The 252,543-nt window shown below is 49.9% G+C and overlaps 3 protein-coding genes and 2 long non-coding RNA genes across 11 annotated transcripts; 4 read left to right on the forward strand and 1 right to left on the reverse strand.

Annotated features, from left to right (window-relative positions):
• Positions 1-594: 594 nt before the first annotated feature.
• On the forward strand, positions 595-39,691 carry STPG4 (sperm-tail PG-rich repeat containing 4). 2 transcript variants are annotated; one of them, XM_032351842.1, is made up of 7 exons: positions 595-753; positions 2,696-2,755; positions 4,068-4,325; positions 13,968-14,032; positions 14,243-14,297; positions 36,391-36,495; positions 39,129-39,691. In XM_032351842.1, the coding sequence occupies exons 1-7, from the start codon at positions 688-690 to the stop codon at positions 39,243-39,245; spliced, it is 726 nt and encodes a 241-aa protein (XP_032207733.1). In that variant the 5' UTR covers positions 595-687; the 3' UTR covers positions 39,246-39,691. The 2 variants fall into 2 exon arrangements, with proteins under 2 accessions (XP_032207733.1, XP_032207734.1); XM_032351843.1 differs by lacking the exon at positions 39,129-39,691 and adding an exon at positions 15,550-15,634 and having other exon boundaries at positions 36,391-36,475.
• A 10,873-nt stretch (positions 39,692-50,564) lies between these two features.
• Positions 50,565-166,439, reverse strand: TTC7A (tetratricopeptide repeat domain 7A). The gene is made up of 20 exons (XM_032351844.1): positions 165,928-166,439; positions 157,328-157,491; positions 151,648-151,816; positions 135,848-135,978; positions 133,035-133,150; positions 121,527-121,605; positions 120,369-120,526; positions 119,742-119,805; positions 109,913-110,050; positions 108,245-108,328; positions 103,744-103,848; positions 95,572-95,689; positions 94,497-94,554; positions 93,459-93,531; positions 92,156-92,316; positions 76,988-77,104; positions 73,469-73,566; positions 71,803-71,937; positions 64,017-64,219; positions 50,565-52,384 (listed from the first exon to the last, which is right to left on the reverse strand). The coding sequence occupies exons 1-20, from the start codon at positions 166,109-166,111 to the stop codon at positions 52,163-52,165; spliced, it is 2,577 nt and encodes an 858-aa protein (XP_032207735.1). The 5' UTR covers positions 166,112-166,439; the 3' UTR covers positions 50,565-52,162.
• Positions 134,555-151,487, forward strand: LOC116595464. Its single transcript, XR_004287692.1, has 3 exons — positions 134,555-134,705; positions 143,603-143,610; positions 151,477-151,487. It is a non-coding gene; the product is annotated as an uncharacterized LOC116595464 (long non-coding RNA).
• LOC116595463 lies at positions 165,336-177,433 on the forward strand. Of its 5 annotated transcripts, XR_004287689.1 has the most exons (7): positions 165,336-165,531; positions 166,985-167,510; positions 168,109-168,177; positions 170,475-170,548; positions 170,877-170,981; positions 174,054-174,150; positions 177,271-177,433. It is a non-coding gene; the product is annotated as an uncharacterized LOC116595463 (long non-coding RNA). The 5 variants fall into 5 exon arrangements; XR_004287687.1 differs by lacking the exon at positions 165,336-165,531 and having other exon boundaries at positions 166,549-167,510; XR_004287691.1 differs by lacking the exon at positions 165,336-165,531 and having other exon boundaries at positions 166,549-167,510; positions 177,283-177,433.
• Positions 177,434-192,455: 15,022 nt separating this feature from the next.
• Positions 192,456-202,600, forward strand: MCFD2 (multiple coagulation factor deficiency 2, ER cargo receptor complex subunit). Of its 2 annotated transcripts, none has more exons than XM_032351845.1 (4): positions 192,456-192,614; positions 198,312-198,472; positions 199,275-199,434; positions 201,092-202,600. In XM_032351845.1, exons 1-4 carry the CDS (start codon positions 192,471-192,473, stop codon positions 201,221-201,223), a joined length of 597 nt encoding a protein of 198 aa, XP_032207736.1. In that variant the 5' UTR covers positions 192,456-192,470; the 3' UTR covers positions 201,224-202,600. The 2 variants fall into 2 exon arrangements, with proteins under 2 accessions (XP_032207736.1, XP_032207738.1); XM_032351847.1 differs by having other exon boundaries at positions 192,589-192,679.
• Positions 202,601-252,543: the final 49,943 nt, after the last annotated feature.

A 252,543-nucleotide genomic window follows, 5' to 3' on the forward strand; every position in this document is an offset into this window, starting at 1 on the left:
TCACAGCTACGGAAGCCCGCTGTGTCTAGTGCTCCTAACGCCAGAGGCAGGAAAAGAGACACCCCCAAAATTTCCATCCGGAGGAGCTTAGAAACAGCCTTAGAAAGTGGGTGCTAGGGGTGCCTGGGTGGCTCAGTGAGTTAAAACCTCTGCCTTCGGCTCGGGTCGTGATCCCGGGGTCCTGGGATTGAGCCCCGTGTCGGGCTCTCTGCTCAGCTGGGAGCCTGCTTCCTCCTCTTTCTCTCTGCCTGCCTCTCTGCCTACTTGTGATCACTTGTCAAATAAATAAATAATATCTTTAAAAAAAAAAAAAGTGGGTGCTAGGGCTGATTTTTGGCGCTAAAGCGAAGTACGCCTACAAAACACTGTCTCCCAGCTTGGGGGCTGTGGGTAATTTGGAAAAGGCCCGTGGGGATTGTGGTACGCTCAGGCTCCCACAAACCCGTCTTTTATAAGCCTCCCTTGTGGCAGCGACCCACCCAGGGCTCCGCTGCGCCTCCCCCACCGCACGTGTGCGTGACCGGGGGAGCGATTTCCTGTGCACGCGGCAGGGCACGGGGCCTCGGTTCGCCCGCCTCCCCTCCCCACCACCGGACACAAAGCTGGCGGGTCCCCTGCGCACGCTCGGGAGCCCAGGGCCCCAGGCGCCTCCTGGCAACCAGACGCTGACGGAGCGAGGAGGCCTCAATGGATCAGCCAATCATCGCCATCACGTCCAATTCTCTAAGGGAAGACATGGCACCTGGCAGTTTGGTAGTCACCTCCACGGTACAGACGGACTTCCCGCGGCCCCGACTACCGACTGCCATGCCCGCCCCCCCCCGCCCCGCCCTCGGCTCCGGTGGCCGAACTCTCTCGTCTCCCTAACGCTGGGCCTTTGCGCCCCTTGGTTTGCTTCGCACCTCTCCCTGCCTTCCTCTACCTACCCAGCAGTCCAGTGGTCCTGATCTTTATCTGAGTGTATTTGGTTTTATTTCCTCTCCCCTTGCTCTCCTCCTCCTTCCATTCACCCTTTATTTTCTGTATTTCCTTTACTTCTTCCATACTACCAACTGCGCTGGACAACTGCTTTCATTTCCCCCTCTGCCCAGAGGATGGGTTTTAACGTAGCCGAACGCACACATTTGTGCCCTGTCTGGTATTTTAGTATTTATAAAATATCTTAAACTACCTTCGTTTAGTTTTTAAATATGTTTGGGCAAGAGATGTTTAGCCTATCTTTTGTAAAGTGCTTCAGCCCTAAAATGAATTTGCGGTGATGAGTGGGTGGAGTTTAGCTGGCTTGCCTTGGGCAAAACAAAACAGCAGCTGCCAATGACCTTCCTTTAGAAGTACTGTTTACTTCTCCCTTCTTCCCACTTCATTTTCCTGGTCCCCGGTAGAGGTGGGAGACTTGTCTTGACCTGCCTGAGAAAGTTTGATTTCTGTGACTGTAAATGTGCGACAGAGAAGATTCAACATAAATCTAATGAAGGGAACATATAGGGAAAAATTCAGACTTAGCACTGTGTAAGAAACAGTGGGTTTTGTTTTGTTTTATTTTTTAGAGAAATCCACATTTCATAGTAAAACTAAAGCCCAGAGATACTCATAAGTAGAGTGGGTATAAGTTGCTAAAAAGGAAGAATGAATTATATCAGTTTTACTGATTATTATTTCTAATGCATTGTTGCTCAAAATAACATTTTATAGTAATAACAAAAGCATTATAAATGGAAGTACAATTTATTGTTTTAATGACTTTACCCTAGTGAAAGTAGTACAAAAGGAAAAAACTATACGACTGTGTTCTGTTGGTGGTGAAGCTGAAACAAATGTGGAATAATAATAAATAGGTATAAGGTACCTAAGGTGGAAACCAAGAGCGTCCTTGGAAACTGAGCAATACCAAAATCATCTGCTTTTTAACTGGGCAGGTGAGGTGCTAAAAATAAAGGGAACCATTTATTGAGCACCGGGTTTGGATCCAAGTCTTTAAATGTATAATGACTTATTCTCGTGCCAACCTTCTTATGCCTTATTTTTATACTTCTAAGAGGGAATTGAGGCTCGCAAGGGTTAAGTAACTTACCTAGTGCTCCTAGTTAGTAAGTGACAGAGCTCAAGTTCAAGCCCAAGGTGATCTGGCTTCTCTGTCATTCTGCCTCTTTAGTGTCACATCTGGCTAGACAAGCTGAGAGAACTAGCTGTATCATATTTGTATTACACATGTTTGATAGTGTGTATAAAAACAGGAAAGGGCAGTTTTCAACATTTGCCATATCACTAGGAATTTGTATCCCAATATCACGTTAATTTGATGACTATGCACTTTCACCTTGAACTTCTAGCCCAATAACCTTAACCGTATATCTATTATGATACAATTTTGGTCAATTACATGACTCCTTCCTTCGTAAGAACACCAATTTTTTTTGTCACATCTAATTTTCCTTATGACATGTCTTTTGAGATGAGGCTGTTTAATTCCAAAGGGAATTTAGATGGGAACTCAGAAGCACTTTAAGTCATAAAATAGCAATTTAAGGAAATATGACAGGCAAAATTTATCATTATGTAGTTTTATTTTAATTCAGGCTGACCAATTAGACACAGGTATTGATTTCTTCAAGCAAATGTTTTATAAAATATATTTATAATTAACTTCCATGGATCACCTCTCAAATGAGTAAGCACATTTTATGTTTGTTAATAGAAACCAGTGCGAAAGACATCATCTGTTGAAAGAGAAGGATGGTGGAGAATAGCATTAACAGTATGTGTGTTTTGATTCTTTCTACTCATATTTCCATTGATAGTTTAATCAGCCTTAAATTTTAAGTCACTAAGAATTGTAAGAAAACAGTGGACCTTATTTTCTATTTACAATTTTATTTATTTTTTTTTTTTTAAAGATTTTATTTATTTGTTTGACAGGGAGAGAGACAGTGAGAGAGGGAACACAAGCTGGGGGAGAGGGAAAGGGAGAAGCAGTCTTCCCACTGAGCAGGGAACTCCATGCGGGGCTCGATCCCAGGACCTCACGACCTGAACCCAAGGCAGTTGCTTAATGACTGACCCACCCAGGCCACCTCCCTATTTATAATTTTTAGTACCAGCATCTGACTGAGAAACTAACTTTAAAATTTGGATGCAGGACAAAATAAAACAACTCCAGGAATCTAGGTATTTTACAGGATATCTAGATAAGATCAATCTAGTTTATGATCTTTGTGAGCTTACACAAGAAAATGCCTCCATTCTATAAAAGGGGTTTGAGTTTCAGTTTTTATCTTAGATGGTATCGAGTTTGTGAGAAGTTCTGTTAAGATGGTCAACTTAGGAAAGCAAGGTGGTAATAGATGAAAAAAAAGACCAGAGGATCCCCTATGCAAGAGATAGCATTTCCATATTGTAGAAGTATTTCCTGTCCAGACCCTTCATAAGAGAGGGGCCCATGGGCCAAAACTTTTTTGAAATGGAACTTATTTTAATGGTAGAACCAAGCCATGTGCTAAGTGGAAATTCGGCCACAAAAGCAGCAGGGACTAAACTTGTAGGTCTGGCCATGCAGCCACTCTGTGGCTGTGCTGTGAAAGTACCAAACCTCCTATTGGACTGATGAAACCACGTGTTCTGCCAGCTCCTCCTCAGTCTCATGTTCTTATTTTTCAGCTTTTCATTTGAGGGCTAGAGAGAAACATGTAGTACCCACCCAGCAGAAGTAGGCTAACTTTTTTTTTTTTTAGTCAAGAAACTATCCTGAGTGGTCTCAAGAGAGACCTGACATTTATAGCCCAATTGCATATCAAGGTTTTGTATCTCTGAAGTTACTTTTTAAAAAGTTAATAACTTCCAACTATGGCCGCAACCCATTTGCTGTCATCCAGCAACTGTCTCAGAAAGGAAAGGATCATGATTCTCTTGAAATAGGGTTCTGTCAGGAGTGTTTACTATATTTGATAAAATTTTATTAAACCTTAAAACAGCAAGTAATGCTTCTTAAGAGTGACCCTTCGAAGAATGGTGTTTTAGGAGCTGTTACCAGTTTGCACACTGATCTGAAAAATGATGTCAATTTTCCACAGAATACTCCTATCCCTGGCACTTACCACTTGAAAACTTTCATTGAAGAATCCCTATTAAATCCAGTGATAGCAACCTACAATTTTAAAAACGAAGGAAGGAAAAGACCACCTCTTGTGCAAAGAAACAATCTGGTACTAAATGACCTTCCCCTGTATGCACCTCCTGACTTCTTGGACTTGTTAAAGAAGCAGCTGGCCTCATACTCATTTAAAGACAAACCGAGGTCAAGTGCCAGCACGCCGGTTTACAAAGATCAGGTAAGGTGTTCCTAGCAGCTGGGTTTTTGTGGAAAAGCTACCAGTAGCCCCTGAGGAGAATATCCTATGAACTTTGAGTTCTTCCCCAGGGGAAATTGAAAACCTATAGGATGCCTTATTGCCTACAGAAATCAAACAAGGGCTTCCTGATTTGCAAGTACGTCACGTCCAGCAGGATTTTCCCCTGTGAGGCCTCCTTAACCTGAGAATACATGGGAAAAACTGTTCCCTCTCCAGGCACTCTTGGAGGGATTCCCCTGACTTGGGGGAGCTTCTGGAAATTTATCTGTGCTTGGGCCATACTTCTATTTCCTCAGGCAGTTCATACAGTGTACCCTCTTCTTCCAAAGAGAAAATTTTTCCAGTAAGTAGTACCCTTTAATTAGAGTGTGAATATAACCAGATACCATAGGGAAAGCTTTTTAAAAATGTCTTGTAGAAGTGAGCCCTGCGGTACCAGGAAGGTCACATTCTACGCTCTGCTCTGCCAGTTCATTCATAACACTGGAAATAAGAGCACCGCTGTGCTTCCAGTCCTGGGCTAGGTTCTGTGCAGAGAAGATGTTCCCGACTGGGGAGTATTTGAGTAAGAATACAAGAACAAATATATCAAGTGCTAAGATAAATAGCATGGCAGGAAATGCCAGGGGTATTCAGTGTAGGCTGAGTTTAAAAGCTGGAAGGCTCCCGAGATTAAGTAGGACCCAAGCCGGACCTTGAATAATACATGACATTTATGTGGCTCTTAATAGCTTACTGTGAGTTTCCCCACGTATTCTCATAGTTGTTCTTCCCCAGCATTCTGAAATAGGCAGAACAGATGTTACCCCTATTTTTTATGTGAAAACCATGGTGAGTAGATACTAAGTCACTTGTTCAGAGGCACGTAGATAGGGTAGGTAAGGCAGTACCTACTGAGTTTCTGAGCCCAATTTGGTGCCTTGTCCAGAGCGCCTCCAGCTGTGAACGAGCGGCAGAGTTCGGGGGTGTATAAAGGGAGGTGTTCAAGGGAGGGGCGTAACACTGTGGAAGGCTGGCAGAGAGAGACTTGTGACTTGGCCTTTGGGACTGGGGACTTGAGGCCTCCCATTTAGTAAAGATTTCATTTATTTATTTGAGAGAGAGAGGGAGAGAGTAAGAAAACGTGAGTAGGGGAGGCTCAGAGGGAGAAGCAGAATGCCCACTGAGCGGGGATCCCCATGCGGGGCTCAAACCCCAGGACTCTGGGATCATGACCTGAGCCATAAAGCAGATGCTTAACTGACCGAGCCACCCATGAGGCCCAGGCCTCCCATTTATAAAGAAGCTAGTATTAGTATCAACCCCTACAACTTTATCAGAATATTGTGATAACATGAGAAGAAATGTATTGCCACTGGAGGTTGAATTATATGCAAGGGCTGTGGTTGTGGAGATGGACAAGACATTTTCAGCAGGATGAACCTGTCGTAGCTAACAGGGAAACCCTTCTACTGTTTTGCAAATTATGGCTTTGAAACAGGGCAGAGTGATAAATGCTCATTGGGTAAATCTTATCCTGTTTGCTTCAGTGGATGAATACAAACACTAAATTATGCTGACTTTTATGGCTCAGTATCGGGTAACCATGCTACATGTGAAATCATTCTGGCCACCCCCAGGGCAGAAGCCTCCTTCCTCCTTCTGCACCACTGTTTGCTGCCCTTCTGTTTCCTCTCTTCTTGCTTTTAGGGGTTATTGAGGGTAGGTCAAGGCCCACTGATGAAAGGAGAAAACATAGAAGGTTGGTATTAGGCAAAATCTAAAGCTTTAAAAGACCATAAGAATTTGGCTTAACCAGAGGGGTAGATAAAACCTGAAAACAAACTCTTTCTGTTTCTTTCTCCTCTCTCTCCCGACCTCCCGCAAAGGATTGTGCTGTAGAAAATGGAAGAATTAGATGTTTTCCTAATTTGCTGTTTTCAAAGGCTCTACGACAATGTTCTCAGGAGGAGAGACATTCAGATGTGGCATTGTTTACTCACCAATAAAATTCACAATTCTGTTTTTTTTTTTTAAACGCAAAGCTCAGTGAAATAATAATTTGAATCTGAAGTAGATAGAGTAGACATTGTTATTTATTAATATGGAACTATATTCTCCAGTTTCACAATTTTTAATAGAAAATTCACTTTATACCCGCATTAGTGCTGCTTTTTTATTTGTAAGAAATTTTTTGCTATTTTCAACACCTTTATTCTGATGCATGTAACTCACTGGAGCATCTGTATCAAAGACTCAGATCAGATGTGGATGTGTGTGTGTGTGTGTGTGTGCGCGCGCGCGCACGCATGCGTGTATACTCATCTATGTCTGGCTCTTTCCAAAGAATGTTTGAGATGGCCCTATGATTTTTACAATAATTCTTTCTGTATTTATGTTGGAGGAGTAATAGGTTTTTGTTGTAGGACATATGTGCAGATGTGGGGCTGTGTCTCTCCCTGTCTACAGTGTTATGAGCATCTCTTGGCCTTGTTGCCATCCTCCAGTGGCCCCTGGGTTTCTCCCAATCGTTTCTGGATGATTTCAGCTCCTTCGTGCCCCCACTCTCTTCAAAGCGCCTGTCATGATTTTAATACACCCATGTGTGATCTTCCAACAACCTGGCTTTTCAGTTTCTTGAATTCTCCTCTGCCTCAGCCACTCGCTCTTTAGAGTTGTTTTGTTTGTTCGGTTGGGGTTCTTGGCTTTGTTGTTTTTTTGTTTTTTACACTCCTTAGAGTTTTTCAAGACCAATCATTTTAACCCTCCACAGTCTCAACTGCAGGCAACCCATTCTTCTCACCCTCTCCTAATCTTCTGGTTCGCTCACCCTAGCACCCTAACCCCTCCCCAGATTTTTCTGTCCTCCCCATCCCTAATCCATGGATCTGACCTCCTTTTTCAGTGCCTCTGACTTTCTGATGTTTTCCTTCCTTGCGGAGCTTCAGGTCCTTGTCACTTTAGAGTCCCCCTGCACACACCCGCAGTCCCTGCCCAGGGGGCTTATCTTACCTGTCTAGCAAGGCTGTCACACTGGTTAAGTCCAAGTCTCTAGGAACTTAGTCCCTGCATCCATGTTGCTGAATGACTAGCCTCATTTTAAATTCTTCACCTTTCCTGCCACTGAACAGACTTCCCTGGTGTTTTCTCAGCCACTCTTGCAAGTGGCTTTATCTCACATCTCCCCTCTTTCCAAAACCCCAAGTCCTCATCCTCAGCCCTCCCTCTTCTCTCTTCTCACCTCCTTCAGCGACTTCTCCCTGACTTCTTCATGTAGGAGCACCCGTGACCCTCTTCCCCATCTACACTCACTTCCTTGGTGATTTCATTCAGCCCCAAGGCTTTGGACACCATCTAATTTTTGGAGATTTCCAAATTTATATCTCCTTCCCAGACTTCTCTCTTGAGCTCCGAACTTGTGTATCCAACTGCTTTCTTGACCTCTGCACTTGTATGTCTAAGTCAGGGTTTCTCAACTTTGGCACTATTGACATTTTTGGATGGTACAGTCCTTTGTCGTGGGGGCTGTTCTGAACTTTGTAGGATGTTCAGCAGCATTCCTGGATAATTAGATGCCATAAACGAAGTAGATGCCATTAGTAATCCCCCTCCCAGTTGTAACAACCCAAACTGTCTCCAGACATTGCCAAATGTTCCCTGGGAGTGAGAAGGGGGTAATAAAGCCAGCCAGCCAACCAACTAACCAACAAACCCATCTCCTTCCTGATTGAGAACCTTTGTGACAGTGGGTGTGACCTCTGAGTGGCTGTTCTCAGGGTCAGCAGGTTTATTGGGACTTGGTTTCATCTCCCTCTCTTCCTGCCCCTGGTCTCCTGGCTGCTGCTTGAGCTGGCCACTTGCACCAGTCCTTGCATTGGATCTTCCTTCTTCTGGAATGCTCTTATTCCATCTATCTGCATAGCTCACTCCATCTCCTTCTTCAGGTCTTTCTTCAAGTGTTACCTTCTCAATAAGTCCCATTTAAATTTACCACCTGACACTCCTGACCTTAGGAGGGAATCCTGCCCTTCTTATTTTTTCTTTAGCATCTGTAGCCATCAATACACTTTATAATTTACTTGTACTTTGCATTTATTATTTGTTGTCTGTTTTCCCCCATTGAGCTTCATAAGGACATGAGTATTTATCTTTTTTACTCACTGTTACATCTTTGCCTTTAGAGCAGTGTCTGATGATTAATATGCATTGAATGTGGAATGAATGAACGATTATCCAGCTCTTTGATATCTGTCTGGGTCTTACTCTATTTGTTTCTTTGGATGTGTGATTTTCTTTGACCCTGTGTACATTGTTCACTGTTCCTCAAAACTGATTTTCATGAACCCTAAGACCTAAATGAAAGTGTTTTCCATCAGGGAAGGCTTGCTTTTGGTTCTGCTTTAGGGGTAGCTACCAATCTGAGGCCACTTGAAATACACTGCTCATGTATTCTTGGGGCACTCCAGTGATGGCACTTTGTGAAAGGGACCAGTCCATAGTTACAGTCTCTCAGTAGTAGATTTTTTCCCCCTTTTTCAATTCTGCTTAGCACCAAGGCAACTCTGTGTACAGACTCTTAGCATTGGGTGATATGGGAGGGCTTACTTTCAGAAAGTGCTCTTCTAAGGTCTCTAATTCCTGTGGGTAGGACCCCCATTAGATCACCATCACTGATGGGCCTAAGGTTTGGCCTCTGGATCCTCATAAGAAAATGCAGCTCTGCTCTTCTGCTGAGTTTAGTCTGAACCAGCAAACATCCTCTGGGCAAAACTTGGCCACTTAACCTCTCTGGCTTCTTGCTATGTCTTGCTTTGGGGTTCTTAAATTTCCTTATTCTCTGCTTAGCAATTTCTTGTCATTTTAAAAACTCTTGCTTATTTGCTTTTAATATTTTATTCCTCTTTCTAGTAGTTGTCTGCAGTGAGAAAGCTCATCATCCAAATAACCTAGCTCACCACTAATAGAAACCAGACCTTTTTTCCCCTTAGAAATATACTGTGAATCTTTTCCGCACCCTTATGTGTTCTCTACATCATCTCAAATAGCTGCATAGTATTCTACTAGAAGGACATATCCTGATGTATTCAGCATTTTCTGCTGTTAGTCACAGAGTGGAGTAGCTGGGGAAGGGACTGCAGCTAAGTCTTTAGAGATGCATTGCCAAATGCTTTTACAGAAAAATTGTGCCATCCTGCATCTCTCTCTTGCAGAATATAATAAATCTGGTACCATTTTACATCCATTGTTTATGTTTTCAACTAAAAACATGGATCAAATGACTGAGATGGGAAATGTTAAAGTATAAACTTGAAATCAGCGTGCTGGGGAGCTCCTGAACAACCCGAAGCCCGCTATGTCTGTGCCAGTCTCCTGACCATGCACAGGAAAGGAATAAGATAGTGACTCCGCCCCTGTCTATAGCCAGTGAGTCAGTGACCATGCGGCTTCCACACTTTTGCACTGAAGGGTAAAAATGAGTCATGTTCTTTTTTTTTTTTTTAATTTTTATTTCAGATAGTTAACGTACAGTGCAATATTGTTTCCTGGAATAGAGTCACATTATCTTATAATCCAATTGAAATAGATAGTCTCGTTTAAAAATGAAGAAAGGATATGAACTGGCAATTCACAAAGAGACATACCAGTTCCTTAAAAAAAAAAAAAAAAGGCACAAAGTGATGCTTGGCTTCAGCTAATAATTAAATAATTACAAAGGAACAAAAGCAGCTAGACACTTTTTTTTTTTTTTTTTTTGCCTGTCAGATGATCAACAGTTTAAGTTTGATGATACCCGTTATTGGCAAAGTGGGTATGGAAACATATTCTCACACACTGTTTGTATAATACAAATTGTTGCAAGTATTTTGGAAGGTAATTTGGTAATTCCTAGCAGCTTTAAAGGCATATAGTAAGGGATTCCTGGGTGGTTCCATTGGTAAAGTGTCTGCCTTCAGCTTGGGTCATGATCCCAGGGTCCTGGAATCAAGTCCTGCATCAAGCTGCTTTCTCAGTGGGGGAGCCTGCTTCTCCCTCTGCCTGCTGCTCTCACTGCTTGTGTTGTGTCTCCATCCCTCTCTGACAAATAAATAAATAAAATCTCTTTAAAAATGCATATAAATCGGTGCCTGGGTGGCTCAGTGGGTTAAGTCTCTGCCTTCGGCTCAGGTCATGATCTCAGGGTCCTGGGGTCGAGCCCCGAATTGGGCTCTCTGCTTGGTGGGGAACCTGCTTCCCCTCTCTCTCCCTGCCTCTCTGCCTACCTGTGATCTCTCTCTCTGTGTCAAATAAATAAAATCTTAAGAAAAAATTTAAAAAAATAAAAATAGTGAGGTGAATCTATGTGTTGATATGGAAACATCTCCAAGATACATATTAATAAAATACTCAAGCAACCAATATTTATAGTGTAATTCCATTTGTATGAATGAAAACAGATATACCTATATATGATATTAAATGCTTCCTTTCTTGAGAGTTATTTAAGCAATCATTAACAGTGATTTCCATTTGAGAAGTAAGGGTTACATAGGGCACAAGGAGACTTACCATTATTTTGTTCTTTCTGTAGACTTTGAATGCAAGCAAGTAATATTCTTTCCAATCATGCTCATTTGTAAAGAAATCAAAATTTTCTCCAACATTTTTTCTATTTTATCTCATTACATTTTCCATTTTAAAACTTTTCTTATTTACTTCATAGGTTGGGAACATTTCCATGAAAATCAGAAACAAAATTTTTAAATTGCTTCAAACTTCTGTCCAGGCTTTTGCCTTGGAAGATGAAGCTCACATAAAAGGAAACAAAATTTGGCGATCCCGCCTCTCCCAACTCTCAGGTCAAAGGGGGATTGTCAGGCTGGAAAGGCACCCCTTTTAACTTAGAAAATGAGCCAAGGGAAGAAATGAGCCAAAGTATCCATTTTATTTTTGAATTTTTTATTATTTAAAAATTTTTTTTAAATTTATTCATTTGAGAGAGACGTAGAGAGTGAGCAAGGGCACAGCAGGGGAGAGGGTCAGAGGGTGAAAGAGAGGGAGAAACAGATTCCCACTGAGCAGGATGCCCAACACAGGGCTTAATCCCAGGACTCTGGGATCATAATCGGAGCAGACCCTTAACCGACCAAGCCACCTAGGTGCCCCTATTTTATTTTAATTTTTAAAAAGATTTATTTATTTTTATTTTAGAGAGAGAGAGAATGGGGGTGGGGAGGTAGAGAGAGAATCCCAAGCAGACTCTCTGCTAAGCAGAGAGCTCAGTGTAGGGCTTGATCTTGCAGCCCTAGGATCATGACTTGAGCCGACTAATGTTGAGAAAATCTGGTGATTCATTGATCGTTGTTAGCTGTGTTTATAGCTGTGAAGACGATGTCTTTGAAGACACGTTAATTTGAAAAGCATTGCATGGTAAAAATAATGGCTGGTGGAATTTTCAACAGAATGGTTTTGCATTGACAAAATACCCAAGGAGAGAAAACTTGTGCCCAAAGAGGGGCTGACAAATAATATTATAGGGAACTAGAGACTTAAATGTTAGGATAATGAAATGCAAAATGTAGATGGAAGAACTCATTGTGTATTTTTAAAAAGATTTATTTATCTGTTTTAGAGGAAAAGCGTTGAGTGTGCCAGCAGGGGGAGGGGCAGAGGGAGAAAGAATCTCAAGCTGATTCCTCACTGAGCGTGGAGCCTGTGGTCGGACTCCTTCTTAGGACTCTGAGATGGTGACTTGAACTGAAATGCTATGACCCCAAAGAAAGCGCTGGCTTAAAATACATTCCTGTGCTCCCATGGTATGATTAAACAAACAAACAAACTCATGTTTCCTTGGTGTTTATTATGTCCAGGGAACAATTAACAAGGCACAGGTGCATCAGGACAACGTATGTATTTCATCATAAAATCTGTATTTACTGATATTATCACTGTAGCCACAAAAAGCTGCCCCTGCAGTCAAAACGGTATTAATATGTGAAAGACAGCTGTGGGGCAAAATAGAACAGCTGAACTTCCTTGTAGCAGATTATGCCAGGGTTTGGATGCCTCATTTTCAGCAGAGGCAGCCTTGTATTTCTAAACCTGGTTTTAAAATAATAGGGGTGGGGGAGATTGTTCACTTCCAGGGAGGCTTCTTTCCAGGATTTTGTAACACAAGTCCTTCTTGCCAGCTCCTTCAACCTAGGTATTTCTGGAGATTGGGTCAGTCTTCTTTCCCCTGGCTCCTAGTTCTCCTTCCCTCTCTTTCTCCTCTCTGTCACACACCCCAGTCTCTGTGCATACCACTTCCTGACACTCCCTTCAGTCACATACTCCTGGGTTAATACCTGTAGATCCAGAGATGATGGAGCTTCCCAGGTACTTTGCAACAAGCTTGGCAATGGACACACAGTCTCTTGCAACATTCCTCCTTAAAGTGTCCTCCATGACCGCTTTGAGGAAGTTCTGCCTTCCCTGAAACCTCAATCAAATTTCAGTCTTTGCCATCTTTAAACCACTAGGGTGGATTTATTTATTTAATTATCCCGCCCCAACCCCTGGCTTTATGGAGGTACGATCGTTAGAGCCCACATATGAGTGATACAAAACAGTATCTGTCTTTCTCTGCCTTATTGCACTTGGCAAAATGTGCTCCAGTTTCAACCCTGTTGTTGCAAATGGCAGGACTTCTTTTATCACAGTTGAATAATATTCCTTTGATACACACACACACACACGTATGATCATACATACGATCACACACATATATAGCATTTTTATCAGATGTATATATTCATTACCCACTCCTCCATCAGTGGACACTTAGGTTGTTATTTCTTTTTCTTGCCTAATTATTCTGGTTAGGGCTTCCAATACTAAGTTGAATAGGAATGGAAAGAGTGAACACCCTTGTCCTGCTCCTGACTTTAGAGGAAAATCTTTTAGTTTTTCACCGCTGAGTATGTGAGATTAGGTGTGGGTCATTAGTTGGTTTTAATCTCTCTCAACTCCCAAGTCTCCAATTTGTCTTTTATCATTTTATTTATAGTATTTTATATTAGAATTGTTTACATAGGGGCACCTGGGTGGTTCAGTCAGTTAATCAATCCCCAGGGCCCAGGGATCAAGTCCCACGTTGGGCTCCCTGCTCAGTGGAGAGCCTGCTTCTCCCTCTCCTCTGTCTGCCATTCTGCCTACTTGTGCTCTCTCTTCATTGCTCTATCAAATAAATAAATAAAATCTTAAAAAAAAAAAAGAATTGTTATGTATGTGCTTTCACACTCCTACTGGCCAGGAGCCATATCTCCCTTACCCTTATATTCCCCACCACACCTAGCAGTGCTCTACCCACATAGCAGGCTCACCAAATGGTAGTTGAATGGATTTGTTAGGTCTAGTACATTTAAAATATGATCAATTTTACAGAATTCTTCTATGCACCCTCTCAGGCACACTATCATAAAGTTTACCATGAAGAAGGACTATTTGTTGAATGTTTTCAGGTTTCATCTTTGAAAATGAACTTTTCCCACTATTAAGACTGAGAATAAATGACATAACACTGTATGGTCATAAAATAAAGGATTACAAATGAAAGGTAATAAGATAAAGTGAGCTTAAGACCTGTATTAATCTATTTTTGGTGTCCTCGTCCATTCTCTGCAGTCAGTTAAGCTCTCACCAGGGCAGTATGATCTACTTCCTGCACCGGTTCCCAAGCACGCTTCCAGGTAACTATACACCTATTAAGTTGCTTTTAATAATTTCACTATTGCCTTTTAATTTATATATTTAACCAATACTAATGGCTTTTAAACCTTATTTATGCCCATCATCTCTAGACTAGCATTTTCAAATATTTAGTGAGAGATAGGAAATAAATTAACAATGTTCCCATATTAAAAAATAGATTTAGAACATCTTTTTTTTTTTCCACATAGGAGCTTCGTATTTCGTTCTACAGTTCAAAGATTTCCAACAGGCTGCTTCACTCCTGTAAGTATATTGCAGACAATTAAAACATGATGAATTTGATGTTTAAAATATGCAGTGGTTCATTTTGACATATCAAGATTAACGTTTTGATCATTTTAGTAGATAAGCAATGAATGATTAATATAATTGATTTAAGATATACTTAAAGTATATCTGAAGATATACCAGGACTTCAAAGTAAATAACCCATTTGTGTCAAGGTATAGAAGAAAAGTAAAAGCTCTTTCCCTTTCTGTAGGTCTTGACTCATATCCCCTTCTCAGTGAAGTCACCAACAGTCATCTGTTCAGAATTTCCTGTTCCCCCTTCCTTGGTTTATTTTTCTCCATCTTGTTCATCACTATATGATACACTACTCTCAGACATTAATCTATCCTGTTTTATCTGTCTCCTCCCACAATGTAAGCTTCAGGTAGGAGGAGACTTTTGTCTGTTTTTGTCCTGTATACATAACACCTAGAAAAATGGCTGGCACATGGTAGTTATTCATTTAATTAATTAGTAAAATCATCAGAGATGTTCAATAGATCATTGTATTTACAACAAAAAGGAAAAGTATCTCTGGTTTCTTTCAAAAATGTGAAAATGCCTTCCTGTTTCTATGGATTTCCAAATATATGGCCATGTGTTTTGGTAAATATGTACTTCCTTAGATAATTAACTAGTAGAATGCCAAAAAAATAAATAATTATATACATATTTTGAAGGACTAAAGCAATATGAAATCACTTTGGGGTGGTTTGATGGCTTGAGTTACCTATTTGTAGCTAAAATCCCAGGGAGAGAAAGATATACGGTGAACATCTGAAAGAGGAATTTAGATAACAGAATTCAGAAACAGACCCTAGACTATATAGGATTTTTGTATTTGATAAAGATGGTATGACAAATCAGTAAGGAAAGGAAGAGAATATTTTTTGCTGAGCAATTGGTTAAATAACTTAGAAATTAAGTTCGATTCTTCCTACCACATAATGAAGTAAATTTCATATTGATAAAAGAATTAAATGAAGCATAAAACCAGAAGAAAATATATTAGTCTATGTCTAATTTTAGGGTAAGGCAGATTTTCTGAGATCAGGACAGTGGGTGAACTGCAAAGAAGAAGTATTTGATTTAACCACACAACATTTAACATTTCCTGTATATCAGAAGACAAACTGTAAACAAGGCTAATTCGGAACATTTATTTTCAACATATCCAGCAGATAAAGGGCTAATGGCCTTATTTAAACTTCTCTTAACAATCTAGAGGAAAAACTTCAAAAGAAAAGTAAAACAGATGAAGGCCAGAAGTGGACCATTCATGTAACAAGAAGTTCAGATAGCCAACAAAGGTGAAAAAATTTTGATCCCACAATCAAATGTGAGAAACTGAAAGGCTGACTGAAAACTTTTTGTATGTGGGTGGTGTGCTGGGTTGAATAATGGCCCCAAAAATGTGGCCATGTCCTAATTTTTAGAACCTGTGAATGTTACTTTATGTGGCAGAGACCGCCCTGCTGACATGAAGGATCCTGAGATGGGGAGATGGTTCTGGATTCTCCGGTGGGTCCTAGATGCACTCACAACTGTCCTTATAAAAGGGAGGCAGGGTGAGGTTTGAGAAGGGGGAGAAGGCAGTGTGGTCACAGAGGCAGGTGTTGGGAGTGATGCGACCACAAGCCTAGGAAGGTGGCCCTCCTTAGAAGCTGGGGGCACAGGACGCTGATGCAGATGGGGATTATGTCCAGTGTATTTCACAGTGGATTGATGGGAGGAGGACATGGTTTTTCCTTTGGGTATCCCCTGGGCCTTTTCTTTTGCACATGTCAGTAGCTTCAAAATGACTCTTCGGCCTCTGGCTTAGGGTATAGGCCAGGGCTTGGCGTATAGGCCAGATGCCGGTGTTCTGGAAGCTGAGTCAGGGAAAAGGCTGGAGGTCTCACCGTTTGGTGTGTGGAGAAGTTAACTTAATTCCTGTTTTTGGTAAAGGCTCCTACCCTCAGCGTACCTGGGACTCCTGCATCCAGTTGTCTGGTGCAGTTGCCCCAGAAATGCACCCCCTGCCCTGCTTAGGATGCAGGAAGCGGGGAAGGTGGAGGGACCTGGAGAGAGGAGGTCTACCAGTTCTCCACCCTCCATTCCCACCTCGCAGGGGCCTCATGCCTAAAATTCCTGACCTTCTCTTGGGTTCTGTGGAGCATATCAGCCTGCTCCCTTGGCAGTTCAGCTGTCTCCACTGAGCCACATCAGGTCCCATTTCTCCAGGGTGCTTCACGTCTTCGCCCAGTGTGTTCTCTCCGTTGGCCATTGTCTCTTCTCTTGGCTCTGTGTGTGTACAGAATGGGAGGTGGCTAGTTCTACTTTTCTTATTTGATGGGAGGAATGGAAATAGTTGACTTTGGCAGCAAGCAGTCAAGACACCTGGATTTTTTGTCACTGGGTAATAACTCTGTCTCCCTTGAAATATAGGTTTTAAATGAATGCTGTGAGTTAATAATGATTTGTTTACTATGAGTAAGGATGGACTCAGTCAAAAATAATTTGATTTTAGTTCAGGTTAGGCATCCAGGACAAGCCGCCTGGAATGTGAAATAGCACAAGCCAGTTGATTCTGACAGTTTTTGCCTTTGTTCTCATTGCTTTTGTGGAGAGCAGATTTTTCAAGATCCTTATTCTGCCATTTTCATTGATGTCACCTCATCCATTCTATTTTATAAATAAAAGTGATTCACTGATTTAGAACATCCTGTCCTTCAACAAAGTGAAAAGAATACTTTCATGGAAACTATTCTAAGACAAAGAGAGAGCCCAGGGCTGTGATTCATGTCTGTCCTAAACATGCATTCCCAGAGCAGAATGTGGGTTTGGTTTAGATCCACAAACTTATAAACTGTAGAAAGCAAACTCCTTTGATCCCAACAGTGGGAGATGGTGGTGAGCTGTGTGGGTATGGTCCTGAAATACTTCTTACCATTCTCAAACCTTTTTGAGATAAATGTAGTAATCTTTAGTCCATTATAATATGCCACCGAATTTTTTTAAATTTTCTTTTTTTTATTAACATAGAATATATTATTTGCCTGAGATAAAATGCCCCTTAACTTTTACCCAGGTAATCTAATTGGATTGATTTTATCATTCAGTTTTGTTGTTCTAGAAATCAACATTATAATCCCAAAACTGTTAAGGACTCTTAGAATTGGAAGAAACTTTATCAATGAGCTATTGTTGACCGTTGAACAACACGGATTTGAACTGTGTGGACCGCATATATGTGGGTTTTCTTAAGTAAATACAGTAGAGTACTGAAAATGTATTTATTTTTTCTTTCTTGTGATCTTCTTAATATTTTTCCTATAGCTTACTTTATTGTAAGAATATAGTATACAATCCATACAATGTATAAAATACATGCTAATCCACTATATGTGTTATGGGTAAGGCTTTCAGTCAACAGGTGGCTATTAGTAGTTAAGTTTGGGGGGAGTAAGAAGTTATACATGGATTTTCCACTCCTCAGGAGTTGGCGCCCCAACACCCACTCTGTGTAACAGGGTCAACTGTATTCTATTAGTGTTGGCTTTGATGATGAAGGCCATCATCCTTCATTGAGTGGTTTCTGGTGCAGGTGCATTTAATCTTCACAGCAACTTGGCAGGTTAATATTCCATCTCTCCTTCACAGGTCAGGAAATGGAAGTTAGTTTACAGACGTCATGGTTATCTAGGAAGTGGAGCTGTGACTTAGACCCCATCTCTGGTGACCTCAAAACCTGGGCTCTAAGCTGTGCTGCCTAGTGTGTGAGCATGATCAAGTGACTTGCTTAGTGCCTTTGCACATTTAGAGCTGGTCTGGGGTCAAATCCAAGTGGCAGACATTGTGTTGTCTCTGGCGTCACCATTTCTCACTGATGACTAAGGCTTGTTCATGGGCCCAGGTTGGCCTGCTTGACCCTTTTTGCAGTAGGATGAGCTCATAGGTTTCTCCGTCCTGGGAGGGCCAGCTATCAGCCTGCCTGTTACGCTCTGATCATCTAAGATCCCTACAATGGATGGAGGCAGCTTAGGCTCCGGCTGGGAGCTTTGCTACACTGGCTTTTTTTTTAACTGGCCATATTTTTTCCCTGGAACACTTTTAGGATGTTAGAACTTCCAGTCCTTTCTCAGCAAAGTCTCTTTGTAAAAAGCTGGACTCAACTGAGTCTAGCTGACTTCATTAGAAGTCCTTTCATGTGCTCTAGACATCTCTTTTGGGTGGCTATGTGTATGGCCCAGTGCCAGGTAGCGAATTATTGAGTATTCCGTGACAAATGAGACATTTTACCAGTGCTCTCCCTTCCCTCTCGAAGGGCAAGGACGCACTAAGGTCAATAACCCAAGCAAGGTGTCCCTACACAAGCACACAGAAACTTACCCAGATGAAATGAGAGTCCGGGATTCACAATGCATGTGTCTGACTAGTGTGAGACCAAATGGCTTGGCACGTACAACTTGAAACGTGGAACCCAAAATTAGACGGCGATGACTCAAGTTTAATATTATCTGTTGATAGAAGCACATGTACCTTCTTCCTTCGGAGAGCCATCTCCAGAACTTTCTGATACATTTACTGGTAAGCTTCTTCGCAAGGGCTGACTGAGGAAGGAGGTAAGGGCAGGGCTGAAAAAAGGGCTTCAGTGAGGAAAGAGACACCAATCCTTGTCCCTTCAGAGCCTGTATCCAAAGCCAAACTCAAAGAAACCAAAGGGTAAGTTGCCCTTTCAGGATTTGGATCCAAAGGCTTTTCCACAGTCATTTATTAGTTGATGGGGTAAGAAGGTAAATTTGTTTTTATACCTTCCCACCCACGGCAGCGATGCCTGAAACTCCTTGGTAGGGATTTGTTTTTAAGATTTTATTTTCAAAGAATCTCTAGACCCAATGTGGGCCTTGAACTCAAAACACCGGAGTCAAGAGCCACATGTTCTATCAACTGAGCCAGCCAGGCACTCCCATAGTAAGGATTTTGATATGGGAGCCTAAGATCTAAGACATGAGACATGTGCCACTCTTGATTTAACTGTAGGAAAATCTTGGAGAGATTTCTCCTTTTCACAAGTCCTCTTTTAAAGCCAAAAGCTCTGAGAAGGAGAAATATATTGTTCCAATTCATACTAAGGAAACAGTGACTTATTAAATTCTCCCTCTGCCACCCCCCCATCCTCAGGAATATAGATGAGATGACAAGAATTAGGGTACCTGGGATAAAGGAAAGGAACTGAAAAGAGGCAGAATTATAAGAAGGGGTTCCATTTTTTAGATATTTATATCATTAACTGTTCTGTGCACAAAACATGTGTTACACTTTTTGACATTAACCTCAAGATAATTCCATAAAAGAATCTACAAAATAAGGAAAAATAAAATTCACAAAGAGTTGTTAAGTTGGGAATTTTTATAGACATTTTCCATATAATATTTGTAAGTCTGTTGATTCTTAAAAGAGGATCCAACTTTGACACAACGGAAGTAGCCCAGTCTCAGAACAAGTCTGCAAGAATGAGTATTAAATAGGCTCAATGGTTAAGCATCTGCCTCTGGCTCAGGTCATGATCCAGGGTCCTGGGATCAAGACCCGCATTGGCCTCTCTGCTCAGCAGGGAGCCTGCTTCCCTCTCTCTCTCTCCGCCCTTTTCTCTGCCTACTTGTGATATCTGTCTATCAGATAAATTAAAAAAAAAAAAGAATATCCTTGCTTTGTGTAATTATGGTCATAATAGCTATTTGAATTTAAAGTTTATGTTCTCTATTCTCAAAGTAATACATGGTTTGCTGCTCAGTATGGCAAATTGGCCATACATCAATCTTTTCTCACTTTCAAATCTCAATAAAATTGGTAATAAAAGAATAAATACATCTACAAGGATAAAGGGAGAAAAGGAAACATTGGCAGACAGAAGATTTCAACAATTTCTGGACAAAGTAGAGGAAGCCACGGGCTAAAAAGCACCCAGGGGGTGCTGCAGAAGAGATGGGAGCCTATTTGTTCCTTAGAACTGCAGGGAGTCTCAGGACTTGAGTGGGAGGAGGTAAGGTGAGGCAGAGGGAATTAGTTGAACACCAGGGAATTCATTGAAATTGTACATACAGAGTAATTTAATTTGGGGCTCCCTCCCTTCTCCTAATGTAAAATGCTGGCCTTTGGATATTTGCTCCTCAAGCAAAAAAATTGTAGAATTTATCCTCTAAAAAAACTAAATGAGCTTAGAGGAAAGAGAACCACATCCTGATATTCAGGGGACCCCAGGAAAAAGAGTGGCTCACATTCCAGTTGTCTAATTTCCACATATCCCAGCCACATACCCAAGCTTCTACCAGGCAAGTATGAAAAGCCTGTAACATGAATGAGAGATGGAAGTAAGCAGACAGAAGGATGGAAACCTGGTTGAAAAACAGAATGCAGGGCATAGAGGGAAGATTTTTTTAAAAATCCAGTTAGCGGGGCACCTGGTTGGCTCAGTCAGTTACAGCCTCTGCCTTCGGCTCAGGTCGTGATCCCGGGGTCCTGGGATCGAGCCCTATGTCTGGCTCTCTGCTCAGCGGGGAGCCTGCTTACCCCTCTCTGCCTACTTGTGATCTCTGTCTGTCAAATAAATAAACAAAATCTTAAAAAAAAAAAATCCAGTTAGCATGCACAGAGAGAGGAAAACGGCCAAGTTATTTTCAACGTAGAAGTCCGTGTTCAGCTAATCAATTGTAAAGACGAAATAAAGGCATTTTTCCAACATGCAAGAACTCCTAAAAATTGCCTTCCGAACACCCTTTTTAAAGATGCCACTGGTGATGAAAAACAAAAACAAACAGAAAACCCCAGCTAAACAAAGGAGTAAATCCAGAAGGAGGGAGGCATGGGATCTAGGACAAAGTGGGTCCAGACTGGGAGAGCAGTTAAAAGATGTTCTAGGCGAATCACTGTGCAGCTGAGAAGCCAATCCATATTGAGAAAGAAACTAGCAAACTCCAGAAGAAATGTTTCTAAGGGAAAAGGATTTAAGAACAACTGATATCATGGAGAGAAAAAAAATATGTATATATATATATATATATATATATATATATATATATATATGTATAGCAAAATGTGCAAGTGAAAAAGACAAGGCACTTAATTAACCACAGATAAAACAAAAGACTGTCTAAGAAAAGGAATTCTATTATGTAACTTGGATCTGCAAGGAATAATATTTTTTTAGTAAACATAGCTTAGGGATTTAAAATGCTACTTTGGGGACACCTGGGTAGTTCAGTTGGTTATGCATCCAGCTCTTGATTTCAGCTCAGGTCATGATCTCAGGGTCCTGGGATCAAGCCCTGAGTCAGGCTCTGCCCTCAGTGGGGAGTCTTGAGGATACTCTCCCTCCCTCCGCCTCTGTCTCTCCTCCTGCTTGAGCTCTCTCTTTCCATCTCTCTAAAATAAATAAATAATCTTTAAAAACAATTGGAATGCTAATTTGAAAAAAAAAGAAAATGAAAGACTACCGTGAGTGGATAAGGAGAGAGGAATAATGGACAGGGCAAATGCCATATCTTCATTCATTCCAGGAGGCCATCAATAGATAATTTCTAAAATATAAATTAAGAAATAACAATATGAACATACTATTTATTGATAAGGTAAGTTCTTTTTTTTTTTTTTTTTTTTTTTGGAAGATTTTTTATTTACTTGACAGAGAGAGAGACAGCCAGAAAGGGAACACAAGCAGGGGGAATGGATGGGGGAGAAGCAGGCCTCCCGCTGAGCAGATAGCTGGATGTGGGGCTCTATCCCAGGACCCCAGGACCAGGACCCGAGCTGAAGGCAGACGCCCAGTGACTGAGCCACCCAGGTGCCCCTGTTTTTTGTTTTGTTTTGTTTTTAAAGATTTTATTTATTTGTTTGACAGACAAAGATCACTAGTAGGTAGAGAGGCAGGCAGAGAGAGAGATGTGGAGGCAGGCTCCCTGCCAAGCAGGGAACCCAATGCGGGGCTTCATCCCAGTAACCTGAGATCATGACCTGAGCTGAAGGCAGAGGCTTTAACCCACTGAGCCACCCAGGTACCCCCTTTATCTAAGATTTTATTTATTTGAGAGAGAGAGAGTACACACACAGTAGTGGGGATGCAGAGGCAAATGGAGAAGCAGAACCTGCTGAGCAGGGAGCCCAATGCAGGGCTCTATCCCAGGACCCTGGGATCATGACCTGAGCTGAACGCAGATGCTTAACCAACTGAGTCACCCAGGCACCTCAAGATAACATCTGTAAGAGCAGTTAAGAGTTAAAAATAGTTGTCTTTGGCTCTTTTTTTTTTCTTTATAGAGGGGGTTCAGCAGAAGGAAGGGGAAGAGAGAATCTTAAGCGGGGTCCACGCCCAGCGTGTGGAACACTACATGGGACTCGATCTCATACACCTGAGATCATGACCTGAATTGAAATCAGGAGTTGGGAGCTTAACCAACCAAGCTACCCAGGCACCCTGTCCTAGGTTCTTTAGAATGTGCTCAGAGACATGTATGCCTAAGACATATGTGTAAAGGTGTATCTAAGAGTGCCAGTTGCCTGAATGAATCAGTATAGTGTTATTTCAGTGAAATGCTATATTCACGTTCACCGTCCTATGCTCTTACACACTCTTGAAAACGAAACACAGATAACAGTTGTCCTAGGGAATGAAATTGGAGAGACATGAGACCAGACTTCTTTTTCATTATGTCTTTTTGTTCTGATTGATTTTTTAAGAAGATTTTATTTATTGATTGATTTGACAGAAAGAGAGAGAGAGAGAGAGAGAACACAAGCAGGGGGAGAGGGAGAGTGGCAAGCAGAGGGAGAAACAGGCTCTCTGTTGAGCAGGGAGTCTGTCTCAGGGCTCGATCCCAGGACCCTGGGATCATGACCTGTATCAGAGGCAGGCACTTAACCGACTGAGCCACCCAGGTACCCTAGTTCTGATTGATTCTTAAAACTGTATTTCTAATATGATCTCCCTGATATGAGGAAGTGGTGATGCAACATGGGGGCTTAAGTGGGTAAGAGAAGAATCAATGAAACAAGATGGGATTGGGAGGGAGACAAACCATAAGTGACTCTTAATCTCACAAAACAAACTGAGGGTTGCTGGGGGGGAGGGGGTTTGGGAGAAGGGGGTGGGATTATGGACATTGGGGAGGGTATGTGCTTTGGTGAGTGCTGTGAAGTGTGTAAACCTGGTGATTCACAGACCTGTACCCCTGGGGATAAAAATATATGTTTATAAAAAATAAAAAATTATTTAAAAAAAACAAAAAAACCAAAAAAACTGTATTTCTATATAAATTTAATAAAATGTCATGAAATTTAAGTAAAAATATATAAAAATTTAGAGTAAAAATAAATGAATAAATTATAGGTAATTTGGAAAATATAGAAAATTATGTTTAAAAATTTTGTCCTTGTTTATATGCAGTCATTAATGTTAATTTTCTCCTTTTTTCTCTGCAATTTTAAAAATACTGATCATGGTGCACAACAATTTCATATCTTTTTGTTTACTTAATACATGTTTCACTTTCATATTATTACAAATTCCTTTAAACTTTATTTTCACTAGGTAAATAATCTGGTTATCAGATCATAATTTATTCAACCATCCCCCTCTTTTTTTTATTTTTCTCAATAGGCTCCACACCCATCATGGAGCCCAGCTTGGGGTTTAAACTCACAACCCTGAGATCAAGAGTCAGATGTTTAGCCGACTGAGCTACCCACATGCCCCTCAACCACTCCCCTCTTGAGGGCTAATCTTGTTTTCCATTATTCCATACATAGGGGTCTTTTTTTTTTTTAAGATTTTATTTATTTATCTGACAGACAGAGATCACAAGTAGGCAGAGAGACAGGCAGGGGGCGGGGGGGAAGCAGGCTCCAGATAGCCTGATGCAAGACTTGATCCCAGGACCCTGGAATCATGATCTGAGCCGAAGGCAGAGGCTTTAACCCACTGAGCCATCCATATGCAGGGGTCTTTAGTATCCAAGTATAACCTGACCCAAAAAAAGGCCTATTAAAGTGAACCCACTTTAAGTAGAATCAAAATCTCAAAGTAGTCAATAAAGTTTGATTTGGTCTTTCCTTAAAAAAAAAAAAAAAGAAATTGAGCTAAAAACTAGGAAAATATCCTATAATTACAACTATGTATTAATTCCTAAATTAAAAAGGAGGTTGTGTTTAGTTTTTCTGACAATATCTTGTGATAGTATAGTGACATCCTTCACATCATGTTTGACATTCCAATGAAATTACAGACAACACAATTTAGAAAAAAATATTATTTGAAGCATCATTAGTTTTCCCAAGGGCAGCTCCTCTAACATTTGAAATAATTTTTTCTGAAATGCTGATACTGTCACAATCTTTGTCATCGTCTGGTTTTTTTTTTTTTTTTTTTTTTTTTTTGGTAGCTACTTTAACTTTGCTGGATCCTCATTGGGCAATGAAAGCCTTTTCCTGTTGATTTGGGCACTTCTCCATCATTTTCATCAAGTTCATGAAATCTTACATTTTTAGTAAAATTTACATTATCATTTTGAATTTGGATTTGCATTTTATTTGCAGTGTATTATTAAATATCATTTAACGCTGACAGAGAAAAACTGACTTACAAAGACACTGATCTGTCTGCAGTGGTAGATTCCAGTATTAAGCAGGGAGAGATGTTTGAATAGGATATAATTTTATAAGAGATCAGTTATTGGAGAACTCTTTTGTATTATAACAATTTTGTTTATATTCACCACTTCGCTATGCAAGGGCAATACTGAATACTCAGAAAATTATTTTGCTGAAAAAAAAGAGACTAATGCTAACATAAAAATTAATAAAATCTTTTCTAAGTTTTGACATCATTTTTTATGGATTATCACAGATGGTATTTACTAAAGATGATATATGACTTCTTCATCTATCTATATTACCAAACTTTTTAAAAAAAGTATTAACATCCATTAACATCTTCATCAGCAGTCAAGGGAGTGACCATTATATAAAATTTGTATAAATTTTGTTTATCTTTAATTTTAAAAATATTTGTTAACTTGATAGTAAAAGAATGGTGTATCTCATTATTTTAATTTACTCTGTAGGATCTGAGACTATACATTCTAATTATTTGTTAATTAATTATTTGTGGTCCTTCCTGCATACTTTCTGGTCGAAGTCTTTACCCAGTTATCTACTGGGTGGAGTTTTAACATTCTTTTCACTATAGAGTTTGTATAAATCAACAAAAAAGATATTAGCACTTGTATTTGGTGAAGCTTTCCAGGGATTTTGCCTTTTAGTTTTGTGTTTTTATATGGAGAGAAATTTAAAGTGTAAAATGTTATGTCATCAAATTAGAGAGGTTGTCATCACCTTCTGGGATGTAAGTTCCATGAACGGGGTGGGAGGGCTCTCTTATTCATCAATGCCCAGACCCTAGTATAGTATAGTGCTCAGAAAATGTGTTGAAGGAATGAATGAAATCTGTCTTTTCCACCACTTAAAAAATTCCTCCCAGATACATGTTCACTTTAATTTTCTTTCATGTATTAGGCATTTTGATTCTTTAAAAAATTTATAGTTCTTTGGTTCCTCTGAAATGTGTTTTGTGTACAGTTGCATGGTAAGGCTGTGGTGTCATTTGAGTCTTACTGACTTAGGACAGTTTGCCTCATTGTTGTTATACCTGATACTTACAGTCACCAGAAATATGACCTGTAGATCTGGTGCAATATAGTATGGCCTATAGACACCCATTGAGTCACTCTAAACCTTTTGATAATGAGGCAAGTTATAAAAGATGGATACATATAGGTATGCCCTATATGAAAAGTAACCCATTGTGGGCACCTGGTTGGCTCAGTTAGTTAAGTGTCAGCCTTTGGCTCAGGTCATGATCCCAGGGTCCTGGGATTGAGCCCTGCATTGGGCTTCCTGCTCAGCAGGGAGCCTGCTTCTCCCTCTCCCACTCTTCCTGCTTGTGTTCCCTCTCTCCCTGTCTCTTTCTCTCTGTCAAATAAATAAAATCTTTAAAAAAGAAAAGTAGTCCATTCAAATTTCTTAATCATTCATGCATAAAATCTCCAGGAGCAACCCATTAAAAGACCATGAAAAAGTAAATGACCATGTGAATGCATATCAGATCACTACATGTTTTTTAGTTGTAAAAAATACATTAACTTTGGATTTGAAGATCCTCTAGGATCATAAGTGCCTGAAGGCCTCTCAGCTATTCTCCCTTGTTAAAAAACACAGCAGCTTGGATGCTCAGTGTGTGGCTCAGTGTGTTAAGCATCTGGCTCTTGACTTCAGCTCAGATCACGATCTCCTGGTCATGATTTCCAGGTTGTGAGATCAAGCCCTGTGTCAGGCTCCACACTCAGTGGGGAGTCTGCTTGGGATTCTCTCTCTCTCTCCCTCTGCCCCTCCCCCTACCATGTGTACACACTCCCTCTCTCAAATAAGTAAGTCAATCTTAAAAAAATAAACAAAAAACCAAACCAAACCAAACCAACAACAACGATAAAAACCCGCAGTCTTCTTGTTTGTGTTACGGATTCAATTGGTGAATTATGTTTTGTCCCCAAAGTGTAGGTAGCTCTCAAGAGAAGCTGTTGGTAAGGGATCTGTTGGGTTGGAAAATATTTTTTCATCTTCAAATTATCAATGTAAGGTTGTATAGTCTTTGGCTATTTCAGTTATTGTTGAAGTAATAATAATTGGTTATGGATCGGCACAACTGTTTTGTTCACAAGACTGTGAGGAAGATACTTACGTGAGTATTTTGGGATAGACGCCAGAAGTCATGGCCCATCATAAATAAAAAGGGCCTTTTTGCACCCATGAAAAGAATTGTATTGGCAACTTCTGCCACCTTTCAGCACCTTGATTATAATGACCAAGCTCCACAAATCCCAAGACCTAAAGGTACAGTTGCTTCATAGTGGGATTGTTTTAAAGAGGAGAAAACTGCAACAAATCCCGATCATTCTCAACCAAGGGAATTGGACAAAGTAACACTTGTCATTTATGGTTTCTCCTCCCTTTACCCTTCCCTTTATTTAATTGATTTAATTGCTCTCATAAATGAACCAAATAAATCTCTAGATCCACCAAAAGATTGCATAGATTTTGTTCCTTCTTGAATGTGTTTCCAAGTGTGGGCGTTAAGGACATCAGAGATTCTGCACAACTTCTTTGAATATACTGAGGACAATGATGACTTTACTTAATATTCCCATTAGTGTACGGGGACTAAGGAAGATTCTGTTTTTTCCCAGCCTTTTCCCCCCAGTATCTACTAGGCATGTGGTCTGTACGGGACCAGTGCTTCTCTCGTCTATTGTTGGTGGCAGCATAGACAATACAACCCCTTGAAAGGTAATTGGGCAATATGTTATCTTGTGGCCTGCTGCTTATATTTTGAGAAAACCCTTCTAAAGTAATAATCTTGTGCATAAATAATTCATCTATACAAAGATATCATGAAGGGATTACTCTTAAAAACTAGATGACAATAGCAGCAATGTAGGAAGAATTATGAGTGCAAAAAGCAGGAAAGGCACCAAAATCCACTTAGTAGCTGTGCTGAGGTGTTGTGATTACGGGCGGTTGTTTACTTCCTTTCTTTTCCATTGCTTTTATAGTTTTTGAAAGTACAAGTTTTAGAGGTCAGAGAAGAGGCAGGATACTTGGGTGGCTCAGTTGGCTGAGCGACGGATTCTTGATTTTGGCCCAGGTCACAATCGCAGGGTGGAGAGATCGAGCCTGGCATAGGCTGGCACCCAGCATGGAGCCTCCTTAGGATTCCCCTTCTCCCTCTCCCTCTGCCCTTTCCCCCCACTCATGAGCACACCCTCTCTCCCTCCTAAAAAAGAAAAAGAAGAAGAAGTCAGAAAAGAGGTAGCATTAAAAAAAAAAAAAAAAGAACAGAGGTAGTAGTGTCTGAGAATAAGTGCCATCAAAATAGTCAACATAAAAATATTTTGTTACTTAAATAAAAACAGCGCCACTTACTACTACTACTTAATTAGGACTCAGTCATTCACATGATTTGGGACTTCCAGTGATTTGCTGAGCAGATTCTTTTTTTTTTTTTTAATATTTTATTTGTTTATTTGACAGCTAGAGAGAGAGCACAAGTAAGCAGAGTGGCAGGGAGATGGGGAGAGAGAGAAGCAGGCTCTCTGCTGAGAGCCTGATGCGGGGCTCGATCCCAGGACCCTGGAATCATGACCCGAGCCGAAGGCAGCCGCCCAACCAACTGAGCCACCCGGGCGCCCTGCTGAGCAGATTCTTTACAGTTATTAATTCTTACAGTTGTATATAAAGTGAAAAACAAGACATGCACACCGTTCCTGACAGTAGAAATAAAATCTTAAGAATATCAAGTGAAAATGAGTTTCTTTTATTTGATGTCAGAAATATTTCAACATGTTTCTGTATTTCTTAAAACCTGACAAGCCTATAAAGAACAAGGAAAGGATTAGATAAACAGGAAAGAGCCTGTAGAGATAGGAATGAGCGTTATATGATTTGTCTGTTTTAGTCACATTTAATAGCATTTTGAAAAGGGGATAGCAGATCTGTGCCATACTCTCTGCATTAAGACTAGCACCCTGAAAGACTGCTGAATCATTCCAGCTGCTTTTGCATTTACCAAATTAGTTCAATTAAAAACCTAAGCTGATAGTTTGAAATTCCACAAGGAATAGAAAAATAATTAGTAAACATGGTCAGATTGAATCAAGCCAAACATAAACTGATTTCTGCTTGAATGGAATCTGAAAGATGATTAAAGCAGGTCCCAGTCTCAATCTCCTCAAAGATGAGTTCACTGGTAGGTAACATTTTTGAAAAATATAATCTTTAAAATATAGCTACAGATGTACTAGGATTTTTTTTTTTTTAATGAAAACATATCCTGGCAGTTTTTCTTTCTAAAAAATTTGTGCAACTTTTTTAGTGGTATTAACACCAGGAGAGTCATATACCCCTGTTCGGCTGCAAGTGTAAAGAATTTCCTGCTCTCCTTTCTTATAACAGTATCTTGACTGGGTAGAAGAAAAAGAATGTAATTGGTAGGATTTTTTTTCAGTTGCAAGTGACAGAAGCCCATCCTGGCCTGGCTAAGCAAACAATTAAAACATAAAAGTGGGGTAGACTTTATTGGTGCACACAGACTCTAGGACTTTTGCCACTGATTTACTTTCCTCTGGATGTTGGGCACACTCTGTTTATGAGCTGGGCAAGAAGACCCATGAGCAGTCCCAGGTGCGCACCTGCCTGCCTAGCCACCTGCGTGTGAAAATACAGGCTCTTTGGATTGGCCAGGCGACAGTCACGTGTCTGCGCTGGGCCAATTCCCGCAACCAGGAGTGGCCGGCTTTGCTGAAGTTCCTGTGGGCAAGTACCGCCTTAGATTTCTAAGGCCGGTGGGGCCGTGGGATCAGGTAGGAAAGGAAGGATGGGTCCGGTGAACACCTACAGCCATGCTGCATTGCCCCGGGGTCCCCAGTAGGTGCATTCCTGTAAAAGTTGCGTGTTTATGGTGGGCAGGTTGGTGATCACTGAGTGTTGCCTGCCCACCGGCCCACGCCGGGAACCCCGGACTGCTGTGGTTTCTCACTCGGCTGGAGTAAACAGTACCGAGTTCACTCGGCAGGAGTAAACAGTACCGAGCTACACTTAAGAGGTATGGTCAATTCCTAATTTCGCAAATGTGAATAACTTTTGGCCTGAAAGTTTTGCGTCTACCCTACTCAACAGCACACATGTCTCCTTTCTCTCTCCTGTGAACCTGTAGACCAGCGGTTACAGAATTCTAGAATTTCTTGAGTTGCAGACGCTCTGCCACAGGCCTCCTCCTGAATTCCCAGACAGGCAGCTCTGGCTTGTCTCTGTGCCCACCTCCACACACAGGAGTCTGCTGTCCCTGCTGGGGCACCTATTTTCTTTTGGGGGGAACGTGTTCCAGCTATTACATGCATGTCGCCAAATTTAGGGGAGATCCTTTTACCACCCCATCTAATAATTTCAATTTATGCTGCTTATTACTTGTGTGTTACAGGTGTATAGGTAGACATTTGGGGCCATACATTTTATTTCTGACCTTTTCTCTCTTCAAGGGAAAGAGAAGTTGTACCTTGGATCAATGGGGACAGACTTTGTGCTTTTCCTAGGTTCCCTTTAACTTTGTGATTTTTAAAGAAAAATAGTTTTGAACTGAGTGGTGATACCTCCCAGCCGTGAGAAGCAAGGTCAGTAACTGGCTCTCGATTCCACAACCCAGGTGCTCAAGTGTGTTGTAGCCCTCATCCAGCCTCAAGTTCTCGACTGTTACATGAGCACTGGTGACCAGAGTGGGTACTGAGCTAGAGACAGGGCAGGGATGGGCAGCTGCCCTGGCAGTGGCGAGGGAGCCAAGGGAGCCAGCAGTGGGCAGCCATGGAGCCAGCTGGAGACGTGCCCCCAATCCCGCAAACCCAGTTTGCAGAGGCGGATGGTTTGCAGAGATTGGAAATACAAGGGTGACATTGAACATTTTACACATTGAACATTTTATGCAGTTAAACCATAAATGGTTCTTAGTGTTAATACACGTGTAAAAACCAGTGAAGTGGTAACTGTCTGGAGAAAATTGAATTTCAGTTCCCTAACTTTTTTTTTTTTTTTTTTTTTTTTTTTGACAGGAGCCTATGCACTTTTTATTTTATTTCTGCAATGTGGTGAATTTGACTGAATGGTTAAAATGAATGGCATCTTCCTCCCTGGGTAGTTTTCCCTAACCTTTCCTATTACATCTTCTGTACAGACCCTTCCTCCAGCCCTTTGTCCTGGAAACTCCACCCCCTCCTTACTCATTTGGTCTTAGCTCATTTGTACTTCCTTAAGGGATTCTCGGGCCCGTGAGTGTACCCTCTTACATGCTCTCCCACAGCATCCTGTATGCTCCTTTGTGTCATATGCCACATATTTGTCATGTTTTTGGCATGGCATATATATATATATATTCCCTGCTAGAATGTAAGCCCCACGGGAGTAGGGAACATGTCTATCATGTCAATTAAGATTGAGTTCTGCTGCTAGAAACAGAGACCCAAATAACATTATAAACGGGAGAAGAACGGATTTCTGCCTTGTATAAATTTCCTGCAGTAGGCAGTTCCGGGCTGGTGGGGCAGTCCAGCAGCATCGCATTTGTGCGTGCTGCTCTGCTAAGTGTGGCTTCCGTTCCCGAGGTCCCAGAGAGCAGAGAACATGGGACCAACCAACCAGGGGGCAAAAGGGTGAGGCAGATGGATAAGCTGCCCTCTCCATAGGGATGCTCTGAATTCATACACACCTCTTCACCTCTGTCCTATAGCCAAGAAATTAGTCATCCAGTTACACCCAGCTTCAGGGGAAGCTGGGAAATGTAACCTTTGTGCTCAGTAGACATGCGCCCCTTAAAAATTATTCTAATACTTAAGGATAGAATGGATATTGGGAGACTTACAGTGGATAATGGACTTACAATGGACAATGGATATTGGGAGTCGGGAATTATTCCCGACTCCCAGCACACCGTGGGGTGTACTATATAATGACCGAATGAAGAAATGAGCTGAGCACTTATGCATTCATTTACTAGGGCTACCATTACAAACTGAGGGGCTTAGACAACAGAAATTTATTGTCTCCCATTTCTAGAGGAAGTGCAAGATGGACATGCTGGCAGTGTTGATTCCTTCTGAGTGCTGGGAGGGAAAGTATCTTCCATTCCTCTCTCCTAGCTTCTGGTGGTATGCTGGCAATCTTTGGCCTCCCTTGTTTTGTAGCCCTCCACCTTCGTCTTTGCATGGTGTTTTCCCTGTGTGCATGTCTCTGTGTCCTAAATTCCCCTCTTGATGAAGGATAGCATTTTATCGGATTAAGGCCCATCCTAATGGTCTCATCCTAAATAATTACATCTGTAAGGACCCTATATCCATAGAGGGTCACATTCTGAGGTACTCGTAATTCAAAATTGACAGGAGCTGTGAGTTTTGGGGGGACACCATTCAACACAATAAAAATGTGTAGGGTTTGTGGATTTTGAGGGAATCACAATTCAACACATAATAACTTGGGATAATTGCACCTACCCTTGCACAGTCTTTCAGAGGTACCTGGAATTTTGCTGCTCTGGGATGCCCCAGAGTGATACACCTCTTAGTTCCAGAGCAGTGTGACGTAGGTGAGCCAGTCCCACTCCCCCAGCCCTGGAGGAGACGTGGGCTCGATGTAGGCATGGCAGGGCTTACCAAAGGCCTACAGTGGTACTGAGAGTTAATGTCCATTGGGAAGCTCCTTCATGGTATGACAGCGTCCTAGGAGCACTCCAGAAAAGTCAGTAGGGCCCATGCATTCTGAGCCCTTTGTAGTAAGTAGAAAGTGGCTGCCCTTGGCACCATCCCATGGCCCAGAGATCACACTTAGCCCTTGGCACAGACCGGAAACAGTGGGACCTGGTGTAGAGTCTTGAAGCCAGGCAGTTAGCTCAGCCCTCCCTCAGGTCTGTCCTCGCTCCTTGCACCTTTTGGGATAAAAAGAATCCCTCCCTGGACTATAAGCTCCTCTGAGGTTGAAGGTAGTATTCTATTTATTTGTGCCATTCCTGTAGCCCCCGTTGCTTAAAGTGGCTCTTGAGTAGAAACTCAATGACTTTTTCAAACGGAAGAGAAAGATAATTATCATCTTGTCAGGAGGGTTGAGATGTAATCACACCCCAAAGCAGAAGAGTGGGTAACTATGAAAGGTTTCCTGTAGTTTATTTTGGAAGAAGGTCCTGGGACTCTAGGAAGGTGACAATTCTGTTCGCTCTTGGCTCCGAATGTCAGTGGTCTTTGAAAGGTGTAGCTTCGGGAAACCCAGAGTTGCCAAATCATGACCCTGACCAAAACAAGGGTTAAGAAATGGCTCATCTGATTGGTGTGAGAGGTGCTTAGTACTGCCTGATGGACCTGGGAGCCGCCCTTCACCCATGCATCCCACATAATGTGAACCAAAGCTCCAGGTCATGCTCATTGATCCCCAGTAACTGAGGGAGTAACCCTCCTAACCAGTCAAATATTCTTGTTTTAAACACCCTCCCATCGATCTGGATCCATTTTCTCAACCCACATTCTGAGCCATGCTGGGTGTTCCCCTTCCCCCCATTCCTGCACTGCCCACTCACGTTTACCTCCAAAGTAGGGAGTCTGCCGAGCTGCCGCCCGCCCACTGCAGGATGTTGGCCCAATCGTTAACGTTTCACTTAGAACATTCCTGTGGCTTCTGGAATATGAATTTGGGCCTCGATCCACTTCCCTAATGTTGCCTCTTTGAAAGATTGCATCAGACACATGCGGGGCAAATAGCATGCAGTCATTTCTTTCTGCCCCAAGTCTTAAGCCCTTGGATTTAGATAACCCAGCCCCCAAGCCTGTATAGGGAGGCTGCTGGGTGGCACAGGCCTACATCAGTGCTTCACCAAACCTGGCACCTGGACTCCGAAGGAGCTCATGATTTGGAAACTCAGAAAGGGAAGCCACATCAGGCTTGGGGGAACGGGGCCATGCAGTGGCATTTCTTAGCCATCCTTTAAGGGGTTGCTGTAGGCATAGAGTCAACGGTAGCACACCTAGCAGCATCTTTTGCTGCAGCGACCATTCTGATGTGAAAGTACTGCGGTTATTATGGCCAAACCGAGGGTGGAGGATGTCGCAGCGACTGTTCCTATCGGGTTCCCCTGGATTTCTATGCTTTGGCTTTTATGGCAGCTCAGATTTCTCCTGCAGGAGTGTACAGGTCAGTCCACACAGAAAGCCTCACCCCCGTAGTGATCTCTGTCCCACGTAGGCATCAGTTTCAAAGTATTACTGTTTTCATCTCTGCCATGAGCTGTAGAATTATGAGGCGTATCCATCCCTTGATTTTTCCGACTTGCACTTGACTGTTAATAACAGACTCCATCCACGGAGGAGTAATTGAGAATGGCAGCCCCAATGACACGGCTTTGCCACCCACGGGAGGGAACAAGGGAAAGCCTGGTTCTGAACTCACTCGGTGGGTCTGCAGCTGGGCACCTGTTCGCTGTATCTGATGGGCTCATTTGCAGCCCAGCCTTACCTACGAGAAAGGTCTCACAGGACACGGTTCTCTGTTCTAGCCTTATTGTATATTTTATCTTTCTTTCCTTTGCTCATTTTTCACATTCGTTTATCTATACGATAGGTGTAATTTTTTTTTTCATATCTCAAGAGCGCTCAAGTCCATTGTAGAAAACTTAGAAAATGCAGGTAAGAGGAATAGTTCTTACTATTCTTATGATAAAAGAAGTTCTTTTTAAACAACATCTTGCCACCTGGGGAAAACAGCAAACATTCCATTCCCCATGTTTTTGGGCACATTTTTTTTTAAGTTTGCATTTGCACTTAACAGTATTTGGGAGTAGCTTTATGTCTGTAACAATTCATCACTAGACAGCTGGATGGAATAATCACGATGTATTTACCCAGACACACATTATTGGTGATTTAGTTGATTTCCAAATACTTGCATCCATTCTCAATTGTTTTCTTAAGACGAACTCCTAAATGTGGGACTTGCTGGGTCAGAATAATAAACATACATCCTCTCTTTGTACTGTAGAAACTTTAGACGTATAACCACACAAACACAATCCTCCAGCGAGCCCCCGCGTACCCATCTAACAATTGTGGCTCCTGGTCAGTGTGTTCTCCCACCCACTTCCCCTAGTCCCTGCATTATTTGAGAACAGGTCCCAGACATCATGCAGAATGACTCATTTCTATCAAATAGTATAGGTATTTTAAAATGGGAGAGAAAGGGGCGCCTGGGTGGCTCAGTGGGTTAAGCCACTGCCTTCGGCTTGGGTCATGATCCCAGGGTCCTGGGATCGAGCCCCACATCGGGCTCTCTGCTCAGCAGGGAGCCTGCTTCCTTCTCTCTCTCTCTGCCTGCCTCTCTGCCTGCTTGTGATCTCTCTCTGTCAAATAAATAAATAAAATCTTTAAAAAATAAAATAAAATAAAATAAAATGGGAGAGAAAGAGTAAACTGCCAAAAAAAATAAAAATAAATAAATAAGAGGTTAATGTCTTGTGCACATGATCCACTGTGATGTTTGGGCCCTTTCCATTTTCCCTGCTGTATGTGGGCTCAGGACTCTTCATTTGTCTCTTGATTCCTAAAGCAGTCTGGTAACCAGCCTCCTTTCTCTCCCTCTGGATAGGTCTAGACATTTACAAGCCATTTCATATCTTACCAAATTGCCCTCCACAAAAGCTAAGCAAATTTGTGCTTGCACCAGAATCATAGAGGAGTGTCCATGCTGGTGGTTAAGATTTGGGGGTTCTCTTCTTTCTTTACTTTTCCCTCTTTTTCCTTCCCCTTTCTTCCTTTTTCTTTCTTTGTGAATTTTTTAGACCCAGAAACAAGAATCATATCCTTATTATAATGAAAATTTATTTGGTTATTAATGAGGTTAAAGCCCCCCCATTTCCTAAATGAATAATTATATTTCCTCTTTGTGAATTGCCTTTTACTAATTTTTCTATTAGAATGATTGTCTTTTAAAAATTGTGTTCATTTTATGTGAATATCATAGCGTTGTGCTTTTGTCAGCAAATCGCTATAAAGACTTGTTTGGACTAAGATAACACATACTATACTCCTACGAAAGAACACGTGAGTTCTAAGAAGCTAACAACTCAAAGCAGCAGTCGTTATTAATATTCTGAAGGACAGGGATGGAGTGGGGTGTGCCAGTGTGGGATGGCGGGTCCAGGAAGGACCAAGGGGGGCTTTTACAGGTCACTTAAGCCTCAGTCCCAGACACTCACAAGGCAGGTAAAGCAGGTAAAGCAAGTATTATTCCCACTTGACAATGGCTTGTGCTAGGGCACACCTTCGAAACTTCCAAGCCCCAGTCTAGGGACTTTTCTACCCTATCACAAGTGATCCATATGTTTATTTGTGGAAGGTCAATAAAGCATTAAAATATAACAAATATTAGTAATCATAAAAAACTCTTTTTCTCCCCCCTATAGCGTGAAGGCCCAGGACCGGGTCATTATGACTTGAAAATACCTCCAGTAAATTCTGTTACTTCCTGTTTTCAATCCAAAGTACCTCGATTCCTGCCCGCTTGTTCTGTAAGTACTCTAAAAGATGATGTTTGTAGGTTTTGTGATTGGGGTTGGGGAGGGCAGTGGGCTTTGGGTTAAAGTTCTAGACAATTCTAATATGTATGTATATGTGTGTGTATACACACACACACACACACACACACACACACACACATATATATACACAAATAATTGCTGGTCGAGGTGGGAAAGAACGTGGAGCTCAAAACTCTGGCAAGCCCCCTGGGCTGTTTCAGGCTCAGAGGGACTCCAGACACAAAGATGGGGGCCGAATTTGGGGTCCAGTTGACAACATCCAGTATAGTAATTAGCTATCAGTGTTGTGACCTGGCTGCTCTGTGGGAACCTGTATCTAACGAACTGAGGCAAACAGTGGGCGGTGGCTGACCCCATCCGCGTACAGTTCTTTGTGTATATGGTTTTGGGAGAGGCGTGTGTGTGGCTTCAGAGCAGAAACATTATTATTGAACCAAAGGAGACCAATATGGCCTGAATGGTCATCCTGCCCCTAAGAATTCAGGAAAGACAGCAAAGGGGGTCAAGTCCCCAGTGTGGCACGGGTACATGGCGGCAGCGTTTGAGCCTCAGAGACCTAGAGAAGACCCAAGAAAAATTGCAAAAGCACTACATGAAGCTTATGAATGGTGGCTAGTTTTCTTAAAAAATTCCTGACAGTTTTAATTCCCATGGCCTTGTTGTTCCCCATCTGCACCCCAACTGGAAAGTCCCCAGAACTCACTGGTATGTAACCTTACTGAAGGTGCTTGGGGAGACAGAAATACAAGTTCTGCCTATAAGAAAATGGGCCCATCCCCATGGTTCAAGGAAGGGTGGGTGTCCCAGGCCTGTGTCATGAAGATCTCTCTCCAGAGCTACCAGCTCTGGTGTGGGGTTAGTGTGGTCTTTATCTGGAGGACTACTGGGGAGTCCCTGTTGGTAAAATTAAAAACAGACCCGACAGCAGGAGGTGGTGGGTCCCTTCTGTAGATCTTAGGACACTAGTGGCATTAGCATGATCCAGACACAGACTTCTGTCCAAGCTCCCAAGGCTGAGCATCTTCAGGAAGCTGGAGTTATGCTAACCAAACTCCCAGGAAGCTGATAGAAAGGCCAGAAGGTGCGCTTTACGAGTAATTTACAAGTGTCCAGTCAGGCAGGCTTGCTCGGAGCCACTTGCTCTATAGGGTGTCTCCCCTTATAGGAAACTCTTCACTGAAGCCAAGGACAATCCAAAGTTTGCTCAGTGACAGTGAAATCAGGGCTGGGGGATAGAGCCGGGTGTTCTCAAGGTCTGAGAGCCAGCACGGGTAGCCTCCTGGGGGGTAGCCTTGTGAGACGGAGGCCCACAGACCTGCTGTTCTGTGGTCTGGTTTTCCAGGACTCCACCCGCATGTTGCTTCCTCATTAATAGCACTAATAAAGGCTTCAGCTTCCTTTGACATCTGGCCAGGACTTGATTAGATTTCCAGGCTGCTCCTCCGCTTTCGGCAGAGGAGACATCCTGTCACTGACCGCAGCTTCTGCGGGCAACTGACCGCAGCTTCTGCGGGCAACTGACTTCATCCACTCAAGCCTGACCACCCTGTCCCACTTCCAGGGTAATCCTATTTCCACCCTCTCTCTCTCCTGGAGAGATAACACACTGCAAAGAAGGATGGAAATGACAAGCCCATGATAATAGGGAATAATAGTAGTGCTGGTAGCTAATGTGCCGAGAGCTGTTGCTGCCAAACTGGGGCTCTCCGCCCTGGAGGGCCTCCAGCAAGCCTCGTTACCTCCTGTCTTGGGTGAGGCTGAGGAAGCACAGGGCCCAGGGTCACACAGAGCCATTGGTGGTGAGACTGGGACTCGAACTCAAGCCTGTCTGACGTCAAAACCCTTCCCTGGGCCCCCCACACACAGACACTGATGCTTCACCAATAGACCCGAGATAAAATCCCTTCAGGCGTCCAGAATCTGTACATGTCCCCTGGCATGGGAAATGCTGAACCAAGAAATCAAAGTCTTCGCCTGAGTCTATGGAAATGACATTGGTTGCATTCGATCACTGTAGAAGAGAATCTTCATTGACATCATTGGCAAAATGACTTTTTCAAGAATTTCATCCAAAGGAAAACATGGCTTTTAGAAATGAGAACTTGTAGATCCCTTGAGACTACTTTGGACCCTGGGGTCTGCAGACTTTGAGGTACAGAAACCCGAGTCTGGACTTTTTGAGGTCAACCACCTGGGTTCAGAGTCCATTTTCTCCAGTACCTTATCATGAGACTAGGTGCTTGGCTGGGGGATGACAATGGTGTTCCCAGGGACAGGAGCTGTCTGGGCAGAGTGCCCACTGAGAAAGTGTGCCTTGAGGGGCAGGTGGGATGTGAGCCCGCTGCCTAGCAAGCTCAGGCCAGTGTTTGCTTGTCTGCCCTTCTCTTGACACTTCTGGAGAACTGGAGAAAGCCATGGATGGGAGAAGGCCTCTGCTCCAAGGACTGGCTCCAAGTCAAGGGTGCCCCATTGTAGTTGGGCATGACCCTCATCTTCCCTAGTAGGGATTTGCTAGTGAGGGCTGAGCCCACAGCGGGACTCAGGGGGCCCCTGAGTGTTGGAGACATGGTCTCATCAGTCCCTGTTTTCTGTTTTGTTTTCAGAAAACCCCCGGCCCAGGAGCATACACATCTTCAGTGCAATTCCCCAAGCAGCCCCCCACCATAGCCAAAATGGGCCGAGAGAATAGCCTTTTCTTCAACAACACAATTGGCTTTTAAAATAAAACCATCTTGGCCCTCAGCTATTTTGAGTTTAGCAAGTGCTTCTGTTTAGAACACTCTGTTTTATGTTCTTTAGAAGGGTTTGACACAGAACATCATGGATTGCCCAGGCGACCCTCCTGCCCGCTTCTGTGGAATAGTCCCAGCATAATTTCCAGTTCACTCTTGAAAGTGTCTTGGCTTGAATAATAAAGTGTGTTCACTCTGTTTGTTGTCCAAGGATACATTCCAAGACAGTGCTCCTGGGCTCCTCCTGTGGCAGCTTGGAGAGACTCTGATGTGTCCGGGCTGTGCTCTGCATGGCCATGGGCATTAGGGCTATAGGACCTCACAGCCTCACGGATGTGTCCTTGGGGGTCAGCATTCAACCAAAGCTATGCTGGGTGTGCCAAGATCCCAGCAGGTGGTTCTTTCTCTCTCTCAAGTCCCTGAAAAGAATAATATTGATTCAACCCAATGGGTGTTTGTGGTTTTAAGTCAACAAAAATATTTGAGTATCTGCTCTGCGCCAGGTGTGCTGGGGTTGGGGTGCTGGGGGTGGGTTGCTTCACAGAAAGATGAATAAGGCATGTGACTGAGTTTGGGGAGGGCTATAGGGGAGACGAGGCCAGAGAGGGAATTTGGGGTAGTGCCTGCCTCCAGGAAGGCTTTGAAAGCTGTGCCATGTGGCTCTTCCAGTCCCCTTGTGTCTAAGCTCAGGGACTGCCCTCACGTGATGGTAGTTCTACTGGGAAGACAGTCACTCATCTCAGAAAGCCGTGAAGTCACTGGTTCTGGTGCACAGAGGAGGCCACAGGCAGGCAGAGCAGGGATGAGGCCCCGCAGCCATGAGCGGTGAAGGATGGCTGCGTGCAAGGGACCTGAGGGCTGAGAAGGGCAGAAAGGAGGGGCAAGAAGGTTGGGGGCAAAGACCCCTTGAGGGTGAAAGGCAGGGATAAACATTTGCTGGAGGGGGACTGAGGGAGCCTGGCCCAACGAAAGTGGGAGGTGCCATGAGGGTGGAACGGAGTTGGGCCGGGCTTGGTCTGAAGCCAGGGCCCCACACAGGCCTGTGTGCTGGGAAGACCTGCTCAGGCAGCCTCTGCCAGACACACCCCCTCGCATGACAGAGAGTATCTGGTTAGAGAGATTCCAGAATCATTAATAAATGGAGGGCATCGTTTGTTTTTTTTTTTTAATTAAAAAAACTAACTTTTAAAACAAAACTAAAATAAATGCTTATATTTTGTGTGGGTTTTTTTTTTTAAGATTTTATTTATACATTTATTTGAGAGAAAGAGAGGGCGAGAGGGCAAGAGAGCACAAGCAGGGGGAGCGGAGCGGCAGAGGGAAAGGGAGAAGCAGACTCCCCGCCAAGCAGAGAGCCCCACATGGGGCCTGATCCCAGAACCCTGGGATCATGACCCAAGCTGAAGGCAGATGCCAAACAGACTGAGCCACCCAGGCACCCCTATTTTGTTATATTTTAAAAGGAGAACCACCCCCATCTCTCTTCCCTACCTTATAAGCCTTACAAAAAGGGGTGTTGGAGGCAAAAAAGAGAAGGTTGTCATCTCACTGAATTTATTCAAATTTCTCATTTGTTGAAGAAACTCCCTGTGTTGCATTCTTTTAGAATAGAAAACAGGTACTTGTTAAGATCAGACGTGTCTCAGGGGTGGTGGCTGATCTGTTCCACTTTGATCAGAAGATGACTGCAGGGCAGAGAGTTCCAAATTTTATTCTCCAAGTGGGTCAGAGTCCCCTGCAGGGTCAGAAAGTAACAGCGGGCATTTCTGACAGAGGGGGTTTTCTCTAGGAAACAGTGGCTCAGGTTGCCCCAGTGCTCAGGGAAGCAGTTGGTTCTAGAAAGCGAGAGAGGTAAGAGGTGGTCTATGTCTGTGTGAGGGCTTGTGGATGAAAAATGAGAGGAACCTCTTTTATCCCAGCAAGAGGTGTAAGCACAGGGGTACCTCCCTGACAAGAGTGGGAGCCAGGGGCTGGCAGGAACTACCTCTCTGCCTCTGTCTCCCCACTGCTTCTCTCTCAGGCCTGCTTCTCCCTCAGAAGGCCGACCTTCACTGCCTCTTCACATGTATAGGTTGTAATGTGGCTGCCTCAGCCTCTCCTCACGTCATTTCCCAAGCCAACAACCTGAAAGAATGTCAGCAGCTCCTCTTGGTTCTAGGTTCCTGGGGGGAGATTTCAGTTGGCCAGCTTGGAACAGGGGTTGGCCCCCAGGCCCTTCAGCTGTGGCCAAGAGGGCCGGGACCCTTGTTGTGGACACAGCTCAGGGCCCCAGATGTGTGGCATGTGTGTAATTGGGGTCGAGGGCAGTTTCTTGGATTCTAGAAGGGAATGAAGACTCCTTGAGAATAAGGAGGGAAGGAAGGAGGTCTTCACCCACCTATAGGAACGGGTTGGAGAGGTTTACAGGGGCTTGGAGGTAAATCCACTGGGGAACAGTCTGCAGGGCCATCTGGATCCCCCTTGCATTTGGTTGTCATTCACCAAGCTTTGCTTTTGGCTCCCGTGACTCTGTCCATCTTTCTGGAGCTGGGACTACCTCAGCCTGGCCTGCCTTACCAGTCTTGCCATCGGCCTGTAAAACAACCCTCACCCTCCTCTGTGATTCTAGCTGGTGAGACTGTGACTCTACCCTGGGATATTGGCAGAGGGGCTGGTAGGAACGCAGTGGTGGGAAGAGCAATGTTTTACTTCTTTGGCATATTTCGGTATTTTTTATAGTAATTCCTACAAGGAGGCAGAGGCTTTCCCTAAGAGATCAGAGGAATTCCGGATGGCTTCTTCCTGCCACAGCCCCAAACTGAGATGGTATGTGAAGAGCAGGGCCTCCTTCTATTCTTTCAGGATGGAGAGACTGGACAGACCTGGGTTGACTTTGAGCTTGAGCTCTGAGATTGGGCTGTTCACATCGAGCAACAAGGGCTGTCGTGTGCATCAAATGACATGTCCAGAAGGGTTTAGAAAAGCCCTAGAGCACTGCAGATGAAAAGGACCACGGGGTAAATCCTAAGCCCCTCGTCCCTCCCCTATCGACTGCTGTGACCCAGCTTCTCGAGGCCCGTCATGGCTTGCCCGACTATCCTCTGTTCCTCTCCCCTCCCACCCACCCAGCCACATGCAGTTGTACTCTGAATTTGGCTTCAGCCAGGGGCCGTGGCTCTTTGTGGCTACAAATATCTTCTGCTGTTTCCATGTGAAATTCTCTCTCCATTAAGTCAAAGCATGTCAGAAGCCACAGCGCTGTGGGGGACAGCTCTTCCTCCTCCCTCTGTGCTCTTTCCTTTCTTCCTCACTCCCACTCCACCCCACCCCCATTGCTCTCTGGACCTACAGGGGACCCGTTACACACCTGGAGGCCAAGGGCCACAGGTTGCTTGGGAGCCAGGCCCTGCTTCTGGCACCATCTGTCACCTGCTTCATGCCCCTGACCTCAGTGCAGCACAGAGCTGCCTGGACTCGGGTCCCCAGGCCTGGGATTATTTTGAAAGCCCTGTTCTCTTGAAAACATAGTTCAAAATCTGTAAGGTCAGAATCAGTGGTTCTAAGCTACATTTTAGAATCCCCTGGGGAAACTTTAAAAAAATCTCGGTGCCGGCCCGTTCTCAGACAGATCACATGAAACTCTCGGAGGACTGGATTCAGGCCCAGTACTTTTTTTGTTAATACCTTCCCCCCAGCCCCAGGTGTCTCTGATGAGCAGCCAAGATTGAGGGCTGCCTCAAAGAAAGTATGAAGGCACCATCACCGGTGATCCTGTGCGAGGTCCCGGCTGTCTTCCCAACCCTAGAGGTTTAGGAGGAAGACAGGCCCAGCTCTGAAGAAGAGTACCATATTAGCTTCTGGCCGAGGCCTGAGGGGAGAGGATGGCACAGGCCCTGGTCAGTCTGGGTAAAGCTAGTATCAGAGTGTCATTGGGTAGAGCTTGTTCTGGGTAGAAAGGACCACAGGAGCCTTGAACCCTGGCACCTCTTACCAGCCTGACTCTGGGCAGGTCTCCTCACAGACCTTTGTTTTTGGCCAAGGGCAGGGTTGCAGGCATACAGAGCCTGTGGGTTGCCCAAAGGGTGGGTTTGGGCTTCTAGATTCAGGATCACAAGGGCTGGGTGGGCTTGTGGGGACCAGTGCCAGAAACACAAAGCCTGGTCTGGCTTCTCTGCAGCCTCCCCAGAGAAGAGACGATCCTGGATGGCAGGAGGAGCCAAGTCTATAACCGTGGAAGCTGGGAAGTTAGGGATGATGAATTAGCAAGGGAGGGGTGAGAGATGGGACCCGGAAGTTGGGAAAGAAGTATAGCCAGAGGTAGGGGAAGCCCAGGGGAGAACTTGTTAACCACACCCTTGGCCAAATCAGTGCTCAGGAAAACGTGTTACCCTCCTGGAGAGTGGTGGGGGTTCAGAGAGGCCCAGCCAGCAGCTGAGGAGGTAGCAGTGTGGCTGCTCTTTGTGGGAATGTGGCTTACTGCCTGAGAACTGTAGACCGGATGGTGGGCCCAGGCCCATCGACGCTGCATCTCTGGTCACAGGAGTGGGCTAGGCAGGGACAGGAGGCGGGGATTGACAAGGCATTCCATTCACCCAGGTGGAACTGAGAGGCCTAGAAGCAGGGCAGGGTGGGACAGCAAGGCGGTGTGCTGAGAGATGTTTGGGTTACAGTTGGAGCTCAGGGCTTGATGAGGGCTGGCTATTGCTCCCTCATCCTTTTTCAGAAGTCCCAGAGCTCAGAGGTCCTGCCTGGCAACGGACCTCTTAAGGTACGTTCTTCTTAAAGAGAAAGGAAGTTGCTGGGGAATCCCATGTTCAACAGGGCCAGAGAGGACACTTGGAAGCATGCCAGGCAGCGTCATGCCTGCTGAGGTTTCAAATCCCCACCCCGTCCCGGGCTGGGCATGGGCTCTGGGTTGCAGAGTACCCCTGAGCCCACATGCCCAACCCTGTGCCTCAGGGAGCTTTCACCAAACTGTCTGCCTTAGTTTCCTGTGCCTTTTCCCATAGACTTTGTTGCCTCAAACAACACAGACTTACTGTCTTATGGTTCTAGAGGTGAGAAGTCTCCAATCGGTCTCATTGGGCTCAAGTCAGGATGTTGGCAGGGTTCGTTCCAGAAGGAGCCTCCTCTGAGAGGCTCTGGGGGAAAAATGGTCTCCTTGTCTTTTTCAGTTTCTAGAGACCATCCACCTTCCTTTGCTCATGGCTTCTTCCTCAAATCACTCTACACTCCTGTTCCCAGCACAACCACTCCTGGCTCCAACCGTCCTGCTTTCCTTTCGTGAGGATCCCTGTGATTGTATTGGGTTCACCTAGATGATCCAGAAAATCTCCCTTTCTCAGGACCCTTAATCATGTTTGCAGAGCCCCTTTACCGCGTGGGAGAAGAGGGTGCCTGGCTGGCTCAGTCTGTAGGGCATGGGGCTCTTGATCTTGGGGTTGTGAATTCAAGCCCCACGTTGGGTGTAGGGATTGCTTAAAGAAATAAACATTAAAAATCTTTAAAAAAGAAAAAAAAAAAACATGTAGGAGAACATATTCCCAGGTTCTGGGGATTAGGACAGAGACAACTTTGTGGGGGACATTATTCATACCTTCACAGCATCTATCTAACCTTTAGCTGGGATAAGGGAGTGAGGCATTCTTCTGCCAGAAATACTCCCCGCAACCGCCCTTGGTGTGCTAATTCCAAGCACCCTTCCCCATCTTCCTAACTGGGGTGGGTGCCTCTTATTAATGCCCCAGCAGTCCTTCAAATACTTGCCTGAGGCCAGCATTGGACTGTGGGCTCCGGGATCATAGAGTCGGGACCTACTGGGGCATCAGGGAATTTCCCGGTGCCTGGCACAGCATTAGCAGTTAGTAGGTGCTCATTGAATATGCCATGTGCTTCAAGACACATAATTATCCTCTAGGAGATGGACAGGCTTGTATAAAATATGTTATGGAAGTTCCTTTGATTATTTTGGACCACAAAGAATTATTCAGCGAATGGCCATTAGCCTGAATAACCTTAGTTGTTGCTGGTGTTGGGTACTGACAGAAGTCATCTGATGAAATAAGTTTTTAAAAAAGAGGAGGTAAAGAAATTGAGTACCGATTTAGAAGTTCTTCCTGGAGGTTTGATAATAAGTTTTCAGGTGTTAGACGTTATAAACAAGCTCTCTCTAGATCACTTAAGAGGTACTTGTGTTAAAAGTTGCATTATGGGAAGTGGGATTTGGTGGGGCGGGGGGGTCTCTCCTAGTGTTTTACAAGTGGTACTTCTAACTCCAGATAGAATTTCCAGTTAGAATTTCCAGGGGCCACATTATTCCAGGATTTTAAAAGCGCCCTATATTTTATTTGTTTTAATTCTAGCATAGTTAACATAGTGTTTTTGTTTTTTAGAGAAAGAGAGAGAGAATGAACAAGTGGGGAGGAGGGTGAGAGAGAGAGAGGGAGAAGCAGACTCTCTGCTGAGCAGGGAGCTTGATGTGGGACTCGACCCCAAGACCCCGAGATCATGACCTGAGCCGAAGGCAGACACTTCACCAACTGAGCCCTCCGGGCGCCCCAACATATAATATAACCCCAACGTTGTTATATTAGTTTCAGGTATAGTCAAAGTGCCCAGGCTTAAATAACTTATACGGACATGAAAACGAAGTTTCTGGAAAATTGTGTCCAATGATCCACGTATCTACAATGCAGGTGAAGATCCTAATGGCGAAGATGCTTATTTTTACACTAATTTGTAGAGTAGGATTAAATACACATGTAAATTTATGAAGAAGATAAAATGGTTTGGGACCAACTGCAGGCCCTTGAGCAGCCACAGGAGACTCGGGAGGGCTGCGGCCCTCTGCCAAGCCCCTGCCTTAGCCACCCTCAGGGTAAAGCGCTGGGATGGCATGTAGGTTAGGTGAGAGGGAAAGCTAAGGTCAGCCTGTGGGAGGAGACAAGCTGGCCTTGCTCCGAATTTCTACCCCAAGTCTTCCAGGAGCAGGAGAGCCTCCCTAGAGTCCAGCCGGTCCCACTCGTGAGGGCACATGTAGGCACAGCTGAGGCCAAGTGTGTGGGGATGGGGGGCTGCCCTCAGGAAGAATAATCCCCTGGGCCTGTGCCTGCCTGATTGTTCTGCCAAGCGATAGTGTCCCCTACCGGGATGGTGAAAGGTGGGCAGTGGGGAAGAGATGCTTCGGGAAGGTATGGGAATTGGGTCCTGAAGAAGGAGGGGTACAGAGTGAGCCCCCGCAGGTATTCTGGGAAGAGGACTTGCAGGGGTGGAGCAGCTGTGGGGGTGGGGCACAAGTCTTTGAGGCCACAGGAGACTTTACAGAGGCACAGAAGGAAGAAGGAAGGAGGAGAAAGAGAGCAAAGCCGAGGGAAAGTGCTGCTCCAAGCTAAGAGAAGCTGTCTGGATGCAGGACAGTGCCCTGGCCCCAGCTCCCCTCTGTGACACACCCCCAGCTTGCATGGGGCCAGGCCCCCGAAGCCCCTGCACTCTTGGCAGGGTGCTTCTCAAGGCAGCCCCTGGGGAGTGGGAGCAGTGTGGGAGGAAACCACCCACAGCCACTGAGCCCTGGCCCTTGGTGGGGGGCGGGTAGTGAGCCTTGGGCCCCTGGGCACAAGACCAGCGTGCAAGGGAACCTCTAACGGCCTCTTTCTTTCTCTGCCCTCCCCATCAGCCGAAGTGATTAAGATCACAGTTACAGATGGGGAGTCTTGACATCAGAGTCGGGCTGTTGGAGCTGGAAAGGTTGCTCGGGATGGAACGAAGCGCTAGTGCATCCACCATCTTTTGGCCCTTCAGAGGAGGGAGGAAAGTGGGCTTCCCTCTTTCTTTCAGAGAGCTCTGTCTTCAGGAAGATTCCCCTGCTCTTCATTCTTGCTCCCCACTCCCTGCCCCTCCCCACCAGCTGCCTTCCCTACTCCCCCTCACCCAGGGCTTCTCCTCCCCCACCCACTGCTCCCCCCTTCCACCATCCCACACTCCTATTACAGAGGCCAGACACCCTACAGCCTTTAGCAATGCCAGTGTCCCGAAAGGCAAAGAGAGGCAAAAGGAAACAAAAGAGACAGAACAACCAAGGGGAGTACCTGGACTGGGGCTGGAGGAAAACAATGCTCCGAAGAACACGATCAACCAATGGGCATATGGATGAGACAGAGGATAAAAGAGCAGGTCAGTGTCAAATCTGGGATCAAGTCCTGCGTCAGGCTCCTTGCTCAGCCGGGAGTCTGCTTCTCCCTCTCCCACTACCTGCTGCTCTCCCTGCTTGTGCGAGCGTTCTCTCTCTTTGACAAATAAATAAAAGCTTTAAAACAAAGTCCACAATGACAGTTAAGGGAGAAAGAGAATCAGAGAGTGAGTGAGAACAGGAGAACAGTGACAGCACCAGTCTGGGGACCACCCTCTCCCCCGCCATGTCACATGGTCCCGGCAGGCAGGGCAGTGGCATCACATGGCCCGCACACAGCTCCTGTGGCGAGTCCGTCATGTTTCCGGGCTGCCTGGCATCTTTTGAACCTTGCTATTTGGGGACCTTCCAGCCTTTTGAGGGACCTCCACTTAAGAAGTGTCCTCTCTGGCCACAGAAGGGCGACAGCAGCAGGATGCACTGAGCATCACTCCTTCCTCCTCACCAAAGCCAGGGCCCAAGCCTTCAGCCAGTGGGGTGAGGCTGTGGCACCCCAGACCTACATCGCCCCCTTTAATGCTGCAGTAGAGGCCCCCCCGTGATGCACATTTCCATGGACCCCAGAGGGACCAGCATGCTGCTTCGGGGACAGGCACTTCCTGTGGCTCTCCCTCAAGGGTCCATGAGTTGGTGCTGTGCCGGGTCCTCAGAAGGGGGCCGGTGGCCAGAGCACTGGCTCTGTAGGCCAGGACCTAGGTTCTCAGGCACCGTGACCTCTCTTCCTTTCATGGGGACCAAACCCACCTCCCAGGGTGGTTGACTACCAAAGGAGCAACATGACAAGTGTGTACATTGTTGAGTGCAAGGAGAGCATTACTAAAGGCTGCCACTTTCTTGCTAAGAGATGAGCCAGTTCAGAGCAGAGTTATGCCTTTGAGCCCAGCCTGGTTTCTGATGCCATCAGAGAAGCCAGATTGTGGCTGCTTTGGCCCCAGGTCCATGCCCCACAGTTACTGTTCTCGGGCTCCTGGAAGCACCCCTTGTCTCTCTCTGGGAGCGACCTCCAGGGGTCTCTGTCCTTTGCAACTGGAACAGTCTGATAAAAATTCCAAGGAATTTCTGGCAGGGGACAGACGGGATACTCTCTCCATCACCACCTTCCTAGCCTCCACAGTCCTTCAGGTTGGCACCGTGGGGGTTGGTCCCACAGGTCGCTCATGTGTGAGGCTCCCTGATTATGGGCTGCCATCGGGAGCTGGCAGCATGGGCTGGGGGAGGTTTGTTTAGTTGGAAGCTTCCCAAGGCTGAGAAATATTTGCATGGTGATGACATCCGAGAGCCCGGTGGGGGAGCGAATGCAACAATGAGCTCTTTGGTATCAGAAAGGAGTCTGGGTGTTGGTGGCTGAAATTCCATTCATATTTATGCCTGTAGATAAACACTATTAATACTGAAGGGCTGTGTCCCAGAGCCTGCCAGGGGTGCTGGAGGTCCATGGGGGCGACTATGCAATCCTGAGTCTTGTCCCCAGACCGCAGCCCTTGTTCTGGCACCATGGATGGGAGTGTGTGTGTGTGTGTGTGTGTGTGTGTGTGTGTGTGTGTACAAGGGGAGGTCTGCAGATGGGTTCTGGCACCATGGATGGGACACAGTGTGTGTGTGTGTGTGTGTGTGTGTGTACAAGGGGAGGTCTGCAGATGGGAACTGGGGGTCAGGAAATGCTCGAGTCTCCACTTACTGCCTGACTCTCTAACATCTGACCAACCTCGGTCAGCTTGTGTCCGGAGTAGGAAGGCCTCCCCTCCCTTTCTCCACTCTCTTCTTTGTAGGGTGAGCTTTCTAGACCTTTCTCCAGGACTGGCGCACGAGGTGATGCCTTGTGTGCCACGTGTGGCCTCAGGCAGTCTTGGTCACTGCAAGGGTCCTCAAGCTGGTGGTGAGGGTGTGAAAGTAGTAACATGATACCAATTGTTTAATCACTGCAGACTGAATGTGTTTTCCTAAAGCATCACAGTGAAAGGGAAGCTGGGCTCCCACCAGCTCCGAAAAAGGCCCTTCCTCCCTGGAACAGCAAGGCTGTCCCCACAAGAATAGGGCTGAGGGTGAGGGCAGAGGAGGCAGGACCTCCATGAGGCCATGGGAGTGGGAAGTTCTCGCCTGTGCCAGGAGAGAATGTTACCCACTCTCTTCCAAGTGAGTGGCTGCAGCTCTGGGGGTGCACCTGATGATCCCATGGGGCACACAAAGAAAACAGAGCTTCTCTGCAAACCCCAGTCATCCTTCCAGATTGTGATGCACGTTTCTTCGATACAGGGTATACTGGCATGGGTGTGACGTGTTTTAGGAGCGCACTGGCATGGACTTCACGGCGAGGTGGCTGGTCAGGCCGCATGCAGCGGGCACCCTCGGCACGCAGCTCTCTCTGGGTACTTCTCCTCCAGGTACCCAAGATGTGCCACCCGCAGTGCCCACAGGCAGCGGGAGGCTCAGGCCCACGGGAGGTTCAGTGGCAGGCGGAGGGGAAGCTTACTCCGGCGGCCCCACCCAGACCCCCCCACTGTCTCCTTCCAGTCCCCTCCAGGCTTCAGCACCTGCCTAACACCCCCCCCCCCATCTCCCCCTGCTCCCACCAGTCTCTTCCCGGGCCCCTCCCCGCTTCCTCCTCCCACCCCTCCCCACTCATGGCTTCTCAGGCCTCTCTTCCTGCAACACTCCCTCCTCACTAAGCACTCAAAGCCTGTTCTGGGGTACCTATTGGAGGAAACGAACACGCTGCATTCCTTCCAAGGATCTCTTTATTCCAGACCTTTATTTCAAATTGCCCACAACTTGGCCCAACCCTCAGAGGATTCCTCCAGAGTAATGCTGCCAGCAGAAATGCATTTGGTGCCTGTCCTGTGACCAATAGCCAACTACCAATCTTTGGGCATCCCGAGACAAATCATTTGCATCTCTCGTTAGGTTTTTTTCTAACAGAATTTCAGAATAAAAATAGATCTCTATCATATATATATCTATATATCTATATTTATACACACACAGAGAGACAGAGATCCTTCAACCAAGCAGTGAAGGCTCTGGTGTCCTCTGCTGTGTCCCTTGTGGTGCGGGGAACCAGGAGGGGGCAGGCCCTCTCTGGGAGGCACCCGGGGGTGCACAGTGCTGAGCCAGTGTGGTGAGGAGGGTGGGTATCCGACAGCCCCTTCTCCCTGAGGAGCAGACTGGGCAATGACGAGCAGGATAGCCCTCATCCCGTCTTTCCACACACCTTAAGATGAGAGAGACGTACCAGATGGAGCTTTAAAAGTAAAACCCAAAGTGCAGATAAAAAAGGAATTCCCTGATAAGGCCACCCCACCCCATGCCACCCCAGGGGGCGGAGTAACTTCTTGGGGAGAATTCCAAGACCATAATGCAGCAGGGCTGGGGGAACCAGGGCAGATACCCACCCACCAGCTCCAGGTCCCCGGCTGACAGAGATCTGCTCTGTCCCCTGCACTGGTCTCTGACTACAGTCCTCACTGGGCCTCAGGCACCGGGGGACCAAATGGCCTGTAGTGGAAATGGATTGTGGATGAGAGGTACTGGGGTCAGTCCCAGAGACTGCCCACCTGCATATTATTATCTCAGAGGGTTCTGCATTGTACCCATTGCCAAGAAACCCAAGGCCTGAAGGAGTATGTTGATGCAAAGTGTGAGGAAGAACTGGGTCCAGCTGCCATGTTTATATCCTAGGGTCTACAGCCTAGGGCTTAAGGAGGCCGCTTGGGCTGGGGCATGGTTCCAGAAAGATATGCATGGCAGAAATGGGAGGGGAGTTAGGGCCGGTGCTCAGTGCCCCTGGCCAGAAACCAGAGGCCCAAAAGGCACTTGACAGCAGAGAGGAAGAGCAGTGGGGCCCAACCGGCCTCATGGGGTAAAGAGGAGCATCCTGTAATAGCTCAAACCTGGGAGAGGAACCCAGAGATCCCATCCTCTTCCCACTTGCCAGCAGAATCTTCAAGCCCTGAGTGCCTGAGGCAAGACCTGAGTTACCCAAAACCCAGTCCTGAGACTGGGGCTGAGATCAGGGCCCTAGGGCTTCCCAGGCACAGAGGCACAGGTAGAGGTGAAGTTCAGCTGTGAGGCTCCCCAACCTGCGCTCTCAGGGAGCAAGTCTGGTCACCAAGACTCTAAGTCACTTAGGGTTCAAGCAGACATCTCCCAAGGCACTGAGCTAGGAACTGGGGAAAACCCTCTTGACCTAGTCAGAGAGCAGTTTGTGGGGTTCATCTTTGGTGCTGAAGATCAGGGAGCTGAAGTTCGAGGCCAACACCTCTGCACAGTCACTGGGCAACCCAGGATTGGGGATGTGGAGGGTGGCAGGTGTACTATGGGAGCTTCTAGACAGTGAGGGGAAGTGCTTAGGAGACCCAGACCCTTATTGCACATTGAGATGATGCATAGACACTCTGGGGCAGATGCTCCCTTGCTGATGTGACTTCCCAGCTACTTCCTTCCTCATAAATGCCACGAAGGTGGTCTGAATCCCAAGGAGCAAGGGATTTGCTTTCGATGCAAATCTGGTCTACTGGGCTCCAGATGAGCAGCTCCCAGACCCAGCTGGCCCTGGACGGAAAGCAGGACTGGAGTGGGGGAGGCGAGGAGAACTAGGGCTGCAGCCTGCAGACGTGTTCCCTAGAGATGTATTTCCCTGAGGCCCCACGCCTCCCCTGTCCTGTGCTCCCTGCTGCCTGCCTGTGTCCGCCTGCCTCCCGCCCCCTAGGGCAGCTCCCTCCCACCCTGCCGCTGCAGTGCCAGGTCACAGCTCTCTGGGGATGATGGAGAAGGGCAGCACCGGGCTGCTGGCCTCCAGCTCAAGGGCAGTGAGGAAGCAGTCGACAGCAGCCTCGCTCTGGCCCTGGGCCTGCAGCACCTCGCCCAGGCCCTGCCAGGCCTCGTGGCAGGTGCTCTGCCTCTCCACAGCGTCCCGCAGCACCTTCTGGGCCAGACTCTTGTGGCCCAGCCGACTCAGCATCAGACCCTGGGGGGGCAAGCACAGGGCAAGGTTAGTGAGGGCGCCCTGTGGCAGGAGCATCCTGGCCATCAGGGCAAGGGGGCAGCTCAGCCACCAGCGAGAGGGCTCAGTGTCTCAGCCTTGGGAACCATCAAGTGACCGTTGTCGTTAACCCATGCAAATTGTACCTGTCCCCGCCCTGGCCCCCCCGGATCACCCACCATGGGAGCTCCGTCCCTCCCAGCCTTGAGGATGAGCTTTCAAGTCAGCTGACCCAACTGTGTGCCTGCCCATTATAACTGGGGATGCTGGCAAGTTCCCTCTCTCTGGTCTTCCGTTTCCTCAGCTCTAAGTGGGAAAGACCGCAGTGCCCACCCTAGGGTTGTCAAGTTCGCACGAGTCAGTGTATGGAAAGCACTCGAAGAACACTGTCTGGCATGTGTGAGCTCTCAGTCAGTGGGTCTCTCACCCCGAGGCCTTGCTGCTACCCTGTGGAGCCACCCTTCCCCCCAGGGGTGTGGAGGAATGTGTGCGGCAGGCTTCAGACTCTACAACCTGAAGGCAGAACCTTAAGCTTATGGGTGTGTGTTGAGGGGAGGGGGGCACAGCTCTTTGGCCTGCATCAGCAGTGGTCTTGGTGGGACATCTGGGTCCTGGGACCTACGGCCCATCCCAGCCCGGCCTGGCAGGTGAGGGTCACAGGAGGGCGTTTGCTGGGTAAGACAGGCTCTGGTAGACGAATCAGGGGTGGCTAGGAAGCTTGGTGCTGCTGTTTGTCTTTAACAACCCTGCTGGCAGAGAGAGGAAGTGACAGGAATTGTCACAGAAGTTTGGGAAGTGAAACTGGGATGGTGTCCCTTCTGCGTCCTCTTTCACTCATACTGGGGAAGGGTGCAGGGAGGTGGGAGGACAGGGTAGTGAGTAAGGGGTGGGGGACCAGGACCCCCCTTTGGCCTCCAGTCCCAGAAGGGCTGCTTTGCTCCATCCCACTGATCTGTGTCCTAGCCCTTAAATGCAGCATGGGATGGCAGCACGGGGGTGTTGGAGGGAGGCTCCACTCATTCAAAGACGTGAGGTAAAGCCTAACACTGACTTCCTGGACAGGCGGGGGCTGGGCTGGGGGAGAGGAGCTGCCTTCTATGTTCCTGGAGCCCCCCCTCAGGCGCCCGCCCACTGATGGCCATGTACATTTTTAGCTGGAACATTTTCCTCCTCACCACGCTCCTCAGAGTTAGGCCCTCTGTTGCTATGGAGACCCACCGGGAAAGATGCACATGCCCAATTTCCTAAAGTCCTCTGAGGCTTGGAACACAACCAGCGAGGCAAGAGTAAAAGACCGCACTCAGGCAGCCCTAGGCAAAGCCTCTCCCTCTCCCAAGGTGCTGGCCGTGGTCCTGGGGGGTGGGGACAGAGAAGGAAGGGGGAGTGATCTTCATCTCCCCTCTTCAGGACAGGACAAAGCTGTCCCCAGGGAGCCCCATGGATGGGGTGGAGGGCAAGCGAGCTAAGGCAGGGCGGGGCCGGCCAGGAGCCGTGCTGACTCAGGGCTGCCCGGGAGTGGAGGGCAGCGCCCAGTCTGGCCAGCAGGGCCCTGGGCCAAGCTGTGCTGCCGGCATGGCCTGGGAGCTGGACCCTGAGCAGCAACCGATGGAACAGGGCCCACAGGGAGGAGGGAAGGCGGGCGAGACGACGGGCCGCCAGACACCAAAATTAAGCACCAAAAATGGAAGGTTTGCGCCCTGGGAGTCCTGCCCATGAAGGAGCAAGAGAGGACAGATGCGAAGGCTAGCGGGGCCTCATGGTGTGGGGGCGGGGCCGCTGTGGGGTTTACATACTCAGTTTTCTAGATCAAGCTTCCACGGGAGATTCTGTTTGAAAAGAGGGCTCTACCGCTAAAAAGGAGTTCGAAAAACCCTGATCTCCAGCGGTGTGTGGGTGTTTGGTAAGGGGCCAGATGTGGCCGCAGGCTAAACAGGGGTGTGTGTGTATGTGTGTGTGTGTGTGTGTGTGTCTTGCTCTGCTGGTTTTACTCAAGGTCTGCAGCAGGCTTCTCTGCATGTTTCTTGTAGAGAAAAGAGCCAGGGCTCCACAGCCAGAAGACCTAGCTAGGCTGGGCTGGAATCCCAGCTCTGCCACTGACAAGTGCAGTGACCATGGGCCACTGGGCTGTTTTCTCTGAGCTGTGGTTTCCTCATCTGTGAACCAGAGGACAGAATGGTACTTCCTGGTAGGGAATTGTTAAGAGTCTGCGAGGATGAATCTGCAATCATGTAGGCAGGGCCCACAGTGTGCTGACAGCAACGGGAAGCGTCCCCAGGATGAGCAGAGGGTCCTGTCAGAGTGAGGAGTAGAAGATGATTTCTCTAGAGGGCAAGGCTCCCTGTAGACAAAGACTCGGCCTGGGGTGGGGTTGGATCACATCCCCCATACCCTGGGGTGCTGACCTCAGAGCCTGAAAGGAGACACCGGGCTGGGGTCAGGCTGGGGCCCCGAAGCCCAGGGCCTGTAACAGGATCTGCTGCCACCTGCCTGAGACACCCGTCTGTTCCTGTTCGTGTTTGGTAGCAACTTGGAGCTGTTTGCTGCCTGACAACTGGGCAGGGCCAGCCTCAGGACGACGTGAGGTCTCACCTGCTCTGCCCCCAGCCTGGCGCTGTGCCAAGGGCCTGCCATCACCACCCCCTGCTCTGCACCCCCACCCTAGCCACCCAGAGAACAGGTCTCCAGGGAGATGGTGGGAACACCGTTCCACCCAAACGTCCCTGATGACTCTTCCCCACTCTGGCCAGGGGGCACCCTGAGCCAAGAGAAACCAGACCTGCCAGTAGGTGACTCAGCCTCTGACCCTCACCTGGGAGACGCCACAGCCAGACGGCCGCAGCAGTCGGAAAGCAACGTGCGAGTTGCTCATGGCTGTTGAGCAACACACCTTTGAGAGGGGGCCAAGGTTACGGACATTCAGGGAGGGCAGGGCTATGGGGAAAGGCCCCAGAAATTCCCAACTTTATTCATTCCTCCTACCCTCCCTTCCTGGAGCTCAGGGAGGAGGGAACATCTGGCCTCATCTCAACTACCCAGGACCCTCCTCCTCCAGCAAGCCTCCCAGGATAGCACCTCCTGGCCACGCCATCGCCTTGAGGTTATGATTCATTACTGGTGGGCTCTCTTGTGCAAGCCATCTTAGGCTGAGAGGGGCAGGGTCCGTGGCTCCTGCCTGCTTGGCTATTCCCCACAAGTCGGCAGCTCAATAGAGTGCAGGTGGGAGGGTCCTGGGTTCTGAGCCAGAGGCACTTAGGTGTGCGTGTTTGCTGACCTGCTTAGGGCCACAGGGACAGGCAGCCCGAGGGGCCCTCCCTGTTGGAAGATAAGGTTCTCTGAGGGGGGTGGGTACAAAGACTGCAGCCTGGGATGGGGATGAAAGAGAAGACAGGTCCCTCCTTCCTTTCTCAGTATTGCTACTACACACCATCTCACCTCATTAATTCAGTGCCTGACATTGTTGGCCAAGAGGGGAGGGGTAGCAGGAAGGTCTCGGCTGTATGTGTCTTTTTATTCTTCTGGGTTGGGGATGGGGGGGCCATACCCTGGGAAGCAGCCCCCAGCACTAGACCAGCTGCAGGCCAGGCTGAGAGCTCCCTCCCAGTCCCTTCCCTCAAGTATTTATAGAAGTTATTTTGGGAATTTTCTTTCTGAGCTCAAGGCACATTCCTGGGATTCTGTAACAGCCTTTCCAGCTGGGAAGCAGGGAATCATTGCTGGAGCCTCCTGGTCCCAGGAGCCCTCCGCTTGGGGACCCTGGGCTGCAGGGAGGAGCCTGGGGTGGGGCCACCTCTGAGGTTGCTCCCCTCACCCATCCTGAGGCTGACACACCCTGCGGAGGAGGCCCACATTCCAGCCGGAGCTGAGGCGCTCAGGCCCTCTCCGGATGCCAGGTTCTCCCAGGTGTCAGCCTCAACCCGTCCAACCAGACTGGGAATGAGGTGTCTCTCCGGGCTGAGAACAGAGCCCACAGAGCACCACATCCCTCCTGGAGCTGGGGCAGCTCCAAGGCCCCAGGCTAGTCCCACCTCCCTTTTGGGAAAAGGGGCACAAATTCTTCTAGACCCCACCCAACATCTGGTTGACAAGCTCCCCTAGGCTTTCATCCAAAGAGGCCAACAGACTCACTTAGAGCCCAACTAGGTGGGGGTAGCAGAGGCAGCCGTGATCGTGTGGCAGAACCCATTCCTCCCTTCAGGCTCCTGCCTACCTCCACACTCCCAGGTGAGATGTTGAACACCAGTGGGCCTCTTGGTGGTGGTGGTGGGGTTGTCTGTCTTCAGAGAGCCATGGACAGACTCAAAGGTGAACACTAGCTTGAGGAGAAAGCACATCACCTCCTAGGGGGCTCTGCCTTTTCCCCTCCCACATTTTGGACTGGTTTCAGGCTCTGGGCCTCTGGAGGCTCTGACCACTCTAGGGCATAGGTGGGCCCTCAGGCCTCGGTCAGGAGCCCAGACTGTGGATGCTCCAACTGAACACCCTGTGAGGAGGAGTGAGGGGGGCACCATCGCAGAAGCTCCCTTCTCTGGATGGGAGGCGAAGCTAAGGGGAGGGGGCTCCTAACCCACTGGACAAGGGGAAGGCTGGAGCCTGCTGTACCCTCCCATCACAGGGAGTCTTTCAGACCATTGATTTTGTAGCTAAAGTAAGCCAAAAGTGATGTGGGAAACAAAGGCAGAAGAAAAATTATTAAATTTCCTTACCACCTACAGCCCATTGACAAGTCCTTGAAACAGAGTGAACTTCCTCTAGGGACTCAGCTGCCTCGATGTTGACACTTTGCTAAGGGCAAAAGGCAATCCCCTCCAGACTCCTCCCCTCCAGGATACTGTAAGCCTACTTTAACATATAAAAATTCCTCTGGAAACTTCCTTTATCTCTAAACCTAAGATATGTGTTGGCAAACATCCCCCAAGCATAAGGCCCACTGATATCCATCATTAGATGGTAAAAAATGACCTTTCCCCAACAATAGCTCAAGGTCCTAGAAACCTTGCTTCCAAAATTCCTTAGAGACTTACACTATCCCTAACCTCCTTTCAACTTGTAAGTATATAATGGGCCACTCCTCATGACCCCAGTGCAGCTCTTTCTGCCCACGGGTCCTGTCCCCGTGCTTTCATAAAATCACCTTTTTGCACCAAAGGGATGCTGAGGACTTCAGGAGCCCACACTTAAGCCCAAGGCTTTCGCAAAGTCTTGAGCCAGAGCCAAGGGAGCCTGCCTTCACCTTCTTGAAGGTCTCTGAGCCTGGGCTGGGGGCTGCACCAGCCCAAGAATGAGGTGGGTAGGCAGGGGCCTGAACCCTGGTGAGGCCACCGCTGGGGGACATGCCCCACACAGCGAGCCTCCAGAGAAATCCCTTCTCCCTCCCGCTCCACTCCACTCTACTTTCCCACCAGGGAATGCAGTCCTCAGGCAAGACTTGGGAGGGATGAGAGAGAGAACTCAGAATAAAACAACAGCACTAGGAGGCCAGATGGCCAACAAGACGTTCCTACAGAGCTTTCCTGCCAAATAGAGCAATGTTCCCTGTCTATCAGAGCTGGTGGGGCAGACGCAGATTCTATGGAGAGGAGCTGTGAGCATGCGTGCACACGTGTGTGTGTGTGTGTGTGTGTGTGTGTGTGTGTGTGAAGGACTCAGGGTTCCTGCACAGACAGCACAACACAGCACAAGACTTCTGGGCCTTCCCGTTCCTCCCAGCTGCCTGCGCCCTCCTAGCTACTTGCCACAGTTCAGGAAGCCAAAAAGGATGGAGAAGCCTAGAGCAGGTGGGGTGTCCAAGACCCCAAGGCATCAGGCCCCAGGAACCAGAAACCCTGCCGTTCTGTGTGCTTACTGGCCTCAGCTGGCACCAGGGAACCTTCAGAGGGCCAGGTACTGGGTTTTACTCTGCAGCTGCTCAGGACACCTTTCCTCCTTCCAGTCAGGAAATAGGCTGAAGCAGCCTGGCCTGACAGAGATCAAAGCAAAAGGCCAAGCAGGGCCTCCTCAGAACCTGGCCTTTCCTGCTCCTCCTCCCCAGCGGTCTCAGGTCCCCAGCAGGCCTTGTCTGCTGAAGAGACCAGCCTGGAAATGGTTCTCGCCCTCACCTCAGTCTCCGGCCTACTGAGCCCTGCTCTCAGCTAAGGTCAGCCTGGCCTTGCACTGTGGATACTCCTGTACCAGGCACAGGGCATTTGGGTCTGGGGTCCTGCACACCTCTGCCTTGGCCAGAAGCATCTGATGGGCTCAGTGAGGACCAAGAGGCTCTGCTACAGTGAATCTCTGGGGCTCGGCTCTGGGCCTCTACTTCCCTCTACAAACCACAAGTGTCTGTTCCCAGCCTGGGAGCCATGTTTCAGCATGCAAAAGGTAAAAGTCACCCCAACTACTGGACCATTAACTTACAGAATTAGTTAACTGAATAGAAACAGAGGACCTAGGTGTTTGGCATTGTGATGACCATTTTCCAGATGAGAACACTACGGTGCCAAGAGGTTGAGGTACTTGGTCATGGTGGAGCAGTAATATAGGCAAAGGGGGGCTTGGTCCAGGTCCATGAGACTCAGAGCCCAGCTCCCACCCCCAGACACAAGCTGGCTCTCTGATTCTAGGGCTTAAATACCACCCCAGCCAACCAGCCCCAAACACAACCTACAGGTAGCTCTGAGGCCCTGGTCCCTGCCCAGCTCCCCCTCCTCCCTTCTCAGCACCCAGCTGGCAGCCCACGGAAATCTGGACATCCAGATGTTCCAAAGTGGGACATCCTTTGACTGACATCCTCAATCAAAGGCTGAGCTCAGGCTTCGGCCCTCTGCCACCAAGTCTTTTACACAAATGGTGACAAAAATGCATGTTGATTTATCTTTTCACAGCACTTAGGTCATCTGAATGCTAAAAGCTTCTTTGGAAGTCACAAGGGCCTAAATTATTACCCCATTAGACAGAAGGCAAAACAGAGCCAGTGTTCCAAGAGCCCTGGAACACGAAGGCTGTTAGGGCCGGCTCTTTGTGTCACGTGGGTCATCTCTCCTGTCCAGTCCTGCCCTCTAGGTGCTCTGTGCCACCAGAGCTCACCCGTCTGGCCTTAGAGAGCAGAGCCTGCTGTGGGATTCCTGGAGCACCTACATGGGGCCCAACCCAGAGCCACAGGCCTGGGTGGGGCAGGGTGGGCCAGAGCCCAGGTTCTGGCTGATTCAGGCCCCACCTCAGGGAGAGGCCAGGATGGTGGTGGGCAGCTTCTGGGACGTGGGCGATGCTATGGCAAGCCCCAGCCTGGGGAAAGAGGGACCAGAGGTTCCGGGGCCAAATGGGGCCGGTCACATGCTATGGCCATGCCCCTGAACCCCAAATGCACCGGAGAAATGAGCCGGCAAGCTCCACAGTGGGAGCAAGAGGGACCGAGTGCAGGGAACTAATTCACTGCCACATGCTCATCAGGGCAACAGATGACAGAAATGCTGTCTTCCTGTCTTTCCAGGGGCATCTGGAGGAAGAATAGGCTGGGTCATGAGGCCAGGACTGCTTCAGAAATTATATCCCCAGGAATTACATCACAGGAGCCAAAGTTCATTCAGGGCAGTTTCCCTCTGGGGCTGGGGGGCCTGCAGAGGAAAGGGTTCTGGGGAGACAGGGCAACCAAAGTCTGGAACTCTGTCCCAAGAAGGAAGCATGACCACGGGCAGGGCCAACCAGGAGCAGGGAGTTCTGGCCAGAGAGGTGCCAGGAAACCCCAGAGCCTGTGGCTGGGAAAGCAGGGTGGGGTGCCGCCCACAAACACGGGGGGTGGCGAGGCGGCATGCCTATCTACTTGCAGCTGAGGGTCTCAAGGGTTTTCCGCAGTGAGACAGCCTGCATCGAAGCATCCATGCATGTGGCTCCGCCAAGGGGCGGGGAGAACGGTCAGTCTGTGGCCAGGGCTAGTGACCCTCCAGGACTGAAGTCTTCCTTGGAGGCTCTCCTTGGCTTGACCATTCTATCAGTCCCTCTGGCTTGCTTGCCTTCCCTGGGCGTCTCTGTTCCCTCAGATATGCAGAGAGCCTTCTGGGAGGCGGTGGGGCAGAGACAGGCTCAGAGAGAGAGGGCTGCTGCCGTGGATTCCTCACCACCACGCCCCCCCGTGGAGTTCAAAGAACAGTGTCACTTGGGGGCCAACACCTCTGCTGATCTTGGGAAGGGCCATGCCTCCTTTCTCCTGTTTCTTCAGGGCAGGCAAGAAGAGTTCAGGTTTTCCCTTCTTAACAGGATACTTTTGCCCATAAATTCAGGGCTGAACACTCAGGTCGAGTGAGCAGGCTTTCTGGCTACCGGAAAGGGAGGTCAAGACGGAGCTGGCAAAGATGGTCAGGACCTGCTCCTGAGGTTTCGATGGGAATTTCCATCTGTAGGGAGCACGGCTTTTTCTTTCTGCATCTGGCAGTCTCCAGAAGTGAGCTGGCCATCCATGAGCCCCGTGGAGGAGGCAGCCCACAGGGCCAGGGCCCGATGGCACAGACTCCTCATGGGCACTGGAGAGGTATAGCTAAGCTGGTGTGTCCATCCCGTCTGCTGGGTGGGAAAGCCTGAGCTGAGCCCAGCATGGAGCCTGAACCATGGAAAGGCCTCCCATCCCTGCCAGGGCAGGGGGACGGGGGTGGTGGGCAGTAGGCCTGGGAAAGTAGAGAACCTGCTTCTGGGCCAAAGTTCATGTTCTTCAAATGTCTGCCTCCTAAGAGCAGTAGCCCAACACTCCCAAGGCTTCCTCTGGCCTGTCCCCACATTTCCTGTCCCATGCATAGAGCCACAGGGAGAGGCCGTGAGGCGGGGCTCCTAGTATTCTATGATCTTGCTCTCCAGACTATAAAGCGGAGCCCGGCACCCACACAGCTCATCAAGGGATCCAGAGCTCTCCCAGCCCAGGCCATGGGTGGCTATGCTCTCAGAGGAGGGGCGCCTCTCCTCTCCTTGCTCCCATCAGAGGCTGATGTCCTCATAGAAACACAGTGGTGTGGCAAGGCCAGGACATCCTCCTTGGGAATCTGCTTTGGCAATGACTGCATGGGGAGGGGATGGATACCAGTTTCCTTCCATGTTCCTTTCTCCAGATAATTCTCCAAGGATGCACCAACCTCCAGAATTCACAAAGGTTGAGACAACTGATGGGTCTCTCTCATTCTCTACTATTTTTACAGTGAATCCCTTACACAAAGGCCAAGTTGACTTAGACCGCCAGGGAGTGGCTTCCCTCATGTTGTACCATGGTGAAAAAGATCCCAAGGTCACACCAGTTGCCAGTGAGAAAAAGTGCTGTGATTGATTAGCAATGTCTGGACTGGGTGAGGAACTGGAAAGCAGGGGCCTGTATGCTGTTTGCCTTCTCTGATGCTGCACTGTAGACCTTTAGAAATGTCACATCCTGTGATTAGCACTGGTCTAGGAACGACAAAGATTATTATTCATCTGCCAAAGGAGACATCAGGAATGTAGAAGTTATGCGTGTCTTTTCCTTAATTACCCAAGTGAATTAGAGCCAGAGCCAGGATGAGATCCCAGAGGTTCTGAGCCTGCAGCCAGCCTGGGAAAGACACTTACATCAGAGAACCCAGGAGATCAACATACAAAGGTGTTCCTGTGTCTTTGGGCAAAGAGGGCTTTATAAATCTTCTCCAGGCTTGAAATTTGCTATTCTCCAGGCATATGTGTGGGCTGCCAGCAGGAGCAGAACGTGTGGAAAGCCAATGGGTTGCCCACGCCAGAGCTGACTGCCCCTCTGCTTGTCTGTGACTTTAACAGTGGGCACGCCCGGCTCTGACTCGCTCTCATTTCATCCCCTCAGCCAGGCACCCCGGGGAAGAGAACAGGGGCCATTTCAGAAACATCTGTAGGGAGCCACTCTGGGCTGCTATTCTGTTACCATGGAAACCCGCCTCTGGAACTGGCCTCAATTTCAGGAAAACAGCTACAAACAATAATGAGCATAAATGAAGAATGGGCCACTGTTATTTCAAAATCGTACCTGTTACTGGACTTCATTGGGTTTTAGGGTCCGAGACGCAGGCTCTGCTCTGCAAGCGCAGGAGAAGACCGATGTCTCTCTGCCTGGCTGCAGGCCTAAGGACACAGCCCACATCCTCCCTAATCAAGTTTCTGGATGGGACCCCCAGGAGGCATCTATCACAGGAGCTAATGTCTGAACTGTGGGAGGAAGGAGGATGTGCCTTGCAAAAAACAAACATTTGCTGAGCAGACTGCAAGGCAACACGCGGCCATGTGGAGGGGAACGCAGGCCAGGGTGTGACGTCACCGCGTGGGCGGTCTTCAGCTGACGCGGAACATTCACACAGGCCCAGGGCAGACATCCTTTAAGAAATCAAGCAGCAGGAATAACAGCTGAGCTGGGAGGCTCTAATCTGTTTTCAGGGGCTACTGGGGTTGGGAAGGACCCTATAAAGACCACCTGGCCCGGCTCCTCCCCCAAGTAGGATTTCTGTTCTCTTGGCAATGACCTCAACAGATACCTCCTGAGCTTGTACTTCTCCTATTCTTGAGAGCTATACTGTCGTTCCTGACACAGAGCGGAAATCGAACTCCCCGTGGCTGCTCCTCAGGAAGGAATCAGAACCCTTTTGGCAATGATAAGCCTGCAGCCATCTGGGGTCATTCTGACCTCTCTATGTTCTGCATGTGGCTGATGTTGGGGATGCCCTCCCCTCAGAGGATGCTCATTTGGGGCATCTGAGGTGGGACCTGCACCCTGATAGGGGAACACTGTGTTGCTAATGGGATGTTCCTAAATTATACTTCAAAAATCACTGTGTTGACACATGCCTATACACTCTCAGAGCATTACATTTATCCTGATAACCTGCTCTCTGAAAGCAGCTAAGGAAAAAAATAAATAAATAAAAGTAACTAAGGAAAGGAAGGAAAACCAGTTATCTCGCCGGTCTACTATACCAGCTGTCAGAGCAGATATTCAATAAATGTTTCCTGCACCAGAGAATCCCCATTGCATAGATAAGTCAACCCGAGGCTCAGAGATGGGGGCCAACTTGCTCACGATCTCCTGGAAAGAGAATGGCAAGGCCAAGCCAAGAACACCAGCATCCTACTCCCAGCCTTCCAGACCTTCCCACAGAAAGTCACCGAACCATGGGCACCCAAGTCCTGAGTGTCACGTCCCAGGACTGGGGCCTGCTGGGCCCTCTAACCCACCCCCCAAGGGCCATTTTCCATGTGTGCTCAAGCAAGGCCTGCCGTGACAGCTCACCCATGACATCCCCTGAATGCCAGCAAAGAGACACGGAGCTCCTTTAAAGTGGGAGCGGTAGCCCAGTGAGCATCGAGGGCCCGAGGACTCCCAGAAAGCCGGGCATTTTGCCTGGAGTGTCCAGGACAAGGAGCTGAGGAGGAATCCCTTTGGGGTTGCACTGCTTTACAGAAGCTTAGAGCAAAAAGGAAGTCATAAATATCAACCCATCCTAGATTTTTCATCAACTCAGAATGGCCTGCCTCCACAAACCGGTTTGCTCTCTCCCAGCAGAGCAGGTAGGGGGCCACCTCCCTGCAGACAACAGGGCCCACGCAGACGGTAGAGGGGGTGAGAGGGGAGGAGGGTCCCCGAGGCCCCTCTTGGGGCTGGGGACTGACTCACCAGGCTGTGCATGATCCGCACACCGTCAGGGTTCACTGTGAGTGCCTCCTTGTACAGCTGCTCAGCCTCCTCCAGGTTGCCCTTCATCTCAGCAAGCCGGCCCCGCATGTAGAGTACCGAGTGCGAGGTGGGAAAGAGGCCCGCCGCCTCTTGGATGCAGAAACCTGCCTCCTTGAGATGTCGCTGCTCCATGAACAGCTCAGCTGCGAAACCAGAAGGACAGTGGGAGGTGACCATGGGAGGAAAAGTCAGAGGCAGAGGCCCCCTCCCCACATCTGACCATAAGCCCCCAGAGTTCGAGGGTCTCAGGTGATGGGAACCTCCCCTGGAATCACGGCAGCATGGGCCCCAGCTGGTTCCAGGCTGTGGGGGCAACAGCAGGGGACGGTTTCTGAGGGCTCGCTTGGTATCAGGCACAGACTGTCTCCACCGACACGACAGCCTGCACACCAAGCACTTCTATTAACCTGCCTCAGGGAGGGGTTCACTGGGCACAGAGAGGGTAGGGAAGCTGCCTAAGGCCACAGGGAGAGTCTGTTGTGCACCTGGGGTTGGCATCAGGCTGACTTCCAAGCTTGGCAGTGGGGGCACAAGTGGTATGCGTAAATGTCAGTGGCTTTCTGCAGTGTCCCTCTGCCCGATGACCACGAGGCTGGATGTAGGGATGGAGGCTGGTCAGGATGAGGCAGGTGCATTCTCCCTAAGGCCCACACTCCTGGAGACGGATAGCGGGCCAAAGCCTGCTCCCAAGTGTCTTCTCTCACTTACTCCTCCCAAACGGCGCTCTCATGGGCCCTGGGCCCTGTGCTAACAAACTAGGCTGGGGGGGGAGGGTGCACCTCACTCTAGTCCCTCCATAGAAAGGGGCAAGACAACACTGGGCTTCCAGCAGCTCCAGCCTCCCTCCAAAGCTCAGGGCTTTCTGCCACAGCAAGAGAACAGGGGATGCTCATGCCTTTCACCAACAAGCTCGGAAGAGCTGTCCTATAACCAGTTGGCCTTCCTCCCCTAGATCACTGGAAAATGGGGCCATCTCTGATCCCAGGCCAACTCACATAAAGACATACTTCAGATCCACACCCAGAGCATGCACTTTTTAGAAACAGACTGGCTAGGCGGGCAGCTCGGTCGTGGCCCGCTCAGCCTTCCTCTCCTGGCAGCCCCGGGCTCAGCTGCCCCTCCCAGGGCTGGTGCCCGAGCGCAGATGGGAGCACAGAAGGGCACGCAGAGCCTGGCTGGTGACTGTGCCAGGAGCTGTTCCTAGCACTGGCCAAGGGCTGAGGTTACACTAATTCAGGTTAGGTCTAGGGTGGGGTGGGTAACAGACATCCCCAAAGAAACTCCCAGAAAGAGGTGGAAAAGCCGGACCCAGGCATTACGTCTTCCTGTTCCAACAAGCTGCAGGAAGGAAGCCTAAGGCCTTGACTGCAGCACACGGCACTTGGGGTAATCAGCATGAGTGTTGCCTAAGGTTCATTGTGTAATCAAGAAGCTTGCCACATCCTATAAGACGACAGAGGCCTTTTTCAGCAAGGGGACTCTTTTCCTCTGGTGGAGATGAGAATTTGGAAGAATTAAGTAAACACAGAGGAGCCAGGCCCCCATTATCAGGCCAGAGAGAAACTCAGGCTCTTGTCCCCATAGACAGCCTGAGAGGCACAGTCCCAAGGTAGAAAGCACGGGAAGGTGAGGCCAGGAAGGGCAGGCTTTGAGCCAGGGCCTTGCTGGGAGGGCTGGCCGGAGCTCAGGGTCTTGTCTAGCCCGACCTAGGCTCTCCTCCCCTCTCTTCTGCTGTTGTGTTCCCTTCCGGAGCTGCTGCTTGGGGCTCTGAGCAGGCTGGCTTTGTAAGTGAGGGTCCAGTGTGCAACTATTACGTACTGACCATGTGCCTGGCCCTTCCAGGAGAAGGAGAAAGAGTGGAGGTGGAGGGAGGTGGGACAGCTGAGCAACCAAACCGCTGGAGTGAGCCAAGGCAATGTAATGACAGGTGCCAATTCTGAAAGCTCTGGGCACTCAGGAGGAGTCAGGTCAGCTGTGCTGGTGTGGTCAGGGAAGTCTTCCTGGGGGAGGCAATATTTGAGCTGGGGCCTGAAGGCACAGGGGCAGTTGGACTGACACAGAGAAGGGAAGCTGTGCCAGCCCAGATGCCCCTTTCTATGGAGTTCCATAACCGAACTCCCCAGGGTTACTGGGGGCAAGGAGAGAAGCAGAAGGAAGCGTGAGGTGTGAGTGTTGGGGGCAGGGAGGCTGCTTCCTCTACCACCAGGAGCTCAGAAGCTCAGCTCAGAGGCTAGGCCCTCCACTCCCCTCACCCATGCCCAGCAGGCCCGGCACACCTGCCGGCCTCATCCTGCCCCTGCTCATTAAACTGTTTACAACTCTCTGGCCTGCCTTCTGAGTCCTTGTCTCTGGAGGCTGTTTCTCGTCTCTCCCTTGGGGGCTCCTCCTAGTGCCTTCATATCAACAGATTTCAATTACAGGGATCCCCACCTCCCTCTTTCCTCGGATCCCTGGGCCTTGTTGGGCTGGCCACACACCAAAGAACATGCCCGGAAAAATAGGTAGGGCTGCTTTGGTCCGATGGACTTCATTACCAGTTAGGCAGGAAACCAGATGACACAGAACAGAGCCAGCGAAGTGAGGTCTCCTGAGGGCTCCTGGCCGCCTTGCACACAGTCCCTGGCACACTCCGCCTCCAGGGCGGGGCCTCTGCCCTGCAGCCAGACCCACAGATCTGGGGGCTGCAGGGCACCCCTTCTTCCCAGCCTCAGCGTCCCCGGGCAACTGTTTTACCAAACATGGTGCTCCCCAGCCAGCCAGCATCAGCTCCAGCAGGAGCCGCACGTGGCACCGTGCCCGTCCACTGCCCTGATTTCTCGACCTCCCGGCCTTAACTGCTGGGGCCCCAAGGTACCCACCCATCCCGGCCTCTTCCCAGCCAGGGCTGGAGCAGTGCTCCCGGTTACCGGACTTGGCTTCTCACAGTCCGGGCCACCACCCTGGCAAACAACCCTTGCTGTCCCCAGCACGGAGGGGCCTCTCCCTTCCCCTCAGCGCCTTCTCTCCCCCTCCATCGCGATTTCCCCACTTCTCTCATCTTCCTGTCTGCCTACCCTTGACCTCCCCTCCTGCCTCTGTGTCCCAGCTTTCCTCCCTCTTCCACCCGCCCCCCTCTGTGCTGCTCGCGGCAGGCTCCAAATGGAAAACATCTGTTCCCTGGAGCTTTGCAACAGTCCCTTTTATTATTTTTTTCTCTGAGGCATCCTGATCTAACCCTGCACCCAGAGCTGGTTCCAGTCTTTCCGTCAGAGCCAAGCCCCATCCCACCCCCAGGATGGGGGATGAACCCACTCTCGATGGGCTGTTTGCACACACTCTTGGCAGGGAGGGCCTTGCCCCGGGGTCTCCTCCTGAGCAGAGGGGCAGGGTGAGGGAGGGCTCAGGGTCAGGTCTGCGGCCTTTCAGGGGCCTCCCCGCGTGAGAGGTGCTTCCTGAAGACCCTCCGTAAGACCTCAGAAAGGAGGGGCACCCAGGCTAAAGGCAGAGGCCCCTCAGTGGGAAGCTCAGGAAGTTAAGGTTAGGCCCTTAGCTAGCCTTGAACTCCAGAGAGGATCACCAGAACTGCCCCCTAAAGGACACAAGCGTCCTCCCCACAGAGCAGACCTTCAGGACATATGGACACCCAGAATAAAGGAGAAGGAAGAGAGGCAGACAAGGAAGGAGAGAGGCAGCTAGGGAACCAAGAGAATAAGAGAGAATCCAAAGGTCTAAGGGCATTCTGCAGGTGGTCTGAGACCCTCCACCTCAGGGACCCAGAGAGGGGCCCGATCTTCCTCCAGCCACAAGGGAGTCAAAGCTGCAGGGCCTGGGCTCGCAACTTCCTATCCCCGAGTGGCAGCTGGGAGGTGGGGGTGCCGCTGAGAAGAGAAGAAGAAAAAGCCCAAGCAAGGGAAGAGGGGACGTGGGAAGAAGGCACAGAAGGCAGGAGGAAGAAGGGCGGGGAGCTGGGATGGAGGGGAGGAGGGGAGTGTGAGGGAAGATGAAGAAAGGCACGAGAGGTGAGGGAACAAAAGCACAGGAGGAGCATGTGGGACCAAGAGTAAGGCAGAGCTGCTCCCTTGGCTGTAGTTCTTTTTTTGGAGAGGGGAGGGGGAGAGAGAGAGAGAGTAAGGGTGGGGGAGGGACAGAGGGAGAGGGAGAATCTTCTCCCTTTTTTTTTGAGAGGGAGAATCTTAAGCTGCACTGACACGGGGCTCGGGGCTCGATCTCACAACCCTGGGTTCACGACCTGAGCTGAAACTGAGTCGGACATGTGAATGTCTTCCTGAGCACCCAGGCGCCCCTCCCTTGACTATAATTTTATGATGAAGATGATCTTTTGGCTCAGCTCCGGCCACCCCACCCCAGTTCCCCAGTCTGCCCAGCTCACATCCAGGGTAGCTTTTACCTACCCGTGCCCAGGACCTCCTGAGGACTGTCTCCATAGGTGGTCCCCACTCTGAGCGGCCTTGGGCACAGGTGCTCTGCCCATCCTACAGGCTCTCTGGGCATAGATCCAGCCTGGACGGGGGGCTGTACTGGCTCTTGCTTGACGCATCTGTTTAGCAGCTGCGGCTCTGTGCCCAGTGCCCAGACACTGTGAATCTGGCATTTGGGAGCCGAGACTCAGGTCAGCTTCCCCGGACCGAGTGAAAGCCCATGGCTGCCTAGGAATGCCCTGGACCTCCAGGGCACGGGAACCCTTCCTTACATCTCTCTCCCTCCCTCCAGCACACTATTAGCTCCCAGAGACACGAGCTGCAGTGACAGAGGGGGTGAGCCATCTTGCTCTTCCAAAAGGCACCTCTTGACATGTGGACATGGGGGCATCTGTGAGGCCTTGTGCCATGATCACACGGACCCGCTGCCAAAGAGGCAACATTCCTGGGACTCATCTCTCAAGGGGAAGCCCCCTGTGATGTTTGTCACATCTGACTGGAATAGGACAGAGGCCTGGTGAGGGCAGGCAGAAGCACAAGAGCTAGGAGAGGAAGGGTACCATCTCCCAACCTAAGTGGGGGGACTGATGGGGCTGCAGTAGTCCAGGGTGTGATTCATCCTGAATGAAAGCTGGGGGACGAGCACCTGCGGAAATGAAAAAGGAGGACATTCTTCCCTTCCTGCGCATTTGCTGTAGGGGCTGGAATCATTAGTTGGGGTGGGTGGGGGTAGGGATGCTGGTGAGGACACTCTCAGCCTAGGTCAGGTAGGACGAGGTTAGGGAGTTTTTGCCTCAGGGATGTGGTCGCAGCAGCCCTTCATTCCCTAAGTGCTCGGCACATGCTTGCTGCTGATGGCTTCTGGAGTGCAGACGCTCCGGAATCCTCCGACGCTCAGAAGGGAAATCCTGGGACACTTTCTTACTTCCCTTTCTGGATGTGGCAGGCGTCCCTCAGTCTCTTCTCCCTTTCTCCGATAATGACAGAGCCCCTTTTTCATAGGGCATACAGACAGCCAGAAGAATGATATTTCCCAGAGTTCTTTGCAGCTAGGTGTGGTCATGTGACGAAGTTCTGGCCAATGGATCATGATGGAGACTGATGTATGCAAATTTCACACTAAATCCTTACAGGGAGGGACTGTCCCCTTCTCCTACTCTTACTAGTTATGCCTTGGAAGGTGAATGTGCTGAAGGTGAATGGGCCACAGGGGTGAGAGTGACACCCCATAGAGAACAGAGCCCACACAATGGAAGGAACCTGGGTCCCTGGACCAGGAGAACAGAGCTGTCATCCCAGTCAAGGGCACCATCTCTGAATTGTTATGAAAGGACAACAAAGTGTCTACCTTGCAGAAGTCCCTGCGATTCTGGATCGGTCACACACACCCAAACCTGTCTCTCTCTCTCTCTCTCTTTTTTTTTTTTAAAGATTTTATTTATTTGTTAGAGAGAGAGGGAGAGAGAGTGAGCACAGGCAGACAGAATGGCAGGCAGAGGCAGAGGGAGAAGCAGGCTCCCTGCCGAGCAAGGAGCCCGATATGGGACTCGATCCCAGGATGCTGGGATCATGACCTGAGCCGAAGGCAGCTGCTTAACCAACTGAGCCACCCAGGCGTCCCCCAAACCTGTCTCTTGATACCACACTGCCCAACCCTTACCCGGCGCCACATTCAAAGCATTCAGATTTTGTTCTCAAGAGTTTTCCTGGGGCTGAATATCTTAGGATAACGTCCAGAGAAGAAAGGCTAATGTGCAAATTACTGAAGGACATGTATTTATACTGATAATTCCCACACCTGATTACAAGCTTCAGGAAGTTAACCTTCCTGGAGTTACGAGACTATACTAGCACCCCGAGCATAAAGCCACATACTTGAACCATGGAAAGCAGGCTTGTGGAATGCAAATACATGTTCATTTGCTGCTGGTAGGAGACAACGCACAGCAATAAAATAAAGACCTTGGGAGTTCCAGAGTAGACAACGCACAACTCTGGGATCTGATCACCACCTCACTGATCCACATGGTGAAGGCCCCGTGTGGGCGCAGCCTTCTACCCCAGGCACAAGGACGGGCTGGGGTTCCAGTGTGCCTCTTGGGAGCCGGGCTGGCTCCATGTCTTAGAAGAAGACAGGGGGCTGCTTGCCTAAGGGGAGGGCTTGCTTCATATCCCTCTGGAGTTTCAACCTTCCTCTTGCCACTTAGGACACAACAAGCTGGCTGGGGAGCATGACCTTCACATATTCCTAGCCTCCTAAGGGACCCTGATACGCTAACTGGGGCCATGTTTGCATTATTAAAATGCTTCCCTGTTTAGCCTGTGCAACCTGGTCCGATTTCTTTCCCCAGATTCAGAACCTCGGGTGGGAGAGTAGGCGGAGGACTGCATGGTAATGGGGCCATATGTGAAATCCAGGGAGTGGAAAGCCTTAGATTCCCAGTGAACCACTTTCTGCCTCTAACTTACAATGTCTGCTCGGCTCAGGAACTTTCTACCTGCAGCCTCCTCTGCGTCTCCCATGGTGGTGGGGGGTGTAGGTGCCAGCCCCTGGGGAGAGATGGGCTCCCATCAGGGTAACCAGAAAATCGGGGAGGAACTTCCCTGAGCACCTACTATGTGCCCCACATGGTACCAACTGCTTTAATCATGAGCTCATTTTAGATCAGGACGGGCCCTAGGGAGCTGGCATTAGAACCCAGCCGTGGGTGATCCCAAGGTTGTCTGTGTCCCCAATAGTAACTGACCCTCACATTCCATGCCAGCAGTGATGCCCTTACCTATCAAGAGGGACTGTCACCTGAATGGCCACCTCAGGGTTACCAGCCTTCTACCATCGTGAACTATACCCCCAGACCTCATCTCTTCTCCAGCAATTCCATGAGCTTTCTGGGGTCTGAGCTAGTTTTACTCAGGGGAGGGTGGGCAAGAAGGATGGACGGGGCCTGTATTTGAGACTAAGAAAGCCTTCTTAGTCATCTGCACTGTCTTTCTTCAAATCTTCTTACATTTGTATTTGCTGCTGGAGAGCCTCCCCCCAGGCAGGGCCTGTCCCCATGTGGTGGAGAAAGAAACCCACAGCCAGACAAATGTAGTGACTCTTCTTGGACCAAGCAAAGAAGAGCGAGCTGAAACCAGAGCTCCAGGTTCCGGATCCTTAAACCTTTCTGTGAGCACTGCGGTCTACATAGGCCTTGTCAGGGGTCTACACAGCCCCAGGAACCAGCCCCACCAACTCCAGAGCAGGACACGGCTCTGAGAGGCTTGCGGGCAGGTGGTAGGTGTCACTGGGGCAGGGGGACACTCACCAGCCTGGAGCCAGATCTGCTCCAATGTGGTCCACAGCTGCATGGGGCCCTGCTTCAGGACGGAGCTGGGCACCGTCAGCTCCGACATGGCCTCCTCCAGCCGGGAGGCTGCGATGGAGGATGCGTGCCGTGAGCCTGCCGAACGAGAGGAGAGGCGGCTGAGTAGTCATGAACAAGCTCACGGATGCACAGGGAAGGGCCCTCCTTGGCCCCTCAGCCATGACTGGGATGAGGAGCTCAGAAGGGGCAGCTGGGCAGCATGCCCACTCCGAGGAGTCGATCACTAAAGAAGACAGGCCTGGATGCTGGCCAAAGTGCCTGTAACACTGAGAACAGAAATGACCCGGATGTCCAACAACAGGGGGTGATTCAAAATCCATGCAGGGCTCATCGTCTGAGACCCCGCGGCCATCGCACGAATGGCACAGAGGCACGGAGCTGGAAGGAGAAGGGTGCTCACGGCACACAGTTAGGGGGGAAAAAGCCATAAAAGGGTACAACCAAGGGTTGTACAAACAAGGGTACAAAGAAATGGCCTGGAAGAAAGACCTTAGAGGCCATTCCTATGGTCTGGGGGGTGAAACTGAAGGATTTTTCTCTTCTCCCTTCTCTCTTCGCTTTCTCTTTTCCCAGGTGCACATTACTACTTCTTCTACAGAAAGGTCCCATTCAAGGCTGTGCTGGGCCAAATCCTTGAGTAGCAGCAGCTCCGCGGGCCCCTGTGGTTCTGAAGAACCCCGCCCCCCACCCTGCCCCGGCAGCTCTGAGTGACTTGGGTCCCTGCTCAGGATATATGGCTGTTGACATTTTTACACTTCACATGCAGATGAAACACGAGCCCTTTCTTCTCCCCCTAGCTGGGGCAATAAAGGCTCCAATAAACTCAGGAGACCTCGGGACACTCCCAGATGGTCTCAGTTTCCAAGATGAGCGCCCATGGAGCCTAATCATTTGCTCATGGTTCATCCCCTCTTCTCCGCAAGGGTGCCGGGCCCCCCTTCACCATCCCTGCTTTGGAGTCAGCAGCTCTGCAGTCAGCCCAGTGCCCTTCGGATGTGCCCCCGAGTCAGGTATGGGGCTCGGCCCAGGGCAGTCCAGCTCCGTCAGGGACAACAAAGGCGCACTCAGCTCACGTCCGCAAGTGGACAGAAGGAGCAATGCCACAAACACAACTCCTTCGTGCTCTGTTCTGTGACCTGTTCTTCTTCTTGTGCCTTGGCTATTCTGCTTTCATTGTATCCTCATTGAAACAGTCCCCTTTGAGCTTAGAGTTGTAAGTCAAAGCTCAGCTCATTCCTTCCTACTTGACTCCATCTACTAAGGTCACTTTAGTAGTAGACCCTGGCCTCAAGCTTAGCCTCCAGGGAGATGGTTTCTGGGCTCCACAGATGTCTCTCTGCTCGGGCTCTCCTCCCTGCACCCCCACCCAGGAGGCAGGGTCCCTCCTTTGCCTGTTCTAGCTGCTCACTTCCCACCCCAGAGTCAGCCAGAAAGGGGCCCGATGGCGGCTCCTTAGCTCCTCAGAACCAGGCTCTGGGGCTGCAGCTGACTGGGAGCAGGGTGGGTTTGGCCAGGCTGGGCGATGCCACTCTCCCCACTTGTGCTCGGGCCGAGAGTGAGCCATGAACCCACATAGACAGCCGCCCGCCCACAGGCACGTTCTTACCGGAGTCTGCATCATGGGCGTCAGGCAGAGTCAGGTGCATGCCACTCTGCTTCTTCAGGGTGATGCCCTCGCCGAGGCTCCCATCCTTTTCCAGGCCTCTGAAAGGCAAGGGAAGGCCAGGCCCTGGTGAGGTGGAGGGCTGGCAGGGAGAATAAGGGAGCCTTGTGCCAGGCCAACTCTGAGGCTGAGAGTTCAGGGCAGGGAACTGAGTCAAAGCGGGACCATTAGAAAGGATGGAGACCACCAGAGTGGTAGAACAGATCAGAGCTCAGGTGTGGGGTTCTAGAATATGGGTCACTCTAGTAGCTACACTGACATGCTGTGAATCCTCAGCACATCCACACACACACACACACACACGCTGCCAACATGTGCCTCTGGGGTCATCAGTCTCCCCGCTGTTCCTCAATGCTACCACATTTCATCCCCACGGCTAACATTTGCTCAAGCTGCTGCCACCAAGAATGTTCTCGCTGTTCTTCTGGTCCACCGAAAACCCTCCATAATTTACAACTCAGCCCAGTGCCCTCCATCCATCCAGAAAGCCCTCTGTGGCTCCCGTGCCCTTCCTCCCTTGCCCTCCATCAGCATGCTGCCAGCAGCACGTTCGAAATTCTCCCTCCTCTGAAGTGTGTGATGCTAGAAGTGCCCCAGGCCAGCAGGAGGTCTCTGCTACCTCCTGCTGCTTTCACAGTGTCTAGCAGAATGCCAGGCACAGAGCAGGCACCAAGGCCTGTCTCCCAAGGAAAGCCTGGTCTTCATGGGCTACCAGAAATGCCCCCAGCCCACATCCCAGGGAAGGAAGGTGTTCCTCACCCCATGCCCGGAAGAGCCAGGTACACAAGCATGGTCATCTCCCCTGCCCCCAATTCCCCAGGTCCTCGAAGCTCCCACACCATAGAGAGGCTCCTCTTTTCTCAGAGTGGGAGGTCGGGGAGCTGCCAGCTCAGAAAGGTAGCACAGCCTGTTGTGCCCATTGCCCCCAGGCGCTCTGCCCAGTTCTGGGGTCGCCCTTGAACCTGCTGCCTGGGAAAAGCTTGGAGAAAGGCTAAGGTGAAAATGGCAGGAGAGAAGGCAAAACAAGTCCTGGGGCCAGAGGCTTCTTCCCTCCACTGGGGCGCCCAGACGTTGGTCCCAGCAAGAATGCCAGGGCCCCATGCCTGCCATTTAAACTCAGGCTCATGCTGGCCTGAACTTGGGTCTGCTGGTGCACAGCCATTGTGTGGACATTAGAGGAGACCACCCACAAAACACAGTGGGTCCCAGTTGGGGCCTTTCCTCCCCATCCTCTTCCACTCCCGGAGGCACTTGAGTGTGGTGCCGAGGAGCCAGAAACACAGGCCACCCCTCCTCAGCTGTGGGACCCTCAGCAAAGCTACTTAGCCCTTCTGAGTCTTAGTTTTCTCATTTTGCTTAGTGTGTGCAGTAATCAGCGGGGGAGGTCGGTCTCACAAGGTTTCCGTGAGGAGTGTGGGAGGCGACAGAGGCAGGTGCCAGGCACCCACAGCCTCTTGTCCCACCTGCTCTCCCAGCCCCTGACGGGGACACTCCAAGGGCTCAAGAAACAGCCCATCTCAGGGACCTTTTGCCACCTGGGTCTAGGCCAAGATACAGCATCGCTCCTGCTCTAAAGAACCTGGCGGCCAGGCAGGAGGGAGCGTCCACGATTAACACTTAGAAAGACCTAGTTCAAGAGCATTGAGATAAAAGGGTCAGAGGCTGGGTGACTGCAGGCTCCGAGAAAGAAGGCATTTGAACGGGGCCTGAGGGGTGTGAGCTGGCCAGGGTGGAGCAGAGAAGGAGGGCACCTGGGTGGGACAGGTAGGCCAGACCTTCAGGCTGTGGATTCTGGCCTCTGTCCTCAGCTGCCCCAAACCAGATTTCACAAGTTCTAGTTTCTGCTCTGTGGCTCCAGGTTCAGAAAGCATGCTCCCTATTCTGGGGAAAGCCAGGAAGGGTACAGGATCCTGCCCTCTGGTCCTAGCAATGTGACTCCAGATAGCTGGCCTGCCTGAGCCCTACCCGACCTGAGTGGGGAACTGCAGGAGGTTCCCCGAAAGAGGTGCCTGGGGAACCTAGGAGGAGCTCCACTGGGCCCTCATATCAGAGATGAGTGTGTGGGTGGTGATATAAAGCGACCCCAGTGTGATCCTACAGCCCCAGCCCCTGTGAGAACATGGGGCAGCCCCACAGATCTGCTGCCTGGAGGGGGCCCCCGCGCGTGGAGGCAGAACACAGCTCGGGGGGACCCCGCCAAGGCCTCCTGGATGGGCAGGCAACCAGCCACCCAGCCGATGGGGAGTCCCTGCCACCTTCAAGGACAGCTCCTCTCTGTAAGGGGAGCCGGACTGCTGACCTGCCAACGTAGCTGCAGCCAGTGAGCAGCTGTGCAAGGGGCCTCTCAGGGCAGGTCTCCTCACACCAGAGTCTGGGCCTCACCCCCACATCACCCAGCTGCCAGAAAGCTCCCCATTCCCTTTCTGGAAAGTCCTTCATCCCAGAGCCTCCTTCTGGCAGCTTCTACTCACTGGGTCCTGCTCTGCCCTGGAATCTCCCAGGCCTTTCAAAGGCCTTCAAAGAGAGGCAGACCCTACTTTGCCCAGGGATTGCTCTAACCCCCCTGGATTAGCCTGGGGCCCCCTCTGTAAATTTCACCATTAGAGACACATGCCTCTGGGGACTGCGAAAGCCTTCTGGTCCCTGTGAAAATGCAAACACATCTGTCAGAGGGGGTCTTCCGGGAGAGGACACAGCTAGCAATTTCAGGGAAGGGGAGGGAGGCAGCACCAGAGAACAGGAGGACTATGTGCATGGGCCTGGCACAAAGCCCTTTTTTTGCTTTGGGCTGCACAGTGTCTGAGGGGATTGGAGCAAAGACTTTCAGCAGCTTCAACATGGACTAGAGTGCCTACTCTGACCCAGGAAAAACCTAGAGCCCAGGCTGGGCGCTATGGTAGGAGACAGGATGTGTGGAGCTGGTGTGTGAGTTGGGGAGGGTGGGTGGAGCAGGCCCTTCAGGAACTCAGCTTCCCCCTCCTCTTCTAGCTTCCAAATGGAGCCAGGAAGAAGCGCTGGGCTCAGGATGGCTGGGACTCAGAGTACCCAGGTTCAAGCCCCAGCACTACCATGAAGCAGGTGAGTGACTCTGGAAAATTCTAGAAGGGTCTTGGACTCTCAGTTTCCCTCCTGGGCTGAGGCTAAGATCTGACAGTGTTTAAGATAGGAGCAACCAGCCCAGAGCCCGGCCCAGACGCTCAGTAATGACTTCTTCTTACTCCTCTGAACTTCCGCTTCCTGAGATGGTTCTTTCTGTCCTTGCAGAGGACTGTCAAAAAGGTTAAAATTAGCCTTTGGATGTGAAAGGCCCCAGGAGCAGTAAGGAGCAGACTCTGATTCAAATACTGTCACCACCCCAGGCATCACAGCCACTCGGCTGTGGGCTGTTGCCTTGGCAACCACCGCCCGCCAATGTGGCCATCCACACCATGGGCAACCCCGGGGACGATGCCGGCCACTCACCCCATCTGGGAGAAGTTGTACAGGGTCTGCCACAGCCGCAGCATCTGTCTGCAGGTCACGAGGGCTTCCTCCGGGCCTTTCAGCACCTGCTCCAGCTTCACCTTGGTGAACATCAGGCTGCAGGGAGGGACGGCAGCAGTTAGCACGCAGCTGCAAGGGCTCCCTTGCCCCTGACTTTTCTCCAGGCTAGGACCCCAAGGCATTCTGCCCCATCACTCTGCCGGTCCCCCACATCCACTTGGCCCCCCATCCCAGACCCTCCTGACCAGCCTCTGAAGCACTGTCAAGTGTGGCTACGAGTCTCATTTGTTCCTCCTACCCACACCCACAGCATGCACTGTCCTCAATGACTGTGTGGCCATCCTTGTATTTACACGCTCCCCAGTGGCCCCCATATACAAGAGACAGTCCCAGAAGGCAACTCTTAATCAAGAAATGAAGCTAAGCAAGGAACTGGCAAAGAAAGGGCCCCTAAAAGGCAGAATTCTGCTTTAGACCTTGCCAGCACACAGTAAGTGCTCAGTTAACATCTCACTTGAAGTGCAGACTGTTTGCTGACCCTGGATACATGAGGACAGTCATTAGTCATGTGCTACTTTATCAAAGAATCCTTCACTGGATTTCCTAAAATAGCCAGCTCCCCTTATATGTGCAATAGGCTTAAAGTGCCACCAGATCCTATCTGGTCGTCGTTTAGAACACAGCCACTCTGCAAAGCAAGAGAACCACTTCAGAACCTCTTTCAACTTGAAAACTGGAGTCTTCTGAGGTCAGGATGGTGTGTGATGTGGGGATGTGGCCCTGATGGGGGCTGGGAGGAGAGGGAAGGGGCTGGCCCCACCAGAAGGCAGACCACAGGAGGGAGGCCAACTGCTTCCTCCCTCTGCCCTGGACACAGCAGAGACCATCAGAACACTGCTCCTCAGAACCAGGGCAGAGGGTCTGGGCAACCTGCATGCCAGGTGTTGACCCTTCAGTTGTCAGGGAGTCCTAGAGTCCCAGGGGAGGGTGGGTCAAGGCAGCTGGGGTTAGGAAATTCAAGGCCGTGGCCATTTACTAACGGCAGTGGAAGTCCTGGATTCTTTATACCGTGCGTCGTGCCAGCCACCCTGATGCACACCAGCTGCCTGGGCAGCATGTGAACTTGGCTGAGCCACTGAGACCCAAACAAGGCTGTGACTCTGGTTCTCAACGGATGGGGAGCAGTGAGGCCCTTTTCATCCTGGCATCGCTGTTGGACAAACGCACATGACTGTCAGGCCCTGTACTTGATCACTGCCCGCTGCTTCTGCCGGCCCATCTGAGGCTGGCATGCAGGCCCTTGCAGAGGCTGAGTGTGCTTCCTGTGATCTGAGGCTGCAGGCACCGGATGGGGAGGCCAGCCTCCGCCTGGGAGCTTTCCACTCTGATCTTCTCCCTCACTCCGAGCATCCCCATCCTCCCACTGCTTTCCAGTCTCACCTCTCCATGTTCGTCCCTTCTCAAGTCTGACCTTAAATTCTACCTTCCCAGACGCTCAGGATGCCTTGTGCCCTTCTTAGAAAATCTGCTAACTGGCTGGCTTACAAGGCCCCGAGGGCAGAAAGCGTGGTCCCCACCGCATGGACTGCACAGGCCTGGGCAGGAATGTGGTCTCTGCATCCTAGTGCAATGAGAACCAGCCCTGCCATCCCTACCCTCCCTTCCCGGATTCTGCAAGGGTCCAACACTCTGCAAGTATTAGGTGCCTCCGCTTTAGGAATCTGGAGTAGAAGACACAGTTCCGCCTTCAAGGTAATATATTGGTGCTAAAGATGACACGGTACCCAGATAATCAGGTAGTTCATACTCAGTGCAGAGAAGGTAGAGATCAGAGATCCTGCTGGGGCTGGCCTGTGATGAATAGGAGGGTGGGGTAGGGTGGGGTGGGGTGGGTTGGGAAGGGGCAGGAACCAGAGGCTGGAGCAGCTGTCCATGAGGAGTGAAAACCCCTTCCTGCAGACTCAGGACACATCCACGCTCAAGAAAAGAACATCCAGGCAGGGCCACTCAGGGCTGGGCTAGGCTGGCTCCCAGGACAGTTCCCTGGGCACACCAGCCCGGAAGCCTTCCCCTGCGATGGCTCCTCCTCAGCTCCTCTCTGCTAGGCCACTTCCCCCTCCTGTGTCCCCGAGGGCCAGTGTGAGTGGCAGACCGGACCACACCATGTGCCTAGAACATAAGTGACTGCAAGCTGAGCTGGCAGACGGAGACTTCTACCAACACAGGCTGTTATCCTCGTGGCTGCTGACATTCCTTTAGCGTGAGTGACCTAGTGCGGAATTTCTCAACCAAACCACATCCTTTCTGGGCTGGGGCAAGCGCTCCAACAGTCAGTCACCCTCTGGTCGGATCCTTCCCTCCCGGATCCTGGATCCTGGAGGCTCCAGGTTAGCTCCTGAGATTTCCTTAGTCTCACAGCTAGGCACTGCCAAGAGGGATCTTCCTCAACAAAGAACCCTACCCAGACTGTCCGAGACATCAATTCAAGTGCCTTTGCGCTGCGACCTTCCATTCCTGCCGCTCCTCCTGGGGTGCCCGTGTGCTGCTCCTACAGGTATTAGCAACAACCTGAATTGGGGGACAGGCTCCTGGACTCATCCGTGCCCTTCTGCACATCATCGCCATTGTTGGGACTCACCCCTTCCCTCCAACTGCCGGCCAGCTCCTAAGCAGAGGTCACCCTCGGACTTCCTGTGTGTCCCCATGGCGGCCGTACACATGCCCCTTCAGGATACTCTTCACTGTGTTGTACTTCGTCATCTGCACACCTGGCGGCATGCCTCTAATTCATCGTTGGGCTCCCTCCACTCCTCTGTCGCGGTACAGGACACCCTCCCTATCCAGTATGCCAGGATGCATGGGGGGGCCTGGTTCTTCCCACGACAGTCGGAGAAGCCTGTGAGCGCTGGTGTGTTACTGTGGCTGGTGGGCAACACTTTCCAGCACACATCGGGGGTTCATGGAAAACGGTGCTTCCAGGCAGGGCTTCAGGGAAACTGCTGGCGATGGGGGCCAGGGGATATGAAGGGCAAGCCTGGGCTCCCCACTCCTTCAGCCAGTCCAGCCTCTGGCAGGCCTGTTTCATATACCAAATGGATCCAAAACATCACTGGAAGAAAGGATTCTGAGACTCTGCAAAAGCCCACTATTTTAATTCCGTGGTTCTAGCCCTCCTCAGAGAAGCTGCAGCATGACCACCCCTGCCCTTCTCTGAATATTCAGGAGTCTTTCCTTAGCACTTAATTACACAATCCATACCTCTAGATATTATCTATTTATACACATTATCTATTTATATATGCTTATCTTTTTTTGCCACATAGGCTTCTGAGTTCAATCACAAAGACACATTCCTATCGAGCATTTTTAAATTCAGATAATCTAGAAATGGTCTATAGCCAGTCATGCCTACAGATGGTAAAACCATTGTCTATCCTGTCCTGTGTCCTGCCACACATCCCCCCCAGAGGGGCAAGGACTCATCGTCCAGGGCCCTGCTTCCCGCCGCAGCAGGGTCCTCCCTGCCTCTCCAGTGCCTGACACAGAGCTGAGCAGTGTCTACTTAGTTGTGGGGGGAGTTGGGTCGTTACAACCAGCACATGCAGGGTCTCGTGATCTGTGTTAAATCAGAGCTGATTTCTGGCACCACCATGTCCCATGGCTGGGTCCTGCTTAGGAAGGAGGGGAGGACTCTGTTTGCTCAATGCCTCATCGCTGCAGAGCAGGCTACGGGGCCTCACAGCAAGCAACATGCGGCTGAGTCTGTTCTCAGCTGTCTAGAAGCTGGGTTTTATGGGGCCTGGATGGGACATGAAGCCATCTGGCTTCTTAGAGGACTCAGGGTCTTCCTCCTGGAGGACAGTCACCCAGGCAGAGCCGGAAGTCCCACCAAGCAGTGGCCCTGACACAGGAAGACCTAGAACATGGGCATCTGTGGGCCCCCTGACCCCCCCTGACGGGAGCCACCCTGGGAGAGGAGCGGCCATACTGCTGACCCCACATGGCAATGTCGTTCAGAGCAGACACACACTGGACCGGGGGTGAGAAACCCAAACGGAAGTCCCAGCTCCACTGTCACCCAGCAGGACACGTCACGGGTTCCAGTGACATAGGAGTGACATCTCCCACCAGAGGAACTGCAGTAACCTCTATGCGGCCACTGAGAAACACACAGCTGCACCCAGTCCTCAAGCACAGGCCAGCCCTGCGGCTGGGGGCAGGGACCCCCGCCCCCAAGCCACGGGCCTCACAGACCCAGAGGGGTGGGTTCCAGGCCTCGTGCCCTGGAAGGCTCTCAGAAAGCCTCCGTGGCCTGTTTGGCAAGGCAGGCGGTCCTCTGTGTGGATCCTGGGACTTCAGAAGTGTGTCAGAAAGGAAAGGGATAGGAAGGTATGGACGGAGGCCCAGCCCAGCGGGTCCAGGTGAAGCAGCTGCGGCTGAAACCCCTCTTGCAAGCACTTTCCTGTTTGTTAAGCAGTATAGGCCCAAGCGGAATAAACCCGAGGTCTTACAGGACTGAAGGCCCTTCCCACACCTTGCATCGGAAGGCAGATGTGAAAGTGAGTGTGCTCTCTGGGGAAGGGGAAGGAGCAAGAGTCCATGTAAACACACCATGGGTTCTGTCCCACCCCAGGGGGGAGGGCTATGGGAAGGATTCCTGGGTCCTGGATCCACAGCCCAATCCAAGCATCATGTGTGCCCTGGTCCTTGTAGGGAGGCCCAGGGAGGCCACAAGGCCACTCTCCAGGAGCTCACACCTTCCCTAAGAATGCCACCAGAGCTTGGAGGTCCACACTGGCCACCTCATGTGGCCAGGCTTGGGGATCCCTTAGGCAGTGTCTAAGGGTGTCCCCACCACACACACCTCTACCGTCGTGCTCTGCTCAAGGCGGGGACCGGCCACCTCCCGTGTCACCTGCACTGTCCTGCAGCTGGGGGTACAGACAGGCACTCGACCAGCATGGATAGGACCAGCCCCTGCTGGACCATGAGGCATCTCAGCCTTGCCAGCGTCTGTCTGCCTCTGGGCCAGCCCTTTTCCTTAAGGGGAAGATGCAGACCAGGGAGGCCGGTGTCTCTGGGTGTTCCCAGAGGACATCTTTGCCCACCTGCCCAGCCGCTCAGGCCAGGGGCTGCTGGAGGAAGTTTTGGGGGGAGGCACGGTTAGCCTGGCATCTGCCGCCTACTCCCTCACTTCCTGGGCCCTGCCTGGCCCCTGTTCCTGGGGTAGGATCAGCCTGCTAATTATTTGTTAAAAGGATTAAGATTTGGAGCCATTCCCATCTGAGGCACAGACAAATCATTTTTTCCTACTGCCATAGAGATATCTTAGGGTGAGCCTCCTCAAAAGTGGGTGAACATGAGCCCTTCCAAAGAAAATATTTTTTAAAAGAATTATTTTGTAAACAGGATATTTTTGTGAGGACGGCTTGAGCTAAGCAAGCCCTGTCCTGGGGTCAGAGGTCATCTTGTCCATTCTCCTTTTCCAGGAGTCTTGGATCAGTCTCTCCTTTGTGTCCCCCACCGGCTACTCCCCCCAGCACCCTGCTCCCAGTGGTAGGGGAGTACATGCAGAGCAGAGGCAGCTGCAGGAAGGACCTGGGCTGTAAGCACCATCAGTCCATATTTTCCCTTTCCAGTTCCTTTAAACAGCTCCCTATAAAATCACTCAGCACGTACAATAAGCGCCTGAGCACGGCCACAGCTGTCTAGCTGAAGGGCCTACCTCTTGCCCGTGGCTCACTCCCCAGCACACAAGAGCACATCATACTGAAACAGCCGTGGGCACCAGACAAAGCAGGTGCCTTCACCTCTCCGGGACAGTAACGGCACCACCCAGGAAGGCTTGCTGGGACGACCAAGGACAACAGAGCCCTATAAAGGCAGCCCTGAGGTACCTGGGTGGGTCAGTTGGTTAAGCAGCTGCCTTCGGCTCAGGTCATGATTCCCTGGTCCTGGGATCAAGGCCCGCATTGGGCTCCCTGCTCAGTAGAGCGCCTGATTCTCTCTCTCCCTCTGCCTGCTGCTCTGCTTATTTGTGCTTTCTATCTCTCTGTCAAATAAATAAAATCTTTAAAAAAAAAAAAAAAGAAAAAGAAAAAGGCAGCCCTGGCACATAGCCACCCCACAAGATAGGTCTCCTCAGCTCATGCCATCACTGCCAGTCTTCCCTAGCAGACTCTGTGCCTGGCAGGGACCACGTCTTTCTTATCTTCATATCCCCAATGACGGACCTGATGTCACTCAACAAATCTTTGTTGAATAACAGAAGGAGTTCAAGCCACAAGGGCTCAAAGAGGCCTGGGGAGCTGTGGGCGTTCCTGGGATCAGAGAAGTCCAAGAGAGGCTGCAGTGTCCCATAGCACTGTCCATTCTTCCTGGTCCCATCAACCCCATGCCACTGGCTCATGCCACTGGTCATAGAGGGAGCCCTCTCCACAGTGGGGGAGGGGATGGCAGCAGGTGTGGCAAATGCACAGAAGGGGGAATTATCTCTTTAAAGGACAGTAATTAGTAATTCCGGCTGATGGCTGTGCCGTGCTGTTTTAATGAAGAGTTCTATTTTTACAGAAAACACATAATTGAGTGAAAAAGAAGGCTATTCTTTGAGTCAGGCGGCCACGCCTCTGGAAAGTCTAAGTCCCCGGCCGGGGAGGCCAGAGTCTGCACACCGCATGGGGAAACACAGGAAGTGGGCCCCATCCTCCGTGGCTGAAAAGCAGGCTCCACGTGGGGTGACCCAAGTTCAAACCCTGGTTTCCCCTCTAGCCACCGGGTTTCTAAAGCAAGTCCTTTTACCTTCTCAGAACTTTAGTTTTGTATCCGTAAAATGGGAAGGATAGTGTCTGTGCACCCAGGGGTGGGGGTGGGGCTGTTCTGTGGAAAAACTGCAGAAAGGCCCAGTAGGGGGCTTGTGCTTCGAGAAGTGCTCCATCCAGGTTTGCCCCACCTGCTGTGGCTTACCCAGCCCGGATCCCACACAGCTGCATACTTATGCCCTCAAAGTGGGAATAATGGGGGTTGTTCATCCTCCCAGGGTCCCTGAGGAGATCAGGACTTAACACATGTGGAGCAGTTCAGAGCCTCCCACAGAGCACGAAGCGGATGCCCCACTCTCCTATTATTATTCTCCAAGCTTGTGGGGTTCAAGCATCTTGGGGCTGTCCAGCCCGCCACCTGGCTTGGGTTCTGGCCTCTGCTCTCTGCCCTGTACCAGCTGTCTGACCTTGAGATACCATCTAGCTCTCCCAGTCGTTTTTTCAAGTAGGAGGGCTGTAAAGAGCAGAAAATAAACACCCCCGAACAAGAAAACAGGGTAAGCGGAGCGAAGACTGGAAGATGTCAACAGCTGTGTGGGGGTCCCTCCTTCCCTCCAGAGCATCGAACTAAACCACTCCCATGGTCTACCCATTTGAGGGTCTACTGGGGATGCTGGGTGTCCAGCAGAGGGGCCCCCACAGGAGGAGGCGGGGGCAGAGCGCAGGCCACAGTGTCTGCTCCGGGGAGTGCTTCCACCCACAAGGGGAAGTTCAAACAGAATATCTAAGGCAATCAGGAAACAAACCCAGAAGAGAATCCAGTACTCAATTGAGTAGTTCAGTTTTCCATTTTGACCAACAGGGGTGAGGGGTGGGGGGGCTTCTAGGCAAAATGGAACTAGCGGGCTGGCCTAGCAGGGGTGAAGACTTGGAGGTGGGGCAGGAGGCCCAGCTGAGTGCGCTCAGAGGCCCCACCGGGAGGACAGGATGGGGACAGGCTGTCTGGTGGGAGTCACACCCGCCACCCCCATTCAGGCTGCAGTCACCTGGCTCCAACACCTGGCTCTACCCAGTGGCCCAGGAAGCCAGGTGGGTGCAGGGCAACATAGGTTGCACACACTCCTCCAAATTCCACGCCTCTGGGAGACTCCACCAGGGAAAATAACTGGTTGAAGTCACACACATGCTCTTTGAGGGTATTATTTTAAAGTAACTCCAATAGGAGTGACCTCCCTGAAAGGCAGAGGGCCAGCAGGAAGCCCAGCCTTCTCACCTTCCTAGAGACTAACCCCCAATACGGAAGGGACCCTGACAACAGCTCTTAGCCCTAACAACCAATGATTTCCTCTTGGGTCTGGGGCAGTAACTGACCTACGGACCCTCATCTTTTGAAGCTCATACTGTTAATTCCTCTTAATTCATTCAAAATGAACTACTTTTGAAGTATTAAACATCAACAGCCAGCAAACTTAGTGCTTCCCGAAATGAGCCCCTCCTTGCTTCAACAGCCCTGGTCCCGCAGGGAGAACAGCCTCAGGGCATTTCTGAGAGCAAGCCTGCACCTAAGCAGGCTTGGGGCTGGCTGGCCCACTAGGCCTTCTTATCTGTACTGACCCAAGGTTGACCTAGCAGGCCTCCAGGCCCTGCTTCTCTCAGCTGCCGCCTAGCTCCAGTTATCTCCAGATGACTCTCCAAACACAAATGCCTGATCTTGAACAGATAAGAACCCAAACCCTGCAGAGCCTTGCCCTGACCATTCAGGAGTGGAAGAACTTCCAGAAAGAAGGCCCCTAGATAGAAGAAAGGTAGGATCCCAGTCCGGTATAAATCACCAAGAAGCAAACACACCTCAGGCTAGGTCTGTATCCTCTGCCCAGTGAGCAGACCCTGGGGACCCAAAGACCACCCACTGCAGAAGGGAGGCCAACCCTGCCTCAGGGGCAAGAATACCCTCTCCGCCTGGGGCAGAAAGGCTTTGTCCTGGGGCTAGGCCACAGTGCCTGCCTCCAGCAAATGTTGTAGGCTGGGAGATCAGGGAGTGAGCATCAGGAAACGAGGAGCTAAAATCACTTCAAAACAAATTAAGAATTCTTTTTGGGGGGGAAAACAAACAAACAAACCACCTGCAAATAATACTTTCCTTTCCTTCTCTTCCCCAAACCAAACAACCTGGGTCATGGACCCTCCTGTGTGAGCATAAGCAGACTGGCGGCGGGAGACCGAGGCCCCTGACTGCAGTGTCCCACAGAGCAAGATCACAGGAGGCTGCACAGAATTACGGGCAAAGGGAAATGCTGAATGTCAAAGCAGCTTAGCTGATGAGGAACTGACCTTTGGGGAAGAAAGTGCTGGTGCCAGTGATTATGCCTGGCTTAACACTTCCCTCAGCCACAGGGCCTGCAAGTTTAACCCCTGGCTCTTGTCCTCATGGGCGGGGAGAGGGGGGTGCCCACTGCTAGCCAGAAAAGTTTAATGAATCCAGCAAAGCGATAAACTCTGTTCATGTTAATACCTTTGATTCCAGCCCCTTCACTAGAGTGTTGGTATTTTAAGTGTCTTTTTGATCTATTACAAGTCCTTCATAAGAGCCATCCAATAAACACAGCGGGTTTAAGTCAGAAATGTTAACACAGGCCCGGGACTCTGAGCCTTCTGCCTAGTGGATTGCACCAATCGAAATAACCTGAGAAGAAGGTGAGGCAGCCCAGGTAGATCAGACAGGTGCCCTTGAGGCCATAGTTAGCCTCAACCAGAACCAGCCAAGGTCTGGCCCCAGCTAGCCTAGTTATCAGCTCAAACATTTTCCAAAACAGCCTAGGTTTCCTGGGGGAGATGGCTGTGCCCATAGTTTGTTTACACAGGGCGAGCTCCAGCTTGTGGAGAGGTCCGTATTATTCCTGCGCTGAGAGAAGGGGGGTATCCCCCCCAGGTTCTGACACACCTTCCCCTAGGATCTTCTAATTCCCCCGGGAACCTGGGCTGGCCTAGGCAGAAACTCCCAAAAGGGCCTAACGGGACCCCCCAAGGGTGGGGCGGGAGGAGGTGGTCTTGCCCGGTGCCTCCTCTGCCACCCCTGGTCTGGGTTTTTCAAACCCAGTCTGGCAGGCTGCCAGGTCTGGGTGGGGGCAGTGACTGACAGGCTGGTTATTGGAAAGCTCCCATCATGAAGCTGAGGAATTTTGTTTGGTTACCATGGTGACCTTCACTACAAGCGCACTGACTAAAGCACAAGGAATCTGTTACCTAAAACCAGTGCCCCTGGAGCCCCAGCTTCAGGAGCCATGCTTATCAGTGGCCTGTTCCCCTTGACCCCATATTCCTGCCCCTCCCCAGCGGAGCCTCCCAGCTGCCTCCGGCTGCCGTGCTGGGACTGGTGCAGGCGGCTCCCAGAGCTTGCACACGACCAGACCACGCACGTTCCGCTGTGGGGCCTGGCTTGGAAACCAGCTCTAAATAGGGAGTCTGCTGCCCCCCTGAGGCCCCCTGCAGGCCAGCCAGCACACGTGTCCAGGGCTTAGTGGGAAGCCCGCAGGATTTCAGGAAGCTGTGCAGGGTGTCTGGTTGCCCGGTGCCAGGTTCACACTGTCCCCACGGGGACATCAGTCTCTGCCTCATCACGTTTCTGCCTTTTAAACTTCTGCCTTTTAAACCCAAGCTCCGTTCACTCAAGTTCATCCTGCAGCATGGAAATCAAGGTATTCTGTGCTGTGCTTTCTAATCCCTGAATTTCAAGGGATTTTCTGAAGTTCGGCTCCACGAGGGCTGGGTTTCTCTCCAGGAGTCATCTGCCTGCCTGGAGGAATGGTGGCCTCCCTTGGGCACAGCTAAGGAGCTCCCACACCTCTCACGGGGCTTCCTGCCTAGGCTTGTGCCTCCTGGGCCTGCACGAATGGCGCCCTCCTCCAGCTCAGTGCCTTCCATGCACCCTGCCCACAGGGGTCCCACGCTATGGTCCCACACTGCGAGTGTGCTGCCTTCCAGACACCCCGCTGCCCTTGAACATGCTTCTAAACCGACTGCGAGACTTCTTTTTGACTGAGTCTCACCACGGACTCGGAGGCAGGACAGATGTCCGTGTCTGGTATTTGAGAAAGCTCCTGGAAGTGGCACAGGAGACAGACAGCATGACCCGGCGAGGGCAGGGGCCCCACTGTGACCCTCACGTGGGGATAAGCTCGCATGGAAAGGGCTCCATTCCACCCACTGGCCTGCCCCCTGCACTCCCATGCCCCGTGCCTGGCTCCCTCCACCCTCAACACTAGCCTGCCAGCCTCTTCCCTCACTAAGACAGCCTCTGGGAGCCAATGCACGCACAGGTTCTGCAGAAGAGAAGAGCCCCTGAAAAGCCTCAACCCGTTAGAGCAGCCTTGGGGGGCTCCCGGTGGCATACGGAGCTCAGGCTCTCACATGGAGACCTCCATGGGGGTGAAGGGGGTTTGATTTTTTTTTGTTGTTGTTTTGCTGCCATGGTATTGACGGGACCAGCAGGTGAATTATCTGCCGTGACAACAGCTGGGGCCACACGCAGCTTGTTCCCGGCACAGGGAGCAGCTGGAAGAACAGAGCTCAGGCTCCAGGGAAGGGCAATGACATTTTTCAGTGATCCCTGGCCGGTAATGGGCTCAATGACATTTCCTGCTAATCCACGGGTTTCTGTACTCTGCCATCCCATCTGTGGGGACTGGTACTGCCTTATTCACAAAGAGCTGTGGTCAGGCTCTATGGTCACTCCAACAGAGCTCTGTGGCCTGTGGTTTTTCCACACCCACTCTCAACCTCCTAGATATAGGTATTTTTTTAAGGGTTGTTTTTTTTTAAGGTAACAGAAATGTATTATCTCACAATATAGGAGGACAGACAAGATATATATATATATATATATATATATATATATATATATATATTTTTTTTTTTTTTTTTTTTTTTTTTTTTTTTTAGTTAGTTTTGCAGTCTTTTAGGGCTGGCTCCAATCAAGACAGAGGTCCTCATGACCTTCCAAGGGAGGGACTCATGGTGGCTTTGAGATAAAGAGTCTGCCCCTGTTTCTCTATCCCTACTGTCCCCACATGGGCAGGCTTTGCAGAGCAAGGCACCACAGAGAATGGGATGCTCGGGTCCCCAGGCCTTTCTGCAGTGACAAAAACCAGAAGAACCCTAGGGATGGTACTCAAACACTTTCCCTTCTTGGGTTCAAACCTCAGAGAGGTCTCCCTACTGCCAGCCCCATGGCCCGAGCTCCTGTTGCCCTGGCAGTGACCTTGTGGTGTCTGGATGGAGCCATTCTGTTCTCATGCAGAACCCACCCCTTTAGAAGGCTTCTGCCAGCAGAAGTAGGGACACAGCTGACACAGAGTGGCATGGATATCCTACAGATCAACCAAGCACACAGTCTGAGCCAGGGAGGGGCCTATCACCTGTTTTGGGTTTAGGGTCCCATAGATGATCTGGTGAAAGCCATCTCCCTGGACACAGTAGCATAGGCACAACTGTTACGGTTCAGGTCTAGGCATTCTTGGTGGCCTAGAAGCACACCCATGGGCCTCATGACCGGGAGTCCCCAACCTCCGCAAGGACCACGTCTCCCCACCCTCCGCGAGGACACTTTCAGTGAGTGAAGCCTCTGGTGAGGGAGTTGGCCCCTGAGTGAGGTGAGGGCGGGAAAGGGGGAAGCACCCGTGAAAGGCAGGGCATACATACTACTCATGAGGGGGTGAAAGACTGGGGAGAAGGGGGGCTGCTTCACCTAGCCCCAGAGCCCAGGGGGCAGGAGGCGCCTCCCCTGAGGTGGGCTGGGGGTTGAGAGAGAGCCAGAACGCTGCCCTCCAAACCCAGCATCCCCACCCTACACACTGTGGGCTCCAAGCAGATTTTCAAAAAGTGCCATTAGCCTCCCCACCTCAGGCCAGGGGACATGATTCTGTCAGCAGAAAGCTTCAACCCAAAAGCTGGGAAGAAACACTGCATCGAGATGCCAAATGCTGGAACAGGAGGGCCCTTAGGGGACTGGGGGCCCGAGGAAGGGCCAGGTGGGCAGTAAGAGAATTCCCTGTGCCATTTCCTTCAAGACAGCTCTGTCCCCCTCTGCTCCCAGCCTCCACTGGCAGGTAACACTGCACTTGGGAAAAGGACTTGCTCATTAAACAACGTCAGATGCCAGGCCCAGACTCTTTCTTATGACACACACTCTGACCTGGGGCAGGGCCAGGACCCCTTCCCACTCTAGGAGTCTAAGATTCTCCTCCGCAGGGGCACCTGGGTGGCTCAGTGGGTTACGCCTCTGCCTTTGGCTCGGGTCATGATCTCAGGGTCCTGGGATCGAGCCCCACATCGGGCTCTCCGCTCAGCGGGGAGGCTGCTCCACACACCCCCCCAACTCTCTGCCTGCCTCTCTGCCTACTTGTGATCTCTCTGTCAAATAAATAAAATCTTTAAAAAAGAAAAAATTCTCCTCTGCACAGTTTTTGTCTCCATCAAGCCTAACTGACAATGGAGTAAACACACACACACACATGCACACACCTGTGTGCACACACATACACGCACACAAGCACATGCATGGCTGGCAGCAGATAGTGGGTCAGACTCTGCCTGACGCTCGTGAGAATGGAGCTTGGAAAAAAGTGATGTCAGTGGTACTGGAAGAGGAGGGCCTTTGTCCTTTGTGTATTTTCACGGAAGGTAAAAAAATAAACTTCTACACAGTAGGTAATGCTGTACTGTGCTTGGGATTAATGAGACAAGGGAACTCATCTCTTGGCCACATACACTATTTTATCTGTGTTTTAGTATTCCCTAAGCTATCTGCCTTTTGAAGTGAACTGATTTCACTTTCAATTTCAGTAATCTCCCAAATGCAGGGCTGAGGCTGAGGGTCAGGTCCAGCTCCTCAACACAAAGGACGGGCTCTGTAGAGTTGGCCACGCAGCAGCTCTTCTTACTCCTGGCCCATGGGCAGCTGAGCCTCACTGGAGACAGGATGGCAGGAGGACAGGAAGGGTTAGGAGTCAGAGTGGGCACAGGGTCAGTGTGGACTAGGAGCAGTGGGGCTGACCTGCAGGGGGAACGCCCGCCCTTGGCTTTATGCACTGGGGCTGCTCTTCAATGGGGCACGCTGGGAGCTTACCGTAAGGGCTCCCTGCTGCTCCCAAAACACACTTCTTGAGCCTTGGTGAGGCCAAAGTCAGCCTGCAAGGTTTGCAGGCAAGCTACCCATAGCATCCTCTGAAGGAGGCCAAAGGCCCAGGAAAGCCAGCTCTGCCCCCAGTGAGTTGGGGATGGACAGAGGAGATGCCCAGGCCCCCCACATGAAGGGAACCTCCTTTGGCTGGGTCAGCTGCGGCTTCCCTTTATCAGCTAACATGGCTGCAGCACCCACCAGTTTCCCCTGATTCTTTGTGAACCTGTCTTCATTGCCAGTGTGAGTCTCCCCTCCAGGGAGTTGGCACTGCGCTTCTTTCTGCTCTCCAAAGCAAGACAGCCTTGGCTGTGCTAAATAGACCCGAAGGGGGAACATGGTGGGAATAGGGGTGCTCCAGCGCCCATCATCCTGGCCTCCCAGGATCAAGGGAACAAGATCTATTGTCCCCAGTATCACATGCCTTAGGGAAGAGAACAGAAAACAAAAGATGACCGACTTCCTTACTTCCTCCTGCAGAGCCACACACCTTCCTGCCACAGCTGGCCCAGCATGTCTTCTGTTCCCCAGTGTCCTGACTGGGTGGCAGTGGGTCCTTTGTGTCTAGGTGGGGGCAGGAAAGTCTCACCCTGCCACACCCACCATGGCCTGGGCCAAATGATCGTGAACCCTGCTCCAAAGAGAGGGGCCCTTGGGCAGAGTGGCCTGGTTGAGGGGGGCAGATATGGAGCGCCAAGGATGGAGGGAGAGGCCAGGACTGCTCAGGAAGGAGGGAACCCCTTTCTCCCAATGCCTGTGACCTGCCTAGGGGCAGGGAGGTGGTTCACTGGGCCTCTGCCAGCCCAGCCAGAGTGAGCAACTCACCCTGAACTGGCTGGGCCAGGGTTATGATTAGGTTACACAAGCAGTGTCCCTGTGTGGCTCAAACACAGAGCCCAAGGCGAGGTGGAAGCAGCTCCAGCACGTGCATGTGAACACAGTCTCCCCTGGGGTCCCTGTTCCCCCTAGAGGCTGCGGCTGTAGCATGGAGCTCACCACTCACGCCACCCTCCCCCCCATGCCTCCAGGCACAGAATGACAGAGCCTTCTCTGACCCCATGGGGCCTGCCCCCCCTCCATCCTCCAGCCAAGGGCTGTGCATGCAGTTGGCACTTAATCAGTGTGCACCGGCTGGCTACGTGGCAGGGTGGGGGCGCGCACGGGCACCAGTGTCTGCGGCAGGCCGGCCCTTAGCCGTGTCCACAGGGAACTCACTTGAAGTTCTCGGGGTACTCTGTGATGGCCATGTTGATGACATCCAGGGCGTGCTGGTAGTACTTCTGGGCAGAGAAAAGGAGGGCCAGCAGGTGGAGGGCATTGGCATCATCCCCGCACACTTTCAGGGCCTCCTGCAGCTGCTCCATGGCGCTGGAGATCTGCCCGAGAAGACAGCGGGCTTAGCAACCTTCTCCACCCAACCTCCCCCCAGGATTCCAGGGCTATTGCCGGCCAATGAGGGCAGAGCAGACTCAAGTGAGACCCTGGGCCTCGGGTGCAGTGCTGACAAGAACACATGGCCCAAAGTACTGTGGCGAGAGGGTGCTATCATCCCAGGTCAGGCTTGGGAATAAAGAGGCAGGTTCATGGTGCAGCACAGAGGACCTGGGTGGGTGTGGGGGCTCCAAGGAGGCCAGCCCAGTCCCTTTGTGCAGAGCCAGAGGGGGCCTCTCCGCACCTGTCCGTGCAGGGATGGAGGTCAGCACTCAAACGCCCCTTCCTGCTCAGAGGCCCACCTTGGCAAGAGCTGCAGCTCTGGGGTCGGCAGGGAGGGGTGGGGAAATAGAAGCTGGCCCTGCCACTTCTTCGCTAGAGTCATTGGTTGACCTCTCTGAGCTGCCGTTCTTAGCTACAAAGTGAGGAGGGCAGTCCTGCCTGTGCCAGGAGCTGAGAGGGTAGGATGACATGAGAGAACATTCTGCCCAGTTCTGCACATGTGTGAGATGTGCCTATCCCTCCTCAAGTCCCCAGAGCCCAGGCAGCCTCAGAGCAGTAAGACACAGCCTTCTTATCCAGAGGCTTATCATGAACTTGACTGGCAAGAGAAGCACCGGCACTTTTATGGAGGGTGAAAACTACAGAGCTCTCAGGTATGTGCACCCGTGTTCTTCGGAGCACCAGAGCAGAGTGCTGCTCCTTGAGGACAGTGGCAGAGAGGTACCAAGAGCCTCACCCCGGACCTGGAAGTCGAGCCTCGTGGGGAAAGGTTGGTGGAAGGTGAGGACCTAATGCTTCCTGCAGTCACTCAGCAATGTCTCAGGAGACCGAACCCTTCAAGGGGTCGCGAGGGCCGAGAATAATCCCTTCCTGGGTGCCCCCCATGGGCTTTACCACATTTTCTGACTTAATCCTCACTGGGTCCCTCAGAGATGCAGGGCGAAGGGACTCGTAACAGATGAGAAAACAGGGATTCAGAGAGGTCAAGTCCTTGCAAAGGGTCACGTGGCTGGGCAAAGCAGTGGTAGCAGGAGCAACTCCACAGCCCTCAGGGACCTGGGAGTTAGGAAATGCGACAACCCACCTGGCGGACAAGGGCCAGCTGCAGCGAGACATAGAGGATGACTTGGGGGTCACCGGGCGCCAGCTGCTGGGCTCTGTATGGGGAGAAGGAGTGACAGGTCAGCGAGCAAGGACTGGGCACCCTGTGTGTGCCATGGGCCTCCAGCATGCAAGCCCTGGGCTGTGTTCTGCAGGGAGAAATGTCAGGGGTTCTCCGAGGTTGCCCAGTGGGGGAGGATGGTGGTGGCAGCCTGTGGGCAGCAGGCTCCCAGTGAGCTAGCCAAGGCCCTGTGATGGCCTTAGACAGAGCCTGGAGCCTGACCTCTCCTCCGCAGGACAGAAGGGAACAGCCCTGCGGTTGGAGAGCTGTGAAGGGCCTCTCTGGGACAGAAGCCTGGGGAATGAAGAGCTGGCCCTGGTAGCTCCGCAGGCATTGGCTCAGATGGGACTCTGTCACCTCCCTGGGTTCAGGAACAACGCGGCAGGGCCGGAGGGGGGCTGGATGTGCTAATATGTTCCCATTAAGGTGGCACGAGACGTCTAGCACCGCCTACAGGCTAGCAGCTTTCACAGCAGTACTGGGGAAGGGTTTCTCTGGCATCCCCCTCCCTTCCTCCCTCCGGCACCCTGGATGCCAGGAAATGTCTGTGAGGACAGCATGGGGGCTCCTTACAGCCCTCAAGTCAGTGAAGGGCTGGCAGGAGGCAAACACCAATTTTGAGTCCTTGTTACACTTAAGGTGCATTCGCGAGGTGCTTCTCTAGCTCTATCTCACAGAATTCTCACAACAGTCATGGGCTCTGATTCCCGGGTTAGAGCCCTGAGCTGCAGCGGGGAGGAGTCTGGCGGCAGTCTGCCATCACTGGAGGGCTCAGCCCACCCACCCCACCTCACTCCAGAGGCCTGTCCCCACTTCCCACATGAGCTCTCAGAGCCTTGGCTTCCTGGTCAATAAAATGGGGCCTGAAACCTTCAGTCTGCCTCCAGCAAGGGGTCCAGGGAGATAAAGCGTGTGAGTGTGCCACCTGGTGCCTCTGCTGGGCCGGGGGGCCCCCCTCACCTGTCCAGGGTCTGTAATGCTTTCCGGTGCAACTCGTCTTGCTTGGATTTCAGAGTCGCTGCAGAAGAGAAGACAAAGATTGAGTTGTGAGGGGTTGCCAGACCAGCTCTGCCCCATCCCGGGCACGTGAGCCCTGGCCAGCAAATGCTTGCATTCAAGCAGTCTCTGTGGGATGGTGTGGGGCGTCCGCTTGGCCCCAGCTTCCCAGTGTGTGCCTTAGCATACCAGCTCCTTTCACCTCTTTGTCTTCTCTGCTACCTAACCCTTGAGAGACAGCCTCCAGGGGCTGATGCCTGCCTCCGGGGGCTTCCTTACTCACAGGACTCTGCTTTTGTAACCATTTTAACAATATTTCAGAGTTAAAATTTAAGGGCAGGCGTTTGAAGCCTTAGGTGCACACTGAACCACCTGGTAAGCTTTAAAATGACTGTCAACCAGGCCCCAGCCCAGCCCTGGTCAGATTACTCTTCCACGTTTAGTCTGAACGGGACACCATCTCTCCCCTTCCTGCAAGCATAGAGAAGTCGGTGACTGCCTCACTGATGAGGGCACAGGTGGCTGAGCGGGCAGGGTTCGGGAAAGAATGCCAGGCTTAGGGCAGCAAGAGTCGAATCCGTCCTCCAAACACAAGTATTTATTAAGCCCTGACTGTGTACCCAGCGCTGCTCCACGTGTCGAGGGAGGTTTAAAAGATCCCAGAGGGACACAGCAGTGCTGAGGTAAGAGCAAAGCAGAATTCAGACACCCCGTGGGGTCCAGGCGGGCAGCGTATTACAGACTGCGAGCACCGAGAGTTCCAGAGGCGGGCAGCAGCTCTGCCAAGGGGCTGGGGCCACGCCTGGAAGGAAGCACCCATGAAAAACGCATGTGTGAGAGTGATGAAGTCTGGTAAAAGAGTAGAAATGGGACTGAGGGGTGTGTGAGTGTGTGTGTGTGTGTGTGTGTGTGTGTGTGTGTGTGTGTACTCGAGGGAGATGTGCTGGGTGGTGGGGTGGGCACTGGTGGGAAGAGATGCCCGAGGGGCCCCTGGGAGGCCTGACCCCCCAAGCAGAGGCTCTGAGGCCCCAGCACTCACCATCAGTGGCCTGCAGGCTGTAAGTGAGGCCCAGTGCCAGGTAGCCCTTGGCAAGGAATTCCCCGGCTTCCTCCCCGAGGTTGATCACCATCATGGCAAAGCGCTCTGCGTCCTCCAGCTGCAAAGAGGAGAGGCACAGGTCACTGGGAGGGCCTTCCTGGCCCCGGCATGCCAGAGGTGCAGTCACCAGCCTGGGACACGCAGAGCCACAATTCCTCACGTGTGAGCAGCACGATCATAGGCCAGGTGCCTTGTCTGAGACCACACCACCACTAGGTGGAAGAAATAAGGCTATTTCCTATAGCAGCAACTCCCTAGACCTCTCCCCTGCAATCCAAGGGGCTGTGCTCCACATCACAGGGTGGTAGCTCTCACAGGAAACAGCTTCCCTCGCCCTAAACAGCCTAGCTCCCTAGAGCTTACTCTGCCAAGAGTAGGGACCCAGGACCGGCCCAGTCTGTGACAGCTCCTTGCACCATCTGGTCTCTGTCTGTGCCTGCCCTGTGCAGCAAAGAGAGGGAAGCCGGGGCCGGGGGGGCAGGCAAGGCCCTGGGACTGGGTCTTGGGGACACCGCCAACCCTGCAGAACAGGCAGGCTGCCTCTGGCTCTGTCTGCGAGCTCGCTCCAGGACACAGGGAGCTCAAACTTTTCAGGGGAAAAAGGCCTGAGGTTGTTTTTGTCCTGGGAGCAGGAAGAACTGTTCCAATTGGAAAGGGGCCAGTGGGCGCAGATCACGTGTGCACACACCATCACACACGTCATGTGACACGAAGAAGGACACACACAAGTCAGCCCTCTCAAGCCGTCTGGGGCACCTGCAGCAGTCAGGCCAGTCAGGGAGGCGGGAGACAGCTGAGGGTCTCTGCCATGCCCACTCATAGCCCACAGACCTCTAAGATGCCCTCCTCCTCCTCCCCAGCCCAGGAATGTCACCTGTCCATTAGTCTGGCACAGCAGTGTATTGGTGTTAGCGTCACCGAGAACAAGGACTGGCATACCCCAAAGGCCCACTGAAACCCAGATGTCACGGCCCACTGTGGGGGACATCTTGCCTCCGGCAGAGGCCCATCAGGGAGTTACCTTCAACGGAGGAGTTAAATTCAAACCCAAGTTGGCTCCTGGCCTTCACGCCAGTGTTGTTCCTGGCTACCCCACCCTGGAGGGAGAGGGTCAGCTCTGCACATCTTGTGGCCTGACCACTGGCCACAGCCGGGATGCCGGTAGCCCTTCCAGCCCTGGGATGTGGAGCTGAGACCCCAAGACAGAGGCCATCGGCAAAGGGGATTGGGGTATGCCTGCCTGCCCTCTGCACACACCCATGGGAAGCCCTGTGCAGGAAAAGGGATGAAGGAGCAGAGAGCCCACCGTGCGGGGAGGGAAACAACAGAACCAAAACACGAGGAAGCAGAGCATATGACTTGACAGCCCAGACAGCGATGGGGCAGTGGGGGGCAGGGCAGGGGGTGCTGAATCCCTCTGAGGCCTGTCTGCTGGCCTGACGCGTGCCGACGAGGGCAGCATTCCAGCCCCCTCATGCTGCTGCTCTGCTTGCTGGCCTGGGCAGCGGGCCACCTCCAGTCTGGGGAAGCTGGTCACTGAGAGGAACAGGGAGTCTAAGGACCTAAGCTCTGATACCACCATGCCCCAGATCTCAAGGTCTTGGGGAGGCCGTAGCTTAGGAAACCCTTCCACTGCCTGCTGCCCAGCCTCCGCCAGCCAGGCAGGCTAAAAGCTGGAGCGGCTAAGATCAGTGTCTGGTGGCACCTGGCCCAGCGGGACCTGGAGCAGTGGGGGCGGGGGGTGTGTGAGCCTGAAAGACAAGCTGTGGACACTGGCTGTGGTCCTTGCCCAGCACCTGACAGCTGAGGAGTCAGGAGCAGATCACTTAGTTTCTGTGCCCCAAAGGTTCTCTTCTGCAAAATGAAGACTCAGACCCCCCACCCCCACCTGCTCCTCCGCACAGACCTCTGCTAAGGCTTCTGCAGCAGCAGGCTCTGTGATGGGCCCAGCTGGGGAGCCCCAACGACAAGGGAGAGGGAGGCCTGTATGAGCTCGCACACAATCCCCACAAGACAGGGTAGCCCCTAAGTAAGGCCCCACCGTGTGATGCGGGGCTCCAAGGGAAGGACAATCATGTGGCTACAGTTGTCCAAGGAAGACTCATGGCCGAGGGGGGACAGGATTAAAGGGTTAAGTGAACAAACTGCCCCCCACCCCATATCCCATGACTGATGAAGCTCATCTCATACGCTGTCTTTAGGCATCATTATGCCCCATTCAAACAGGAGCAAGCTGTTTTATAAACCACCAAGTACAAGTTACAGATTCTAGAAACCCATCGCATCCATGTATAGACACTCTTCCCAAGACCATGTCCTTCTCAGCAAACTCCAGCTTTGATCTCTGGTAACTCATGTAGGGAAGGTGCCGGGAACGAAGCTCAACGGTTACTGGCAAACAGGGAAAAGTCACTCTCCGGTTCACACACATCACATTCTGGGCCAGGAGAGCTCACCATACTTTAGCTTTAAAAAAAAAAAAGTGCAGGGGCGCCTGGGTGGCTCAGTGGGTTAAGCTGCTGCCTTCGACTCAGGTCATGATCTCAGAGTCCTGGGATAGAGCCCCGCATCAGGCTCTCTGCTCAGCAGGGAGCCTGCTTCCTCTTCTCTCTCTGCCTGCCTCTCTGCCTGCTTGTGATCTCTGTCAAATAAATAAATAAAATCTTTAAAAAAAAAAAAAAGTGCAAAAGGGGTGCCCGGGTGGCTCAGTTAATTGAGCGTCGGACTCAGGTCATAATCTTGGGGTCACAGGATCAAGCCCTGTTCCATGCTAGGTGTGGGGCCTGCTTGGGATTCACTCTCTCCCTCTCTGTCTGCCCCTATGCACCCCCTCCCTCTTTAAAAAGTGAAAGCAGGGGCGCCCTGGGTGGCTCAGTTGGTTAAGCATCTGACTCTTTATTTTGGCTCAGGTCATGATCTCAGGGTCAGGAGATTGAGCCCTATGACAGGCTCTGGGCTCAGGGAGGAGTCTGCTTGAGATCCTCTTTCTCCCTCTGTCCCTCCCCCTCTAAATAAATATATAAAAATAAAATCTTTAAAGACAAAAAAGGAGTTCTAAGTCAAAACCCACGAACGGGTCTCAACTTCCAACGTGAAAGCCACAGCTCTAATCCAGAGGCTGACCGAGCTGCCCAGCGCCGGTCTCCAGCCGCCCCCATCATCCTGCCGCCCGGGACTACTTCACTTAGCCATTCGAGTCTCCAGTCACTTCCTCTGGTGGCCTCGAAAGTCAACAGCTGGTGGAGCTAAGGTTGGGGCTTCTGCTCAGGTTACAGTGCTGGGCCCTCCTTGCACATCAAAACACCTCCAAAGGGATGGGTTTTTAAAGTTCTTTTCCACCATTCTCCTTCCAGTGATATACTGCTTTTTAATATCTCTTTTACCTACAGCAGCCCTGTCACTTCGCCACAAAGTCCAGGTAGAGACCCTCCATGCCCCCATGCCCCTCCTCTAAACTAGAGCAGTTTAGAGCCTGATGGCACAGGTGTCACACAGCTGAAGGTTCTGGGGCACAAGGAGCTTAGAGGATTTGTCCGAAACCACCTGGCAAGGGAGTGACAGGCCTGAGTGTCCAACCCAGGTCTCCTTAGCCTGCGTCTGGATCCTTCTGAGCTGCCCAAGTCACGGCTGCCCTTGGCAGTTTCCGCCTTTCTTCCTCTCTGACCGTTTGGGAGAAGGATGCAGGAAGACTCTAACGTTTGGACCCTTTACTTTGGTTTTCCAGAAGGGCCATGTTCCCGTGACTTCACAGGTCCCGACAACTCTCCAGGCTGTTCAGTTTGGTGCCCACACAGACAGGCCTCTGGCTCGGTGGCCTCATCCATCTTGCACTGGGCCAAAGAGGTTGTTCCCGTGGCATTTCAGCCTCTTCCTCCCTTCCTGGGAATTGGAGAAAGTTCCCTTCTGAGCCTGCTAAGCTTGTTGAAACAGCACCTCTGGTTCTCCTCAGGCCATTCCAGGGCCCCGGGGCCTATTGCTAACTGCTCCACTGAAAACGCACTTCTCCCTTCCTGAGAGGAACAGGGCGAGGTTTCCTCATTTCCACATCCAGTGGCAGGGTGGCTGGCATTCTTTCTTCTCTGCCTCATAGACCCTCAACTCGTCTTCCTGGCTCTGGCCACCCCTGGATCTGAACAAGGAAGGTAGAAACACAAAAGCACCTCCCTTCTGAGAACCTGGTGTTTTGAAGGGACTGTTGCTCAGCAGGTACCTGCCGTGTTTGAGGCAGCGACGCTCCTTGGCTCTGGTGTCAGAGCCACCTGTACGGGGTGTTTGTGACTGCCTCTGAGGTACAGAGGAGACCCAGAAAGGGTGAATTATTCCCTGAAGTCACACAGCTGCTAACTGGGTAGGCAGGGATTTGAACTCTATGCTCTCTGCCTCCAAAGCCTGTGCCGTTTCCACACTTCTTCCCCTCAGGAAAGAGGCTGAAAGACACCACAGACCTTTCCCAGAGGAGCCTGGCCTGTTTTCCTGCTTCCTAACTCCCCTCTCGTGTGTGACATGCAGCACACATGCACACCCCCATCTCCTATCCTCCTAGGGAAGCCTCAACTTTTTAAATTATATACATTTTAAATAATTGTGTTTGGAGAAATACTAAAAAGAAATATTTACAATTCTTTTCTTCCTGCCCCAAATGACCAGCTGGGGACCTTGGCAAGACATCAGCCACATCAAGGCAGGAGGCTGCCACGCACTGCTATCCCTGGGTCAGAGCCTCAGATGCCCCCTCCCTACCTAGAGGAGCCTCAGGCTAAGCCTCGGGGCCAGTGCTCTCCCACCTGCCCCCACGCCTGCCCTGGGGGGCAATCACCTTGCAGCAAACCCCATGTCAGCCAGCCTGTAACTGCCTGGGTCCCTCTGCCTGGTGCACCATGACCTGAGGGCCATCTTTCTCTCAGACCCAGGCTCCGCCTCGGGCGTCCCACACTGGCTCTGGGCACGCAGACAGGACGTGGGGACAGCAGGTGCTCCACCTCTGGGCACATGGCCACCCCGGCTGGTTTCACCCAGCGCAGCTCGTTTTTCAGATGTCCCAGTTTCAGCCTCCCTTCCTGCAACCTTGGCCAAGCTGTCCACCCCCAGATTTCTGTCCTCTGCTCATGGAGCTTGGCTGGGCAATGGCTGGGCCTGCTGGGGCTGCTAGGAACCAGAAGAACTGTGATGGCAAAAGGCAGAGGTGGCCTCAGATGCCTTTCAGGAACTGTGCTCCATCCCAAACACCAGCACCCTTCAACCCGTCGAGGTCAGATCCATTCTTCCTGCTCGTGGCCCTGGAATAGAGAGTACTGGGCTGCCCCTCTTCTGGCCTCCTTGGCAAAAAGGCTGCCTTTAGCTACCCACGGTCTGCTCTCTGCCCAGTGCCAATTTGGGAATGGGAGACCCACTGAACCAGAGGCAGACTTCCCACACCATCCCTCCCAGCCAGCTGGGGTGGGAGTCATTCTAGAAGATATGAGTAGACATCTACCCACATGCAGGGTTCTTTGCTGGGAAGAAGGGCTCAGGGTGCAGATGTGGTAAGTAAAGAAGCTCCCCGACTAGTTGGGAAGAGAAGTACCATAGAAGGCAGAATTGGCTGCTGAGCGGCTATGCTCATCCGCCAGCAGGATCTATCCAATAAGCACCGATGTGGACTCTGGGCTGGGGTTTCAACAAGGAAGAGAGACAGTATCTGCCCTTAAGAGACACAGGGGATTACCAGGTAAAGTGTTAGGTGTCCAAGGCAGGTATAAAAAGGGGCTTCAGGGAGGTCTGGGAGTTCCAGGTTAGGGATGGCTGCCAGGAGTCACCCTCCCCCCTCCCTCCAGCAGGACCTGGCTTGAGCCTGGACCCAGTTTCAATCCTGGCTCAAACCAGCCTCCAAAGCCATGCAGGCTTCTCAGCTGAAGTTAAAGAGCTCACCGTCCTCCCCAGTTCTGATGACAAGTCTGTATGTTTAAGTTTCCTTTTGGGCTTTTCTATTTATGTTGTCATTGATGACTTTGCTCCTAACTCATCTGATTTCAATTTGGACTGATTGGATCCTAATTTTATTACCATGTAATCTGAATGCATGTAATGACTGTAATTACGTCGCTGAGGGAAACAGCTCCTCCACGGCGAGAAGGCCTAAATTTAGGCTTCCTGGCAAGGGCGCTTGCCGGCTGGGTGGACACCCATAGCCACCTCAGAGCTAGAGGCCTCGGGGAGGACAGGGGTCCATCCCAGCCCCAGCTTGGTGAGGCGATGGGCGTGAAGCCCCTCTGAGGAGCCCCAAGAACACTCAGGAGCATGAGCGAGGGGTCAGCGAGCCCACCGTCTCTGTGACCCCTAGCTCCCGCCACGGCCCTCTGTTGCAGAGCCTTGGTCTGGGTGTCTCTGCTGACACCCGCATATCACCCACATCCCCACAGCTCCCCACCTGTAAGATACAGGGTGCCAACAGGTCCCCTGGAGAGACGTGGGGGGTAAGGGGTTTCCCCACTAATCCCAGGGTGGGGGAAGCAAGCAGTGATGAAAGAACCTACCACAGGCCTGAGCCCTCCACAGTCCAAGGCCTCCTCCTCTGTGCATCTCCTGACCCGTCCAGCCTTCTACATACTTTATGTCATTTATGCCACATCTGAGGAACAGACTGTTATCATCTCCATTTTAAGAATGAGGAAACCAAGGCACAGCAAGGTTGTATACCAAGACCACCTGGAGGTAGGCAGGGAAACTCTAACCCAACTCACACCGCAGCCACTTCCTTATGCCTGGAGCCTGTAGAGGTGGTTCTGCCAGATTTCCCCTCACTGAAGCCACACTCTTTGAGCCTGGGGCCAGACACCATGCTTCCCCCTCCTCCGCCATTCACAGTGAGGGGGGCCACAGCGGCCATGCAGGCCTCAGCTACAGAAATCTGAGAACCAGGAGACAGACGGGAAGGTACTCTTCCCCCCTTGCTCCTCACGCTAGGGAGGCAGTCCTCTTTGTAGTGAAGAGAGGACAAGGCCCACGGGGCAGCGAGGTGGGGACCCAGAGAGGGTGGGGGCCAGTTTCTGGTCCCTGGGAGACTTGGCAGGAAGGCTTCAAACATGGAGTCTCCCTTCCCAGGGCTGGATGCCTGAGGAGGGGGCAGTGGCAGTGGGAGGCGGACAGGCCGCTGTAGGCCCCTGGGGCCTGGAACAAGCTGGGCACCCAACCACAGAGAGGGTGGGCTTGGGGAGCTGGGAGAACAGGCAGGGGAGGCCTCTGTGTGGGAGTGGCTCCCCACGGGGAGACATGGGCCTGAAGGGCTGATGAAGGAATGGGAGCTATTTCGTCTGAAGAAAAGAGAGGTGGTAGGGCAGACAGCGAACAGGCAGGAGAGGATACATTTGTTCTAGGATGGCCCCTGACCTCAGGAGGCTGGTGTGGGCACAAGGAAGCGGGGACCCTTGGGAAGAAGGCTCCCAGTAGGAGGAGACACCTTTGCAGAGGCTCCGCCCCAAGACCCCGCAGGCTCAGAGCAGCCCCTCGGGGAAGCCTAAGGAGGAGAGGGCCCCAGGCCCAGTGCCTTTCATGACTCCGTGCTGCTGGCTTGTGGGAGGGCCTCAGAGCCAAGCTGCCGAATACCTCGCCTATGGGGAGAGGGTACACCTGCCCAGTCAGCCATTTTGGCAGAGCCCTTGGCAGGCAGCTGAGCACAGGGCAGGGGCCCGCAGGCTGAGGCCACAAGGAATGAGGGGCCCAAGAAAAGAGGCCACCTCTAGTCCTGCCCACACAGCACTGCCCCCCATAGTAATGTGAACATCTGTCCAAATGACGGCCAGCCCAAATGTTCTGAGTCCTGCCCACTACCGCACCACTGGGCAGGCAGGGGCCCCTGCTACTTTTGACTTTACATTTGGTTCCCTGGAGACCACATCTCAAGACTGAACCATAAACCTGATACCAGCCTGAGTCAGGGAACCTACTGCTACAGACGGAGGCTGGTTTTCTCAGACGATTCCTCCTTCCAGGCCTGACTGCCTCACAGCTCCCCACACAACCCCCACCCCACCCCTTATACATACAGCAAGGTGTGCATGCCCTGATCTCATGCCCACCTGCCGCCCTTCTGCAGGAGCCGCTGGGCCTAGGTCCCTGCCCCCACAGCTCACTCACCCAGTGCAGGGACCCAATGCAGACTTTGGCGGCCATCAGGGGCACGGTGGGGTCCGAGGGTCGAAGCTTCATGCACTCCCGCAGCAGTGACACGGCGTAGGCTGACTGCAGAAGAAAGGGCAGGTGACACCATCACTGGCAGCCCTGGGTCTCAACAGACTGGGGGTCTCATGCCTACAGCAGGGGGCCTTTCCCAAATAACCAGTCCTTGCTCTGCACCCCTTTTCCCCTAGGAGGCAGGAAGAGGGCCCAGCGGGAGGAGCCCTGGCCATGCTGGCAGACAAATCCCTCCCTGGCCCCAGATTCCGCATCTGGAGAATAGAGGCTGTGAGCCTTGCCCAGGTAACAAAAGCTCAGGTAACAACAGGTAGAATTGCTTCTAAAAGAATTCAGATGTGAACTACAGAAATTTCAGGGGCAAAAAAGGGCTCTTTCAAACTTCTGAGTTCAACAGCCTTGGTTTACAGGTGACAAGATGAGGCCGAAGCTCCAGAGAACTGGGAGGCAGGGCCGTGGTCAGGAGATGAGGGGGGCATAATGGCTGGCAGAGGAGAAGGAGAGAAGCTGAGCTGGCAGAGGCAGAGAGACCCTCCAGACAGGAGTCTGGGGCCCCTCAAGGCTGCAGGGCCTAAGTCACAGAGACAGAGCCAGAATGGACCTACTGAGGATGGCCACATGTGGATGGAGGCCAGGACGGAAAACCATCCACAGGCAGGCAGTAATGCTACCAGTCACAGTAAGGAGAAAAAGAACACCAGCTAACACTTATTCAGATGTTACTATGCACCACACAGTTATAAATCAGAGCTCAGCAAAACACAGCCCACAGGCCAAATGTGGCCCTCTGCCTTTTCTGTGAATAAAGTTTTATTGGAACCCAGCCACGCCCATTCATGTATGTATTGCCTACGGCTATTTTTATGACACAGCGGAGTTCCACAGAGACTGTTTGGCCTGCATAATCAAAAACGTCTACTATCTGACCCTGTGCGGAAAGTCTGCTTTCCCCTGCTCTAGGTGCTTTATAAATTAAAATTTCACAACTTTCCTATGAGGTAGGTGAGCATGTCCCTATTTACAGATGAGGAAACTGAAAGGCAGAAAAGTTATGTAGCTTATTCTAAGGCACAGTACCCATCCATGGCTCTAGGCTCGTAACTGCCCTTTCCTGCCTCTGCAGTGACTCCTAGGGCAGGAGAAGCAGCCTGGGTGGCCCCGCTAGACAGACAGACAGACACACACACACACACACACACACACACACATGCACACAAGACACATACCACTCAGGGCTTCTGACTGCGTTCAACATTTTTCCAAGAAACTCAACAGGAACACCCCTCCCCCCAAGTGTGCACACGCCATACTTGTGTGACACCCCAGGCAGGCAGGGGCATGTGTGTGAGCACAGTTCCCCTGTACTAAGCCCTACTGTGAGCCAGGCTTCCTTACCATTACTTAGCTTTCACCCTCCCCAGCAACTCCAGGGGGACCACTGAGGCAATGGGGTCTCTGGAAGGCTTATCAGTTCAAACTCAGTGTGAAAGACTGGAAGAGAGAGAGATGGATGCCCAGTCTTTCTCTAACTACCCCTCCCTTCCCCACCAGCTAAGGAAAAGCTCTTCTCAGCCCAGACATCACAGACTGAGGCTCTGGGCTCAGGCATATCAGGCCTGTTCGAGATGTCTCAGCCAAGGGCTGGCTCTGTGCCCGGTGCTGGGCTGGGGTTGTGGGGTCACTGCAGGAAGAGGGAAGAAGAGGGAAGAGGCCATGGCTCTTGCCTATCAGGTGCCTGCAGAAAGGCCAGGGGGAAAAGACCAAAGCTACCATCCCCCGATGCTCTCTCAGAAAGCGAGGGTGTGAGACCCAGCACAAGTGGGCGTCCACAGATGTCCTATTCCAGGCCTGAGCTGTGGGGAAGGGGCCCACGTGAGGGGCCTGAAGGAGTCACCAGGCGATCCACTTCTGTGAATGCCACTCCCAACCCCCTGGCCACGGAACCCCAGCCACACACTACAGCAAGCTTCGGGCTCCCCTAGGCCTCCTTCCCTGGGTGCTACCCTCTGCAGAGTGGAAGTTTCTCTGTCCTTCAGATGGAGGTTCTACAACCCTGACCATCCATGTTCATGTCACACAGACACAAAGCATTGCTCTTTCTTTCTTTCTTTCTTTCTTTTTTTTTTTTTTTAAAGATTTTGTTTATTTGACGGAGATCACAAGAAGTAGACAGAGAGGCAGGCAGAGAGAGGAAGGGAAGCAGGCTCCCTGCTGAGCAGAATGCCCGATGCAGGGCTCCATCCCAGGACCCTGGGATCATGATCTGAGCCAAAGGCAGAGGCTTTAACCCACTAAGCCACCCAGGCGCCCCAGCATTGCTCTTTTAGGAGCCATCAGAGGACTCCAGTAAGGGCAGGCAGCTTGGGTTTTTGTGTCTTTTTTTTTTTTTTTTTTTTTTTTGTCATGGTGGTTACCTAGCAACACAGACAATGTGACTGCTGAGGAGACCAAGAGAAGGAGCGACCTAAATCATGTCATGGACCTTGTCTTTTCTTCCAGCAGGCTGAGGTGTCCAACATATATACGTCCACCAGCCACACCTTTGGCACGAGTGCAGGTACAAAACCTTGATTCCTACCTTGGGCTTTGGCAAAAGCCCAGCTCTGGCCACTCTGCTGGAGGGCTGCCTGGGCCAACTAGGCAGACTGAGCTGGTGTGCAGGGTTCCTGAGGGGGCAGGGAGTGTGCTTCCAGAACAATCTCCTGCTGCAGCAAAGGCAGGCATGGGTATAATTCCATGTCTCCAGCCTGTGAGCCTCACGTGTGAGGAACTCACTAATCACCCCAACGCCCTGCCTGTAAGCCCATTCTTGTGCCCACCTTGCTGGTCTGTGAAGGAGTCGGGCTGAGATACCAGCTCCCTGGAGCCTGGGATGTGCTGGACTGTGTGTGGACTCTGTGAGCCCGGCTCCTCTCAGGAGGGACATCGAAGATCCCATCCCTCCCAGGAGAACACCTTCTCCCTTGACTGGGGAATTTCCCGGCACAGGGTCAGAGATTAAAGCTACCTTCTGAGAGATTAAAGCTAGCCTTCTTCAGAGGAGGGCTCCCCAGCTTTCCTTTGCATCTCAAAGGGTCACACAACCCAAGAAGGGTAAGGACCACGGCCCTGGCCCTGGGCCTCTCCTCCTGGCCCACACTCTCGCTATTGTAAGATCAGAGGTTCTTTGTTTCCCCAAGGCAGGAAGACACTGTCACATGCAGCTGTGAGCTGTCTGCCCAGGCTCCGAGCCCCACCTCCTCCCCTCCCTCAGGCCTTGCTCTAGCTGCAGCCTGAGCTCTCCCTGAGCCTTGGCAAGACCCTGCTGAGCACAGAGCCAGGATAGACCATGTCTGTGCCTTTAAGATGTTTTGGGGGGTGATCAACATGGTGGTGCTGGGGAAGAGGTTTGGGAAGACAGAGGCCCACTGGGGGTTGGGGGGGAGGAGGCCCCCCCACTTGATTCTCACTCTACTTCCCTGGCTCCTTCCCACCTATTCCGCGGCAGCACTGCTCTTCTTCCTGTTTCCTGCCTAACCTTTGTGGAGGAGGTGCCGGCAAGCCAAGGAGGGCCCTCCTCTGAGCCGAGCTGCTGGGCTAGAAATGGCAGGTGGCACAGATGGGCGGGGGAGGGGGCAGGAATTCCCTCAGCCCAACAAAAGGGCTCTGGGTGTTTACAGCTCTTGGAACGATTTGCAAGTTCCTGCCACCTTCTTTCCTGCCTTCGTAGCATCCTCGGCTCTAACACCCTCAGCACCCAGCTCTGGAAAGGTTTTCCTTTCATGTTACTGCTGAAAATAGAGGCTTATGTAAGTGTAATTCTCATCAGAGCAGAAACCAGGGGGTGCTGGAACAGGGCTTGGTGGGTAGAGAGCAAAGGCGGCCCTGGTGACTGGGGATAAAGTCAGACCCCTTGTGCGGGGCAGAGAGAGCTCCCCTTGCCTCTGTCCCAGCCACATCCACTGGCGCAGTTCTCCCCCCAGACTCCCTGTGGGCACTGCCCCACTGCTCCACCTTTCAACCCTTTCGTCCTCGGCAGGTCCTTCCACGGGAAGGTCCTTTCCTGATGCCACACCTGACGGGCAGGAAGAGAGCTACGGCCCAAATGAATGCATCCCTCACTCAAAACCTATGCCCCACGCCTGTTGCCTGCAGTGGTACTCAACAAGTCACACATGGAAGTGTGCTGTTGCCCCAGGTGTGCACATGGGCTAGGAGAAAAGCATCCACAGACTCATAGCTGCGCACCTGTAACTCCCAGGTGGACACCAGACTCACACGGGGATCTGAGTGTGTGATCCTCTGCTGCCCCTCACTCTCCCAGAGGTGAAAATCCGATGCTGGAGAACATTTCTGACTCACCGAGGTGCCCTCTGCCCAGCCCTGGAGGGGACTGGAGGAGAGCAGAGGCCCCGAAGGCAGGTGTGCCACCTCCCTCCCCCGCAACACGATCCCTGGGTCTTACCTTCCCACAAGCCACCATGGAGAGGGCCACTTGGTACCAAAGGTGAAATTCTTCAAACGCAAACTTCATGGCTCGCTCTAGGCACTGAGGAGAGAGAGCCAGTCAGCAAGTAGCCCCCCAGAGGTCCTCCCACCCCCCGGCGATCCAATATCCCCCAGGACAATCACTGCTCAGATCACTTCCCATATGAGGCTGCAGGAGGCCCATACTTGGTTTTGTAAGAAAACTTCAGGCATAACACCGGTCCCTGCCACTGGACAGATTATTTTGTGTGACATTCCACAAGTCTCCTACCCTCTCTGGCCCTTGGTTCCTACCTCCCTCATATGTGACTGCCTCACAGGGTGCTGGCGAAAAGGGAATGAAATTGGGTCTGGGTTTTTAACATGTCAGCATCCAGTGAAAATAATTACTAGTATTTATTATTGTTGTGCATGGTACCACTCTGTTTTTTTTACACGTGTTAATAACTTACACATGGTTCCCAGCCACCCTGGGAGGTGGGTTCTCCCATTAGTCCCATTTCATAGATGAGAACGGTGAGGTTTGAATGACTTGCTAGAGTCACAGGGCGAGTAAGTGGCAGAGCGGGCTGGCCCGCAAAGCCGCCCAAATGGAAAGGCTTTTCTGCATTCTGCTGTTCTCTATGACCACTGAGAAAACAGACTGCCTCACCAGCCTGTCTGATCCTGGACAACCCCAAATCAGGGACAGCCTGGTGAAATCTAGCAGATACTACAAGCACTTCCACACGATGGAGGCAGAAGCCAGGCTGTGAGGCCAGGATTCACCACGTGGCCACGGACAGGCGGGGTAGGGGACAGAGGTGAGTTTCCGGGACCAGACAGCACGGATGTTAAGAGCTCAATGCCCTGGGTTCACGAGCTGGCTCAGATGTACCCCTTCCACCATCGAGGGCAGGAAACCACCTCTCCAGGCCTTGCCTTCCTCACTGGTAAACTCAAGAGAACACCACTTCAAGAAGGTAGCACCTAAAAGCACCTTGCATGGTGCTGGGCACAGGCTGGGGCTCAAATGTCACCAGTTCCCTCAGGGGCCCTCCTAACTTCGTGGAAAGAGAAGCTACTACAGGAATGGGCCTCTTGTGCAAGGAGACAGGGGCCCCAGAGCCACTCTTGATTCCAGCCCATATTTGAAAGTTCTAAAATGCGTGCACGCCATTAGCCTTGTGAGGAACAGAGAGAGGGGCAGCTTGGTGCCTGCCCTCACTCCAGAGAGGGACCACCCTGGGAGCGCTGCCCCAGCAGGTTTTGCTCAATAGAATGGGGTTGCTCTGTCCAACTCAGGTGGGATGGGGTCCGGGGTCCTGACACACACCCAGCTCAGAGCTCCGCCAGCAGAGGCAGTCACAAAACACCAGCGTCATCCATGCGGGAAGCTGGGGATGGATAATTTCCCCCCATGCTTCTTTATACAATGCCACGTGTTCTTTCGAAAGAAAAACACATTAAAAAGCTAGTAAAACCACCCAAACCCAAACCACTCATCCTGCCAGGGAAGCGCAGCTCTCCCAGCCCTAGCAATGGAATGGTTCCCAGCCCTATCTCCCAAGGAGACGGTACCCCCCTGGTGGAACGGGGAAGGGACTATGGGGAAGGTCCAGTGGTGGCCCCACCTGGCTTCTGGGGAGGGCGTGGGTCACCTTACCTCGGAGAGCATGACGTACTGGCCCCTCCTGCCCAGTGTGATACTCAGGAGGTCATAGATGGCTGCCGCGTTCCGCAGGCTTGCCGCCCGGTCCTCCTCCTGCTCTGGCGCCCGGCTCAGCACCACGTCCCGAGTAGCCTGTGGGGGGACATGGTTGGGGAAAGAGTAAGCACAGAAAATAAGCAACGGTCTGCCCCCGAGTCCCAGGGACTGTCGCCCTTACGCTGCTAACCCAGGCCATGCTCCCGAAATCAGCCAGGGCCCTGCCCCCACCCCCATGAAGGCCCCCATGAAAGAGAGAAAACCTCCACCCACAGCTGAGGATGGGGTGAGGAAGCCGTTCTGAGGGCCCCTGCTCTTCGGTGTGTTAGTCTGCAAAGTCTCAAACCTACAGAAAAGATGCAAGGGTGACGGTGTTGACCACTCCTGCTTTGCCGCTCTCTGGTATAGGATAATAAGGATAGAGTCAGGAAGGTAAGATGACCCTTGACCCCTAAGTACAACCACCAGAGGAATGCCTGTATTTCAGGAAATGTAAAACTGATCTGTCTAACTACCAGCTCACAGTCAGATCTATGGTCTGAGGCTTCTCATCCCAGAACCCCATCCAGGTCCACACCAACATTCTGGGGCCATGTCACTTCTGTCTCCTCTCATCCAGAAGGGCCCCACAACCCTCGTCTTTCAGACCCTAGCATTTTTGAGGATAGAGGGGAGCAGTTTTGTGAAACAGTTCCTTGAAAGCTTGTAACTATCCATGCACAGAAAGAGCTTCAGGTAACATCTGGAAGTGTCTAGATCAGGTGGGGGGCTGTGCTGCTTGACTCGTGGGCTGTAGCCCCTTGGTGCCATCAGCACCTCTGATAAGGACTTCCCAGCCCCATACCTCCTTCCCATCACCACTGTGTTCAACCCAGACCCAATGCTCAATTTCTTCAGACAACAGACCTCTCCTCTCAGAGCTCCCTAAGAAATCTCCAACACTAGGTGCTTGGTGCCTAGCAGTCAGGAGTTCAGCAGCTCAAAGCTGCCAGGTAGCTGCTGGGCCCCGGGACTGGGGGTGCTGGGAAAATATGCTTAAGGAGTAGGAGACTGTACACTCTGAAGTGGGGAGCTCTGTATCACCAAGTTTGAAATCTCCCCACTGGGGATTCGGGACTCTCTTGCTCTGGGGCCCATGGTCCCACTCCCTCTTATAAACCCATACTCTGGAGACACTCCGGCCTGGGAGTAACCAGCATGAATCATGGGGTCTCTGAGTTGAGCAGCACCAGGGCAGAGGCCAGGCTAGGAATGCTCTGTGACCACACACACACACACCCTGAGAGGGCTGTATCTGCTGGAGCAAGGCTTGGTTCCAGCCAGATGCTCCTGTTGGCTATGCTCCTGCTGGCTACTCCCAGTATCCTTCGCCCTCTGTAGTAGGGGCTGAACCCCCTTTTGTGTGTTGGAACTCATCGTTTTCTACTTGCCCACATAGGACCCCAGACCTGAGGATGCTGGGACAGAAGGGATGCTGGCCCTTAAAACCAATTTCTCACTGTCAGATCCACATTACTCTTCCCGTCGAGAGATGGTCTTCAAAACCTCCCTCTGGGCAGGAGTATGAAGCCCTTCCCCAGGTCAGGAGCTGAGGCCCCCATGGGTGAGGAGCCATAGAGGCAGAAGAAACCCAGTCAGTGGCCTTCAGAGTGCAGGCTCTGAATGCATCCTGTTGTGCAGGCCTGAAGTACGTGCCCAGACCTCTAAGACCCAAGAAGTGACTCATCCATGGGGGCACTTCAGCAAGGCAGGCCAGTGGCCAGAGGCCGTGATGGGTGCCCCTCCAGCCATAGCAGGTGGAGGCTGCTGCCACCCCCATGTACACGGAGCAGCCCACGGAGAAGGTGCAGGGTGCCAGGAGATCCCCAGAAAGGATGAGGGCTGGTACCAGCCTGACAAATAAGAGCCGGTGAGGAAGCCCAAAGAGTTAAGGGGAGAAGAGCAGAGAGGGAAAGCTCCAGAGAAACCCACCCACACAGGCACCATCAGGAAGAGAAGAAATTCTGAGAGGCTTGGCAGGAGCTATTTGACTAAGCGAAGTAGGAACACAAAACTGGCTTCGTACCTCCCCACTCCTCCCCTTCCAACCCTCCCCTCCAGAACTCCCCAGCTCAGCCCCTGAGGGTGGGGCCCTGAGAGGCAGCCTCACCAGGCAGCCAAGACTAGGGTGGAGGCAATGAGAGGATGGGGCCATGGGGCCCAGAAGCAGCAGCGGGAGTAAGGAGTACTTGTGCTCAGTGCACTCTGACCTAGAAATCTGCTGGGAGAGAGGGATCCTGATGGAAAGGGAGCAGCGCAGGCAGCCTGCAGTGGGGTGATGGGGGGCTCTTCTGTGGGGTATGGAGGGAAGCCTGGCTTGGCACATGCAGGACCTGGAAGCTATCCATGCAGACTGGTCTTGTTTTGGGGATGGTGGGCAGCGAGCTATGCCCGCAGGTTGGCCTGTCCTTGAAGAGTAACCCCTGTGGACCCCAGCTCCCAACCTCCTCCAAACTGCCCAGGCACAAGGTCGAACCTCTTGTGGCTGCCATGAGGCCTGGTCCACCCGGCCAGGTTCTCTCCCAACCAGCTCCCAGTCCTCCCTCTGCCCCACAGAACTCCCCGCAGCACCCTCTCAGCACCACGGACTGTCTGTACCCTCTGTCACCCTGCGTGCCTCTGAGCTCCTCACAACTCAACTCAGATACTTGTCAACCTGACTGATCCCACCAGGCAAGGCTGCCCCCATTTTGTCCTTTCCCACCATGGGGCACACACCCCAGCCCCTGTATGCCCAAGGGTTCCCTTGTTGTGGGACAGGGACATGTCTCACTGTCTCCAGCACCTTCCTTGGTCCATGTTTGTAGAATGGGTAATGTTGAGCAAGAGTTCTGGGCTTGGTGTGGAACCGGTCTCCTCTTGCCCTCAAACTTGACCTTTAGGACAACAGTGTCTCTGTGTGGGGGGTATGGGAGGGGTGCGGCGCAGAAGGAGTGGATTTCCAGCACTGGGTTAGGATGAAGTCAGAAAACCAGGAACAAAACTGAACATGTCCTCAGCCTGGGGACTGGGCCTCTCCTGTAGGCCGACAGCAGAAAAAGGGTCTCCTGGGGGGCGGTCCTCAGAAACTGGCGCCTGTGTCAAAAGGGAAGCAAGGTTCTACAAAGGAAAACCGAAAGCAGAAGTCTGTCCTGGTTGCTATGGCTCCAGGGCGGGGGGTGGGGCTCGCTGGGTGGGGGAAGCGGGGCAGAAGAAAGAAAGCTGTGGGGGCCAGGGAAGGGGCAGGAATTCGTGCGCCCCCCCAAGGGCGGGGCCTCAGACACTCTGCTGGGGGCTTCCAGTTACCGCCTGCCCTGGGTAACTTGTTCCCTCCTTCCCTGGGCTTACCACCCTCAGGCCAAGGACTCTCCCAAATTCCCTGAATGCTCAGCCTGCCCTGGTCTAGTCCCAGCCACTCTTTGCCTTCACCATTCAAACGGCCTCCCTAGGAAAAACTTCAGATCAAATGCAGACAGAGACAAGAATGTGCCTATGACCTATACAGCGAGATATAGACACTGACTATTCTTTTCTTTTCTTTTTTTTTTTTTTTAAGATTTTATTTATTTATTTGACAGACAGATCACAAGTAGGGAGAGAGGCAGGCAGAGAGAGAGAGAGGAGGAAGCAGGCTCCCTGCTGAGCAGAAAGCCCGATGCGGGGCTCGATCCCAGGACCCTGAGACCATGACCTGAGCCAAAAGCAGAGGCTTTAACCCACTGAGCCACCCAGGCGCCCCTGACTATTCTTTTCACCAGCACCAACCTCACTCCTCTGGGAATCACCAAGAATATTCTCCTCCTGTTCCCCCCTGCATAATCTCTGCCGCCACCTCTATGGATGCCTCACCTTTGTATGCACCACACATTTTGTCCCAGGCAGGGTCCTGAGCTGTACCTGCTCCTAACCCAGGCCCCCTGGCTGCCCCCACCCAGGGAAGCCTCCTCCAAACTGAGAACATTCACCCCAGGCCCTCTACAAGCCAAAAGGGGAAAAGCCCCCCCACACACACCAAAAGCATGCACCTCTGACCCCCCTCCTCCAACAGCTCATCATTGCCAGCTTGACCCGTATCTGGTCTTGGGAGAAGGATCCAGAAAGCAAACTTAGGGCCTTATGGGAGGACTGGCAGCGGAACTGCCATGTCCCCAGGCTGGCCAGCCCGTCTGAAAGCCAAGGCAGGCAACACTTCCAACAGTCCTCCTTCCACTGCCACACATTAGCTTTTCAGGGTCACACCCCTCACATCTCATCCGGACTCACAGTAACCCCAGGGAGGTGCAGGAGCAAACCACTAGGCCCCCTTTGCCGATGGGAAACTGAGGCTCAGAATGTGAGCTAATTATGCAAGTTCCCCAGGAGGTAAGGCTGCACCTCCAAGGGCCAGTCCGGGACGGCTTCTGTTGCCTCATGGGCACCCCCTGCCAGCCCTGGTCCCGACTCTCTGCTGAGTGCAGGGCCTCAGACAGCACTGACCTTTGTCTCCAGCCAGCCCTGCTTCTCCTTTCTGATCCCCGACAAGAACAGGGTGAGAGAGTACTTTGCGAGTGGCATCTCATGATGACCTCATGTACCATTGTCCTATTTCACAGATGAGAAGACTGAGGCCCAGGGACTTTCCCCAGGGCACACAGATAGATGGGACCCAGATTAGAATCTAGACATTCTGACTTCAACCCCCAGAGGCCTCTGAAGAAGTGTGCAATAGCCTCGTCCATACCATCAGAGGCCCTGGGATGGCTCTGCATATGGGGAAACCAAAGCAAAACACCAAACCAGACCTTCCCAATCAGGGAAAAAGCCCCTTGGGCAACGTTTCCAGGGCCTTGCTCCACCCTGTTCTCAGCCACAGCTGCTCCACCTTGGCCAAGGACTCAGTCTCAGGGCCTGCAGCTGGCACCCCACAAAAACACCCCGAAAGGAGTCCTCTGGCAGCGTCTGTGCCTGGCACCTGCCCCTCCCTGGAGGGCACCGTCATGTTCCGCTCCTGCTGTCGTCCCCCACCAGCAGACATAATTACCACGGCTCTCAAGCTGCCAGTCCATGGAGCCAAGAAGTAACATACTCTGTGATGGGCCCATCCACCCAGAGCCCTGGCCAGGCCCACGCCGGCCCCCACTCTCCTGCCGCGTCAGGCTTCTGCAGCAGAAATCACAGCTCTTCCTGCCAGCGAGGGCGAGAGGCTCTCCCACCTCTACCGAGACACCCGTTTGGAGCTGGCAGCATGCCCAAGCAGATCCCCTATCGTGGCTGCCTGCGGCAGAGCAAACCAAGGGCCAGACGCTGGAAGGATCTGTGCTCCTCTGCGACTCCCAGATGGAATCAAGCCCAAGAAGCACTTTCCTTCTTTTTTTTTTTTAAACAGAATGGTATCCTCAAACCAATTTTTCTCCCAACCGAATCTGAGCCTTACTGTTCTCTAAAATGACCGAATCAGAAGCCAGCATTTATCAGGACAAAACAAACCTGTCTTGAACATCTATAACATACCAGGCACCTGTGTGTTCATTTTCTGGCTTTGTCTGTTTAGCCTCATTTTACAGATGAGAAAACTAAGGAGCAGGGAGGGAAGAACCTTGTGGAGGCCACACAGATTATGAATGGCAAATTCAAGGCTCAGACTATTGGGTCTGACCCTGGATTTGACACAGTTCACCTGTAGGCTCCAGTCCCCAAAAGCTACCCATCCTCCCCACTCAGCACTAGGCCTTGGGAACCTTTTGGTTCCCAAGCACATGACACCAGCAGCAACTTCTCCACCAGCTGAATGAAACAGACCCACAGGTTCAGTCTGTCTCCACATATATTTTTATGCCTAGATGAGTATTTTTGAAAGGATCGAGACTTCTGTACTTCCTGGTTCTCCAACTGTTTGAGAAAATCAGACTAGTTTGATCCAGGGTTCTCTTAAAAACGAGAATATACACTTGGGCTTCAGCAGACTTGGGTGATTCATTCTGATACAAGGACCAGGATTTCCTCCTGGTCCCTGGATCCATCTCCAGGAGGTGGGAGTCCATCTGGGATGGGGGGCAGGGATTGAACTCATCATTGTATTTCCGGGGTCAAATACGGCCTGGCACACTACAGCTGCTCAAATGAGATGGGACGGATGGACAGACGGAGAAGCAAATGCGTGGATGGATGGATCGATTTTAACATGTCCCCAAACTAGGTCTAAAACACAAATCTTCAACCAGTTATCACTTGCATACCTTGCATTTCTGTGACAGCATTTGTAAGGATTCTATTTACCTCTTGAAAGATGGGGGGGGGCATTCCCTATTCATTCTAATCGTGCCCAGTTAGCCTATAACAAAAACCACATCCAAGGTAACAGCCCCACACTCAGGACTGCCTGAGTTCCAGACCACAAAATAGGGGCTGACATGCTCAGGAAACCCTCACACTCCCTTTCTCAGAGCAGCTGCTCTGGTGATCCTGGTGGTGGACAGCGTTGATGATTACGTCTCCTGGGCTGACTGTGCTGGGCCAGCTTTTACTGCAGCATAATGAATCCTGCAGGTATTAGGCAAAGCTAAGTAGTAGCCAAGGTAGCCAGCTGCTGTTCTAGAGGCTTCTCCCTATCAACTGTCGCCAAACCCAGGCAGTACCAAAGGGAGATGAGGAAAACCCTGCAGGTACCTGGAGGCCAGGCTGAGCCTCAGGGTCCGGCCAAGGGATCAGGTCAGGGATCTGACCGAAAATGGGACCCGCAGGGAAGGAGGGCATGAAATAGGAGCTAGAGAGAAGGCAGAGGCTGTCTGGTCACTCTGAGAAACACTCGGAGCCACCGAGGCCAGATCCAGATCTGGTCACTCTGAGAAACAGCTCGGAGCCACCGAGGCCAGATCCAGATCATAGGAGGAAAGCTCTGTAGAAGAGAAGCCAAAGCTCTCCCCTCAAGTCCTGAAGTTTCTAAAAGTGTGACAGGCTGGGTATGAGCAAGAGGAAACAAACCAGCAGGCCTTGGACGAGTGCCTCCTCCCAGCCCAGTGCACGATTTCCTCTGCTTAACAGGCTACAGGGAATTCCCAGGACACCGCCTGGCAAGCAGGCCCACACCCCAAGCTTTTGGGGCAAGCCACCAAGTCACACGGCCTCCGGGAAAAGGGTAGGAGCTGCTAGGAGGGAAACTGCATATTGAGGAAGACTCATCTTGGCTCCAAATGTGGGCCACCTTTTAGTAAAAGGCGATTCTCTACTCTGAGATAGGAAGAGGGCAGCTTAAAAGTTTGGGGTAGGGGCAGGGGAGATAATTTAAAGGAAAGGCATCTGAACTCTGCTCCTGGGCACCCAGATCAGGCAGAGGACACAAAAAATGGCTGGGGGAGGCAGAATCCAGCCTCAGCCCCCCTGCTGTCTCACGCCCATAGGCATGTCTCTGTTGGCAAAGCCCTCCCTGAGCCTCGTTTCATTTGATCCTCAAAATTACCCCCTTGGTCCTTCTACAGATGAGCAAACTGAGAACCAGAATAGCTCAGAAGCGGCAGAATCAGCCTGTGGTCCAGGGCTCGGGCTCCATGGCCCCAGCTTTTGGAAGCTATCTAGGGAGGCAGACGGGATTGGAACCACCGCTGTGAGGATTATTAATATGTGACCTTGACCAAGACAGATACCTGTCCTGAACCTTACTCTTCTCATCTCTAAGATGGGGAACATATTAGTTCAAGACTGAAACATATGAAATTGTTATTTTTCATATGGTTCAACATAAAATGACTCCCTCTATGAGATCATTGGCTTGGAATCTGGCAGAGAAAGGACAGAAGGAATGTTTCTGTTTTCACCTTTTTATCTCCCACCTGTCCTCAGCACGGGGTGTGTGTGTGGGGTTCCTGAGACAGGAGACTTCAGTGCCTTGTCATCTGAGGGTGTGGATGGGGAGATGGCTCAGGTGTGGGGGTCCGGGGGAGGAGGAGGTCTATGTCTGAGATTACATCATTAGAAACCAGGGCTCAGGGGCACCTAGTGGTTCAGTTGGTTAAGCCACTGCCTTCAGCTCAGGTCATGATCCTGGATTGTGTCCCACATCGGGCTCCCAGCTCTGCGGGGAGTCTCCTTCTCCCTCTGATCTCCCCTCTCATGCTCTCTCTCACTCTCTCTAATAAATAAATAAATAAAATCTTTAAAAAAAACCAGGGCTCCATCTATGATCAGAGCGAGGGCCCATTTTCTGCGAGAAGTGCACTGTTCTCCCATGAAGATCGAATCTGGTGCTCGGCGTTTCTATCTGCACCTTAGGCGAACCAGTTAGATGCCTCTCCTTGGAGTGACCACTTAGCCCCTCACCTGCATGACCCCACAAACCTTTCAGTACCCCAGCCGAGCTGAGGAAGGCTATGAGCTCTCCCCACCCCAGTCCGGTGTCCTAGCTCCTCCTGCCTACCTGCTGATGGACCCGTGGAGATAGAGGAAACCCACTGACCAAAACACTCATAGTCCAGGTACTCAAGGGAACATTCAGTTCCATCTCTTCAGGAACCTGGCTCGTGGGTGCTTGTTTCTTAAACTCCCACTTCCACACACTGCTCTCAGGATGTGCCAATTTAACAAAGTTAGTTCTCAACCTAGGGGGGTCTCCAGCTCCCAAGCTCCGAGGGGCCCCTCAGTCAGAGGGCTGAGACCCAGCCCTGGACTCCTCCCCAGCACGCCGCCACCCCTGGCTTCTGCAGCTCCTGCACAGCCCTAACCCCCTCCCCCAGACCAGTCCAGGCCATCCTTCTCACCACTCCCTGGACCACCCCTCTCTCCTTCACTGAGGCTCCACGGCCCATGCAAGCGTGCGTGTGTGTCTGTTTGCACACGGGTGCATGCTTGGCTCATCTTCCCGCCTGCCGTGGGGGAAACAGGTGAAAACAGCCAAAGAGCACTTCATGCAGGCTTCATCTGGCACGCGTTACCTCTCCTCTGCTTTCTTTTTCTTTCTTTTTTTTTTTTTTAAGATTTTATTTATTTATTTGACAGAGATCAAAAGTAGGCAGAGAGGCAGGCAGAGAGAGAGGAGGAAGCAGGCTCCCTGCTGAGCAGAGAGCCCGATGTGGGGCTCGATCTCAGGACACGGGGATCATGACCTGAGCCAAAGGCAGAGGCTTTAACCCACTGAGCCACCCAGGTGCCCCTGCTTTATTTTTCCATAGCACTTGATACTTGCACCTGGATATTGTAGTTCCTCATTAATTTCCTGTCCACCTCCCTCACTTGGATGTAAGCGCCACAAGGGCAGAGACTTTTTCTCTATTTGCTGCTGTGCTGCTGGCTTCTAGAACAGGGCCTGGCACAAAGATGATGATAATAAACAACTGCATGAACGAGTGAATTCCTTGAACAGGCAAACTTATCTCTGTGCACCATCTTGCAGGGGAAGACACTTACAGGGGAGTTTTAACTCGGAGGTGTTAGAATTGCCCATGGCCCTCAGCTAACCGTGGCAGAGCTGGAAGCACCTGCTCCTTCCAATCCCTCCCATCAGTCCCAGAACCAGCACAGGGCTGTGCTCAGCAGCCCTGAGCTGGTAATTGTCTTTGTAATCCCAGAAGAGGTGTTGGGGACTCCTAACTCGGGCCCCCAAATACAGCCTTGTGCACCAGACCCAAACCTAGGAAGTGAGACTCACCCTCACGCGGGGGCACAGATACAAGGACCTTGCTTCAGGGACGTCCGTGGTAGGCCAAGCTGGGCCAGGAGCTGGGCCAGGACCTGGCAGCCTGTGCCCAAGCCCCTGCAGCCCTACCCCACCAAGGCAGAAAAGGAAGGGCTTGGAGCTTACCATGGACTCACTGATGAGGAGCAGCAGGAGGGCTTCCTCTATATTATCCTTCGGGCAGTAGAGGCTGAAAAACACAAATGGCAGCCCCGGCTGCAGCACAAGGCACTCCAAGCAGCACGGCCAGCCCGCCACGCGGCCCTTCTGCCCTGGAGTCAGAAGCAGCCCTGGTAAGGTGACCCCCTCCTGCATAATTCACAGACACCAAACACCACCTGCAGCTCCTCCTCCAGCCCCAGAGTGGCCGGCAGGGTCAGAAATACTGCAGGTGCTCTGGGGGAATACATGCCCCTTCCAGCACCCAGGGCTGCATGACACAGCCAGGGCAAGGATCAAGGGAGAGCTGTTCAGATCCCTTCGTCAATTATTAAACAAATAAGAGAGAAGGTATATGCAGACGAGTAGGAAGGCAGGCAACCTCCAAATAATTTGACCTTTGGATGCCTTCTAGGATGTTCCTCTCAACCCCCATCCTGGAGACTGTCTTCCCTGGTCTATTTGGCTCCTGTGGCTACTGAAGAGCCTGCCTGAGAGTGAGCTGGGAGGCAGCTGGAGGTAAGCACAGGGCAGAGAGAGGGGACATCAGAGCCCCAAGTGTGGCATGAGACGAGCACGGTCCAGCGAGCTTACTTGTCTCCTTCATAGAGGTGAGGTTTCCGCAGGGCCTGTGTGATGAAGGAGTTCTCCTCCTTGCTCATGAACTCGGGCAGCGGGTGGGACAGGGGGCTCCAGTAGCACTCCTCACTCAAGGAATGTAGCAGGACCCCTGCCAAATGCTTGGCCGCCATCTGGCAGAAAGGGAGGAACTCAGACCCAGAATGCCCCACACCCAGCACCCAGCCAAATCCGCCTGCCCTGCAATGCACTGCCCTTTCGGAGGCCCATCACTCCACTCCATTGCCAAGGAGCCCCCTGTTCTGTTTCCAGCACTGAGCCCCTCCCACTCCTTCTATTGGCCTTTGATGGCTTCAACTTAATCTTCTGTCCTCTCCTAGACAGAAGGTTTGTCTCCTCCTCTGGCCCCACAGAGCCCAGCACAGCTCTGAGTATTCAGCACACCCTCACAGAGCACGAAGTGACTGGCACAGCCAGCGCTCTTGCCCAGATTCCTTCTTGATCCTTAATCACAAATTCTAGACTGAGAAACAGCTGTGGCTCTGATTTGAGCTGAATTAAAGCCTAAGAAGGTAGGCCTGAATTGGGGCAGGAAAAGGAGTCCAGATTATTTATTAAGTTCATAAACAACCTCTTGGGGTGCCTGGGTGGCTCAGTGGATTAAAGCCTCTACCTTCAGCTCAGGTCATGATCCCAGGGTCCTGAGATTGAGCCCCACATCAGGCTCTCTGCTCAGCGGGGAGCCTGCTTCCCTTTCTCTCTTTCTGCCTGCCTCTCTGCCTACTTGTGATCTCTGTCTGTGCAATAAATAAATAAAATCTTAAAAACAAACAAACAAAAAAATATCAATAAAAAAAACGAATCTGTAAGAGTTAGCCTACCACCCTGCTAGGGAGGGATGACATCAGACTTTTACTCTGATCTAACGCTAGGGGCTCTATGCAGTGCTGTGATAAGGATGCTGAGGGTGCTTCCTGGGGCTGGTGGGAGAGAATGCGGAGATTGATTAACAATGTCTGCCATGAGCACAGACAGGGAGAGGAAAAGTATGTAACATACTGTCATCCCTGATTCAGAGGCTGCCTGCTAGTGCTTTGGTAGTTTCCCACTGAAAGTGGCCCCCATATAAGCCAGCCACAGCCAGCACCCAGCCCCAAGGCCTCGCCGTGTTACCACTTTGAAGTTCTGAGTTGCTTTTGTCTCCACGGTGCGTAGGACCTCCCGGAGCTCTCTCATCCCTTTCACAATGTTCCTAAGGGAAAGACAGCAAAATCAGGGTCATTCTCAGCCTAGTTCCCACAGACATCGTCATCAAACCTGCAGACACAAGCAGGAGCCCGCCCATTTGAGTTTTACTTGAGAACACTCAACTAGAATGAAAGGTCAGAGCTATAACATCAGGATCCTAGAAGCCCAGGACATTGTTGATCAAAGAACAGGAAGGATCCCTCTCCCCCACAGCCCCCTTGAACCCTGGCTTCCAGTTGACCACCAAAAGGAGACCAAGATTGAGTATTTCAAACAAGACATCATTTGCCCTAAATTACCTTGTCAGACGTTCTGACTTGAATCAGCCTCAAATTCTCCATCTTCACCCAGTACACCTGGTCAATGCTAGAGTCCATCCATACCTCTCAGTGCCCGTCACCAGGGCCCTAGACCAGCCTGCATCACCGGGGGCCTGGATAACCACAAGGACCAGGCTTGACTCCCCCCAAACCCTGCCAGCCCTCTGGGCCCTGAAATAACTTGCAAGCTTTTTAAAGTATGACCCAGGATAAAAAATACATTTAGGCTGTAATACAGCACGCACATACTTTCCTTACATAAAACAGAAGCAAATTTCTTGACCTACTACTTAGCTCTACTGTGTGCAATCCCCTCTGGTACTTCCAATTTGATGTCTTGCTCTGTTTCTCTTTTTTTAAATGCTGGTTGCAGCCACTAAACTGATCTTGCGGCCCACTAGTGGGTTATGGCCTGTGGTCTGAAACACTGCTCCATGGCCCCTGGAGGTCTGTATGCCCAATATGCAAATGTCATCTATTATCACCTGCCCTCCACTCTCCCTCCCCCTTCCCCAGGCAAGGCTGGCCCCTTTGTCAGCATCCCCAGCGCTCACAGACTCCAGCCTAGGCCTTCATCTTGGCATCGGAGGGTTGGCGGCGGGTCTGCCCCTTGCCTCTCACCCATCTCGTCTCCTGCCACTCAGGTCCTTTTTGAACAACCCACCATATCACCTCTGTCAACTCTTGGCACAGACTCTCCCCACTGCCTTAAACAGCACTTCTGCACTCAACCTCAGAAAGCCTTTCCAATAACACTTCCTCCTTGCAGCCTTCCCAGACCCCTCCCCACCCTCACCCCTCTGGCCTGTCCCTCTTGCACCCTGTTAATTCCTCTTTCAAAGCATGACCTTGTGTGGTCATTTTCCACTTATGGGCTAAACCGTCGTACACTGTGCACTCAGAGGGCACAGTGTCTTGCTGTGCCCTCACAGGGCTCCTGTCTTGCTCCCGAAGCTCAGCACCAGCACAGCTACTGGTACACAGGTGCTCAGCAAATATTTGGGCCCTGCCCTTCTCCTTTGCTCTGGGAGTTCCCTGGATCTCAGCTCACAGCAGAGAACAGAGGCTGCCAGGTCAGGAATTTCAGAAATGGAAGACCACAGAGAGGTGAAAAGCCAAAGGCGGCAGCCAGAAAAGCTCCAGGCACCCTTCCTGCATCTTTCATGCACAGAAGAGATTCCTGGGAGCTTTGGGGTCTGGACCCATGAAAGGACAAACAGGCAGACCAAGTCGCTGCCTTCTGGGAACTCCTGGTTTCAGAGAAGAAAGCAAAGATGTGCCAACTACCAACATTATAAATACAGACCCTCATCGCAGGGCTGAGGATGGAGACAAAGACCCCAGGGACAGAGTCAGAGTCACAGTGACTTTCCCAGTCTGTCCAGAGCTTCAGAAGAACCAGGAGGGGCTCACAGGCCAGGGAACCACAAGTGCCCTCGGTGACAATTCAAGTTTGGGTGCTGCCATGGCACAAAGTAGCCTAAGGAAGGGGTCACCTCCGTGGGCTGTACACGGTGTCCTCCTCCAACAAACCAGGCCTTCAGTGTGGACAGCGTCTCCCAAACTTGTCATCTGCATCCCATGGTCACAAGTTCTGCCCCTAGTTGCACACTACCAATGGTCTTACTTAGCCAACACTTTTCTTTACATCTTCTTTTTTACTTTCATAGACGTATCTTAATCAAGAACACCTGGAATCATGGATTTGGTGTGTGAATTTTTTTCTTTTTTTGCCAGTAGAGATTAAATACAGAAGTACTTATAAAAGGTCAGTCTTGGGCGCCTGGGTGGCTCAGTGGGTTAAGCCTCTGCCTTCGGCTCAGGTCATGATCTCAGAGTTCTGGGATCGAGTCCCGCATCGGGCTCTCTGCTCGGCAGGGAGCCTGCTTCCTCCTCTCTCTCTCTCTCTCTCTCTCTCTCTCTGTGCCTACTTGTCATCTCTCTCTGTTAATAAAATCTTTAAATAAATAAAAGGTCAGTCTTTGGGGTGCCTGGGTGGCTCAGTGGGTTAATCCTCTGCCTTCGGCTCAGGTCATGATCTCAGGGTCTTGGGATTGAGCCCCGCATCGGGCTCTCTGCTTGGCAGGGGGCCTGCTTCCTCCTCTCTGCCTGTGTCTCTGCCTACTTGTGATCTCTGTCTGTCAAATAAATAAATAAAATCTTTAAAAAAAAATAAAATAAATAAAATAAAAGGTCAGTCTTTGTATCACTCAAAACCACCTCGTGTATCACCAGTGGTACAGTTTGAGACACAAAATATTAGACCACAGTTTCTCAAAGAGTGGTCCTTGGACCAGCAGCATCAGCATCCTGGAAACTTAGTAACAATGCTAACTCTGACATACACAAACACCCCCCCCTCCAGACCAGCTGAATCAGAAACTCTGGGGTGAGCCCAGCAATCTGGGTTTTATCACGTTTTCAGGGGGTTACCGTGGACATTCAGTTTTGAAAACCACCGGTATGGGTGATGCTTGGTGTCTTCCGGTTCTCCCGTACGAAGAAGCCAGTTTCCAAAAGGGACCACCTGACACAGAAACTCCAGCTTTTCAGCCAAATCCTAAATCTGCAATCTTGAGAAAGTGTAGCAGCCACCCGGAGTCCTTGTCTCCCTGCCCACAGGAAGAGGATTCCTCGCTGGCTCATAGTGCCATCAGGAAGGGGAACATGGTCGCAGCCCAAACACACCCAAGCATGTGGGACAGGCACCCTACATAGTAGTATTTTCCTTTCCCCTTTTACTTCAGGTCCTAAAGATCTTCTTAAAGTTTGTTTTAATTTGCCACATTATTTTGCTTGGAAGTCCAGGAGTGAATGAGTAGAGGGCAGAGAACTTGAGGGGCCTGAGGGGATCTCCCAGCCTTGTGTCCACCTGTCTCCTCTCACAAGCCCTGCCCCCACAGGGGACACACACACACAGGACTTCCCTGGGAGACACACCACACGCAGGGACAGACTGGGAGTCCCCAGGACCCCAAGTAGGAGGAGCCTGCAGCAGAGGCCCTCCAGTCCCACTGAGGTCTCTCCCTTAGAAAGGAACCCAGAAGGCACCTGGGAGGCTCAGGTGGCTGAGCAACTGCCTCCAGCTCAGGTCATGATCCCGGAGTCCCGAGATCGTGTCCTGCATCAGGCTCCCGGCTCCGAGGGGAGTCTGCTTCTCCCTCTGACCTTCTCCCCTCTCATGCTCTCTCTCACTCTCTCTCAATAAATAAATAAATAAGAAAAGAACCGAGAGTTGGACAGCTGGCCAGGGGTCAGGCCAGCTGAGGGGACCGCCCAGCACCAGCCGCCATCAGGAAAGAGCGACTAGACAGACTTCATGGGCTTCCAGAAAAGAGAAGAAATGGCTGGCTCTGGGAAGTCTGCAGGAGAGTGATGCCCTGGCAGCTGGGCCAATGGCCACAGGCTGGGCCAAGGGGCTGGGCCCTGGGACTGCCCCAGAGCCTTAGGGCCCAGAGACAGCCCATGGCTCCCAGGACCTGTGGGTGATTTTCCACTCTGTGGGCTCCCTGCCAGCTTCCTCCCTGGCAGCCCAGCTCAGGCTGCTACCAGGAGCCCAGAGCCAAGAGGGACCATGGCCTCTTTCTCCCACTCCACCTCAAGGTCTGTCCTCTCTCTGCCTTTAGTCTCTGCATCATCAGCATGAGGAGAGGGCGTCCAGACCACGCACTGACATCGCCTACAGGGTGCAGAGAAATGTAGATGCCCAGGGACTATGCCTCCCCCGATACACACACACATACACACACACAATGAAGGATTCAGAACTGCATTTTCACAAGATGCCCTGTCCCAAAAGTTGTGTAATTTTATTATTTCCAAATCCGTAAGGGATTCTGGCATCTAAATCAGCTCCCAGAAATCCTTTCGCAAAGCAAGTAATCACCCTCAGGCATCTTTTGGGTAAATCCCAATTTTTATGGAATGCCCATAAAGAGAAAAACCAACACAGAGGCTCCGGTGGCCAAGGCTGTATAGGGAGAGATTTGGGGTCCCCGCTGGCCCTGACCTCTTCTGAGATGTCGGGAACACTCCTTTGCCTCAGTTTATGCCTCCAGGGAACGGGAAATCAGGTGGGGTTTCTCCCACCAGCCTGAGCGAAAGCTCCCAATGCCAGGTAGAGCTGGGGCTCTGCCCAGCCCCGTGAGAGGGCGGCTTGAAAGATCTCTTTGTTTTCGGTCTCTCATGCTGACCTTTCAGAGCAGAGCTGCCACTTTTAACAATATCCAAACAGGGCCTCAGACCAACCCTGGCCCAGAATGAGGCTACATGTGGAGAAGCCAGGAAGCCATCGATCCCCCAACTCAAGTGAAGCCTGGCTGGCTGGGAACAGAAAGACAGAGATGTGCAGGCAGATATGGGTCATCAAGGGAAGCCTCCAGGTGGGAGATGCGAGGAGATGACAAGCCCCTCGCAGCCCCCTCTTCAGCAGTAGGCAGTGGGCAGATTTTCTGAAGTAGTCTGTCTTCCGCAGTCTTCACAGCTTCCAATGAGGCTGATACGGCAGGCTTTGTTCTCCCAGCGACCAGCACAACGCTTGACACACAGGAGGCACTCAAGAGATCACTGTGGAATAAATAAACTCCCATTTTCCAAAGGGAAAATGAAAGCCTAGTAGACACCGGCCTTTCCAGGCCACTGCTTATCCAAGGAGAGAGGCGGGCTTACCACAGGTACCAAGGCTTCAGACTTCTCTCCCTTTAAACTAAAAAGATTCCCGAGAAAGACAATGCTTGTCTTTTGACCCGGCAGGGTTATACTTTTCCTTTCCTGGCTGTGTGAACTCTAGGGCTCCTGAAATTCAGCTAAGTGACTCATCTTTCCAAAGTACCTACTGTGCACCCAGTGTCTGGCTGGTCATCAGCCCTGTTGACAAGAGACATTCAACGAACACTCGTGGAATGAACAGAGAGACAGAATGAGGAATGAGCTTGTTAGTGGCCCCGCGGGTTTAAGAACTCAGTCTGTTAAATCAGACACACTCCTGATTTATTCAGAGCCTAGCAAAGTGTTTTGCGTCCAGTAGGTCCTCAATAAATATTGTTTTGTTTTGCTTTTTGGTCTGGTTTGATCTGACACAGAGAATAAGAAACTGCGTGAAGTTTATGGTTGAATAGAATCTAAAGAGTCACTGGGGCAGGGAACCCCAGCCAGAAGCCCCCATTTCAGGGCTGGCATTAATGATGTAGGAGAGGTTTCTGGTCAGGGACCCAGAAGAGGACAGCCAGTTGGCAGATCCCAATAGCTGGAGGGTTGAATCAAGAGACAAAGTCAGGTGAAGTTCAAATACTTATCAGGCTGTTCACTCCTGCCACGGACCTGTAGCATCAGTTTCAAAAACTAAAGCTCTCCTCTTTGCCCCAAGTCCCAGAAAAGCCAGAAAAACACTTCCCTTGCAGGGCACTGAGGAAATCTGGGCAAAGAGATCTTTCCTGCCCAGCGAGCTGCAGGACGAGTAGTGAGTACTAACAATAAATACAGGCTGTGCTTTAAGAGAGCCTGGGAGAGTGTGTCCTCTCCAATGGGCCTCAGAGGTCTCCCTGTGCCCCAAAGAGTGACACAGGTCACTAGGAGGCTCTCCGGGGCTTCCATGTTGGATTCTGGCCCCTGAATCCCCCTTAGTGCAGTCTGTCTCCTGCCCTCCCCAGCACTGCAGACAGTGGGGGGCTGCTACAAGGCAAAATCCAAAATCGCAAAATCCAAAATGGGAGCTGATGAACACACCCCTCATGGAGTGGGGTGGGGGCAGATGCACAGGAGGCCGGACCTTCTAAGCCCCTCCCCCACAGCCATCTGCAGCCCAGGCAGCTTTCACTGCCTCTCAACTAAGCATCTCTCTGGCAAGGTGAAGCATGTGGCAGTTGCACACCCACACACACGCACACATACCCACACCCCTCAGCGAGGGAGAGAGCTTTTATAAGGCTGAACACTGCCAAGCCCCAGGAAACTCCCTCAGAAAGCACACACACACTCCCTTCCTATTGTTTGGTTTTGGTACAGTGAGCACATATTGCTTTAGTAATTTAAAAAAAAAAATTTTTTTTTTTAACGTGAACGAAACATCCAGCCCACCTGGTTCAATACACATGGCTCAGGCTCCCTCTCAGCCCAGAGCCAAGAAGAGGCTCTGCCGGTCTAGGTAGAAGGAAGGGGGAAAACCATGCCAAAGAGCATGGCCCCTTGCCCACTCTGAGGGAAGAAGCCTGCGGCTTATGTTCTTGTTTTGGGGAGCTGCCCAGAGGCTAGGGTCCTAGTGAGGTCAGGGCCCCAGACAGGGACAGTCGACCTTCCTGCTACTGCACTGCCCTGGGCTTCCCTCGTGCCTCAGCCCTGGAGCTGCTTCATGCAGAGGAGAACCAAACCTCCCCCTCAGCGTGGGCTCTGGGCCCGGCCCCATTGTCCGCAGCCACCAGAACACATAAGAAAGGTGCCCTCTCCTGGCAGCTGGCGCCTAAGGAACTACCTGGAACAAAGCTCCGATCAGAGTCCACGGCTGCCCTCTGGTGGCAGTGAGGGGAATCGAACTGAGGGTCTCAAACCCCTGCCCTCTGGAAGGGGCCTCTCTCAATTCATAACTTTCAGGTCCTGTACTTTCAGTTCCAGGTCAGTTAGGAACCCTGTCATCAGCTACAGGGCAAGTGACAGGGATGAACAATGGATCAATAGGGCAAGGCCTCTAGAGAAAAATGAGTGTCCCTCAAACCTACTAAGTCCAGAGGCACCTGGGTGGCTCAGTGGGTTAAAACCTCTGCCTTCAGCTCAGGTCATGATCCCAGGATCCTGGGATTGAGCCCCACATCAAGCTCTCTGCTCAGCAGGGAGCCTGCTTCCTCCCCTCTCTCTGCCTGCCTCTCTGCTTACTTGTGATCTCTGCCTGTCAAATAAATAAAATCTTTACAACAACAGCAAAACAAAACAAACAAACAAACAAAACCCCTACTAAGTCTAAAATACTTAGGCCCAGGTTTAACCACAGCCCGGAATAAAAGAGCTTTGGAGGTCAAGCAACGCCTGCACTCCCGTTTTGTACAGTGGAGAACACCGCACCCTCTAAATCCTGTCATATCCTCACATGGAAGGACGAGGCTGGACTCTGGGAGCAGGCACTGCTTGTGGCCATCTGTCCTCAAGAGAAGAGCACCTCAGTCCACCCAGGGCCCACATGGAAATGGGCCCCAGCTCTGGGACTCTGCCCAGAAGCAGGTCCCACCACCTCCCCTTGCTCCTCAGGCCCCAAGGGAAGTCTTCTAACACTGAGAAGCTCCTGGTCCCCAAGAGCCCACCGTATCCCAGCAGCACCCCCACCTCCCTGCCTCCCTTCCCTCCCTAGCATCCAGCAATGTCTGATGGCTACAACTGGCTGCTGACTGCCTGCTCTGTGCTGGGATGGAAGGTCCCTAAGGAGGGGAGCTCGTCTTGTTCCCCTCTTCAACCTCCATGAGTCAGGTGGGATGCCTGGTGCACGGTGGGTTCTCAGCGGCTACCTGTGAAATGAACGCTTGGGCTGTTCTCTGGTATTTGTTCCTTAGTCCCTCCCCCTTACTGGGCTACGACCTCTCTTTATGTGGGCAAGGCTTTTACCACCTTCCCAAACACCCTAAGAACCCCAGGTGAAGTAGAGGGGATTTAACCAACAGGAAATGGCTCTGAAGCCCTTAAAAGGCTTTTCAGAGCTTCCCTGGAGGAGAAGACACAAAGTCAGACATGGGAGTCCCACTGTAGCCCTGAACCTCTGCTTCTCACACCTCAGGCTAAGGCAGTGGTTCTCAGCTGGGGGTGATTTTGCCCTCTAACACCCGAGACATTTATCAACGTCTGGCCACATTTTTGGTTGTCACACTTGGGGCAGAAAGAGCTCCTGGCATCTAGTGGGCGGAGGCCAGGAATGTTGCTAAAGCCTACGACGACCTGATAACTGGCTCACAATGTGAACAGGTCAGTACCTAAGAAACCTGGATTGAGGTGCCCTTTTTTTCAACTTCCTAACAATAACAAATATAGAGAGAGAGCCATTGGAACTGGTGATTCATCTAGGAAGATGGAACTCTGACCTGAAGACCATAATGAGTAATTACGAGAGCCCACACCACTGTGGCGGGTGGTAGGCAAGGCCCGGGACTGTGGGGGCACAGACCTCGCTCAGCTCCAAGGCTTGCTGGCTCTGGGCAAGTTATTCCCCCTCTCCTTTCTTCAGGAAGCGGGGACATTAGTAGTTCTTCATGGGATTCTGCCTGGCAGGCAGTAAGTATTCAACAAGCATGAGCTACTGTTAAGAGAAAAGGGGGAAAGAAATTATTTAAAGTCCAGCCGGGCACAAGGGGCCACAACCCCTGCTTTAAAAATATCTTTCACGTTCCCGAGCCACCTCTGGGCTGGACGTGGGCACAGGAAATGGATGAAGGGGCTGAGCTGTTGACCACATGTCCCGGGGACTGCTGCTCAGCGCTCAAGCTTTCAAATGTTTGGGCTGTTTGCTTGGAAAGAAATGATTCAGTTTCCATTGCTCTTTATTTGGGAGGCACAGGGGGGTGGTGGGAGGGGAGAAGAGTCAGCATCCTCTTTCAGGATGAAAATCTGTGCTTCCGAAGGAAGGAGGAAGCAGGGTGGTGAGCAGAGCGACAGGACCAGAACAGTAACTGGAACTACTAGGGCTCTCCTAGAGGGGTGAGGGTTGGTTAATGCTCTGTCTGCTGCTGGCGGAAACACACACACACACACACAGCCAGAGTGGGCAGAACACAGACAGGGAGGAAGAGGCCCACTCGGGAGGGGTGGGACCAGCTTTGGGAAGAGGAGCCACCCACCATGAATGGTGACTCAGGGTCCCAGAGGAGTGGAGAGAGCCCTGAGTCAGCGTAGCCACATCAGTCCAACCACCACCAGGGCCCTGTCCTTCCCCCACACACCCCCACCCCACCCCACTGGAAACTTCACGGGTTTCAAGGCTACTCAGAACCAAAGCTGGATCCCAGTGGGTGAGGCAGGGCAAGTTACTGTACCTTGTTGAGGCTCCGTCCCCTCTCGAGTGACCTGGGGTTACCAGACTCCCTTCACAGGACACTGTCCCCGCTAAACACATGCACACAGCGGGTGCTTGATAACTGCCCTCCTTCCCCTACCCAATCCCCTGCCGGCTGAACTTGACAGTCACCTTAACCTTGAAAGACCTGCAGCAAGTGTGGTGTGGGGAAGGGGAGCGGGCAGCCCTGAGGGAACTGCAGAGGAGAGGGGGTTCACCGCAACACCCGCTGCGGTCTAAGCCCAGTACTCAAGGTGCTGTTCATTCCTGCCTCTCCTTGGACCCTCACGCCCGCCCTGGATACAGAAGCCTCCCTGCTCAAGGAAGCGGAGCCAGGGGTTGGGGGGTAGAAGAGGAACCCTCCCAGGGTTGCTGGGTGGTCTCACGCTCCCAGGGCCAGCCTTGGCGACCTCCAGATGCCTAGGGCACCCCCCCAAACTCTTCAAACCGGAAGCAGAGGCCACACCTACCAAGCCTGGAGCACACTTGGAGCAAAGGCACAGGAGGCAGAGCCCCTGGCGGCAGGAGCAGGGGAACATTACTCCCCACCCCCCCACCCCCCACCCCCAACCCCCCCCCCCGCCCCCCGCTTCCTGCTGCAGGCGCAGGTGGGGTCCTGCATGTGTAATCCTGGCTCTGCCCAGGACAGGCCACTTACATTCTCTGTGCTTCTCCTCCCCCACCCCCCCCACCCCACCCCCACAGAATGGGGACCCAACAACAGCCCCTACCAGAGGGCTGCCAGGACAACCAAATACACACGAGACGAAGTGCCAGCACGGGCCTCCCACAGACTCAGCACGGATCACACGATGAATATTTGTTAAACGCCAGACTGAAGGGCACACGGGATTCCCAAAGATCAACTCCTAGGGGGTACCACACAGAAGAGCACCTCTACCCTTCACACCTACAGGAGGCCTTGGGATGGACGGCCTCTTAAACACACAGCAGGCATCACTCAGCACACGTTTCTGTAAAGGGCCGGGGAGTCCGCATTTCAGGATCTGCTATCCACTGTACTCCGGGTGAGAAACAGTATGTCAATGGCACTGTGGCTGTGTTCCAATAAAACTTTACTGGCAAGCACAGGCAGCGGCAGACCATGCTGCAAAGCTTCTGCTGAGGGGGCATCTCGTCACATCTCCCCTCACCCCCGAGAGCAGCACCTGCAGACCCGAGGGTGCCCCCCACCACCAGGGCAGGGGCAGGGGTGGGCCAGGGCAGGAGCAGGGGCTGCCTGCAGCTAGGGGAAAGGAACCAAGCGGCAGCTGCCTGGGGAGCAAAAACAGGAACCAGCCCACCAGACCGCTGTGTCTCCGAAACTGAAGCTTAGCAACCAAAATAGGAAAGAAGAGCACAGACAGTAGAAGTGGAATGGGGGCAGCGTGCTTCCCGGGGTCCCCGGCATGTCTTCCAGTCCTGCACCTTCCCAGCCACAGGGTGGGCTGAGGAGCCCAGGACTCTGGGCCAGCCCCACCCTCAGAGGATAAGCCGCCTGGGCTCTCTGGGCCTCCTGGTCCATGTGTCCCAAACAGGGACACCACTGCCTCCCTGGCCTGACGCTAGAAACACTGAAATGACAAACACAAAAGGTGTCCAAGCCTGGGCCAGCAGCTTACCCAGCTGTGGCCTGCCACGAAAAATAATACAAACAAATGATAACAATGTCTCCGACTTTCCAAGCAGCTGAGATGGATCCGGAGCTCTGGGAGGTATTCTCACCTGGGAGCTGGATGACAGCCTGTCCTGGTGGGGATCCTTCCACCCTGTTCTTACCACTCAGAAGACAGGGAATCAAGCAGTATCCCCTAGTCTAACAGTGAGGGGAGAATGGAGACAGAGAAGGGGCGCACACGCCTCCTCCAGGCCAGGGGTCCAGCTGGGGCAGGACTGTCTCCCTCCCCAGGTGTGTACCTCTGTCTACTTCAGCCTGACAAGACGGGAACAGACCAGCCCCTAATATTCCTCTGGAGAGAGCAGACACCACACACACCCAGATCAGAGAGGCCAGATGTAACATGACCAGAGTCAGAAGCATCTCGGCCCCAAGAGAAACGTCCAGGTCCCACTCAGCTGCCAGCGACCTACCCCTTCTTCAGGTTTGTCACATAAGCGCTCTGGAGGGCGGCTTCCAGGAAGTAGGTGAGCTCATAGTCGACTGGGTGAGAGCCTTTCAGATGCCGTGACGTGGTGTTACTTGTGATCTGGGAAGGGAACACAGAGAGAGCCACTGTCTCAGAGTTCTCTATCAGAGGGGCTAGAGTGAAAGTCAGCCCTGGCGGATACGGTGGCCCCATCACCAGACCGCATCCCTAGACACCTCAGAGGCACGCCCTGTGCCACTCTCAGACCATACGCAACCTAACTGGCCTTCGTTTAACATACGTCTGAAACACGCTCTCCTCATCCAAATGCTGATACCCACAACAGTCCTGCAAAGCTGGTTTTGTCTGCATTTCATAGATGTGGAAACTGAGGCTCAGAATGTGACTGAGGTCACAAAGCCAGCACACACCTAGACCTTGAACTTCAGTTTGGCCATTTACAGGCTCAGGCTATTTCTACGACTTCTTGGTCTACTCACTCAACAAACCCTTGAAGGCCTACCATATACCAGGTGCTGACTCTGCCATGTAGCCATGGAAAGTCAGAATAGCCCAACGGCGAAGACCCCAGGTTCCAGGAAAACGTGAGCAGCAGTTGCGTTATTAACTGAATAGTCCTCAAGCCTCAGCTCTAAGAGGGTCACCCAGTCCCATAGAGATAGGCCTGCCTGCCCCTTGTTACCTCCCTTCCCTGATCCAAGAAACAAGTCAATGAGCTGTCCCCTTACCTTTAGAAGAGCTTCTTAAGTTCCTTGGAGCTTGGAGCTGGGTCTTAGGAGGGACACACAGCATTTCTGAGAATGCACAGGGTTTCACGGCCTGCCCTCCCCCGACCCGAGATAAGTAGCTCCCAAGGCCCATTTGTCTGCCCACTGCCACAGGGCCCTGATTTCAGCCCTGCACACCATCACAGCCCATCATTGCAACTCCCGACTGAATGGGAGATGACCTATTCCACAGAAGTTTTCTCCAAACCATAGGCAATTCCAGTGGGAAGGGCTCCTAAAACGCTGCTGTCTAGCCGGCATCCACGTGACCTTGGCAGAGGTCAACTCAAGCAGGCCAGGCCTCCCGGCCAACTTCTCCCAGGGAATGCAGCTCGAGTATTGTTTTCCCCGAGTCCCCCAGTCACTTCTCCCTTCCTTCTAAAATCCAACCAAGCAGAGGGACGCTAGGGTAGTGACGCTCAACAGGGATGTGATTTTACCCTCCAGGGACATTTGGCGTATCTGGAGACATTTTTGGTGACCACCCCGTTTTGGCTGTTGTCATCTGTAGAGGCCAGGGATGCTGCTGAACATTTTATAACCCCTGGGCAGCCCCACACAGCAAATACTGGTCTGGTCCCAATGTTGAGAATGCTGGGGCTGAGAAAGCCCGCTGTGGGGGAAATCGGCCTGGCCCAGGGATGATTCCTCCACAAGGGCCTGTCACAAAACAGGTGCTGGGTTGACATTCTGGCACCTGCCAAAGCAGGTGAGGCTCAAACGTCTCCGGGCTCTGACTCTCAGCTCCCGAGCACCTACTCCTTCAGGACACCAACCCTGGGCCCCTCTAGCCGGCCTTCTAGCCCCTATTAACCATCTACTGAACAGAATGCCTGGGCACCACCCCCGAATTCTCCCCAACAAGAGATCAGAGCTACACTCCCAGGGTTCCAGTACTGCCAAAGCCCCTTAGCAACTATCTGAACTCTGGCAAGCGGCTGGCTGAACCCTTCCCTGAGTTTCTCACTCGGGAAACAGGAACAACAGAGCCCATCCCAGCCAGAGGGTGTGAGGGCTGAATTCGAAAATGACTGTGGACCGCCTGACACAAAAGCAGGAAATCTGGGACCATTTGCAGTATCTGTGAAACAGAGCTGTCTATCCTCCTCCTGTTAAACCAAGAGCTCCCCAGAAGGGAAGAACCAGGGTCACATCACGGCACACTGCTCATGTCACAAGTGCTCCCCACAAACAGCCTCTCACAAGGGGGAGTGGGGACAAGGGGAGGCTGACGACGTCCAGACCCCCGCTGACTGGCTTTTGCGGGTCTCTGAAAGGCTCCAACCATGGGCTGCAAGGCCTCCCCTCCCCAAGGCTCCAACCATGGGTTGCAAGGCCTCCCCTCCCCAAGGGGATTGAGCAGGGAGCTTCCTGGCCACCTGAGGGCAGGGAAGGATGCCTGATTGCAAGGACCAGGCCACCGCACCTGTACTGTGGTGAGTAAATGGTTTAATCTCTCTAAACCTCATCCACTTGGGACACCCAGGGGACTCCGTCAGTTAAGCGTCTGCCTTTGGCTCAGGTTATGGTCCCAGCGTCCTGGTCCTGGGATTGAGTCCCGCATTGGGTTCCTTGCTCAGTGAGGAGTCTGCTTCTCCCTCTGCTCTCTGCCTGTGCTCTCTCTTGTTATCTCTGTCTCCCTGTCAGATACATTAAAAATCTTAAAAAAAAAAAAAACACTTCATCTATTACATGGGGATAAACACAATACCTACTTCACAGAGCTGTAGTGAGGGTTATGTAAATTTAACAGGTGCAGATAGGCTGTCACATTTGGGCGTCAGAGTCAAACTCGCCAAGGAGGCTCTGGGCCCCCTGGTGCAGGCTCGTTTAGTCAATCTATTTCCCAGAGGTGACAGAATAGGTCTACCGTGATGAGCTTTCCAACCACTGAGGCGGAGGGGCACCAGGGTGGGAGAAACTGCCTTTCTCCAAGGCGCAAAGGGCCACCCACGGGCTTAGTGGGGGCCTGCTGTGACAGGCGCTCCATGGAGGCAGCTGGAAGCAGAACACCGTGGTCCCAGCTCACCTTCTCCAACTCCTGCAGGAACACCTGAGCAATCCAGGAGGCCCTCTCGAAGCAGGTGATCACCTCCTCTTCCCTCTCGGTCAGGCGGTGGCGGGAAGCGATGGAGTTGGGCAGGCGTTCCAGGGAGAGGCCTGCGGGAGGAGGACGGCACCTCAGACCTGCCCTGCCCCGAACCCCCCCACCCCCCACCCCAGGCCCTGTCCACAGGCCTGTCCACGGGCCCAAGGGTGAGCTCACCCCCGGAAACCCAGGCTCAGGAGCAGCCAGTGGGGGGCAAGGTCCAAGGCAGGGAAGGAGGAGGCTAAAGCGGTGGTACTGGCAGTGGCTGGGGTCAAGCTGCAGGCTGACAGCGGGCACCCCCAAACCCGGCACAGGGAACCACGCCGTGGCACCCCCATGTCCAACTGCTGCCTATCCTTCCAGGCCAGCTCCTGCAGGAACCATTCCTGACCCTCCTCCCAAGGCACTGGACAGAGACACCCACTCCCCGGCACTCAGCATCTCTATGCTGCACTGCGGGCGCTGACACCCAGCTCTTCTCCCCGCACTGCCCCCGCTCCCCTGCCCACTGAAAGCAAATCATGAGCCTTTCTGCACCACCACTGCGGTCCCTAGTATCTGCACACAACAGAAGCTGGAGCCAGGCCGCACTGCACAGTGGCACTGTGGCACCCTTCCACAGAACCAGTTTCAACCTTGCCTAAGTTATCCACGCACGGGTCAGCCTGCAGGAAGCGGACAGCTGCTGCCTTTGCCCTCCAGGAACCCACTTCCATTCTCCGGCCCCAACACCTCGCCTTTCCCGTGAGGGGCCCTCCTGCAGCATCCAAGTGCGAGGACCCCACTCCAGCTCCTAGGCAGAGCCGATGAGCATGGGGCCCCGGAAGTGTACTCTTTCCACTGGGGCTGGGAAGCTGGGAGGTCGTCAGCCTGTGAATGTTAGGGAAAACCTGCCTTAAAATAAGGCTACATAATGTGAATACAGTTCACGTGACTGAGCTATACACTGGCACATGCTTACAAAGTTTTGTTATTTATTGTTTTTTACCACAATTAATTTTTAAAATAAAATAAAGTAAAATCATTGCTCTAAAGCAAAAACGAAAACAAAAACAAAAAAACATAAAACCCCCTCAAACAAGAACAAAATGCACCAAAGAAAGAGTCAAAAGCCAAGAAGGCACTATTATCCTCATTAGCAGAGAGCGCTATAAAGGAAAACAACTATATTTGCATCTGTTTTTGGATTCTTTTAAGGCCAGAAAAAGACTGAATAAGTTCATAGTCATGGGGAAAAAAAATCTAGAGTCAAGATGAGACCAGACTGAAGAGGGCAGATCCCTAACGACATCGTCTGAGTACCTGTCCGAGGCTCTACCCCCAAAACGTCCCAGTACACGAGCCATAACACCCCACCCCGTTTTGGGTCAAGTCAGTCTCAGCTGTGTTTCTGTCACATGTGACTCACGCATAGCCCTGACTAGAGAGTGCTATCCTGGACTGCTGCTTCCTCACGGGCAGAAGACTGCTCTCTCACCTTCGTGTCACCGCGGTACGTCATACACGACAGGAGGAACAGTACTCAGGAGGAACCCACTGGAGGGGCTGTAGGGATAGAGCCCCAGCTCTCTCCCGCCCCACGCCCCAACAGCCAACTGATGATGGTGCCCTCGACACTTCCCTTCCCCTTCTCTGCCTCCCTCATTTCAGGCTTTACCTCCCTAGTGGACGGCCCCTGCCTCCAGCCTTGTTTTAACGCGTCCTGTGCCCTGCTCCCCGGGTGATGCTTCCAGAACTCCACCGCTTCAACCTTCAGGGTCCCCAGTGCTACAGGGTGATGTCCAGACTCCTGGTGCTCTGCACCAGCCCCTCCAGGATTCCATCCCTGTCACTGGGCCATCCTTGGCACTCACCATGTGCTACAGGCTGAATGTTTGTGCCCCGACCCCCAGTCCCTATGTGGAAAACTTAGTGTCCAAGGTCATGGGTATGAGAGGCAGGGGTCTGTCTGTGGGAGGTGATGAAAGGGATTCGTAGCCTTATTAAAAAGACCCCAGAGAGTGGCCTCACCCCTTCTGCCATGTGATGACAGCAAGAAATCAGTGGCTTGCAACCCGAAAGAGGGTCCTCCCCATAACCCAAGCACGCTGGTGCCCTGATCTCAGACTTCCAGCCTCCAGAGCTGTGAGAAATAAACGTATTGTGTATGAGCCTTCTAGTCTGTATTCTGTTAGAGCAGCCGGAGCTATGACACCAGAGCTGCCGCAGACACACCCAACCTCCTGTTTCCGGCTGCTGACCTTGTTCAAGGTTGTTCCTCCTACCTGGAATGCATCCCCCACTCCTGCACCTAACCCCCCAAGTCCACCCCAAATTACCACTTACCTTCTGCCCCTCCTAATATACCCTGGTATGACCAATCATTCCCTCCTGGGGCTTCGGTGTTTGCCTGACACACTCCTGTTCCACCATTTCTTAAGCTTACTTCTTCGCACGTGCGCCCAGGCTGCACGCTTTTCAAGGCACAACCATCTCACACTCATCTTTTCACCAACTGGTGCACAGTGGGCATTCAGCAAGCACTGGCTGGCTGGTAGAATACCGGGCAAGCCTGACCCTGCCAGACAAAGTACAAAGTACCTAGCAGCAAATACGAGGTAAGGCATTCTCGTTTTTCTTGGCAAGATCCCAACTCATATGGATTCAGTGACCTTGCCCTCTGCCAGACTGTGGCGTGAATGGATCCAAAGGTTGGGGTGACTCGGCCCAGGCGAAGGCAGGCACAGAAGGTGAAGGCCCTTGCTCAACATAAAGACTCAGTGACCAGGGTCACTGAGTGTCACCATGTCTCTTGCCAAATGACTCACGACCAGGAGGACCTCGCTCACGAGTGCTAAACGGGGCGGAGGGAAAAGTGGGAGTCCTGGAGGAGACGCAGAGAGAAGGCAGAAGGCAGGCACCATGGCTCACTGCTGGTGTCGGCCCTGCCCCCCTCCCCAGCTGCAGGGCCTGTCCACCGTGCAGGAAGGTGGGACATACCAACTGTTCAGAGGCCTGGCCTGGGAGACCAATGCATACGGCAGGAGGATGCAGACATTCCAGAAGCCCTCCGGTGGATCTGTTTCAACACGGTCATTCTGTGGCTTCCCAGGGAGACACGCTGTTGGCTGAGCTCCCCACTTCCCCACAGCTGGGTACAGACCTGGGAAGGAGGATGCCCGGCGCCTGGCCGGCCAGGCTGCCTCCAGCGGGCTGACCAAGGCAAAGTGCTGAACTAAGGGACATCTTCCTGAAAGGCATCATCAGCCATCACTTCATTTGTTCCCTCCACGCCCAGCAGGGGCCTCTCCGCCATGCTTCTCTGGAAATTCTCAGTCCCATTTTCCTGGAACACTTGCTGTGAAACCTCTCCTCTCTGAGGCCTTCTTACGCCTCCTGACTTCAGAACCAGCAGCACGTTGGCCCTGCCTCTCCTTTGCGCATGCGTTTTTACCACCCTGGAACCATTCCTCTCTGCCCATTTGTGATTACTCTGGGAGAGCAGGGCCTGGTGACTGGTGAGTGGGTGAAGGCACCCATTCACTTACATGGAGGAGAGCCCACAGGCTTTCTCCTGCTCCACTTAGAAAATGGTTTTTGCTGAATTCATAAACTGTGGCATATGTATACAACAGAATACCGCTCAGACATAAACTAAAGGACAAACTCTTGATATACATACAACATGGATCAATCTCCAAGAAATCAGGTTGCACAGAAGATGCCAGATATCGAAAAAGTCCATGCATGTTCAAAAAAGGGCAAAATTATAATCTGTAGTAATAGAAACCAACCAATCACCCATCATTGCTGGGGGAACTGAGGCTGGGGGTAGAGAGAGAACCAACTGGAAAAGGGCCTGTGGGAAACTTCTGGGGGGTGATGGCAATGTTCTTTGTCTTTCCTGGGGTACTGGTTACCTGGGTAATTACACCTGTCCAACTCACCAAATGATATACTTAAGACTGGCGTACCTCGCTGAAAACTTATCAAAAATAATGGATAGGATGCCTTCTCCAAAGGAAGCAGTTGTGAGAGCAGAGAACTAAAAGACTGAACTACAAGAGCTATGGTCACTAAGGTGGTCCCCTGTGAGATGATCTCCAATATACACGAGACCAAACAGCTTCCTGGAGCTGGCAATGGCTTTTCCTAATGAGGGTCACAGCCTAATCATCCAGTTCTGCCCATAAAAAGGAGCTTCTTGACCTTACATTTGCTTTTTGACTCCCACGAAGGTCCATTTTCCTATCCACAAACATCTGATGGGAAACGCACAAGGGGACTCCAGGGCTTTGGTTGGTCCCTTCACCCTCTGCCTCCTGAGCCTTTCCACACAGGTGGCCAAACCACAATACTAGATCCCAGATGAGATGTGCCTTTTCTGAGCCGAGCCCCCAAAGGACCCTGGTGGTTGTCACACAGCCCTGTGAGTGGCAGGAAGCCAGGAGCTGCCAGGAATCTCCGCGCACTGCCTCTCAAGTCCCACTGGCAAAGGGGCCTTTCTGTGAAAACACTCAGCTCTACAAGCCAAGGGAGGGCCCCTTCCAAGAAGAGTGCTTGCTTTTACGTTAAGGCAAGTCATTAAGTCCGGACTCTTGGTTTGGAGGCAAGCTGATCTGGTTTAGCCCTGGGCTCAACACCCAGGCGGGTCCCGCCTCTTCAGGCTAAGATGACTCATCACATCACAGATGGGCGTCTTTCCAAGAAGCTCCACCCTTGGAGCCCTGGGCTTTAGATGCAGAGGTGGAGAGCACAACATTTCCTCTGCAGTGGAACTTTCCAGTTTGACGGACCCCTCCCTCCCTATGGCACAAGGCACCCACAGAAGGCTAAGCCCAGAGTTAGGTACTTGGGTTGGGGGGGTAAGTGGGGGAGAGGAAGAAATGCAAGTGATTGCTTCAGCCCTCAGGGAGGAAGCCTCAAATCAGGTAGGGAAGAACCCTTATAAATCATACTCAGAAGCGGGCCATTGTGAGAATGCAAAATGGTACCGCTGCTGTGGCAAACAGTGACAGTTCCTCAAAAAAATTACAAACAGAATTATCTTATGAACCCAGCAATTCTGCTTCTGGGTTTAGATCCAAAGGAACTGAAAGGAGTGTCTCAAAGAGGTATTTGTAAACCCATGTTCACGGCAGCATTAGTCACAACAGGCTAAAGGCAGAAACATCCCAAGAATCCACTGATGGGATGGATGGATAAAGAAAATGGGATACGTGCATACAACATACAATGGACTGTCACTGAGCCTTCAAAAAGACATAGCGTATGCCACATAGATAAACCTTAAAGCCATTATGCTAAGTGAAATAGGCCAGTCACCAAAAGATAATAGTCTACCAGTCTACTTCCCTGGGGAACCTAAAGGAGCCATTTCATGGAGACAGAAAGAAGAGAAGTTGTCGGGGGCTGCTCGTAAGGGCAAATGAGGTGATGTTCGGTGTGTACAGAGCTGGGGTTTTGCAACATAAAGAGTTCTGGAGGTTGGCTGCACAACGTGAATGTCTGTAACACCACTGAGTTGTATGTCCGCTTAGACATGGTCCAGATAGCGAATTTTATGTTCCATGTATTCGACTACAGTTAAAAATAAAATCTTTAAAAATTAATTAAGATGCTTAATTTATTTTATAGCTATTTTACCAATGTTTTAACCTACAGTGTTAACCTACAGGGTGCTATTAGTTTCAGGTGTACGATCGAGTGATTCAACACTCCCATGCATCACCCAGTGCTCATCAAGAAAAACACACTCCTTACTCCCCCTCACCTATTTCCCCCAACCCTCCCACCCTCTCCCCTCCCATAACCATCAGTTTGTTCTCTATAGTTAAGAGTCTGTTTCTTGGTTTGTCTCTCCCTTTTTCCCCCCTTTTCTCATTCTTTCTTGTTTTTTAAATTCCATGTAGGAGTGCAAGCATACTGCACTGGACTTATTTTGCTTAGCATTATGCTCTAGCTCTACCCATGTTGTTGCAAATAGCAAGATTTCATTCTTTTTTATGCTGACATCTCATTGTACCTGTTTACCACGTCCTCTTTAGCCGTTCATCAATCAGTGGGCACTTGGGCTTCTCCATATCTTGGCTATTGTAAATAAAGCTGTTATAAATATAGGGGTGCTTATATCTCTTTGAATTAGTGTTTTTGTATCTTCTGGGTAAAGCCCCAGTAGTGTGGTTACTGGATCACAGGGTAATTCTGTTTTGAACTTTTAACCTCCATACTGTTTTCCATACTGCTTTTCCATCAGTGTGCATTCTCACCCACAGTGTAAGAAGGTTCCTTCTTTTCCACATCCTCACCAACACCTGTTGTTTCTTGCATTGTTAATTTTAGCCATTTCGACGGGTGTGAGGTGTAATCTCATTGTGGTTTTGATTTGCATTTCCCTGATGATCAGTGATGTTGAACATCTTTTTGTGTCTGTATATTTTACCAATTTAAAAAAATGAAAAAAAGGGGAAAGTGGACAATTTGACTCCATGTGCCTCCAAAAAAATATTTATGCTTTGATCCAATAATTTACTTCTAGGAATTTATCACTGAAAAAAAAAATCGATGGCATATGCAAAAATTTCGTTTCAAAGATAACTATGGCAGCACTGAAGATGAGATTTAACCTACAGGTCCGATAACAGGGAATAAGCTTGCTAAACTACAAGAGATTCTTACAATGAGATTCTATGAAGCTTTAAGCAGCAACCATAGACATGTATTGAAAAATGGTTATAAAATACTCACTTTAGGGATGCCTGGTGGCTCAGTGGGTTAAGCCTCTGCCTTCAGCTCAGGTCATGATCTCAGGGTCCTGGGATCAAGTCCCACATCAGGCTCTCTGCTCAGCAGAGAGCCTGCTTTCCCCCCCCTTCTCTCTCTCTGCCTGCTTCTCTGCCTACTTGTGATCTCTCCCTGTCCATGAATAAATAAAAATCTTTTAAAAAAATACTCACTTTAAAGATTATAAAATATGATTGTATGAACTTATTTTTGTTTTACAAAAAACAAAAAACAAACAAACAAAAAACACATATAAACCTACAGGAAAAAAGACTGGAAGTATATACCCAAAATGTGTATAGAGACCTAAGTCTCGGTTTCCTGAAACACAAAATGGGATCACTACCAACGTCCACCTCATGGGGGGATGGTGAAATTGAAATCCGATGATATTGTATAGATGAGAACACACATGCTCTCTGAGAATGTTAAGTGAGGCTCATAGTGACCTCTCTGGGAGGGATTTGGTCCTTCCCTGGAGTGACAAATGAAACCTCTAATTCGAGGAGAGACTCCTTTCAACAACCCCCCGTTAAAAGTACTAGAGTCCACACTAGATCCAGGTCTTCTGGTTTCAACACTGTCTGCTGTCTTGGCCCAGACTCCCTGTGTCTCCCCCTACCTGCTGTGACCCCCCCAGGGGTTCCCGAAAGTCTCTGGGCCACCCTGGTGGCCCACTTTTCACGTGCATATCTGATGGCTGAGTTATAGCCGTCCTCATGTCGGTACTCGGGCCTCGACTACCCACCTCAAAGTCTAGCAGCACTCCACACCCCGAGCCCAGGAAGGCACTCAGCAAAGGCCAGGTGCATGCACAAAGAACACGCCTAGTCCCTTCTGAGATGCCCCAGCAGCATTCCCCTCCACTGGTTTCTCTCCCTCTGGAGGCCAGGCCCTGGCTCCCAGGACTGCGGTGTGGGGGCAGGGCAGCAGCACCCAGGGTCCTGACCCACTTCCCCACAAGGCCAGCGACCCACGCCCCTTTGCAAAGGAAGCCAAAATCAACAGCTAATTCCTGCCATACCAGGACTACAAGAAAAAATCCAAACCAAATATGCCACTATGTTCTGCCCCTAGGAGCAGTCCGGTGTCTTTATTTTCAAAAGTTTCAATAAGCCACAAGTTCCCAGGTGGGAGCAGAATAGCTTGGGGTTGCACTGACCGAAAGAGAACAGAAAAACAAAAAGAAAAACTCAATAAGTGAGGAGAAGAGAATTTGCAGGTCATCATTCTCAAAGTTGCTAAATAGTTTTGGTTTTTTGTTTTGATTTGGTTTTTTTCTTTACATTTTTACTTCCCCCGGCACCTTCACCATTTAGCACTTAGCTGTGGTATGTGGGGGAGAACCGAGGCCATTTTTCCTCCACGGGTAGTCCCATCTTCCACCTGTCAGCTGGCGGCAAGCCTGTCCAGAGCATGGACGGCGGCCTCCCTGGTGCTGGGCTGGGAGCAAGACAAAAAAAGGGGCAGGACTCATCACTGGAGAAATGTGGGGTCATTTCTTCCTCACGTGACCACACTGAGCTAGCGACAGAGAAAAGAAAGTGACACAGGCCCGAGGGGGAGGCAGCCATTTGCCAGGAACAGCCTTCTGAGAGGTGAACAATGACAGCGTGGCTTGTAGGGCTAAGCCGGGAGAGCTGCAGGTGCCGGTAGTGCAGGCCCTGAAGCTCTTGCCTGCCCATCAATGCACGGCTACCTAGGGCCAAACTTCTAGAACACCAGCAAAGTGACACCCTGAGCTTTACCACAAGGCTCTCAATGCCCCCTCATTTCCCAGCCAGTCCCACACCCAACCCCAACAAGTCACCTCCATTTCCCCTGGGCCTTCTCTTCGGAGTTTTCCTTTACCTGGAAGGCACCTCTTCTACTCAACTGCACATGATTCCTCCTTAAGTTCAGGTTCACCTCCAAGTCAAACTGGAAAAGCCTAACAACCAGCTAGGGCTTGTTCACTTCCCTCTGCGACAGAGGTTCAATCCAACAAAAGTATTTTGGGGCATGAGGGATGACCCCAAATGCTAGAGTCAAAGAGAGCCTGAGTTCAAGTGCTGACCTGGTCACTACTGGAGTAACTTGAGCTGCCTGAGCTCTGGTATTCTGCCCTCCATACCTTTCACCTGCTTTGGTAAGAGCACCTGATTTTCCTTTGAGGAACCATTCCTGCAACTCAGTGCACAAGATTCAGGTGGAGAAATCCCACCTCTGGCATCAACTCCGAAACCTGGATGAGACCAAGCCAGGTTAATGAGACACTCTCTCCTCCTGCCATTCTAAGTGCTATGCACAGAACCATGTAAACCTGGAGCTGCTGAGAAAGACATCAACACAAGGAGCCCCTGGATCCAGCTATGCCTGATGCCCAACTATCCAGCTTGACTTTCTATTTACATGGGTGCATTCATTTTTAGTGCCTTCCTCCTTTTTCTTGTTGCTTTTCCAGCTAGCTGGAGTTGCATTTCTGTCATTATAACACTAATTCTGATTATAAAGAAACTGATCCCCAGAAGCATGATGTCAGAGGGGACAATTTCTGAAGTGCAAGACTGGCTGAGTTAAGATCAGCTTTGAGTGAGGAATTACCATCTCTCAACTAAGAAACTGGGATTCTAGATACACAGTAGCAGTAATGCCTGTTGAAATGCAGCCTATTTTATCTTGAGGTGAAGGCTGAAGCTTTAGGGCATCTGGAAGAACACTTTAGGATATTAGCCAACATTGGATACTTCTTAGGGTCCACAGTGAGGCCTACAAAAAGGGCAAGCTTCACTCCTGGCAATCCCTCTGGATAATACAGCATAGTTCAGGGGCCTGTTTTTCTTGTGGACAATAATCCGAGGTGGCTGAGGGTCAAGTCAAATAATCAGGGTCGGAAATTTTCTCTCTTTTTTAAAGTAGGCTCCATGCCCAGCATGGAGTCCAACACGGGGCTGAACTCACAACCTTGAGATCCAGACCTGAGCGGTTCTAAGAGTTGGACACTTAACTGACTGAGCCACCCTGGCACCTGAGGATTGAAAATTCTCTGCTCCTGCTGAAGGTACACCATAGGAAACAGGAAGACCAGATCCTATGGAGAGCTAAGGCTGGGGCCTGGGAAAGGCCTGATCCCCTGGGATCTCAGAAGGACCCTGTGCTGTGGCTCCCATGCTACAGGGCTAAATGCAGCTTGACAGCAAGAAGCATGAGCACCCCCAGCCCAGCCCACTGTTTACCCACTAAAACTGAGGGCTGGGGGCTGACAGGAGCCCTGAGGCCTGCTGCAGAGACAGAAACCTCTAGGTCTGGATCTAGAGCCAATGGTTTTGTGTCAATAAACAATAAACCTTTGGTACTAGTTTCTTATCCACAGAGATGAACTGATGCCAAATGTCCAAAGGTTTATTCCTAGGTTGTTCTGGAGAGCATCAGAGCCAGACCAACCCCATACCTGGAAAACAAGGCCTCAGAACACTCAACTCTTTTTTTTTTTTTTTTTAAGATTTTTTATTTATTTATTTGACAGAAAGAGATCACAGCAGGCAGAGAGGCAGGCAGAGAGAGAGAGGAAGGGAAGCAGGCTCCCTGCTGAGCAGAGAGCCCGATGCGGGACTCGATCCCAGGACCCTGAGATCACGACCTGAGCCGAAGGCAGCGGCTTAACCCACTGAGCCACCCAGGCGACCCTCAGAACACTCAACTCTTAAGGCAATCCCAGGCATGTTACCCCCATTTGGAAGTGGGCTGCTGAAAAGCTGCACTTTGCAAATGCCCCTCTCAGGTGTCAAGGCAGAGCTCCCCATAGAGCAGAAGTGGGGGCAGCCCCATGGCTGGGGCACCTTAGCCAGCAGGAAGTTCATTGCCCTGCCCCCAGCAGGCCGCAGAAATAAGCTACAGACTAGCCACCTCTTGGGTGTTTCCGTTTCCTGATTTTTTCCAAGTGGTAGACTCCACTGACGCTATGATCGGTCTGTCTGTTCGGGGACTGGACAGGAAAGAGTGGCACCAGTTAGAGCTTGTGACTCATCAGTCTGGCCATAGCTCCCACATACTTAGCTCCTCCTCCAATGCAGCTGCTTCCCCCAGAGCCACATCATACCAGCAGCAGACTTTGCTCACCTGACTGCCACTCCCTTCAAGGGAAGGGACCCTAACTGTTCATCCGGGCATCCCTGGCATGTGCAGGCTGAAGCCCCTGCTGGCAAATTTCACTTTCTCCAGGAAGACATGGGCCAGGGATCGGGAGGGGTTGCCAGATGCCTGGCAGGAGGAACATATTGACTTCGAACTGGGGAGACTTGGTCAAGGTCCGAATGAGCTTCAAGGAGGAAGAGAATGCTACAGTTTGCAGCTATGACCGCAGAAAGCCTGCTGGTGGAGAGGGACCTGAACTGTGCCTGCAGGGAGTCGTAGGGCTAGCTCTGTGCATGATCAATAAAGAAGGGGACTGTTAGGCATGAGCAGCAGCTCAAGTAAAGGTGAAGGGGCAGAACTCTGTAGATTACATGGGACACCAGGAGCAGAACTCATTCAGCTGGAGCATGAATGGCTCCAGGAAAGGAGAAGAGGGAGAGAAGCCTGGGGGTGCAGAAGAAATGACCACCTGTGCCCCAGGGGCTTCAAGTTCAGCGGGGTCAGGGGCCATGAGCACACAGAATCACAGGCTCTGCCAAGGGCTTCACAGGGTGGGCAGCACTGCAGACGGACCTTTTGAGAAGGGCCTCAAAACCAAATTATTCTTGATTGCTTTTTAACCAAAGTAAATCCAAAATAAATGGAAGACATTCCCCCAAAACAAACCAAGATGGTGGCGGGGCAACACCACAAAAATCAGGTATCTACCAGGGCGCCTGGTGGCACAGTGGGTTAAGCATCTCACTCAAGGTTTTGCCTCAGGTTGTGATCTCAGGGTCATGAGACTGAGCCCTGAGTCAAGCTCCGCACTCAGCATAGAGTCCCCGAAAGTTTCTCTTGCTGCCCCCCCTCTGCCTCTCCTCCATCCTGCACTCACTTTCGCTCTCTCTCTAATAAATAAATAAACCTTAAAAATAAAATAAATACCTATCACATGTACTTGGAATGGGCTCAAATGTTGCGTTTCCCCTGGTCTGACATGCTCAGTCAGGGGGTGGGGGGCTGACAGAAGTCACAAGGGTGCCACTGCAGGGCCTGGGGAACAGGGTAGGAGAGCAGCACATTTGCCACTCCAGTCCACGGTGATTGATGTTGACACAGAAAAGGATGTTTTCCGACCAGCTCACCCAGCAACACCACTGCCCCAGGATGCGTTCACACTAAGTGGACCCAGGGGACAATGGTTCCAGGCTTCACTGGGGGCTGCAGCTCTTAGTCAACACAGGGCTATCGGAGGCCAGGAGAGGCTGAAGCCTCCCATCTAACCAAGGCCCAGTAGGCCCTCTTCTGGGCCACCATCAGGGACAGAAGGGCGGTGCCCATAGATATCGTCCCTCCTGGCTGGTCCCTGGCTTCTGCAGGAGAGGTTCTGTGTCATCTGTACTCCCCTTGTCTGCGCGAACCCCTCTCCAAGGTAACTGTAATCTGCTCCCCAGGGGGCTCCTGTGTCACAGGCAGGACACAAGTGTGAGAGAGACAACCACAGCCATCAATCTAAGCTCTGCTACTTGTAGGTTGCATGACCTTGAACAGGCCTCAGTTTCTTCATCCATAGAGTGGGAATAACAACTGCCTCCTACCTCAGAGAGTAGAGACGCGGATGAAACCCCTTATGGAAGCTGGAGGGTCATGGAAGCCCCAGGCAATACATACACCTGCGCAGGTGCCATTTCTGCATTCCAGGTAGGAGAAACCCAAGCCTGCCACAAGTGTCCCTTCTCTCAAGCACCTCTGTTGGTGTCTAGGGCCCTCCCTGAGAATCAGACAGCATCTTCTGGTCTAACCCACAACCCCCTGACTTCAGAGTAAGGCTTAGTCCTTATGAGTGTTGCCTCAGATGGACATGTTGCCAGATCCTTCTGCCATGAAGGAGAAAGTGGGTGAGTTGCATGAATTTTTATGCCTTTTGGGCCCTGAGCCTGCTCCTGACTCCCCTAATAAGAACAGGAGCTCCGCACCGGAGTTACCCACATACTGTGCCCCCACTGAGCCCCCGGGCCTGGCCACTTCAGACTCCCCAGGGACACACAGCCCCATCCTCCTCCCTCCAGCCCGGTGTGCCGAGAAAACCCTCTGCCCCACTAGACGGTACCAAGGTGGAACCACGAAGCAGAGCCCAGCACAAAATGGTAAAGGAGCTGTGGCGTAATGGCCTGGACTGGCAGGCTCCTGGAGGAGGCCACCTGGAGATGCACAGAGCCTGAGGCACTGCTGGCAGCCACGAGGCTGCCTCGGGGGGAGCAGTCTAGTTCAAACACAAGCTGGCTGCTGTCCTGGGTAAGTCGCTCCACTCCCATGAGCCTCGCTTGCACGTCTGGAACATGAGGGATGGGCCTAGATTGCTTCTATGATCTGCCTCCGTCCAGGAGACTGAGCAGCCCTCCCACGGGCCATCTCTGAGCTCTGGCTGCCCAGGTTCGATCAATTCCAGCTCTGCCATTTCCAGGGGAACCCATGCGTCCCTTCACCTTGTTGACCATAACTCCTTATCTGTAACAAGGGAATGAAAAGAACACCACCTCTTCAGGATTGCTGTATGGATTCAGTGAGGGCAGGGAGTACTTGGCACGGAGGGAGGGATTCGTTACTATTATTCTTCTGTGAGTCCTGTGGCCTTCTGCCATCACCATCCTTTCGATAGACTGAACGCTTGTGTCTCCCACCAGCTCCCATGTTGTATATAGCCCGAAACCCCAATGCGACGGTGTCTGGAGATGGTGCCTTTGAGAGGTAGTTAGGTTTAGATGAGGCCATGAGAGTGATAGGATTAGTGGCTTTATATGAAGACAGAGAGATGGAGGAAAGCCCATGTGAGGGCACAGCAAGAAGGTGGCCATGTGCAACCCACGCAGAGGGCCCTCATAGACACCAAACCTGCCGGGACCTTGATCTTGGACATCCCAGCCTCCAGAACCCTGAGAAATAAATCTCTGCTGTTGGGAGCCACCCTGTCTGTGGGAGATTAAGACAACCCCACGACCCGCCACCCCCATCCCCTACTCTCTGCACGGGGAAACCCACGAGGTCCCCCAGAACCCAGGATAATCAACATCCTGCTCACCCTGGAGGCCACATGCATGATCTCAAGCACACACAGGGTCAGGTCAGACTCAGCATGCCAAGCAGCAGGGCGCAGTCGCAGCAACAGGACAGGGAGGAGGAGTAGAGAGGAGGCAGGCAAGTGGGAGGCCACAAGCAGTCAGTGAGAGGCGGGGAGCTAGCACAGGCCGAGACCAAGCAGCCCACGCCGGCGGCTCTTGGCTCCTTACCTCCCCTGCAGGACCTCTGAGCACCAGGACTGTGTTCCCCCAAGAAGCTGGAGGCGTGCTGGAAAGAGTAGAGAGCAGGAAACAGGGAGCAGTAGGTAGAGCCAAGTCTACAGGAGAAAGTGCTGGAAAGGGCCCCCACAGAAGGGTGTTAGGTTTGGGGAGTCCACAGCAGAGTGGTTTTCAAGAGGCCCAAAAGTCCCAAATGCTAAATGTAGCAAGCCCCCATGACTGGCCTATGCTAGGGCACAGAAAAAGGGACGAGAGAGCACAGGGAGAAGACCCCACCTAATGGGTCATCCCACATGTCACCTGCCCTCCCGCACGCTGGTATTGCGCCTGTCCAAGGTGACAATCTCGACAGACTTCCTGCCATGATGTGAACAGTCTCTCCAAAGGGAAAGGGACCCAGGGGTGGACAAACAGCCCTCCAGCAAAAGCCAGGATCAAAGTAGGCCATGCCCTGCACAGATGTCAGTCAATCCCAGGGATCCTAAGGAGATAGTAGGGAGGTTCCAGTACAAATCTCTGGGCAGTTCTGGGCACGGTATGTATCCTCTCTAGGCCTCAGTTTCCCCATATGTAAGATGGAGAGAATGTCCCTACCTAAATCAAAGAAGGTGGCAAACACTCTACCATCTCAGACACCCAATCCCCCTATGGTCGTAAGCATGTCTAGACTTTTCTCTGGGGACTGGTTGGTGCTGAAATAAGGAAACGACCAAACATCTAAGACTCCTGACAACAATCTGGGCAGAGGGACTCTGGGCAGGGACACTTCACTGCCACCAAGGGCCACCCCTTAGGGCAATGCAATCCCAGGATTCATAGATCCGGGGAAGGAGGAGCCCGAAGCACAAGGTCTGGGGTCAGGCTTTTACTAATGTGTAACCCCTTCAAGGTCAGTTCAAGGGCACCAAATAGTGTCCCAAGCGGGCCACCATCCATAGCCCCGTATTATGAAATTTCTACATCACTGACCGTGAGTGCCTGGGATCTCACTAGAACACCACTCCCTCTGGGAACTGGCTCTGACCTGCCGACCCCTGGGTGCCCTCTACAGGTGCCCACAAATACCTGAGGAGGGACAGGCTGCTCTAAACCACCGGGTACCCGACTGGCAGCCAATGTCAGTCACCAGCACCAGCCTGACAATGTTTCAGGGACATTGTTTAAGGCTCCCTCAACCCAGAGGACGCCTCCTGGTCACGGTCACCCCAGTGAGGGCAGGCATCACAACTCTGTTCCACACACATGCCAGCTAAGCCAGGAAAGGCAAAGCGGTAACCTGCCCAGGGATGTGCAGGTGGGGGACTGGTTCTTGACAGAGCCAGGGTGGGAACATGAGTCCTCTGACATCTGGCCTGGTGGCTGCCGCCCGCCGGCGCACCCTGGCATGCCTGGTCGCTGCTGGTGTCCGCCCGGCAGGTCAGCGCCCGAGTGCTACTAGGGTTTATATATCTTGGCCGCTGGCCAACAGCCACCACGGCACCTATGTGGCCTACGGCGGCCACCTGCTGCTGGCACGTGGGGCCAGACCGCAAGGGACCGAACACGGAGGGTGGGGAGCCACGGCACCCCCGCTGGGCCCACACCTACCTTTGATGACAAAGGCCTCTGCCAGCAGCCGCATCTGATACAGTGGCTTGTTCTCCATGGACATGTCATCGATCCCAGCCCGTGCATACATGCTGATGGCATCTCGGTACGAGCCCTCCATGTAGTGCAGCTTGCCCTGGATCAGCATGGCCTCACACAAGTACTGTGGCTGAAAGGGCAACAGACATCTTAGTGGGTTCCCGCCCTGAAGTTCCCGCCCCAGTCCCACCCCACACCCTGGGATGAACCCCTGCCTCCTCCCTTGGAGCCATGCCAGCTAGCCAAAGCCCCTCCTCTGGGAAGCCCTCACTGGCCATCCAGCACATGTGACAGTTCCCTGCTCCCCATGCCTGCACTATGGCTCTCAATGAAATTCTTACATGAGTGCCTAATCGTTGCAGGTGTGTGTGTGCGCGCGCATGTCTTTTTCTATTTTTTAAAATATTTTATTTATTTATTTGATTGATAGAGACACAGCATGAGAGGGAACACAAGCAGGGGGTGGGAGAGGGAGAAGCAGGCTCCCTACTGAGCAGAGAGCCCAATGCTGGGGCTCAATCCCAAGACCCTGGGATCATGACATGAGCTGAAGACAGATGCTTAACAACTGAGCCACCCAGGCGCCCCAATGTGTGTGCATGTCTTATGCCCCCAACCAGACTCCGGGCAGCCTGCCGACCAGGCTCAGTCTTCTCTCTCCTGAAGCCCCACAGGCATCGGCCCCGGGTTAATGCTCAGGAATTCAGGCATTGGTTCTCAACACAAACGGGGAATCAGGGACCCAGCCAAATGTTGTGGGGCCTGAAGCTCACATAACTGGGAGGGGAGTTCTCTTTACATGATTATCTGTACAAATATACAGGGAGGTCAAAAGCTATGGAAAGAAGCTGTGCAGGTAAGGGGCCAGCGGCTGAAGCCACAGCCGCGACAGCAGGACCTGGGTGGGGAGAACGGCCCCATCAGCAGTGAGGGAGGAAGGCAGGAGAGCCAAGGCCTGCAGGGCCACTGTCCTCATCTCAAGTGCACAGTCAAGTGCTTGAATTCAAACTTGTTTTCTTCCCTTTCTCCAGTGCTGCTTATGACTAAATCTTCACCCCATACAGACTCTTGGGGACTCCCTCAGGCCCCAGGAGGTCTGGTCAGCCCTGCCCCAAAGTCCTGCCCTTAGGCATGCGTCCAGTCCTACTCCAGTATCCCCTGCTTTCCATGACAACTTCTCCAGCCCTCTGCCTCCATGTCTGTGCCCCACCAATCCACTGCCCCTCTGGGCCAGGCTCTGGGCACGGCTCTCAACCCCAGCAGCAGTTGTGTCCACAAAGCTCCTTGGAGATACAGTGCTGGCCCCCAACCCAGGCTCTGTCACCAGCAGGAAAGTGCCACCCCTTTTTCCTTCTGGGAGATTGGAGTTTGGGGAACCTGTAGTCCCCAGAAAAGCTTCCACTACTCCCAACCACCCACTACCCTCTCAGAAGCCAACCAAGAGATATGGAATAGAGCAAAGCCAAAATCTCTTAGTACATTGGTGTTTTGGTCATTGTAAATACACATTTTTCCCTTGCCTTTGCTCACATAGTTCTCTATCTGGAACAGTATCCCCCTTCCCCTTGGTCTAACCAGATCTTCTCTCATCCTTTGGCAGCTTACTCAGGCCCACCTCTTCCTTTTTTTTTTTTCCTTTTTTTTTTTTTTACTTTTTTTAAGGCCTAGAAGCCTCCCTGAGTACCAGGGAACTCCTTTTGCTGCTGAACTCCTATAATGCCTCTGCCAAGTGGACCCTGTCAGCCCCTGTAGGCCTGACCTGCTTTGACTATGGGTTAACTTCCATGGCTGAATTTTTCAAGCACACTTGTTAGTCTCCCCAAATAGGCCACCTACTCCCTCCACCAGGGCCACAAATTATGCACTCCCAGAATCTTGTGGCCCACGGTCTCCCCTTGCTGGGCAAAGATTCTGCTGTTCCCCATACTGGTTCAAGCCACAGGCCCATTTTCTCACTGCTCGGGCTTGTCTTCACCATGGGTGAGGGCGAGGCAGTGATGCCCACCCCTCACCTCCCATGACAGCAATGCCAAAAGCAGCAGAGTAACCCAAGTCCAGAAAAGGGCTTTGAACTTTTCTTTAGGAAGGAGTTAGATAAATACAGGCACGAGTCATTATCATTATTATCCTGCTCCACTGTAAATGTGGAGAAGGGCAGCTGAGCTCAGAAGGACACATTTCAGGGTGTGATGACAGGGTGTAGCTCCTAGTGGTTCCTGATGGACCAATGGCAGCTCCCAACAGAGCTTCCACCAAGCTGGGGGAAAATTAAGGACCAAGTGCTTCAGATGCCAAATGTATACTACTTAAAGAGCTTCCCTTTACCCTGAAAGCATATCTGTCTTGCTTTTTGGTGTCAAGATGTATTCTCTTTTATGGAACGATGATAAAAGATGGTGTTTTCTTGTTGTTGGGTTGGTTTTTCTGTTTTATTTTGTTTTCATTTTTATTTGTTTTTTTGTTTTATTTTAATGTCCTTACTGGGCAGAACTGGCCAAGTGTTGGCTGAGTGACTAACCTTTCCTGGGTCTCAGTTTCTTCCCTTGGAAAATGGGGATAACAGTAACTCCCACAGCAGGTTACGGAGAGGACCAATGAGATGGCACCAATGCCTGGTGCTATGGTGGGGGGAGGGAACGGCCAAAGTTACAGCAAAAGTTAGAACTGAGCTAGACAGGATCTCAGAGATCGCAGGCAGGAGGTTCCAAACTGCCCTGATGGGCCCACCCTGCTCACCTCTCCCCCCACCTCATCAGAGCTACTGGGGATACTCAGCACTCCAGCTGGGGCTTCATCTGCTGCCAGCAGAGACCATCCCCCAGCCACACCCTGGGCTTCGGGGTAAGACAGAGAATCCCACAAACTAATTTTGATATTTGATTGTGCCTAATCAACAACAAGATTTTGGCTTTGGCCTGAATAACTGTGACTATCTGAGTGCTGCTGGTGCCTGTGTTATGTCTTTGATTAAGAAAGCATGGTAAAATCTGTTCTTCAGAAAGGTGATTGGGCATACAAATGGTTTTCCTGATAATATACGTAAATGCTACCAGCCAACACAAAGAATGAAGTATTGCCATGGGGAGAGCTCCAAGTGAAAGTTCTGGTCAAAAATGGATCCTATGGCTCTAGTAAGAAAAGAAAGCCTGATGTGTGTATATGTGTGTTCATTAATGCACAGAGAAAGGTGTGTGGGGCACACACCAAATGGTGACCAGCGCTAAACTCCAGGGATGGGGTGGCCTTGAGGCTGGCAAAGAAGAACTTTTATTTATTATTCAAACAGTTTGCTTATTTAATGACTTGTTAACAATAAGCCCAAGTTGTTTTACTGTAAAAACAATTTTTAGGGATCCCTGGTGGCTCAGTCGGTTAAACCACTGCCTTCAGCTCAGGTCATGATCCCAGGGTCCTGGGATAGAGTCCCACATCAGGCTCCTTGTTCAGCAGGGAGCCTGCTTTTCTCTCTGCCTCTGCTTTTGCTCGCTCTCTCTCTCACACAAATAAATAAATAAAATCTTAAAAAAAAAAAAACCCCAATTTTAAATAGTTAAGGGAGTCTGGAAAAGGAACAAAATTAAAAGGGGTTTTGGAGGGAGGAAGCTTGGGATCCATTAATCCAGTCCAGCCCTTTTGATTGGCAGATGAGGAACTGGAGGGCCCAAGAGGTCAAGGGAGGTTCTCCAGGTCAAAGAGCTAGTTTATTAATGCAATACAAAACCTCCCACGCCTATAGTCATCCCTGCTGAGGAGTCTGAAGGCAATATCCTTAAACTCCCCATACACTTCCACCACAGAAAAAGCCCCACACTTCTTGGCCTGGTATTTCAGTCCCCACTTCCTGGCCCCAAAGTACCTCCATAACCTAATTTCTCACTGTTCCTTTTGATCCCGCTGTTTGATGTACTTTAATGAAAATCTTATAAGAGGAAATCTTGTAAGAGGAATCTTATAAGAGGAAATGATATACTGCTTCCTTCTTGGAATGCCCTATCCTATCTCTATATGTCAGAACCCTCCCCCAACCTTCAAGGTCCAGCCACTGTCCCCCCACCAACCATAAGAGTCCAATTCTAGTCCTACCATCACCCTAGGTTGACTCCCCACCTCACCCTAAGCAGTAGCCCCCTCGAACTTGCCCCTCACGTACACTACTGCTGTGGCATGTGTCACAGTCCATCAAGGACAATCTGCCAAGAGGACTTATTTTCCAGTAAACCTGCAACCTGCCTGAGGGCAGGCTCCACACTGGATTCATCTTTAGTACCCTCAGAGTACAATGCCTTGTGCCCTCAGTCACCATAAATGCCTTTTTTAAAAAAGATTTTATTTATTTAATTGTCAGAGAGACAGAAAGAGAGAGTATGAGCACAAGCAGGAGGAACAGCCCACAAAGGGAGAAGCGGACTCTCCATGGAGCAAGGAGCCAGATACAGGACTCGATCCCAGGACCTTGGGATGATGACCTGAACTGAAGGGAGATGCCTAAGTGACTGAGCCACCCGGGTGTCCCACCATAGATGTTTAAGTCAATTAATCTATTACTCTGGAACATCTCTTAAAAAATCATGTCCTGTCTGGGTCTCTAATGATGTACCCATACCTCTATTATAACTCAGGATACACTGTAATCCAGACCAGTCTCAGACTTTAATGTATACAAGAAATTGCCAGGACAGCTTGTTAACACAAGGATTCTGACCCAGATTTTGCATTCCCTGGATGATACCCATACCACAGGTGGTTGGACCGTGCTTGAAGCAGCAAAGGTCTGGAGAGAGTGGATGATACTTCCCTTGGTGCCTTTTATACAGTAGGTGCTCAATAAATGCACATAGATTTAAACGGGCTTGCCCTGTTACTGAGCTCTTCTGTCGGTAGCCAGACATGTTTGCCTATTTCCAACTAAATCATGGGCTCACTGAGGTCTTATTTCCCTGGAACCCCCAAAGAGCAAAAGGACCAGGCACATACTAGCTCAACCAAGCATTGTATAATAGAACTGTAACATAAACCACATGTATAATTTAAGTTTTCCTAGTAAAATCTTCTAATCACACTAAAAAAGGCAAAAATAGGGTGTCTGGGTGGCTTAGTCAAGTAACTGTCTTTGGCTCAGGTCATAAACCTGGGGCCCTGGGATCAAGCCCCGAGTCAGGCTCCCTGCTCAGTGGACAGCCTGCTTGTCCCCCTTGTGCTTGCTTGCTCTCTTACTCTCTCTCCCCACAAATAAATAAAATCTTTAAAAATATAGTTAAAAGAAATATTTCTTAAAAATCAAATAAAAGGCAAAACTAGGTGAAATTAATATTAATAGGACATATTATTTAATCTAGTCTATCCAAAATATTGTCATCTGAACACATAATCAGTATAAAGAATGAATCATCTTGAACACTCCTCATTTTGTGCTACATGGTCAGATTCCAGCGTGTGTTTTCCACTTACAGCACATCTCAGGTTGGACTGGCCCCATTGCGAGTGCTGGAGAACCACACGCCGCAGGCAGCTGCTGCACTGAACAGTGCGGAGCCAACCCTTTAGGGGGCCTTGCTGCTCAGATGACCAAATGAGCCAGGGACCCTGCACACCAACAGATGGGAGGCAAGACAGAGAGGAGAGGAGGGGGCTGCCCACTTACAGACAGCCTCCCGTGATTAAGGATACTACTCAGGTGGTTTCTGGCTTCATTCATCTTCGGCTCATTCTTCTCAGGCAAAGGGATGGAGTCTTTTATCTTGGCGTGGTTCTCCTTCAAACACTGCTCCAGGAGGGCCTCAGCCAGGAGCAACTTCCCAAGGTCATCTGAAAAACAGGGCAGGGATCCCCTGAACACGGCAGATCCCCTGACACTAGCCCATGTCCCTGTAGCCACCCGGCTATCCCACCCCGGCACAGAAGCAGCCCGAATCTGAGAAAAGAAATAAAGACCCAGTTTTCATAAAGTTAAACAGCCTTGAGAGTCAAAACACAGCCATTCTATCATACTCACAGCACAAACTGCTGTTTATTTTCTGTAGTTTAGTGGCTGGGGAGGCAAAGTTCCCAATACCTAGGACAAATTCCCAGAATTTCAGAATTTAAAATGAGGGACAAAGTCACACCCATGCCCCATTGTGGGTAGCAAGTTCTTACTCCAAGAAGGAATCCCCCCCAAAAACAGCCCAAGAGGAAAAATATCGGAAGCAACTTAATGCATTTTCATAAGCTCCCAATTTCCGTATAACCAGAGTTGGTTTTCTGTATTTTTACGGTATTTTACCATAACCAGGGATAACCTAGCAATGAAAGCAAAGAGTTAAGGTGGGCAGCAGATGCACTGGTGGAGCAGGGCAAATCCATGGACATGTCCAGTCCTGGCACTCTCTGGAGTTCTCTCCATATGTCAGCCTATCTCCAAACCTCACTGCCTGGCAGGGGAATTTGTACTGTTTGGTTCTATCTGCCACCTCCCCACACAGCACTGAAACCTCCAGGCTTGTGACCACCATTTGCCTGCTACCTACAGCAGCGTCAACCTGGGGAATGGGTGGGATTTCCAGGGCTCTGAGATCACATGTGGTTTCACGACCACCATTTGGTGGCTGTGCTCAGTGTGACTGGTTCGCTGCCCCTTCCCTGAAACCAGGGTGAGGACCAGGCCCACCACCCAACAGAAGTGGAACTTCTGCCAAGGGAACTGGACCCTCTCCACGGCTGGGTGAGGAAGCCAAGAGGCTCGGGGAGTCACGGGCCAATAGAAAATGCCTCCAGGAAGGTCTGCTTGGTCCCCAGCCTTCCCAGAGCTCTTTCTACTTGCCAGGATGGCGTTCTTAGACCCACCCGGGAATGCTACTCCTTACTCTCAGGACCCCTGCAGTTTGCTCACAGCTCAAACCCACGGACTCCAAATTGCAGGCCTCTGAAGAGTCTCTCCCCGGAGAGGAAATTCCCCGCGGAGAACAGCCTGAAAGCCCAGATCCCAGAGAACGGTCCCTGGAGATTTTCCCTCTGAGGATGCCACAGTCTATTTGTGATCCTTGGCTGTCCGTCCCGTGATTTCGAAAATTAACATTTGGAGGAACTGCCCAAAAAAGTTCTTGTCGAAGCTAACCTCTGTCCCTGGTGGTGCAGAAGTGGGTGGGACCTCTCGAAAGACCCTGATGATGTGTATCAGAACTACGTGCACCCCATCGACTCCACAGTCCCACTGCTAAAGAGGGAGGTCTTGGCACGTGTGTACAATGACTGATAGAGAAAGTCACTCAGCGTTATTTATAATAGTGGAAAATTAGAGACAACTTTTATGTCCATTGACAGGAGGCTGATTAAATAAAGCACAGCACTTCCATAAAAAGGGACACCACACTGCCACGGAAAGGAATGAGAAGGTCTGTCTGCGCTGTTGGAGAATGAACTCCAAGACAAATCAGTAAGAAAGCAGAGGGCACACAGCAGACGCAAACGTGTGTTTATGTATAAACACGTGATGGTATACACACATATCCTGATGGCCTTCCTGGCTTACGGGGAAGGTGGCAGAGATGGAAAGAGGCTTTTCACTCTTTACTTTTTGGTCCCTTTGGAAGGTTGACCCATGGGACTATATTATCTAGGCAAAAATAAAATCTGAGGGGCGCCTGGGTGGCTCAGTGGATTAAAGCCTCTGCCTTCGGCTCGGGTCATGATCCCAGGGTCCTGGGATTGAGCCCCACATCAGGCTCTCTGCTCAGCGGGGAGCCTGCATCCCCCTCTCTCTGCCTGCCTCTGCCTCTCTGTGATCCCTCTCTCTCTCTCTCAAATAAATAAATAAAATCTTTAAAAAATAAAAAAATAAAAATAAATAAAATCTAAGTCAACTCAAGAATGAAAGCCAATCTTTTCCCTTTCCAAATCTCAGCTAGGAGGAGGGCTGGGCTACTAAGCAGTGGGGGCCTGAGCAACATTCCGGAGCTGTGGGCCACCGGGCCTGGGGCTCTCCTTCTCCAACCTGGTTTGCACCTGTTCAACCAGAGGAGAGTTAGGAACCTGCTCCTTTTGAGGGAACTGAGTATCTCCCTCCATAGTCCTGCTGGGCTGGTTTCTCGCTCACCTGCAGCTCCCCACCAGGTTCTGCCTCCACCACCCAATGGCAGGAGCTGGCTCTGCTGTTCCTTTCAAGCCCAGAGAAACCAGCTTCCTCCCCAGCAACCCTGAATCTGGAAATACTCCCCAGGGCACACTCCTCTCCTAAAAAGAAGGGGCGTATCCTCTGAACACATGCTGCTCCAAGTGTGGTGGGTGGACTGGGGTGATCTGTGTCTGTCACCCAGTTGATTATAATGTGACAAAATAATTTTAGAATCTGTTGACTTGAATAATAAAAAAATGAGAGGCAGCAGTTTGTGTATCTTATGAAAGTATCAGAGCCCAACAAATTGGGAATTAAAAAACAAAAAAAAAACATGAAAGTAAGCACTGCCCTGACCATAGAGTCCCTTTCACTGCAAAAGGGGGAGGGCAGTGTTTGCTGAGGGCCTACTGGGTGCCGACTACTTTACTGTATAGTATCCTTTGATCTGCACGGCCCTAAAAGGTGGATATTACTACCATTTTATAGATGATAATAAAGATATGTAATATTGCTATGGTCCCAGCCCACAACAACATCATACCACCGAATGTGGCAGACAAGCTGTCTGCCCTGCAGCCCATGCAGACCAGAGCTCCTGGTGGTTTAGAAATAAAGAAGTCTAAGGGCTGTGAATAGTACATTCAAAGGTAATAGTAGTTCCAAGTAATAGGATTTCCAAATAGGAATTCCAGTAGCAATTCCAAAGGCAGGGATAAGAATTGTTCTTACTGTCACATACCTGTAAGTTTCAGACTGTTCTGTAAACTCACACTTCCTGGCCTTCTCACGCCTCTTGTGCACCACTCCCTGCCCCGCCCCCACCCCTGCCCTTCACCCCCCACACAGAGTCTGTGTTTGGTTTAACAGACATTCAGCAGGTGTTGGGAACTGAACTGACTTTCTTTTCCTCTTTGCCCACATCACTTCCCTCTCTACTCTGCCATCCTTCCCCTTCCTCTGAGCATCCCACCATTCCCAACTGGCCAGTCTATGAGACTGAAGACTATTTTAGAATTAAAAGTTCTAGATTTCCAGTTGTTCAATAAGAATCCAGGTGGTTTTGAGGCTTTCCCATTCTTCCTTCTCTGAAGGTAAAATATGGCTCTTTGTCATCTTGTCTGAAACCTACTCCTTATCCCGATTTGGGTAAAGTGTTGCAGCTTCTCCCCTTCCTGACAGTGAAACAGATTCTGGAAGCCTGAGTAGGGATTCGTGCAGCCCAGTCCAGCCCCCTACCCTGGGCAGAGGCCCCGAGGAGGCCCCCACTGAGGTCCCTCAGGCTCCCCACCCACCTGGTTTTGAAGGCTTCTAGCAGCTACCTTCCCATCTGCTCTCAGGGTGCTAAGTCCCATGGACCCACTTCATAGATACCTGCCACTTCCCCAGAAACCACATTTGCAGGGTGGTGCATCTCCCCAGCCTGCCGATCTGCAGTCAGAAACCTGGGTCCAGCCAGGTACGCCCTTCCCCACGAAATCAAATGGGGACACAGTGGTCTCTGCAGCTGCTTACCACACAGGACCGCAGAAGGCTGGGAACTTGTAACCACAGCGAGAGGAGGAAGAGGCCAAAACTAGTGAGAGGCCACCTGCCTCAAACACACCCCCTCTAACGCCAACTGAAGAAACGCTCAGACCAATCTCCAGTTCAGGTTTAAAAAAAAAAAAAAAGAGAGAGATGGGGGTGACTATAGATTAGGAGACTCTAGATGGATGGCTAGATAGATAGAGGGGCAGACAAGTGATAAAGTAAGTACAGCTTAATTTTGCCGAATGTTTGAGATTTTCACACACACAAAAAAGTACTGCGGGAGAAAAGAGGCACCCAAACTACTAAGCAAATGCAATATGTAGGATCCCAATTGTAGCAAATGAACTGTAAAATTAAATCATTAGATTTTAACAGTGGGGGTGGGGGTTGATAATAGTATGGTGGTTTTGTTTTTTCAAAAGAGCTCTTATTTGGCCAAAAAAGAAAGGATTATACAATTGATAACATAAAAACAGAAGACTGCAAAAAGGAAAGAAATTTCAACCCACTATCTAAACCATCATCTTACCTCACACCAAATCATCTTGTCTGTGACATTCTGACTTACTGAAATCCTCCTTTCTCTTTAGAATTCTTTAGTGTAACAGACCTCTGATCTTAATTAAGAAAAACCACTTTTGGGGCGCCTGGGTGGCTCAGGCGGTTAAGTGTCCGCCTTCAGCTCAGGTCATGATCCCAGGGTCCTGGGATGGAGTCCCGCATGGGGCTCCCCGCTCAGCAGGGCGCCTGCTTCTCCCTCTCCCTCTATTGCTCCCCCTGCTTGTGCTCTTTCACTCTCTCTCTCAAATAAATAAGTAAAATCTTAAAAAAAAACAAAAACCAATTTTTTTTTTTTAGGATCTTACACTGGTTCCCAACGGTCACCCCTTCTTTAGGTATGTGCTTACATTCCTGTAAATAAATCTCTTTGCAACTGAAAGGGTTCTTATTAATAAGTACCTACTACAGTATTCAGTGTGGGGAAAAAAATAGGTTGGGGTGTAGCTCAAACAAGATCATTCTTGAGCTCATAATCACTGACACTGGTTAATGGATACACGGGATTCATTGTTCTGCTTTTCTGAGGTTTTGGAACTTTTTCATAATATTCATTTCTTTTTCTTTAACTGCCTGGATGGGTTCTTTGTTTTTACATGAACCAACTCCATCACAGCCAGTCACACTCTGGGGTTCCCCTGCTCCATCCTGACCAAACCTAAGCCGGATGTGTTTGAGAGCAAATGTACAAACAGTGGCACTTCCCCGCTGGGCAGGTGGTGGGAGCAGCCTCCCCAGAGAAGAGGGGGCAGGGGCCCCTCAGCCTGAGCATCTTCTGACTCTTCACTCCCACCAGACCCCACAGAGGACACTCCCCAGGGAGTCCTCCCCTCTGGCCCCCTGAACTGAAATACATGGCCTAGGAGTGGTTTTTAGCTTCTGTAGGAAACCCTGCAGATACAAGCTGGGCTCCGTTTGCAAAATGGGATTCAACTGGGGTTTAGCTCCCCCCTCAATATCTTCCCTCTCCTCTCCTCAAATATGTAACTGTTGAAGCTTCTGGTCACTGACTCTAAGAGGCCATGTAGTACAATAATAACCTCTCTTCTGGTTTAAAGGGGTCAGTGCTACACCGCTCCAAATAAACAGGCCCTCAGTTCCTCGGTGATCAAGGAACCATAAGGAGAGAATCAAAATAGCAGACAATCCATAAAGTGCTCTATGGGGACGCCTGGGTGGCTCAGTTGGTTAAGCGGATGCCTTCGGCTCAGGTCATGATCCCAGCGTCCTGGGATCGAGTCCCACATCGGGGACTTGACAGGGAGCTTGGCGGGGAGCCTGCTTCTCCCTCTGCCTCTGCCTGCCACTCTGTCTGCCTGTGCTTGCTCTTGCTTCTCTCTCTATGACAAATAAATAAATTTTTAAAAAATCTTAAAAAAAAAAAAAACACCAAAAAACAAAAAGTGCTCTATGCATAGGTTTAGGAGTCATTTATTTTCCTTCCTTGTGTGTGTATGCGCCTGTGTGTGCTGAGATAGTGTATCCAGATTTAACAGTGGGAGAAAAATCATTTGCAGACCAAACTCAAAAGTTGGCGGGAGAGACTCCACTGTTCCCCTGAGTCTCCCTCCTGGTGCCAGGCAGTCTCCACAGTGAAGCCAAGCCAGGTGCCTCATGCCCCGCCCCCACGTTCACTAGTAGTAGACCTGGTGGCAGGAACTGAGGCTTGCATACAGGCTCTGCCACATACACATTACATGACCTCTTGGGGCCTTGGTGTCCCGATATCTAAAATGGAGACAATACGTCCTGCTCTCCCTACAAGGTTGTTTACAAGAATTAAAAAAAAAAAATAGGGAAAGTATTTTATAACCATACAATACCATTTATAAACTGTATCATATCAGTGTTTCCCAATATTGCTTCATAGAATATGGTCAAGGCAAGTTTGAGAAATGTGCTATTTATGCTCTAACCTTGGCTTGTACATCATAGGCAAGTGAACACATTAAAGGCTCTGAAGGAGTGCCTGGGTGGCTCAGTTTGGGTTGTGATCGCAGGGACCTGGGATTAAGCCCCACACTGGGCTCCCTGCTTTGTGGGGAGTCTGCTTCTCCCTTTCCCTCTGCCCCTTCTTCCACTTATGCTCTCTGTCTCTCACTCATTCTCTCTCAAATAAGTAACTAAAATCTTTGTTAAAAATAAATAAATAAATAAAGGGGCACCCGGTGGCTCAATTGTTAAGCATCTGCCTTAGGCTCAGGTCATGATCCCAGAGTCCTAGTATGGAGGCCCACATCCAGCTCCTTGCTCTGCCTGAAGCCTGCTTCTCCCTCTCCTCCTTCCCCTTATTGTATTCCCTCTCTCACTGTCTGTCTCTCTCTCTCTCTGTCAAATAAATAAATCAATCTTTTCAAAAACAAATAAATAAATAAAAATAAAGGCTCTGAAAAGTCCTGCAGTTAAAAAAATAAGTCTGTTTAATACTCTTGAATCTATTAGGTCCAGTTTCTTTACTTTTTGGCCTCCCTAAGTTCTTTCTTCTTGGAATACCAATTAACTATGTAATCTCCTTGAGACCTCTAGAAAGCAGTTTAGGAGATACAGACCCATATGAACTTGAGGAGGTCAAGTTCCTGTGTTGGCCCAGCCTGTTTCTCTGTGCAGCCAACCTTACTCAGATTCCCTTAACTCACCCAGACCCCAGTGCTCTTTGTATAGGTCCATTTCCTTTCCACACTCAGAAGCCCACACAACTACCTCGCTCCTCATTGGCATGCTCAGCTTGTCTCAAAGTCCCAAACTGACTGTCTGTCTCTGTCACTAGCCCCCTCAGCATCTTTCTATCTTTCTCCTCATTGGGCAAACACACTTTGCCCTTCCCAACCCCAGGATGAGGCCAGCACACATTCTGCTGCTTCCCCAAAATTCCTTTTCCTCTGAGCTCCGCCATCTACCACACAATTGCCCTCTGGTGACCTCGCTGCCTCCCCATCCCTTTTGGCAACTCCTCTCACTGGGATTTTGTGCTGCACATCATTAAGAGGTTACAGTGCCAGTGGTTAAAAGGATATACTCAGAAGCCTGGACTCGAATCCTGCTTCTACCACTTATTGGCTAGATGATCAAGTTATTTAATTTCTCAGAGCCTCTGTCTCCATTATCTGTAAGTAAGGCAAACAAGAGTGCCTTCTTCATGGGTTTGTTGGGAAGAATTAATGAGTTGACTGAAATGCTTAGTAGGACAGTGCCTGGCACACAGTGAGTGCTGGGTAAGTGTTAGCTATAACTCCTACTATTATTATTATTCCACGGGCTGGGCAGTCTTTAAACCTCTTCATATCTGCATTCATTGACTCCCTGCCTCCAAGGCTCTAAAGTGGTGGTGCACGAAGAGAGCAGGCGGAGGGCGCTCCAGCCTGAGCTGTGGGCACCAGGAACAGGATTTGAGGCTGGAGACTGGGGCGGGGTATTACCCCTGACTGCCACATCGGGGTGCTTTCCCGCCCCAGTGTAAGAGCCCAGCCCAGCCAAACCAGCCCTACTGCCAAAGTCACGGAGTGCCAGGGCTAGATGGGTCCCGAGCCCGACCGCAGATGAGGAAACTGAGGCTTAGCCGGCCTCTTCCCCACTTCACCACCCCACCCTGGCACTCTCGCCAACGCAGCCCTGTCTGCTGTGGACAGAGCCCTGTTGTCAACTGGACTCGGAGGTTGGGGCAGGAGGTGAGGCCAAGAAGAGAGACAGATAGCCTTCACCTGAAGGAGTTTAGGGACCGGGTGCGGGGTGGAGGGACGGCGTTAGGAGTCCAGCCCTTGCTCTGAGCTGATCCGTGCAGATACCACCATTTCACACCAGGCGGAGCTGCCCACAGGATCCCAAAGGGCAGGGAGCGAGAGCCGTTTCTCTCTCTCCCCAAAAGCGCCCAAACCTGCATATGGTTTTTCTCCTGGGGCTTAAGAACCTTTCTCGTTACTCTTGTTGCTCCTAAAACCAGCACTACAGGAAGGGTAATACCGAAGGCGGCCGTCGCGGCAGGGGAGCAGTCGGGCCCGCTTCCTGGAGGAGGCGGCGCACTTTGCGCGCGGGGCGCTCGGGAGCCAGCCCCCTCCCTCACTCACCGGTGTCCAGCGAGGTGAACGCGGCGCTCGGGCTGGTTCGCCGGTTGCCTCCGCCGCCGGGCACAACGAGCGTCTGCAGCTGCCGGACCAGCTCGGGCATGCGGTCCCAGTGGCCCTCGGCGCGGCAGCGCTCCAGCTCGCTCTCCACCTTCAGGTGGGAGCCGTGCGCGCCCTTCGCAGCCATCTTCGCGCGGGCGCTGTCATGGGAGGCGCGGCCGAGAAGTGGAGACCCGGCCGGGGGCGGCGTCCAGGCTGGGGCGCACACGCGGGCGGGGACGGCGGGGGCGCGGGAGGCGGCCGGGGCCCAGGCGGCAGCGGGGGCCCTGGCGGCTGCCGGCGGGCAGTGGCAGCAGCAGCAGCACCCAGCGCACCGCCCGGTGCCTCCGGGCTGGGGCTCCGGCTGCGCGGCCCGGACGCGTCCAGGAGCAGCCTCCGCCTCTGCTGCAACAGCTCCTGGCGCTGCTGCCGCCGCCGCTGCTGCAGCTGCTGCCACAGCCCCCGCCCCGGGCCCGGGCGCCGCCAGCTGCGGACCCGCCCCTGGCCGCTGCTCCACCTCCGCGGGGGCGTGGCCCGGCCTCGGCGAGCCGGGCGCGCCGGCGGCCAGCGCGGCCACAGCAGCCAGGCGCGCGACGAGCGCTCGCGGCCGCCCCGCCGCCAGCGCCAGGCCCCAGCCGCCGCCGACTCGGCGCTCACTTTAATACTGCGCGGGGCCCCGGCGCCCAGGGGCGCCTCGCTCCCCGCCCCCTGCCCATCCCATCGGGGCCCTTGGCCTGGGGACCCCCCGCCCCGGCTTTGTGTGGTGGCCTCGTCACCGGCGCTGCCCCCGGCACGTCACAAATCCGGGGAGAGGCCGGCCGGCCCGTCGCCCCGGCCTGCGAGAGTGTGCCTCCCCGGGAGCCGGCCTTGCTGGGACGCGCGGCCCTGCGCGCCACCTCCGCCCCCCTCGGGTTCCCGGGGATGCTCGCGCTGGAGACGCGGAGAGCAATAGGCCGTTCGGAGTTCGTCGACTCTCTGGGTGTCTACACTCTGAGAGACTTTTCATTTTCTTTTTTAACAGCGCAGTTCCTCTTTCCAACCTGATTACCTCGCACGACCTGGCTGGCCTGTCCTCTGCGGACTCCCGTTACCCTGGAGTTCTTAAAGGCGTTAAGCTGTTTTCCAGCTTGGTATTTCTTTCTTAATTCTGCTGAGACTGTAATCAAAACTCGCGGCAGGGCTTAGCCTGGCGCCCGTGGGGGTACTAAGAAGTTCGAAGGATTACAGGGTGGCCTGAAGGAGAAGGGACTGGTTAGGAGGGGCCCGCGTTTGGGGCTGCTTGCCGTACAGTGTGAGGATTGAGGCCATGATGCAGGAAATCACAGCGACACCAAAAAGCTCCCCGTATGTAAGTGACAGACATATTGCAAAGTCAAAGTCAGGGCAAGCTTTTAAGTATAGTACAGACTCCTAAGAGTTAGGAGTCCACCTTCCGGCTCAAGGTGGAGAGCTTCGCCACTGTCTGACGCATGATCCCGGGAGTAGGCTTGACCATTTTGGTGTCAGGAGACTCCAGTATTTCGCGCATCAGGACCTCTCTAACTGTGGTAAGGTTTCTGTCCAGCAGAGCCCAGGGTCCTGGCGATTTAGTCATCCCCTCGGTTCTTTGCTATCTGGGATTACCTGTTGAAGGCCAATCTTCTGCTCCCCCCCCCCCCCCGGCCCCCAAAGCCCTGTTGGTTGGACACCCTCCAATCCAGGTTCCAAAGGCAGCTCCATTCCTTGCTGGGGCACAGCGTTTTCTGATTTAGCTGCTGCTCTGAGCACCTGCAGTCTGTTCTGAACTCCCAGGGGCCCGGAAATAAATAAAGGAAAACAGGGACAGCCCTGGCAGTTGGAATTTAAGGCCGGTTTACTCCATTTACACAAACACCGTGCCCATTTCTGTCACCTCCTCTAACTGGCATCTGGTTAGCCTTTGGCTGCCCTTTCTTGTCACCAGAACCAGCTTTCCGTTGGAGAGACTGTGCATGTCCTTTGGATGAGGGTACCCTGAGAATACCCTGCCTCAGGTCTGACGTGCCCCAGAGTCAGCCCTGGGGGAGGCAGGGGACAGCAGAGTTGAGGAGGGGAAGGCAGCCCTGATAGAAATAAGCAAACTCCCTCCACTTTTTCTCCCTCTTCCTTTGCCAACCCTGCTCCCAGATGGCAGGACTCTGGGAAACTAACTGAAGAATTGCCGCTTTTTCCTTTGACTCGTGCACCAAGATTTGTGTGAGTATGGGGCATGGGAGAGAGGAACACAATATCATGGTTAGATCTTCCAATGAGCTGGTCCTCAACAGTGCAGTCACATTCCTGGTCCCTTTGTAGTTCTTTTCCAGCAGAGATAAGCCCCCAGCCTGCTAGTGACCAGCATTTTTCAGGGGCATAGAGCCCGTAGGAATGAGAGCAAAGAGCAGCCATGATTGTATTAGTAATATTAGCCAAACTACAAGGCATGTGGAAAGTGTGGTGCTAGTTTTTATTTTTTAATAATCTGAAATCTCTCAGATGAGAGTTTGGGACAAATTCTGATAAAGATTGTCATGCTTTGTGGGCTGCAAAATGACTACCAAAATAACTTGCTGATCAGGAGAAGCTGGGTTGATTGCTTAACAGAGTGACTGATAGTCTTAGCACAGCTAAGACTGCCTGACAGTCTTAGCACCTCAGAGAAAGTCTTGGAGTTCACAGGAGGTAAATCGACCTACCAAGAAAGGTGTAACTAATTTTAGGAAGCAATGAAGACGGTAGTGAATGAAGGACCAGCCAAGCTGACAAAAGACTCTACTAGTTCAGATGTTACCCCACAAAAAGGTGGAGAGGCTCTTGCCACTGGATCACAAGAGAAGCGGGTCTCGATTCTAACGAGGTTAAGGGCTTGGAGAGATCTCTCTCGTGTGCTTATAGGTTGAAGGTTTATGACATTTAGGCCCAGAATGGGAGGGTACTGAAGAGCTAATCTGAATTCAGAAAATGTCTGTTTATGTTCGGGTTCCCAAGGAAAAGGTTTGGTTAGCAAGGACGTGGGTAGGTCATATTAATGGTGTGCCCGTTTAGAGAAGTTAGGATTGTTCTGCCTGCAGTGGCCCAAGGAGCCTCATAATTGTCTTAGTTATTGGCCAGACACACATTGCACAGCTCATTGTCTGGAGTAAGGAATTTTCCTCCATGGGATGTCTTGTCTTGTAAACTGAGTAAACTGAGGCATAGTGGTCTCCCAGGTACTATTCTTGATTTTCCCTAGTGAAGACAAGTATTAACTTTTGATTTAAAGAGACACCAAAGCGGGGCACCTGACTGGCTTGGTGGGTGGAGTGTGAGACTCTTGATCTTGGGGTTGTGAATTCAAGCCTCATGTTGAGTGTAGAGATTACTTAAAAATAAAATGTTTTTGTTTTTGTTTTTTAAATAAAATGTTTAAAAAGATTAAGAGATGGGATGCCTGGGTGGCTCAGTGGGTTAAGCCTCTTTGGCTCAGGTTATGATCTCAGGGTCTTGGGATCGAGCCCCACATCTGGCTTTCTGCTCGGCAGGAAGCCTGCTTTCCCCTCTCCCTCTGCCTGCCTCTCTGCCTACTTGTGATCTCTCTCTCTCTCTCTCTCTCTGTCAAATAAATAAATTAAATTAAAAAATAAGGAGACACCAAAGAAAGTACGACACAGATCTACAACTATAAAACACATGATCTCTGTAGCCGTTGAAGATAGAATATTATTTGAGTTTGATCCTAGCCCTGGGGTCCTAAATGAATCTATATTCCTGTCCACTGGGGTTTTCAACTGAGAGGATAGGAGAGTCACAAAGACCGGAACACGGTGTGAGACTCATTTCTCTTTATGGCTCTTGGTTATTAGTTTTATCCCTTCTTTTCTCACCTTGTTTTAGAGGCTATTATGCAAGTTTGGGTAGAGATTAACCTTGATGGGTTTAGCTCCAGTAGAATCATAATTTTTACTGATAAAAGAGGTTTAATCTGCTTGATTTACACACAGAAGTACTGATAAATCATTAACTGAATGAGCCAGGATCTTATTATGAATAGGGCTGTCCTCTGGGACCAGATCAGAAGGAAGAAACCCTTGGGGAAAATATTTAATATGGCAGTTCCATTCACACAGTAAATCCCTTGCTATTAAGTTAATGAGTATGGTGTTCCTTGGTTAAAGGTTTGAGGCTGATGGTTACGGGCGGGGGGCCTGGGAAAGGTATGGTGAAGATAAATGTGTGACTGGAGTAGTTTAAAGACTGCAAGGAAAAGGTTGCATAGTAGTGGTCAGGCTTAAGAGTGGTATTTTTGTGTCCATATCAGTAAAACATCTGTAAGGTTGTCCTTTAATTTTCAGAGAAATGTTTCCTTGTGAGTTTAAGAGTAGAGAAACTGAACACCTTCACTGATGTCTCCATTGTTCATTTCTTAGTTTTAGAACTCTTTCAAAATATTCAGCAGGGTTTTGGAGGTCTGGCCATGGGGCAGACCCATTCTAGTTTTTGCTTGCATGTTAACGCTCCTCTATTTCTGGTTCAAGTGCATTCACAAAAGGATAAGAGAGCAACCAGGGTCACGTCTACTCCAGGATCAACTCCTGCGTGCTGTCTATAGGTATTAACTTATCCCTGAGGTCTCCATCACATGTCCCCTTTTTTGGCTTGAACAACTGAATCAGAGCACAGTCCATTTTTCCAGGAAAGAAAGAGGATAGCCTCCAAAAGAGCCTGACAACTCTGTAGCTTTTCTAAACCCCTTCGGTTCCCTGTGCAGTTGAAGGCCTTTTTAGTCACCACTGGGGTCTTCCCATTCTGATTTTTTCATTGAACTTCTTCCATCTAAGGGTCATACATAGGAGTTACCCAGGATATATGTGGCTGCTCTGGGCTATATGTTCCTCAAATGATTCTAAATTCCTCTGCAATGTTTCGCTCTTCTCTAGGCCCTGCAGAGGCTCTGGCAATGGCTTTCAGCTGAGATTGAAATCAGAGCTTAGAATCCATCATAAGAGGTTTTCTCTGTTCCACTGGAGGTTTACTTTAAAGAGGTAAGTGAGGGGCGCCTGGGTGGCTCAGTGGGTTAAAGCCTCTGCCTTTGGCTCAGGTCATGATCCCAGGGTCCTGGGATCGAGCCCCACATCGGGCTCTCTGCTTGGCAGGGAGCCTGCTTCCTCCTCTTTCTCTCTCTCTGCCTGCCTCTCTGCTTATTTGTGATTTCTCTCTGTCAAATAAATAAATTAAAAATAAATAAATAAAGAGGTAAGTGAGCTTTGGGGTACCTGGCTGGCCAGGAAGGAGGGGGAGTGGGTCAGAGGAAGAGTTAGAGGAGTAGCAAAGGTTGGAAGGGCACGGCATGGAGGAAGAGGATAGTAGGCTTGATTTGGGGTTTGGGGGGAAAATAAAAGATTTAACTTGTTCATATTTTTCTTTTGCTTTGGCCAAGCAATCCGTTAAGGAAGTAATTTTGCAATCCAGTTTCTTTTAGATGCTTCCTTATGCTGATAAAAAATAATGAAGACCATTGGGTGCTTGGAATTACATTGCCTTTACATTCTAAGGCACCTCCCAAGTAAATAACTTTGTTTATATTGAAACTTCCTCATGGTGGCCACTGTAATTCTAAATTATCCTAGGTGAAATGATGCTATTTGGAAAGACAAGTGCACAAATTTGGATGTAGCATAAATACATGTAAGAAGCTAAAGTCTGGCCTGAGGAAGGCATGGGCTGAGTTTTCTACTGAGACAGAGCAATGGTCAGTCAAGACTTGCTTGTGTATCCTGTGGCTCAGGGCCCCCAACCTCACACTAAACCTTCTCCAACTGGGGCTCCGATGAATTTATACTTCCTAGCAGATAGAATATGTGGAGAGTTCTTTGCTGAACCTCAAAACAAGTCTGAGGAAAGTTCTCATAAGTGGCCCAAGACAAAATTTGTCCCCAGGCCACGTTAGGGACATACTTATTGGGATCCATATCTGTTCTTGCCCCTGTCACCCTGCCTCTTACAGAGGCATAATAAAAAATGAGCGGGATGGAAATAGACAAGGAGTCATGTTGTTAGTAATAAGGCAGAGGTCGACTAAGAAGAAAAGATTTTCCAATATGCTCAAATGATTGAAGGATTCCTGAAAGGGTTTCCCTGTTACTGGAGACAAGTAGACCCTGTATTGGGGGAGCTCGGGCCCAAGACAAGACTTACATTTCTCGCTGGCATGGTCTATAAAAGACTCATGAGGGGCCTGAGGGCCTGAGAGGAGCACCCTTTCTGAGTCAGGGTCTTGACCACAATGGCAGGGAGGCCTCACTGGGGCTCATAGTCGAAGGCTGCTTCCTGAAAACAGTGACAAAACAACTTTGTGAGAGTGCAAAGCTGAGTTTGTTTTGATCACAGGAAGGGAAAACATGACTATGGCTAGTCATAGTAGCATCTATATTGGGACAGCCACATCTGGATATTTATGAAGCGTTGGGTCTATTTTAAGTCCCAATGAGGGGCTTGATGGGGACTCGGCAAGAATCACAATACAATAGCTGGGTATTGGGATTGGTTAGATGTAGTCTATTGAAAAGTTGCCAAGTTCTTCAAAAAGGTTGCTTCTTGGGGCACCTGGGGGGGTCCCTCTGGTTAAGCATCTGCCTTTGACTCAGGTCATGATCCCAGGGTCCTCCTGCTCAGCGTGGAGCCTGCTTCTCCCTCTCCCTCTGCTTCTCCCCCCTGCTTACTCTCTCCCCTACTCTATCTCAAATAAATAAATAAATAAAATCTTGAAAAAGAAAAGTTAGGTTACTTCTTGAGGGGCACCTGACTGGCTCAGTCGGTAGAATGTGCAACTCTTGATCTTGGGGTTATGAGTTCAAGCCCCACATTGGGTGTCGAGATTACTTTAAAAAAAAAAAAAAAAAAAAGGTTACTTCTTGAAATTTCTGCAAAAAACAATAGCTGTTTACAACTTTTCTCACCCCAGGCAAGCGTTTCCTACACTCAAAAACTCATGTCAATGTCAACAGCAGGCTGAGTGCAGGTGGTTTGGATTCTTCCTGTGTACTGATGTAAAGAAGTATTCTGTGTGATTGTTCCCACATTCCCTCACTTCATCAGATCGCTCTAATTTATACTCGTTGTGATAGTGCTGGGTGTAATTAGACCATCCAGAGGTGGAGACATCCCCTCCCTACTCCTACTCCCCTCTTCTCTCAGACTCTTGTATTTGCTATTCGGGGGCCCCCAGAGCCCTGTGTTCCCAACAGAAACCCTGAAAACCCTAAATTTGAATATAATGAAAACTTTTCTTCATAGCTATCAGCGCTTTCATGGACTCAGATCATCTGGATGTGGGATACAGAGCCTGCCCTGTCTTCCGTAGTCCCATGACCCACAGTCCTTCCACTTGGAAATCGGCTTTCACTTATGATGGTGGTTGTTGGCTCATGGCATTTCTGGCCCATGCTGTCCCACATCTTAACGATTAGTACTGTAGACTGGCCAGCCGAACCAGCCCTCCTAGGATGTTGCCATGAAAGCTCTGCTGGCTGTAGGGTCAGTCTTTCCCTTTGACAGCTGCCAGAAAAGTGCAGGTAACCATTAGGAGAGGAGAAAGGCCCTTATAATGGCGAGCTTCAGGGGTGTCTTGGTGTCTTAGTCGGTTAAGTGGCTGCTTTCAGCTCAGGTCATGATCCCGGGGTCCTGGGATCGAGTCCCACATCGGGCTCCCTGCTCAGCAAAGAGACTGCTTCTCCCTCTCCCTCTGCCTGCCTCTCTGCCTACTTGTGCTCTCTCTCTATCTGTCAAATAAATAAATGAAATTTTTAAAAAAATTAAAATTAAAAAAAAATAAAGGCGAGCTTCAAAACCATGCATTCTTTATGCTTGGCATAGTGGGTACTCGGTGATTATTTATGACATTAATTTTAGAATCCTAGAATATTAAGAACTTTTCTCAGGCCTGGGAGAGGAGAGCCCTGGGATGTCTCCTAGCCCCTCCCCCCCTCCATTGCATGATTGCAATACTAGCACCTTCTCCGTGCACTGACTTCCCTCCCACCCCCTGGGTCCCTTCTGTTCCCTGCGGTCCCAGATGACTCCTGTTTCTCCTCGGTGCCTTCTGTGTCTTTTTGCAGGACTGCCACAATGGGTACCCACCCCAGAGTGGGGCCCCATACTTTCTCCTAGCCTTTGCCCGTGCTGGTTCTCTGCCTGGATACTGCTATCTTGGAGGTGAGGAGTCAGCCCAACCCAGGAGCCCTCAGAGCCTTTCAGCTCATGTTAGCTGGTCTAATTTTAAGTTCCACCACTCCTAAAACCAACCTGAGTGTATGCCCTTCAACGATTATAGCAGTTCTAGGCCTTAAAATGTTGCTTTGCTCTATCTCCTATTCAAATCCTTCTTTCTTTTTTTAAGTTTTGTTTGTTTGTTTGTTTAGTAATCTTTGCTCCCAACCCTGGGCTCAAACTCACAACCCTGAGATCAGGAGTCATATGCTCCGCGGACTAAGGCAGCCGGGCGCCCCCTTACTTTCTTTTCTACCTTTTTAAAAACATTATTGTTGCGAAAAATAACACAGTTGAAGGAAAGTAGATAAAACATAATTATTATGAAGCACTTCCATTAAATATCATCTGGAAAAAAGTACGGTTTTACCAGCATCCCACAGGGCCCCCAGTATATCCCTTCCCAAATACAACCCTGTTCTTTCTAAATGTAACTGCTGGCTTTTTATGGTAATTACTCCATTGCTTTCTTTGATAGTTACTTTTGTTCTTTTATGGTAATTACTTTCATTGCTTATTCCCCACTTCCCTCTTCCCTCCCGTCATCCCTCCCTCTTTCTTTCTTTCCCTCTCTTTTTTATTTTTTTTTTTAAAGATTTTATTTATTTATTTATTTGACGTAAATAAATGTCCTCCAAGAGAGGGAGGACAAGCAGGGGCAGATAGAGAGGGAGAAGCAGACTTCCCGCTGAGCAGGAAGCCCGATGCTGGGTTCCATCCCAGGACTCTGGGACCTTGACCTGAGCCTAAGGCCGATGCTTAAGGACTGAACCACCCAGGTGCCCCGTCTCTCCTTCTTACTGAAGTATAACGACATACGGTGTTATAAAACTTTTGGTGTACAATGTGTTGATTTTACTCCAATGTCTGATAAAGGATATCTGATTTAGAAAAATCCTTTTAATCCTAGTTGGTTAAAAGTTTTATTTTTTTTTAAATGATGATTGGAGTTGAATTTTATTATTTTTCTATACATCCTTGTATTTCTAGAATAAGATCAACTTAGTTGTATCTGTTTCCTGTTGCTTCTGTAACAAATTCCCAAATACATAGTATCTTAAAATACCACACTTTAACTATCTTACCATTCTTGAGGTCAGAAGTCCAAAGTGGGTCTTGAGGGCTAAATCGAGGTATTGGCAGAGCTGTGGTTTTCCTAGAGCTCTAGGGTGGTCCCTTTCTCCATCTTCAGAGCAAATCACTCCAATCTCTGCTTCCGTGGACACAACTCTCCAACTCTGACCCTCCTACTTTCCTTTTATGAGCACTCTTATGGAAATTAAGAAAAGCTTCTTAATTGGGCTCTATCCAGGATAATCTGCCCATGTCAGAGGCCTTAATTCAGTCACATTTTCCAAGTCCCTTTTGCCACGTATGATGACATTTTGACAGGTTTTGAGGATTCGGATGTAAACGTCTTTGGGAGCCATCATACTGTCCGCCACATTGGTTATAACATATATTTTCCTTTTTATATGTTGCTTGATACAATATTTTACTTAGAATTTTTGTATCTGTGTTCGAGAGTGAGATTTGGCTAAATTTCTCTTCTGAAACTACCTTCACTGGCTTTTGGTATCATAGTTAAGCTATCCATATAAATGAATTGGCATGTATACTATTTGTTTGCTATCCTCCAAAGTGTTTGTATACAGTAAGCATTATTTTCCCCTTAGCTATTCAGTTTTTAAAGTACTGATTCAACCTATTTAAAAATTATAGTACTTAAAGTTTCTGTTTCTTCCTAGATCAATTTTAAGTAAGTTGTATTTTTCTAGAACTATATTCATTCCATCTAACTTCTCATATTTTAAACAAAAATTATTCATAAAATCCTCGTATTATCTTTTTAGTGCTTATAGAATGTATAGTGATATCTGCTTTTTTCATTCCTGGCACTGGTTATTTGTACATTCTCTCTCTTTAGTTTTTTTCTCTTTTTAATTTTCTTGATAATTTCCAAGGATTTATCAATTTTATTGGTCTCTTCAAAGACCCAGCCTTTGGTTTTATTAATCTTTTCTATGGCATATTCTTTTCCATTTCTTTAATGCTGTTATCCTTTTTATTTCATTAATTTTACTGTATTTGGGTGTCTTTGGTACTTTTTCTTTGTTAAGATTTATTTATTTATTAGAGACAGAGAGAGTGAGCACACACAGAGGGAAGGAGCAGAGGGAGAGGGGAGAGAGAAAGCTAAGCAGACTCCATGCAGAGTGCAGAGCCTGATGTAGGGCTTAATCCTACAACCCTGAGATCACAACCTGAGCTGAAACCAAGAGTCAAATCTTAACTGATTGTGCCACACAGGTGCCCCTTCCTTTGGACTTCTATAAGAGTCAGAACAGGTTAGGTTATGTTGCAATAACAATCCAGAAAAAAAAACAAAAAACAAAAAAAACAAAAAACCTCGGGCATTTCTACGACATAGTTTATTTCTCAGTCACTCTAACTGTTCTGTCCAGGTTGGCTGGCTTCTTCTCCATACTATCTGTACCTTGGGACTTGAGCTGGCAAAACAGCCACTGTCCAGAACACTGACGGTCATCATGGCAGAGGGAAAAGAGACAGTATGGTGAACTAGATGTTAAATCTTAAAACTTTTGTCTAGATGTGACACCTCACAGTCCTGTATGAATTCCATTGACTAGAACAAGAAATAGAGCTAAGCCTGATGTTGATGCCCAGAGTTGGGTTAGTGAATCTTTGTGAATAGTAATATAGTATCCCATGACTTCTTTTTCTAACTTTTTGAGATTGAATCCTAGCTCATGCATTTTAGATCTTTCTTACCTTGTAATATATATACATTTAAGGCTGTAAATCTCCCTTTGTCACCTATATCCCATAAGAATTGATACATTAAAAACTTTGTTAACATTTGGTTCAAAATATTTTCTAATTTCCTTTGTAATACTTTATTTGACCTGTGCTACTTAGAAGCATTTCTTAATTTCCAAATAAGTGTGGAGTTTTCTAAGTTAGTTTTTTTTCTCATTGTAATTTCATTGAATCAGAGAATATATTTTATGTAATTTTAAGTCTTAGACTTCTTTTTGACCTCAGTTTTGACCACAGGATCTTGGGAAGAAGACCTCAAGCCTCAGATGACACCTCAGCCCTACCAAAACCTTGATTTCAGCCTTGTGAGACTCTGAGCAGTGAGCCTACTTGGTCCTTACATGGACTTTTGATTTACACAACAGAAAAATAAATGGGTATTGTTTTAAGCTGCGAAGTTTGTAGTAATTTATTACATAGGAACAGAAAATTAAAACAATGTTTCATGCGAATGGACACATCACTCTTTTTTCTTTCTTTCTTTCTTTTTTTTTGTCCAAAGATGTCTTCTCGTGTTTGTATGTGAAGATTTTAGCTGGATGTAGAATTTTAGACTAGCGGTTTACTTTTAGCCTTTAAGATACTGTACTGCTTTCTGGTTTCCACTGTTGCTGCTGAGAAGTCACTTTTCTGTCTAGCTGTTGCTCCTTTGAAAACAATCTTTTTCCTCCTCTGCCTATCTTTAATCTTGTTTCTTTTTCTTTTGCTTTCTGCAGATTTATTTTAATGTGTCAAGAGTAGATTTCCTATGATTAGTTTTGCTTGGGATTCGTTGTTCTTTGTGATTCTGAACTTAAAGTCTTTCATCAGCCATGGAAAATTATTTTATCTCTTCAAATATTGTCTCAGCCCATTCTCTCTTCTGTGACTCCAACTAAATAAAAGTAAGATCTTCTCACTGTATTCTCTGTATCTCTTACCCTTGCTTTTGGATTTTCTGTGTTGTCTCTCTTTATTTTAGTTCATTGCCTTGGCCATATTTTTTTTTCTTTTCTTTTTAAGATTTATTTATTTTAAAGAAAGAGCACATGAGCAGGGGGAGGGACAGAAAGAGAGGAAGAGATTCCTCAAGCAGACTCTCCACCGAGCACAGAGCCAGACCCTGAGATCATGATCTGAGCTGAAATCAAGAGTCAGACACTCAACCAACTGAACCACCCATGTGCCCCATCCTCTGCCAGGTTTTCTAAATAATTGACTCTCTCTTCTCATGCATCTAAACTGTTGAACCCATCTCTTGTGTTTTTAACATCTCTTACTGTATTTCTCCATTCTCAAGTTCTATTTGATTCTTTAAATAATCTGCCATTTTATCACAGAGAGAAGTCTTCCTTGACTTTCCACATCCTTGCCACAGGCCTGTTTGCATGCCCCTGTCACCATGTGCTTCCACAGCAACCCGGGCTCTAACCAGACTTACTGTATTCTCTTACCTTCTCTCCTTTAAGTATCTTGAGGATGGTAGATATCATCTACTTTTTATCTCCAGCATTTCACACTGTACCTGAATAGCAGCACTCAGTAATTGCGCTGAACTTTAACTAAAACAGCCTCCCTGACCACCTAACCCTGAACCCATTCTGAGAAGATGGAAAACCTTCAGGAAAGTCTCCACAACTCACAACTGTTCTTTGTGTGAGGAGAGTCTCCTGAAGAGGGAATACTAAGAGATGCTCATTTCTGTATCCAGGCTGATGGGGAGAAAAGTGGCAAGCAAGACAGACTCAGAAAAAAGAGGCTGGGGAGACCTCAGCAGGGTGAGTCTCTGAGAATGAGCACAAGTTACTGGGCAAGCTCAACTTTTCTGGCCTGTGGAATTGGCTGGGTCTAATCCCATTACACCCAGACCTCCAAGGAATAAGGAGCTCCTAGCCAACATCTGGGTGGCGCTGCTATAGTGTATCTAGAAACTCAAGGCAGAATGGCTTTTAAAAAAGGAATGTTGTACAACCAGTATGCTGAATATGCAGGATTTATGGGTTATATCCACCAAAGCTACTTTATTTTTATCTTCCACTGCTTTTAATCCCTTCCAGTGGGGGAGAAGATGGTCTTTTCCAAGATGGTATATAAAAATCCTGCCAAGCTCATAAATTTTTCTTGGCACCCTTAGGTAAACATTGGGGGGTCACTTTAAGTCATAAATGCAGCCTTAATTAAATAATTAAAAGGGTCAAGCCCAATATACTAACCGATATTTAAATCTTCACTCAAAGATAAGATTTCTCTCCTACTCCCCCAAAGCTAGGGCCTGTGGCAGGAGGGCTGTGGGCAGCTGGGACAGAGCTGTGTTTAGCTTCTCCTCTTACTTACTTCTTCCTCTTGCTGCTGTTTCTGGCCCTTTCCCCTCCCCCTTTCCCCTCTCTCCCTCCCCCTCCTCCTCCCTTTTTTTTTTTTTTTAAGATTTATTTTATTTGAGAGACGGAGAGTGAGCAAACAAGAGAGAGAGCACCAACAGAGGGAGCAGCAGAGGGAGAGGGAGAAGCAGGCTCCCTGTGGAGCAGGAAGCCCAGTGCAGCATTCAGTCCCAGGTCCCTGGGATCGTGACCTGAGCTGAAGGCAGATGCTTAACCAACCAGGAACCTCCATTTCTGGCCTTTAAGGTTGAAGTGGGGAAAGGAGGAGAGGGAAGGGGGATAGTCCTGGTGAAATGGCTTTGTGGGGCCTATACCTGGGGACCCATAGACCAGAGGTCCTCGGCAGACATTGAAAGCTGATCTTGGGGGATTTCTCTGAGGTTCTGGAAGACTCCTCTGCTGGGCTTCTCTGACCCAGTTCCTTCATCTTCAGCAGGGACCCCCCTGACCTCCGCCTCGCTCCTTATAGCCTCAACTGTAGCACCTGTCACCCAGCCTTTCACTGCTGGGACCCCTTGTCCTCACTGGCCACTCTTGTTTGGGCTCCACCCCTGCCTCCTCCTTACCTGGTCCCCAGGACTTCTGTCTCATTTGATCTGCACGTAGAGAGTTGAGCAGTTTTCATCCAGGCCATTTTCTTTCAGCCAAGGCTACATGGTCTTCAGAACCAGCCAGCACCAGGCCATTGTCTATGTCCTCCTGCAGTGACCACACCTCAAGCTGCCTGAGTGGTCCCTCCCCTTGAAGGCTCTCTCACTAGACTGAAGGGTGAGGGGGCACAGATGACCGTGCACATTTTCCTAGGGAAGTCCTCCTCACAAAATCCTCCCTGAAACTCCCCTCTTCTGACTCTTGTATTTCCCCTCTCTGGGTGAGGAATGCCCTGGGTCGAGGACCAAGACACAGCTAACCAGATTTTGAAGATAGCCTTTGAGATCTTTGTGGTCTGCTCACACTTTGCTTTGATGCTCAATAACATATCTTGGCATTTCAATCAAAACCCTACTTAACATCCTGTTGGACTGGTTTTTAATCAGAATGAAACATCATTATTTTTTTTTCTGATTATGAAATTAAGGCACACTACTTATAAAATTAAACCAAAATACAAATGTAAAAGACAGTTGTAGCCCAGTGCAATTTTACCTCCCAGAGATAACTCAAAGGTAAGACTTTGCTTTATATCTTTCCAGACTTTTTTTCTTTGACACACTTTGACACATGTGCACTTTTATTATTTTTTTTAAGATTTTATTTATTTGAGAGAGAGAGAGAGCACAAGTGGGGAGAGGGTCGGGGGGGTGGTAGAGAGAAGCAGACTCCTCACTGGGCAGGGAGCCTAAAGCAGGGCTTGATCCCAGGATCCTGGGATCATGACCTGAGATGAAGGCAGAAACTTAACCAACTGAGCTACCCAGATGCCCCTTTCACTTTTGTTTTAATAGTGGAAATGGTATTGTACTGTAGGTGAACTCCAGAGAGCCTTTTCCCTACTGCCATAGGATATGTTAGCCCTCCCATCCCTTATGTACCTAAACTTATGTTGAAGTAGAAGAATTGATGAGAGCCTGGGAAATTACCTTTGTAGACTGAGTATCTAAAGGGTCAGTTTAGATATTGAATTAAACTGGGTTTTAGTCGGGTGGACTAAATTTAGTTTCCTCTCTCCTCCCATCAGGACGGGTGCTTTAGAGGAAAGAAGATCAGTCAAAGAAAATTCAAGGGCTATATTTATTTCACATGAAGAGTACTATGTACATTACAAATGAAATTGATAGGTTGGAGGATGTGTACCTTTTCAAGACTTTTGATCTGCATTTCCACTGCACATCAGAAGACATTTTTCCTATATGTATTTTCATAACACTGGATATTTAAATTTTTGCCAGTCTCACAGGCCAGAAATAATAATTAAGCCTTTCCTTGTTTTTTTAATAAGGTTGAGCAAATTTTGCGTTAGGATAGAACATTTACTCATCGCCAGGGCTCCCTTTGCCCAAGTGTCCATTTTGATATCCAGATAAAATCTTAGTGAGTTTTGCCCAGGCTCAGGTTTTAAAGAACTCAGGCTAAAACAAATGGGCTCCAGAGTGGACTGAAAGAGGCCTATCCCTTCCCCGGGCCACAAGGCATAGTTGGCCCTAGGAAAGTAAAGGTGGAAGGAGATGCTTCCCAGAGAACTCCTGGAGGCCACCATCTGTGCTGCTTTAGGCCTGATCTGTCACCTTCCCCATGTTCACAGAATCCTGATCACTCCCTCATACCCCCAAAGCCTCATTGCATGCCCTGTCTCTGTAAACACTAGTGACCACAGACCAAAGCTTTTGTCCCAAGGGTAGCCAGGCTACCCATGGACCAATTAATTAGCTGTTACAGATAGCTTGGCACTAAAAGATGGGCTCAATGAGAGCCCATCCCCATTTCTGGGGATTGCAATGAAGAAATGTGGAAAGAATGTATTTTTAAGCAGTGGGAATAAAGTTGTAAAGATAACAAGATAATGAGCTGAGCCTGGGGCAAGCCCAGGCCAGGCTCAGTCCACAGAGAGAGAACGATGTGCAGAGTCAAGGATCTATTCCCCTCCACACAGGGCTCTCTCCCAGGCCTGCACTGCGGCCTCCCACAACTAAGGCTGCAGCCCCCATGCCTGGCTCTGAGAGCCTGCAGCCCTCCAGCCCCCTGCTGCCTGCCCCCTGTTGCCTGCCCCCTGCAAGCCTGCAGCACCTTCAGCTCTGCCCCACACCTCCATTTACCTTGTGCATGGCCCCAGCAGTCACACACATGTTGTGCATGCCCACTGCCATTTGTAGCAGCAGATAGAAGATGCTCCTGATAGACTCCGGATTGGGCTAGGCAAGCCACTCAGAACATCAGGGGAAATGTTTTCATTATAAAGGATAAAGGGTGTGTGAGCTTTTTCAGAAATGTTTTGAGCACATACAGAGCAAATTTATAGGAGCTTGCACGAAAAAGAAGACAAAGTGTTTTACACTAAATCCTCTCATTGAACTTGGAAGGAAGAGGGCTGTTTGCTTTAGGCCTGATCTTGGCAATACTGGTAATATATTATTATTAATAATATATTATTATTACATATAATAATATTTCTAAATGACCCACTTTATCCTCCACTTCCTCTGTTCTACCTTCATGCAGCAGAGGATGAGCCATCAATCAGTATGGAGAGGTTCATTTCAATACTCTGGAAAGTTCTGCGAATATATGGCACTTACTAAAATGAAATATCCTTCCAGGAGGATCCGTTTCTATCATTAAAACTTTACCCTTTTTTGAAAAAGAATGCTCTATCAAAAGAAGTCCCTTTTCATTTAATTTTCTCCATGTCAGACATGGTCCTTGAGAACCATGGACCCTGAGAACCCTTCTCCTAATCACTCACAAAGAATAACGAACCACTTGATGACTAAGCAAAGGATTTGAGCTAATTTTTGGAGTAAACACTGGCTGGAAAAACTCCAGAAAGATTAGCTGCCTCTGCTTGTACAGTGACTATGAATCTGTAAAGTAAAATGCCAACTAGTTTTTTTTTTTTAACAAATTCCAATTTTATTTACTCCTAATATAAAATGCCAATTAAAGTTTTATAAATTAAATCTTATTAGGAGGGCAGAAATGATGACCATAGAAAATGTCCTCTATATGAGGAGACTTGTGTAATGTGAGCAGCCAGACTACAGTCTATAGTTGATTGAATGTGTTTAGCTAATGGCCTGTGTGGATCCCAGTTTCATGAGTCAAGGGCAGTTGCTCAATCCAGCTCCCACCTCCACTCTGGAGCCTTCCCCTTCCAGTCGGGTTCATGTTCATTGTCTCTGAACTCAGTTTTAACATGGTCTGTGTCTTACAGTTCTGCTCTTTTCACTTTTAATATTCAATTCCTGCAAGGCTTTTTTTTTTTCTTGAAGAGGTACTGTACTCAGTACATTTTACAATATCATGTCCCTCATGCCTCTTCCCTTCTTTTCTGTTTGTTATTGTAATCTTTAGTATATTTGTAAAAATCAGCATTCAAGATACAGACACCAGTAGGTGTCACTGATGGATAAGTGAATGAATTGTTAAACTGATTCACTCATCCATCCCTTCATTTACTGTTATTAAAACTGTGGTTAGGGTGGCACCTGGGTGGCTCAGTGGGTTAAGCCTCTGCCTTTGGCTTGGGTCATGATCTTAGGGTCCTGGGATGGAGCCCCACATCTCTGCTCAGTGGGGATCCTACTTCCCCCCTCTCTCTGCCCGCCTCTCTGCCTACTTGTGATCTCTCTCTGTCAAATAAAAAAATAATTTTTTTTTTTTAAACTGTGGTTAGGGATGCCTGGGTGGCTCCGTTGTTAAACATCTGCCTTTGGCTCGGGTCGTGATCCTGGGGTCCTGGGATCGAGTCTTGCGTTGAGCTGCCTGCTGGGCGGGAAACCTGCTTCTCCCTCTCCCACTCTCCCTGCTTGTGTTCCCTCTCTCGCTGTGTCTCCGTCAAATAAGTAAAATCTTAAAACTAATAAAAACTGTGGTTAGGTGTTGCGCAGAGAAGGGAAAACAACTGTTAATGTTGCTTAGAGAAGAACAAAACAGAATGGTGGGGGTTGGGGGCAAAAGATGGGAGAGAAGTCAGGAAAAGGTTTGCGAATTGCCTTTTCCTACCATTCATACTACATTTATATATGAATATATTCCATTCATAGTCTCTTTCTTTGAAAACATCTTGAAATCATGGTAAAATAAATAAAACTTTTTTTTTTAATTCAACTTTTAGTTGATTGGAGAGCTAAGCTCACAGAAGGTAGGGAACATTCTCAGTGGTCAAAAATTAAGAGGAAGCTCAGTTGAGGGGAGGGGTAGAGGGAATGTTGGATGAGTTGATTTGGAGCACCTCCAACCCCAGGACTTTATGAGTCTTCAGAACCAAGGCAATTTTGAACGGACCTGTAGCAACAGAAGAGGAGACCTTGGATTAACAAAAGTAAAGAGACTTGACACTTCTGCATAAAACCAGGACTCTCAAAGGGTTACACCTTCGGTGAAAGTATGAACCAAAAATGAAATGTGTAGAAACGCACAGAGAAACAGTGAAGTTGTATCTCTTATCCCAGTCTCTTGCTTGGGGGAAAAAATGTTCTCCTGAGAACTTATAGTGCCAGTATGCTCTTACTTAGGTCTAGAATTCAGTTTTACACTGCCTATAGAAACTGGGGGCCTGCGGATTGAAAAATTAACTTTAAAAATGGATACTAAACAGACAGAAGCAAACATAAAATCTCTCTGAAGAAACACCCCCTCCATCCAAGCCATGCAGGATTCCCATATACAAAACCACTAAAGATGAGCTCATCATCTAAAATTACAAAATGCAGGAAGAGGGGCGCCTGGGTGGCTCAGTGGGTTGAAGCCTCTGCCTTCGGCTTGGGTCATGATCCCGGGGTCCTGGGATCGAGTCCCGCATTGGGCTCTCTGCTCAGCGGGGAGCCTGCTTTCCCATCTCTCTCTCTGACTGCCTCTCTGCCTACTTGTGATCTTGTGAACTCTCTGTCAAATAAATAAATAAAATATATTTTAAAAAAAGAAATGGTAATGTGTTTGACATTACCATTGTAATGCTATATCATTATATATACCTATGGAGGAAGGTATATCTACTAAGAAGTTTGAAAAATCAACAGTCGTGGGACTTTTCACCAGTAGCTGTGAGTTCTTTGATAATAGTCAGGGATGGAAGAAGCGAAGTCATTAAATCCAGATGGCCATCATCTCCACCACCCCCATGTATGGTATGCCTGAATTCAGAACATCCAACAGAAGCCAGAACTCCATGGTGTTTCACTCTTATCAGAAACAGGAATAAAAGGAGAAAGATGAAGCCCTACCCCAGTGCATTAATTAAAGCAGATTTTAGTCGCATCAGTAGTTTGAATGGCCCCTTTTGTGGTTATCCTGAGCTTTGTGTAGCCTGGGATAGTGCATCTGGGTACAATGCAGGGCGCATTTCATTGTTCAACGTGGGGGAGGGATCGTGGTCACCAAAGGGGATGCTGGAAAAGCGAGGTGGCTTCAGATTCTAAGTTAGGTCCTTGTCAGGCAGGTCAATTTTAACAAAGAATGCGTGTATGAAAACAGAGGGCCTAGAAAGTAATCTCTAGAACTACTTGTGCCTGGGCACCCCTTGGAACGTCTGCGTGTGCTCTCGGAGGTACTCGTGCTTCTTGGGAACAGTGACGGGTCATTGTGATGGAATGAGGAACACAAAGAGTGTAAGATAGGCTGGCTGGTTCTCGTGACTTTAAGTATAAGAGAGCTTTAAAAAAATTAGGGGCGCCTGGCTGGCTCAGTCGGTAGAACATGTGACTCTTGTTCTCAGGGTCATGAGTTCAAGCCCCATGTTAGGCATGGAGCCTGCTTTTAAAAAAAAAAAAAAAAAAGTTAAATTGAAAAAAGTCACAAACCCAGAATTTTAAATTCTTAGCTCAAACCACAGTCAGAGCCTCTAGGAGTGTCTTTAAAAAAGTCTCTTTTCTCTGAGAAGCAGCTAAAATCCAGATGCCGTGTCTGATACTGTGGGAACCAATATCACAACCTAAGATGAATTTATAAACCCATCGCGCCCTTCATGAGGAACCTGAGGCATTGACTAAGAACATACTGGACCTTGGGAATTAGGATGGGGAAATCAATGAAGGTGAGGTCACTGGGGCTTATTGCCAGTGAAAGGAGCTTCTTTCTCCCTTCCAACCTCAGTTCCCTTCCGGGTGTCCTCTATTAGCGGAGCCAGCAGAAGGCAACTGACCTGAGAGGCTAGGAAATGCTGTTTGCTGGGCTAGCCCCCTTGTGATGCAAAACACAAAAAGACAGAGGTATGGCTCTGAAGACAAGTATGCCCAGGACAGTCACCCCTGTGCTTTCTGCATGTACCACTAATGTCAGGAGCCTTGCCATGGCCTCTTATTGTCAAGTGGGATGTACTTTGCATTTTCCTTATCCCTGTCGCAAGCTCTCACCTGGTTTACTTTGCTGTTACACCTGACCCCTGGGAGTGCTTGGGAATCCTTGCCTCCTTTTGCTGAACTATGTTGGGGACTGGGGACTCCTTAAGGATGCTCTTAGACCCTAGAGGTCACCCTCAGTACTGTTTCTCATTGTTCAGGTCCCATATTGGGCTCCCAGGGGCTTGTCATCTCCTAGAAAACACGTGGGGAATGTAGGGACACTGCCCTGCGCTCTCGTGCTCTCAAGGCAGAGCCCTTGAACCAGTTAGGGATCATCTTTAAAGGGATCCTGCACAAAAGGGTGTTTGCTGGGATGCTAGGGAAAGCAGATACTGAGAGAGGACCAGGAGCTTTCTGAAAGGGAGGTGTCAAGGAGACTGTCGTGAGGGACCCAGCTGGGAAGCCACACAGAAGCACCCTGACTGAATCAGCATCAAATGGAGACGGGGAGGAAGAGCCAGCTTTCTGTATCAGTCGGGTACGAACTTCCTTACCCCCACCACTCTCCAGTCTTCCCCCTCACTCTGCCCTGATATGGTCACTAATAACAGCTAGCCACAGGAGGAAGAGCTGGTGACTGAGAGAGGGGATCGATTGATTGATTATTTTTTCAAATATAAGATTTTTTTAAAAAAAGGTTTTCCTAATTTGTCAGAGAGAGAGAGAGTGAGAGCGCACAAGCGGGGGGAGTGGCAGGCAGCTGCTGCTGAGCAGCCCTCCACATTAGCTGTTCCCTGAGCCCCCAGTGACCCCCACCTTGATCAATTCCGTTGAGGCCACATCTCGCTTGGCCTCTGTATCCCTTTGGAATGCAAGTGACAGTCTTACAGTAGCTTAAGCAAATAGGAGTTCTCCCCACTTAATAGGATATCTGGCGGCAGCAGCCGCTGGTGCTGATTCAGCAGCCCCAGAGGTAGCCTTTCTGAAATTCTCCCTGACATCCTCCAACAGATGAGGATGACTGCTGAGGGGGTACATCCCCACTCGGGGCTGGAAGACGGGGAAAGGTCTGCACCAGTCACTTAGCTCTTTTATCAGAACTGCAGAAGATTTCCCAAGTTTCCCTGAGTCTCACTGCCAGAACTGTGTCACGTGGCTGTCTAGCTGCCAAAAAGACGGAAAAGTGAGTATTGAACACTTTTTAACCTTTATTGTAGAGACTGACAGGAGGAAGAGGGTGGACAATTGAGACGAGGTACCACCCAGTATAAGTCACCAGAGTCAGCATGATGCAGCTCTCTTTGGTTTCCTATAACCCACTCACACGCCTCTTTCCCATATGCACATTTTGCATGGGACATACTCACTCCTCCATAAAGGAGATAATCCTGAAGTTTGACGCAGCTCCCACAGACAGCATGGAGTCCAGGTTCTCCGGGGTGCAGGCCCCTCTTTCAGGTCCAAATGTGGTTGCTCGTGGCCTGATGACTCAAGCTAATGGTTAAGTTCTCCACTAAAGTGCAAAAGACAGTACCAAGTGTCGGGAGAATGGGGAACAACAGAACTGTCCCATGCTCTTGCTGGTGTATAAATCGTCACAGCCACTTGGGAAAACGTTTGGCGGTATCTGATAATGCCGAACATCTGTGTTCCCAACTGCCAGCAATTTCTATTCCGAGGTAGACACCTGACGGAGAAGTGAACAGACGTGCGATAAAAGAAACGTTCTACAACATTCAAATCAGTGGTATTTGTAATAGCCTCAAACCCAGATGTGCATAAACAGTAGAATAGAATAAGCGTACAGAAAAGAGAATGATCTAAAACTACACACACTATAGATGAATCTCAAAATGATATTGAGTCAAAGGAGCCAGACACACCCACTCAACAGGGAGAGGAGCTCCTGTACTTGAGACCCTTCCAGACCTCACCCTCTGTATTACCAAATCTGACTATTCATCTGTATCTTTTATGATAAAATAAGCTGGCAAACACAAGTAAGAATTTCCCTGAGTTCTGGAAACTACTCTAGGAAATGATCAAGTCCGAGGAGGGGGTTGTGGGAACCTCCACTTGTAGCCAAGTTGGACAGACCTTGTAGGTAACCTGGGGACCTACTACTTGTGACTGTCATCGGAAGTGGGGAGCAATCTTATGGGACTGAGCCCTTAAACTGTGGGGTCTGCACCAAGTCCAGTTAGTGTCAGAATTGAATGGCATTATGGTACACTCAGCTGGTGTTGCAGAGAATTGCTTGGTGTGGGGAGAAAATCTACATACCTGGTGTCAGAGGTATCCTGTTTCTGAGTAAAGGAAAACAGGAGTGTCTCCTTCCTCTATAACTGCACAAAATAAAATGTATCAAAATGCTCCCAACGCACAATGTGAATAAAGTTCCCTTCTTGGGGCGGGGGGGGGTGGTGGGGGGTGGTGGGGGGTGGTGGGGGGTGGTGGGGGGTGGGGGGGGGTGGTGGGGGTGGAAAGAATGAAAAGCAGAAAATAGCCCTTTCAGTAACCCACCTCCATCCATGCTAGACAGCTAGAGCAAGGGATTTCTTCTGTGGCAGTACGTCAAGTTTTTCATTGGGGAATCTGGTGGCCCCTCACTTCTGTCCTTGGGTTGTGCAAAATGCTCAGTGTTTGCCTCCTACTCCCTGTTGGAAGGAATTCAGGAATCCAGGGATTGCCCTAAGGGTTAAATAGTAACAGACCAATGTTGACCACGCTTGAGATTTTAGGGGCACAAATGATTCCCACAATCATTTGTTAGGCTTCTGGTCAATTCCATGCATGAGTAATCACAATTAAATAACTTGCATAATTTTTAAATAGCTTTCTAATTAAAGATTTAAAATTTTTTTTCCCAAACAGGTAACACTTCTCTTGATTAAAAAAGAAAATCAAAACAAATCAAATCAAGGTCTTATTGTCACTTCTGGTCTCTTTTATTAGTTTCTTGTGTATACCTCGAGTGTTTTTTTTTTTTGCAAAACCAGCAAACCAGGCATTAGACTATTTAAATCTTCGAGGGGCTGCTTTTTTGTGTGCTTACAGTTGAGAATTAAAAACAACAGCAGCAGAGAGAGACACCACTTCAAGTCTGTTTTTGCTACCTTGAGCCTCAAGCTTATCTTTTTTTTTTTTTTAAAGATTTTATTTATTTATTTGACAGAGATCACAAGTAGGCAGAGAGGCAGGCAGAGAGAGGAGGAAGCAGGCTCCCTGCTGAGCAGAGAGCCCGATGATGCAGGGCTTGATCCTAGGACTCTGGGATCAGGACTTGAGCCGAAAGCAGAGGCTTTAACCAACCCACTGAGCCACCCAGGTGACCCTCAAGCTTATCTTCTGATAAAGCAGCCTCTTCCCTGTTTCCACTCATGCTGGCTTCAGCTTGGGTGTACAAAGAAAATTATCTCAAACCAGTGAGGCTCCAGGTTGTGGGACTTGACCAGTTTAGGTTGTAAGCTGCTGGTGAGGAGTTCCTTTTTACCAAGGCCTTATTTTTAATCTCTGCTTTCAAATCAGTTATCTCTAATCTAAATTTGTCACTCTCTTGAAGGACTTTGCTGAAAGCTACTGAAGGGGAAAAAAAAGCCACCGCCACTAATGTTTCATATTGTTCCTGAGATTTCTCCTACAACACAACGTTGGTTGACATGCAGTCTGAATCTAAGGCACAGCAAGTGACAACCGTTGTTGCACTAAGGCTCAGCAAGTTAGTCACCAACTTTCCAATTTGGAATAGAGGCTTCACCACTGGCCACCATAAACTTCATTAGCTGATTCCATATTTTAGTGTCTGTTTTTAGTGTCCTACTTGTGGTACTGAATTGTTTGCCTGTTAGGAATGGGTTCGACTACAAGCTACGTAATATTCACCTACAAAATGGCTTAAGTTAATGTGCGTTCTCGCTCATGGACTAGAATGGGAATGAGAAGGTGTGCGAGGTCAGTTAGGAAGCTCTCCCAGTAGTCTAGGTAGCCGATGATGGTTTCATGGTTACCAATTGTACTTCAGTAGAGCTGGGGGAAAACAAGAATAGCTCCTAGAATTTTGGCTTAAACAACTAAATGGATGGCAGTGATATTTACTAATGTGGACAAAACAGAAAGGTACATGTTTGGAGATGAAAATTAATTTGGCAGGAGGCCAAGTTAAGTTTTGAGATGCCAGTTAGACATTCATGTAAAGATGTCAAGTGTGCAAGTTTTTTTGAAGAATTAGGAATTATAGGGAGAGATCATCAGTAAAGAAAAATTTGAAGTCACCTGCTTATAAATGATACTTAAATCCATAGGACTAGATGAAATCATATAAGGAGAGTGGGTAGATAGAAAAGGGGACTCAGGATAGAACCATCCCTGGGCCCTTTGGTATCAATAGATTGAGCAGAAGATAAGCTAGTGAAAAGAACCCGAGAAAGAATAGCCATAAGGTAGGAGGACTAAGAGTGCCTGATATCAGAAAACAAGAGAAGAAGTGTCTCAAAGTGGGAGTGGATGACTGTGTTGAATAGTACTGAGAGGGCAAGTCAAAACAGAGAACAGAGAAGGGACCACTGAATTTGCATGGAGTTAGTTGTTTCAGTAGCATGGTGCAGAGGAAACGAGAGCTAGCTTGTATGATGATGATGGGAATTGTCTATTAGAAAGGGAGCAGTTTGTAATTCAAGAGACATGACAGAGGTTAAGATCCGCAGAAAAAGTGGAAGCATTGGGCAAACAGAATCAGAGCTCAAGACCATGTCTTATTTGTCTATCTGTTTGCTTTTAGCACAGTGTCCAGTACATAAGAAGTACTCAAGAAATGTTACTCAATCAATGAATAAATGAGCAAATGGAAGAACGGATGGATGGCAGGTGCAGGGCTGAAGAATGAACTAGGTCAAACAAGTTCAGAGTAAGGAAAGAACGGGGCCTTGAATTAACAGGGTTTCTTCAGGGATTTTGAGATCCTGGGCTTTTTCTCTGGGAGAGGGCTGACAGATTTCAGTCTCAGATGAAGATGGGAGAAGGAATGAGGAGTCACTGTCAATGGCAGTTACCTTGGCCAACTTTCAAGGCACTGATGTCCTAAAGCAGAATGCAAGGAGTGTTCTGGAATCATCTACTTAACCTCTTTCTTTCTCTCCCAGTCTCTCCCTTTCTGGATCCAGCCTCACATGAAAGATGAATATGTATCTTTATGAACACAAGTGGGATAGGGGATTTTAAAAATGACAGTCCCACATTCATTTACCCATCTGGTCAGTAGATCTTCATGGAACAACAGTCTTGTATAGGAGAAAGTTGTAAGAGCAGCATTACGGCGCGTGGGGCTTGCATCTGTTTCTTTTTTTTTTTTTTTAAAGGTTTTTTTCTTTTAACATTTTATTCATTTATTTGACAGAGATCACAAGTAAGCATAGAGATAGGCAGAGAGAGGAAGGGAAGCAGGCTCCCTGCTGGGCAGAAAACCCGATATCGGGGTGGATCCCAGGACCCTGAGATCATGACCCCAACCGAAGGCAGAGGCTTAACCCACTGAGCCACCCAGGCGCCCTGTTTTTTTCTTGAAGTGCTTTTTCTTCTACTAAGATAGCAGGTGATTCCACAAACTGCACAAGTTCGGTGGTATTTGAACTGGGCTGCCCATAAAATCTTGGCGGGACTCCTATAATACCAGTGAAAGGTACTGCAGATGATACAGCTTGTGGAAAACAAGTAGGCTGGAAGCAGGCCAGTTTGGAATCGCAGGATCCGTGGCTGGCTCCAACCTCTTCTAGGCGTTTCATCAGAAGAAGAATTAGAATTCCTATGTCTCTCTTCCCAACCTGCCGTGGGAGGAACCGAGGAACCAAGGAACCTGTAAAGGTGGAGGCAGACTGGAAGCCAGCTGTAGCGTCTGACCCACCTGCATTAACCATCCTCCGTCCCACACCAGACTACATCCCTACATTCCCAGCAACCTGCTGACACCCTATCGGTGCAGGTAGCCCAATCCGGACCCAAGCCGACTGTCGCCCTAGAGAAGGCAAGCAAAGGAACTGCTTCTGCGGGGCCTTTGATGGCCTTGAGCCCTTTACACGTGGAATAACCCCAGCGGTCCACACCGCCGGGAGCCGGGAAGAGGCGGGGCTCTCTGGCGCCAATGGGCGGGCAGAAGGGAGCGCGCGTGCGCCCAGAGAGTCAGGCCGGGGGGCGGGGCCAAGTAAAGCGTTCAGGGGACGGGGGCTGGCGAGGTTCATGCTGGAAGCCTTCGCGTCTTAGGAGAACTGGAAACTGGGCAGTGAGGGTGAGTGAACCCTGTAACACCTGGGACCCGGGCTTCGGCCTCTGAGGCCCGTGACCCCAACCTAGGTAATGAGGTCTGTGGGGCAGCACTCAGGGGGTCCGCAGTGGGGCGGGATCCCGGCGCCCCTCTTCCCGGCTGGGGCCCCGGGGCTCCTATCGGGGGACGGCAGCGGCCTGGGTGGGGGTCGCTGCCTCAGGAAGCTCAGCGGGCTGGGAGAAGAGACTCTCTGCTGGAACAGAGGCCGCCGGGGGCTTCGAAGTCAGATGGGTCCAGCTGGGGCCAAGAAGTCCCTGCCTTCTCGGACGACCTGCACGGAGGCCTGGGGCGTTAATCTCTGTCGCCAGCCGGTTTCCCATCTGGGGGATGGAGACAATTGGGTCCCGGGCGGGGCGAGTGGAAGGCAGGGGAAGCGGACCTCCTCTTGTACCCCCTTGCAGCCGGCGCCCAAGCCAGAATCCTGGGCGTCATTCTCCCCTCCCGCGCGACACCCCTTTACCCACTCAGTCGAATCCATCGAACAACTCTCAGGAATTTCCACTTCGCCCCTGGTCCACAGTCTCCCTGCTGCAGCTAGCTCAGGCCCCCATTGCCCCTGGACTACCTCAGCGCCCTCCTGACTTGTTCCCAGCACCTCTTGAACCGCTGTATTTGTAATGTACTGGAAAGCCAGAGCAAGATCTTAAAGCACAGAACTGGTCGTGGCACCAGACGCCTTCCCCCATTCCCTTTCCGTCCTTCAGAGGATTCTCATTGTTCTTCCAGGCTCTAAAACAGAGCTTATATAGGCTGTTCATGAACTCTTTCCTCTTTTTGCCTTACTCTAGTTCTCTTCCCCACTCTGCTCCATTGGATTCGTTCCTCTGGCCACACAAACTTCCTTATCAAATGGACCAGGTATAGTTCCTGCGTGTCCTAGAGTACCAGATTTCAGTACCCGGCCAGCCTGCAGAATTATTCAGACAAGCTAATCATATCCTTCCATCTGCCTCTACTGTGTCTTCAACCTTATAGAGCCTTGTTTAGTTCCTGAATTGGACCAAGTTTCTTAGAGGCTCAGATGTTGGTTACATTGTTTTCGTTCTGCCTGAAGTACTACATTTTAGTAGAAAACATCCTTCTTGTCCTTCATGTGTTACTCCAGGTGTAGGCTGGGGTTTCTTGTGGTACTCCGCAGGTGTCTGTTTACTGCTCTCTTTTCCACCAGGCTGTAATCCTTGTGACAGGGTCCATCTGGGTCAATGTTCTGCCCTCCGTACCTTGTGTGGCACCAGGCTGTTAGTAAAGAGTATGTTGGTTGAATGCATAAATGAAGCTTGGCCGCTCCATGGGCTCCCCAGATAAACATATGTAGATCAAGTTATTGAATGCCCTGCTTTTCAGAACCAGTTTTCAACTCCCCTCTGCCCTCCAAGCCATGTAGCAATTTCTTTGGCCTAGGAATGTTCTATTGTTGCCTTCAGTCCAGGACCAAAGCGGTGGTAAATGGGAAGTATTGTTCAGAGTTTTTCTTTGACACTGATTTTGGGTACAGGATGTCTGGATATTGGTGAGTGTGGTTGCTTTGAGTTTGAATTAATTGAGGGCCACTGGCGTGAGAGAAAATCTGCTAACAGCTGCCACAGTCTTGATGGGAGGAAGGCCGGCTCAAACTCTTACATGCTGATAGGGCAAATGACACAATGGAAGGAGATGGTGGGCCATGCTGGCCAGGCCAGCCCTAGTGGGAGGGCTCCAAAAGGAAGTTATTTTTCCAACTTGGGCCAGATCTGTGATAGGGAACAACATATCTGGGTGCCAGAAGCCAGTGCCCTGAATCAGATCTGAAGGTGTGCTATTCTGGGGGCAGTTTAGCTCGTTGTGTTAGAGTAAGGGAGAGACAGATAAGATAGGCTCCTGGCCCTCATAGAGGGAGGGAAAGAGAACAGTTTGTGACTGTGTGTCTGAGAGGCTGCTGACTAAGGTGGGAGGAGAGAATGACTGGTGTGGCTGGAAGAATCCCCAGACGACTTGTGAACGGGGCCTGGAAGGGAGAGGGAGGATAGATTAATGAACAGTGGGACCAAAGGCTCCGGGCCTGGAACAGGCTGCTGGATCAGCAAGGGGAGCCCTGTTACACTCCAGGCACTGCAAAAGACCCACCACTGAGCATGGCCTGGCACCTTCCTCCCAGGACTGAGGCTCTTCCTTGTGAGGGATGTCTCAAATATGGTTTGGGCTCTGAAGTGGCTTTCAGAAGTCTCTCCTTTGGATTACCCGGCCCCCCCAAATCCTTTTTAAAAAATAATTTGGCCTTTATAATGTCTCAATTATATTTATATTATATATATATACATATATACATGTGTATATATACATATAAAATAATTTGTGGTCTCTATAATTTCTCAGAGAAGGCAGTGAGCCTGGGAACTGCTGGGGCTTATCTACCAGGCTGTTTGCTCATGGTCTTGAACTAAGTCATGGGAGTATGGGTGATGCAACATGTTCTTCAGACAAAAGGGAGTTGCTTCTGTTTCTTTTGGAATGTGACAGTTTAATTTGTTAGGTGACAGATTCCCTGTTTTTGTTGTAGCACTTGGAGGGAGAGTTTCTCCTCCGTGTTTGTAGATTGGGTGTAGACTGGGCTTTTCTTGTGTTCTGTTAGAAATCTGCTACAGTGAACCAAAATGGGCATGTTCAAAACCAGTGGTTCTTGGCCTTTCTTCTGCTTCCCTTGAAGAAGGGATAATGTGGACCCATAGTTATTATATTACTTATCACTTCGTTGCTTTTTGGTGTTATTTAAGTAGAACCTGTCCTTCCTACACACACACACACACACACAATTTGATACATGAAGCCTCTAACCATATGTTTATAGGAATTATAGGTTTTAACCTATATATGGTTTTAGGTGCTATGAGTTCATTGATCACCCAACTGTCTGACAGAGATCTCCCATAAAAAAAGGTTTTATGCTCTTTATGCTCGGTTACATTGATATCAAAACTTGGCAGCATATCTGTGAAGGTGGGAATCCTTCCAGCCCTTAAGGACCATGGCACACAGGCTGAGAACTACCAGCCTTTTTGCCAAGCACTGTGCCTGATGCTGGGAATGTGGATTCAGTCCTTGCCCTCATAGAGCTCAGTCCAACAAGGAGCACTTACAAGTAATCAGGCAGTTTTCAGGGTCTCATTCACAACAGTTGTCAGACAGGACCCTTCTGAAGGGAGGCACTGGGAAGCATATAGGAAAAATGCCTAAGCCAGACTCGGAATTGAAGAAGGCTTGCTGGAGAAAGAGATGCCTACTGTGCATGAGTCTATGGGGTTTGGGAGGAATTGGCTTCTCTCTCTGGTCTCTCCTGTCCCACAACTTCCAGACACGTGGTTAGACCAAGCTGTTCTGTGCTGGCCTGGGCAGTCACTGCGAGGAGTAACTTGAGACCTTGTTTTCAGGTACAGTGGCAGTGGCCTTGTCAGGGTCTGGACAGTTTTATTTGATAAAACTGGAAATGTAGTTTCTGTTCCTGAATTATTTTCTAGAGATGAGAATTAAATGAAAGCTCCCTTTTTTATTCCATCCATACACATTGGAACAAAAGTATGGGGGGTAAATAACATTAAATACATATTTGTAAAGAAAACATGTTTTTAGTAGAAACTTCAGAATTCATAGAAAAGTAAGTAGAAAAATTAGAATCCCATCTTGTAATTCAGAAAATAATATTTAACAGTTTTTAGTCATTTTTTTTTTTTAAAGATTTTATTTATTTATTTGACAGACCAAGATCACAAGTAGGCAGAGAGGCAGGCAGAGAGAGAGAGTGGAGGAAGCAGGCTCTCTGCTGAGCAGAGAGCCTGATGCGGGGCTCGATCCCAGGACCCCAGGGTCATGACCTGAGCCGAAGGCAGAGGCTTTAACCCACTGAGCCACTCAGGTGCCTCTAGTCATTGTTTCATGTATGAAATATGCATATACTTTTCTGCTTACAAAATTATTCTTTTCAGACTTCAGCAGTCTGCTCTTTTTTATTTAAAGTATATTAAAAATCTTTTCTTATTGTTAAGTTTGACATTGCATTATGACATCTCTATATGGTAGTAAGATTAGATGCTGCTTTTTGGCCTTCTGGAAGTTATATCCCAGTGATGGTTGTTCCGTTAGGGAGGGCACTATGGGAGGGGATACTGCTGATAGGCAAAATGGGTTTGGGAAACATTCCCAAACGTTGTAGGGATGACATTCTCCCAGAGTCCCACCTTTTGGGATGGGTGCAACACAGCTACTTCTCAGCGGCAGGTGCAGGGAGCAGAGGTATCAGCAGCTTTGGAGTCAGCTCTGTGTGAGGTGGGTGCAAGGGAATGATTCCTACCTTAAGCTTTCCCTCTACTGCTGTCAGTTTGGGGTGGTGGCTATAGTTGGCCCATTAGAAATCACTGGCCTTGTTACTAGCAGTATCTGCACTACCTTTTGGGAGGTGAATGTGTAGTCTTTGTGTTGGTGGGAGGTCTCTTGGCTGTCCTTCACCTTCCTTTTTGAGGTCAGTCTGTAAGTCTCAGGAAGGACTGGGAATTTCAGTTTAACACAGAGTTAGTTGAGGCCTGCTTGAGCCTTGGTGGGGAATCCTGGGAATAAAGCACTCCTGCCCTCAGGAGCTTGCAGGGGCGCTGACTATGTCTTACTGACCATAGTTCCAGGTCTCTCCAAACTCCATGGGTACTTGATGGCCTCCTAATGTCTATGTAATTCTTCTTTCCAGAGTTCTTCCACAATGGTTGGACTGCATCTGTTGCAGTCGTGGGAGATGAATGAGGCAGGGTTTAATAGCCTTTGCTCTATGTCCCTAAGTGCAGGCCTTCATGTGACCTACCTCATCGTATGACCTGCCTCATTGCTTACGTTAACTACCACATTCCTACCCCGGTCTTGCTCCACTAATTACCTTCCCCGCACTGTGCCACTGGGTGAGCCATTCTGAAATCTAGCTCTGTCTGCTCTCCCACTGACAAATCCTCTGTGGCTCCGCATTCATCCTCCAGCCTCCTTGGCCTAGCATGTGAAGCCATATCCATTATGGCCTGGTCAATCTGTGTGTCCTTTGTCCACTGCTCTGCCTGCTTCATACCCTCTAGGCTTCTCCCAACTGAACCACTTGGAGTTTCTTTCCCACTTTTCTGACCTGCTTCTCGCTCAAACCATTGCCTTAGGCCTTCAGTCCCTGCACGTCCAATGCGTACTCATCTGTCCAGGCCCGAAAATATCCCCAGGTCCATCAGCCTTCCCTGATCTTTCCCTTACCCAGAGGAAATTTCTTCCTCTAAACTTTCAGTTTTTTTTTTTTCTTTAGGACACCTCACTTTGTGCCTTTTTTAGTGTTCAACATTGGAAACATTTTACCAAATTGTAAGCTTCTTATAGGCAGGAATAATCTTCAGATCCCTTTAAGCTCTCATGAGTTGCTTGGCATTCTGAAGGAACTTTAGGAAATGTCATGGGGCCCTCCCACCCCCTACTTGAATGCTGGGGACTTGGAGTGCCCAAGGTCATCCCACAGTCTAGTGGCATAGCTGGCCTTGGGCCCAGTTGGATGTGTTCTCTTTTGTCTTGTTCCATTCACTGAGTTCCTTCCCCAGAAGCACACTGTGTCACGTTTTTGAAAGAACCTTAGCTCTGGTGTTTTCACATGGACCTTCTGTGTTCCCCGCCTCCCAGGTACTGGCGACCATGAGATCTCTGCGGCTGCTCAGAACCCCCTTCCTGTGCGGCCTGCTCTGGGCCTTTTGTGCTCCAGGTTCCAGGGCTGAGGAACCTGGGGCCAGCTTCTCCCATCCTGGCAGCGTGGGCCTGGATAAGCATACAGTGCACGACCAAGAGTATGTATTCAGCCAGGGCTGGGGTCCCAGGGCCTCCCCTCTGCAGCAGCAGCCTGTACCCAGCTGCGATGGCTCCCTCTATCCACACTTCCCTCTGTTATTTGTACGACTCCTTGACATTTTTCAAGACCGATACTCCATAGAACTCCATAGAATGATAGCCATCTGTAAATCAGGCAGTTTTTTTCCACCATTGTTTCACATGTGGAGGATCTTGAGGCCCAGATGGGATAAATGACTTGTCTGAATTTATTCTGTCTCTCTCTCACCACAGACAGACATATAGACAACCGCCCAACACACACATGCACATTCACACTCACATGTGCACACACATTCTCACACACGTACACACAAGTAGTAGTGGCAGAACCCAGGACAGAACTAAGGTTTCTTGACTGACCAGACATTTTTCTTTTTTCATTGGCACATTTAAATATTGAATTATTTGTTGCAACTTTTGTCCTGGGCCCGTTAGCCTCATACATTATTTGTTATCCTTAAATTGGCTCAAAACCATTTTTTTAATTGCTAGCCCCCAAAGTGTTAATGCAGCATTATAACAATAAAGAAGGAAAAACACCTGTAATCTTGCCAGCTTAACAGGGGACCTGTTTGACTTTTTCCCTGCTCCTTTCATGGCCTTGCCTGTGTCTATCATCCTTGAGTGTGCTCTGCCACTCTTTCTGTTTGTTTTTCTGGGAATGGTGAGCTTTAGGATCTTGAACTTTTCAGTCCTTAAGGTTTTGGCATGATCCCAGGGTTGTTTCCAAGAGGTCTGAATCTAATTGTTGGTTTTTAGGCATATCATGGAGCATCTAGAAGGTGTCATCAACAAACCAGAAGCAGAGATGTCCCCACAAGAACTGCAGCTCCATTATTTCAAAATGCATGATTATGACGGCAATAATTTGCTTGATGGCCTAGAACTCTCCACAGCCATCACTCACGTTCATAAGGAGGTAGGTCAGCCGTGACTCAGTGGACAGCATCTTGGAAAGCCTCTCTCCCCTCCTCCCTGCCCCGGCAGTTCAGTCCCCAGTCTTGATGACCTGTGCTGTCCTTGTACAACAGTATTGCTACATCTCCTTTTTCTGCTCACCACTCCATTTTGCCTCTTCCTGTTCGGAGCCCTTTCGCACAAAGGGTGTCCTATGGAGGCAGAAGCCCCAGGGCCTTGTATCTCTGACAAGGGCTACAGGCATTTCTGCTGCACCCCAGAGTTTGAGAACCAGCTCCTGAAAGGCAGACCACATTAAAATGCAGAGGAGGGGAAAAGTTGTTTTATTTGAGAAAGTGGTGAACCAGGGGCCCAAGGGGTCAAGGGACTCAGTAGTAATTGAGGGTTTGTGTGATATTACACAGTTCTCCACACAAAGCCATTTACAGAGCACTTTCAAGTGGGTTAGAGAGCTCGTTTGATCTTTGCAACAGCCTGTGAATCGGCAGGGCGGGCACTGTTATTCCCCAGTTTAGAGGTGAAGGAACTAAAATCAAGACATTACGTCTCTAGGTCTAGTGTCTGTCCCGCTCTGCCGCACTGCAGTGTATAGAGAGGAGGAGAGGCAGAGCTGGGGATGTGAGTGTGCTCCTGTTGGCTGCCAGGAGAGTAGATTTGGGTTTGCTGTGGGGAGCACAAATGGCTCTGTGTGGCAGAATGGCAGTGTCATGGGAAGATCGTTGGCTGAGGGAGGCAGACTGATGGATGTGGGGAGAGACTTGCGTCAGGGAGAGAACCTGAGATTCAGCAGTCCTGGCAGGCCAGGCTGGTGGTGGCTATAGGAGAGCAAAGAGTGCCCACAGGAGAGGTGGCAAAGGAAGAGTCCGCCAGGGACGTGAACAGTGTTAGCTTCGCACTCGGCACAGTGTGCTCTGCTGTATCTGCTTCTGGAGCAGGGCCAGGCCCTTCACCTCAAAGATTGTAACAGGTTCTCCTGGTCAGCAGCACCTTCCTCTTCTTGTTCTGACCCCAAGATGCTGTCCAGGACAGACTGCTTGCACTTTCCAAGGGCGTGCTGTGCCCAGACCTGACGCTTGGGAGAGCCTGGGTTGTGAGTTTGTGGGTTTATGGGAATTAGGAACCTCATAATTCTGTGTAAGCCAGACCTAGGTTTCTACAGCGAATGTGTATTACTTTTGTAATTAGGAAAGCATGAAAAGTAATTATTACAACAAATAAGCAAGGGCCTGCTTTGATTGCATCTTTCTGTTTTTTTTTTTTTTTTTTAAAGATTTTATTTATTCATTTGACAGACAGAGATCACTAGTAGGCAGAGAGGCAGGGAGGTGGGGTGGGATGGAAGAAGGCTCCCTGGCGAGCAGAGAGCCTGATGCAGGGCTGGATCCCAGGACCATGAGATCATGACCTGAGCCAAAGGCAGAGGCTTAACCCACTGAGCCACCCAGGCGCCCCAGCATCTTTCTTTTTAACTGGCAAATAGAAATCTAAATTGGATCGCTGTAAATTGACTCTATCTGATGCATGGTTGTGGATTCTCAGAAGCAGCCACATGCTACACTGAAGGAGCTTTTGGATACGTGAGCACAGACATTTTAGACATTAGCTAAATACTTCCAGTAAAATGTGCGACTCATCATTGTCTAATTTGTATTTTGTAGGAAGGGAATGAACAGGCCCCACCAATGAGTGAAGCTGAACTGATTAACTTAATAGATGGTGTTCTGAGAGACGATGACAAGAACAATGATGGATATATTGACTATGCTGAATTTGCAAAATCACTGCAGTAGGCACTGTTTGGCCATCTAGTTATATGCAAATGTGACCCGTTACAATGTGATCGAACACTTTTGGTAATGCAAAATAACTCATTTCCAACTATTGCTACAGTATTTTGGTAAAAACCTGTAGCAGTTTATTACACTGGGGTGAGAAGGAGAGATCAAGGGCAGTGTAAGAGAAATGGGACATATGCAGCATCCCGTACTGTTCAGTCTCTTACTGGACAAGGGCTTGATTAAAGAATTCTCTTAAGAGTATTGGATAATTGGAGCGTAGTACTCAGGAACTTAACTGTAGAATACTGCTAGTCTCTTGGTTTTCATTCAGGCTACCTGAAAAGTAAGACAAGCTTTGCCAAGTGGACACACTTCTCAGTAACAGTGAAGGAATAGCATAAATGCCAAATGTTTCCCCTGGTGGAACCTGTCTCTTCAGGTAAACGTCGTCAGTATTCTGCAAAGTGTCCCCGTCCCCCGTCCACATCCATCTGTCCATCACCATCCACCCCACCCCCCCACTCCCTGGGCAAGGGAGTATTAGGCTATTTTAAAGCCACTGTATAAGGATACCAGATCCTGAGTTCAGCAAGCCTTAGCTTCTAAATTCTGTATCTTCTGGCACTTTGGAAGGAATACACCATTGACCTACATGATTAACGTTTTTTAGTTTTTCAATATTTTGTAGAACTACTGCCACCATCTTTCTTTTATGTCTTCTTCAGCTTAGGAGAGACCTTGAAGTTAAACGTGTTTTTTATTCTAATCATTAGCAAATGTTTTAGCTTTCTTAATATTTGTATTTAACCCTTGTTTTGAGGGTTTGTTTTTGAAGTTTAGAAACTATATGGAATACAAGGACTGTAACCCTCCTCCTTGGTGCAGCAGGGGATAAAGCTACTAGCTGGTCTTGCCTAAGTGAGTGAGAGCACCAAGCACCAATTGCTGCAAGCTCTATTTAGAAGGAATGGCGTTTAAATTACCTCTTCTAGCTTAAATATGTGAATTCTTTCAGATCAGGAAAGATTAGATAAAGAAGCCTAAAAACTCTTAACAGTGCGAATCTCAATAATGGTTGAAAATGAGAAGCAGCAGCAAATTGTAATTTGGTTTATTGGATGTGATAGTGTGCCGGGATGGAATAGCCAAAATGATGGTTGAATGGGGAAAAAAAACTGCATAGGATTTGCTGTAAGACACATAGAGACTTATTTTCTTTATTAAAGTATTCTTATAAGAAAGCATATGTATTTGTAAAAATGGTTTCCTGTGTCCAAGTATTTGTGCAATCAGAGCTGAATTGTAAACTATTCTTGTAATATCTAGTTATTTTGAAAGATTTATATAATGAATCCTGGATATATGACCAATAAAACTGATGAAACAAAATAAAGAGCAGTTGATTTTGTCCACACGGGGTCTTCACCCACATAAAGGTTTTGTTTAATACAGATGTTTACATGTGCCTATCCTATCACAGGCCCTATGACCCTCCTGGCTGTGCCCTGTTCCTTTTGGCTGGGGTAGATTCCCAGTAATCAGTCACTTTCTCCTTTGATGCATTTTTTCTTTTGAATGAAATCACTTTTTGGACCTTTTTTCCTTGGCAATGTTCAGATTATGATAGCATTGTCTAGCTTAGGAAAATACTGTGTTTTCTCCTGGAGTCTGGCAATGGTTTTTTCTTTGCCAGAAAATTTAATTACATAGCATTTTTGAAAGTCTCCCAGGCCCAAGCAAAAAGTACAGTCTCCCCCGGCGTTTTGGGAATAACACTTTGTTCTGCCATTTGAAAAGGAAAGAAGGAAAGAAAGAGGGTGGGAGGGAAGAAGGGAGGATGGGAAGGAAGATAGTTAACCATTGCCTTCTTTCTCTCTTGCCCCTCAAGATCCTTGGATCTTGCACTGGCCCTTCCTCATCCAGAGCTGCCCCTCTCGGTGGATCTAATGAGGGGCTCACACTTGGAAGAACCTCATACTGTTGGCAGCTAGGAAGGGACTGAGACAGCTGGGGAGGCAGAGAAGCAGATCCTCAGAAGGCAGTCACCCCCATTAAATAGACAAGACAGAGATCGCCTTCCTCCTCCACAGCTAGTTTCTCTGTAGTTATTTCATTCTGGCCTTTGTGGTCCTGTTAAACAAATGTCCCTGGTGGGAGGAGCCTGTGTCTAGAGACGCAGAGACCTTCTTCTCATAATCCCTCCCTCTTGACCTCTTCTCTCCTACACAATACCTTGGCCTTCTCTTAGCCCACCTTAAGGATTTTTCAGAATGTGTCAGGAACAGCTCTGTACTTTCGTTTCCTTATCCCTAAAATGGAGGTAAGTCTACCCAAAAGAGGCAGCCTTATATAAGCATACATTTTGGACTGAGGCAGACCCCGGTTAGACTCCCAGACCTGCTACTCCCCAGCCATGAACTTAAAATTTAGTTTCATACACACACACACACACACTAAGAGAGGTTAAGAGGATTAACAAAGTGAGAGAAAGTGTAGAAAGCGTCTAGTAAGTGCCTGACACTGAAGAGTACTAAACACTGAGTCACCCATTCTTCACTCTGGCTAGAGAGCCTGGGCCCCTTCCTCATTGCAGTGGGGGCTGAAGGGGCTGTGAAGGGATTGAGGACTCCTCAGGGGCAGAGGCTGAAAGATCTCTGCTTAGGTTACTCCATTGAATGTATAGATCATGGATGTCAATCCATTTGTCTGTCAAGGAACTATAGAACATGTTAGGATGTTCTACTATGTGATGTTAAAATTAAATGTGATATCTGTGTGTGCATAATGTCTTTAACATACTCTTATTTTTCAAGGAAATTAAAGTACTGCATTTTGAATGATCTGAAGCTAGTAAGTATTGCTAAATTGTTCTCCAGAAGAGTTGTACTAATTAATATTTCATCTCTGTTGTAAGTGAAGAACCTATTTCCTTTAGCTAGACCCACAGCATAACCTGACAAGCTTCTCTAAACACAGAGGTATGAGACATTAGTACTTTTAATTTTTGGCTAGTTCTGCATTTGTTCATTTGTTGATTCATTCACTGACTGTTTATTGTATGTTTGCCATGTAACCTCTCCAGTCTAGATTCTGGATTTTAATTCCTTCTAGAGAGGAGAAAGAGAAAAGCTTTTTGTCATATTCCAGATTCCCCTGAAGATGTTATCATCAGAGGACACAAATATTCTTCCATAGCATCCCCAATAAAAACAAGAGCTAAATCACATTTCTACCTCAAGAGGAAATCCATTTATCAAGGACCCAACCAAGGATCTAACATTTCAACTATGGAATTAGTAGCAGAAACTATGAATGTTATGTCTCAACTTTTGGATGTCAAAAACAAACGAAACCCAGGACTTCTCCTTTTGGGGAGATGGAATAGATAGACTTCTCTCTATTTCTGTAATGAAGTATGACAAAACCCTGGGAAATTATATATAAAGCAAACATAGGACTCTGAAAGGTGGATAGAACAAGGCAGACTGGTTAGGGACATTGACATGTGAGCAAATTCATGGCGGTGAGTGCTGTCTTGTGTTTGTTTTTTGTTTTTTGCCAAATATACCCCAGACTTGGAGCTAAGGAAGCTGGCAACCCAGGAATTCCAAAAGGAGCATACATAAAAAAGCCCCAACAAAAACCTGCTCTCTAGCCAGGGAATGAAGAAAAGAGCAACCTCATAAGACAAAACTTTCAGACAAAAACTGTTCTATTCCAGCCAAGTGGTGGCCCTGCCAGCAGAGGCTGAGCAGGGAGCCTGGGCTGCCATCCTTCTAGGCTGTAAGAAAGTGTGGTCCTCCTTCCTGTATCTGAGGCGATGCCAGAGGAGGCCAGGTAGGGAGCTGGGACCTTCATTCCTCCCACTCCCTGGGCAGTAACACAGCCCCTCTCTTGCCCACAGGGTCAGTGGAGCGCACATATGGAACCTGGCCCTGGAATCCCACCCCCAACTGGCTGGAGTGAGACTCCCTTCCCCCTTCCTGCTCTGTGTCTGTGGAGGCCTGGTGGAGGGTCAGGACTTTCACCATCCAGTGATAACAACACCACCTCTATCTCTGAGTCAGTAGAGAACCTGTAGGGAATCCAAACTCCTGACCCCGCCCAGCAGTAAGGAGGAGCTGCTGGCCTCATGTATTGATGGAGGCTGAGTGGCGAGTAGACTTCTCCCTTCACCTGTCAGGAAGCAGGCAGCATCTGCCCTTCCCCTGCCACAGCAGTGTCATGGAAAACCAGTTAAAACAGGTTTAAATAAGATCCAGTCTCATTATATAATACAAAAATGCCCCAGTGTAGATAGAAAATTGCCTATCATACCAAGAGCCAGGAAGATCTCAAACCGAAGGAGAGAAGATGCCAGCACTCATAGCAGGTGTTAGAATTATCTGATGAGGGTTTGAAAGCAGTCATGACAAAAATACTTAAACGAACAATTAGGAATGTGAAACCAATGAAAAAACCAAGTCTCAACAAAGAAACAGAAGATATCAAGGGTAGCCAAATGGAAATTTGGGAACTAAAAAATGTAATAACCACAATAGAAACCTCAACAGCAGAATGAAGGGCATAGAAGAAAGAGCAGTGGACTGGAAGACAGAACAATCTATGCTACCCAATCTGCCCAACCCAGAGAAAAGAGCCTCCCCCCAGAAAATAAAACAATGCATGGACTGCAGGGGCCTGTGGGACCACAACAAAAGACTTTACATTCTTCCTTGTCATCAGCCCCAGAAGAAGAGGAAGAAGGTTGGAGCTGAAGAAGTACTCAGAGAAAAAATGGCTGAAAACTTTGTAGATTTGACAAAAGACAAGAATCTAGAGATGCATGAGCTAAGCAAACCCCAAGGAGAATAAGCCCAAGGAAACCTACTGAGACTCATCATAGTCAAACTTCTGAAAAATAAAGACCAAAAAAAAATCTCAAAAGCAGTGAGAGAGAAACAACAGCTTACCTATAAAGGAAAACAGCTTGAATGATGGCATATTTCCCATCAGAACCCATGGGTGCCAGAAAGAAGAGGCTCAGTAATTTTCAAGTACCAAAGGAAAGAATTCTCCATCCAGTATTCTAGATCTTGTGAAAATGTCCTTTAAGAATGAAGTGGGGGTGGCACCTGGGTGGCTCAGTGGGTTAAAGCCTCTGCCTTTGGCTCAGGTCATGATCCCAGGGTCCTGGGATGGAGTGCCACATCGGGCTTTCTGCTCAGCTGGGAGCCTGCTTCCCTTGCTCTCTCTCTGCCTGCCTCTCGGCCTGCTTGTGCTCTTTGTCTGTGAAATGAATGGGTAAACTCTTAAAAAAAATAAAAAATAAAAGAATGAAGGCCGGGCACCTGGATGGCTCAGAGGGTTAAGCCTCTGCCTTTGGCTCAGGTCACGATCTCAGGGTCCTGGTATCGAGCCCCACATCGGGCTCTCTGCTCAGCAGGGAGCCAGCTTTCCCCTCTCTCTCTCTGCCTGCCTCTCTGCCTACTTGTGATCCCTCTCTGTCAAATAAATAAAAATAAAATCTTAAAAAAAAAAAAAAAGAATGAAGGGGAAATCAAGATAATTCTCAAAGGAAAACAAAGAACATTTGTCACCAGCAGACCAATGGCTAAGGAAGTTTTTTAAACAGAAAGACACAGTAAAAGAAGGAAGTTTAGAACATCAGAGACGGAGGAAGATCATGGAAAACAAAAATACATATACATACAATCAACTTCTCTCAAATTTTGTAAATTATGCTTAATAGTTAAAGCAAAAATTACAACACAGTCTGATGTTCAAAATGTATGTGATGTGGAGAAGATATTTAAGACAATTAGATTGCAAATGGAGGAGGGTAGAATAATAGAAAAGCAAGTTTTCTGTACTTCACTTGAACTAGTAAACTGGAACTGTCAATGTGGAAAACAGTTTGGCAGCTTCTTTAAAAAACTGTGTAGCTACCATATAAATCAGCAGTTGCATTCCTGGGCATTTATGTTTGCACAAAACCCCACACACAGGGGTTCATAGCCGCTTTATGTATAATAGCCGCAAATCAGAAACAACCCAGATGTCCTTACAAGCTGGGGGACATTCGTCCTGTGGGCGCCCCGCCCAGCAACCCAAAGGAGCAAACTGTTGATCACAAGCAACCACCTGGAAGCCTGCAGAGAGTTATGCTGAGTGAGGATTCCTGAAGTGACAAAAGTCACAGGAACAGATTAAGGAGGAGGTGGGACCAGGCGAGAAGTGGGTGTGGCTATAAAAGGGCAACATGCGACATCCTTGTGGTGAAACGGTCTGTTTTCTTGACTAAATCAGTGTTGATATCCTGGTTAGGATACTGCATTATGGTTTGGGATGATGCTACCATTGAGGGGTGGGAACTGGGTCAAGGGTGCACAGGAGCTCGTTCTCTTTCTCTCTCTCTCTCCTTTTTTTACAACTGCATGTGAATTATCTACAATTATCTCATGATAAAATCTTCAAGAAATAGTATTGAAAGACACGGACTTCTCAACACCACAGTGGCCATTTTGAACTTGGGACCCCAGGGACTGTGTTGAAACAGGCCTGTTGTTTAGTGTCTGAGCCCTGGGGCTGTGTTGGCGGCGCTCATGATTACAGGCTTCTTTCGGGAGCTTTCAGAGAATTTGCTTTGCGCTGCCCGAGTTGAAAGGAAACATTGCACTGGGCATTCTCTGTCCATGAATTTCTAATTGCTTTCCCACTGGGTGGCTGGGGAAGGACAAGCAGGTCATGCCTGCCAAGGCTAAAAGGCCCTGCTGCCCATAGGGGAGAGAAAGTGTGAAGAGGTCCTTGTGTCCTAGGGGAGTGTGGTAGGGGGGTGGCCTTAGTGGAGGCTGAACTGAAGCAGACTCAGTGCCCTTGTCCCTAGCTGTGGCTACAGCCAAAGACAGTGGAGTGATGGGAGGTGTGGCCATAGTTGTGAATCTGAGAGAAGAGATCCAGCAGGGGTCCAAATTGAGATCTGGGGGAGTAGCCTTGAACTTCATAGATGTTAAAAAATCAGAATGCAGGAAATAGAGAGGGCTTCTCTATGAGGCAGGCTTTGGTGTCTATAGCTAAGTTCTGTGGGCTGTGGGGTAGGAGATGGGAATAAGGTGACCATATCTGAAGGGACAGGAGTGCTAAGCAACCCCAGGGGAAGGGGTGTATAAATGGCCGACCGCACCCACCACCCTAGCTCAGCAAGTCAGAACCTGCTCTTTAATGGAATCCTGGTGACCTGTGTGCTCATTCAAATCGGAGAAGCACTGCTTTGGAGAGAAGGTGCCAGACACCTAGTGGGAAGAGATCTGAGCTGCCCTGTTCCTGCTGCTCTGAGAAAGGGTGGTTTTACTCTTCTTGGAATTCCAATAGCCTCCCATTGAATTGCCTTTTTCTACGTCTGGCTGACTTGGTTTCTATGTTGTTTGTAACCAAGAGAATCTTACTAATGCATGGGGCAAGCCGAAGGGACAACCATCCCCTCGCCCACCCTGCCCAAAGAATCAGCCAGTTTGCCTTGCCCACTGGATTCTGTCAACATAGGGTCAGTCCTCAGTGTTTGTAGATGCTTTGAGTCTTGTTCAGTGGAATTCCTCCTGAAATGAAAATGTTTTCCATCATTTATCTTTCAGTATCAAGGATTTTCTCAGATTCTTTCCAAAGGGACAGTTTGCTGGGCTGAACATAGAAATCATAGAAACCCTCCCATGTTTACACTTCGGCAAAGCCTGGCTCTGTTTCCCTGGATAGGGAGAGGACTGAAATTTCTCTGTGGGGCCCCTTTTAGTAAAATGCAAAGAAGACATCCATCTCTTCTCCTCCAAGGATCCCTTTCTGGCTAGTCCAGTTCATGGTCACCTGTCCCTTCTCTGAGCCTCTACTGCGGTGGTCCTTGACCTTTTGTATGCCATGGACTCCTTTACAGAATAAGGTTTTCGTATACATAAGATAAAAAACAAAGCATTTTTTAAAAGTTTATATTTTAATTGTCCAGGGCTCATCACGACACGTGCCCTTTATCCCCATCACCTATTTCACCCATCCCCTCCCCCACCTCCCTTCTGGTAACCCTTGCTTTGTTCTCTATAGTTAAGAGTCTGTTTCTTGGTTTCTCTCTCTCTTTTCCCTTTGCTCATTTGTTTTGTTTCTTAAATTCCACATGAGTGAAACCATATGGTATTTGTCTTTGACTTATTTCTTACCATAGCTCCATCCATGTTGTTGCAAATGGCAAGACTTCATTTTTTGTTAAGATTTTACTTATCTATTTGATAGAGTGAGAGAGAGCCCTTGAGTGGGGTAAAGGGCAGAGGGAGAAGCAAACTCCCCACCGAGCAGGCAGCCTGATATGGGACTTGACCCTGACTCCGGCATCATGACCCAAGCCGAAGGCAGACATCTAACAGACTGAGCCACCCAGGTGTCCCAAGATTCCATTCTTTTTCATGGCTGTGTAATATTCCATTGCATAATGTATACCACATCTTCTCTATCCATTCATATCGGTGGACACTTGGGCTGCTTCCATAATGTGGGTATTGTAAATAATCCTGCTATAAATATAAGGGTGCATGTATCCCTTTATATTAGTGTTTTTGTGTTCTTTGGGTAAATACCCAGTGGTGGGATTGCTATATCATAAGGTAGTTCTATTTTTAACTTTTTGAGGAAACCCCATGCTGTTTTCCACAGTGACTGCACCAGTTTGCATTCCCACCAACAGTGCACAAGGGCTTCCTTCTTCTCTACATCCTCGCCAATACCTGTTGTTTCTTGTGTTGTTGACTTTAGCCATTCTGACGGGTATGAGCTGATATCTCAGTGTAGTTTTGACATTTCCCTGTGATGAGTAATGGTGAACAAACATCTTTTCATGGGTCTTCTTTGGGAAAATGTCTATTCATGTCTTCTGCCCATTTTTAATTGGATTATTTGGTTTTTTGGGGTGTTGAGTTTTATAAATTCTTCATGTATTTTGGATACTAACCCTTTATCAGGTATGTCATTTGCAAATATGTTCTCCCATTCTGTAGGTTGCTTTTTAGTTTTATTGATGATTTCCTTCACTGTGCAGAAGCTTTTTATTTTAATGTAGTCCTAATAGTTTCTTGGGGTTTTCTTGGCGGGGTGGAGGGGGGGCGGGGGTTGCTTGACCTATCTAGAAAAAAGTTGCTATGGCCAATGTCAGGGAAATTACTGCCTGTGTTCTTTTCTAGGATTTTTATGGTTTCAGGTCTCACATTTAGGTCTTTCATCCCTTTTGAATTTATGTTTGTGTATGGTGTAAGAAAGTAGTCTAGTTTCATTCTTTTGCTTGTAGCTGTCCAGTTTTCCTAATGCCATTTGTTGCAGAGACTGTCTTTTTCCCATTGGGTATTCTTTCCTGCCTTCTCAAAAATGAATTGACCATGTAATAGGGTGTTTATTTCTGGGTTTTCTATTCTGTTCCATTGATCTATGTGTTTATTGTTATGCCAGTACCATACTGTCTTAATGACTACAACTTTGGGTTGGGAAGCCCAGAATTGTGATGCCTCCAGCTTTGTTTTTCTTTTTCAAGATTTCTTTAGCTATTTGGGGTCTTTTGTCATTCCATACAAATTTTAAGATTGTTTTTTCTAGTCCTATGAAAAACATGCTGGTGGTGTCTTGATAGAGATTGCAATAACGTGTAGGTTGCTTTGCATCGTAGACATCTGAACAACATTAGTTCTTCCAATCCACAAACAAAAATGTCTTTCCATTTCTTTGTGTTGTTTTTAATTTCCTTCATCAGTGAAAAAAAAACAAAGCATTTGTAAGAAGCCAGTTATACTGAAATACAAATACCAAAATATTTTAAAAGGTGAGCAATTTAGGGGCACCTGGCTGGCTCATTGGGTTAAAGCCTCTGCCTTTGGCTCAGGTCTAATCACCATAATTTCAAAGTAGTGATGAATAAATAATTTGAGGTATCTGCAACAATTGTACTGCGATAGGAAAACATTTTATAAGTTCTATGAAATAATGAAGTCACAGGTTCTGCTACTAAACTTCACGTTTGTTGCTTGATTCATAATCGAAAAAATGCTGAAGTTTCATTAAAATCAAGCTGTAATTTTTTCCCACTCAAGTTCATGGACCCCCTGAAGTGTGTCTAGGAAGGGTCTGTGGACCTGAGGTTAAGAGTCCTTGCCCTAGGGAGTACGAGGTCAGTAATATGCAATAAATTCATTATAACCAGTAACAAGTGTTTTTAAAACCATAAGCCAAACAGGTGTATATGAAGTGGCATTCCAGTCCCCTGCCCTCCACCAGAGTCTGCTCCTCTTCACCAGGATATTGTTTTGGCAATGGACCAGAGTATTATCTTTTCTGTACTACTGTATCCCCTGTACTACTAGCCCCACTCCAGTGCACGGCAGGGGATGGGCCCAGGAGGAATACTAGATCAGCATTTGTTGACTCTGTCTGTAATGACTCTTTGAATGCCAATATTTGATGATTCTGAGATTTTTATTATGTTGAAACCCTCAGGTCTCTTATGACACAATGAACCACTAGATGGCAGCAGCGTTCCACAGACTGTCCTTTCCCTGACCTCAGTATCCCATCCAGGGGCTGTTTATTTTTTGAAGGCTCAATTCCGTTTCAGTCTTGGAAAATTCAAGCTCACTCCCCTTCCCGCTTCCTCCCACCCCCATGGACTTCCCGGACAGGATTATCGCTGTATGATTTTGTTCCTCCAGTAAGGAGGAATGGGTAGTTAGTTACAGAGATTGTTCAAAGGGATGTGCAAAATAATCTGACTGGTCTGCGTGGGAAATTCGATCCCTCCCTGCATTTACAGAGCACCTACTATGTGTCAGACCTAATGCTACGCTTCACTTACATGGATCCACTGTCCCTGTCACAGGTGCAAGACTACATGTTGAGAATGGAGGGGAAGAGCAGCCGGGTCTTTGGGGAAATGGAAAGGTTTAGGGCTGCAACAGAGAAGTGTTGCTGGTATGAAGAGTAATGTTCTCCCTGAGCTGTTCCCTCCACCAGGAACATTTAAGTTACAACAGACTCTGTGATCGCAGTGAAGCTAAAATTTGTATGTGGATGAAACCCAAAGGCAACACACAAACATGAAATCAGAAGTTGGGGTGCGATTAAAGAATGACGCTCTATAGCAAATGTTCTTTATACAAACTCCTCTGTCAATTGCCATTACAGAACAACATAAAAACGTTAAGAAAATAATTGATGATGCTAGTAAGAAGTAGACCTTAAGCTAGCCCTTGAATATATTACCCATGCTTTTGGTAGACGAATCAGGTTTGGTGAGACCTTATAGTAGGTCGTGTTTGGGTCGCTGAAACTGGGAGGAACACACGGGGCTTCTGTGTAGACTCAACCACGTTTGCTTCAAGGTGGAACAACAGCCTTTTAATCTTCAAATGCAGGAGGCAGGCTGACTGACCTCAGAGTGGCAGAGCTGAATTGCAGGGTCCCTTTAATTTGATGGCACCCTCCCTTACTTCCACGGGATCCTGGGCAGAAAAATGGGCTGCTCCTCTTCCTATCTCCCTGTATCAAATGGCCACCAGAAGACCCCCCCCCGCAGAACACTCACATACAACAATGACAAAAACACACATGCGTGCACACTGTAAACAACAGCAAAACCGGTCCAAAGAAGTGAGATCTTGAAAAGAGTAAAGCCGGCGTAGACTGAGCTACTTTGGGGAAAGGCAGGATTAAGCTGGCCCCAAGCCGTGGAAGAGATGCCCAGGGACAGGAGGGGCTGTGGTGGCGCTGGGGACCCAGTAAACTCTGAACCGGTCAAGGCAGTCTGTGCCTTCACTTTGATAAGGTAACCTCGGCTTTTTCAACTTCTGTGCTCCTGTGCTTTCTTCTCCTGGTACAAATGCCGTCAGAAGGATCCCCACCTCCCACACTCTTATTATGGTGGCTCTCCAGAGAGGCCAGGCTGCCCAAGGTGGTAGCAGCAGAGAGTAGGGGGGGAGGGCGGTGCGTGGAGAGGCATGGGAGTTGATGAGACACGAGTGGGTTTGGAAAATAGGGTGGATTGAAAGGATCAAACCCTCAGGGAGGGGTGAGGGGAACTCTGCCAGTGCCTTGCACCCTGGAGTTTACATCCTCACGTTAATCCTAAAGGTTTATTCCAGCAAGCCCTCCAGGATGTTACCAAAACTCAGAAAGTCTAAGAAAGCTGAAACCCCAACAGAAGTGAGAAAACTGTGCTTTTAAAAAATATAATCTGTGGGACATGTGGGTAGCTCTATTGGTTAGGCAGCTGCATTCAGCTCAGGTCACGATCCCAGGGTTCTGGGATCAAGTCCCACAACAGGCTCCTTGCTCAGCAGGGAGCCTGCTTCTCCCTCTCCCTCTGCCTGCCACTCCACCTGCTTGTGCCCTCTTGTTTGCTCTCTCAAATAACATCTTTTTTGAAAAATGTACTTTTTCATATTTTAAAATAATTTGGCAACAGTTTTTCTCTCTTGATGGTAAATGAAACAATGGTGTGGCTTGCAATCAGTGGAATCTTAGATTTGGTGAAAACAGATAATCATAAAGATAGAGCCATGAGCTCACCACCGTGATCCAGCCCCTACACGGACACCCAGGCCAGAATCCTAGTCCAGGTCACAGGGGATAGTTGTCATCTCTCTCCTCAGATATGGGGGCTCCCACTGCCTTTGGGAGACAGGCGTGGGAGGGGGATCTTGGGGTGACTGGATTGATCACCTTCTTGGCAGCTGAGGGCTGGGCTGTCTCCAAACTCCAGGGCACATCCAGGTGTGTGTTTAGAATGCAGGTTTTCAGGGCCTGCCCCGGAGGGTCTGGTTGGGTGGGTGTAGGAGTGGAGCCCCAGCTGACTCAGCCAGCCCTGGCTCCTCCTGGTGCCAGGGGACTCTCTGCTTATGGGCAGCATGTCCGTCATGGGTTCAAGAAATGATCCTTACCTGAAACTTGGAAACCCGAGTTTGCTTCCGGATGCTATCGGTCAGGTAGTGTGCTGAAGCTGGCTAATCCTGGTTCATGTGGAATTAGTCATAAGTTTCCATGTAGATAATTAACATTGAATAGTAAGGATACTATTAAACAACTTCATATAACTCTCTACAGTTTAACAAACAGTATTTAACGTGGCATAGCCTCACAAGGCAGACACTGCTATCCCCATTTTTCAGATGGGGAAACCAAGACTCAGAGGAGCTAAGTGTCATGTGGCTTATAAGTGAGGCAAGAACCACAGCGTTTGATGTCCTTTCCCTGCCCCCTTCTCTTCACAGCAGAGCCTGTGTGAAGAGCTCAGGGTGGGTGGGATTGAGACAGCCCAACCCCCCAAGCCCCACAAGTTTCCTTCCCAAATCTTAAAGTTAAGTTGGAAACCTTACACGCCCCCAAGGGAATCACTTGGGAGTGATGACCAAGCAAAGTCACAGAAGGTGCCATCAGCCGATGGTTTCGTGAATTCACTTACACAAACACACTGGAGGCAATGCTCAGCTCTAAGCCTTCAAACTATCAAAAGTTCCCAGATGTTTCCCTGGACTGTGTTCCTTGACTGCATGATGATTCCTCTACCCTCGTTCCTGTGTGTGCAGGGGAAGCAGAACTCAGGGCTGAGGTGGCATTTCTTTCTCTTTCCCTTGGCTGCAGTGAGGCTCGTGGTTTTCTCCAAGACAAACACTAAATTCTTGAAAGCTGAGCCTGTCCACTCTGGGTGTGAATGCAGATGGTGATTTAGTCTTTGGTTTCTGCAAGTAAGAACTTTATTGCCCACGCTGCTTATTGACTTACGAGCTGATTAAAAGGACGGAAAAAAACCTCTCCCAGCTAAAGACACGCACCAGACTTTTCCAGAGTTTAAAGAAAGTTGAAATTCAGCAGCAGTTTGGCTGCAGTTGACAGAAGGAGGTTTGAGCCAAATTCAGCCTTCGAATTAAGAAGGTGTTAAAAGGTCCAGGCTTGTAGCTCTAAGGAGTACAATGTCTTCCCTTAAAAAAACGGAAAAGTTAGCTTCCAAAGTTGATTCCCTCAATCTTGGGTTTTGGTGAAAGGATAGAGGGGATTATTCAAATAAGTCAGGAATCCAGAGGGAGCCACGGAGACCTGGCCGATGGTTTCAGGAGACGGGCAGCATGACAGTCCTCATCAGCTGTCCTGATCACATCACACACTGGCCACCTGGGCACACAAGCCCTCTGGGTCTCTGAGCTCTCATCTGTCATTGGCCGGGGCAGGGGAGGGGTGCGGCTTTTCACATGGAGACCTGGAGCTGACTCTTGCACAGATGGGTCTAGCCAGCACAGGGTTTTGACTCCCCTTTCCCTCTCTTGCCCCTCCCTGCCTGTCCCCCTCCCACTCCCCTTCCCTCCCCTCCTCTTCCATTCCCGCAATGTGCAAGCCATCAGGAGGGCTGTGCCCCTACGATTCATCGATTCCTCCTTCCTACCATTTCCTGATTTTTATACCCATTTCACACACCCACAGTATAGGAGCCTGTTAAGGACTCTTGCAGCTTTAGAGATTCTATGACTAAGATCTTTGTGATTCATTCACATTTTGAAATACTAAAATCATTGGGCTGAAAAATATTCGTTGATATGTTAAAGTATTCACAATGTAATGCTAGTATATTAATAATATGCTCTTACCAGAAAGCCATGTACAAAAACGGGAACCATGGAAATCTCTGGGCTTTGAGATGGTGGATGACTCGTTTTTTAATCTTTCTGCATCACGTGACATCCTAATTATTAGTTTCTACCTGACACCCTGGTGAACTGTAAGCTCTCTGAGTGCAGGGTCTGTGTCTAATGTGTTTCTTGATGTATCTGTAGTGCAGGTATGCAGAAGGCACTAAATAAATATTCATTGAATGAATTTGTGAATGCTTTTCTGGGTTGTAGGAGTTGTCCGATGAGCATATATTACTTTTTTTTTTTATTATTGTATTTATTTATTTATTTCGAGAGACAGCATGAGTGGGAGGAGGGACAGAGGGAGAGGGAGAAAGAGAATCTTAAGGAGGGCTCATTGTCACTACCCTGAGATTATGATCTGAACCGAAACCAAGCGTCAGATACTCAACTGACTGAGCCACTCAGGCCCCCTGAAGTGTATATTACTTTTATCATTATTGAGGCGTAGGAAAAGCAATAAATGTTAATGTAAAAAAATAAATTGTCCTCTGATAAAAATTCATATCCTTAAAACAAACAACGTCAACAACCCACAGACATTTGAATATTAAGTAAGTAGCCAAATGTTGAACGGGGCTTATGCTGTCGTGTCATTTTAGAAGGAGACATTGTGGGGTGCTCGGGTGGCTCAGTCAGTTAAGCATCTGCCTTCTGCTCAGGTCATGATCCCCATGTCCTGGGATGGAGCCCCGAGTTGGTCTCCCTGCTCAGTGGAGAGCCTGCCTCTCCCTCTCCCTGCCACTCACCCTGCTTAAGCTCTCTCTCTCTCTCTGACAAATCAATCTTAAAAAGAGAGAGAGAGAAGGAGACATTGTCAGGGCACCTGGGTAGCTCAGTCAGTTAAGGGTCTGCCTTTGGCTCAGGTTCTGGGATCGGCTTGCTCTCTCTCTGTGTCAAATACATGAATAAAATCTTTAGAAGGAGACATTGTCAGTTCCAGGGGCCCCCAGCCATGGGGAGTGTCTCCAAGCATGGAATGTTCTCTGAGAGTCAGCTTTGAATAGCAGACGCACCTGACAGCCCCGAGCCGCCTCGGGCTGAGCTGACCGGCGGAGGGGAAGACAGACGTCTAAACTGGGTGAGAGTTTGGGTGTTTGATATTCAATCGAAGTAGACTTTTTATTATAGAACATGAGATGATTTATTAAGACTCAAGAGTAACTAGAAAGCTATGGAAACTGCCCACAATTTTGTTGGAAGAACGGGAGTGACCCAAGGCTCTTCCGAGCCTCTGCTCACACACTCCTGAGGTAGCCCCTCAAATGCATGGATTCCATGTAAGAGATGAGTACCACCGCGTCCTTGAGGGAGGCTTCTGGACTCCTGGAGCCCTGCTTCTTAGTAGCCACTACCCAGCGCAGCCCTGGCGCGCGTTCGATGCCTGAGGCGGCCAGCAAGTGTTTGTAAGGAGAACGACAGGGGATCTTTGGGCAGCTGGGTCTGCCTGCTGCACTAGCGACATGTGGTGAAGGGCAGAGGAGCAAGAAAGCAGACCGAGAGGATGCGTGTGTGTGACAACGGCACGGAAGGACCGTGGTCGTGCGCACTCGTCAGAGCCCCCAGATGGGGTCAGCCCCCGGGTACCCTATCCTGTACCAGGGCCTCCTCCCAGGGTGTTTGTTGCCTGGGGTGGAAGGTCAGCCATTCGGCTTCATGTCAATGAGCCTGGGCAGAAACTGTGTTCTATTTTGGGTTCCCCCAGCAGCTCGCACTTGCTGAAAGCTTGCCATTGGATTCATTGATTGGCAGGGCAGGGCAAAGTCTATTTGGCTCTCAAACTTGGCTGTCCATCAGAATCACCTAGAGGGCTTTTAAAGCTCTGGGGCCCCGCTTCCACCCAGGCCAGTTACATCAGACTCTCTGGGGGTGGACCTGGGGATCTGGGACCTTTTGAAGCTCCAGCCCCCTCCCCCACCCTTCCCCACCAGAAGCCCAGGCTGGGAGGTAGAGATGTACCTGAACTCTGGCCCTTCCTGCTACCTGCCCCAGCCTAATCCTGGCTGACCCCTGAGCGCTCCCCCAGAATACTCTCCTGGGGCTTAATGAGCAGGTGAGAGGCTGGGGCGGGTTGGGGGGGTGGGGTAGAAATGCCCCGCCTCTGCGAGGCTGCTTCTGTCTGTGCCTCAGGATGTAACCATGGTCACCAGCCGCTCAGGCTGAGATTTATGAGGCAAAAATTTCTCTCTCCATAAAAATGTCCTGTGTTCCTGTCATGAAGGGTAATTGAGGCTTTTAGCCCCTGTGTCACAGTCATCTCCCATCTCCTAGTGTTCCTGGTGGCATCGCCCACGGGGAATTAAGTCATAGTCTCCGGCAGTGAGTAACAGAGACTGCAAAGTGGACCTCCAGGCCCAGTGAGTCAGCCAGGACCCGGGTCCCTGGAGAACTGCTCCTCCCACCCCCGGCCCTCACTTCCCCGAGACTGTGCCCTGCGGCTTCTGCTTCCCCATCTATTAAAGGAGGTGACTGTATTTCCTTCTTGGAGGTCACGCAAATGAAAACCTAGAGCCTGCTGGTGGTGGTTCCTTTGAGCCACCTGAGTGCTGCTTCGTCCCCACAGGCCTCACACGCTGGCACAAACTCAATTTTATCTGCAGCAGGAGCTAAGTAGGTCCCACGAGCTGAATTCCACACAGCTGTGAGCTGGGGCTGAGGCCGCCACTGTTGGGTGATTGTAGGCCCATCGCCTTTACCTGCCAGGAAGCCCTGTTCCCTCCGAGCACCCAGTCCAGTCTGAGGGCTGCTGTCGTCTTAGCAGCCACGAATCTGCCCCTGCTCGCAACTCCGTGAATTTGGATTCTGGATTTCTCGGTCCTCGACTGACCGGGGAACTGGAGGCTGTAGAGCCCGTGTCTCCAGGGGCCCCTCCCACAATTCCACTATGTCTCTGGCCCAGCTCTGCCTCGTCAAGGTGGGCAAGAGAGTTCAGGTTTAATCTCATCATGTGTTGAGGGCATTTCGTGTGTACTTTTTGTATATTTATGGGGTGAAATAGTGTATTGTTTTTGTTTTAATTTATATTTGTTCCAGATCCAACCCCACCAATTTATTTTGTTTTCCTTCTAATCTCAACCCAGAGGCATATATAATTTGGACTAGCATGTAATGAGCTTTGCAGTTTACCAAACACCCTCACATGTAAGAGCTAATGCAGTCCTCCCGTCCAGAAGATGGGGCTGGCTTACTGTTCCCACTTTGGGGATACAGAAAGTGGGGCTAAAGGCATTTAAAGACCTGAGATGCAAGTGGGCTGGAATACAAATCTGATGTCCTAGCTGTGCTGTTCCAGCCACCAAAATACCTTTCCTCCTGACTTTTTTTAAAAAGATTTATTTATTTATTTGAGAGAGAGAGAATGCATGGGGGGAGGGAAAGAATCCCTGAGTGGACTCCTGGCTGAGCACAGAGCCCAACATGGGGTTCAATCCCAGGATTCCGAGATCATGACATGAGCTGAAATCAAGGTTCAGCCACTTAACTGACTGAACCACCCAGGCACCCCCCGACTCCTGACTTTGAATATGACTCTACAAACCTACACATTTTAAATTCTTCTCTTACTTAATACTATTTCAGGAATATGGTTACCATTTTTTATAGTCATTCTGGTTATCATTGGAATAGCTACGTTATATAACATTTTGCTGTTAATTTACTAGTTAGCCTTGGGTTGTTGCTCACTTAGGCCATTCTGGTTTGCTGCATTAGAAGCAATGCTATTGCAACCTTTTGGGGTTTGAGCAATTTTCTTCCTCTAAATTACTTTCTTAGAGAACATTCTCAAAAGTGGGATTAAGGACTAGAGGAGCATGAACATCTTTGTGATCTTGATTCACTTTGGTATTACTGACCTCCAGAGGAACCATTTACTCATTATCCATCATCATATGCATTCACTGATTTGTTGAACCATCCATCCCTCCCTCCATCCATCCATCTGCCTGTCTGTCCATCAGTCCAACCATCCATCCATCCCTCGTCCCTTCCTCCATCCATCCATTATCCCTCCATCATCCGTCTGTCAGTCCAACCATCCATCTATCCCTCATCCCTCCTCTCCGTCCACCCCTCCCTCCCTCCACCCCTGCCCCACCCACCCTTCTCTCCAACCCCTCCCCCATCCATTCTTCCCTCCATCCATCCATCTATCTGTCTGTCTGTCCAACCATCCATCCATCCATCCACCCACCATTTCCTCTATAGGCCTTACATATATTGCACAAGACCCAGAAAGAGTGTGTTCTTGTATACATGTGTGGATGTGGGAAACACATCCATAGGAAAGGTTCCTATTTCTACCCTTTTCTTAGACCAGCCCTTGCTGCTGTTTTCCTGGCTCCCCCTGAGCAACATGTTCCCAGGCCCTGTCCCCCACTTGCTGCCCTCAACTGACTCCTCGTTGATGCTGGCAGTCCTGGCTCCCTCAGCTTCTCTTTGCTTATTTTGGAAGGCCTGGCCATTTAGTTACAGCCACTGGAGTCATTTGGGACCAACTGTTTCCCCAGGGCCTGACTGGTTGAGGGTCTGTGCCAGAGACAGCTGGCCTGAGTCAGGGCAGGTCAGGTCTCTAGGGGAAAGAAAGGCCAGCAGTAGCTCTGGGATGTCCTCAAAGGCAGTGTCCTCTTGTGGGAGACTTGACTGTGGGTGAGCATGGCCCAGCCTCCCCTTGGAAGGTCACAGGATGCTTCTGAGATGCTGTGCTCCCTTCTGCCAACAGCCTGTGGCCCACCAATCCCAGGCTGTGACAGTATGCAAGCGTGTGATCATGCATGTGTATGTGTGTGTTTAGGGACATGGGTGGGGACTCTTCAAGAGAAATGAAGAAAATGGATTTTGTTTTAATTTTTAAAAATCTTCTGTTTATTAAATAAGTAAAATATTACTATAGCAAAAAGTACAGATGAGCAATATAAAAAAAAAAAATCATCCTGATTCCACCATCTGGCAGTGCCCATGCTAACATTGGGTGTACCACTTTGTATGGGATTGGTATGGCTAAAGCATGGGGACTTGACCAGGGCAAGGATGGGATGAGGCTGGAAGGTCTGTGTCTCCAGGAGTCACGAGGAGGCAGGTCCTGGCCTTGTCCTCAGACCTAGGGTCAGGCCTGACTCTGGCCACTTCCTGGCTACATGATCCTAGGCAAGTCACCCAATTCTCTGGACTTTCACTTGCTTATCTGTCAAACGGGAACAGTAGAATCTACTTTGTGGGATTAAATGAGAAGGATCATGTCTCATGCATGGCAAGTTGGTAGAAGCTTTTGGATAGGTGTCAGACCCCCTCCAGTGAGTTTGGATTTTCTCCTGTGAAGCTATATTTTAAGCAGGGAAGAGAAGAGTTTTTCTTTCTTTCTTTCTTTTTTTTTAGAAGATTTTATTTGTTTTAGACAGAGTGAAGTGAGAATGTGTGTGTGTGTGTGTGTGTGTGTGTGCGCGTGCGTGCGTGTGTGTGTGTTTATGTATACATGACCAGGGGGAGGGGCAGACAGAGGGGGGGAGAGAGAATCTCAAGCAGACTCCCCGCTGAGCGTGGAGACTGACATGGGCTTCAGTCTCATGGCCCTGAGGTCATGACCTGAGCTGAAATCAAGAGTCAGACACTCTACTGACTGAGACACACAGATGGCCTGGGAAGAATTTATTTCTTATGACTGATTGCTGTGAAGCCATATTTTAAGCAGGGAAGGGAAAAATTGATCTCTTACGGCTGATTGACTCTTTGAAAACCATTTGCAGAATCATGGGAGGTGTGAGGGAGTCTCACTCTTACAGACTGCTGGAGAGGGGGGCAGAGTTTCAACAGAGAGCAGCTGGGTATCACGCAACAGAAAACTTGAAAAACCCTTTAGTGCGGCAGTGCAGTTGTAAACATCTCATCAGGTGGAGATTATCAGTCAAGATGCATGGCCAATGGTATGCATTCCTAGTGCTGTTGTCAACATTCTTTTAACCCTGATGTGTCCTTAGGATGGGATTACTACCAATAGTGAATGTAATTTTAGATTTGGTTTTATTAGCATGAAAAAATGTTTGTAGTTTATTGTCGAATGAAAATAACAGGTCACAAGAGTGGATCTATAGCTCAATTTCATATTTGTAAAAATGTACAGGCACCACTGTGTGTAGGAAATGTTGGGAGAGATTTCTAAGACCCTCGTCCTTGGCTTAAGACACCAGAGATTCCTGGGGCTCTGGGGTGGCTCAGTTGGTTAAGCATCAGACTCTTGATTTTGGCTCAGGTCATGATCTCAGTGTTATTGAGAAGAAGCCCTGTGTTGGGCTCTACACTGCACATAGAGTCTGCTTAAGATTCTCTCTCCCTCTCCCTCTGACCCTCAGTGAGCTTGAGTGCTCACTCTCTCTCTCTCAGAAAAATTTTTTAAAAGGACACCATTGATTCCTTAATGGAGTTCCCTGAAGCCGGCCCCAAGGGGCGTTAGTTACTGATAGCCAAATGCTTCAGGACCAATTCAGAAACAAGCCCATCAGCCCACAGGGATCATGTTCCTCAGAATGTTCCCTGGATCAGGAAATAGATGCTTTCCTGCCTCGGTTTCCCCAGGGTAGGGTGGGGGCAGGCATTTGAAGGAAACTGGCTGCTCTCAACACTGTAAGCCAAGGAGAATTCAGCTTCCTAGAAGCAGAAGACACCAAGGTTATACCCCACTCTTTTCACTCACTTGAGGGAGCCAAGAGAATCAAGGTCAACACTTGCCTTGGGACATCAGCCCCGGAGTATTTATGGAGCCCCTATTATGTGCGAAGTAGTGAGGTGTCCAAAGATAAATGAGCCACATGCCTTGCCTTTAAGGAGTGCAGTTGGGGTGGGGAGGACAAAACTGCAGTAGGAAGAGAAGGGAGGTCCCAGAGTGGGGAGGGGGTACCCTGCTTGGGGGACTTGGGAAAGGCCTCACTGAGGAGGGGACTCTGAGCTGGTTTTGTAGGGTGAGGACACAGTATGGGTAGGCACCAGGCATTGGCCCAGGGAAATAGCATGTGCGGGGCAGAGGCACCAAAGGGCAGCATGTCTCAGAAAGGCTCCGCCATCTCGGCTCCTCTGGACATCTGCTTTCTACTCTCCAGCAGCCTGCTTTCTCTGCTTTCCAGACTACAGGCTGGGGAACACAGCCAGAAGCTAAGGTTCTGGTCAGGGAGCCCGTGGGACCGGAGCTGGAATCTTAGTCTCCATTCCCATTTCTTGAGTCCTGAGCCCACTCCTGGCTTTGTCAATGGTGTCGGTGGGGCAAGAGCTGGGGACGCCTGTTTGGACAAGGCTGACACCTGCTGGGCAGAGGGCAATTCCCAGAAGGAGGGTGGGTGCAGTGTCGCAGGGACGGGTCCCATATCCCCCCGTACCACTAAGGGGTGGTTCCAGAAGCCTATGCCCGTAGAGCTCACATCCCTGCTAGCTTTAAGGCACAAGCTTGTGACTGAAGGACATTCTTACCCCAAATGTGTTGGGAAATTGCGATTTTCCAGGTACGTGCTGCCCTACATGCACTCAGAGGGGTTGAGGCACACACATCCACGCAGGCACGCACACACGGATCCTCGCAGACCCAGAGCAAGAGGAGAAAAGTCAACTTCTGCAGTCTGGCTCCTTCCTCCCAGGATCACCAGCACAAACAATGCATGGTGACTCATCGCCTGTGACTCACAGCGCTGCGGGGCCTGAGGTCCTGCCGGCAAAGGGCGAATGGCTCGTTATTTGTCCTGTATGTTCTCTGAGATGGAGGAGCCCCCCAGCCTGGCCTGAACCTCCAACCCAGGGGAGCCTGATGGGGAAAAGCTCCTTAATTTAGGAACTAGAGGAGCACCCTAGGGAAACCCCTCTGACCTGTGTGCGGGGCTGGCAGCAGGGGTGTTACTCCATGAAAGGATTTACGGAAGACGTATTTCAACATAACATTCCCCACTGGGCATTCGGAACAGGGTATGATTTCCCAAAACCCAATTTCCTGGCCTCCTTTCAGGAATCTGCTGGTTGTGCAAAGTGAAGTTGGTGTGTTGAGGGTGGGGCTGGGGGGGAATATCTTGGTGTGGAGTGGAGGGACAGAAATTTCCAGTGGAAAGGAACGGCCAGAGAGGGTCCTAAACTATTGGGGCCACATCCTACCACCATCTTGGGCACAGAAGCATCGCTGGCCACTGGCGGCCCCCTTTCTCCTTGGCCCTACCCTCACCTTCCCTGTCACCTGGGCTCATGGCCAGAGATTGAAGGAGAAGCTGCTGTGGTCCTCGCTGGCAGCCCGAGTCTCTTCAGCTGTGCCTGAGAGCCTGGCGCCAAGGGATCAGACTCCTTCCCTGCTATCAGCGTCTAGCCTACATTCACTGCGGGCCCTGTGACGTTCAAGGGTGATGGGGACATGCCGCAGGCTGGCTGTTCAGCCAGGAGCCAAGAGTCCCACGTTGAAAGCCTCAGGAAGGAGGGCTTTAAATTCTTATCCTGGGGTGGAGATGCAGGGAAAAGGGGCCATTCGGGCAGCAAACTTTCATTTAGAAAAGATGTTGCTGTGTCCTAGAGCAGGCTTGCACAGTTCTGGGATCCAGATACACAAGCGTGAGGTCAGTAGCCACCCATGGTTCTGGGAGAAGGTGTGGCTGGGTATTCGATCCCTCTGGGCCTGAGTCCAGCCCTGTGGGCACAGGAAGCCGAGCTGTGTCACCTTTTCCCGTGGCCAGATAGATAAGGAGCTTGACGGTTGTTTGATGAAGTGGGCGTGGCTGTGGCGTCAGTGCAGCGGTGGCTGGTGGTGCATACTGAGCCTGCGGCCCTGTTGGGAGAGTCAAGATCTGCTCTTGAACCCTTCTCTCTGAGGGTTTAAGTTACTGAAACAAATCAGGGTATACCAGATGGTCCTGGGACTGAGACCCAGTGGCACGGAAGGACTACGATAAATCTCTGACATAAGTCATTGAAAAGATAAAAGGAGATGAAAGTAGTAGACTGGCCTGGGTGACCAAGAGGGACAAGCACGCTCTAGATGGATGCTATGTCATGAAGGACTTTCAGAACCAGGAGATCAGATCCAGCCTGGCACGAACCCCACAGCCTCCAGGGACTCTGGAGAAGTTGCCCTATGAACCTTGAGGACCCACAGCCCAGCCAGCAGATTTAAGGATCAAAAGTTTTTATAATTTGAATGAAAACTTTAAGGAACCACACACTTGTTCTGTATCTCAAGCTGGTAAGTAGTGGTTCATACCACGTACCAAGTGAGACGGGCTAGAGTATGCTACAGTACCAGAAAGCTCTAAAAATCTTAGTGGTTTAAAACAATAAATAAAGTTTACAGGTCTGTAGGGACTGTGCCTACTGTCAGTCAGGGACCCGGGATGCCATTATTGGGAACTTTGACAGTTGTCGTGGAAAAGTGCATACTGACTTTAAAACTGTCTTGCTGGAAGTGACTCCGGTCATTTCCACTCACACAGCAAGTCACACAACTCCACCTGGATTCAGGTGGCTGGGGATGTACACCTTTTCCAAGTGTCCAGAAGGAGAGAGAGAGCCAGAGCATTTGAGAACAGCCCCAGTGACTTCCACACACAACCAGAGGGCATGGCCCACAGCAGGTTTCTGCTACAGATTCTGTTTGCCCAGGAATTCTGAGAAGGGGGACAGCACCATGCTAGGAATCAGGGAAGTCTTCCTGGAGGAGGTGAGAACTGAGGTTAGCTCGGAAGGTAAGCTGAAGGACAGCTTACCTTCAGACCTACTGATCTAGACAGGAGGAAGAGATCAGAGGGAGCAGCCCAAAATGGCAGATTTGGAAGGAGACCCTGTCTGTTGGCCATAGGGATCCTGTACTCACATACCCTTCCAATCCTGGTCTCTCTAAGCTTTAGGACTCATGGGGAGGAGAACAAAAGAAGCGGCTGGGCTGGATGAAGCAGAGATGAAAATTTTGGTGGCTGGTGACCAAATGAGGAGAGGAGACAGGCAGAGTCCCCTGTCGTCTTGTGCTTACCTGCAGGCTGGGCCCCTGGCTCACAAATAAAGGGCCTTATTTGAGAGAAAGGGCCTCAGAGGGGGAAATGAGTCCAAGGTTGCTCTGCCCATCAGTCACCCAGAAAAAGCAGTGGCTGAGGCACACTCGTGTCATTCTGCTTCATTCCATAGTGGGTGGCATGAGGCATCTGGAGAAGGGAAGACAGGGCCTTGCTGGGAGGTGTTCTGGTCTGGAGGAGGTGTGGTCCTTACCTTTGAGGCAGCCGCAGGCAAAGCCTTGGGGCCGCTCTTGTCTGAAATGAGGGGGGCTCCACCCTGTTTCCCATCCTTCATAGCCGTTAACTAACGTGGACACTAGGAAACCTAGGTGGGTAGAGAAGTCTGAGACTTCATTTGACTCCCAAGTGGGGCCACTCACAAGTAGAGTCTTCAGCCTGGCCTATCTCTAATGCCAAGTTGTTGCAAGGAATAAACGAGCCCTTTGATAAAAAAAGGCTAAGTCACATGATCAATATTAATTATAGATAATTTCTTTTCTGGACAGACAGAGATCACAAGTAGGCAGAGAGGCAGGCAGAGAGAGAGGCGGAAGCAGGCTCCCCGCTGAGCAGAGAGACCGATGCGGGGCTCGATCCCAGGACTCTGGAATCATGACCCAAGCTGAAGGCAGAGGCTTAACCCATTGAGCCACCCAGGTACCCCAATTATAGATAATTTAAAAACCAGGGCCTATCTACAGGTCAAGGCCTATCTGAGGTCAAGCCCCCAGGAGTGGTCTCAAGACTAGACCCGTCCCTCCCTTAGGCATGGTCACCTAGGACCAATACCCTGGGGGCAGGTGGTCTCCTGCAGGGCCAGCTTCCGGGGAGTGAGGAATGAAGGAAGGGTAGCAGGCTCCTGGGCTGAGGGAGGGTGGGCAGGGTGGGGATGGATGGGAGCCCGGGGAATCGGGAAAGAGGAATAGGCCAGAACGCCTCCTGGGGCAAAGCTGATGGAGGGGACTCAGTACTATGTCCTGGGGTAGGAAGCAAGAGAACAGATTTACGATATTGGTGGTAGAAATCCTATATACTGACCGATAAGGACCATGGTGGGAGATTGAACTTGCAGTGGAGAAGGACAGCAGAGGGGAAAAATGGAGAACATGGCAGCCCCAGCAGAAGACTGGCCACATTAGCCTCAGACCAGGGGTGTCTCTGTCCCTCTGTCCAGAGGCAAGCTCACAGTTCTCTGAGGAACTATGGGGTAGTGATGGCCAAGGCAGGGCTGGAGCAGGAGAGGGCTTGGCCTGGGGAACAGAGACCAGGCTCCAGGGATTGGGCAGCGGACCAGACACAAGGGCCAGGTCTCGGCACCCCCCACCCCTGGAACTGCATGTTTACAGCAAAAAGGTATTTGGCTCTCCCTCAGATGGGTGCCTATGCCCACAAGACTGTCCCCTACCTTATCTTGTCCAGTCAGTATCAGACAACCCCTGGGCTGTGAGCAGGGCAGGCTGGCTTTGCGTCTGAAGGGAAGGGGGATGGTCTTCGCCCCTTTTCCCTGCACAGACCCCCTGGTGGGCCAAAGGGCAGGACCACCTGCCCAGGCTTCGTCAGGAAGCCTAGTGCACCCAATGACGATAATGGCTGCTCACTATTATCTAGCGCTCAACTCTGCTCCCAGGTCTCTTCTGCTGCAAGTCCTCACCACAGCCTTGCTGTGAGCACCCCCATTACCCAGATGGGGAGACAGGCATGGACAGGTGGCAGTACTTGCCAGAGGTCACAGGGCAGGAGGGCATAGCTAGACTCACCGTCCAGCTCTCTCGGGCCTGCTCCAGTCCCAGCAGGAGCTGATCTCCTTGTAGTGACAAGTCCTTAACTCCCAGCAGATGCTGGCGCTGTGAGGGCTCCTGGCCCAGGAGGGGAGAGGCCGGCTGGGCAGAGGGGTCGCAGAGGTCTGACGGGTCCAAGGGCAGAAATGAGGGTTGTGGGGTAAGAGGGAGGGAGGAGCTGGGGGTGAGGGGCAAGGTGAAATCGACAGCAAATGCAGACCCCATTTGGCATATAAGCAAATAAAAGTGAGCCTCAGTGGGCAGAAGCCATGTCATGGAGACAGCCCTGCTTTGGATGTTTGTGTTTTAAACAACTTGCTCAAACACCCTGAGCCAGGCCAGGGGAGGGTGTGTTCTGGGCTACTCCTGACAGACTCCTTCTTGGGCCCTTAACGGCCTATGACGTCAGAGAGGTCTGAACACACTATAAGTTCCAAAGAAGAAGAAGAAGAAAAAAAACCACCTAGCATACTGGAGTGGGGGACGTTGGGGGAGGAAGGGCAGGAACCCCTCAAACTCAGGTAGGTGCTGCCTTCAGAAAAGCCTCAGGGGGGCTTCTGGGATGCTATTCTAGGCCCATAGCAGACTTTGCCCAGGAGGCTGGAGAGGTGGGCCAGGACACTACTTCTGATGATTTCTGCTCCTGCTGCCTCTCTCTCCTGAATGGCTGCTGATCCCACACCTTCCTCTCCATTCCTACCATCACAACTGTCATCCAGCCCTTCTTGCTTCTTCCTCGGGCTATTGCAATAGCTCCCAGTAGCACACACTGCCCCCAATCTGTCCTCCACACTACAGGATAGATATGAAGATCTGTTTCTTCTGAGGAACAGATCTTTATATCATGTTCTCCTATCTCCCACCCTTCAGTAGCTCCCTACAGCTCTCAGGACAAAGCATAAGCTCCTTAGGCTGTTCACTAGGCCTTCATGCTTTGCCCTCACTTAGCTTCAGCCTCACGACGGGTATCCCTCTTTACTTTATATTCATTCCATTTCAGAACCTGAAGTTTTCCCTGCACCATGCTCTTTTATACTTCTATGCCTTTGCATATTCTATATCCTCTGCCTCCAGATTTGGTTTTTGTTTCTGTGGTTTTTTTTTTTTTTTTTTTTTTCATTTTGGTTTGCCTATTGAACTCCTACTCATCCTTCAAAACCCAGTGTAGAGCCATCTCCTCTCTGAAACTTTCCCTGACCTCCTTGACCCAGGAAAATGTTTTCTTCCCTGACCTGCTCTCTTACCCTTACCTTGGTGAGGTTTTCTTATCTGTCTTCCCTACTAGACTAAGAATTCCTGGAAGGAAAATTCCTTGAGTTCAGTGATGCTCAGCACAGAACCAGGTACATGGCATGGCCCAGAAAATGTTTAGTGAGTTGAATTTAATTCAGAGGCAGAAGGCGATTCAGCTCCTATTAGGGAGTCACAGGCCTCTCCTCAGGAAGGTCTGCCTGTCCGAGGGAGAAAGGCTGCCCTTACTTGCCATGAGAGCGTGGAGGACACTCAAATAAAAACCAGTGCAGGAACACACATCAGGTATTAATGTGGCATCAACTCGTTCCAAAGTGGAATTCTAGAACCTTGAAGTTGAAAGGGACCCTGAGATCCAATGTTCTTGTTTTTATGCAAGGAAACTGAGGTCCCAAGCAGCTCATGCCCCCCCCCCCAACTTATCCATGTCGTGAGTGACTCAGGTGGGACAAGAAGACAGGTCCCCGCAATCACAGTTTGGGGACTGCACCACTTGGGAAGTCAGCCCCTCTGAGGTGTCACCTGGGGTTCAGCCTCTGTCCCTCACCTCCAGGTGCTCATCTGCACAAGTGGAGTCAGGGTGGGCTTCCGGTGAGGCCCCCACATGGTCTGCCCGCACCAAGGCCCTGCAGTTCAGATTAAGGAAGTTTCCCCGAGGCAAGGAGCCAGTTTTTATCATAGGAACTGCGGTTTCCTGAGAACACTGTGTTCCCAGAGGCCTCCCCTCCTCTCTCCAGAGCCCCATCCACCCCCACACCCTCTCCACGCAGGCACCATTTTTGAAGTTCTGGCCTCTGCTCCCCATCCTCCATCCCCAGCCACAACCTGCCTGGGCTCTCACATCCTCACCCCAAAGACCAAAGGTCTGAAGTCATGCTCTGATCTTCCGTGTGACACGCAGGCAGTTGGTCAGAGTGGCCTTGTTGTGGTGAGAACTGGTGTTCTAGGCAGGAAAGGGTCTCATCTAAGTCCAGGTGCCTGTGAGCTCCATGGGGCACAAGACACATTCTCCCTCTGCGCCTCTCCACGGCAGCAGCTCCCCCTCCCCTGCCGCATCCTCTGTCCTCCAGCCTCCAGTTCTCATGCCTTGTCCCCCTGCCGAGTTGAGTGGAGTTAAGTTGCTGTTGGGTTTGGGAACCACACGTCAGGACTGCTTTTTAACTGCAAACTCCCAAGGGCCAAAGACACAACCTTTTATCTCCAGAGGCTCAAGGGCACAGCCGGCCCTCCCTTTTCTCTTCCTTTTTCTTCTTTTTGCAGTATAGCTCCCACCACCTGCTCTGGATGGCACGGCGAGATGAGAGGGCCCGTAAGATGGGTGTCAGACCAGAGGACCCTGAAGGCATTTAATCATTCCCAACCTCCAGGCTGCTCACAGAAAAAGATGAAGGGAAGTAATAGGGATAGTTTGTCACTGGTTGGAGCTTTGACCCCAGACTTAGGCAGCAACACTTAATGACCTTTTTCCTTAGGGAGTCAGGCCCCAGAGCCTTGGCCCCAAGGGCCCCTTCCCCCTAATGCCACAGAAGCCAGCACAGAAGCAGTGGGGGCCAGCGGGTGGGCCTTCCTGGAACAGAGGCAGGCTCACCTTGTCTGAATGCAGCACGTGGGGCTGAGGGAAGAAGGTGGGAGAAAGAGCTGTCTAGGGCTACTTGCAACAAGGGGGGGTGAGGGTGCACACAGAGAAACATCTGTTTGAAGGGAGAGCTATCCATGGGCCTTTCCTCTTTGGGCTAAGCTCTGAGCTCAGCACTGCTTTATGTTGGCCTGCAAGGGGCCCGGCCCCAGGGCATGAGGTCTTTAAATAGGCACAGTGACCCCAACCCACTAGCACATTGGCCCAAATGACATCCTTGAACTGGCTTAGGAGGGCAGTGGGAGGGGACAGAGAGAACATTCTCCCTGCTGGAGCCAAGGGCCACACCTGTACCTCTCCCCAAGCCCTAACATGCCTACCTGGCTTTTTGTGTGTGTGTGGGGGGGGGGGGGGCTTGCTTTTTATTGTTTTGTTTATTTGACTGTTTCCATGAAGGCCCTGGAGGCCATTTTCTTTTTACCAAGTTGTCTAGGCTCATTGTGGAGAATCAGGCGGCAGATGGGGGAGGTCTAGAGGGTTCTGCAGTGCCTGCCTTCTTAGAGGAGGCCCAGGATGCCTGGTGACCTTAGAACTGTGGCATTGTATCCTAACTGAGTGATGTTCTTTCCCCACATCTCACATTTCTTCAATTTCTCTAAATCCCCTCTCCCCGCCAAATATATACATATATTACTCAGATAAAATGGAGTTGCAAGGCAGTTGGTGTCGTGGAAAAGTGGCAACTCTGGGCTGCAATTTCTGTGTTCTCACTTCCCAACTACAAGAGCTTAGACAAGTTCCTAGCTCTGTGGGCCTGGGTTTGCTCATTTGCAAGACAGGGGTCTTGTCTTCCCGGGTGGCTGTGATGCTATGTGGGGACAACCTGGGCTGTGCCCGGCAGCATTACATGTTCAGCGAGAGGTAACAGTTACTCTAGATTAGAAAATAAATGCAATGGGACGCCTGGGTGGCTCAGTGGGTTAAGCCGCTGCTTTCGGCTCAGGTCATGATCTCAGGGTCCTTGGATCGAGTCCCGCATCGGGCTCTCTGCTCAGCAGGGAGCCTGCTTCCTCCTCTCTCTCTCTCTGCCTGCCTCTCTGCCTACTTGTAATCTCTCTCTGTCAAATAAATAAATAAAATCTTTAAAAAAAAAAAAGAAAATAAAATAAATGCAAATAACAGTAATAATGAAAACTGACAGGTAAAGAACAGTCAGACACCAAACCAAGGATTTATATCTAATCCTACTCAATCTAAGAGTAGCTCTGTAGGGTAGGGACTATCATTAGCCCCAGTTTTACAGAAGGAACCTGGGACACAGTGAGGCAAGTAACTTGTTCAAGAAGTAGAGTCAGGATTCAACCCAGAGACCCTGACTCCAGAGTGGTTATTTTAGGAAGAGGCGGTGAGAAGGGGGGGAAGTGAAGCTTTGGCCCAGAGGTTGGTCTGCTCTTAAATATGGGAACCCTTTGGAGCATTTGGTAAAGATCTCATTGGGAAGGTTGGCTTGGCTAGGCTGCAAGACAGGGTTTCCTGATTCATCCCACATGGATGCTGGGTAGAGAGAGGAGCCTCTCCTATCTTTCAAGAGTTTCTGTTGAAAGAGATCATTTAGCTGCTCATCCAACTCAGATGCATCCCAGGCAGCCCAGACCCAGCCAGTTGCGGGCGGGGGTGGCAGGGGGGGAGCGGTGGGCAGGGCCCCATATCTCTGAGCATGAGGACCCGGGAGAGGGGCTGAGATGGCAGCCGTGCTGACTTGCAAAAGCTATCTGTTGGCATGCAGATGGAGTGAAGGAGAGCTTGTAATTGTAGCCATAAATCAAATGTGGACAGGGAAAAAAACCGTCAGACTTTTTGCAGTTATTTTGTACAGAAGAGGTGGAAAAACACAGCTGTGGTGTGAGAGCTGGGCTGGCTGGATGTTGCCAGAGGTGGGACTTGCGGGTTCGCTACGGACTGCGGTGGGGTGGGTTGGTGGGGGGGAGGTCCCTGGTCTCAGAAAGCTATTGCAATGGCCCTCGCTTTCAGGATGACAAAATAGACTGTTCGCGGAGAAGGCGGGCCCTTCCTCGCGGGAGCTATCCTGGAGGATACCTGAACAAGCCCAGCGTATCTTTAGCACTTTGCTTACCTCTTTGTGGGTTTTGAGTTCGGGCTTTGCCACATAGAGCCCTGTGCCCTTTGGTAAAGGCTTTACCTAAAAGGTAAAGGGCTATATGCCTCCGCTGCCTGCCATCTGCTAGCTCCTGGGGTTGGCCTTCTCAGCTGGAATGTAGCTTCTTCCTCACTAATACCCCTGATTTAGTTCAAGCGTTCACTCCCTGCCCCCCTCCTCACCCCTCCACCCCCCAGCCTCCTGCTTCAGCCAGGCTGGGCCCATCCTTAGCTTCAGGAAGTGGTTCCCGACTGACTTCAGCCAATCCTGGCTGTCCCATTTGTTTTGCTTGTGATGGGCTTAGTCATGGACATGTAACCCAGTCCTCGCCAATGAGATATAAGGGCAGTCTGCTGGGGGTGCTCCAGGGGATTCCTTATTCTCTCCTACTCTTAGGAGAAGATGGTCTCTTACACTTTTTGATATTGTGCTCACAGCCACCGTGAGCATCTCCTCCCAGAGGCTGGCAGCGAGGATGAGGAGAGCAGAGCCGAGAGGTGGAAAGAACATGGGGCTTGAGCCGCTGTGTTAACCATTGCTGGGGGCTGACTACCTTGTGATTTCCTGTTGTTGTCTAAGCCATTTCGAGTTGGGTTTTCTGTTAAGGACAGTTGCATGTCCCTACCAGTTCTTGCTTCATGGAAAAATAGGTAGGTTCTGGAAGTGTGTTCTTTTCCCCAAGTTAGAGGGTCCAGAGCTAGATTGCTTGGTCTCAGGGGTGTCATTCTCTTTTAGCTTTCCAGATAAGAGGGCACCCCCTCCCTCAGAGGCAAACACATCCCCAGGGTGGGTTCAAATAACAGCTACTGTGGCCCTCCAACATTCAGGCCTTCTCTTGGGGTAGGGCTCATCATGGCAGGTATGTTCTCTCAGGCAGACATACAACGATCTTAGAGTGCCTGTCCACTAAATGTCCCTCGTGGCTGTATTATGGGTGCCTGGCTTCAGTATGAGCTATTAATTGGAATGAGATATTTTACATGTGATGTGACTTATCAAGCAACCACTGTCTAGTTCGGCCTCGGAATGTCTTGTGCAAGTTGGAGACTAGGAACTCCACGATGCCTGCGAAAGATCTCTGGCTTTCTAGTAAGGGATCCTGGAGAATCTGCTCCATCTGGGAGCCTCCCACCCCAGCTCTTTGCCTGGGGGAGCTTATTAAAGCAGGACTGTCAGTTCTTTTGGTCCAGAGAGAAAGATTAAAGACCTACATCCTCCCCCTCCCTCTACCCCCACCACACCTGCCTCCAAATCAGACAGCTGGACCACTAAGATGCTTGTCCCTTTCTGAGATGCTAGGGGACCAGGCAGTGGTCAGGGTGGAGACCATTTCTGCTGGAGAAGACTCCCAGCCTGTGACCTGTATTTGACTAAAAGACCCTAGCCAAGTAGGCCTCTGCTTGGTGTCCTGGGAGTCAAGTGCTCAAATCAAACAACCCCAGAGAGGACGCATGAGATTGGACATGGACTGTCCCTGCTTTTACTCACATAACTGTCCCTGCTGTGGGGCTCTGTAAGGCCCAAGTTGAATCCATGAGTGGATCCTCAGCGGGAGGGCAGGGCAGCAGGAGTCCTGAGCCTAGCTGAGTCACAGTGAGAGCAGGATGATCTGCTCTCTCCAGGGACAACCTCAGCAGCTTGGGGCCAGAGGTGGACATCAGCCAAGAGAAGGCAGGGAGCACCTTGGGACTTTGTGTGCTCTGTCCTGCTATCCTCACTTCCTTGCTCATGGGGATGGAGCTTGTTCTCTTGGAGGCAGTGAGTGCCTTCCGTCCTATCCTCAGTTAGGAGGAAACAGAGACCGGTGACTCATAACACAGCCTTGGGTTCAAATCCTGGCTGTGCCATTACTAATTGTGTGACTGTGTACTAGTTCTGTGACCACTGTGTCCTGCTGTCCTCATGCACACAGTGGGGAAAAGCACAGTCTCCCTCTCACGGAGGGGTCAGGCATGTCACTTATGAGAGTCGGCATAGGGAGAGCACTCAGATCGGGCCATGGTAGGTGGCTAAAAGATGTGAGCTGCTATCATGACCTTGAGTCAGCCAGCAAGCGAGGCGGCCAGCTGGGTTCTCTCCCAGAGTTGTTATCTAATCATAATCCCCCGTTGGTCGGACATGCTGGTACACCACAGTTCTGAACACGGCCCGGATTCTCCTTCAGCCCATGATTGGCCCGGTCCTGTGTTACCGGTTCCATTTGGCCAATCGCCAGCAAGTAAGGGAGCTCTGGGATCAGCTGCATGGGTCAGCATGTGTAAGGGGGACAGGTGGGTTTTCAGACCCCTTCATCTAGGCCAGCTGGAGGTCTCTATGAGTCACGATGAGGACAATCAGGACCACCTAATCTAAAAAACCGAGGATTAGAGGACCTGTGGCTGAGCTAGAGAAGGGCCAGCAAGGAGGGCTGGCCGGGAAGCGATCCTGGCATACAGGCTTGATGGCTCTGGTCACAGAAGGCGGAAGGGCTGAGGTGGGCAGCCAGTAGCCTGGCCTGAATCACCCACTCGGGAGGTTGCCCATGGTGCTCATGGGACTCGGGTAGAACCCTGGGCAAAGCCATGAATGACAGCTCCCCAGGACTTTGGGGGCTGAAGCGAGGGGTTGAGGGGCATTCAGGATGGCTCCCCTAGATGCTTTTGCTCCTCTCTGAGCTGTGTTCTGAGCGTGTCCCATGTGGAGATGGAGTCCAGGGCTGAGGGAATGACCTGTCATATGCAAGTAGGTGGCTGGCCCACACTAGAGACCTGGACACCTCTCTTCTGGTGATGTTTAAAACATTTGGGCAGGAGTGTTGGTGCCTGGGTGGCTCCGTCAGTTTAAGTGTCCAATTCTTGATCTCAGCTCAGGCCTTGATCTCAGGGTCATGAGTTTAAGACCCGTGCTAGGCTCCTAAAATAAAAAATATTTCAAAAAAAAAATATTTCAAGGGGGATGTCTGCCCTCATCCACCACACTTCTGCCCCGAGGCCTCCCTCCCGCTCCCCTACAGCTGTTCCCCAAACTGGATTAAGTGGTTTCTTCCGAAAAGTCTGCCTCTAGATGGTCTCTTTTTGAGTCTGAAAACAATCTGACCATAAAGAAAAGTTTGAAAAAAAAAATCAGCCATGTAATTGCCAAACATTGTTATTTTTCCTATTTTTCCAGTCTTGGCCCAAGTGTTGGCCTGTTTTCACCCCACCATCCTGTGTCCTACTTGTAAACCTGGCACCAGAAGCTTCGGTTGCCCATTCTTATGATACATTAAATTGGCTCAAGGTTTTTTCCCAGTATGTGGTTCCCTATCTGCCCCTCTAGGTCTACTCTCCACTGTTCCCAGCCTGCTTTGACCTTGGTTGGAGGGGCACACCTCTAGGGTCTTTTGTGTATTTAAATTTCAGTTCCCTCTTAATCACCTCTCTAAAAGACCTGTCCCCCATTATAGTCACCTTCTGAGGTACTGGGCATTAGGGCTGAACAATTCAGCCCATGGTGTCTTTTTCCTGCCCCCTCCCTGTGGGGTCACTGGGGCCTGGCTGCACCCTCTGCAGAAGGTCACAGCTCTTGTCCGTCTTTTCAGACAGCCCCCAGCTGGTTCTCTCCAGTCCCCCTCAGGCCTAGGGGAGCAAACAGTGCAGGGCTGTTACCAGCCCTTGAGGTGTGCCCACGCACACACCCTGCCCGCACCTTTGTTAATGGTCCTTTTATTTCTCTCTCTCCTGTTATCCTTGTGGATCATGCCATCTGTCTCCTGCTGGGACCCTGCTGGTTATACCAGGGACAGTGGCAGACTCAACAGAGCTCCCAGCAGCGCTGAGGATTTCTGGGGGTGCTCCCCCGCTTCAGCTCACCAATTTACTGTCTTTCCTTGGTGTTGGGAAATGTTGTCTTGGTCACACATTAGAGACAAGAGAGGAGAGATGGAGATAATCTTTCCTTTGCAGTAGAGCCAATAAATGCCCCACAGAGAACCCTACAGACCCCCGAAGACTCCCCCATGGCCCTTCCTCCCCACAGATATGCACTGAGTGTCTGAAAGTTCCATTTGGAAGCTTCTCCCCCCTCCAGCTGCCAGCCCCAACTCTCAAATTACGGTTCTTTCTTTCGTATTATCCAATTCAGTGGCCTCTGCCACACTTTCAACCCATCCAGGCCATTCCCTGGGGGCTCCACATTTCACACCTAAGACACCTTCCTAGTACCGGGCCAGCTGTAGGTGGTCCCTGAAGACTCTGCCACCATCTGTAAACTACCAGTTCCCTCTTCTGCATTACAGCCTCTTTCCACTTAATACTGTAGAAGGACACGCTTCCCGTGTGTCATGCACACTCATGCTGTCCCAGAGAGGTGGCATCTCCGATCGCCCCCCTGTGTTGGGCACCTATGACATCTATGCTTCATTAAACAATCTGTAGACCCAGTACCTTCCTTCTTCATTCTCCTAGTCGCAGGGATGTGGCAGTGATCTAGGACCGCGTTTTCACCCCCTTGCCACACAGAAAGCTTTGACTTCCCCTGCGTTATCCTGCTGGTGGTGGTTAGTGGTGCTGATCCTGGGCCTGCGGTTCTCAGGACCACCACTGAGAGGGACTCACAAAGACCACAAAAGCCATCGGCCTTGGAGATCATGTGAAAGGGAACATTTGGCAAGGCCGGTGAATGTCGAACCCATGCTGAAGGAATTAGGACGGGAAGAGCTTTGCCACCAAGATTTTAATAGCTGCTGCTGGCTCTACAGACCTCTTTCCAATCCTGCCACCTGCATAACCAGCCAATGAGAACAGTTGCTTTTTCTATAGAGCCTAACAATCGCAGACTTTCCCAAAGTCTAGGCCGTGGAACACTGGTCACATGGCATCCTCTGAGAAAAGAATGTTGAGTGGTTAAGAAGGTTTGGAAAACACTCCACTTCTAATGTATTTGGTAAAGTCTCAGAATCAGGCAATAATAGAAAACACATTCATTTTTAAAACCCATTATTTTCCAAAGTTATTAGACCTTTTCTTTCTTTCTTTCTTTCTTTCTTTCTTTCTTTCTTTCTTTCTTTCTTTCTTTCTTTCTTTCTTTTTTTAACATAATACCATTTAACATCTCACAAAACTTGAGGTTCATGGCACAGACTTTAGGAAACATTGCCCAAAGAAACATTACTTCAAGTCTCTCCTGAATTAAGACAAAAGGTAGAATTATCAAAGATGGTCAGCTTTATAATCCTGTGAAAATTGCGGATACAAACATGACCCCTAACCAGAGTGCGGGATGAGGTCATCTTTTGGTTGGGCTAACCAGGGGCAGTCCTGGGGTATACTGAGTAGCTACAGAAGAAAGTACGAATTAGGTCAGGGAAGGTTTGGGGAAGGTCTGGAGTCATAGGGAGCAGTATCACAAACCTAAGAAGTTAGGGATATTTGGGACATATTGTGAATCGTTTGAAGGAAAATCAACATAGAAAAATCCTACTCTGTTCCTGACTGTTTTTAACTACTCTTTTGAGACTGGGTTCTGAGCTGGGGAATGGGGGTTCTGTTCTTAGACTTCCCAGCTACCGAGCCTGGTTCTGTTGAGGCAGGACAGGGACAGCTGGAGGGCAGGTATCTGGGCTCAGGCCCACCTTCCCATCATCCTCTTTAGGGGATCCTAACTCTGGGTCTTAACTTTGGCATTTTAGTGCCATTTAGCCTTGCCTGAGGTGGTTTGCCTAGGGTCTCATCAACTGTGACCTTACCTCCTCCCACCCCCATGCCCTAAGGCAGTCCAGCCTGCCCCCAAGATCAGCGTGGACCCCAGGAGGGAGAGAGACTGCTGGGAGTGCTGGCCCAGGAGCCAAGGTGTTCTCCACAGACCCTGGCCTGGAGCTGCAGCAAGCCGGGTGTTGTCTGCTTGCCAAGACGGACAAAACTGCCCCAGAGAGATGGGGAGAAAAGGGAGAGGAGTAGGTGAGATCTGCCATGTGAAGAGAAAGGATCCAAAAGGTCATTTGTCGTGTGGCTGGTCTGGCCGCCCCTCTCTGCACTTCCAGCCAGACCCAGGGCACAAAGTGGGTCCTTCTCAGGCCCCAAAGTGGAGGGTTGCCAAGACCATGTGGCTTCGGGGAGGGGCGGGGACAGGAGTGCTGTACCCTCAGAGCTGCCGGTGATACTGAAAGAACCCCATCAGAACAATAAATTTGATGGCAGAAATGAGAACAACACGGACAATGAGGCCAACAGCAGCAACAGAGATGATAATAGTTCATGCCTTATTCATGGAACTAGTATTCACTGAGCCCCCGAGTGAATTCGCTCCGTCTTACTGTTCACTGAGGGGACGTTTGGGCGTGTGAGCTGGAGTCTGGATGGAGGCAGGGGCAGGGTATGGTGGTGGGTGGGGGCAGGCCTGTGGGGTAGGGCCCATGTGCATCAGGGAGAAGGAGGAAAAGGCTGGGGAAGGCCGGGCGTGACTCTTAGTGACAGCATGAGGCCTGTGACTTTCTCCTGTGGCTGAGGGAGCCACTGGTGGTCCGGGAGGACTATGCTGGCAGAGGGGCGCTGGTGCAGGCCTGTGATGGGATGGGAGAGGCTTGGCCTGGGGGCATCTGAGCTTCCGCAGGGCTGCCTTAGGAGAGTCTTCTGCCCTGTTCTCTGCGACGCCCACCCGTCAGCTCTTTGGCGCTGCCAATCTTCCCTTCAGGGAATTTGTGTCTTTTGGGCTTTTTGCAGCCCAGCCAAGAAGGGGAAACTCTCAGGCTCCCTGGAGAATCACATCTGACTGAACCCGGAATTCGAGGGAGCGGCTAACAAGCCTCTGGGAATCAGGGAGGCACCAACGACTGGAATCATCCACCCTGTGTAAAATGGCGCCAGCCCCTCCAACCAGTAGGGCTTCCTCATTGGCTGCACATTGGAATCACCTGGGACACCTAAAGAAATACTGATCTGTGGGCCCCAGAGGTTCTGATTTAGTTGGTCTAGGGCGTGACTGGGCATTAGGACTTTAAAGCTCCCAGAGAGTTCTAGTGTGTGACCAGAGCTGGGGACCACTGCCCTGCAGCATTCGGAGGCTTTTTAGTCAGCAGTGACCCTGAAGCCACAGGCCTCCCCAAATCCAAGTCCTGCCGAGACACCCAGGGGTGGGCTCTCCCTAGGGTGACTGTAACACTAGCTTTCTTGAAATGCCCTGAGGTCCTGAGAGGAGACTTCCTGATTCTCAGTGGAACCTGGTGAGGCCTGACACCAAGAGGGCCCTGTCCCCAGCACCTGTCTCTTTCTGTCCCTCGAAGCTACTCTTTCCTGCCCTGAGGCAGGAGCCCCACCCCAATCTGCCACCAAACCAAATTTTTTTTTGAGAACCACTCAAGATAAAAATTTTCAAGATCATCTAAGAAGACGTGTGTAACCCACTGGAAATTTCAGGGCAGTGAGTCATTGTGCTCCTGAGCCCCTCGGATTCTTATGTAAGGTTGAATCCCTTTTTGTGAAGTCCGTGTATAGCAGAAAAAAATTGGAAGGCTCTCAAGATGTGTGTGTGTGAGAGAGAGAGAGAGAAGCAGAGGAAGTGAGAGATAGAGAGCGAGAGAACCAGAGAGCAAAAGAGCCGTGGCATCTGTAGCTTTCAGACACTGGTGGTAACCCTGAATTAACTTCAGAGGTTCCTCCTCCCCTCTCCTTGTTCTCCACTCCCTGTACTCCATTTTCCATCCAAATTTTACCCCTTCATAGAAGTGACTTATTTATTCCAGAGCACAGCTACTTGGGCTCAGGCACAGCTTGTCCCCGGATCCCCAGGACAGGGAGGGTAGTGTGGGTGGGATGCCTCTGTTCCGCGCATCCTGGCTGGGGGCCGCACCCCTACTGTGTGCAGGCCCCAGAGCCCAAGAGGTGGGTAGGACATGCCTGGGCCCGGTTCTGGGTCTAGGTCCTTTATTTGTGGATTGCTCAGAAAAACACGGAGGCTGTGGAACAGGATCTAGGAGAATAAAGAATTGCAGGCACTTCAAGGGAAGTGAGGGATCCCATTCCCTGGGGAATAAGCTTGCTTTTTGAGAGTTTGACCACAAAACTGACACGCAGATGTGGAGCAGACGGAAGCAAAGTCATTCTAAAAAAGAGAGAATGGGCCTAGGCCGGCAAGACCGATCTGGATGTAAAGGGAAGGAGGACACCGTGAGGGTGTCCAAGAGCCAGGCCCCAGAACACGGACACACCTGGTTCCCACTGCCTCACAGAGGGAAAGGGAATCTGGCTGCATCCTCCCAGTGATGGGCATGCCTGCTGGGTGCGGGGCTGTGGAGGCCTCACACTGGTGCTGTCTGAGATTTCCAACCCATCCCCAGAAAGGACAGGCCCTGGCTTTGAGTCCAGGCTTTCCGGGACTGGCTCACACAAGAAGTGTGCCGTGGGAAAGGGGCGCCATTACATCTCCAGATGGGACAGCGACCAGGTAGTGATCACCTTCCTTGTGAATGAACAAATCCCTCTTTGGGGTGACAGAACAGTCCTGTGAGTGTGCCCTGTGGCACTCGTTCCCTCCATCGCCAATGAAAGAGCATCAGGACAGCCTGTGGAGGTGGTAAAGTCATCAGTAAATGGAACCTGCTGGTCTTCCCCCGAGGGTCCCCAGTGCCACACCGCTTTCTCTTCCTCCTGAGCGATGGTGTTCAGCAAGGTAGCCACTAGCCCCCTGTGGCTGTAATTTTCTAGGGGCGCCTGGCTGGCTTGGTTGCTAAGCATGCAACTCTTGAGCTCGGGGTCAGGAGTTTGAGCCCCATGTTGGGTGTAGAGATGACCCAAAAATGAAATCTTTTTAAAAAAATAATTTCCAGCATTGATTACATGTAGAAATTGTAATATTTTGGGTATATTGGATTAAAGAAAGTGTCATTAAGATTCACCTCTCTGGGGGCACCTGGGTGGCTCAGTGGGTTAAAGCCTCTGCTTTCAGCTCAGGTCATGATCCCAGGGTCCTGGGATCAGGCCCCACATCGGGCTCTCTGCTCAGCGGGGAGCCTGTTTCCCCCCTCTCCCTTTGCCTGCCTCTCTGCCTACTTGTGATCTCTCTGTCAAATATATAAATAAAATCTTAAAAAAAAAAAAAGATTCACCTCTCTGGTTTCTTTTTACCATAGCTCCTGCCTCAAGCACCTCCAAAATGGAAATAAAGGGACAAAGACAACAGAAGAACAGACAACAGCCACAGAATCTTGGAAGCCAAAATCGGGTGGGTGAGGGGTCATGGACTTTATTGACCAGATAAAGTTGAATTCAACATTGGTGTACATTAATGTCCCCCTTAAATTCACGGTCACCTGCAAGCTCACAGGGTGACCTTATTTGGAAATAGGGCTTTGCAGATGTAATCAGTTATGTTGAAATGAGATTTTACTGGCTTAGGGAGGGGCCGCAGTGCCGTGGTCCGCATGAAGATACAGAGACACACACAGAAGCCCATGCTGGCTGCAGGCAGTATGGGGGTGGGGGGTCTCAGGTTTACCCAAACTCATTGGCTCCTGGGCATGGGGGCAGGGGAACGGAAGGCAGTGGGGGAGAAGCCACCTGGCTTAGCCAGCCCGGAATCATGTTTTTTTTGGCTGGAGCTGGGATTCCTCTTAAGGTTCCTGCCCCCAGAGAGCAGCGTGGCTGGACTGGGTAGTGGGCGGAGTGTGTTTCCTTCTGTTTGTCCAGGTTGAGAGAGGGACCAAAGATCATCCATGGAATGTGTGAGGGACAAACAGCTCCCTCCAAGCCTGCCATCCTAGTGGGGGCTGTGGGACTGCCTTTAGAGGTGGGAGTTCAAGGGGCTGGGATTCAAAAAGGGTCTGACCCAGAACCCGGAAACAGCCCACACTTTTGGGTGATTCTGGAGTTTCAGGGAAGCAGGCTGGACTGTTCTGGCTTTTCTAAGGTTTCCAAGGGATCCCAGAGGTGACCTTGAAACCACTGTCTGGAGCCTGTCAGAAGAGACTCTCATTCCTCTGCACCCTGTACTACCTAGTATTATTATTTTTTTGTTATTGTTGAATGACTTTCCTAGAAACAGGTCAAGAGCTCAGGTCATCCGATTTTTACTGTGCAGGCCACCTGCACCTAACCAGGCCCCTCCATATTTGCTTTGAGGGGCACCTGATTGTCCTCTCTGCCTTAGAGATGCCATCCCTGGGGCATTGGTCACAGCTCCAATAGGAGCAGTAACACAGCAAGTCATTCTTTCTACAAGTATTTACTGAGTGCCATGAGGCCACGTGCCCGACCTCCTCCCAGCGGATGAGCTCTGCCCTCCACTTTCTGGGCAGGAGTTCTCTGGCAGTGCAGGCACTGAAGGCAGTGCCTGCATTCAGGCTGCCCAGGCGAGCACGGATTCTGACCAGTGAACGACTGGCCTGGCCAAGGACCTGGACTTGGCGTAGTATCGAAGTGAGGGTGAGCTCTGGCGGGGGTCTGGGTGCTTCTGGCTCTCTCAGCAGGGAGCCTGCTTCCTTCCCTGGGCCTGGCTCCAGCTCCCAGCCTCTCCTCTCGCCTGCTTCTTATCTCCGTTGCCAGTGTTTAGAAAACGTCATCCTGAATGGCCAGGGCTGAGAAGCTGTGAGAGCAAGGAGGGATTTGCTGCAGGGTGATGGGGTGGGGGTGGGGGTCTGAGGGCCTGGTTTTGGCTCTCAGAGCTTATCAAAGCTGGAGGGGCCGCCAGAGGATGGTTACTGCTGCCAGACTCCCGTTCCCTGGCCCCACCAGCCCACCTCTCCATCACCTTGGAAAGGTTGAGATTTGTAGCTCTGATAGATGGGGGAGGGAATGAGATGGTTTCTCTAGGCCCCAACTCCCCCCACCAGCACTTTTTAAACAGGAAATCCAGGGACACCCACTTTTTTTCTTGGTCAGCATAAGGCCAGAAGACCGACCCCGTGTGCTTAGGAAGAAGCCCTTCCAGCAGCCATGTGCAGAAGGCAACCATGCTGGGACAGGGGGGCAGCAAGGCCAGTGGGCCAGCCCACCTCTGGACCTTGCCCTTTCATGGGGAGTGCAGGCTTTAAGGACTCAGTGCCCTGGAGTGACAGAGCCCCCCGAACTTGCCTTCCTTCAGATTATAAGGACTCCAGTCACTAGCACTTCTAGTCTCTTGGCCATTTTCCAGTTCCCATGAGGACTGAAAAGAAAAAATGGACATTAGATCCAGTAATGGGGACACGGATAAACAGAGGGTGGGGGGTGTCTTGAGATTAGGGGCCCCTAGATTGCTGATAGAGCTACCCCTGGCAGGTTATTCATAGACCAACCCCTCCCCATGGGCTTTAGTGTATACCTAGGGGAGGCACATCCAGGAGACAGATGTTTTCTCCAGATTTTTCCAACCTTATGGCTTTTATAATTAGCTGTGGAAAAAACATCTTTTCCTTTCTTCATTTCTTTGAAAAAGCAAGATTGGCTTAAACACAAAGTGATCATTGGGGCCTTTTGAAAGTAGAAAAAATAAAGAGATGACCTTTTGAGAATAATGCTTCATTTCCTCATTCTGCTCCCCATCTCTCCCCAAGGGCTCGGGCCCCAGCCTCCGTGGAGAAAATGCCCCTGCTGTGGCTTTGACTCTAGCAGAGATGGAAGACCAGATAACAACCCCATGTTTCAAAGCCATTTTCCCCAAGGGCCCAACTGTTTGCAAAGCCTCTGAAAAAACCCTGGCCAACCTCCTGGGCCAGCTGCTGGCCTTGAAACTGAGGCTGCTTGGCCTGTCCAGGAAGCCCATAAATCCCCAAGTCGGCAAGAAACTGCATTCTGCCTGGCTGCAGGCCCTGGACTGTCCTCAGCCAGTCTAGAAGCTGGTGTAAATAAGCACATTTATCTGAGGTAGACCTGGTTTTTTCCTGAGGAATTGTATTCCCTCAGGGGCATCAGCAATCAAAAAGTTGGTTGTTCCCTTTGGGAGCCATCGCTCTTTCCCACCTGACAGTTGATATTTAATTGATGGCGGCTGTCCTTCATAGGGCTTTTAGCACACCACATGTTATTAGTAAAATTTCAGCTAAAATGTTAACTCCTTTGCTTCTGAGGCAGAGAGTGCTGGTTCTCTTAATACCTGTTTAACCTGTTATAAGACCCCCTAGGGATGGTTGCACATATATCATAGGTCAAAAATTCGAAAGTGTTGCATTCCCTGAGGCCTGAACCAAGCACAGCTTGCAGATGATATTTCCTGGCAGTTGAGGCAAACTGTGAGGGGAGAGTTACTCAGGATTGCTTCAAGTCTGGGAGAAAAGGAGGACCTTTTCTCTCGAGGGTTGAAGAACTGGGGAAACCATTCTGGAAGCCTTGAGGACATGGGATGTCAATATTAGAAAGGCAAAAGATGGCTAACAGATAGAATTTGGGACCCCACTGGGACCATGTGGCAGATGAGAGGCAGATGAGGCTAAACAGCTCAAATAAATCTTCAGGCACTAGGCATGGTGGTGGGTTCTAGGAGAAAGCAGGGGAGTCCTAGATATAGCCCAGGCTGTTTTCAAAGCCCAAGAGCATCAGGAGGGAGGCTGCCAGCAAGACTGGCTGCCACAGGCCTTTCTTCTGTGCATCCTGGCTCCTCGATGGCTACCAGACTCCAGGCCAATGCCTGCATCTCTCTGTGCCTCGGTTTCCCCATCTGTGGTAGGGGATAGAAAGGTAGCTGAAGGAAAGGATGGGGACATGAAGATTCCCCTGGGAAATGCTTAGTACAAGGAAGGAGCCAAGTGAGAAGGGGTGACTGTTGTGGGAACGCCTGGCCCTCTTGCCAGCTGAGTTCCATCTTGGCCCCAGGAGCCAGCAGGCTTTATAACCACAAGTGATCTTGAGATGGCTCTTGAACCACAGAGCTCGACAGGCGGGCAGTCCTGGCCCCCTCGTGGGCACACCGCTGAGTCTGTGCTGGCTGGGGGCATTCTGCCTCCTGGGCTTGTCCCTGAAGCTCTTTGTGGGCTGATAGTGCCCCAAGAGATCCTGGCCAGGCCTCTTCCCCTCTCCCCAGTCCTTCGCGCTTGGGTGTTTGGGATTAACATGCATCCCTTGAACCTTTTCATTTTTCTGCCCAGATGGAAACTTGGCCAGTTACCAGGCCTGGATGTGCTCGCGGTATGGCTGGGCTCAGGCCAAGCCCACGGTAATTATAATCACATGTGAGGCGCCCGCTGGCTCGCTGGGCGCCGGGGGCCGGGGAGAGCATGGCTGCCAGTGGGGAGGACCTGGGCTGAGCACTGGGCTCCGGGCTCTGGGCTCCTGGCTCAAGGCAAGTGTGTGGACAGCAGGACCTTGGGCTCCTGCCCTCACCTCTCTGACCCTCGGTTTCCTCGTTTAAATGATGGGATTGGCTTACAGGAACTGGGAAGGCCCTGCCTATGCTCTAGGATCCCGGAGAGCATCAGCTGTGGACCGACTGTCATGTGGACAGGCCCCCTCTGGTCTTCCCAGCCCTGGCCTGGCTTTCCACGGATCCAGAGTGGGACCTATGCCTGCTCTTCTTCATCGATCTAGATGCTTCCTCACCAGACCCAGCGCCAGGGCCTACTGAGACTATCAGGATCCCAGGGGCTGCGGGGGCGGGGGGGGTGGTGGCCCACCAGGGTGGGATTGGGGGTGCTTAGGGAAGAGTCAGGAAGGAGAGGCAGAGAGTATCAAAGACAGCCTTCCCCAGCTGCCCTCTGGCACAAGGGCAAACGAGATCCCAAGTGCAGAAGCCCAGGGCAGGAGTTGCCCCTCTGCTTGATTCCATCTCTTTCCCAGGGTAACATTACTCTGAGCGTGGATGCCTGGATGCCGCAGCCCAGAGGTTCTTTATGCAGTCGATTGTTGTGGCTTTTTCCATTCACAGCGGAGTCTCTGAAGGCTGGAGGGTGAGGAGCTAATGGGTGTGGCCACAGCCAGGGCTCACATTCTCCAGCACACGGTCTGTGCAGAGGCGAGGGCGAGGAGAGTTTCGGCAACTTCGCAGAATCCTTGCAGGTTCTCTCCCTCTCCCCACTTCTTCCTTGGTCTCTCCTTTCCTCCCCCGCGGCTCTTCTCATTCCCTCCTGTTCTTTCTTCCTCCCTTCTAGTCAGAGGAGCTGAATGATGTGGTGGAAAGAGAATGGCCTGGGGGGCAGGCAGCTTTGATCCCTAAGCCTCAGGCTTCTAGTCTACGATATGGGATGGCTGGCAGGGTTAATGATAACCTAACCACGGCATTGTGGGAGAGAGTGAATAGGATAGGGGCACTTGGGTAACTCAGTTAAGTGGCTGCCTTCATCAGAGTTGTGATCCCAGAGTTCTGGGATCAAGCCCCATGTCATGCTCCTAGCTCAGCGGGGAGTCTGCTTCTCTCCCTGCTGCTCCCCGTCTTGTTCTCTCTCTCTCAAATAAGTAAATAAAATCTTATTAAAAAAATTGAGTAGGAAAATATATTCAAAACTCTAAGCAGAACAGAGAAAAGTATTGATAAAAGGCAGCTTTATCCAAAGTATCAACAGAAATTCATCTTAAAAGATGAGTTATACTTAACATTTGTTCCCATCCTTAATAAAAATCAGGTAATTAAGACTTTTTTCTTCCTTGTTCTTTTAAAACAGAATGACCATATTCAGACAGATGGCTCTTTACTGCCTGTGGCTTCTGGTTTTCCTGCCTGAATAGAACTTAGAACCAGGCTGCCAGGGGCCTCCCATGCACCCCCCGAGGCCAAGTCCGCGCAGAGGTAGGCGGGTGCTGCGGTCTGGCCAGGCCAGAGGACCAGCACCCCTCCGATCATCCTTCCTGTCTACTCAGCAGAGCGGTCACTGCCACTTCCTCGGCTGCGCTTGGTGGGAATGAGGGGTTCAAAAGCCACGGTGTCCCAGGAAGAAGGGAAGAGGCATGGGAACTGAGAAGTAGAAGAGACATTTGACCATGTGTTGAGATGTGAATAAAGGCAAAATATTGGTCTCTGCCCAGGATACTGTGTGGAGTACTAGACACTTAGGCAGGGGACAGGGTTGGATGCAGTGAGCAGACCTCTGTGGGGGGGTGGTGCTGGTAAGTCACTCCTCCCTCTGTCTTCTCTGTCCTCATCGAAAACTAAGGGACTAAACACCAAGGTCTCTTCTGTCCCTAACCTTCCATGACTCTCTGATCTGTATGAGCCCAAGTCTGGTGGGCTCGGCACAAAGGGTAGGACTCTTCGTGCCTCCCTCAGTCCCCAGATCTTCCCCCTGCCTGTGAAAGTCCACTCAGATCCCTGCTCCCTTGGACACAGACGACCAAGCGTGATACTTCCCAGATGGTAGGGCTACTTTCTGGAATCGTGAAACGGGGGAGCCGGAGCCAGCTAGCAAGCCCGATGGGGAAAGGGTGCTGGGGCTTGAAGCCCAGGGTGAGCAGAGATCGCAAGGGAGCTGCTGCTGGAGGCAGACAGGAGAAAAGCCAGCCACAGAGAGGAAAAGGGAGCCGGCACAGAGGGGAAAGAGGTGCCATCAGGGAGACCTCACAGCTCACCAGAGACAGGAAGAGCTCCTACTTCCAGAGACTGCCTTGGTTCAAGGTCAAATGTACTCAGAAAAAGACCCCTTACACTGAGGCTCTGGAGAGGCTTGGGGGGGGGGGTCACAAGATCCTGAATGAACAAAGAAACACCTTCCTTGTTCTGTGGGTGGAACCGAGGTCACCTCTGCAGACCCGTCGTCGTGCACGTGTTAGGAAGGCTCCCTCCCGTGGGCCTGAGCAATGCCGCTCCACTGCTCTTCCCGCCAAGAGGTGAAGCGGTCTCTCCTCCCGTGAATCCAAGCTCGGCAAGGTGAGTTATTTTGGCCAGTGAAACCCTAGCAGATGTCAGCAGGGGCTTGAAACCCACTTGTGCATGAGGACTGCCCTCTCTCTGGCCACGGTTGGGAGGCAGAGACTATGATGTGGGTGGGTCTGAGCCGGCTGAAGAGGCCACATGGAGAACAGAGGTCTGTCGGCCTTCAGCTTGCCGACTGCTGGACAGGTGAGTGAGAATGTGCCAGGCCGTCCACAGCCCTAACCAAACCATCAGATTACTACGGCTGCATACATGATCCCAGGCAAGACCAGTGGAAGACCCCCAACTGAGCCCAGCCAAACTGCTGACCTACAGAATTGTGAGCTGAGAAAGGGTTGGCTGTTTTGAGCCACTAGAGCGTGGGGGTGGTTTGCTATTCTACCTGATATGGTCCCTGCGTAAGCGAGCCTCAAACATCCCCCCCGCCCCTGCCAAATATAGAGTCGGGCCCTGGAGGGAGACTCTGGTGGCTCTCAGAGGTGTGTGGCAGAAGCTGTCATCCCCAACAAACCATCCTCCCCCTTTTTCTTTTTAGGAAAGGAACTTTTTAGTAACGGCACCAGTCCAACGAACTAGAGACTCTTTTTTGCAGCTAAGTACGATGACATTTTTACTGATGGAATGGAATGAAAGGGATGTGTGCAACTTCTGTGTTACTTCTTTAAAAGGAATTTGCTTGCTCTACACTTCCTCCGTTCCCCCTTCCTGGAGGCTGGAATGCAGAGCTGGGGCCAGGAGAGTGGACCACTGTGGCAGGGAGGCAGGACCTCGTAAGGTGGTGGCTCCTGTTGCCTAACACAGCTGACTGTGGGGAGCATTGTCACAAAAGGGGGGCTGCTGTGAAGGCAAGTGCTGGGCAGACAGGAGTGTGTCCACCACAAGAGGCTCCAAGCTCTCTCCCAACCCCTTTCTCTTGTCCCTCAGCCTCCTCCAGCTCCTACAGAAGGAACCGAGAGAAAAGGGGGTGAGCAGAGGAAGCAACATGTGCAAAGGTCCAGAGGGGAAAACGGTCACGCTATGTTTGGTGCACTGAAAGCAGCTTGGAGTGGTGTGGGGAGGGGAGGGGGGGCAGATCGGTGGAGGGGCGTGGCAGGAAGATGAGAAGCTGCTACCGTGTCCTGAAAGGTGTTGGTCTGTGGGGAGTCCGCAGCTGGCTGTAACTTAAATAGAAGACTCTAGGTGCTGTGTAGAGCGTTGAAACATTTAAAGGGGACCAGGTGGAGGCAGGGAGGCCGGTTAGGAGGCTGTAGAAGCCGTCTAAGGAACAGACAGAGGAGAAAGGTGGTGCAAAGGAACAAGGCAAGCACGTTCAGAAAAATTTAGGAGGAAAAACGGACCAGATTTGTAGATAAGTCTGCTGTGGGGGATGTGGAAGAGGGAGGATTCCAGGCTAACTTGTGGGGCTGCAGACACCATTCACTACGACAAGGGACACAGGCAGAGAAGTGCTGTTGGGAAGGTGAAGCCAGCTGGCTTCTGTCTTGAACTTGCTGAGTGGGAGGTGCCATTGGGACATTCAGATTATCGATGCTTTTTGCATAGACCAGTTCTGGAATCTTTTAATTGGTTGCTCTCCATTCCCTGCCCTCACTTTTAAAAATGAAATTAAGTCCAACCAGATTAAGATCCCAGATGATACACTGTCCTGATCACAACCTTCAGCGCTCTCCTGCTTTCTCGACGTCAGTCCGAGCTCTTGATCCCAGCGTCTGAAGTCCAATGTCCACTCTCCTCCGTCCACGTGGGCCGCAGCTCCTCTTCCTCGTCCTTTGTTCTGGCCACACTGAATCACTAACTTTCCCCTTTTATAGTTTGCTGCCTTCACACCTTGCGTCAGCCTGGAGCGCCCCCTTCTTATGGATACATACGAAAATTTTCACTTATCCTTCAAAGTCAAGTTCATACACTCTTCCTCCATTAATTGGTCCCTAAATCCCTCTCTGGAAAGATAATCCCCCCGTCTGAATTTCCACAGTATTTTCTCTGTCATATTCCATATGCACTATATATGTAAGATAAGACAGTGATTGACAGGCCTGGTACCAAAGGATGTAGGGACACAAGTAATTTTGATTTCTTTATGTGGCATCTGTTCTCCTGCTTCTGCCCCAGAACCTCAGTTTTCCTCTAGGAACCACCCTTTCCCTACTCTCAGTCTTTGTGGTTTGGACAGGGCTGAACCCCACCCCGCTCATGAGACAGGCCAAGTCGGGACTTATCAATCCAGTAGGACTTTGTGGGGGAAAGGGGCAGAAGGAGTCTTGGAAGGGAGAGTCAGGGCTAGGGTGGTCCCATTTATAGCTGTATTGAACCTCTTTTCATGTGCTCCTTGGCCATTTGCAGATCTTCTCTGGAGAAATGTCTATTTTGCTCTTTTGCTTGTTTTTATATTGTGTTATTTTTTTATTGAATTATAAGTGTTCTTTATATATTCTCCATACAGGTCCCAGATAGATGATTTGTAAATATTTTATTCCATTCAGTGGGTTGCCTTTTTGCCTTCATGGTATCATCTGCAGCACAACTTTTAAAAAATTTAAGCATATCAAAAAAAACACTTTATTGATGTATAATTTGTATACCATAAATTTCACCCATTTGAAATGCTACAGTCGATTTTTAGTACATGTACAGAGTCAGGTATCACCTATAGCCATCATCATAAGCTAGTGTTAGGACATTTCCATCACCCCCCAAAGAACTTTTGTGGCCATTTGCAGTCCACTCCTGTTACACCGGCAGCCCCAGCTTGCCACTCTGGATGTTTGGGACACCTCCTATAGCTGGAATCATACAACATGACGTCTTTCACTTTTTCCGGATTTTTTCACGTAGCATAATGTAGTTGAGGTTTATCCGTGTTATAGCATGGGCCAGTAGTTTAATGGCTGACTAGAACTCCATTGTGTTTCTATTCAGTAGCTGATAGACGTTTGAGTTATTTCTAGTTTGGTGCTATTATGAATAAGAGCTGCTCTGGTTCAGCGCCATTGTGTCAGGAGCTCGGCTGCCATAATGAAACACGGTGGTCCGGGGGCCTTAAACTACAGTTATTTCTCACAGTTCTGGAGGCTGGAAGCCCAAGATCCCAGTACTGGCCCATTCAGTTCCCCTTCCTGGCTGGTAGATGGTGGCCTTTTCTCTCCCTCCTCTCCAGGCAGGGAGAGGGATTCAGTTTCTCTCTACCGGTGAACATACTAATCCCATCACAGAGGCCCCACACTTACGACCTCATCTAAACCCAGTTGCCTCTCAAAGGCCCTCCCTCCAAATACCGGGGAGGGAGGACGTCAGTAGGGATTTGGGGGGACACAAGCATTCAGTCCATTCTAGTAATTACTGATATGATTGGATTTTCATCTACCTTTTCGATATCTCTTGTCTGTTTTGTTCCCCCTTTACTGATTCCTTTTGTGTTAAATAGCTACCATTTTAATTTCTTTGTTGGTTTTTCCACTGGGTTCTTTTCTTTTCTTTTCTTTTTTTAAAGATTTTATTGATTTGACGGAGAGAGATCACAAGTAGGCAGAGAGGCGGGCAGAGAGAGAGAAGGAAGCAGGCTCCCCGTTGAGCGGAGAGCCCGATGTGGGGCTCGATTCCAGGACCCTGAGATCATGACCTGAGTCGAAGGCAGAGGCTTTAACCCACTGAGCCACCAAGGCGCCCCTCCACTGGGTTATTTTCTTGGTGGTTGTTCTAGGGACAATTGGCATCTTAACTTATCACAAGGTAAGAGGATATTTAACATTTTATATGACGATTTGTTAGCTTGAATTAGTCAATAATTTAGTATTTAATAGAGGATGTAATTTAAATATTTCATATTTACATTAAATTTATACTAATGCAAGTTATTAGTTATTAAATTAACAATGATTTCATAAATAATTATTTCTTTAAAATTTAGGCATTTGGTATGTGGTCTCTGCCTGTCTCCCCGACCCTGGGGTCTGCATGCGTTGGGGGCAGATGTGCCTTTCTCATATTCGCACGGGCGTATTTTTTCACATAGCTATATTCATGTACGAATTGTATATTATGACTACCCCAAATATTTGTCCTGCTTTTTATTTTATTTATGTATTTATTTTTAACCAGCTTTTTAAACTTAACATTTTGTTGTAGCCGTTTTTATTTGCCATAGATCTCTGTGAACTTCTTTTATAAAAGTTACCT

Source organism: Mustela erminea, chromosome 7, assembly GCF_009829155.1.
Source record: "Mustela erminea isolate mMusErm1 chromosome 7, mMusErm1.Pri, whole genome shotgun sequence".
NCBI classification, from domain to species: Eukaryota; Metazoa; Chordata; class Mammalia; order Carnivora; family Mustelidae; genus Mustela; species Mustela erminea.

Bases quoted from the DNA above. Each gene is read 5' to 3' on its own strand.
- TTC7A (XM_032351844.1), bottom strand. From the start codon at position 166,111: ATGGCTGCGAAGGGCGCGCACGGCTCCCACCTGAAGGTGGAGAGCGAG. The intron at 135,979-151,647 runs GTAGGTGTGGGC...CTCCTCCCGCAG, and splicing joins AGAGGCCTTTGTCATCAAAG to GCCTCTCCCTGGAACGCCTG. The intron at 52,385-64,016 runs GTGAGTCAGTCC...TTGCCCCCCCAG, and splicing joins TGCGGATCATGCACAGCCTG to GGTCTGATGCTGAGTCGGCT.
- MCFD2 (XM_032351845.1), top strand. From the start codon at position 192,471: ATGGGCGGGCAGAAGGGAGCGCGCGTGCGCCCAGAGAGTCAGGCCGGG. The intron at 192,615-198,311 runs GTGAGTGAACCC...CCCGCCTCCCAG, and splicing joins CTGGAAACTGGGCAGTGAGG to GTACTGGCGACCATGAGATC. The intron at 198,473-199,274 runs GTATGTATTCAG...GTTGGTTTTTAG, and splicing joins CATACAGTGCACGACCAAGA to GCATATCATGGAGCATCTAG.
- STPG4 (XM_032351842.1), top strand. From the start codon at position 688: ATGGATCAGCCAATCATCGCCATCACGTCCAATTCTCTAAGGGAAGAC. The intron at 754-2,695 runs GTAGTCACCTCC...GTTTGTTAATAG, and splicing joins ACATGGCACCTGGCAGTTTG to AAACCAGTGCGAAAGACATC. The intron at 14,033-14,242 runs GTAACTATACAC...TTTTCCACATAG, and splicing joins GTTCCCAAGCACGCTTCCAG to GAGCTTCGTATTTCGTTCTA.